The sequence below is a fragment of the Microtus oregoni genome, unplaced genomic scaffold (assembly GCF_018167655.1).
Source record: "Microtus oregoni isolate MIOR12 unplaced genomic scaffold, Mior012 000070F_ref0000104, whole genome shotgun sequence".
Classification (NCBI taxonomy): Eukaryota; Metazoa; Chordata; class Mammalia; order Rodentia; family Cricetidae; genus Microtus; species Microtus oregoni.
Genome location: NW_024543977.1, coordinates 129,418 through 417,775, shown reverse-complemented (window position 1 = coordinate 417,775; position 288,358 = coordinate 129,418). Strand labels below are relative to the sequence as shown.

Below are 288,358 nucleotides of genomic sequence, written 5' to 3'. Positions count from 1 at the left end.
ACTCAGGCTCTCATGTTTGTGAAGCAAGCATTTTAAGAACTAAGACACATTTCCCAGCCCCAAGCATGTTTATTTTTGGATATTTTGTTTATTTGCTTGTTTGGTTTTGTTTTTGCTTTAATTCTTCTTTCAAATATTTTCTCCCTACTACAGTTTTTCCTTCCCCCCAGTCTCTCCTTCCAACACCTCTCTACCCCAGATCTACCTCCCCTGCGCTGCCATCTTTGGACCTCCCAGGAATATCAATCAAACATGGCATAATATGCTACAGTAAGACCAGGAGCGTACCATAATATCAAGGCTGGATGAGGTGACCCAGTAGGAGGAAAAGGGTCCCACAAGCAGGTAAAAGAGTCAGCAACTACCCCTCCTACAACATTGTTAGGAATCTCACAAAAACATCAAGTTACTCAGCCATAAGATATTTGTAGAGGATTGTAGCATGAATAATAAAAACCCAGAGACAGAAATTGGGGTTCAACCTGAAAACCAGAAAAGCAAAGCAGCCAAGCCACTAGAGAAGTCTTTCCTCTACGAAGGCTGGGCGATCACAAACTAAGCACAGTAAACCTCTCCTCTCATTTTATATTCCCTCTAGTGCTGGAATTGAAGGCATGTGACTTCCTAGGACTGGGATTAAGGGTATGAGAAAACACCACCTGGATTTTTTTTTTTCTGCATTGATCTTGTGTAGCCCAGGGTAGCCTTGAATTCACAGAGATCCATCTGATTCTGTCTCCCAAATCCTTGGATTAAAGGTGTGTATCACCATTACCTGACTCTAGTGGCTTTAGTTTTGCCTCTGGTCTTCAGGCAAGATTTATTTATTAAAATACAAATAATATACCACTATAAAGGATCTAGGTCAGACCCCTTTAGGCACCCTAATCTTTACGAACCCCCATGAGTCCCAGTGGTTGATTCTGTGGGCCATGTCCTCATGGTGCTTCTGTCCCCTGTGGTTTCTCTGATCCTTATTTCCTGTCCTCTGCAGGGCTCCCTGAGCTCCACAGATGCTAAAAAAACACCTTTGACAAAATTCAGCATCCCTTCATGATAAAAGTCTTGGCGAGCACAGGAACACAAGGGACATACCTAAACATAACAAAGGCAATATACCCCAAGCCTAGAGCCAAAATCAAATTAAATGGAGAGAAACTCAAAGCAATTCCACTAAAATCAAGACCAAAACAAGGCTGTCAACCCTCTCTATATCTATTCAATATAGAGCTTAAAGCTCTAGCTAAAGCAATAAGACAGCTAAGGGAGATCAAATGCATACAAATTGGAAAGGAAGAAGTCAAAGTATCCCTATTTGTAGATACTATGATAATATACATCAGTGACCCCATAAATTCTACCAGGGAACTGCTACAGCTGATAAACACCTTCAACAAAATGGCTGAATACAAGATTAACTAAAAAAGAAAAAAGTCAGAAGCCCTCCTATATATAAATGACAGACAGGCTGAGAAAGAAATCAAGGGGAAAACTCCCTTCACAATAGCCACAAATAATATAAAACATCTTTGGGTAACCCTAACAAAACAAGTGAAAGACCTGTTATGATAAAAACTTCAAGAAGGAAATGGAAGAAGATATCAGATGATGGAAAGATCGCCCATGCTCATGGATTAGTAAGATTAGCAGAGTAAAAATGGCAATCTTACCAAAAGCAATCTACAGAGTCAACACAATACCTGTCAAAATTCCAACACAAATCTTTACAGACTTTGAAAGAACAGTATCCAACTTCCTATGAAACAACAAAAACAAAATCCCACAAAAACAAAAACAAAACAGGATAGCTAAAACAATCCTGTATAATAATAGAACTTCTCGAGGTATAACCATCCCCGATTTCTAGCTGTACTACAGAGCTATTGTATAAAAACTGCATTGTATTGGCATAAAACCAGACAGGTTGATCAATGGAATTGAAGACCCAGATGTAAATTCACACACCTATAGACACCTGATTTTTGATAAAGAAACTAGAAATATACAATGCAAAAAAGTAAGCATCTTCAACAAATGGTGCTGGCATAACTGGATGTCAGCATGTAGAAGAATGCAAATAGATTCGTATCCAACAACCTGCACAAGACTCAAGTTCAAGTGGTCAAAGACCTCAACATAAATCCAGATACACTGAACCTGAGAAAGAGGAGAACAGCCTTGAATGCTTTGGCACAGAAGACAACTTTCAGAAGAGAAAGAACACCAGTAGTGAGGTATTAAGATCAACAATCAATTAATGGGAACTCCTGCTTATGTAAGGCAAAGGACATTGTCAATAGGAGAAAATGGCAGCCCACCGAATGGGAAAAGATTTCCCCCAACTCCACATATTGATGTGGGAGGTTCTGTATGTGTGTTGTTTTTGTTGATTGATGAGTGGAGCTGTTTGGCCAATAGCTTGGGCATATTCCTGGCTAGCTCTTACATCTTAGATTGACCCATTTCTACTGTTCTGTGTGTTACCATGAGGGTGTGGCCCACGATGTCATGAGTGGCCAAAGGGCCACATATGTTGTTGAGCGCGGGATCCTGCTGTCACCACTCCTGAGTGATAACAGTCTGACGTGGCAGAGGTGCACTGCAGCAAGGCACAGACGTGGCAGCAGAAGGAGAGAACTCATATCTTGCAAGGTAAGCGCATAGCAGAAAGACCCCAGCCCACCCACTCTCTCCCCACATCTCTGTCTGTATTTCCCGTCTGACTCTACCCCATAAAGCCATTGGCCCAAACAGCCTCACTCATCAATCAACAAAAGCAACACATACACAGAAGGACCTCCCACATCAACATATGACAGAGGCCTGATATCCAAAATATATAAAGAACTCAAGAAACTAGACACCAACAAAGTAAATAATTCAATTAAAAAATGGGGTACTGATCTAAACAGAATTCTCAACGTAGGACACCAAAATGGCTGAGAAACACTTAAAGAAATGTTCAGCAAGGCGGCGGTGGGGAAGAGACAGAAATCTTTAATAAATAAATAAATTTATAAAAAAGAAATGTTCAGCAGCTTTACCCATCAGGAAACGCAAATCAAAACTACTTTGAGATTCCATCTTACACCTGTCAGAATGGATGAGGACAGGGAACCCTGATTGCTCTTTGGGCTGATGAGGGAGGAGGACTTGACTGGGGGAGGGGAAGAGAAATGGGAGGCGGGGGTGGGGAAGAGACAGAAATCTTTAACAAATAAATTAATTAATTAAAAAAAATAAAGTTTATAGGCCCAGAAAAAAAAACACAAATTACAGCTTATTCTGGTGATGATGTGGAGCAAAGGGAACACTCCTTCACTGATGGTGGGAATGCAAACTTGTTTAGCCACTTTGGAAATCAATGCGTCAGTTTCTCAGAAAATTGGGGACAGATCTACTTCAGTACCCAAAGGGCACTCCATCCTACCACAAAAAACACTTGCTCAACTATGTTCACAGCAACTTTATTCATAATAACCTGAAATTGGAAACAACCTAGATGCCCCTCAATTGACAAATGGATAAAGAAAATGTGGTACATTTACACAATGTACTCAGCTGTTAAAAATGATGACATTTTGAAATTTGCAGGCAAGTGGATAGAACTTGAAAAAAATCATCCTGAGTGAGGCAATCCAGACCCAGAAAGACAAGCATGGTGTGTACTCACTTATAAGTGGATATTAGCTCTAAAGTAAAAGATAGGCATGCTACAGTCCACAGACTCAGAGAGGCTGTTACAAGGGGAACGCAAGGGTCTCAGGGAAGGGGTAATAGAATAGATTTCACCGGTGGACTGAGGGCTTGTGGGATTGAGAACAGGAGGGATCAGGTGTGTGTGTGGGGGGGGGGGGGGGAATACTGGGAGAAATGACTGGAATTGGGAGGCAAGGTGGAAATCTAGTACAATAGATTCTCCATGACTTATGAGGGTGACCCTAGCAAAGGAGTCTTGGAGGACACCGGGCTTGAACTGGCCATCTTCTATGACCAGGCAAGGCCTCAAGAAGAGGGACTGAGACAATAACCCAGCCACAAAACCTTCAACCTACAGTTTGTCCTGCATGCAGGGTGTTCTGGGACCAGAGCCTAGCAGAGTCATTATCAAAGAGACCAGAGAGACTCCATCCAGCAACTGATGGAAGCAGATGCGGAGTTCCACAGCCGAACATTAGGTGGAACTTGGGAAGTCCTATATTTTTGACATCTCTTTTCATATCATTTCATACAAATGAATGTGTGCTGGCTTTATGATCACAGAAAGTATTCGCATACTCCCTGACCAAAGTTGCATTTCCACAGTTACCTCCAAGTTGAAATCCTTTTTTCATAGACAAATATAAAGATAAGATTAATGAACCAAGAGAGCAGTTTCAGTTTATAAATGTTTTGCCCAACACATGCACAGTCTCATCTGGAGGCTGAGCTACCTTGAGCTTGAGATTTTCCCGTGTGACTTGCAGGATCCTCCTTTCTCACACTTTTCCAGCATGATTCTACAATAAACATTCTGTTAGCGACATTCTGCAGCAAGCCCTGTGTTACAGGAAACTAGAGATGGGATCCTTAATTACTCCATTTTTCTTTTGCTTCCTCTTATTCAACAACACGTTAATCTCTCTAGATCTGATTCTTCTTAGAGGAAATCAACTGTTAGCTACAGCGATTTTTCTCTATGTGTCTTTCCGCCTTTATCTTTGTAAACCTCTGTGGGTTGTCTGTAATCTGTTGTCTCACTATTAAAGTTTGGAAACCAAGAGCCCATCTCTAATATACATCACTTGTTCTCAAGGCCGCTTCTTTCTTTGACACACACACACACACACACACACACACACACACACCACAGGATAGCTAGCCTTCTTTCTGGTTAGCTGCAAACCCTTAAATGATTTGTCTTTTTTTAATTTAAAGGGAAGTGATTTATCTGAAAGGAATTGTCAACAAATAAATAATCACAGGTCACGTGCAATCAAGTTCACAGAGAGTCCCATAATGTGCTGGTGACATGTACAGAACTGAGGGTGGAAGGAACTAGTATGGGATCCTGCCTCTTAAACATGACGGATGTGTGGTTGTGCATAGCATCAGCCTCTCTGACCCAATTCGTCATCTGTGCAAGGCAAGGCTAATGCCTAACACATTTGTAAGGAGCAGGTGGGAGGAGATTTGCCTGCACCTGGTGTTCATTCATTCATTTTTTTTGTGGTTATCTATTTTTGTTTATCACTTCAAAGATAATTATTTTAAAGTGCAACCTTACCCAAATTCTTGCAATGATTAATTTTCTTTTGAGAAATTAAGTTGATGAAAAAATGAAATAAAAATGTTCAATACAGAATTTAAAACTAACTTTATCATTCATGTTGAAGTAAACAATCTATATTGGCCAGAAAGATGCTTCTAAAGGACTCGTTACCTGAATAAACTCATGAGATACTGATCTGAACAAGTTTTATTACAAATTTTTGTTGTTCATAATATGATAAATAAACATGAAAGGAAGTCTCCTCCTTCATAAATGTTTGCCCGGGAACCTCAACATTTAGAACAACAAAGGACTTCATCACCTTTGTGCAGTATCTTCAGCACCGACTTCAATTTTAATATCCAGAAAACTCATATCTGTTCTTCAATTCTGTTTTAGACACACTATAATTAAAATTCATGACACCTTGTGTTTCAGATTGATTGAAAGAAAATCACTATCATAGCAGAGTGATTGAAATAGGCTCTACTACATACGTATCCTAAATTCTTGAATATGAAAAGGACTCTGCTTGCTAACATGGGAGATTCTTACCTCTTTGGTCTTAAATGAAAAGGAAAGTGTAAGGAAGAGGAAGTGAGCTCAGACTCCACAGCTCTCCTAAAAGAAATAAAATTAAAAAAAAAAAAAAAAAAGGAAAGTGTAGACCTTTGTGTTAAATGAAGCCCTTTGTGTGAAAGGGGGATGTTGAAAATCATGTAAATCTGTATTTACTCCATTTACATAAAATTATTTTGGAGAGTACATGAGGAAAGTTTCTGTTTTTATTATGAAAGAGAATATTGTGGGCAGGCACAAAATGGAGTGAGTTTTAACATAGCATTTTCATATCGTCTCTGCTTTTTAGACCACATTAGAGTAACTACAAGTATAGATTTACAGGGCCTCGAGAATGCTGCAGAAAACATACTATTTGGTGGAAAAGTAGGTTATCAAAAAGTATATACAGCAAGATGCTGAATTTCTTTCTTTCTTTTTAACTCCAAGTGTGTGACTCAAGTACCTAGTGATATCCAGTGTGGCTGTTACTAAAACTGAAGTGAGTAAAATGTCAGGGCATTTTTGCTTTCTTATTTATATTATCCTGAATCTCTTGAACATCTGTGTTTAGAAAAGCAAAGCACTTAGAAATACTGGTTACAAAAAAGTAAGGAGCACGTGGCTAAAGAAGTGGCTTAGCGCTTAATGGCACGGGCTGCTCTTTCAGAGGACTGCGGTTTGATTCCCAGCCCACAAGGTGGCTCAGCACGACCTGGAACTCCAGATCCAGGGGATCCAATGCCTTCTTCTGGCTTCCAGGGGCACCAAGCACACATGTGGTACACAGACACACATGCGGGCAAAACGCCCACACACAAAAATAAAGGAAACTTTTATAAAGTCAGGAGCATGTGAAAAAAAGGAAAAAGGGGGTGGGGGGAGAGATGAAATAAAGGAAAGGAGAAAGGAAATGAGGAAGGGAGGGAAACAGGATAGCAGAGGTGAGAATGGGAGGTTGTAGCTATTAAAACAGCAAGCAGAGAATGAGAAGGTTGTAACTATTAAAATAGCAAACATTTAATAGATCTACTTCCAAATTTTTGTCTCATCCCATCTTCTCTGACATCACCACTTTAACAGTGTTGTTTGCATTCTCTTGAAATGAGGTCATGCCTGACAGGTTTGTTATTATTATTTGAATGATAAGGACAGAAATCGTACAATTGAATCTCATTAAGCAAAAATAATGGGAAAGTATTTGACTAACTAGAAAGCCCAATAGACTATAGCTGGCTATTGGAACAGTTAGGTCCAGAGTCAAGCTGTGATGTCACACCCTTTCCTGCTTCTTCCCCTTTTACATTCACTTAGTTCTTCCTAATCTCTGCCTTCAGTTACTGTTTCTTCTCTACGAAGGCGAGATGGCCTCCAGATACCTCCGGCTCACAATCTTCGAGTTTGGCAATCTCCCAAGGAAAGAAACCCTCCTCATCATTGATTGAGGAGGAAAGGCTTTGGGAGGATTATGTCTGGCTTGGCCAGTGTCACACCCACTCCTCAGTCAGTGACTGAGCGAAGGGAGACAAGGCTGAAATTGGCCAACCCTTTCCTCCCACGTCCCCCCACGGCACTATCACCTCTGAGCGCCCTGCATTTTTAATCAATTTTTAATACGTAGAAAACCCCCCACAGTGAGCAGGTGTTCGATATGTATTTGCTAAATGAATAAATGAGCTAATAATTGTCTGCACAGAAAATCAATCCACCAGAAAACTGTATGACAGAACCTGTTTTATTGCCTAGCTACACTCCTGTGATCAAATATGGGTTTTCTTGGTTTGAGTTTCAATTTTTTTGCACAAAATCATGCTTTACTCATTTGGAATGGCTCATTGGCAGAAGAATTTGCAATTGCAACCTGGAGTTTATCATGTCACTGAGGAAATGGCTATAGGGCTCTGAGCCCCTCACTTCCCCTTCATTCTCTTTCCCTCTGCTCCAGCCACCTTCCTCTCATTTCTTCATTTATCTTGAGCCTCGGGCTTGTTGTAACTTATATGTAAGCTGCATGTAACTTACTCCTTTTGGGAAGAGTGTGGAACCACTGACCAGAGTTAGAAACTGAAGTCTTTGGGTCCAAAGGGGGGGAGCAAAGTCCAGCTTGATTCAAGCAATATGATGTCCAGAAAGATAGCAGAACATGTTCTAAGATATAGAGACACTGAGTCCTTATCTAACAGGCATCTAGGGACCCAGGAAAGTGAGTTCACATCAAAGGGGATATTGGTAGCCACACTAACTGCTCCCCCTCACTCAGGTCTGGAATCAGAGAGCCCAACTGTAGGTTTATACTAGGGAGATATGAGAAGAGACCACTGCCTCTGCCCTTTGGCCTTTGATTTCCTTTCTTCACAACTGCACCCCCATCCTCATCCTCTCCGACTAGTACTGATGCCTGAACTCTCCTCAGAGTCCCCATATTGCCTGTCTTTATGTTGTCCATGGTTCTAATAACTCTTCCTATAAACTCACTCCCTAATAACTTATCTCAGCCCAAACCTTCCAGTTAGCAGATTAAATGGACCAGAAAGACCACCACACTGCCCAGTGCAGGAACACCAGGCAGGCTGCTAGTTCCCTCCTCTCAGGCTCTTCTGAGCTACTTGGATTCCACTGCAAAGTCTGAGTCTTTTTTTAAATATATATTTTATTTATTCATTATGGATACAATATTCTGTCTGTGTGTATGTCTGCAGGTCAGAAGAGGGCACCAGACCTCATTACAGATGGTTGTGAGCCACCATGTGGTTGCCGGGAATTGAACTCAGGACCTTTGGAAGAGCAGGCAATGCTCTTAACCACTGAGCCATCTCTCCAGCCCCCTCAAAGCCTGAGTCTTTGATTTTCTCTGCAACAGCTTCTAATTGGCATGCCCCCAGAACCTCTTTCTCTAAGGCATATTTGCACGATCATCATTCCACCAAGAACATCTTGGGTAAAGATAAAGATGGATGGTTAGAAATGAGTAGGAACTCACGTTTTTCACAATCATTTTAAAACAAGTCCATACTCGAATGTCCCAAGACCCAAGGTCACAACCTTATCTTCCATGTGTGACAGTCAGGTCAGGACTTAAGGGAAAAAAGGTGTGTCTAGCCTAGCATTAAAACTCCAGTTTTCTGACCGGGTGAATTTTAAGCAAATCATTTAATCCTTCACAATTCAGGGTTTCTCCTCCCTTAAACTGAGGACAATAATAAACCCTGGAGTATGGTGGTACGGAATGAAAAGAAATCTTATATTGTTTCAGCATTTAGCATAATGCCTAAGATAAAGCAAAGTGCCAGTAAGTATTGCTCATTGTGTTTAGTACTTGGAAAAGATTTATATTGTATTAGTAATGATGCCGTTTAGCCTGGATCCACCCTTCAAGGGTACAGATGAGCCCAGTTCTGTGATCACTCATCTTCCAAGGTTCCCTCTAGAGCTGTCACATTTGTAATTGAAGAAATCATGCCAGGCCCAACCAGGCAATGGGTTCAAGCTATCTCTGTCTTCCTCAGATGAGCTGAGAAGTCCAGCATCTAAGTGAACCAATCCTGATGAGCTTCTGTGTGGAAGGCCATGGCAGGAGGAGGTTGCAGGAGGCCATGCCTCTAGAAGTCTCTACTTTTCTGTCCTTTGGCATGCCACATTGTATGGGCAATATCAAGAAGATGCTGTCTTTCAGATTAGGCACTTAAATCATTTTTTCATTAACTAAGAAATTTTATAAATTTAAAAAAAATGGTAAAATACACATGAAGAATCCTACAATTCTGCTAACTCTTTGGGGCACAGTGTACTAGACCAACTGGCCCTTCAAAAGTTTCTGATTGACAGGGACAGATGTGCAGAGGATATTCGTCATGGTAACAGCTTTCCTAGCCTGCTCTAGGTAACCAAGTGCAGTGACAACATACAGAATGTCAAGCCTGCATGGTGAATCAATACAACTCTTCCTGAGCAGCCATATTTATTTATAATACGTGCTTTGTCCTTAAGTACTGACTTGCATGTCTTGTTTTGATTTTCTGCACATCATAAGACTGATTGGAGTACTCACAAGGAGGCAGGTATCCAAGCGTGCGGTCCTCTCTGATCCAGCATCATCACGGTAGGGGCTGTTGAAACTGCCCGGCAGCCATTTCAGCATTTTGTCCAGATGTGAGATAGGAAGGCAGACGCAGGACTCCCAAACTATTACTTTAAAGGAACTATGCCAGGCTTTCCCTACTCACCAGGTCATCTTAATTTCTAGATTCATCAAATGATTCTGATTTTGAAAAAATTTAAATCAAAGTATCTTTACTTATAAAGAAAGACAAATTCAGTTAGCACCAAGTTATTCTACCCAACAGAAATCCAACTCGGTGCAGGACTCCTCTCCATTCTACGTGCCCCTCCTATGCTCATTCAGTCTACAAATATTTATTGAGCAAATATTTATTTGCAGACAAATATTGAACAAAATGTTATCTCACAAGCTATATAAGATACTGTGGGTGAACTAAAGTTAAGTGGGTCATCACCCTTCGCTCAGTGGGGCTGTGGCTTCACAGGCCAGGAGGGTTTTCATGTGAATGCTCATGGAAATGGCTCACAGGAGAGGGCAGCACGGGAGAGGAAGCATCAGCCATTGGATCTTGGACGGGAAGACTTGGACATGCTAGGGTGTGTCATTTCCATCATTTTCAAGTCTGCCTACAGGCTTTCTTTCAGTATTTAGTGAGTTCTTGTTCAGTGCAAGTTACCCCAACACCTCCCAGGCTCCTGGAGGGTAAGTTAGAGCCTATATTAATTGCTTTCTTCATTGTTACCAAAGATCCAACAGAAGCAGCTCAAAGGCAGAAAGTTTCATAGGGTTCAAAGTTTCAGGGATGTCCATCCATTGTGGTCGGGAGGGCATGACAGAGCAGCTCACTCCATATCGTGGCAGCCAGGAAATAGGGGCGAACAGGAAGAAACCAGGAAGTCAAGAATAGGCCCTAACAACACACTCCTAAGTGATATGCTCCTTCCAACTAACCCTCATGTCTTATCATTAATCAACACCCTCATATTCTGATCCATGAAGGGTTAACCCACTAGTCAAGACACAGCCCTTATGATGCAACGGTCTTTGAAATGGCATCCCAGACACACTCAGGCGTGCTGTGTTAATCTCCCAGGAGCTTTTCCAGATCATCAAACGGACAATCATGCTTATCCAGTATACCCCAAGACAACAATTCATACAAAATGTAAAATAAAGAATGGGTTCTGAAAAATTAAATCTTTACTGTTTATACATATTAACTCAAAGATCACCCTCTTGAGTGGAAATATCTAAAAGTCTGAAGCATTAAATAATTGGCTCTCTGAATCCTGGCAAAGACCAGAATGAAGATGACCTAATCCCAGCCATGGGGGCAGTGTCCTCACATAGAGAAGCAGCCTGCCTGGTAGGTAACTAGTGCAGTTGGGGATGTCTACAGACGTGTCCTCAAGCACAACACTGCCGTAAAGGGAGCTCAGAGCACACTGGCCACTACCCTAGTAGAGGGGAAGGCCAACTCCACCTGCTAATACAGAGAATTTTAAAATAACCCCTACTGAAAAAGAAGGGTGGCCAGGAAAGGTTCTCAAGACCAATGAGGTGGTAGTGTATCTAGGAGGGAGAACGAGCTGGGCAAATAGATGATGTGAGACACTGGCTGTGGCATATTAAAAGAGGAGCCCCCACAAAAACAAGCTGGAATTGGTCATGACACCTTTTTAAGACTTGCATTATGTTGGGTGCATAACCAAGTCTGGAGGAAAGATGAGTCCTCAGGCCATGACACTTGGAAGTTGTCAAGTGTTTCCTGGAGTACTGACTGAGTCCACTTATGAGTTCCATACTTAGAGGGACACAAAGGACTTGAAGAACATTGTATCACTAAATTCAACCTGAATCACAAAAAAAGACACCTATGTAAAACAACAACAAAAAGTGAGAGATTTAGAGTTCCGTTTGGAGATCAAAAAGCTGTTAACTCGGCATCTACACTTGCAAATTCTCTCTCTCTCTCTCTCTCTCTCTCTCTCTCTCTCTTTCTCTCTCTCTTGTGTGCGTGTGTGTGTGTTGGTACATGTGTGTGTTGGTGCCCACACCTACACCTTTATGAGGGTGCCTGAGGCTGAGGAAGGCATCATGTCTCCATCTCATTCTTTCAAAACAAGGTCTCTCCCTGAACCAGAACTTGGAACTCATGTTCCTTTAGCTAGGTTTCCAGTCAACAAGTCCCAACAAACTTCCTGTCTCTGCTCCTCTTGGTGCTGGATTATAGGCTTGTATATGACCTTGCCTGCTTTTTAGGTGGGGGCTGGGATGTCCTAACTACTTAATCCTTTCTCCAGCCCCTACAAGCCCATTGATTAATGTTTGTTCTCGCTCTCTCTCCTTTCCCATTAGTGGTCAAACTTTTTAAGGTACAATGTGAATGTTTGGGAAGAAATATTAAAAGTGTATAAAATGGCACTTCCACCCTAGTTGAGGCACATTGACCTCCAGTAGAATCCCCACCCACCCAGGTGAGGCTGTTCTTGACTTGGTTTATTTTAACATTAGTAAACTAATGATCGGCAGTTTGCTGGACTTCATTCTGTTGTGTTTTACTATGTATGTGTGATACTGAGGATGAAATTAAGGGATGGAGTGTGGAAGGCAAATGTGCTACCGCCAAGTTAAATTCCTAACCCTTTGCAATTTCTATCTTGAGCTAGGATGCCATTAAGTCACCAAGGGTAATCTGAGTTCACTGTGTAGCCTAGACTACCCTGGAACTGAGACCTCCTGCCTCAGCCTCATGAGTAATTGTGATGACAGGTTTGTGTCCCCAGACTCTCTTTGTATATGATGTTTAAGGCATTTCCCCACAGATGTTTTCTCCTGTATGTGTTTATAACAGTAATGTTCTGGGCTTCTGGGTCTGCTTCCCAAGTCCTTTTCTGCCATAAAAGAAATCCCTCTCAGCCTTCTCTGCTGGCTGAAATGATCCAACCTTACAGAATATTCCAGTCAGGATTTGACCATAATCTTAAATTTTCTTTGGGTCCCCATAAGATTATCAGTGCCACCAATCAGCCTAGAAAACTACGCCCACATTCCCCAAATAAATGGATTATGGATGTTTGTCTTTGTTTAGTGTGTTGGTTACAAGTTGTTATGGATAATGGTCAGAGGAAAAGCTAAAGAAAGGACAATAGCTGCAAGGCCTTGTTTTGAAAAGAAAAAGGAGGAACTGCTGTGGAATAATGCCTTTATACCCTGTAAAGACTGGTCACTTGTACTGGTTTATAAAACACTGATTGACCAGTAGCCAGGCAGGAAGCATAGGCGGGGTGACCAGACTAAGAGAATTCTGGGAAGAGGAAAGGCAGAGATGAGTCACCAACCAGACACAGAGGAAGCAAGGTGAGAAGGCCTCTCTGAGAAAAGCTGCAGGACTGGGTGAGACAGAAACTTCTGTCTCCTCTTCTCCATCCTCCAGAGTTTCATCCATGCCCCAGAGGTAACTGCCTCCTCTCCGTGACACTCCTGCTCTTGCCTTTGTGTGTTACACCATCTATGATCTGTCCTGAGGACCTAGGACTCCTATGCCCCTGGATCTCAGTTTCTGCTTCTGCCAAGAACTGCTATTCTTCCCTGGAAAACTCCTGCTTCTTCAGCCCTGTCCCTGCTAGTGTCGTCGTCTTTGGGTCGTCTTTGGTGTGATTCCTGGCCATTCCTTTTCCTGCTACTCATCAGCCTTAGCCCATGGCCTCTGAGCCCTGCCACCACCCCCAGGACATCCCTGTACACACGGCCACACACAAGGCAGTAGCCTGAGGTTGCTCAGGTTCTCACCTGAATTGCTCCCTGCACCTCCTCCCGCCATCCATGAGAGCACATGAACTGGGTCCCACTCTCCACGCCATCCTCACATTCAGGGGAGCTGTAGCTGACCATTCTCTCTGCCCTGCTGTCTCCTCTGCCTGCCTGACTCAGATCCTCCTGCCTGAGGTCATTCTTCAGTCCTGTCAAAACATCAAGGTCATGGTGTTCTGGGATTGTCTTGACTCCCCTTTCCCTGCCTCCCAGCAGATTTCAGAGTTCAGTAACATCACACATAGACCCTTAACAATACTTGAGGTTCCCTTGCCCTTCATGCTTTTGGTTTCTGGGGAAAAAAATCTTACCCTTAATGAATCCAACTGTAAGCATCCCACTGTCTCCATTACCCAAAGACAGGCACACAGTGGCTCTGACTGGTTTCACCATCCGGGCATAAATTAAATATAGTTCAGACAACATATATGTTTACATCACATATATGTCAGTATGTTTATACAACATATATATCAACTAATGTAATGGTTCGCCTTAGCTCATGGAATTATATTCTATGATATGGCTGCTATCATTCGAACTGTGTCACCTGAAGGTTTATGTGACAAAAGTCTTGCCTCCAAAAAGACATTGTTAGGAGGCAGCAATGGAGATGGAATCTTCAAGAGGTGGGGTGTAGGGAAGGGCTTTCTGTCAATGGGGCTGTGCCCTTGATGGGGATTGCGTAGCCACAGCCATTTCTGTCTCCCTTGCTCTCCCTAGCCACAAAGTGAATGGTTTTGCTTTGCCGCACTCTGCTGCCTCAATGCACAGGCTCACCACAGCCCCTGAAACAATTAGGGTCAATTAGTTATGAAATGGCTAAAACTTACAAAACTGAGCAAGCTAACCTTTTCTCCTTACATGCTGATCAGCTCAGGTGTTTGCTCTAGCAACAGAAGAGTGTCTTACATAGTAATGAATCTGCCTAGAAACGACTTCCTAGAACACAGCCCCGCCACTAAGTGATGTGAGACCACGTTATTTGTGTAGCAAATTTTGTGTCTGAATTCTCTAGTATTATATCATCTTACTCCTCTACTATGCAATCTGAAATTAAAGGGATATCTGGGTTTTCCTTTTGCACCATTGGTTTCTCTTGTTTTCTCCCACTCTTGCTGATTTGCATCTAAACTCCCTTCTCCCAGATTTCCAGACTCTGATGCAAAGGCCACCGGTGCTTGGAGCTCTGCCAAGTCAGTGTCACACCATCACAGTGGCCGCATTGTCTAGGGCTGCTCTTGCTGCTGTCTGAACCCTGCTGTCCCCTGTCCCAGCTCGGGTACAGAGTGTCCCCGTTGCTGTTTGTCGGATTTGTTGTTTCTCTGATTCTAAATTTGGCTTTATAGTCTGAGTGCTTTTCTCGTTTAAGCTCACACCTGTCCCAACAGCCTAAGGTTTGTCAGCACTAGGCCACACCCTCCTAGCTCTGGGCTCCAGCACAGATGTTCTTTGGGCATCCTCAGGCTCACACTTAAGCAAGCTTGCAGCCTGGTTTGACTTTACTATCCTTCTTCATGGTGTGCTCACCCTGATGTCCTTCCCTGCCTCCCGTGGTCCCCTCCCTTAGACTCTGCCACAGCAGCACCTCCCCCCCTTCCAGGGGCTTTTTGTGGGGACCACCTCTGGGTGTCCTTCTCTGCACTGTCACAAGGGAATCTGTTGCAACCTCTTCCTCCTCCTGCTCCCTTACTCACCAGCTCACTGCTTAACTGACTGCCTTGGCCCTTTACTTCCCCTTCTTGGGAAATCTTTACTCTGAAATTCTCAGCACCAACTCAGGGCCCCATCCTGCCTTTCAGGCCATGGACTCCTGGAGCCTAACCAAGAAGGGGTCCACTGGTGAGTTTCCAATTTGAGGAGAGTACTAAAATGTACCTGGACTGCCATTGTATTCTTGATTTCATTGTGGCCATCCATCGGTGATTTACATGAGATTACTAACACTTTATCATGAAGTAGCCTTGGTAGTAGATGCCTTTGCTCAAGTGTGGCTCATGTAGGTTCTCTGAGCACATTCTCCGGACCAGGCTATGATATGGAGTTACATAAAGGTTTATCTTGAGAGATTTTGTTTTATTTATAATAGATTTATTAGGCTATAACCTCACTGTAAAGAGTAGGCTCTCTGTTGTCAACACCCACTTGCGAGTTAACCATTCTCTGTTGCTTTTGCTGAATATCACGGTATAAGAAGCAAAACAGGTTGTCAATTCTATGGGAAGCTGGTAGGAAAGATGCCTCTAAGGCAGCATCTTGCAGTGGGTTTAAGTCCTACCACCCTGATCAAGTTGACTGTAATACCAGGGTCAGGAATGCTTCCTCCCCCAGGAAACGGTTGCAGTCGCCATCCTCCTGTGTGATGACATCTATCGACGGGGCAAGTAACATTCTTGTCATATCAGCAGCATGACCAGGATATTGGTATGCATGGCTCATTCATCAATGTATTGCTCTTCTGAGATTTAGGGAGATAGAGGCAAAGTCTTATGACTAAAGAAAAAAAATCATCATAGATAAGACCCACAAGGAAATCAGCTCTTGAAAATCTAATAGAAATGTCCAGGTACTAATATGCACGTCCATTTGACATTTAATGTTGTCTTATGAATTTTCCCTTAAAGTCAGGCTCTGTAATTAAACAAATGGCTGCCATCTAATTATTAATTATGCAGGGCCTATTTGCTCTACCAAAGAAATATGATCCCCAGAAGCCTTTGCTTTCGTATTTAATTCAATTAGTGAATTTAATGCTTGTCCTCTAGATTGCTCATCTTGTACTTTTGCTAAAGGAAGGTGGCTAGCTTGTCAGAAGGAATTACTCATAAATTGGCTAATTAATCGCTTCAATCCTTACATGATGAGATTCACATGGAAATTGAGAAGGGCATTCTAAGGACAGACGAAAAAAAATAACTATTGCCCTGGCCCCATGCTCCGAGACACAGCTCTGAAGTCATGGAACTGGGACAATCTTGTCGACACGGGGATTCTTCATTAAGAAGGATGGCATTAAGAAAAGAAAAGAAATACAGACAGATATGTAGTGGCCAGTGTGGCTTCTGTCTAATTAGAGAGCAAACACTATACAGCAAAAAGCGGGAAGTCTGAGCAATTTCACTCTTCACAGTCTACAAGGATACAAAAAGCTCTGGTACTAAATCAAGCGCCATTTTGCTGGACACCATCCCTCGCACTATACTGAACTTGGCCAGACATCATAAATCCTAGACTAAATGGTCACACCAGTGTTTCTAAAGTTCACAGTGATGTCACCGGACTGCATAGTACAGGTTCACAGCATCTCCGTTCAAGTTCTCTTTAATTCACTGCCAAGTAGCTAAAACATTCACCTGTTAATATGATGGTATTAATGATACAGATAATATTGATATGCTAATAAGCTTGTGTCCACTAACTGATGAATAGAGAAAGAAAATGTCTCATGCAGACCATGAAACACTACTCAACCATTAAAGTAAAGTCTTGTTACTTGCTAGGATGAAACTGGGGGTGATTATAGAAATGAAATAAGTCAGAGATGGAGAGACACATGCTTCATGATCTCACTCATGTGAGGAAGATAAAAAAGTCAATCTCAAAGAAATTAATAGTAGAACAGTGGTTACCAGAGACTGCAGAGTATGGGAGAAAAAGCTACCTTTCCTCATGCCGTGATAAAACATCCTAATAAGAGCAACGTAATGAAGGAAAGGCTCTTGTCGGCTCGTGGTTCAAGGATACAGTCCATCCTGATGGAGAAGGTGAGACATCCCACCTTGAAGCAACTGGTTACTCCACAGCCAGGAAGCAGAGTGGAGAATGCTTTGCTCAGCTTGCGTCCCCCTCTTCTGCAGTCCAGGACCTCAGCCTAAGACACACTGTCGGCCATCTTCAGGATGGGTCTTCACACTTCAGTTAACCTAATTGAGCTAACCCCTCACTAGAGTGTCTGGACTCTTGTCTCTCAGGTAATTCCAGACCCTATCAGGTTGACGGTCAACACTAATCAGTATGGGGGATGGGATGAGATTGGCCAGTGGGTACTAAGGTACAGTTTGATAAAAGTAATATATCCTGGTGTACAAGATAGCACAGTATGGTAACTTTAGACATTTGTTGTTACTGTTTATTTTAAAAAGCTAGAAGAATTTTGAATACTTCATTGTAAAGTGATAGGCTACTTAACTTAACTACCCAATATATTCCTGTATCAAAACATCCTATGTATGAATATGTGTAATTTTCAGTGTATCAGTTAAATATATTTAATTTCATTTAATGTAAGCTAAAATAAATCAAAGTTCATGCAAGTAGGCAGAGTAACCCAAGTGACATGTGGAACCCACTAGATCCCAGTTCTGAGGGCCCTGGCATTCTCTTGGAATTTGCTAAGAACTTGCTGTCAGAGGGTAGCAACTCTTTGGTTTTCCAAGCAAGAGCTTTTATGCTCCAGATCTGCTGACATCCCGTCTGTCCTTCCAGCATGTGAAAGGATGATGGTGGCGAAATGGATGCAATAAATTCAGTCATCTGTGGAAGAGATGTCAGGGTATGCCCTGGGCCCTGTATCTGCCTGTGGATTCTAGAAATGATCTCCCAGAAGTCAGCTAACCTCATGATCTTGTGTGGCCCAGGCAGAGGATCCTGCTCTGGAATATTTCTGGCATGTTCCTAAGAACTAAGGTGCTTCCTCCACATTCACTCAAGCTTGTCAAAGATGGAAATGCCGAGGACATGTCCAGAGTCCAGTGCCAGGTGATTCTGGATTCCTGGACTTTTTTGTTTCTCATAGACTGAAGTCATTGTGACCTGCTCTAGGTTTTAGTTTTGTTTATTGGGAAAAGAACCATTTGTGGTCTTTTAACTTGTGTGTGTGTGTGTGTGTGTGTGTATGTGTGTGTGTGTTGAACATCTGCCATGAGATTCATGTAAAAACCTATATAGAGTCAATTTCTTTTCCATTTTAGTGTGGGTTCTAGGGATCAAACTCAGGTTGCCAGGTTTGTTTAGGGAATGCCCTTATCCAATATGCCATTTCACCAGCTCCTGATCCAATTTTTAGTTCAGCATTCTCACAATACCAAGTCACCTTGTGAGACCAGAGGGAAAACAATAAAAATGTGACTTCCATGGTCAGGTCACTAAAATGTGAGTTTTGTGGTATGAATGTGGACTTGGGTGTAAATGGAGGTTTCTCTCCTACCTACCTGTTCCCAAATAACCACTCTGAGACTTAATATTAATTGCAAACTGTTCGGCCTATTAGCTCAGGGTTACTATTAACTAGCTCTTACAAGTTAACCCATTTCTATTATTCTATATTTTATCTCAGGGCTCGTGGCTTGTTACCACTACTTCTTACTTCTCTAGCAGCTGCTGGTATCTCCCAAACTCCACCTTTTTCCTTGTGTCTTTGTTTGAATTTCCTGCTTGACTCCATTGTGACTGAGTATTGGCCACATCAGCTTTTTTTTTTTATTAACCAATGGTAATAAAACATATTCACAGCATACAAAGGGCATCCCACATCACTTGGGAGTGCTGAGTTTGGGCTTATGCAGCATAACAGGTGTGATTCTTGTTGGTTCTAGGGATTTCATTTGCTTCTTTGCTATCACAGAGTAGCATAGGAAATGCACCTTTAGCCATTATGATTCTAAGAGCAATTAACTCCTATAAAACATCTATAGATGTTGGAACCATTCCAAATGTAATGCTAGTGAACAAAGTCATTCTTAATGACAGGGTAAGCAATGTGGAAACACAATGTGATGCTGTTAATTATGCCAGTTTAAAATGCTAAATTAAGGCTGGAGGTGGTGGCACATACACCCATGATCCCATAGCACTCAGCAGGGGAAGGGGGCGAATCAGGAGTTCAAACTCAGCTTCAGCACTGGATTTAATCCTCAACACAGAAAATAAATAAATAAAATTGAGTAAAAAAAAAATAGAAGACACACAGGCATTTTTAGCTATCGTCATGTTTGTGTGGAAACAATCTATGTACAGAGGTCCTGGCCTCTGCTTGGACGCCATCTTCACTCTCGCATCTGCTGGTACCTGCTCAGGGCTCCCAGCTCGATCTCTGCCTGGGAACACTAACAGCTGAGCTTCCTGCTTCTAGGATGTGACCTTCCTGTGGAGAGACCCTGCCTCTCCGGCTGGACACTGTAGGACTCCAAATCCTAGTTGCGGTCTCGGAGCACAGCTCAGGTGTAAAGAGCTTACCTAACGTGCACAAGGCCCTCAGTTTGATCCCTAACACTGGATGGAGGATTCCCAAGCACCCAATTGTCCCCAAACTCCTCCACCTTCTTTCTCTTACACCTCACTTTGGAACATTCTAAAACATCTGTTCCAATCTCACAGCTCCACAGAAGTTTGATGCTGTCTGTCCTGTGTCCTGCTCCCCTTTGTAGACAGACGCCACTATTTAGGGCAGCTTTGGACCTCAGATCTCCTTCTCTTCCCTGGCCTCCTGGTATACACAGCAATGTGCGATGGCAAGGCAGTTTGAAAGAAAATGGCCCCAAAAGAGAGTGGCACTATTAAGAGGTGTGGCCTTGTTGGAGGAGGTGCATCACTGTGGGGGCGGGCTTTAGGGTCTCTTTTGCTCAAGTTTCCCTCAGAGTGACAGCCAGTTGACTTCCTGTAGCCTGTAAGATGTAGGACTCTCAGCACTTCCAGCACCACATCTGTCTGCATGCTGCCATGCTCCCTATCATGATGGCAATGGACTGAACCTCTGAAATGTAAGCAAGCCACCCCAATGATATGTTTTCTTTATAAGAGTTGCCATGGTCATGGTGTCTCTTCTCAGCAACAATAGAAGCCCAAACTAAAACAGATGATACATTATTTCCAAAACACTCCTATGAGGAGTGGGCAGAGTTCTTCTATCTAAAGCAAAATTGGGGGGGGGGGATGAAGTAAAGCTTATAACTTTGGTTTAAAGAGTAAAAAACGATTTTTTTTTGGTAACTGACAGCACGGAACAAAATGATGTGTGTATGTAAAAATCTCTATTGTTAAAAGGCAAAGACTCTCCAGTGAGTCAAAAACCCAAATCTAACTTTGTGCTATTTTTTCCAGGGTTATTTATTTCATAGATGTCAGCTGCAGTCATCTTGACCTTTTAAAATTAAAATAAATTGACTCCAGCCCTGAGCCATCTATCCTAGGGAAGCATGATGCCCTCGCTGTTTCTTGAGCACCCAGGTTCCTGCTGTCACTTCCTTTATGTCTGGACACTTGATCTCGCTCTTACTGGTGGCCCTTACGCCCCTCTCTGATTTGCTTCTGACTCAAACCCTTGTCTGGAGTCCCCCGGAAGCTCTCACAGAGATAAGGGAATGTAGGTTAGTGTTTTAAGCTGAGTGGGGGAGATTACTGTAAGTCACAGGAACACAAAACTAAAACTGGATTTGCTATTTATTTTTTTAATGTCTTTGGCCACTAAAAACAGCTCATCAGGGTCATTTCCTTAAAGTCAGTTTCCTCTCCAAACAGTTCTCTGAGACCAGCTAATAAATATTTTCATTCCATTGTTTTTATTTTTGAAACAGTCTCTCGTATATCAGGCTGGCCTGGAATTCTCCACGTCGTTAAGACTTAGCCTTCTGCTCCTCCTGCCTTCACCTCCTAAGTTACAGGCTTGCATCACCTTACAGTTTGCACAGTGTTGGGGACTGAACTCAGAGCCCGGAGCTACGTCCTCAGCCCCTCATCCTAATTTTTATCAGAAAATATGACAGAAGTCAGCAAGTCCAGCTCCAACAAGTCCACGGTGGTGCGCACCTGTGGTCGAGCACTAAGGAGTCTGGGGGAGAAGGACAGAGAGTGGGGTCAGCCTAACTCTCTAATGTGACCCTGTCTGGGGCGGGGAAGTCAAGCTGTGAAAGAGACGCTCCCTAAATCACAGCAGCTCTCTCTAGAAAAAGATGACTAGAGAGGAAAGTTAAAATTCCATTTTCAAGAAATAGTTAATGGCTTGGTAAAATGTTGTTTGTTGGGACCTTTGGAGTCCTGGCCTCCAGCTGCTCTCCCCTGCTAGTGACCTTTACTTGGCCTTCTGATTTGAGCTACGGAAAGCTCTGTCCAGCTCTGCTTCCTGAGCACGTGTTGCCTTGTCCTTGACTGAGGATCAGAGGATGAGGTTTTCACCTGCTGGCCCACCTGACTGTGTTGGGTATATAAGCCTCCGTGGTGCTATTCAGTAGGGGGTTTCTTTACCAGTGACTAGAGGTGTGTGTCTGTCCGTGCTGTGTCTGTGTGTCTTTGTGTGTTTCAATCTCCAGCCCCTTGCCCGAGGCTCACGAATGGTCCTGTAGTGCAGGTGCTGCAATACAGGTGTACTACCATACTGTCACGTAGTACAGGCCGGCGCTACAATTGTTAATGCTACAAGTAAGAACAATTTTTAACAACCCTCATTACATATTCATAACTAGAAAAAAATTATCTAATTTCATGTATGTTAACAAAAGATTGGTAGAAAACAAATCAAATTATTAACTGTAACTTTGAGGTGACGAGATTAATGATGGCAGTGATTTTACTCCTTACCCTTCCTTAATGTGTGTTGTACTCGTGTGTGCACACATATGTGGGTGCATTCACACATGTTGTACATATATGAAGGCCAGAGGTCTTTGTCTGATGTCTTCCTCCATCACTCTCCACCTAATTTTTTTGAGGCAGAGTCTCTCACCAACCAGGAGCTCTAGTTTCAGTGAAGCTTAACTCATCAGTCATAATTAGCCAAGTCCAGAAGGCATAGCATTCTCCCTTTGGTGACAGGACCACCTCAGCACCACCCCTCTGTGAAGATGGATTCACTGTGACGTCACCACCTGAGTGTGGCTGAGATGAATGTCCCACTGCCCCAGGACTGGGAAGGGAACTGGTCCACTCCAGTAGCAATGCAATTTGGTGTCTGTGGCTAATAAAGCAGTGCTCACTAAGAAAGCAGACAATCATAGTTCAGGCAGCCCTTTCAGAGCCATTCTGTCACATGTGAGATAGGAGGAAAGCAAAGGAAAGGAAGCGCGATCTTTAACATTCAGCTTCAGCTTCTCCTGTATGCACCAGTCACAGTACTTCAGGGAAGATAAGGGGGAGTTCCTGCTTGGACACTCAGTATCTCCCAAGCCATCACTCTCTGTCAAAGCAGAAGCTAATTGATAAATTCCAGAAGGGATGTGTCTCCTAAGTGAGATCCAAGGCACAATTGCCAAAGATCTTGCTAACATGCAGATATGAGGCATTCCCCCAGAAATTCCAATAGAAGAGTCCAATATTGAGCTGAAAACCCATACACTCCACAGCAACCCCACCCCGAGGATCCCCATGTACATGAAACTTAAGGCCCGCTGGGTTGAAGAGTAGAATAGCCACTATGTGCTGCAGCTTTGAAAGTGAAAGTCTGACCTCGCTAAGTCACTGGGTCATTATTGCAGAATGCGCTTCTACTTACAACTGTAGGAAAGTGTGACAGCCCCATTCACCCCTTGTTTGCCACATTCCTCATGTTCCTTTGTGCTTGACTGAATTGCATGTCGTTATGCTCATCATGGCTCTAAGAGCGCAAAATCCGGGGCTAACATTGCCAGCTAGGGGCCACAGTCAACGATCTGGAAACAGAACTGGAAATGATTAAGATCCATGAAAGTAGGAAATCAGTAATGGCCATTACTCATCAGTCAGGCATGTCCCACCCCACCACAGCTGCCCCTTTGATGTCTATACAGTGAAACCTCCTGATGACAACTTTCTCAGAAGGTACCCATCTTTAAACAACATGATTATATGAATCATGTAGGGAAATGGCTAGATGGATCAATTTATCTGGCAGACAGATAGTGATTGAAAGATGATAGATAATTGGATGGTAGATGATAGAGATATGGCAGAAAATTGGTTAGTAGATGATAATGATAGATAGGTGATAGGCCATAGATGATAGATTGACATTTGATAGATGGATGATAGGTGGCTGATGGGTAAATAGTAGGTAGATGACAGATAAGATTGATAGATGATAGATGATTGATTGATAGCTGATAGACAAATAAGCTATGAATGAGTCACACGCATATTTATCAAGGAAATGTCAGTGGGTCACTGTCTTTGAGAGTGTGGTCAGGAGTGGGGGGTGGGGGTGTTGTCAATCAATGTCTCATATCAGATATCCCAAAGATTTGAAATTGGAAATGAATTGCATTTATGACTCATTATAAATCCTCATTTTTTTTTACTGAATCAATGTCTTAGTTAATTGATTATTCTATCACCTTTATAAATTCAGATTTTAATAAGTTTATTGGTTTCTGCTGGTGAGTGGCCAGTCCCAATGGGTACAGAGGAGCTTCCCTTGCAGCCTCTCATCTCCCAGGATTTACTCAAAGGGGAAAAAGTCCACCCTGGGACCCGCAGTGGCTCATCCCTTCTTTTTGCATTGTAGGTGCAATAATGCCACCTCCACAAGAGACTTAGAGCAAGGTTTGCTAAGCCTTTGCTTCCTAGGCTTCATCCCTACCTTGACTAGAAAACTCACTGCCACTAAATTACTCCAATTTGCTCTCCACGGGGCTCCAACAGAGTGGCATTAGGAAGGTTTGTAGTTCTTACAACTGAGCATCTTCCAACTTTTGCTTACTAATATTTTAAAAGGCTTTATATTGTATCGAGCTATATGCACTGAAGTGTATGCTTCTTCCTGTGTGCCATTCTCTCTGATTCTGTTGCCTTTCTTACCCACACATGAACTGTAAAAAAGAAAACCAGCTAGCCTCATCTATACTTAGAAGAGAGACTGCCTCTTGGCTAAAGGTTTCTGGCTCCAATATTTCTAACCCTCGCAATAAAATTTTAAAATAACTGTGCTGGTTGGGTCTGTTTCTAATAGCTGTATATATTCTCTTTGAGCTTAATATTTCAGAGGAGAGGACTGGGGAGATATAGTGAGTATGTTACTCACTGAACAAGCATGGGATCCCGAGATAGATCCCCAACATCTATGTACAAAGACTGGTAGGGTATGTATCTGTAACCCGGCGCTGAGGGGTTGGGGTTGGGCTGAGACAGGTGGATTTGGGAGCTCACTGGCCAGCCAGTCTAGCTGCAGTAATGAGCTCTGGGATCAGTGAGAGAACCTGCCCCAAAAAGTAAGGTGGGAGTAATATATGCCCATATATGCAAATAATTCTTGCCTCACACATGCATGCACACATGGAGGAGCACATCTGTACACATGTGTGCTCCCATGTGTATATACCATACACACATGTAAAACAGAAAATCAGTCCTGTCATTAAGCTCGTTACATAAAAGTTAGTTAGTAATTTAATGTATTTTCTACCAATCATTAATAAACATGTAATTAAGTCTTTTTAATAAAAAATATGTAAAATTATGTGTGTATAATTATGATTTTAAAAATTATTCACACGTATTAAGGACATTTTATCAAGCCATAACTACTCCTCTATGAACTCTCAACTGCAGTTTTTATATTTGTTTGTTTGTTTATGGGGTTTTTTTTTTCTTTTTTGGAACAAGGGCCAAAATGGCCTTGATTTTGCCATGTAATCCAGATTATCCTCAAACTCATGTTAATCCTCCTGCTTCTGCCTCCTGGGTGCTGGGACTCCAACCAAAACCGGCCACAACTGGATAGTCTGTACCTTTAAAACTACTTAAAGGATGCTGTTTAAATGACATGCTATCACCAACTCATTAAATAATTTTTATGTTAAATAGAAGTCTATTAAAAACTACTAGATTTTGGTTTTTAAGCAGATATTTGTTTCATTAACCTCTGAAAGGAAACCACAAACTACTTCCTTGTCTGTTTTTGCTATCGCGTTCGACAGTATTAAACACTGGATGTGGCCCTGCTCTAATGATCCACTGTAGTAGTAAGGGCGGCGGGGCTGCATTCCCAGCACCCCAGCCGCCTGCTCAGCTAGCTTATGCCCGAAATAACAACACACAAACTGTATTCATTTAAACACTGCTTGGCCCATTCTCTTCTAGGCTAATTCTCACATATTAATTTAGCCCATTTCTAATCATCTGTGTATGGCACCCCAAGGTGCGCTTACCAGGAAGATTCTAGCCTATGTCCATCCTGGGTTGGAGCTTCATCCCGGGAGCGGGGCATGGCGTCTCTCTCAGGCGTCTGCTCCCGAGAGGAGAGGAGAGCTGTCGAGACTCTGAGCTCACTTCCTCTTCCTCCCAGCGTTCTGTTCTGTTTACCCCTCCTACCTATCCTCTAACCAATAAAATGGGCCAAGGCAGTTCCTTTATTAGCCAATGACCTTCCTCCATCAATCCACAAAGAATCTGCATCACCAGTCCCCTTCGTTCACTGGTCCAGCGCCCACTGACACTGGCTGTGTACCAAGTGCTGTAGCGATGTTCCATGGAGCAGTAGAGGAGCGGCTGCTCTCAGCAGGAGCTCAGCCCTAGCACCTTCTCTTCTGTCCTTTTCTTTAGATCATGGTGGAGTGAAAGCATCACAGAAGTCACTGGCTCACCGGGTAGGGGGGTCTGTCTAACCTGTGGTCCACCCCATATGTACACTCCAGGGCAGCTAAGAATACAGCCCAACACCAAATCATAAACTTAGTTGAAACATTCGGGGAAAACTTGTAACTCGGTTATGTGGCTCTTGAGTGTACCTTTGTAAATGACAAACAACCAATTTGTAGATGGCAAACTACTTTTATTTAAGATAGTTTATATAGAGAAAAATTAAAACATTATTGTGTTCTTTCTTTCTTTTTTTAAATTTTTGAGTCAGGCTTTCTCTTATAGTCCTGGCTGTCCTGGAACTCATCCTGTAGACCAGGCTAGCCTCAAACCCAGAGATCCTCCTGCCTCTGTCTCCCAAGTGCTGGGATTAAAAGCGTGCACCATCATCGTCCTGCTAATATTTCTAAATGTTATAATGTTCTTTTATTGTAAAACTTTTGACTGATACTTACAAGAACCAAAATATACGTGCACATTATATAATGTTGAAATTGAGAGAATGAACTCCTCCTTATTTATGGTAAAAATATTAAAGCTCATCATTTTAGCTTTAAAAAAACAGGATATTATCCAGTCACCCAGCCTCACAACAAAACATCAATTTCCTTCTCCTGTCTACAACTTAGCAGCATCATTCAGCTTTTCTCCCTCTCTCCCTCTTCTCTCTCAGCCTCTGGGAACTACCGCCCTATTCTCACGTACTATGAAGTCAGCTCTTTCAGGTTCTACATAGGATAGAGAACCTTTGGAACTTGTCTTTCAGTACCTAGTTTATTTTACTTAAGATAACATCCTCTGGTCCCATTTACAGACAAAAGTACAGTACTTCACTCTTTTATGGTTGAGTGTTGGAGTCTTTACCAAAACAATAGGCCATAAACAACTAGGCCACTGATGGATGGGTGATATAGAACGTGGTATGTATATATCCTATAGAATACTACTCAGATGTCGGAGCCCATGGATGTGACTGTCAGGTGTTCTTGTCCCAACCACATGGGAAGTCCATAAATGTTACAGAAACCATCTCTGTGAACTATCAAAGTTCAGAGAGAATGTCTAGTGTGTGTGTGTGTGTGTGTGTGTGTGTGTGTGTGTGTTTTCTTGTGCCCTACCAGCCAGAGCACATTCTAGAGAACATCCTTTAAACCACATGTGATTAATGGTGTGCTCACCTCAACGTCTGCAGGATTTTATTTGCTTCACCAGGACAATCAATACAAGACCTACTTTATCCCTTTGTCTTTTTCTACAACAAATTCTTCCAATAAGAACCAGAAAAATGTTTTGGAGGGATTGTCTATATTATATCCAATCTAATATACCTTGAACTGGCCAGTCAAGGAAAATATAAGGAGAAAATTTATGCATTTGGGCTACATACATGCACATTTACTCAGCTTCCTTGACAAATACCTTAGTCTTTCTTTTGAAATATTTTCTATCAATGCAAATAAAGTAGTATGTGACTATGTAAAAAAAATCAAAGAAATATTAGCAAAACACTAACAAATACAATGTTGAATAAATTTTGATTTTTCCCATTTAAAATAATCAACAAAGGTTTTGTTTTCATAACGGACAGTAAAACTATTAGAATATATTTATTATATTTTCAGGATGTCATTTTTCCAAGGATAACAACCATGAAAACAAGGGCCCTATAGCCTTGACTATCACAACCCTTTTCCAATGGCAAGGCCTTTGTAATTAATAATCATGGCTGTCTCTTCAGCAATCTTACACAGTAACACTTTCGATTGGTCTACAGAGTCCAAGAGATTCATCCATTGTCACAGCTACAGGCAAAGCAAAGAGCAAGACTAATATAAACACATCCTTTATGGTTTCTCCTGGGGAATGCAAAAATAGCACAAGCATGATGTGATGAATTATTGCAGGCTATTTTGAGCACACCAGAGATGTAGGTGGCTCTCCAGAAAATGAAGAGCAAGTGAAACAGCTTCTTTCCCTCAAGAGCCTGATAGCTATGTTGCTGGAGCCCATGCTAATCCAATCCTGCTCTCAACATCACACTTGGCGTTTGTCTGCCAACACATGCCGGAGTGCCAGGATGCCTCAGTCCCTGAGGGAGCTCAGTGCCCTACTTCCAAACTCTCTGTGTCTTGACAACAGTTCAAATGATGCTCTACCTCACAACATTTTCCCATGTGTCTCCCTCCCTGTCACTGAGAGGACAGAAGTGGGATTTGACCTCTTCTCTCTTTCCAGTTTGCACTTGACTAAGCCAATACAGGAAAAAGAGATGTCCTGGGTGAAGAAATAGCCTAGTTGCTTTCTCTCTACAGCCATAGCCACAGAAACAGGAGCAGTTATCTCAGGTGGAGTTTGGGCCTTCTTCACCTATCGGCTGCTGCATGGTTGTCATTCCCGCTCTACGCCCATTAGCCTGAAGAACGCGGTTTGACAGCGCTCGACCACTCAGCCAGATTCACAAGACTATGTGGTAAGGCACAAGTGTCCTTGATTTCATTTTCTTTCTTTTTTTTCTAATTATTTTTTTCTTCAGATTGTCCACACACAATGTGCTCACTTTTCCAGAATCTTCCCAGATAATTACTAAAAGAAACAAAGAAAGGCATGCCTTAAGGCAAAAAGAATATTTTTTTCCTGGCTCACGAGTTTACCCACGATGAGAATGTGAATGCAGACAGCACTGGGACCTTACAGTATTTATTGCTCTGGGCTGTAAAAACTCACTCCTCTACTTGCATAAAATGGCTACCTAGAGGTTCTGTAAGGAAGTGTCCATCAAATAATAGCTGAAAGAGGATTTCTTCCCTTGAAGTAAATCCCATTAAACCAATCAGCTAGCAGTAGACTTGTATGCAGAAGCAGAGGTTCAATTTCAAAGTTCTGTTTCAGAGTTCTGAGGAACAACTTGGTGGACCGAAATGCAGACTAGGCCAAGAATGAGGACTTGAGTTCGAATCTCCAAGAACCCACAGGAATACCAGACTTATAAAGTAAGCATCTGAAATCCCAGCATTCCTTTGGGGAAATAAGAGGTTGAGGCAGGAAAATTCCCTGATAGGAGCAGCACAAAACCAACAAAGAGAGTCTGTCTCAAACAGGTGCTCATCCTCTGACCTCCACATGCTTGTCATGCCTGCTGCATTCCCACACTCACATATGTAACATGTTTACACATGCACACAAGTTCATCACATGCACACACACACACATGCATGCACACAGCTACAAACAAGTATTATCTGCTGTAGAGTAGGTTTTCTTTTTAAAACCTGGCTTTGACCTTCTGAATTTAAGGAGCTCTGGAATTTTTCTATCTCTGATAACTCTGATAATCTTATAATTATCCAGAGACGGGTTGGACAGGTTAGACAGCATAGCTGGCCTTGAACTTTTTATCCTTGGGCTGCCACAGCCTTCTGAGTGCTAGGATTGCATGTGTGTGTCACCACACTCAGTGTGACCATACATACCTCGTATTTAAACTTTGTTCATAACTCTGGAACAAATGCCAAAGACAGTGTGATATTGGCTCCTGCAACCTAGGCTCAGTGGCAGAGAATAAGTGGTTTTAAATTTTTCTACTTCTTACCTGTTGAAATCAGGAAAAGGGCCATTGGTGGGAGGGGGCAGAAAGATCTTAAGGATAGCAGAATACAGGTAATATAAAGAGAGAATAATGAGGAAGGAAGTTTGACTGGGGAGAGATGGGAGGGTAGGACCAAGAAGGAGTTGGGGAGGAATAGCTAACACTAAGAAAAATGTAAAAAGCCTTTCAGAAACCTAATATTTTATAAACTTCATTTATACGTTTATATGTGTATATATGTACATATATATAATAGTTTAATTCGAGTTATCATATGTGTTGCCCAGTTTTACGTCAACTTGACCCAAGCTGGATTCATTCTGGAACAGACAACTTCAAACTGAGAAAATCACCTCTGGATTATGCTGTGGGAAAGCCTATGGTGAAGGCCCAGACCACTGTGGGCAGGACCACCACTGGGCTGATGGCCCTGAATACTCTTATAAAGCAGGCTCAGCCAAGCATCAAGAGCAACGTTATAGGCAGCATTCTTTGAAGTCTCTGCTTCACTTTCTGTTCTGCTTGAGTCCTGCCCTGCCTTGTTCAGGGGCGGACTGTCACCCAGAAGGATAATATAAAATAAACCCTTTCCTCTCCAAGTTGCTTTTAGTCAAGGTGTTTTATCAAAACAGTAGGAACCCTAAGACACCATCCTCAGAGACTGTGCCCCTGCCAGAAGCCATAGGTTGCCAAATAAAAAGCCCGGTGTCAGGTATGAAATGCCTCCCCCAGAGTTGTTGATCAGAGGTGTCCCAGAACAAGGAAATCCCTCGCTACTGTTCTTGGTTACCCACAGAGTGTTATGATCCTATTGTTAGAACCTTACTGCTAAGATCCTACTGCTGAAACATCACACATTTTAGACACAGACAAATCAAGTCAGGGAGTTTCCTCCCCGCCTGCTAGTGGTCATGACCTACAAACAGCTGAGGGAGAAAAGTCATCAGCAGTCTTGGCCCAGTGTGAACCCTGAGAGCTGTAAGACTGGCCAGTGTGACGGGACATGTGCACGGAGCAATAGTGTCACAAGCATTATGGTGGTGACCCACAGCTGGTGACCTGGATTTAAGGTCTGGTCCACAGTGGAGAAACATGTATCTGCTACTGTAACTCTGACCAAGAACCCATAATTGAAAAGTTCACAGGCCCCAGGACTGAACCAACTACTATTATTTTGCTAAATAGTCATAGTATCAAGTTGCCTCTAAACTTCTATCTCTATCTCCATAGGCTACTGAAGCTCTTAGAACTCGTCAAAGAAATTTCTTTGTGCAGTGTATAGTGGTTAACCCAGAAACTCACAACTGGTCAGTGTAAAGAATAAGTGTCTGTGAAGTGCTCAGCCCCGAATGGGACATCTCTATCACACTCCTTCACCCTAAAGCTAAGACACCATTGCAGAAGAAGGGGCCGGAAGCATGTAAGAGCCAGAGGTTAGGAAGGAGCAGCGTGAAACCATGTCTTCTGGACCTGACAAGGCCACAGCATCATGAACTCCTGTGGATACAGTTGCCTGCACAAGACAACATTCCAAATTGGAGCAGGAAAGAGTTCAAAGCTCCCACCCTAGCTGAGGAGGGAAAGTCAGTTTTCTTTATGATGTGGCCCCTGGCAGGCTGACCGTACTCCAGTGGATGCTTGAACATGAGTATATGAGCAACACAAATTGGACTTGGCCAGTTATTAAAACATTAAAAGCGGACATGAGGTTGGGAGGGGCTGGGGTGAGGACAAATCCAGAAAGAGTTGGAGGGAAGAAGAGGGGTAAATATGATCAAATACATCCTATACATGTATAAAATTCTCAAAGAATTAATAAAAATATATGGTTTTTTTCTATTTCTGATCTGAATCAACTTTCTACAGCATCCAAAATGAAGCCACTACCCTTCATTTCTTCATTAGCCAAAAAGAGATAATGGTCCCTGCTCTCAGTTCTTCCAATTAAGCCAGGACCCCAGCAGGGCAGCAAGGCACAATGGGCTTCGGAGGCTGTTCCCCTCGGTGGTGCGTGACACATTTCCTCCTGGGATTATTCACTACATGGAATGAAACAATTTTAGATATAATGAGTAGTTTGGGTAATTGTGTTCCTTTTTGTTTTATAAATGGGACAATATTCAGACCAGGTGATGAGAGCTGTGTCTACTGAAGACGGACCCGCCAATCATGCACTATAATTTGTGTTAAGACAGTTCCCCGTTTCTTTTACTATATCTTTATAAGGAATTTGCGTAAGATGATTGTCTGCTTACCCAAATAACTGGCTGAGTCACACAGTCTGGTAGGGTGAGTCAGGGAAAGGCGTACAATTCTCGGTCAAAGTCTTGGTGTAAAAGTTCAAGCAGCAGTGAGCAGTCGCATCTGGCTGTCTCCTGGAGGCAGGAAGGTACCTCCAGGGACACCAGTTCAGTTCCCTATGACCTCGCTGCAGGTATCCCAGCTCATTCTATCAGGGCTCTAGGCTCAGGAGGTCAGATAACCCTGAGCAACATCACCTGGGGTGAAGTTAATAAACCAGGGGACCAAGTGGTTCACTTTGATGAAAGACATAGCACCAGTGTTCCCACCCCGCCCCGTAAGAGAGCTGTATACAAATGCAGCTCATGAGAATTTCAGGGAAGCCTCGAATTGGGTGCAGAGGAACTGGTTGTACTAGTCAACGTTCTGTGACATCAGCTATTTGTGCTCTCTCTACTTTAGTTACTCCTTTTGTTCCCTCACAGTTTCCCAGGTAAAAGGAAACCTCTTCCTGCTTCAATAGCACCCTGGCCTGGGCATACCATGGCTGCATATTTCAACCAGGATTCTGGAGCCTGAAGTAGTCAGACCAGGGAAACACTCAGCTCTTGGCCACATTCCTAGAATTGAAAAAAAAAAATCATTAGTAACTAAAACATAAAACTATTTTCTGTAATTAAAATGGAGGTGCTATGTTGATATATACATCTAAATCCTACAGCTGAGCTGCTGGGATCCCTGACAACACACAAGGAAGCTACCCAGGTCCACGAAGGATGAGTTACTTTGTGTGGCCCACGTTCCCTTTCTTGCAAAACTATACCTGTGACTGGAGAAAGGAGGAAGCAAGGGGCCTGATGTGGCTACAGTCAGGCTACAAACACTTGAGGGCTGGAGCTGGGGCCACCTGGCTTCATCAACTGGGGAGGAAATCAAGTGTTAGCAATTTTTGTTTCATGCCGTTTTCTTTGGTTTCCATCTTTCAATTGGTGTTCAAACAAAAGCACCAATGTGATCAGTGGAAACACTTCCAGAGATCACGTTTTTGTTTAACTAGGGTCTTGCTATTGTAGCTCAGGCCCTGAACTTGCCATCTCCAGCCTCCTGTAGCTCAGGCCATGAACTCTCTATCTCTGTCTCCTGTGCAGAGATGACAGCTATGAGTCACTCCCAGCTTCCAATGTGATTTTTAACAAACATGCAGTGTCTCCAAGATTTCCAAAGACTGCAATCCTGCAACTGTAAAAAGAAAGCTACTAAGATAGAATGAACTCTGTCTACACAAAGTCAGGATCACAATTTAAACACAGTGCAAGCTGGGTTTGGCAGCGGCTAGTTTTAATTCTAGGACTCAGGAGGCTGAGGCAAGAGAATAGAGACTTTGAGGTGAATCTGGTCTATGTAGCAAGTAAACATTTAATTGACTTTTGACGAGTTTTTTTTCTGTTTTTTTTAATTTATTAAAAATTTCCACCTCCTCCCATTTCCCTCGCACTCCTCCACTCCCCCGCCCCCTCCCTCTCCAGTCCTAAGAGCAGTCAGGGTTCCCTGCCCTGTGGGAAGTCCAAGGTCCTCCCCCCTTGATCCAGGTCTAGGAAGGTGAGCATCCAAACAGACTAGGCTCCCACAAGGCCAACTTGGGTTTTTTTTAAACCTGTGAGATGATTCTTTGTACAATTGTAACTGAAGCAAAGCAAACGGCGAGGACAGTGTCTGGCGATAGAAAGTCACCCTCAAGTGGAAGCTATGCTACAACCAGCTGACTCTAAATTCACCACCTCGTCCACTCACACAACTGATGGTCATTATGGAGAAAGGATAGCTCCATGTCACAGTCTCAAAATCCTAACTCTGTCAGCATTTCCCCTTGGCATATTTCTAAACAGATATGTTAAAGGTATCCAGGTAACTGAACTGTTTTTTTTTAATTGATTTGATTTCTTTGGAAGTTAGAACACTTTGTAAAGAGAGTTCAAGACTTTCATCCAGATGACAGAGTTAAAATTTTAGATAGGCGTTCACATTATTGCTTTAAGAGAAGCATTTAGTAGAAAACATTCATATGAAGCCATGGGACAACCAAGCCTGAGCCATGGTTATAGAGAAAACAGTAAGGGGCAAGAAAAGACTGAGATAAGAGAAGCAAGAAGTCAAAGAGTGACCGACAGACACAGAAATGCATGATTCCTAGGAATGGTGGATGTTCTGCTGGGTCACCAGTGACAAAAGCTCACAGGAGACAAACCTTGAATGTAGGCGGACCAGATACAGTGGGAGAACGAGGGGCATATGAGGGGGACAGGATAAAGGTCTGGTGAGTGACAGACATTCTAATTTAAAGTTCCTAAGCTTTTCCTACTTGTGACAATTTTAGGCCCCAGAACTTCCCGGATTATCAGTGCTCTAAAAATGCGAGCAAATGGCAGAAGTGTGTCTGGCACCATTCAGAAATTGTTAGAAACTCTGCCTCAATCTCAAACCAAAATTAATTGAATACTTTTTAAAAATAAATTGAAGTCAGTAGCTCAAAAAGTGATTTTTAAGAATCAAACATTGTAATGGGACACACTCCAAAGACAGACTTATTTGTTATTCTGAGGTATGAAAGTAGGAAAATAGTAAAGCTGTATATTGATCCATTATGTTTCTGCAAGAGCAGAAAACCTTGTACAGTAACAACATTCATTCACAACCGAGAGCAGTCTCACATCACAGTTGAGTTGTTTGGCTCAGGCTCTGCTCATTGGCGCTGTGTGGTGTGGGGGCTGCGTGTTCAGAGGAAGCCCACTGTGAAGCCTCAGGTCAACAGTGAGCATGGCCAGAAACACTTCAGGCTCACTGCACATTTAATTTTGAGTTAGTTTCTGATCATGGCACATTCGCAAAGCTTTCACTGTTGACAATGCGTCCTTCACCCTGTTTCAGTCACATGATCCCAATGGGAGTCACAGGCTAGAGTTGTAAAAGTGGCTTCTAGACAAGTCCAGAAAGATCCAGAAGATGAGAACTCCTGCAGTTCCAATGGTCACAGCAGATATTCAATATACAGTCTCCTGCCAACATCATGATAAAAGACTGTGTCATCTAAAAAAACATCTACAATATGTAAAAGTGAGATGCATTTCATGGTCCTTCTTAGAATCCAGACATCAAGAACTTTTTAAGACAATTACAGAAAAAAGCATTATGGACTGAAAAACTAAGACCTTTAACTCATAAAAATAACTAACGAGCAAACCCAGCACGATCTCACAGAAAAGATTTACATTATTTGCTCTATGAGTTAATAATGACAAACAGTGGGGAATGAATCGGAGCTCTTTATTATTTTATTTTGGGATTCTCTGCATCTTCTGCTCTTCTAAAATCTTTATAGCTGTGTACATAATAATAACGAATTATCTTTAGGAGAGAGAGAAATCTCTCTGTATCCCAGGTCTCCTGTCCATTTCATATCTGATTATTCATCATAGTGCATGTGAATTTTACCTCCATACCACCATACAGGACCCCGACCCCAGCCAGAGACAGAAGAGGGACCCTAGGTGGGTGGAGGGTGCTTTCCTCCACCCACCTCACAGTTCGCCTGCAAAATATAGCTCCAATCTGCCCGCTTCTCCCTTATGTCCTCAATGTAAGCCTTGCTTTGCTTACAGAGAGGAAAGCAACTGATTTCCAGTCAGTCTCCATCTTGTTTGGGTCTTCTCCACCAGTCTCTTGTGAAAACTATCTAAAATAGAAGCATGGAAAAGCACTCTCAGTGGTTCCTCATTCCTCAAAGGATTGGTCCAGATGAGTGTGATTGACAGTTCCACAGGGTATGACCATTGCAAGTGTCTCCCATCATTCTTTGCCTCAAATCATCCTAGGTGACATCATCCAACTGCACAAAATGCATGGCACATTTTATGCCTAACATTTTAGTTCTCTCTCTCTCTCTCTCTCTCTCTCTCTCTCTCTCTCTCTCCTCTGCCCCCCGCCTCTGCCTCTCTCATCTCTTTCTTCTTACACCAAGTACTATAAATGATAGAGAAACCATCTTTTGGCGTGTCTCTATCTCCAAATAGATAAATCAGGATCTATCTTCATGGGGACTGTTAAACGTCTCTTTCACAGACGAGGTCGGTGTCTTTTCACATTTGAATGGTGAATCTGAGGGTATAATCAATCAGTCAGGAAATTCAGTAGTGGGCTGTTTCGGTGTGTTACAAGCAGTCCAGAACGTGCCCCCAAAGCATCACCAGGATTTCAATCTGGAAGGTGTCCCCCAAGAGCGACTCACATTAAAGAGATGAGAATAGTCTTCACTGGATACCCAAGTGATTGGAAAGCCACCAAACCATTGGGTTCTTGGTTCCCGACTAAGACAACTCCTGGGCTATAATTGCTTCTACCTGGTTTTCCACACTGCTGTGTTGTCATAGACAGAAGCATTTCTTCCAGAGTCTTCCAGACAGCATCTCCTTTGATACTTGACCCCCTTGACTCATGCTCCCTCTGCGCTACTTTAGACCTTGAGATGGGCTCCTGGATAGCATGGAACTTGTTGCCTAGGTGATTGTTTTTGCCATCATCTAAACCTACTGAGCATATAAGGCCTTGTATTTCCAGCTGTGCCACTGGCTCCTGGAGACAGGATCTATGTTTTTTTCTGTCTTCCTATGCACATGGCTAGTTCGCCAATGTGCATAGGAAGCTGTTTGGATTATCTTGCCCTTTGGATGCTAACTTTGAGCCACTTGGTTTTGTTCTCTTGTCTGTGACTTGTAAGGCCTTAATCCCACAAGTGGTTAATGTCTTTACCATTTATGCATTGTTGGACAGTCTTATAACTTATTCCCCATCATTTTTGTCTGCATACTCCCCATTAATTCAATTCTTCTCTACCTTGTCCCTTAGATTTTGAAGCACATTTTAAGCCAACTTCTACAGAAACCAAATATTCTGGATTTATGAATATTTGAGGGGTTTTGTGAAAGTCTATTTTTCCCCTGCAAAATCTTTAGAAGCTGCCCTTGATCTCCTGTGTTCTTGATGAAACCTTCAGCTACGCTGGCTTTAGTTCTTGTGGAGGTCATACATGTGGAACCTTTTCCCACTTCCTGGGAGGAGGGGCTGAGTGTCAACCAGTGCCCAGGCTGGGGTCTAGATTTCCCAAATTATTGTCCTCTGAGATCTCCTGACCATCAGGAGGATGGTAACAGATGATACACAACACTAGGGGTGGATGAGCCAATGCTGGGTTCCAGAAGCCAAATGTCTTAGGGTCCAGAACAAAAGGACTATGTAGAAAAGCAGGACAAAAACCTGGTCAGTGCCTGGAAGGTGTCCTGGTCCCTTGTTTCTGGAGTCAGCAGGTGCACCACTAGGAGCCCATGAGTTGGCTACACAAAACTAGGAGATTAAGAGTCTTTCTAAGTTGAAGCCTCCACCACAGTCTGTGCTTTGGCTTTTGACTGTCTTTGGGGTATGTCTGGTCTATTTCCTGTTCCTTCATGGTTACTCATCTGAGGTTTTTATTCTTAAAGTTGTTTTATATCTAAATTTTACACGTCCTTAAATTTTAAAAGATCTCTTTCTCTCTCTAGATAAATACCTTTTCATTTCTTATCTCTAAAATGACTTGTTCCAATTGTCACCTTCATAGCAACACTTTATAGACTGAGAGCGCTCCATGATCTATTTTATGTGCCCACCACATCACTGGATAGATCTGCATCCCACGAAAGCCCATGAGGCTTTGACTAGGACAAAGAATGCTTAGAAGGGAGATGAAAAGCACCAAGTGTAAAAGGAAAACACTGCTGAGCCGAACTTGATACCAAGATGTTTGCTTCTCAATAGGAATCACTAAGTCACTGACAGAAAACAATTCGTTAAACTGGAGTGTATGTGTGTACATGTGTGTATGTGCACACATGTATATATGTGTATGGTAAATGTCTTTATGTATGTAGCTATATATACATGTATGTTTCTTGTGTATCATGCATCTGACAAAAGACTTGTACATAAACAGCTTTGTAAAAACTCTTCTGAAATTCAGTAATTAGACAATCCGACTGGAAAAATGGGTGAAAGTTTTGACTAGACATTTACAAGAGAAGGAAAATGAATGCCCAATAGGCGCGCACGCGCGCGTGCGTGCGCACGCACACACACACACACACACACACACAGTTGTATAGTATCAACATGGTAAGCAAGGAAATACAAATTCAGTTCACAATGGGATACCCTTCCATATTTGATAGACTGGCTATGATTAAAATGCATTAAAAATAGTAAGATATGTTGCAGTTGGAACACTTCTTTATTGCTGATGAGAATATGAAATGTTAGTGCACCTAATAAAGATAAGCATCACAAGTTTATTTTAAAAATTAAAGAGTGTGTGTGTGTGTGCGCACGCGCGTGCGCACGGCACCAGTACTCTGATGCACCAATATTTCATCTTTGGGTATCTATTCAAAAGAAATGAACATAAGGCTGGCGGTATGATTCAACAGTTAATGCTTCTCTTCCAGAAGTCCCTGGTTCAATTTCCACATCAGGTGGCTGACAACTTCCTGGAATTCTAGTTCCAGGGGATCCAACGCCCTCTTCTGGCCTCCTTGATCACTGCATACCTGTGGTACACATATATATACTTTTGGTGTGTGCATGCACACACATAATAAATAAATAAATATATATATATATATAAACATATATATCCACATGAAAATTGATATGGGTGCTTATATAACATTGTCTATCATAAGCCCCCAATGAAAGTCCAATTGTTTGTCTGTGGATAAACAAAGTACAGGGTATATCCATGCCAGGCACCTGGCAACTCAAAGAAATGAATTACTAAAGCATACAAGAGCATGAATATGTCTCAACAACTCTGTGCTAAGTGAAAGAAACCAGACCCAAGCAAGACCATGCTGTGTGATCCCAAGGCTAAACAGTTTTAATGAAAGCAAAACTATCGTGACAGAAGGCAGAGCTGTGGTTGCCTGGGCTTAGGGCTAGAGTGAAAAGTTGGGGAATGATTACATGGAGCACAAAGCAAGGTCTTTGAGGTGGCATGAGTGTTCTAGATCTCATGGTTGTGACAATGCAGTTGTGCACACTGGCCAAATCTCAGCGAGGTATATGGCTAAAACGGAAGCTGTAAGTAAATTAAACCTCAGTGGAGCTATAAAAAACTCCGTTATGCTCTGAATCTCTTTCTTAAGCAGGTCATCTCTACACATGGTTCCATTTTCCAGTGTTAGATCAGCTTTGTATTGCTTTCAACTGAAGTTTATATGTGGTTCCGCATACATGTGTGTGCATTTATCCCAAATACCCTTTGTGTGAGATCTAAGCTGTCTTACTCTCCTGCTTCATAGACAATTATTCCATCAGCAGGGAAGCTTCCAGGTTATTCATCAATGTGCTGGTGAATGTTTCAGGGCTCCACTTGTTTTCTCTTTTCTCATCTAAGGTTTGATTTCCTGCTTTTATCAAAGACCTTACAAGGCTGTGGGGGAAGGCTGGATGGAAAAGAAAGAGTGGAGGAAGCATAGGAGGAAATGAAGGATTTGAAGAGGAAATCGTCTCTGTCAGAGTCAAGGAGTCAGGCTGCCTCTACCATAGATGTAGGGGACTGGTTATTACCAGAAAACTCAGAAACCTGCAGTGTTCTGGTCCTGAGCCCGGAGCCATGATGCTCTGGCTGGAGTCCTCCGAGTTCTGCTAAAGCAGAGATCATATGTGTGCATAGAACGTGTTCTTTCCCTGCATTTGAGGTGACAGACAGCAATACCACATGATGTCGCTTCTTCCACCAGGGCTCCAGTCAGGCAATAAACCAAGTCATCACCCAGTCTGTCTCAAGCATGTTGTTTCCCTGGCCAGCTCAACAAAAAGATTTTCAGAGGGTGGGATGTAAACAAGGCCCTCACTGTTAGCAATTCCATGTCATTGACTTGTGTTTTATTTTATGTCACATTTATATTCAAAAGATTGCCAACATTCGAGATACATGCAAATAAATCGGAGCTATAGATTAGGGCTGCAGCTGATTAGTTTGCTGTGAAGGTATTTGTGTAGATGGGAGGAAGAGAGAAAAATCTATTACACTGGTGGAATATTGCTTCTCCACAGGAAATTCAATTGTGAAAGGGGCTTTAAAAGCAATGACTTTCATCGTGTGTGTCTTCTACACGCTGGCTGCTGTAAATACTGATAAAATATCTAGGCAGAGCCTCGGTCTGGGGTTATATGATATGGCTTCCCAAAGCAAAACAGGGGAAAGATCTGTGGGGTGGGGAGGGCTGCAAACCATAGACTGCAAAATGTGTGCTACTCATACTATTGTAGGTATATTTTAAGGACATACTGTTTTTCAAATCCAGTGTTTTCTAGGGCTTCAAAGGAACTGTCACCTGTGAGGTGATGGCTCAGTGCTTAATGGTCAAAGTACTGGTCACAAAACCCTGATGACCTGAGTTCAATCCTAGGGCCCCAGAGTGGGGAAAAAAGAACTTACTCCCAAAAGTATACACACACACACACACACACACACACACACACACACACACACAACAATGATTTAAAAAGCTGGGTTTTTTTATTAAGGAAAAGGAAATGTCTCATATGCAAGTTGCTAAGTGATGAAAGTTTCTTCTGCACTATGGGTAGAAAAACCCAATCAAGACATGTTTTTGAATCTTCAGTTCTTGGAAAACACAACCTATCTTTCTAATCAACAGAAAACCAAATGAGGCAGAAAAATCTCATACTTAACCCTGAGCAGAGTCCAGTGTTTTCCCAGAACAGTGCTACAATTTGTACATTTTCTAAAATGTTCACAGTTTCCTTGCCTGTCTTCTTTTAGACTATTTGGAAGTCAGTGGAGTTAAATTAAAAGTAACTGTTATATGTTTCCTACAATATTTTAAGCTGTCTTCGGAATTGAGGTTAAGTAGCAATCCCGGGGTCCCGGAGGAGACTGTGGATGTCTTCTGCGACCTCCCAGCCTCCCTCCCACCCTCACCACTTCCTCCTTCTCTCCAAAGCAATTGGTTTCCAATTCACTCAGTTAGTCCCGTCTCACTTTCTCAAGTGAGGCCACCTGCATCATGATTGGCAGAAGACTTCTCACAATAAAACCTGGATTAATAAGATTAGATGCCCTCCCTGAAAGATTAGGCACCTGGGGGACTGGCAAACAATCACCTCAAACCACAAATTAGCTGGCTCAGTTGGCAAAAGGAAAAGTAACTTCCTCTAACGGGTGGGAATTCGAGACTCTTCACATGAGAACCTGATAGCTCAGGAAGACTTGGGGCCTGCCTAGGACTGAGGGGAGATAATCATATTGTGAGTTGAGGGGTTCTGTGGGCAGATTTCGGTTACACAGCTGGGCATTCTGACAAAGAAGAGCAAAACTTCTGACCACAGAGTACCACCAGCACCACCCCACAACCACCACCACCACCGCTACCCGACAACCACCGCTACCCCACCACCACCGCTACCCTACCACGCACAACCACCTCACCACCATCACCACCACACCACCCACCACCACCACCACCCAAACCACCACCACTACCCCACAACCACCCCACCCACCACCAAACCAGTACCACACCACACCACACTGCCACACCACCTCACTATCCCACCGCCACCATCACTACCCTACAACCACCCTGTTCCACCACCCACCACACTACAGCACTATCCTACCACACCACCTCCCATCCCACCCCATCCCACCCCATCCCACCCCAACCCCACCCTACCACCGCCCCATCACTATCACCAAGTATGACAGCACAGGTTCCATTTGCCCTCATATTTTTTGATTGCTTTTATTGACATAAATTACTCAGCCTCTCACTTGTTTGGTGTGAAAAGATCATTTTTGATCGATCAGGATACATTTGCTTTCAAGTTCAATGCTTATCTGACTGTGTTTCCATTTCTAGAACTGTCTATCTTCCTGTTTCAGCTCGCGCTTTCTATTCTTCTGCTCCACACGGGAACAGTATGAAGGCTGCCTTTGATCAGGCTTCAGGTTGTGAGCCACATATCTTGAGTGCTTCTGCAAGGACCGAGGGAAGAATAATTCTGAGATCTAACGTGAATCTCCTTGATCTTAATCAAAACCATGTTTGTCTGTTTTACTATACGAAGTATTTCTTCCTCCACCTCACAATTCCAACCTGGTCCCTGGAGGAAGGGTCTCTACCTTCGCCGTGCATTAAGGACCTAAGCAGGAAATACTGAAGAGCTTAGCTTGCTTTGGGCCACATTTCTCACAGCTGAAGGGCCACCGAGTCTGTCTTGCGTCAACCTTTCTTGATAGGGCAAAACAGGGCTCTTCGCTGCTTTCTGCCTTCCTGGCATCAAAATGCACCTTGTCCCTTCTCTCCATGAGTACTCTAGAGTCTGAAAGCCAAAGAATGACCCAGGAGCACTAGTTTGGACCCCAGTTAGAATGACATTCTCTAGTGCATCTTTCCTACAAGGAAGGGATGGAAGAAAGGGAATGGGTCTATAGGACCAGCTATTTGAAGAGTGTCTCCTGGTCCCCCTAAGTATAAGTGCTTTGCTTGTGTGTATCTCTGTGCACCGTGAACATGTCATACCCAGGAAGGTCAGAAGAGGGCATCAGATCCTCGGAATTGAAGTTGTGCAAAGTTTTTAGCTGCCACATGGATACTGGAAATGGAACCTGGGTTCTTGGCAGGAGCAACAGTGCTCTTAACCAATGGGCCTCTGTACAGCCCATTCCTCAACGAGGTGATTCTTGGGTCCTTTATTATTTCCATCATTGCTGTGTCTAAATACCCCGAAAGATCAGTTTTGGAAAGGCAGAGAGGGTTATTTCAGTTTCCTTTTGTTCATTGCAATCCATCAGAACAAGAAAGGTGGAGTAGCTCAGGACGTCTGCAATCAGGAAGTAGGGAGAGATGAATGCTAGCGTTCTGCTCATCCTCTCCTCATCTAGAAGACAGACGGAGACCCAGAGAAACACACGCGCGCGCGCGCACACACACACACATACACACACACACACACTTGCATACACACTTCCAGAAGTTTATTTATTAGTTTATTCTAAATCTAATCAACTTGACAATGAAGATTAACTAAATACAACTGGCCCCAGCACCTCCCATCAGTGTGCTCCTGACCACAGGCGCCGACACCCACCATCAGTATCCTCCTGAAGAAGTGTTTGTTTCTTTTATGGTTGTGCAGGCAGAATAAGGCTGCCGGCAATTGTCAGACTTCAGGGCAATCTTGCTGCTGTCCCTATGGTGTGGACACTCTGAGGGATCGGAAGAAAACAAGCTCGTTTCTCTTTCCAGGATGTTTTTGGTTTTATCTATGTTAGCAGAATGACCTAAGTGACTTGTTTTTAGGCAGCATTTTCTAAAATAGCAATAACTTAGTCTTCCTTCTAGATGCTCATGGGCTCTGTGATGTGGCTCAGAGCCGCACAGAGTACACTGTGTGGTCTCATCCAAATGAAATTCTGCTTTCCATCTTGCAGAATCCCAGAAGTCCATTTTTATTTCAATTACAAAAATAGCTTCTCTGTCTAAACAACAGGCACCACTCTGGCTGGACAGGGAGCACATGCCAGCCTCACACACCTGGTGTGACCCAGCTGAGAGTCCTCCTCTCAGGTCCAAGCTTAGATGTGACACGCATTTTGCAAGTTCAGTCATCTTTCTTGTGATTTAGATAAAAAAGCATGTAAGGGGGGGGGGGCTGGCTGATAAAGAAGCTTAAATCCATTGGCTTAGACTTTATTTTCTGTTGTACAGAACTTGGGGTTACTACAGTCTAGATTTCTATAGTAAAAGTGGCTTTGCAGTTCTGTTAATAACACATTGCAAAGATTATCTTGTTCCACCTTTTTAAAGTCTTTTTAAAATAAATTCATCTATTTGTATATTTACTTACTTGTTATCTTTATTTTATGTGAATGAGTATCTTGTCTGTATATATGTATATGCACTACATGTACCTCTGGTGCTCTCAGAGGCTAGAAGAGCAAAATGGAAAAAAAATGGGGATGGGGTGCCACCTGAGGGGAAGGGAAAGAGGTTGGTACAGAAGGAGAAGGTGGGGAAAGGGACAAATAACACGACAATTGTTTGATAAAGTCTCAAGGGCTCTTGTTATATCTACCTAAAATCATACACAATACATATAAGTGTATGTGTGTACACATGTGTATAGGAAGTTGTGCCACTTGAGCTGAAAATGCTCCTCATTGGAACCAGAGACTAACAAAACCCCAGTACCAGCCATGAGAAATCTCCTTTAGATCTGGTCAGGGTAGTACACACACACACACACACACACACACACACACACACACACACACACCATAGACTGGCTGCTACCCCTGGCTGTCTCCCAGAGGTTGAAGCTCCTGTTACTGAGGATACTGCACATTTAGAACACAGGCCATAGATATCTGAGCTGGAACTAACCCTAAAGTCTCCTTCCTGCAGTCTACCATCTATGATATCAGAAAATACTATGCAAGCTGCCTCGGGAGGGAGCCATAGCATAACCAGCACGGCAAGATAGGCATGAAGGTTCAGTAAGTGATGCTGACATGTTGACGGCAACCAACAGCTGTGCAACTGGGCTTAAGACCCACTCATAGGAGGGAAACAAGCGTGGAACTAGAGACCTAGCCAATCTCCCTGGGCTAGTAAGGTCATGGGGCTTAGAAGACAATCTACCTAAAGCCACTTTGTTAGATCGGTGTAATCCCCAATTGTTGTTACAGCAGGAGTGAGGACCACTAGAGAGACTTTTGCAGTGGGTCCCACGGCAGGGTAGGTTCAAACCGTGGTGGGTAAGAGAATATGCCATGCAGAAAGAGTTTGAGTGTAGGGTTTATTTGAGATTAAGGGATTGGGAAAAGGAGAGAGGGAGAGGGAGGGGGAAGGAAAAGGAGAGGGAGGGGGAAGGAAAAGGAGAGGGAGGAGAGACCAGGAGGGGAGAGAAGACAGGAAAAGTCCTGCTTATTCCTTCAGAGAACAGTGAGAAAGTCAGGAGAGGGTAGAGCTTATCTCTTAAAGGGACCTTTGCGCCTACGTCCAGACTAAGACCCTGGGCTGGGTGCATCCTGCCAGATGACAGGGAAGGCCAGCATAATGCCTGAATCCTAACACTAACTACATTTTAAATCTTATTCTTATACCCACCCATAGATCAGAAGCTTTTACCCCTCATCAAAGAAGCTTCTTTTTTCAATGGATAACCATGAAAACCACGACAGGACACCATGCAGATCCTGGGGAGCCCATCCCCAATGATCACATCTTCATTACAGTTTCTGCATCTATGACTCAAAAGCATTGTGGAAGAGGAGTCAAGTGGGGCTCTCTCAGGCTGAACTAACAGATTATTTGTGGTTTCCATATAAAAATTTTTTCTCTCTCTCAGGCAGTTGACAGTTCCTCCAAAAGTGAATCAAGGAACTCAGAAGTAAAGATGTACACCACTTATTATTAAAAGGAGAACACATACTATTCACATCGTATTTAAATAAAAGGTATAGTTATCAGCTTAATAAAAACAACACATAAAATGCATATATTAGTTCTATATTGTGGACTAATTAAAAGACACGTAGAGGGCCTGGAGAGGTGTCTCGCTGGTTATGATTGCTTGCCATTCTTCCAGAAGACCCAGGTTCGGTCCCCAGTACTCATATGGTTATTCACAACATCCATAACTCCAGTTCCAGGACTCCAGTGCCTTCTTATGGCCTCTGCAGGTAGTACGTGGAACATAGACATATGCAGTCAAAATACTCATACACATAAAATAAAAAATCTATTTTTAAAGTTGCAAAAAGAATTTTAAAAAATAAAGAAAGACAGAGAAAGTTCTCTGAAGACAGAGAAGAGAAAATTAAAAGACCAGATGGAGACAGAAAGAGCATGAACCCCAAACACACATACACACACACACACACACACACACACACACACACACACACACACTCACACAGAGAGAGAGAAAAGAGAGAGGAGGAAACTCAGTTGAGTCAAGGACATAAACTTTAAAAAGTACCAACCCCAAACTATGTAGTTTCTTTTTTACTCCCTGCGTCATACTTCTCAAATGTCTGTCACCTGGTTTGGATAAAGAAGTCAAGAACAAAACTTTAGTAATGTGTATGTAGAAGTCACTTATATTAAAAATGCTAATTTCAAATAGACACAATACAATAAAGGTAGTTGACAGTCCCTCCAATTTTGCTCATTTTGTTACCTACGTCTGCCCACCAATCTTTCTAAACATATACTACCCTTTAATTTTATCCTTTTAAAAATCGCCTGACATTTAATTCTCTCTCTACGGAGATACAGTTGGCCAGGCAGACTAGAGAGATGGTTGATAGATCGGTGCTAGATTGATAGATGGATATTTGTTTGACTTGGAATATATTTTTACTCATTTTATCCCAATAGATTCTGAGCCCTTAGGGAGTATTTTATTACGTCATAGAAAGAGAGAGAAAAAAGAAACTACAAAACCTAGCCCCAGTAGCTCACATACACAAGTACTTCCCAAGAGCCAAGTCTATAGAAAACAAGGTTGAATAATATTTTTGAGGCAAGCCCAGGAAACCTTTCTCTAGCCAAATATTCCGACATTTACTTGAATCAGTACAACATACTTAGTGTGTGTGTGTGTTTATATATGTTCTTGAGTGCGTGTTGTGTGCAGGTGTAACATGCATGCACATATGTATGCTCCTGAACATCAGAGAATCATGTCCCACCTTGTTTATTGAGACCAGAGCCTCTCATGGGACCTAGAGAGAATGATTCCCAGCCCCCTGTCTACCTCCCCAATGCTAGGCTTAGAGGCTTGTGCCCCTTGCTGGTTTTTACATGAGTACTGAGGATCACTTCAGTTCCTCATGCTAGCACAAGTTGAGCTATCCGAGAAAAATAAGTGATGGTAAAACTAAAACAATTTTTCTTATAGTTTCAATGTTTTGATCTAGGTGTATTTTCTGTGTGTATATTGTCTATGTTGGTGTGTGTTTCTCTCTGTGTGTATATTGTCTACGTTGGTGTGTGTTTCCCTCTGTGTGTATGTTGTCTATGTTGGTGTGTGTTTCTCTCTGTGTGTATGTTGTCTATGTTGGTGTGTTTCTCTCTGTGTGTATATTGTCTATGTTGGTGTGTGTTTCCCTCTGTGTGTATGTTGTCTATGTTGGTGTGTGTTTCTCTCTGTGTGTATGTTGTCTATGTTGGTGTGTGTTTCTCTCTGTGTGTATGTTGTCTATGTTGGTGTGTGTTTCTCTCTGTGTGTATGTTGTCTATGTTGGTGTGTGTTTCTCTCTCTGTGTATATGTACATGCACAAGTGTATGTACGCATGCACATTGGGGCCAGGTGTCTTCCTTGGACCCTGTCTTCCTTATATTTTGAGACAAGGTCTCTTCCAAGCCTAAAGATCACCGATTGTCTAGACTGGCTGGCCTGTAGGCTGTGGAGATCCACCTATCTCTGCAGCTCTCTCCCACTCCCATCGGAGTTACAAAGTGCACACCATGCCCAGTTTTTACCTGGGTTCCAGATGTCTGAATTCAGGTTCTCATGCCTGCATGGTGGGTACTTTGCTAACTGAGCCATCTTTCTAGCTCCCCATTATTCTCATTTTTATTAATATATATTAATTATTAAATTAATAATTATTAAAATAATAGTTTTTGTTTTAATATATACTTATATGCATATATGTTAAGGAATGCCAATACTGATCCATGAACTGTCAGGGAGTAGTAATTAGTATCATTTATTATAATGTATTTTTATCACTTGCAAAATAGTTGAATGTTATATGAACATATAATTGAATTTATTGTAATATTGCCACTCAAAAAAAGCAAAAGTATACTTTATGCACTAAGAAAGGAGAGAAAATTGAATTGCATAAGATTTTCAATTAAAGCCAAAACACAAGCTAAGGAAGTAGTTCAGTGACTAACGTGCTAGTTGTGTGCAAGCATGAGGACCTGAGTTCAGATCCCAGAACCTGCACAAAGGCTGGGTGTGGTGGCGCTCATGTGGAAGTAAAATGAAGATGGAGCCTATAAAAGATAATTGAGGTCGACCTCTGGCCTCTGCATGCACACACACACAAGCAAACACACCCGCACAAATGTGTGTACACATACATGCACAAAGAATAATTAATAATTAAAAATCAAGGCAGGAAAGGAATCAAGAAAAACATAACAAATAACAAATGGAAAACAGTAACAAATGCAGTAGATAATCAAGTTATTTCAATTATCTCTTTGAATATCAGTAATCTCTCAGTTAAGATTTCTACTTGTGATAAAGTCTATGACAAAGGCACCTTGGGGAGGAAAGGGTTTATTTCATCCTATTCTTTCAGGTAGCAGTCCAGCTCCAAGGAAAGTCAGCCAGGGACTTAAGCAGGGCAGGAGCGTGGAGGCAGGAACTGAAGTAGAAGCCATGGAGGAGTGCTGCTTACTGACTTGCCTCCCCTTGGCTTGCTCACTGCTTCCCTATACAGCTCAGCACCTTCCCAGGGATGGCACTTCCCACAATTGGCTGAGCTCTTCCGGATCAATCATAGATCCAAACAATGCCCTACAGACTTGCTTGCAGGCATCTGTTGGAGATATTTTCTCAGCTGAGGCTTCTCTGCCCAAATAACTCTAGCTTGAAGAAAACGACTAAGAGACAAGTGTGTATATACACAAACATGTATATTTGTCCGTATAACACTCCTTAATATAATGCACCCAACAACAGCATCAACATTTGTGATATAAAATCTGGTAAAGCCCGAATGGGAAAATAGAGAAATTCCCTGCTCTAGTTGGAGACTCAACATTTCTCTGCTGAAGTGGACTCAACACCATCAACTGACCGAAGGTAACTGACTTCTAGAAACTGCTTTATCCAAGAACAGCAAAATGCTCCTTCTTTTCTTCTCATGTGAAACATTTACCACGTTCAGCCAATATGGGACCATAAAATACACTTTAGCAAACGCTGGAGCCTGGAAACCATGCGATGTCTGCTCTCAGACCACAGTAAAGCTCAAGCTGAAAGTCAATAAGAGAAACACAGCCGGAAGGCCTCCAAATACTTAGACAGGAGATGATAAAATTTCATACAACATCTGGGTCAAAGGAGCAATCTCAAAAGATTTCCAAGTAAATGAAAATAATTTTTTTACAGGCTGCAGCAAAAACAATACTTAGAGAGAAATTCATAGTATTGAACACATGCATGAGAAAAAAAAAGAACCATCTAAAGTCAGCACTCCAAGCTCCTGTCATGGGAAACTAGGAAAGGAAGAACCAATAAAATCGAAAGCTGGAAGGCAGAGCCATGTGCGCCAGTGTGCTTCTGTCATCCCAGCGCACAGTGGGAGAAGAAGGAGGATCATGCTTGGGAGCCCAGCCTGGGCTACCTGACAGTGGTAGGCTAGCCTAAACACAGGGAGAATCTATCTCAAGTACCAAGAGCTGGGGATGTATTCCGTGATAGCGTGCTTGCCTGGTGCGCAGCCCTGGGTCTGGCCTGCCGTGGGAGCAGGGAGGAGACGAGGAAACCAATCAAGTGTGTAAAATAAAAGAAAAACTGGACAGCAGCGGCAAAATCAAAGTCAACGAAGCTAAGAATAAGAAGCTAGTAGAGAAACTTAACAAAACTAAAAGCTGGAGATTTTAATGGCCTACATTTATTTTATTCAATTCCTATTCTTTTTAAATTGACATAAAATTGTATACTTACATATAAGGCATGATATTTTGAAATATGTATCCACTGAGGAATGGCTAAATTAAATCCATTAGCACATGCATTACCTCCCATATATTTTGCGGTTAAAACACATAAAAACCATGCTCTTAACGACCTTCAAACATAAAATTCCTGTGACTAAGTCCAGTCACCATGGTGTACAGTAGAGTGCTGGAACTTAATTTTTTTTGCCTTGCTAAAGTTTTATAGGTTCTCACCAAAATCTCCCAAGTTCTTCTTCACCATAAAAAATCTAGTTCTTTGAAAGTTTTAGTACAATCAATAAGCCCTTAACCAGGCTAAATTCAACAAGAAGAGGAGGATGTGGCCAGGTGTGGTGATGCAGGTCTTTAAGCACTCAGGAGGGGTAGGTGAGTTCAAGGTCATTCTGGTCTATGCAGTGAGTTCCAGGCCAGGCAGGGCTACACAGTGAACTCTCTTAAAAGGAGGAGGATGAAAGTTACTTATATTAGAAATGACAGGAAGACTGTCACAACAAAGCTTATGGGCATTAAAAGGGAAATAAAATTATGAATAAATCTCTGCCGATAGCTTTTATAACCGGAGTAAAACTGACCATCTCTTTAAAAGACACAATCCATCACAACTCACACAAGAGGAAATAGGCCTGGATCTATTTAAGAAAATAAATGAGTGGTGCATAGCTTTCTCACTCTGAGGAGGAAACAATGCCAGTCCTCTCATCTTTTTCAGAAGGTGTACACAGAGGTACGAACTCAATGTATGGGACCAGCACCGTGCTGGTCCAAAGCCAGATCATGGCACCACAGAAAGCAAAACGGCACACCACAACTTTTGAGTATATTGAGACTCTCAGCAGATGGTCAGTGGGTAGGCTGGTTTGTGTGGCAAGTATGAGAACATGAATTTATATCCCTTGAATCCATGTAAAAAGCCACACATGACTACACATGTCTTCAACCCCAGCATCAGGGGCTAGGAGTGCAGACTGGTCTTGAGAGCTCTCTAGCTGGCCAGCCCAGCAAGAGTAATGTTTCTTCTTCAGCAAGAGACCTTGTCTCAAGGCAATAAGACACAGAATAATGGAAAACACCCAACATCCTCCTCCCACTCCTGCAAGTATGCAGGGTACACACACCTGCACATCTAAGAGCATGCGCCAACCACACGCACGCACACTACACACATACACCACACATGCGAACAAAGAACACTGGTACAAAAATGCTAAAAAGTGTGTTAGTAAATCAAATTCAACATTGTTAAAAAACTACAATAAAGTGAGATCTGACATGCAATTTGCCGGAGCTGAGTGTATGAAAGGTGATTGATATACCACATCAAAAAGTACGCGGGGAGAACTCTCATGATCCTATCATTAGATCTACGGGGAAAAAAAGTTTGTCAAGATTTCATTCTTAGTCATGCAGTTTACTGAAAGACTTAGTGCATTGACTGTAGATCTTAAAGTCTCTTCAGTACCCGACCATGGCTGTCTTGTCTAAGGTGGCAAATGCAATGACTTGGGAAAAGTGATTGGTGCAGACTGATGGTGGAGGAAGGCCAGAACAGTCTTTGTTTACCGGTGCCACAACAGACTGTGCAGACACCAGGAAAAATGGATTCCTGAAACCTTCAGGAAACTTAGAGGCAATGAGCGAGGGTGCAGGAGTGGGGAACACTGAACTGTTCTAAAAGTGGGGTGTATTTCTAAACGACATTAGATTGACTACTTTCCTTTCTACTGAGATGTCAGTCATCAGTATCTTCCCCTGTCCTGTGGGTTCTCTATGACCCGCAGTGTCCATGGTCCTCAGACTACAGTTTGCTACAACACAGTGTTTGTGCTATGCATTTACTTCCTGCAGCTTAGGTCAAATTTCCTGGAACTATGGTTTTTTGTCTTTTAGAACACGTAAATCTTGTTCCTACATTCCCCCCCCCCTTGTGACATCAATTCTTTAAGAACTTTAATTAATAATTTTTACAGTTGTTTTCAGTTTACAGAAAAACTACATGGTGTCTGCCCCTGTCAAGAGAGCCGAGTCCTGTGTCACCGAGTGCTGTCTGAGCAATCCTGGCACTTCTGACGGAATGCTCTCTTGACTCTATTCCAGGGCGCTCGTCCTGCTTTCCAGGGTTTCCTCTTCTCACCTTCTCCTACTCTTCCTTTCAGTTCTACATCTAATAGAAAAGTGGAAGAGCAGAACTGTAACATCTAAGTCAAAGTAGAAGAATCTTCTTAGTACAACCAAACCCAACAAAAGAAAATATATATTGGATCATAATGAGACATATGAAGAGCTATTGTTTATAAAAATAGATAAAAGAGAAAAGAATGGCTGTATGGAGAGGTGCGCACCTCTAACCACAGAACCAGGGTGTTGGGGGAAACAGTCAGATGGTACGTGCTGGGCCAGCCTGTTCTACAAATTAAGTTCAAGATCCACTCTCGGGGAGAAAAATGGATTAAGAAGTTCACATACTTAGTTATTTGTATTATAGGTGCCCAATAAAAACATGAAGCCAGAATACAACCTACAGGTTAAAATGATACAGGAAAACCTATTTTTAAAATAGGTGAAAAGTTGAATGGGCCTTACATAAAACTGCAACTTGTGGTCAACAACAACATGAAAGGATCTTTTGTATCCTTATAGTCGAGAATACTGGTTAAAACCATGATGAAATAACATTCTATACACATTAGTTTAGCTAAAATATATAATAAAATAACATCATGGCCTGACAGGTCTAAGAAGCAATCAGACAGTTCATGTCCGTGTGGTAGAGTTTAAATTGGCATAACCACATAGGAAAACTGTTTGGCAGAATCTACTAAGGCTCTGTGTACAGCTACCCGGCCTCCTTTACACAAACATCAATAGCAAATATGTTTCCAAATGTGCTTAGCACCACAGATCATAATAGCCCCAGGCAGGAAACTACCCAGATGCCCATTAAGAGCAAAATGGATATATACTGTGGTATCTGCATGAAGCGTAGACTGTGTGCAAGAATAAGGACACACAAACCACAGCGCACAGAACACCACCAGGAAATCTCACAAGCTGAAACCACACTGAGGATGTCCAGAACATGTGGTTCTCTTCATGCAGAACACAAAGTTGTCCAAACGAATCTTGGTGGGATTGAACAGTTTGGAAGAGGGCATGTTTACATCTTGAAGTCTTTTTTTAAAAGAGAAAGGAAACCTTCAAGATTGAAGAAGATGTGAAACTTAGTATCAGTTCCCAGTGAGGGCTTTGCATATAGCACAAGAGAGGAGAATGCTAATATTAATATTAACTAATCAATACTAGTAGGTCCATTAATAGAACTAATGGCTTAATTAATGGACTTAGAATACAATTGGTACGTTAGAGTGCTGTCACAAACACCAAAGCCATAGATTTATCCTGGATGCACAGTGACAGGTGAGCATATAAAGAAGACGCAGCATACAAAGAAGTTTTATTCAGCATTTCCTAAAGAAAAACAGAACTATGTCATTTGCAGGGCAGTGGACGGAATTGGAAGCCATCATGCTAAGTGAAACCATCCAGACTCAGAAAGATGAGTGTCGTATGTTTTCTGTCACACGCAAGATCTATATTTTAAAATATGTAAGTCATGAAAGGGACTGGGAGTGGAGCAAAGAGGGCAGCAGGTGGAAACAGGCAAAGCACGTGATCTGCATATCTGAAATATTATAGTGAAACCATTACTTCATATGCCAATAAGAAAATATAAAATACTGGTTCAATATATTTTCAGTAATTTAGAAGAAGCAGATAAATTTCTAAACATGTACAAACTGCCAAGACTAAATCACTAAGAAATACAAAATCTAAACAAATCAGCAATAAGCATGAAGTTGAGTTAATAAGAAAAATATCTTTCATAAAAAGTCCAGGGCCTGATGTCTCCAAGACTGACTCCTGCAAACATTTAAGGAAGAATTAACCCAAATCCTTCTAAAATTTTACCAAAAAAATTAGAGGACAGAAAACATCCAAACTGATTTTCAAAGTTGGCATTACACTGATACCAAACCCAGACAAGAAAATAAGATTATAAACTAATACCTCTGATCAATACAGATTTAAAAATCTTCAACAAAATATTGTTGAGCCAAATTCAATAGTATATTAAAATGCATCTTCACTTTGATCATGGGGGATTTATTCTTGGACCCAGGATGGTTAAACATATACAAACCAATAAATGTTATATACCATACCAAGAGAAACCATATGATCACATAAATAAATGTAGAAAAATGGCACTGGACAAAATTAAAACTCTTTCATGATAGAACATTTTTCTTCAAAAATCACTTGTAGAAAGGATTCACCTTAGCAGTGAAAGGGAAGCCACGTAAGCCATGCGTGATAAGCCCACCTAATACCACTTGAGGTGAAGGGCTGGGCCACTCCAACATAAGAAGTAAGGCAAAATAACAGTCTCACCAAATCATGGACATCTTAGCCAGAAAATTAGACAAGGAAAGAAATAAAAAGCATCTAATTTGGAAAGAAAAAAAATCTAATTGATTCTGCAAATGGCATGGTCTTAAACAAACAAAAAACAAAACAAAACTTAGAGATTCCACCAAAAGCTGAATAAATGCAACAAAGTTACATGATTCAAAAAACAGTGTAAGAAGTTAATACTTTGTATACATTGAAAATAAACTATCCAGAAACAAGATCAATAAAAAAATGTACAATAGAAACAAAATCAACCAAGGAAGTTAAAGATTTATACATTAAAAACCATAACATATTGATTAAAAAGAAGTTGAAGAAGACACAGACAAATGGAAAATATTTTGTGTTCATAAACTGTCAGAATAAACACTGTCAACCTGTCTTTTTTTTTTAAAGCAACGTTATTTATTGTTTTTGTTTGTTTCTTTGTTTCCCAGACAGGGTTTCTCTGTGTAGCTTTGGCTGTCCTGCAACTTGCTCTGTAGACCAGGCTGGCCTCGAACTCAAGGATCCACCTGCCTCTGCTTCCTGAGTACTGAAATTAAAGGTGTTCACACCCCACACACACCCAGAACCTCCCAACAGTGGCTAGGAAACAAACTCTATTAAACAAATATCTACCATAAATGCTGAAGCAGCATAAGAATACTGCTTGATAGCGTTTATCATCTGGGTCAGTGACATAATTCCTTGTAACACTTCTGTGAAGTGGCCTTCATTCCTTTCCTATGTGATGTTGTCTGTGCTGGCCAACAAAAGAGGGAGTAAAGCCCTTCATTAGGAACAAACACACATGGGAACACAGACACAAGGACAGACCCCTAAGGTATCACATAGGTAAACACAGATTCAGATACACATGACAGATAAAGTGTTTTTGTTTCGGAGTGTTTTGTTTTATCTATCTATCTATCTATCTATCTATTTTTTTATTTATTCAAGACAGGGATTCTCTATGTAGCCTTGGCTGTTACAAAACTCGCTCTGTAGGCCAGGATGGCCTCAAACTCACACAGATCCGCCAGCCTCTGCAGGGATTAAAGGTGTACACCACCACTGCCGGCTGTCATAAGGTGTTTTGTCGTCATGGGTGTTCACTGTTGCATGGTAAACCTGGACCTTGTGTCTGCTCTGCCACCCTTGCTACCATGGGGAGCACATCAGTGTGGGGAGGAGAGAAGAGGTGGAGGTAGAGAGAGGCTCACTAAGGCCTGGGGTCAGGGCCTGTGTGAGTCTGAGAGCCTGGTGCCCTGGCCGCTGGGGACCACTGAGGTCTGGGGGAAAACAGGCTCTTCAAGGTCCCCCTGGGTGAGGATGAGAGTTTGGGGTCCAGGTTGCTGGGAACCACTGAGGTCTTGGGGAGAAGGGGCTCTCCCTGGATCCTGCCATGTTTGAGTTCCTCTCTTGACATCTTTCAGTGATACACAGTGAAAGCCAAATAAACCCTTTCCTTCCCAACTTGCTCTTTGGTCATGGTGTTTTATCGAAGCAATATGAACCCAAAGCAATCTATGGATTTTATGCAATCCCTATCAAAAGTTCAGTAACATCTTTCATAGAAATAGGACAAATCTTAAATGCATACAGAACTGCAAAACACCAAATATTCAAAGTCATCTTAAGCAAAAAGAACAAAGCCAAAGGTACCATACTACCTGATTTCAAAATCTAGTGCAAAACAATGATACCGTGAGTCACACGGCACCAGAATAGCAAAACACATAAGCCAGAGAACCAAAACCAAGTCCAGAAACAAGGACCAGAATTACCCTCAATTGATCTTTAACAAAGACACTAGGAGCAGGCAGCAATGCAAGGATACTCTGTTCTGGAAAAACTAACCACATTTAGAACTAACTCAGATCTTCATTCCACACATAAAAGTCATCTCAAAATGAATTAAAGATTCAACTTTAAGTTCTGAAGCTATAAAACTACTGGAAGAAAATATAGGGGGGAGTTCCATGACCTTGTCCTAGACAATAATTTGGGAGGTTATGACTCCAAAACACAGGCTACAAATGAAAAAAAAATACTGTGTCAAACAAAAAAGCTTTGGCACAGCAAAGGGAGTAAAGAGGGGGAAGCTACTTGCAAGCCATAAATCTGATAAATGAGAAGAATCCAGCACCAGGGAGATGAAGTCAGGAGGATGTCAGTGAGGTCAAGGCCAGCCTGGTCTACAAAGCAAAAAGAGAAGAAAAGAAAAGATGAAAAAGAAAAGAAAAAAAGGATTTACATAGAACTAAAAAATGAGAAAATGTCATAATTAAAAACAAACAACACTTGAACAGATTTTTTTCAATAGGAGAAATGTAAGTAGACAACAGGAACAGGAAGAATGCTTAGAACCACTAATCTTCAGGGGCCATAGCTCAGTACTCCAATGAGATGTCATATGCACTGGGTTAGCATGGTTGCTATCGAAAAGATGGAGAGCAGGTGCTGGAAGGCGTGGCCGTCACGGCAGCATGCCCAAGCGACAGCTGCACCACTGTGTTCATCTCAGACTCCTGGTAACCAAGATACAGAAACAATCTAAGTGCCTGCTGACAGGCCTATGTATAAAGCAAAGAGAGAGGGGGAGATAGGAGGACAGTGTTGTGAATTCCTGCCAGTGTTATGAACACGGATGAACCCAGAGAACATTATGTTAAGTGAAATAAGCCAGTAACCAGTCAAAAAACTCCAGACAAAATATAAACCTTACAATACAGACACAAAATCCTCTAACGAAATTTCAGCAAGCCCAATCAGGCTACCTATCTAAAAATTCATCATTACTAAATTTCAGTTATCCTAAAACTATAAAATTGATTCAGTATGCAAATAAATAAAGAAAATGTACATGTTAACAGATTAAAAAGGGAGAGGTAAATGAATGATCCTCTTCATAGGTACAGAAAAACTCTGAATATTTCAGTATCCATTCATGTTCTTTAAGACAAACTCCTCCCAAACCAGGAAGAACAGAAACCCTTTTCAATCTGATAAAGAAAATCCACCAGAAACCTGGCTAACACTGTAACTTGCTCCTGATCTGTTTTCCCCTAAGACTGTGGGGGCGAAAAAAAGAAAAGAAAAGAAAGAAAAGGATGTCTTCTCTTGCTGTTTTCCATGGGAGCGCCCAGTTAATGTGATAAGACAAGAAGGCAAAATCCAAACCATGACATTTGGAAAGGGCCATCTAAACTCTGCACCCTGGCAGTGTGCCCATCCCTGTGGAAAATCCGGTGGAGCCTTCTAAAATGCCACAGCTACAAATAAACTTAACAAGGCCGTCGAGCGTAATGTCGAGCAACAAAACCCAACTGTGTTTCTACATGCTAGCAGCAGACAGCTGGGGATGGGAGGGTTCATAACAAGTGTGTCATGAAATTTGAATTATATGGGACTCCATTTAACACTGTGCTGAAGGAAGAAAAGTGTGGCTGACTCAGAAATTCAGAGATAGGCCCACACCTACATGGTCAATTGGGTTTCAACAAAAGTTACAGAAATTACTAGGGGAAAAAGTTGCTCTTTTGGAATCATGGGCAAATCACTTTGGAAAAAAAACTTTTCCATAAATGGGAAAACGAAAAGAAGGATAAGTAAGAGAGAGCTACCTCTGCCACCTCAACACTCAGATCATCAGCCAAATGCCCTCAAAACCCATTCTAGACCAAAATAGAAAAGCAAAGACTACAAAACTTCAGCAACCAAAACGGAAGAACCATTCTGATTTGGGGGTGGCTAAGATGTCTCAGAACACAAAGTACACCATAAACTTTTGAAGGGTAGATATCAGAATTTAGAAGTTTTGTTCCTGAGAAAACAGTTATGATAGCAAAAAGGGAAGACATGGTTGGGATAAAAGATTTCCAATTGCCTCATTTATCTAAAAGGGAGCAGGTACGAGAGGGCGCCTCGTCAGAAATACATCAACGGCCACAAAGCACGTTTAAATATTCAGGATTGTCAGCGAATAGGCTAACACAAATAAAACCAGGAAGGGCTCCACCATCACCTCCCAGATGGCCAAAACATAACTAGCGGCACCGGGTGCTGAAGAGACCCGTACACGACACACGCCTCTGGCAGGAAAGAGAACAACACACTCGTGAGGGGCACAGTTTACTGGTTTCTTAGTAGAGCCGAATGTGCACTTACTAGAGGACCAGAAACTCCATTTCTACTTATCAATCCCAAATAAATAAAAAGGAATGCCTACCCAAATGCATAAATCCTCACTTTCCTGGTTAGTCTTTTTGTCACTTTGACACCAGCTAGAGCCACCAAGTAAGAGGGCCGGACCATCAGCTGAGGAGTTGCCCCCCTCAGATCAGTCTGTAGACAAGCCTGAGGAGCAGTTTTCCTATTGGTGATTGATGGTTGAAGCACCCAGACCTCCATGGGTGGTGCCCACTTGGGCAGGTGGATCTGGGGTGTGGATGAAAGCAGACTGAGTTAGCCATGACGAGCTGGCTAGGAAGCAGTGTTCCTCCATGGTCTCTGTATCAGCTCCTGGTGTTTTATCACAGCAACAGAAACCTAACCTAGACACCCACCACAGGATTGATTTAATTATTCTTGCATGTGATAAATGTTCATTCATAATAATAACCAGACACTGGATAGACATTCTCAAGATACTCTTAGCTTCATGTAGTATTACCATAGTGTATAATATGGTATGTTTTTTTCTGCCACGGAACGATATATTTCTACTCTCCAGCACTTCTCATGGGCTACCGGGAGCATTCAGCTATTATCTCTCTATCATCACGGCTTTCTTCACAATGTTCCAAAACTGTACACGCAATATATATGTGTCATCAGCAGGTTAGTGGAAAACGAATGTGTGCTTCTGCCTTGACAACACAGAACAAATGGGCACGTGCAACAACCTACGTACTGCAGTTATATCCTGCATGATTCTTCCTGAGCTCCTCACCTGTGACACACACCTCTGCCATTGCTGAGGCCCCTTCCTCTCTTCTCTCCTAGTCCCTACTCTCTAGCCCAGGGTCTGACACAAAGTAGGTGGCCAATTAATAACATGATGAATCAGAGACTTGTGTTGTTTCTTGATGTTCATAAAGTTCTCATTTTTGCCTACCATATTCATCCCCCTGGTTCTTTCTCGTGAACTCTGTTTTGAACTCTTTCTCCAAAGAGGTCTCCACTCTGGCTCTGGTAGACTGCCGGGCTGAGTTACAAGAACGTTAAAGAAAGCTCCTGGATTTGGTTATACTCCTTTAGTCCTTCCTCTTGATCTCTGAGAGGTTTGAGCTGAGGCCTCTCACAGCCATCCTGTAGGTTCAGGCTCAGTGCCAGCCCCAGAATCCAGTTCACTTGCTAGTTGAGCCAAGCCGTAGGCACCAACATGCAATTTGGCTTTTGCAGTAAGTCCTGAATCTTTCATACAGTTTTGGCTCATTAATATTCAAAAGCCCATGAAGAGGAGGCTGTTGTCATTCCTGGGCAGCTGGCAGGCTTTTCTCCAGTCCCATGATTATGTCAGCACTGATCAGACACTATTGCCACTCACACCAGCCCTAATGGTTGCTATACAGTCCAGCTTGGTCTCAAACTCACAAACCTCTTGCACCAACCAGCCCTGAGAGCTGGGATTAAGGTGTACACCACATTGCTGTGCTCTGAGGTTCTTGAGCTGTTCCTAGCTTTCGTCTGCATGAGCACACGTTTCATCCTTGGGTGTGGGCATTTGATCTCTGGAGGTGAACACCTAGAACCCATGCCACCTGGAAGGCAGGAAATTTTCAGTAGGAACATAATGTAACTTTCATTAAAGGCTTGTTCCCAGTTTGAACAGCCCACAGCAGTTAGGAAGGAGGGCAAGTCATAGAGTAATGTCCTTGTGGGCAGAGGGTGTTGTGGTTCAGTGGGCCAGGAGCCAAGTGGATTGCTGCTTCTTGGGAAAGATTGCTATTTCTGCTTGCGTGCTTTTTGTTTTCTTTTTTTCCGTTTAAGTCAGAGACTCAAAATATAAACAAGCCTTTGTTCTTCCTAATTCAGTTCATCCATTTTTCAGGATAAGCACTCTAGTTTTTTGTTGATTTTCGAGATGACATTAACTGGTGCGTGTGCATGTATGCAGTATGTGTGTGTATGCACATGTGTGCACATAAGCCAAGGATGGTGGGTAATCTCTATGGGACACACATTTAAGGGGTTCCAATATCAGAGGTTCTTGGGCTAGATACAGTGAAATTCTAAAACAAGAACGTTCTAAATTAATCCAAAATAGCTCACATTTTTAGTGTACCTTATATGACAGGTAATGTATTAAATATTTTCCAAGGTTATTCTCCCTGGATATTACAATACCCATGTGAGGCTGGCTAACATGAACCCCCAAACACAGAAGAATGAGCTGAGATTTACCAAGGTGGAGGGACTAGTTTTAAATCACACCTCTGGGAATGGCAGGGCTCTCTTCTGACCTCAGAAATCTGATACCAGAAGCAGGCTTTTTATCCCTGTGTGTTGGGAGTAGTGGTTAGGTCCTCGGGTTGAGACTATTAGATGGAGAGCGGCAATGAGGACCTCTGTTTCATACTGGTGACTATGGACCAAATCTACACTCTGACTTAAGGCGCTGGCTGTTTCTAGAAGCACCTGTTTTGTCTTTTTCCAAACATCCCCTAACATGGACTCACAAGAACTTGACTGAGGATCCTATAGGGTGAGAAGGATGTTGGTGACTCTTTAAGAGCCTATGAAGAATGGTAACTCTGGCGGGAACAGAGCCTGCTGCCATTTCTGATACAGCAAGAGCCATTCCTTCAGAACACCGAAGCAGCTCTGAATTGCAGTTAGAGAGATAGCAACAGACTCTACCTTGTGAAAGCAAAGGGAGGCTATTAAGTCAGCTACCACAGCAAGGCGTGGTGGGAGGGAGGCACCCGGGAATGCTAGGCACCACAGGAACAACGCTGCATCCCAGGGGGACACTATGGGCTAGATAAAGTGACATTGGGGTAGGATGTCATAGAGAGAGGTCCAGAATCAAACACCAGGCTCAGTACCAACCACAAAAAGAGGCTGAGAAAGACTCAGCGTGCTGAGGAGGGCACCACCGTACCAAGACCACAGAAGCCCTCTGGACACTGCCAGAGGAAAACACAGGGTGGACAGTCAGGATTCTGCATTTCTCTGGTAGACAGGCAGAGCCAAAACATTTGCTATTCTCATTGCGGATGTCAACCATCCCCTCCTGCTAGCTGGTCTGTGGGAGTGAGTGCGTGCAACCGCCCAACTATTTATAAAAAGGGAGCCCTTCACTTCTCTTATATGGGCCCTGCTGTCTTGCTAGGGAAGGGAGTTCATTTCCAAAGTTGATTTTTCTAAGAAGTAAACACTTGCTTTGAAATGTTGCCACACAGTGACTTGGCAAATCAGGAAAATACTGATAATTAAAACAAGCCACTCAGGGCTGTCCAACTTCTTCTCCAGCACTCCAACAACAGAACGGGGCAAACCCATGCCCTCACAGACTGAGAGATCAGTCCAAGTGTCACAGATTGCTCTGTAATGTCTCTTTGCAAAGCACTGAATGAATTGGGCATTGAGGGTATAATCTTTCAGGGACTATTTTAATATGAAAACAGAACACTGCATCCAACCTTAAAGCGATCACTGATTCGGGAAAGTGAACAGCTGAATACAGTAGAGTGAGAGTGTCCTTCCTCACCAACACACACTGTCTCTAAAAATAGACGTAAAACACCACAGTGTACTCGAAATTCACAGTAAAACCTGACAATATTCCACACAACACTTTACGAAAACCCCCCTCCTGCTTGGCATATTGATCCCAAAACTAAACCAAAAACTTGGTATGCATCCTAGCTCTCTTTGGATCATTATCTTTGTTTTCTTGTTTCTTCTCATGATTCACAAATTAGAGGCAGTAAGATTCGCCACACGAGGATGTTATGAGAACTGCACTGAATGTATGCGCTTTCTCGGGGGTGCATTGCAGGGCAGCTTAGATAAACGGCAAAGAAACATGGTCAGTCTCTGAATCCAGACAGAGGCTTCCATCGAGATTTCTGCAAGTAAGGTCTGAGGGTGTCGCTGATGAGGATATAGCTCAACAGTAGAGCACTGGCCTCGCATGCAGAAAGGGCTGGGCTCACCCTCAGCACTTCAAAGGCAAAATCAAAACACTTACATTTAAAGTAAGGGATTAGAGGGCGGGATTTCATCTTGTGTTTTCACCTCACAGTGATGTTCGGAAACCATTAATGGGGGATTGCAGTTCCCAGGTCTGTGTACGAGAGTGGGCCTGTGTCATGGAGTGTGTGTGGAGGCCAGAGGATAACCTCAAGTATCAACCCTCATCCTGCACCTTGTTTGAGACACAGTCTCTTTGTTGTTTACCCACGCATACATCAATCATGCTGCAAGCTTTTCGATGCTCTCCTGTCTGGCCCCCATCTCACCTAAGAGTACTGGGATTACAGGCATGAATTACCACACCTGACTTTATGTGAGTTCTGAGAATTTGAACTTACACCCTCACATTTGCACAGCAAAAGGCTTTCCATACTGAACCATCTCCTCACTCCTTAGAAAATAATTAATTCTTGCTACTCTGTGTTCTTTTGAAATAAAAGTTGCAATAATGCCCCTGACTTGCATTGAAAGTGGGATTTAAAAAAAAAATTAACAACAACCAAAACCTTTTAAACTACAATGTTGTGCAACCCTTGACCATGTTCTTCTAGATCCATTTGAGAAAGCTGATGAATGCTGTTTCGATAGACAAGAACTCCTCATCTCTGGGAATATGTAAGAGACAAGATGACACAGAAGCCAGGGAGCTGGTCAACTGGAGAATGCCTGGGTCTGCACAACTGCTCCTCGCTGAGCAGAGCATGTCTGTGACGCTACCCAGCTAGCCCGGTGTCAGAGCAACCACTTTGGACATAGACAGAAGATTCCCTGAGCTGCTTCTTTTGATTTTTTTTAACTTATTGAGCAGAATGACAGAAGGAAAGGAGAATATAGTGTTGGACCTCAACTCCATAGCTTTTCTTTTTATTACAATGTGGAATTCTATATCAACAAATAAAATATGAATGGAGGCTCGCTTTAATAGCTGCTATTAAAGTACATAAATATTTATTCTATTTTTAAAAGCACAATAAGAGCTAAAAAAACTAGGCAATACAAAAATTGAACACATTATGAATATAAATGAATAAAATTAAAAGTTAAATTTTGTATTATAAATCAAAATTTGCCAATTCTTTTCTTATACAAGAAAAAAGGATTTAAATATTTGGTTATAAGTTAAGAGTAGTATAACCATTATATGCTAACTTGAACTATTTTAAATAAAGAAACATCCCAGTGTGCTTATTAGGTAGTATTGATGAAAATAAAACTCTGTTATTAACACCGAATGGTTCCCATTTCAGGCCTTGATAAAGAGCATAGATTGCTATAGTAGCCTGAAGGGTTATTTCACGTCTTTGACAGCATTGCTAGATTTGAATGCTGCAGCAAACACTAGGCTGGATACACAGGGTGACGTTTCCTGGTGCTCACTGGATTCTCATCTGTTATGTGCTAGCTGTGTTTGTGCCGTACAAAAATCACCCATGTGTTCCCTAATGCAGTTGTTCGTTCATTTGCTGCTTTTATAATGGCCCCTGAACCCTGCGAGTGGAGTCTCACAAATTGAATCTTTTAATATTAGATTGTATTTTCATATTTACTGAACTATGGGGGGGAAAGACCAGAGGAAGACATTGATTCCAGACTGTCACATGAAATTAAATCTGTGTCCTTAAAAATGAAACGGTGGGCTGTAGGCTTGCCTGTGTTCTTGTGAAATTAGATCTAACGGGGTCTCTGTTGTTGTTGTTTTTCATGTAGATACTTTTTGTTGCCCAGAAAATTCCTTTCTGAAATTTTCTCTGCACTGTTTGATTTGAATGGCAAGACAATCTTCCCCATCTTGCTAGCACGTCTAGAACAGCTCTGTAAATAGGCAGACTTAGGAGAGAAGATGAGTGTCTCTGTGCAGCAGCAGAGGCAGATGAGAAAGCACCAGGCGTCTGCTCAGCCCTCTACTCCGGGTGCCAATTCCAGGTCTGCTTTTGCCCGATGAGAGCTCCTCACATCTGAAAATAGATTTCCTGAAATTGGCTCCTCATCATGAATATTAAGATATTTGAATTTCAAATAAGTCTGCAAAAAACAGCTATTAAACTTCATTGTCTTGTTTTTTGTTTGCTTTTTTTATTTGTTTTATCTTGCTTTGATTTACTTTGTTTTTATTTTTTGCTTTGGTTTCTTTTCAAGACAAGCTATTACTATATACCCAGGCTGGCCTTGAGTTATCTATGTAAATCAGGCTGGCCTCACGCTTCCTGCCTGTCTTCTGAGTGTTGAAAACAGGTATATAACACCATACCCATCGACTATTTTAATTTCGTAAGAATTAAAATCAGGTTTCTTTCACAAATGTGTTTTATATTGTATTTCCTACTATGAAGATAAAAATGTTGGTTTCCAAAGTGGCGTCTCCACCCGCTCTCTAAGTGCCAGACCACCGACTCAAGCTTTATTCCACCTTTAATCCTTATAAAACTCTATGAGCCAGCATTTATCATACCCACTCTGCAAGTGAGAAAATCAAGGCTCAGCACTATTAAGAAGTTAGTCACCTTTCATTCCTATAACAAATACCTAGACAAGTCAATGGATTTTGACTCATGGTTGCTTGGCCCTGTTGCCTTTAGCTCTGGGGCAAGATGGCACGTCACAGCATGGCAGCCATGGCAGAGGAAGTCCATGGCATCCAGAAATCAAAGAAAGGGAGGAAAACACCAGTCTCCACACCCCCTTCAAGGTCACACCCTTGATGATGCAATAGTCTTCCTATCTTCTGGAGATTCTACTGCCTGCGACCCTATAAAGGCCTATCAAGCTCTTAGGACATGGGACATCATGGGACTCTCCAGCTCCAAATTATCACACATAGGCACAGGTGTGCAAAGCCAGTCTGGAAGGAAACCCTGAGATCCCAGGTCTCCTGTCCCTGTGTTGTCTGTCTACAAACCCTGAGATCCCAGGTCTCCTGTCCCTGTGTTGTCTGTCCACAAACCCTGAGATCCCAGGTCTCCTGTCCCTATGCCGCCTGTCCACAAACCCTGAGATCCCAGGTCTCCTGTCCCTATGCCGCCTGTCCACAAACCCTGAGATCCCAGGTCTCCTGTCCCTATGCTGCCTGTCTACAAACCCTGAGATCCCAGGTCTCCTGTCCCTATGCCACCTGTGTACACCAAAATATATTAAGGGACCATGAGATGTCTCAGTCAGGGAAAGTACTTTCCGTGCTAGTGTGACAACCTGAGTTTGAATCCTCAGAATCCACATAAAAGCTGGCATGTAGCATGTAGCATGTGACATGTAACATGCTGCAGTAACCCCAGTGTCATAAGGCAAGTGAGAAGTGGAGAAGGAAGACTCCCAGATCAACTCTGGCCAGTGAGTCTGACGTGTTCAGTTACCAACAACAAAGAGAACCTCCCTCAAACAGGATGGCAGGAGAGGCCAGGCTGGTGGACTATGGTACATGTACACCTCTCTCTCTCTCTCTCTCTCTCTCTCTCTCTCTCTCTCTCTCTCTCTCTCACACACACACACACACACACACACACACACACACACCACATCCTACACAAACATACACATAAACACATTTTTTAAAAAGGAATTGAAGGTGGCTTGGAAATGCATGTTATAAATTAGAGGAGCGTGAGTTACGGATGCATAAGAAAAGCTATAGGGAATGGAAGTTTAAATAGGGCCTGGAATTGCTCCTCTACCTGAAATGCATGTGCCTGCTTAGGTTGAGCTCTGAATTTATTCTAAGCTTTCTAGCAATCATTTCAAGGACCCAGCGAGAATACAGTGCCTATATTATAAAATAAAGCCATTTGGCCAGGCGAAGTGCAATATTCTTCATATAAATTAACACTATGAAGACAGCCTCATAAAGATCTTCATAAACAGAACATGGTGCCGTATAATGAAGGCCATTTCCCACAGCATCCTTACAGTAAATGGATGATGAATTACTCCAGGCCATTTCTTACTGATCCGCTGACATGGGCAAATGGTCCAATTTAGTTAAGTCACAATGTAGTTAAAGCAATTGTCCAGGAGGCCACAATGACATGCCAGATATACAAGGGCCATAAGGAAGAATGAAGGTGTTAGTGAAGCCCAGCAAATTGCTTAGGAAATAGGAAGCTAAGCCAAAAACACATCATAAATACACCATCATGTTTCCTCCCACTGAAGATAATAACTGACTTTTGTCTGCAGTCATGACCTAGGTCACAATATTTTTCAAGAAGCAAAAGTAATGAAGTGCAGACTTGCACCCAAAAAGTCTGGGTATTAGTGCAGTCTTTTCAAATGTCCAGCAGGCGTTAACCAAACTCACTCTCTTACTTCACATTTATTTCTCTTTGTGTGATTTGTGCTCACTTTTCAAAGGATTTTCTTTCTTTCTTTTTTCTCTCCTTCTCTTTACCTGTTTTGATCTAGTTCTACAAACCCTGCACCAAGTGCTAAGTCCTACTCACCATACAGAAAGGGTCAAGTCTTGTACTGTTTCCATGGCACTTGGAAACTGAGTGACACAGGTTAGTACACTTCGAACATATACGAAACGAGAACACTAATGCTTTATCCTTTGTGATTTCTAAGCAGAGAAGATACTTCTAGTACTTTATAAATGAAGAGATTAGGATACTCAAGGTAAAATAACGTGTTCAAAATCACACACAGCAAGTGATAGACAGGCAACCTGCTCCAGCGCCCCCAGGGGTGGGCTTGGGCCCTCAACAGTACACCCCACTGGTTGTCATGTGGCACGGGGTACTTGGCTGTTTACATTATCTCTCCCCTTCTCCACAAGCAGAGTCACCTTCTGCTAGCCTTGCTGTGTCATCACCACCTACTCATTTATCGTGGTGGTTTGATTGAGAAATACCCCCCACAGGCTCATATATTTGAGCACTTGGTCCCCAGCTGTTGGTGCTGTTTGGGGATGATATGGAACCTTTAGGGGGTGGAGCTTTGCTGGAGAAAGTACACTACTGGGAGTGAGCTGTGAGGGTTTATAGGCTTGCCCTACTTCCTGTTCTCTGCTTCCTGTGTGTGATCAAAATGTGATCAGCCAACTTCCTGTGTCTGCTGCCATGTGGTGTCTTTCCTGCCACAGAAGACTCTAACTCTTTGGAACCTCAAGCCAAACTGAACATTTCCTTAAGCTGCTTTTGGCAATGGTATTTTATCACACTAACAGAAATGTAGCAAATACAGTTGTCTTCCCCCTAGAACCAGCTTCTGCGCCCATAGCAACCTCAGAAGCACTGTCATAATGACCACCATGACCTCAAAGTGGCCTGACTCCTCTCTCCCTCTGCCAATATCCCTGCCCTGGTTCTTGACAACTTCCAATTTCTGTTTCTCTTTCTCCACCACAGTCGATTGTTTCTCAGTCTCCTTGGTTCTTTTCTTTATGCCCAACTTAAATTGTGACTCTGTCCCTCTTCCTTTTGCAGTCCAGTGGCCAGCAGGCTTTCTCTTCCCTCTGTGCACTTTCCCTGGAACACTCCTGCAGCCCATGCCACTTCTCTTCAGCCCAGATCTTCTCCAGAGAACAGCACCTGTGTGTCAGGTGTCCCCTGGTTTCCCAGGATCACTTTCATCCTATATAACACATCTGTAGATGGAGGCTGCTCATTGGTTTCCCAGCCACCCAAACCCGAAATAATCACACAGAAACTATATTAATTACAATACCGCCTGCCAAATCACTAAGGTGTATTGTTAGCTAGCTCGTATATCTTTTTTTTAATTAATTTATTTATTATGTATACAATATTTTGTCTGTATGCCCGAAGGCCAGAAGGGGGCACCAGACCTCTTTACAGATGGTTGTGAGCCACCATGTGGTTGCTGGGAATTGAACTCAGGACCTTTGGAAGAGCAGGCAATGCTCTTAACCACTGAGCCATCTCTCCAGCCCTAGCTCTTATATCTTAAATTAACCTGTTTCCATTTGTATTTTACCACGAGGCTCATGGTTTACCAGTAAGATTCCAGCATCTGTCTCCGTTGGCAGTTACATAGCATCTCTCTGATTCTGCCTACTCTCTCTCCCTACATCTCTGTTCAGATTTCCCAACCGGCTTTACTCTGTTAAGCCAAGGCTGAAAGCAGCTTCTTTATTAACCAATAGCAATAAAACATATTCACAGCATACAGAGGGAATCTCACATCACACATCTCCATTTTTCTCCTGAGCACCTGGTGCAAAGGTAGACACAAAATAAATACTTCAAAAAAATGATTAAGAGTAAGCCAGTTGAGGATATTTGGGTCAGTCAGGACAAGCAGATACTGTGAGAGAGAAAAGTTTCCAAAGACTATGTTGGCATTGGGGACTAATTAAACACATGACAGAGAACAAGTCAAATGTCATTCACAGGCATCTGGGTGCAATGTCTGGTCAAAGAACACTGAGTATTGAATAAAAAAAAATGAGGGCATGACTGCCTCAAGGTATGGGTTGTGGAGAAAATTTATTGTAGATATGAGGGATAAAACAGCCAGAGACATCTGGAAGGTCTACACTGAACCAAGCTGTGAAGGGGGCAGAGAGCAATAGAGGAAGAGGATGGGAGAGAGGGAAGGAGAGGGGACCAGGAGCCAAGAGATCTGGAGAGAGCCAGGCGATCAAAAGACCCCTGTAGCCAAAATGGCTGGGTTATGTAGGAGTCAGGGGAGCAGGGGGAAGGGAAGGGAAGCAGGGGTAGGGTGGAGAGGGGCGGGTCAGGGTAGGGGGCAGGTGAAAAGTGCTGAGATGATCATGATTGTAACAGGTTTGACAATGCTGAGTGAGACCAGGCCACTTTAAAATGTTAAATAGGCCCCTCAGTTAGCCATTTGTCCCATGCTTCCTTGAAACCTAGCAGGTATAATCTGTGCAAGAAGAGAGATGGTATCTTCTGCTGATCAATTTGTTAGGTATCAATAGTAGGTCAGAGTATCTGTTTTGTGTGCATATAGACAGTCCTCTGTGTCAGATGGACACCAAGGAAGAAAATATTCCTCCTAAGCCAAGTTAACTGTGACCATACCGTGAGCCTACATGCTCTAGACATTGCTTTGTTCCAGACAGATCCCGGAAAGGATGAGATTCTTCCTAAACTGTAGGAGCCCACTCCAGATGGAAACTGAATCACACATGGGCTCCCACACTCAGCCATGAGCCAACCATGCCACTCCCATTGTGAGTCCCAAGGTCCTGCTTGCTGTAGCTAGGATATCCTAGGCACACAGTGGGACAGCACACACAGACTGCTAACATAGGCACACAGTGGGACAGCACACACAGACTGCTAACATAGGCACACAGTGGGACAGCACACACAGATCGCTATCATAGGCACACAGTGGGACAGCATACACAGACCACTAACATAGGCACACAGTGGGACAGCACACACAGACCGCTAACATAGGCACACAGTGGGACAGCATACACAGACCACTAACATAGGCACACAGTGGGAGAGCATACACAGATCGCTATCATAGGCACACAGTGGGAGAGCATACACAGACCAGTAACATAGGCACACAGTGGGAGAGCATACACAGACCACTAACATAGGCACACAGTGGGACAGCGTACACAGACCACTAACATAGGCACACAGTGGGACAGCATACACAGACCACTAACATAGGCACACAGTGGGAGAGCATACACAGACCACTAACATAGGCACACAGTGGGAGAGCATACACAGACCACTAACATAGGCACACAGTGGGAGAGCATACACAGATTGCTATCCTAGGCACACAGTGGGACAGCATACACAGACCGCTAACATAGGCACACAGTGGGACAGCACACACAGATTGCTATCCTAGGCACACAGTGGGACAGCACACACAGACCGCTATCATAGGCACACAGTGGGACAGCATACACAGACCACTAACATAGGCACACAATGGGACAGCATACACAGACCGCTAACACAGGCACACAGTGGGACAGCATACACAGACCGCTAACACAGGCACACAGTGGGACAGCATACACAGACCGCTAACACAGGCACACAGTGGGACAGCACACACAGACCGCTAACATAGGCACACAGTGGGACAGCATACACAGACCACTAACATAGGCACACAGTGGGAGAGCATACACAGATCGCTATCATAGGCACACAGTGGGAGAGCATACACAGACCACTAACATAGGCACACAGTGGGAGAGCATACACAGACCACTAACATAGGCACACAGTGGGACAGCGTACACAGACCACTAACATAGGCACACAGTGGGACAGCATACACAGACCACTAACATAGGCACACAGTGGGAGAGCATACACAGACCACTAACATAGGCACACAGTGGGAGAGCATACACAGACCACTAACATAGGCACACAGTGGGAGAGCATACACAGATTGCTATCCTAGGCACACAGTGGGACAGCATACACAGACCGCTAACATAGGCACACAGTGGGACAGCACACACAGATTGCTATCCTAGGCACACAGTGGGACAGCACACACAGACCGCTATCATAGGCACACAGTGGGACAGCATACACAGACCACTAACATAGGCACACAATGGGACAGCATACACAGACCGCTAACACAGGCACACAGTGGGACAGCATACACAGACCGCTAACACAGGCACACAGTGGGACAGCATACACAGACCGCTAACACAGGCACACAGTGGGACAGCATACACAGACCACTAACACAGGCACACAGTGGGACAGCATACGCAGACCACTAACACAGGCACACAGTGGGACAGCATACGCAGACCACTAACATAGGCACACAGTGGGACAGCATACGCAGACCACTAACAGGCACACAGTGGGACAGCACACACAGATCGCTATCATAGGCACACAGTGGGACAGCATACACAGACCACTAACATAGGCACACAGTGGGACAGCACACACAGACCGCTAACATAGGCACACAGTGGGACAGCATACACAGACCACTAACATAGGCACACAGTGGGAGAGCATACACAGATCGCTATCATAGGCACACAGTGAGAGAGCATACACAGACCACTAACATAGGCACACAGTGGGAGAGCATACACAGACCACTAACATAGGCACACAGTGGGACAGCATACACAGACCACTAACATAGGCACACAGTGGGACAGCATACACAGACCACTAACATAGGCACACAGTGGGAGAGCATACACAGACCACTAACATAGGCACACAGTGGGAGAGCATACACAGACCACTAACATAGGCACACAGTGGGACAGCATACACAGACCGCTAACATAGGCACACAGTGGGAGAGCATACACAGACCACTAACATAGGCACACAGTGGGAGAGCATACACAGACCGCTAACATAGGCACACAGTGGGACAGCACACACAGATCACTATCATAGGCACACAGTGGGACAGCACACACAGACCGCTAACATAGGCACATAGTGGGACAGCATATACAGATTGCCTTTCATTGAGTGCTGCCTACTGTACTGTGTATTTGGTACATACTTTTTTCACTTAACCTTTGCCCCCAAATGATACCTGTTCCAGAGCCACAAAAGTAGCTAAGGCAAAAAATTAAACCTAAATTAGTGTGATCACAAAGGCTACCCTTTAATAAGAAAGATGCTATATGGATTTCTAACAAATACTTAGGTTTTTCCAGGAAAATAAGAGGATATTCGGTAAATGAGGTGGTGGAATGAGAAGACTTCAGTCTATTCCTTCAAGGAATCTAGCCTCAGAGTTTGAAGACTTATTTTTCTTTATGAAATCTTATATACGACCACTCAAAGCAGCAAAGTTTTCGTGTCTGATTTCAGTGCTTGGACCAAGTTTTAGGATGCTGTTTGACATTGAAAACCCATGGACGGAGTCGATTCTTCACGATACTGCATGTGTGGCTGCTTTCATTGCCGTTCTCCATTTCCTCCTAGGGGAAAGCATTTGTCTGCTTTGACCAAAACCACCACTTTCCCCTTGGGGCAAGTCTCCAAGCCCTAATGCAGGAGCCTGGGCATGGGGAGGGTTGGGGGGGGGGGCTTTCTGCAGCCACAGGAGAGAGGAAGACAACAGGCAGGAGGAGATTCAGAAATGCCCCTCAAGAAACTGGGGAAATTAGAAGCAAGAGCAGTAGTCAGTCTGTGATCTGAATTCTGATGCAGTAAGAGATCTGAACACTGACGTCAAAAGCAGACGAGACAAGGTGGGGCTGCAAAGCTGAGCCGCATTCTTGTGAAACCCTAAACTGGAGAGCATCTGCCCAGCTGTGTGAAGCCCTGGGTTCAGCCCCCAGCACTAAAAAGCAAAAGCAGAAGGGTGTGAGGAGGCCTCTGAGGAGGAGGTGCCGTTGAGGCTGACTGTGTGAAGGGAGATGAGAAATCACATCCTGCCAGCATGTTCCTTCTCAGTCAAGAGCAGAACCCGCTTCACGCCAACCAGCCAGTACCCTACAGGACCCACAGACCCAACCACACCCTGCCTAGTGCGCTCCTGCGGGGAACCTCAACCCCCAGTCTCCTGTGGGCCCCAGACACCAGCCAAAAAGCGAATGGGAAGATACAGCGGCTTCCTGTTGCTACCTGCTGTTTCTTACCGAGGCAGTTCAGTCTAAGAATGAAGAGCGACAGGAGAGAGTTTTAGCCTGGACAGATGAACTAGAGGGCAGCCCGCGCTGCTGCTTTGTTAAATGGCTTCCTTTCTTCAGAGAGAGGAGGAAGGGGGGGGGGGGGGGGACAGAGGGAGACAGGGACAGTGAGACAGACAGACAGAGACAGAGAGACAGAGACGGAGGATGTTCAATGTCTCTGTAAGTGTCTTGAAATAAGCTGTTTGTTCCTTTGTCTAAGCATAAAGCCAAAAATAGGAATGGTTTGCCTTTCTCTTCCACAGCAAATCTGGGTAAGCCTTGCATGAGAAAATCCCCCTTAATTATTCACTAAGAAGGCCTGCAAGGAGGAATTCTGGGATTGGGAAGTGCAGGTATACAGTGTCTAAATGCGGAACAGAACTTGACCTGGGTTTTTTGTTGTTGTTTGTTTGTTTCCCAGCACCAGACACACCCCACGCCTCTCAATAAAGCATTTCTCATACCGGTAATCCCAGCCCTTGTGGGGCTGAGACAGGAGGAGCAAGAGTCTGAGGCCAGTCTGTCCCAGAACAGATGACTGAGAGAAACCAGCTTGTGAGATTCACATTGTTCCCCGCTCCTAGGTGCTCTGGCAACTTGACTCACTGAAAAAGAGCATTCCAAGGTTTAGGACTGAAGTGATTACAGGTGTCCTGCCCTTGGTTAAAGTAAAAGCATCTTTCTTATCAAAAGGGCAACCGAAGTAACCCAGCTGATTTAGGCTGTAGCTCAGCGACAGAGCTAAGCACACACACGGCCTTGGCATTGATTCCCAGGACTGCAAATAATATGAAAAAAAAAAAAGAGAGAGAGAGAGAGAGAGAGAGGCAGAGGAAGAGATGATGATGGAGATGGTGATGACGGAGATGCTAGATTGTGTCGTCTGCTCTCCCTGGGATTGGCACGCTTCCTGAATACCCTGTATGTTCTCACTGAAACTTCACAGCAATTCTACAGGGAACTACTAGGATGGCCCACATTCTATAGATGGTTAGGCAGAGCCTTGGAGACATTGATGTTGTGGCTGTGTAGTTAGCAGAGGAAAGAAAGTTCAGTGTTAGCCTAGGTGCTGGGACGACAGTTAATGCTCCGAGTTCACACACAGAGCAGGAGTCTACTGATGTACGGCACAGGTGCAGTCAGTGAAACAGCGGAGGGGGCACAGCAGATGATACCAGAGAAGAGGGCCAGCATCCCGGGAGGACCACCAAGCAGAGACTAAGCCACAACTCCCAAGCACTTTGAAGCCAGCTGTCTGAGCCTGGGAATGATCCCTGAAGACCAACACAGGAGAGCCCTGAGTCAGGTGGTTACAATCATAAATCCTTATTTGGTGTCCCCTGGAGCCATTATCCACTAAGGCCACTGGCTGTCTGGGCTGCCCATTTCTAATGAGGACATCCCAGAATAAACATGACTGTTCACATGCCCTAATCTTGAACAGGAAGGAAAAATAAGTCTTCCCCCACCCCCAACACACCTTCACTAAATATGACCAAACTCTTCTGGTTTTGGCAGACATTTCAGGAAGTACTAAGTTAGACTAAAAATTTAGATGTCCCAGTAACATTCTGGACTAATTTCAAACAGCCAGCCTACTACAAATACAACCAGAGCCTAATTTAAACATTGACGATTCTTATTTTAGAAGACAACAGCTGCTTAAAATATGAATTGAGAACAATAAATAACTAAGAAAACAGGCAAATTTTCACAGGAGCTTAAAGAAAAAACATCTTGTGACAGACATTGATATATGCATGCTGGTATATATATGTTGCTACAAAGTACCTTGTCCCCCTCTATTCCTGACTTCAAAGGAGAATAAAAATCCTGAAATGTGTTGTGTCCTCTTCCTGACTTCCCACATTGAAGGAGAGACTCAAATCCAGCACCACTGGCCAGTGCAAAAGAAATGCTTACCATCAGCCGCATGAGGTGCACTTAGCCTGCTTGGAGGATAGATTTGAAACAAAAGAAAAGGAAGTGGACAGAGACAACTTTATCTTCAGATGTAGGCACAAAGAACACACCACTGAAATGGAACCTGAGAAGTTCTAGTACTGGACACAGAATAATACACTTTGGTTGACTGGGTTGTTGTTTTTTTTTTTTTTTAAATCCCTCCTTACCTTTGTGCAAATATACTGTGACATCAGAATGGTCAGATTGGCAGACATTTTAAAATAGGGAATCCTCTCATGCCTGCATTCATATCCATGCAAACCATTTATTTCTCTTGATCTCTCCACTGAGTACAGGTGGTGGTCTGAATGAAAATGACCCCCACAGGCTCATAGGGGGTGGCGTTATTTGAAAGGATTAGGATGTGTGGCCTTGTTGGAGTGGGTGTGGCCTTGTTGGAGTGCATGTGGCCTTGTTGGAGGAATCCTGTCATTGTGGGTGGGCTTTGAGGTTTCAGAAGTTCAAGCCAGGCTCAGTGACACACTCTCTCTGCCTGCTGCCCGCCAATTCAGCTGCAGAACTCTCAGCTTCTCCAGCATCATGTCTGCCTGAGGGCTGCGATGCTTCCTGCCACGACACTAATGAATGAAACTTCTGATCCTGCAAACCAGCCCCTACTAAATATTTTCCTTTACATGAGTTGCCATGGGCATGTGGTCTCTTCACAGCAATAGAAGCCCTAAGACGGTGAATTTTATAAGTCACTAGGTGGCAAACATGCTCACTAAAGCTACACGGAAGCACTTTTTAAAGGAACCCCAAATACACGCACATTATTTCCAGAGAGTATTTACAGCACGATTGGAAACTCATTACTCTTGTCATTGCTCCTGTGAGTTAGAAAGCAAGCACCATTATTTATACTATTGCTCTAGAGACACTAAGAATTTGGGTCTGGAAGAACCTTATGTTTAAGACATTCTGTGTAACATCAGATATGACCTATTTTAGCAACATGTTTGTTTGGTTAACTTTTGATAGTGATCCTAATTCTGTTTCACTACTTAAACCGGGCTGGCCTCCAACTCATAATCCTCCTGCTTCAACCTCCCAAGTGATGGGACTATAGATATGTGCCACCAAGCCTGCTTTCTAGTTATTTCTTCTATAGAGTGCTGTAGAGGAAATGAATCATGTTCTTATTGATTGATACTATCAAAGTATTTGGTGCTTTGAAGTGAGAGCAAGACAGTTTCTAGAAAAGGCTAAATGAGATTTCCCATCTGCACTAAATTGAGCTAGCAGAAAAAGAGACCCCAGAAAAAAAGCTATCCTGGACATGTTCCCTTCTGGTAAAAAGTCTTAGACTTGCCCTTCTATGTAGAATAGAAGGAAAATATGTTAAAGTTGACTCATACACACACATACCACAGAGACAAAGATTCTTGGGTATCAAAAAGCCCCCAGATACATGTGTACCAGCTTCAAGCACCAACTGATACAGTTTTGTTTGTAGTAGTTAATTTCAAGTAGAGATATTCTTTCTCTGTGCATGTGTATGTGTGCATGTGTGAGTGTGTGTGCATGTGTGAGTGTGTGTGCATGTGTGTGTAGTGGGAGACTGCCTGTTTGTTCCCAGATGCCCAGGTCCAAATAATAACACAGAAACTATATTAATTATAACACTGCTTGGCTTATTAGCTCAGGCTTCTTATTAACTAACTCTTATAAAATAACCCATTTCTATTAATCTGTGTATTGGCACGAGGCTGTGGCTTACTGGTAAGGGTCTGGCATCTGTCTCCTTTGGTAGCTACATGGTGCCTATCTGACTCCATCTTCTTTTCTCCTCTAGCTCTGCTTGGAATTCCCACCTTGTTCTATTCTGCCCTGTCATAGGCCCAAGCAATTTCTTTATTCTTTAACTGATAAGAGCAACGCATACAGAAGGACTTCCCACATCGTTTCCCCTTTCTGTCCAAATAAAAAGAAAGGTTTTAACTTTAACATAGTAAAATTACATATAACAAAACAGTTATCAAGCAAGAATTATAGTTACAATATTTAGTCCATTTATATTTGGCAAATCAAGGAAAACACTCTATCATCTCTCCTATCTTTATGAGTCTAAAGTTTTATATCTAATTTGTCTTTTATAATTATAACTATCTTTCTTCAACTCCATAAAAGACTCCAGAGGATATAATATTACCTAAGTACATTGGAAGTGCATTGTAAGCAACTTCCAAAACTCTAGATATATCTCACTGCCTGGACAGTCATCCAAAGTTCTTTTGTAACTTTTGTTGGGCATCCATCTTCAGCCTACAGGCCCCTACTATCTGGTAGACTTTTCCATAAAGCAGAAAATTTGAAAGGATATTATGCCTATGTTGGCAGTTTGTCAATCACTTTCTTCTGTGTCCTGCTGAATGTCTGGCAAACTCTTTCATGAAACAGGAACCCTGAAGGATTGTCTCACTTTCTTTAGGCAACTTTAGCAATCATTTTTCTGTGGGTCCTTCATGTCCAGTTTATATAACATACCATCAAGCAGTCCAGGAAAGAGCAGTTTCTTGCCCAAATGGCTAGCAAACTCTATAAGGAGCCTCTTTGATGCCCATCATCTTCTTGAAGTAATTGGTTCTGCCAGAAGTAAATATGTCTCACTGTTGAGAACAGTCTAAGTACTTAAAACATTTTAAATGCTATATTCTGTACATCTTTGAAAGGTTTGAGGAATAACTATCCATCTGAAATATATCTCCGTACCTTTAGAAAACATAATGAACATGAGTACAAGCTTGACTATTATAATTGACTATTAACCTGTATTTCTTAATTATACATTACATTTTTAAATAACCTACACAAACACAATACCTTAATCAAGAGCAGAAATATACATATAACAAAATTAACCTTAAATTTGTATCAATAAGCCAAGATCCATACCAATGCAAAGTATTCATCTCTATAGCATATCCCCCTTTAAATGTAAACAAACATTTACAAACAATCATTTGAGGAATTTGGGTGTTGTTCTCTAGACTACTTCCTGTGATTGGTGATGCTGTTAGTCAGGTCTTTCATGGGATATCCTGTGTTGGTAGGTCCATCTCAACCAGAAGTCCTGAAACTGTCATGAATGTTGGATCATCTGGGCCATTGCTTCAGGGGGTTGTTTTGATCAAACCATATTAGCCAGTAAGGAATCCATAGCTTTTTATCCTCTGTGGAAATAAAAGCAGAACCTCCTTTCCAAAGCAACATATTCTTAGACCTAAATTTTGAAGTCAAGAGTCCCTTAAAATATATATGTTGGTTTAGCTCAGCAGCCTGTACAATGAAATGTCTCTTTGCACTTAACTTATTCACAGTCAAAAAATTCAAAGAAAACACAATAGTATACATAATCCAGACTCTCTGTGTATATTCCATCTTTACATGACTTATTTTTTTACTCTATTACTCTTTAATGTTTATTTTATTATCTTTACTCTTTTTAATCTATGGCTGTCTGTACTCTGTCTCTTTAAAGACTTTGTTTTATTTTTTAAAACTATTTTTTATAACTGTTTATAGTCTTTTTCTTCACTCTCCCAACCTTATGTACATTTATCTAACACTATGATCCATTCAGAGGTCTTTTTCATGTGAATCTGTCCTTATTGCGTATCTGTAATCATTTTCTGACTAGTTGTACTTTTTTAAAAAGTGATAAGCAGGCATGGCTAGGACTAAGGCTGCTTTCCTTTTGGCTCTGCCCAGTCCAATATGGCTGAGGTATGTTTACCTCCAGCTCTATGAGCCATGTTCTCTGTCCCAGCTCCAGGGATGCAGCAGATCCACTTTGCCATCAATCAACCTGTTGCACTCTGCTCACAAACCCCATTCAAATACTTGGCCTCCTGAAAGAGCCAGAGCTGTTCCTGCAACTCTCATGAACCAGGAAACCTTCTTAAAGGAGCCATGCAGTTTTTGCTGCTACCACTGAGTCAGGAAGACTTCTCTTAAAGGTATCATGCCTTTGCTTGCTTCTAGTGAGCAGAACCTACCCGAGAAAATGCTGCTACCAAAAAGCCATGCTTAACACTGTTCTTTTTGTCTAGCATTTCTTCCCAAGCTCTCTCGGGTTTTATGTGGATGTAGTTGTTTCATGTTGGCATGCCATTTTGTAGTGGGAGGTTGTTTGTTCGTTACCGGCCACCCAGACCCAAATAATAACACAGAAACTATATTAATTACAACACTGCTTGGCCTATTAGCTCAGGCTTCTTCTTAACTAACTCTTACATCTTAAATTAACCCATTTCTATTCATCTGTATATTGACAGGAGGCTGTGACTTACTGGTAAGGGTCTGGCATCTGTCTCCTTTGGCAGCTACATGGCATCTCTCTGACTCCACCAAAATCCTCTAGCTGCTTTGGAATTCCTGCCTTCGTCTATTCTGTCCTATCATAGGCCCATGCAACTTCTTTATTCATTAACCAATAAAAGCAATATATATATATATATATATATATATATATATATATATATATATGGACTTTCCCCATCATGTGTGTTTGTGTGTATGCATATATATTATTTTATTTGATTCTTTCTCCTCAGAACCAGATTCTTAGGTTACTGCCTGTCATAGTTTGCTTTCTATCTCTGATAAAGAAACTTGAGGGAAGATTGGGATTTATTTGACTTACATGTCCCAATCACAGCCCATCATGAAGGGTAGTCAGGCAGGAATTCAAAGTAGGAACCCAGAGGCAGAAATTAAAACAGAAAAATGCTGCTTGTTAGCTTGTTCTCTATGACTTGCTCAACCTACTTGCTTATACCACCCAGAACTACCTGCCCAGTGGCACCACTACCCACAGATGGCTTAGTCCTCCCACATCAATCATTAATCAAGAAAATGCCAAACAGACAATTTGTTGAAGGCATTTTCTCAGTTGGGGTTCCCTCTTCCCAGATGACCCTATCTTGTAACAAGCTGACAATAAATAAATATAAATAAATAAGTAAATCACTAACCAGTACAATGACTAAGCACATCTCCTTTTATATCTTTAGAACAAAACTGCTTGTATTACTATTTTGGCTTACTAAGGTTTTGTTTTGTCCCCCCCCCCCCCCCCCGCAATGGACCTTCCTGACACACAGCCCCAGAGCAGCATACATATGGAGCAATGGAAAGTTGGTCACACTAACTCAGAATAGTGCATACCAGGTGTCACTGTGGAGATATGCCATCCCACTCCAGATGAAGGCAAAGATTTCAAAGAACAGGGACTTTTGACTAAAATTCTAATGTCAAAAATACTCCTTCTACTCAAATAAATGATAAACATGAGACTCACAGCATCTTTCCAGTATGTCCTGTCTGTCTTTTCACTTTCCTGCTCCTCTCTCTTCCAAATGACCACAAAATAAGAATGTGTGGAAAAAGTTTTATTACCCCATCTTCAAACAAAAGCCCAGATTTATGTGTATGACCCAGCCACATTCACGGCTTTATATGGTCAAAATGAGTCCCCTCGCAGCCCCAAATAAACAAGCAGTTGACGTCCACAGCACCCATCAGACTGAAAGGCACCGGGGGAGCCGTGCTTGAAGTGAGGAGACACCATGAAGGAATGTGGATTTGGAGGAACAGCCGCTGTCATGTTCTTATCTTGCCCTCAAAGGACTTGGCTTCAGCTCATTCTCCTCCGGTTCTCATCCTTCTCTCTCCATTTACACCAAAACAGTGAGGAGCTGGGAAGAGAAAATCGAGAGGTACAGTCAACTTGGGGTAGGCAGAAGGGTAGAGCAGCCCTCAGCTGTGCATTTCTGGCTCGGGGATGAAGGTGAATGGAAGGTCATGTGACTGCCCCTAGGTGTTGGGAAAGACTTCTCTTTTCCTGATGTCACTCCATTCCAGTCCAGAGTCATTCTTTAAATGTGAGGGTTCCTCTTCTAGTATCTTTTATAAAAAACCAATTTGCCATTGTTAATGTGAAGCTTAAGGAAAGAGAAAATGGTAGGCATATGAGACATATGAAAAAGATCTTACTTCTCATTTTTCTTTTTAAAAATCTCAGGATGAATCAGGCATAGGGGTCCATAGTCCCAGCCACCGAGGAAGTTAAGTAAGGTGGAAGTTTAGGACTGGCCTGAGTCATATAGTTAGATTCTCAAATTAAACAGCACAAAGACAAAGCACCCACCTCTACACCTGAGGTTCGGGGAACATCTCAGAAGTAGGGGTGGAAAGATTGAAAAAGACAGAGGACCAAGAAATCTGCCATGAAATAATGTTTCTAGATGTGACAGGGAGCTACACACATGAAATCTCAATGGTATGGCTTGTGGAGACAAGGCCTAAATAATGGTAACAACAGTTAGCATGCCAGCATGAATGGGGGATTCTCACATGACCCCACTCCTAGAAGAAGAGCATTATGAAGAATGTTGAAACAGGGAAAACTGTCTTCCCCAAGGATGAGCCCCCTACATGATTACTTAATACCATGTGGTCAACCCGAAAAACATATGCCAGCAACAATAAGTGGGCTCAGCAGGTAGCATTTACGTATCTATTCACAAATATGTACAACAATAATTAAAGAAAAAGAGGGCATGAATTTAAAAGGGAGGGGAGAATGGTAGAAGATGTGGGGGAAAAGATAGAGAAGGGGAAGATGATGCAATAACATTTTAATTAAGTAAAACAACTATAGGCCAAAAAATGAGGTGCGAGAAAGACATGCAAATGATAAACACCTCTGTAATCACAGAAAAGCTAGCAATGCAGCACACATATGCAGATACACACACTCATGCATACACACACACACACACTGGAGCAAGCTGCCCAATGTCGATCTTAGTACTTCCTTCACTCTTGGCAGTTTTGTGATTCTAGGAGTTTCTGTGCCTTGATTTCCTCATCTTTAAAATGAAGGTAAAGTCAACCAATCTCTCAGAACTACTTCAAAGGGTCGTGTCATTTATGATCAACCATTCAGAAGATTAAATCTCAGTAACTTAGCTATTCATGTCTTGTGCAAGTTACTTACTGCATGCCTTAACTTATTAATCTATAGAAATGAGAAAGTCTGATTGTCTACATAGTTTTTAGAAAAGAGAAGTCATGACGGGAAAGTTTAGAAAATAAATTTGACAGGGCAGGATGAGAAAGTTGGTTTCGAAGAACTGTTTAGTAAAATACACCATGTAAGCATCAAACAAATATGACATCACCTTGTCCATACATCTTTCAAATGTACCTCTCTATAGGTATCATCAGCTCAAACTGCTCTTCACATTGGCAGGTTGAGAAAAGACAGAAAGATCATTTCCCCACAACCTTCCAAATTTCCATGAAAGCCAAGTTCAGGAAAGAGACTGGGTTTATTTACGTTATTTTGGTTAACTGTCTGGAAAAACTTAAAGTTAGCAATTAATTTAATAATTTTAAATGCTTACTCTATACCAAGTTATGTGCTGATATTTCCACACTCTTGACAGAATCATTGAGAACAGGGCTACTAACCAGTTTCACAAAGGAAGCAAAAACCGGAAAGGGTAGAGGACTTGGCCAGGCCTGTCTGACCCTAGATTTTGTTGGTTCAACAACTGCAATGTGCGCCTGTTTCCATTCTAGGAACACTGATGGTATCTGTCACTATGCAGCCACAAAAACATTTAATGCAAATTTGAAAGGAGTTTTTGGTTGTTAAATTTGTATTATAAGATGGTACTACCTAGCCTTTCCTGGGAAAAGTTACCATTGTAAAATGACATTTTCTCAACTTTGGGTAAGAAAATGGCCTAAAAAACAAAAACACATAATTCTAGTAGATGGTACCTATTTGTTCATTTCAAGCATAAAAAAATCTCTGATGGATCTTGCCAGCTTTCCTTTGAACCGATGACTTCTAGAGTCCAAGCATGTGCAGACATCACTGTGCCTTCATCTCTGCTAGAGAACTGAAGTTCTCTCATCTACACCATGGCTTCAGCTCCTGGCACCGTGGGGATGTCTTCCACCATCGTGTATGGTCATAAGTTCATTTTAACAAATAAAAAGAAAAACTCTAAAGCATTGGAGTAAGAATTGAGTCATATGATGTCAAGGAATTATCATTATCTTATTAAGCGTGAGAACAGCATTATTATTTAATGTAAGGTCCATCTGTTTCAGTGATGGATACTAGCTTGAGTAGGATTTAAATGATATATCTCACATTTGATCTCAAGAGAAGTAAATGTCAAAAGCCGGAAGATGAAAATGGGATGTAAAGACTATTTGGATTTTTAAATCTGGGTGATGGAGAGAAATACATGTGCTTAGAGTTCATGGTAATGAAGGCATGCGAATGTAATATTAATTTCCTGCAACCACATGCTGGCGTGTTTCCTCCCTGCTCACTGTGGGAGCGTGAACATTTGCTCTCCTGTAAGATGAGACAAGAACATCTAATTTGTGGGATATTTTTTGTTTGGGGTTGGTTGTTTTGGGCTTGCTTAGCTCTAAAGAGGTCTCTAGTCAATGTCAGTGACTTTTTCCCTCCAGTTTTCCTCCTTTTTTTATGTGTCATATGGTAAGATGACATTTAGGTGGTAGCTAGTCACTTTCTGCCAAATGCACTTTGATGGCGCCTTAAAAGATACAAATTTCTGTAGTGCAATTGTATGATTCCATTTATAGCAATAAAACATACAGAAATGTGTTCAGAGACCTTAGGTGAATGGAGTAAGATGCAACTGGAATAGGAAGTGATGGTCATTTGAAAGTGGTTCTTAAAATGCTGAACAATTTTTACTACATCTAATAATGTTTTATTAGACCATTTTGACTGTAAGTATAATTCATTAATTAATATATTTGTATCAACACAATACATGTTGTGCAACACTTTCGAAATACCTCAACCTTTATCATAGATAGGTTGCTGAGATTTCTGTTTAATACAATTTTATGGAAATCTTTTAAAATCAGAACTGATGCTGAAAAAAAAAAACTTCAGCCACTTTGTAACTACACTGTATTTCCCCGTTACTATACAATATAAATACCAATGTCCATAGGTAGACACACTCTTTTTACTTGTACAGCGCTGAGGGTTATTAATAAAATAGCAAAGAGTTATGTCTAAACGAGGCAGTCTTTGAAGTCTGAGGAGTCTCAGCTGCGAGAGATACTTTAAGAAGAAAAATGACCCAGAGGCATCGCTCTCCTCACTTGGCTCTCAGGTCACCCCGCTATCGCGTATGGATACTAAAAGTGCTGCTTTAGAAGGCGTTTATTCTTGAGACTTTTACAAAGGAACAAATTCTGCGCCACATGGACAGTTTAAATTTTCAATTAAGAACACACATTCATCATTTTCACTAGCACAAACCTGTGCCCAGACTCTTCTAAAGGGCAGTGGAACAATTTAATACGTTAAATCCTGTCAAAAATAACCTGTCAAGGGATGGCAAAAGAGACTCCAACTTTGAAGCTTGTAGGAAAAAAGATGTATTTCTCTGTGAAAAATCATCCATCTTTAGGATCTGTTTCATGTTTCTTCAAACGTCCCTTGTCAACCCTTCCCCCAAAGCAAGGTTTGAAATGGAGTTATGTAACTCATTGTCATGCCTTAAGCATATTATACTTCTCTTTGATAGTTTTGGACCGTTTTCTCTTCATAGGTCTCTGGGAACAGTGAGATGAGTCTGGACTGACTTTTGCTGTGGAGAATAGAAGAGTGCAGGATTTACAGAGACAAGAGGCTTCTGGGAGTAATGGAGTGTGGGTGGGAACGTTGTAGAAAGAGCATTTGCTAGTCTGAATGCTGCAACCTAAAGGATTTGTGTTCTGAGCACAGAAACAGGATGGGCACTCATGGCCAAGTACGGTACCAGTAGGGGCATGAACTGTGTGTCTCATACAGCTTCACTCAGTCCAACAGAGGCACGCAAGAAGGAAAGTCGTATCTATTGGGTATTTCCTTGGTGGCATGATTATGGCAGGCGGATCCTTTGCACTTGTCATCTTACGTCATATGATTCATGAGACAGCTGCTCTGTCCCAATGCATAGGTCAGGAAGTAGGACCTCAAAGGAACTGAGGAATCCATCTTCAGTGGCCTCTCAGGTAGAGCCAAGCCCCGGTGTGTTCATTCAAAGCCTGGGATTTTTCTCACAGCAGAAGCTAATTCACTGCAACAGCAAGGTTCTGTGTTCTCCATGGCTCGCAGTTGATCAAAGGCAGATAGATAAAGGACTTGTGGGAAGATCCTGTCAGTGCAAGACTTTTAAGCCATAAATTAATGAAAATCAATGAGGAAATGTATCTAAATGACACAGACGCGGAAGCTAGGAACTGAGTGAGACAGCTTCAGCCATACATCTATCACCTGACTCCACTGTTCTTCATCTCTGTGTGGCTCATGGCTTCCTTTGAGACTCTGACAACAGCTAGGAAGTTGAATATTTACAAAAACCTACAGGGAGATAAAGGATCTCACACACATTGCTGGTTTGGGGGTTCTTAAGCCCTTCATCTTATTCAGTATAAAATTCATAACATGAAAATACCCTGGCGTGCCGGTGAAGAGCTCTTTGGATGCCCTTAGGAACTTGGTGAACACAAATTTCCTCAATCTTGACTACTGAGGCAGCACAACTTTTGAATGAATCCATCAATGGCAAAAATTACCTAGGGCCTTGGACAATGAAGTCACTTATCTCAAGCAAATCCATCAGAAGGGAACCATACAAGAAAAACATGCTGCCATGTAAAACCTGTGACATTATCCTGCCCCTTGGAGCTCTGAATAATGCATGAGAAGTTTGTTTTCACCCATCAGATGAAATTATGCCCTAATCATTGCATTAAATTGGTGCCAGACCATATCAATCAGGCTATGGGACTCAAAACATGACAGAACTGAACCCTTCATTCACAAGTCACCCTCCTACAAAAAGGAAGGAAGTTGTAAGAGGAATCATAACCTCACTGCCCACCACCAACTCTCTTCCCCCAAAAATGAGAAGCTTCAAGAAAAACCCAGGAGAAAAATGAAACAATAGATGACACAAGATGACACAAGGTAGCCAGCACGAGAATTTAAAGGGGGGCTTGTGTGTGGAAGGGGTGCCTCTGCTCAAGGAAGGCGCTTTAGCCAGCTAAGCAGGGATTATATAAGTCAGAGGTTAGGAAGGAAGGAGGAAGGAGGGAGGAAGGGAGGGAGGGAGGGAGAAATGGAGGGAGTTATGGAGAGAGGAAGGGAGGGAGAGATGGAGGGGAGATAGAGGGAGGGAAGGAGAGAGAGGAAGAAAGAAAGAAAAAGAAAGAAAGAAGGAAGGAAGGAAGGAAGGAAAGAAAGAAAGGAAGGAAGGAAGGAAGAAAGAGAGGAAAAGAGAGAGAGAAGAAACTTGGCATAGCCAGGACATTTTAGGACACTGGCATCATGATAAATTAGTTTACTCTGCCCATGGTTATTACTTCCTTTCTATATTTTGATATGTTTATTAGTTAATATTACAGACTCAGCAAGGTAATTTCTGGCTTGGGATCTGCCACCAATTAGCTCTGAAATTCAAGAATGTCTCTCTGGGACTTAATGAGACATCATCAGTCTTTCTAACCGTCTGGAATACTGTAAGGCACAGCAGACATGCATGAAAAATCATTCAGCAGTACGACAGAATTAGGAAGAGGAAACTTTGGCACCAAATCCAGTGGGATCGCGCTCTGCTTCTTCTAGGATGAAGGAGAGAGCTGAAAACCTGAATGGATCCAATTCGTTTTTCCTTCTATACTAAGACTGAGAGCCGGAAGATACGGCCAGACAGGGACCAATCAACAAAGGGAGCCGTTTATTCCCAGTACCACCCAGTCTGTTTCAGCCTTGCCGCCTGGATGGGATGCCATGCCGTGTTCCTTCTCCCATCCTCTCCACCACCTACAACAACTTGGCTGTTGTTCTGTAGGCCCATCTTCTGAATTGCGCTCACCTCCGGATGAGTCGGTGACTGCCCTGGGGGTGGAAGGAGGCTCAGTTACCTCATCGGAGAATCAGCAGGGGTGAGAGAAGCAGGAAAACAATACACAGACATTGTCCCACAGCTACCTTAGACTTAGGCCTCCTCTTCTAGGCACTTTTAAGGGAAGTAACCCTATTGAGCCAGTTTACACTAAGCTGTGAGTGACCCATAATTCTTTCACATCCTAAAGTCATTTGCATTTTAAATAGCATCTTGGGGGAGGGGGAGAAGGATTTCATCACTTTTGATGACCAGGTAGAAAGGGAAAAGCAAGTGCAGCAAAATCAGTTTCCTTAAGGAAGCTTTTGGCATGAGGGGTATCTGAGTACAGGCAGGTCAGATTGTGAAGTCAGAGATACGCACCTATCATGGGGAACGCCTTACCCCCTTTTACGCGTTTAGCTACACACTTATTTTACACAATTCCTTCCATTCCTTCTGTTTTGAATCCAGAGAGAAACTTGGAACGTTCTTGCTGGCCCTCCCCTCTGGCCAGCAGATTCCCAGACTGAGATAGGCTGAGATTCTGGCAGTGGGGAGAGGGATAAACATTTGTAACTGTCTGTTATTTATAAGTCGGAAGCTGTTTATGTTAGTAAGATTTCTAAAATTCCACCACCACATTTGTGGCAGTAACACAAACACCAAGTTAATGCCTAAAATCAAATCGAGAAATGGAACACATCCTTTCCTGAGGCATTTTCTTCGCTGCTCGTTTGCACTGTTCAGAAGACACAAAGGAAGGGGTGGGATAGAAAGCTGTGTGGTTTGGGTGGTCCTGAGGAAGGCACTCGGCGTTTGGGCAGGCTGGGTTAGTACTGTGCCACTGAGCTGCATCACCAGTTCTGAAAGGCGTTATTTCATTTACTTCCTTATTTTCATTTTCTTTGTTTAGACAGGACTCACCGCGTAGCCCTGTTGGCCTGCAGCTCCTTGTTGTAGACAAACTGTCAGACATCCGTCTGCTTCTGCCTCTTCCGTGCTAGGGTTAAAAGCTTGTACTGCTATGCCCAGCCATGCCCAGCTTGGAAGAGATTCCTAGTGATTGCTCTCTTAAAGGTTTACAAACACATGGGTTTGGGAGGTCACAAATGCTGTGATATCTCTATATCTGTTGAGATTTATAAAAGTGAATTGGGAATAATTAAAGCAAGGTCCACATCCATTTAGTATCTCAGAAGTTTGTGCACGCACATATGTGAACAAGCAGATGTATGAACATGTGACTGTAAACAAACTACATATGTATCTAGGCATGTACATAGATAAATATATACATATTTACATAGTTGGATTTTGTTCTAAATCTATATACTTTGCCATTCAGTTAGCATACTTGAGTTAAAATTTTAAAATTTGTATTACCTTTTAGTGTGTGTGTATGTGTGTGTGTGTATAAATGCCAGTGTTCAGTGTAGAGGTCAGAGGACAACTTGTGGGAATCATTTCTTTCCTTCCACCACGTGGGTTCCAGGAGCCACACATCAAGTTAACAGGGTTGGCAGTAAGTGTCTTTTCCCCACTGAGCCATCTCACTGGCCCAAGATCATTTTTGACTTTCCCACATTAGAATATTAACAACTTGCCACTGGACACAGGTGATGAAATTAGCTAATAGGGTTAGCACCACAGAAACAGAAAGCGAGAGGATTCACTCTGGGGCCTGCAGCTCTAGGAACCTACCACCTTGACGGGTTTATGTTCCCAAAGAACACATTCAGTTACTACTTCTCATGGCCTCATTTCAGAGCTACGTCAACCCGTGGCTTGACAAAGCCTGTTTTGACTACAGGCATAACAGCAATAACTAGATGGATAACCCACATTATTCCAAATATCTAAAAATCATCCTAATCTGTACTGTGAAAGATCCCGGGGTAGGAAGAAGGTAACTTTCTAGACCAGAAGTAGAGCGATAGCATCACAAGTTTGAAGACTGTATTAGTCTTTTTCCTGCTAGTATTTCTTTTCTCTTTCTTTCTTCCTTCCTTCCTTTCTTTCTTTTTTTTTTTTTTTTTTTTTTTTTTTTTTTTTTTTTTTTTTGGTTTTTCAAGACAGGGTGTCTTTGTAGCTTTGGTGCCTGTCCTGGAACTAGCTCTTGTGCACCAGGATGGCCTCAAACTCACAGAGATCTGCCTGCCTCTGCTTCCCAAATGCTGGGATAAAAAGCGTGCACAACCACCACCCAGCTCCTGCTAGTATTTCTTTGGGGGACAGAGTCTCATCATAAGTGATGGAAGCTACATTAAGGAGTTTTGGACAAGGACTGGTAGAGAAAAATGTATACAAAAGAAAGGGGAAATGGAAGACATGCCCTGTAAGACCCAAGCACAGACTGAACCAATGGAAAAACAGTCTAGAGTAGTGTTTCTCAACGTGTGGGTCATGACCCCAGAGCGGTCACATATCAGATATTTACATTACGATTCATAAAAATAGCAAAATTACAGTTACAAAGTAGCAACGAAACATTTTTATAGTTGGGGGTCAGCAAAACATGAGGAACTGTATTAAAAGGTCTCAGAGTTGGAAGGTTGAAGCCCTAGAGTCAATACTACTGAATCTCAGTTCTGTATTTGCCACCCACTAGCTGTATGACCAAGGGCTTGGTTCTGATCTTTTCTCATCTACATAATGAGTGTAGCAGAACCCACCCCTAGGTGGTCTGTGAACCATTTATATGCCATGTCTCTGATACAGCAGCAACAGTAGCTGGAGATCTTACTAGATGGCCAAGGTATAAAAAAATAACTCAGATCCACCCTGACCTATCTTCTCTAGTTTATATGAACTTTGAACTCTTTATATTTGGAACTGTTCTGGGCAAACTGTCATAGGATGGAATCAGCACCATTCTCATCATAGACAGACAAGTACGATTCTGAATAGATATGGGTTCCTCTTGGGTTATACTTCCAACCCCTATGTACACGTGGCTTAGTCCTACCCAATACATACATATGTACATATTCCTGTGTGTATATGTATTATTAGTATGTATTATTATCTATGTGTGTATGTATTAATTTGGTGATGGAGAATGAAGCTTGAATGTTTACCTAATATGTTAACATTTATAATGTGAGCAAAACAACTTGGCAAGGAAGATGGAATCTGGTTCCTCTTAATTGCCCCGCTGGGTAGAAGCAAGTTTAAGTTTAGTTCCTCGGGTGACTAGATCAGTGGCCAAAACCTGTGTTGAAGCTTGCCATGACACAAGCGGCAGGGCCTTCAAGAGCTGAGTCACAGGGCTTCTTGAGTGGTTGATGTCATCTTCATGATGGTGGACTGGTCATCACAGGACTGATTACACTGTGCACTGCCTTTGTGCTCATGCGCCCTCCTCTCTAGCCTTCCGTTCCTATTCTTTCTTCCTTCTCTTTTCCCTCCTTCCCTCCTCAAAATGCCTTCCCACAGGGCACAAGGCCCCCCGCTAGATTCCAGCACCTTGATATTGGACTCCCATCCTCTGATGCTGTCAGAAATAAACAACTTCTCTTCTCTTCGTAAATTCCCCAGCCTATGGCATTCTACAGCAATATAGAATAAACTAGACTTAAAAACAAATTCGCTTACATTTTGAAACCTCTATTCTATAGTCTATGGAATAAACTAGACTTAAAAACAAATTCACTTACATTTTGAAACCTCCATTCTCTTTATACATTAATGTCATGCTCATCTTTCATAGCTATCTTGAACATCAACATAAGATAATGTATATAAAAGAGCTTTGCGAACTGTACATTCTAGATAAATATGACTATATCTGTTACAAAAATTAGAGTTGTTCAACAATGATGCTCAAACCTTGCTGTAAAATTGCTTCCCTGTCATCAAATTTAATGCAAAGCAGATCTTTCTCAGAGCTCATCGAGGCTCATTTACATAATGAAATATCACTGTAATGTCATTTTAGGGGATGTAGTATGTGGATCAGGCCCATTATCTGGGGGGAGGGGCAGGGTGGCTCCCATTCTCAGATTTGCCATGCCATACAGAAAGCTTTTTTATATTTACACTTGACTGAATCCAACAATCTCACCAAGGAACTCCCAGGATTGTTGAGATGGTTGCCTTTTAACAATGCGTTTCTTTTCTTATTTCAAAACACATACAGGTTGTATGAACTTTGCTTCTCAGTGGTAACTGCTATCACTAGCTTAGGTCACAAAGTCCTGCTTTTTAAAAGGATGACAGGTGAGGCTGAGGAGACGGCTCTGTGGACAAAGTGCCTGTCCTGGAAACACAGACGCCAGAACTGAATTCACCAGCATAGTGGTGTGTGTCTTTGACCCTAACACTAGGCAGGCAGGGACAGGCAGTTCCCTGAACATGCTGGCCAAGCAGCCAAGTCAAGTGAGAGACCCTGCCTCAAAAAGTCAGGTAGCAAGTGATGAAGGAAGGTGCCTAACATTGCCTCTGGCATCTACATGTACATATGAACACAAACCCACACTCACACATACAACACACATAGCAATAATAACTAGAAGTAAAACCATGTCAATATGTACCTAGAAGCACAGAGCCATAGATATGAACTATAGAGTTAAAGACGCTCTCTGGACTGCGGGTTCATTGTCCGTCTTTTTGCTCAATAACATATCTCAGATGCCTTCATGCCATTGCGACAGCAGTAATTTAATGACTGTAATATTACATTGAACACACCTCCTGCTATTTATTCATCCAGCCTGGGCTCTGAGCTATGTTGTCTGTCCTCTTTCTTTCTACTGTGAACAACGTTAAGAGCATTCTTGTTGCTACATCACTGGCTCAGAACAAATTGCCCGTCACTCAAGGGCTATGGGAAGTAACAAAACTGGTGGTAATGATTGCTGAATTTCCTCTCAGACAACATGCCAGCTGGCGCATATTAGAGGGGCAATTTCCTGCTGTTGTTTATACTTATACTACATGCTTTTATTATCACATATTTGCTAAAGAACACTTTAAGGGCTGGAAAAAAAGGCTCAACAGTTAAGAGCACTGGCTGCTCTTCCCAGGAGTCCCAGGTTCAATTCCCACACCAGGGCTCACAACCCCCTGAAACTCTAGTTTCAGGGGATCTGATGCCCGTGCCTGGCTTCTGAGAGGGCATCAGGCATCCGTGTGGCACACAGACATACATGTAGAGTAAACACCCACACCCACAAAATCATTTTAGAAGAGTGCTTTAAAACATACACAGCCCCCAAAAGTCAAATTTGGTTACTCCTCTACTTGACTGATCAGTTTCATCATCGACACTCTGCCGTGCATCTCTGTGGCATTTGTAAGAATTTATATTGTGTTTTATTGCACATTTTCATGGAAGCACTTTGGTGTATCTGTCTTATCAATGTCTAAAAAGTTATTTTCTGAAATACACACTGAAAATATTTTCTTCTGTTTATTTCTGTGCTTTGGGTGCTGGGAACCAAACCCAACCCACCTACATGTTCATTCTCTGAATCTCGTGCAGACTGAATTCTTAGGTGGGGCTCATTCTCATCTCCATTGCACAGACTTCTGCTCCTCCTGCTTCTGTGTTGGTTGAGCAGGGCTCCCCACTCACTCTTTGCCAGCTCTTCCTTCCAGCTGGAATCAACGTGGTATCTAGTGCATGGCCGGCAATCTTATTTTTTCCCTTAAACAGCTAACCAATTTTCATAAGACATTGATATTTTTTGAAAAAAATATCAGCATTTTATGCTTGATGGAAAAGCCTCTGTGCCCCTGGGCTTGTGCAGTTCTGTCTGCCTTGTTTAGCTCTCTGGCTCCCAGTGCTCTGTGCTACACTCAGCAATCACCTCCACTTCATTAGAAAAGTTTTTCTACTCAAGATTGAGAAATTTTATTTGTTTTTTTTAAAAAAACTACTAGAATCACCAAAACAACAACTGTGTTGGCCGTTTGGTTTTGCTTTTTTAAAAGAAAAAAATATCATGACAATATACTTAAAGTCTGATTGGCCTCAATGTATACAAGTGTGAGCACACACACGCTCACACACTCAAACATAGATAGAAACACACATACACACACAAACATAGATAAAAACACACATACACACTCAAACATAGACAAAAACACACATACACACTCAAACTTAGAATTGGGTGTGTATGGGAACAGGGCACGAGACACTCCATCTTCCCTAAAGTAAAAATTCTGCACCAGCCAGATGCAAAAGGAATTTCCACTTGCAGACAAAACTGCTCTTTGTGGAAAATGCGGCAAGTTCCTAAAGTTTCTAGACTTATTGACACCATTCATTTTCATACTGTTCCTCCATTGCAGCAGAACTGGGGATGGCATGGAGATTTTGTTCATCCTGCCCAGGGTTGTCTTATTGAACTGGAAGTTAGCCCTGATGATTTGTGCTGTCGTGTAGGGCTTGGTGTTGGCTGGCTTGCGGCCTTCTTAATATTCTCTGGTTATTTTGATTTCTAGTAACTTTAATTTTTAGTCAGCACTACATTGTCATTCTAGCCATTCCTAATAATTTATATTCTACATTTTTTTCTGTTTCCTCGGCCCATTGCTTGTGAATTGGAGCCTGTCATCCAGTTTTTATTTTTTTCTTTGCCGTGATAAAACACCCTATCAAAAGCAACACAAGGGGCAAAGACCATTCTGCCCCACAGTTCAAGGGTACAGTCAGCCACAACAGGAATGTTTAAGCATCAGAAGCTTTAAGCAGCTGTCATATTGGATCTGAAATCAGGAAGCTGAGAGAGATGAATACACGCTGCTGCTCAGTTCCCTTTCTCCATTTCTGTGGCCCAGGGACCCCTCCAGGAAACGCTGCCACTCCTCAATTCAATCAAGACAGTTCCCCACTGGCATGCCCAGAGGCCCATTTCTCAGGTGACTAGTCCCAGTCAAGGTGACAAGTAAGACTAGCTATCACAAGTCCCCAAAAGAAACAGCAGAAAACAGCCAGCATTACATTAAGTGATTCTAATTATGCGATTTAAGTGTATGTCCTAGCCATGGTTTGAAATCCTCTTGAACAAGTGAAATACTCTTGAGCACAAATCACCTTCAGGTGCAAAGGGGTTTCAATGATTTAAAAAGTTTTATAAAGCCGGGCGGTAGTGGCGCAAGCCTTTAATCCCAGCACTTGGGAAGCAGAGGCAGGCGGGTCTCTGTGAGTTTGAGACCAGCCTGATCTACAAGAGCTAGTTCCAGGACAGGCTCCAAACCACAGAGAAACCCTGCCTCGAAAAACCAAAAAAAAAAAAAAAAGTTTTATAAAACTTCTGTATTTTGATTTCTATGTTTTTTTTAAATTGAAATTTTTTCCATTTTTTTTATTGAGAAAAGGAGAAAAAAAAACAAGTTTCCACCTCCTCCCAGCCTCCCATTTCCCTCCCCCTCCTCCCACCCTTCTCCCCCTCCTCCCACCCTTCTCCTCCTCCCCCCACTCCTCTCCCCCTCCCTCTCCAGTCCAAAGAGCAGTCAGGGTTCCCTGCCCTGTGGTAAGTCCTAGGTCCTCCCCTCTCCGTCCATTCCTAGGAAGGTGAACATCCAAACTGGCTAGGCTCCCACAAAGCCAGCACATTACGTAGGTTCAAAACCCCGTGCCATTGTCCTTGGCTTCTCATCAGCCCTTATTGTTCGCCATGCTCAGAGAGTCCAGTTTTAACCCATGCTTTTTCAGTCACAGTCCAGCTGGCCTTGGTGAGCTCCCAATAGTGTGGAATATCTACACATTAGAGTACTATGCTGCGATAAAAAACAATGACTTCTCAAATTTTGCATGCAAATGGATGGAAATAGAAAACACTATCCTGAGAGAGGTAACCCAGACCCAAAAAGATGAATATGGGATGTACTCACTCATAATTGGTTTCTAGCCATAAACAAGGGTCACGGAGTCTACAATTGGTGATTTCTATGTTTAAAACACAATATTATACATGAAGCCAATGTTAGATAGTCTTTGTCATGTGCCAGAACTCTTGTCAGGACTTCTCAAGCTTAATCTTCAAGGAGAATGCTAATGAACGAATCCTATGATCTATTAGTATATTGTCCCTGGCTTGTTAAATCAGAAAATGGAAGCACAGAGAAGCTAAGCCATCTGTCTGGAGGCACACAGCCATGAAGCACAGAGCTAGGCAATCAGAGTTTACCATCAAGGCAGGCACCATTACACTGAACACTGAAGGTGGTCTCAGTCTCAGAAACCACGAAAGTGAGCAATTTTGTTTCAGAGTATTGACACATAGGCTTCCAGGTCAGTCAGCAATGAAACATGACTGATACATATGAAGCTCAAGTGCCTGAAGCTCAGAACTGGACACATTTACAACTGCTTTTAAGAGCTATGAAAGCTGTCGTTGTCTATTCAGAGCTTCTACAGAAAAACACCAGAGGCGGGGGATTTACAAAGAGAAAACCTTCAGTAGCAAGTTTGGTTGTCCGGTGAGGGCTACTCTTTGCTCCCAAGATAGTTGTAATGTTAGTAAACTTCACATTCCAATAACTATCTGAAATTAATCAGTTTATGAAGAGAAAATGCTTACTTTGTCCCCCATCCCCATTTTGGAGGCTGAGGCAGCTCAGCATGGCGGAAACATGGAGCTAGGCAGAGCTCAGCTGCTCAACACTAGAAAACAAAAAGGAAGAAGGCAGTGACAAGATCCCACAATCCCATTCGAGGGCACACACCCACTGATCTAAACACCTTTTATTAGGCCCAGACTCTTAAAGTGCTCTGCCGGGAGGGCAGGTCTTTATCACAAGGGTTTCAGGTGTTATTCAACATCTTAACCATACCATGCACCTGTTTCCACACCTGCAGGAGGAACCGACAGGCTAGAAGAAGGTAGAATAGTATTACCAAATACCATCGGAAGCTCCTTTATCATACAAAGAACTCATTGACATAGAGAGGGGCCCTCGCAACCTAAGCACTTCAAGGCCCCACCTCTTAATGATGTCGCTCTGGCCATTAAGTTTTAACAACTGAAGTTTGGAGGAGACACAGTTAAACCATAGAGCTATAGATAAAAGTACAGATTTATAAAAAACCAAGTAATGTCAGGGGTGAACCGATGCTCCTCAAGTTATGCTGGTGTCACAGCCTTAGTGTTAGCTTTGCTGTGAAGAGACACCACAAAGGTGGCTATTACAAGAGAAATAACTGAATCAGACGGTTGCTTACAGTCTCAGAGGGTCAGTCCACTTTCATCATAGTGGGGACATGGTGACATGTAGTAAGCACTGGAGCAGTAAATGAGGACCTTATCCTGATCTGTTGGCAGAGAGACAGACTCTGGGCTTGGCATGGGCTTTTAAAACCTCAACGCTTACCTCCAGTGACACACCTCCTCCAACAAGGCCACACCTCCCAATTCTTCTAATCCTTTCAAATAGAGCCACTCACCGGGCACTCGGTATTCAAATATATGAGCCTATGCATGCTATTCTTATTCAAACTACTACACCCATCGTTGACTGAAAGTCTCATAAGGTGAAAATGCATTTAAAACCACTTATTCTATAGAATATTATAGCTTAACCTAGTTCATCTCCAGGCTGCTCAGGACATACTAGCCTATAGTTGGGAAGATTTATGAAGTAAAACTTAACTTTAAAAAACAATTTGTCTATATGATCGTAAAACCTGTTCATGAAAGTGCTAGAGGCAAACTGTACCACAGAGAAAGCTGTTTCTGTGTAAAACTGCACAGCTCATGGGAGGCTGTGGCTCATACCACAGCCAACATCACAAAATAGGGTTATATGCCTAACCCTACCCTCAGCATCACAAAATAGCGTTATATGCCTATCCCTACCCTCAACATCACAAAATAGGGTTATATGCCTATCCCTATCCTCAACATCACAAAATAGGGTTATATGCCTAACCCTACCCTCAGCATCACAAAATAGCATTATATGCCTATCCCTACCCTCAACATCACAAAATAGGGTTATATGCCTAACCCTACCCTCAGCATCACAAAATAGGGTTATATGCCTAACCCTACCCTCGACACCACAAAATAGGGTTATATGCCTATCCTCAAAGCTCAAAATTCACAGTGTACACATCACTCTCACATCTGAAAGCTCAACAACCATAGGACAAAGCTTTAGAAGTCAAGGGCTGTCTGAGCCCACATGTGTGTGAAAACAGAGCAGGTGAAGACTCAGTAGATGCTTGATGCCAAGCCTGATGAACCGAGATCAATCTCTGGACCTACATGGTAGAGGAAAAGACAAGTTATTCCTGCAAGATGTCCTCTGACCATCCACACTGGTGCTGTGGCATGTCCACACACTCATACAAACACACAAACATGAATAAAATATAATTTTTAATGTACAAAGTTTTGAAATAATACATTATGATTAATAAAGACAGAAACATCACACTGCAATATCAATGAACTTGATGCCCCAGCCAAGCTTATCCAAAGACACAGATGAGACAATGTTAGAGGAGTGGAGAAGCAGTTGTTGGTCAATATTGCACATGCCTAGAACATTCCAAGCTACTGATAATGAAGTGGAATTATTAGGCTCATCATAGTGCGGCTGGCTTACGAGGCTTTCAGCCTTCTGCAGCAAACGGGACGAGATGTGAATCACAGCAGATGGCTGCTAATGAATGTAACAGCAATGGAGGGAAGAGTCCAAGAGTTAAGTGTAAGGAAGAAGAGCCAAGGCTTTAAATAAACATTGTCAAGCACATACTTGGTATCTCATCATGCCAAGGGCTTGTAAGGGTATTTTAAAAACGTTCTTCATGCTACCAGTTCCATATAAACAATACTGACCCATCTGCAAAGACATGGCTGAGTTTTTAAAATAAATGTGAAATGCAGATATAAAAAATTGAGCACACTTCAGTGAAATCACATTGGGCGCTATGCTATTATGTCTCATCAGCGGTGGCTAACATTTCTGGAGATTATTGACAACCTGAGACCGGGAGCTGGGGAGATGTCTTGGTGTACAAAGTGACCATGTAAGCATTAAGACCTAAGTTCCCATTCTTAGCACTCACTCACATAAAAAGCTGGGCATGGCTTAGTTTTTTTTTTAAATAATTAATTAATGATTTTTCATTTTACATTCCAACCACAGTTCTCCTTCCCATCCCTCCCCCTGCTTCCCCCCTCCGCCTTCCCCCCAGCCCACTTTCCATTCACTCCTTCCAATGGGTAAGTGCTTTGATGGGGAGTCAAAGAAGTCTGGCATGTTAAGTTGGAACAGGGTTAAGCTCCTCCCCCTCTGTGTTAAGTCTGAGCATGGCATCCCACTCTAGGGAATGACTCCATCCAATAAGCTAGCTCACGCACCAGGGATAGATCCTGGTCCTACTGCCAAAGGCCCCTCAGATAGTCCAATACTCACAACTGTCTCTCACATAGTTCGGCCCCATGGAGGTTCCACAGCTGTCAGTCTAGAGTTCATGAATTTTTTTTTTTTCACAAGTTTGGTTCAGCTGTCTCTGTAGATTTCTCCAACACGATCTTGACCTCCCTTGCTCATACATTCCCTCCTCCCCTTCTTTAACTGGATTCCCGGATCTCTGCATCTGGTTCCATCAGTTACTGGTATTCACCAGTTCCATCAGTTGAGGTATTCACCAATCTGATTACAGAGCAAGGCCAGTTCAGGCACCCTCTCCACTCTTGCTAGGAGTCTTAGCTGGGGTCATCCTTGTGGATTCCTAGGAATTACCTAGGAATTTTCCTAGGAATTACCCTAACCCCAGGTTTTTTCTTACTTGCACCTGTAATCTCAGAACCTGTAATCTCAGAACTCTCTCTCTCTCTCTCTCTCTCTCTCTCTTTCTCTCTCTCTCTCTTTCTCTCTCTCTCACACACACACACACAAATAAAGAAACAAATATTAAAAATAAAGCTCTGAGAACTGTATCAGATCATTTCCTGAGAATTCCTTTTAAAATATGATATGATTCTTTGTTTCTAAATTTTTTTGGTTTTTGAATTTTCGAGACAGGGTTTCTCCATAGTTCCTGTCCTGGAACTAGTTCTTGTAGACCAGGCTGGTCTCGAACTCACAGAGATCTGCCTGCCTCTGCCTCCCGAGTGCTGGGATTAAAGGCATGCGCCACCACCACCCGGCTTGCTTCTAGATTTTTATTATGTGTTCAGTATTATAGAGATTCTTTCTAAAGATCTTCAAAGTAAATTAAAGATATTTCCTTATGTTTTAAAACTAAAGCAGTATTTTGTGATTTACTATGCAAAAAAATAATTACTTTTAAACCTTAATAATAATAAATAATCTTGAAATTTTTCAAAGTAAAAATAATTGTTTTCTCCCAGAGAGAAATAACTATTGTTTATTTTAAAAATAGATAATGGCCATTCTTGTAAATATGTTCTCTACTTCCTGAGATGAATGGGATAATATTTCTGGTAACAACCAAGTACTGAGTGTCATAGTGTGGAAGCTAACATAGAGTACAATTAGAGCACCATGAAATAAATTCTAGATTATGATTTCTTGAAGCCTAATATTTTTTTAAAAAATTCTCCTAAGACTCTTGAATTGTAGGTTTGGCTTCCAATGCCTTGGTCTCCAGTGTTCAGAGGTGTTACTGGGGCATCACGAGGCCTCTAACATCATCAGTGGATTAGCGCATTGATTGACACATTTAGGTGGCTATCCAGAGGGAGCAGAAACCTGAGGAGGCAAGACTAATAAAGAGAAGCAGATCACTGAGGACTGAAGGGATCTCTCTCTCTCTCTCTCTCTCTCTCTCTCCCTCTCTCCCTCTCTCTCTCTCCCTCTCTCTCTCTTGCTCCCTCTCGCTCCCTCTCTCTCTCCTCTCTCTCTTCATCTCCTCCTCCTCTCCCCCCCCAATCTCTCTTTCCCTCCACATACAATGTGAGCTTCACCACAATGTTTTGCCTTACCTCAGGTCCCTGTGCCTGATGTCGTGATGCCAAGGAACAAGGCTGAAACCTTGCACCAAAGTATTTCCTTCATCAGGTTTTATCTCTTCATGTCTTTTGTTACAGTAACAGAAATGTGACTTCCACACTAAATGGGACAGGCCATTCAATGCAGAAGCAATCGAATGTACTAATTTTATAAGCACAAGGTAGAAGCGGTCATGGAACTAACTTTCCGGCTACAGAAAACAGTTCATCTACTATCAGTTTCATCCACTGCCGTGAGCCCCTGCGGCACTGGCCATTACTGAACAGGACCTTCCCAGCGAGGCTTTTATGCTTGCTCAAAGCCATGAGGTGTTGCTTTGATTTATCCCATCACGGAAGCAAGCACAGCTGTCGGGATAGTTTTCTGACTTAAAAACTTGTTTGAAGGCATCTTGGTGTCAAGGAACTAAAAACACCTCTCTAAGGTAGGAGTGTGTATAAAATACCTTTTGTATTTTGTACTCCACAGTCGTGGGTCAGAGAGTTTGGAAGCTGTCTCCAAGAGTTCCATTTCCTCACAAGACCTGTTCAGGTCAGCTGACGTTTTAGAAGAAATACTGCCGCGGTTATCTAGTGACCTGATGGGGAGAGAATGAGGAGGCGAATGAAGAAACTAGAATCTGACTATGGGAAACACAAGAGAAGGGGCTCTGTTTCTAAGAGCTTAGATGCTGGGCTGTGATTCAAGCTAAAAGCAAAAGATGATTCTTGACTGTTGCTGGTATCCTAGTAAGGCGAAGTACAAGAAGTGTGGTTTGAATGACCCTAAAATATTATGCCAATAGAACTCTGTCACGTAAAAAGAAAAAGATAGAACCATGTTCGTTTATGTGGTTTTGGGTTTGGGAGTTTTTGAGCTAGGGTCTCACCATGAAGCCCAGACTTGCTTTACGTCAAGATTCCCGTCTCCCTCTCCCCAGGGCTGAGATTACAGACATAAGCCACCCATCCCACAGAACACCTTTATTTGTTATTTTGTCACACGAGAATGCTTTGCAAAGAGAAGGGAAACCTATCTCCCCCTATTGTGGAAGGGGTAGTATGTGAGCCTCACATCTGGAGAGAGTTGGTGGGAACCAGTCCCAGGAGCTCTCTAACCATCTCTGGAAGAGCCTGGAACTCAAAATGATCAACCTAAAGCCCAGTGAGACCTTCCTAGGGACACTGTTTCCCCATAGTCCCAGATGACTAGCTTCTCCTCAGCCTTCCTCAGAACTCCACTGCACCCAACTGCTACAAGAACATCTTGAGAATATCAAAGACGACACAGAGGTAGCATACCTAAGTCCGAACTTTTGCTTTCCTCCCCCTCACCCCTCCCACCTCCATCCCCCTCAACTGCTAATTTGACTTTTCCCATTACTTTCCAGTTCAGAGATTGGTGTCATCCACCAAGACAGCAAACTAGCTAGCAACAACCTTCGCCATTATCCTTGATGATCGTCATTCCCAGTGTCCTATTAATCACTGATATCTGTCATCTTCCTCTCTTTCAAATCCACCAAATCTTTCAATTCCCAATATCTGACATCCATACTGGGCAGCTCTGGGGTTTCCTCCATCGTTAGCCTCCTGGAGTTGTACAAACTGTGATCTTCCTGTCACTGCTGTGGTCATGTGAGTCTACAGTCTTCCTGACTATGGAAACCTTTCCCCAACGGTTTCTTCTTCTCCTCTGGCCACACTGCCTTGTATCTCCAAAAATTCTAATAGTCTAAGTCTAATTCTGCATCCTTTCCTTGTGTGGACTCTCACTGTTCTTAAAATAAAGGCTCGAGTCTGGGCTCGTATTTATGGCTCAGGAATAGATACTTGTCTAGAATGGATGAGGTCCTAGCTTTAGTTCCCAGACCACAAGAGTAAAATGTAAGACTTGTCTTTAACATGTTCTAGGTCTGGGAATAGAGAGTATAAAACCTTAAGTGAAATTCTCAGCACCACACCTAGAAAGAAAAAAAATGCCCTGCACTGTGCAACACACTCTGCTTCCAGAGCTCCCCCAAGGTGTTTCAGGACGCGTCCACATAGGTCTTCTGAGGACTCACCATGCCCTCCTCCTGACCTATGGCTCTGCACACACCTAGTTAATCCCTTCTCATTTGTTATCAGCCAACCAACTGCAAAACTCTGTCTCTTGCAATCAATAGACATTGATCACAGCTTAGAGACCTATGGTCAGCTAGGTGGCTCAGCTGTTCTTGTCCAGGCTGTGCTGCCGTGGTGCTGGGCTTGTTCATTTAGCGGAGCAGCTGTGGCCTGGCTGGTGTCCGGTGGTTCCATGGCTGTTAGCTAAGGTCTCAACATGGGGGCAAGCACCTGTGTGTCTCATCTTTCTTTGGCCCAGCCAAGCTCATTTATATAACAGAGTCAATTGTCAGGAAGTGACTCATCAAAGCTTATCAAAGCCTTCCTTCAGCATTGATTCAGTTATTTCTTCTATAATCTATTGACTAAAGTAAGTCCTAGAGTCAGCTCAGAGGGAGAGGGGCATAAAATGGACACTTCTGAGGGGAGGAGCTGCCGCAAGACCTCATAAAAACATGGAAATAACTGGAGCAATTTTTGCTGTCCGGCTACCACATCATCTTTTAGGTTTTGGCTGGAGAGAAGATTTTTCAGGAGAGTCTTCACAAGCCTCCTACCTGGAGAAGATCACGCTGTGACAGGCTTGCCCTGTGAACACATTCCTAGCATGTGTCACGGTTGGAATTGTCCATGTATTTGTGTGATCGTTTGCCTATGGTCTGTTTCTCCCCCGCCATACACTGACTGCTCCAAGAATAGAACGGGAGGGAAACCCACCCTCTCTTTGTACGCACCGTGGTATTTCTAGCTTCTGGCACAAAGCAGCTCCTCGGTAAATATTTATTTGATGAGTGATGGCACTTCCCGTTTTGTTATTTTCAGAAGACACTCTGTCTCCCTAATAGAATGGTTTTGTTTTAAAAAATCAAGATCTCCTGAGTAAATTGGGAATGTGGAGGGCAGGGGGGAGGCTGGAAGGGGAGTGGGGAGGAAGAAAGGGGAGTGGGGAAAAATGTAGAGCTCAATTAAAAACAGTAAGTAAAGTTTTAAAAAAATCATCTTTGGGGACAGGGTTATAGCTCCGTGGTCCAGCATTTTGCTGGTATGTACAAAGCCTAGGTTACGTTCATGCTGCCCTCCCCGAAGCGACTTAAAGGGGAAACTATAAGAGGATATTGCACCCCATGCAGAGCAGAGAACCCAGGTGATACAGTGACAGTTAATGCCTTTTGCCATCTGGAAGAGAGAAAGGACAGTAATTTGATATTTAAAATAGAGTCTCCAACGATTTTTAGCCAGGCATGGTGGTGCACACCTTTAATCCCAGAACTTGGGAGGCAGAGGCAGGTTGATCTCTGAGTTTGAGACTGGCCTACTCTACAGAGTGAGTTCCAGGACAGCCAGGGCTACACAGAGAAACCCTGTCTCAAAACAAAATAAAATAGTCTCATGTTGTGCTTATCAACTGAGAGCAAGCGCAATGGCTGAACTTGGTTTTCATGTTGACACAGCTAGGAAGAGCGAAGCTCGCTTGAGGAACTGCACCTCCGTGGAGCCTTTTCTTCGTTGCTACTTGGTGCAGAAGGGCCCCACTCTCTGTGAATGACAGCACCCTTAGGCAGGTGGGCCTGGGCTTCAGGAGAAAGGTAGCTGAAAGTGAGCCGAAAGGCAGCCAGCCAGCAGCGCTCCTCTGTGGTTTCTGCTTCGAGCACCTTCCTGAGTCCCTGCCTTAGCTTCCCTCAGGGACTGTAACCTTTAAGCCAAATGAACCCTTTCCTCCTCAAGTTGCTTTTGGTCATGGTGTTACACCATAGCAACAGAAAAGCCAAAAGAAAAGTGATATTTAAGAATAAGTGAAGGTGAGACTCCAGAAAATGATCCAAGAAATGGGAACAGCAGTCAGAAAAAGCCAACGTTGGAAGCAAGAAGTAATTTCAAGAAGGAGGAAATGGCCAATGACACCCTGATCAGCTGGGGGTCAGGGAGATAGGGACAAAACTCAAAATGACCTGTGCTGTAGAGAGGGGAGGAGGCACTGAGGGAAGTCCTGAGAGAATGTGTGTGTGACGCGGGCACAGCCGTGTAAGGACCTCAGAGCCTCAGATCCACAGAAGGATGGCAAAGACTTTGCCCCGTGAGGCTCAGAAGCAAATGGCAAAGCCTTCCCTTCTGGTCCGCCTGTGGATGCTGACATGTGTGTAGAAAATGTCCAGCATAGCTTTCTCCCTCCAGATATTCATAGCCTGAAGACTGTTCCCCACAGATTGCACCTGTTGAGATCAGCTAGACCTGCCTTCTTATCCAACTGTGCACCGTAAACCCTGCCTGCTAGTTTATCTTTTCCTATTCAACTCTATATAGTAGACACACAGAAGGGAAGTTGGGGGAGGTTGTGGTCTCTCCAGCAAAAAGGTCTGTCTACTGGACCTCAGCTTTCTGTCTGTCTGTCTGTCTGTCTGTCTGTGTTTTCTTCTTTCCCAGGCCACTTAGTTATATCTGTCCCTGAAGCCAAGCTGAATGAAGCACTATGCTGTCTATGTTATGAATTCTTTCTCTCAAAGTGTCAGTATGTAAATTGAAAACTCCTTAGATGCAGATGGTAATGTAGAAGTACTGCCATCTACACCATGTTACTCTGGAGATGAACTTCCAGTTCAAATGATTAAGGAAGACCTAGTCAGAGTCCGGTTCCCCTCCCAACGTGCGGGTTCGAGGCCAGCCTGGTGTACATAGTGAGTTTCAAGACAGCCAGGTCTTGCAGCCGACTTCTCGACCAGCGAGAAAGAACAACCACCACACCAGGATTCTACTCAAATCACGCTTTACTGGAGTGCCCTTGATTGAGAGAGAGCATGAAGGGAAGGGGGCAGGAAACGAGGGGCAGGAAACGAGAGGGAGGCAGGAAGTGAGAGAGGGCCCAGGGCACTAAAGCAGCTGCTTATATATGGAAATGGCACACGGGTCGCCCTGTGATTGGCTGCCACCAACAGCTGACACCAGACTGTATCAGGATAGGCCCAGGGACCCTTAACCACCGCGCACGCGGGAAGCGGGGGACACGCAGCTCTCAAAGGCTTAGCCAAATATGGAGTTGTTTATTTCCAACAAAACAGGATGTCGGTGTCATCTTGTAATGGCGATCCTGTCCGGCTCACTACAGTTCCCCCTTTCTTTTATAAAGACAGGCAGCTATTAAGTGGAGGGCATCAAGTCAGAGTCCAACCATGGTGTCAGATCTAAAGGAGAAGGGACTGGGACAAGAAGAGACCCTCCTCTCAAATGGTGAAGTAATTTACCTCTCCTGGGAACAGAGGGGTGCCTTATGATATTTAGGTTGAGTGGGGACCAGGTCCAGAAACCCTGTGAGAAAAGAGAGAGCGCTAGGTTGGCTTGGCAGTTGTTGTCTAATGTAAAGCCTTAAGTTTTAAACAGAACTGAACGGCATCAATGTAGGACCTGTCATGAAAGAGAAGCAGCTGACTTATGCCCATGGCCAGTTACATAATGGGTTTTCCTAATAATTGAGATTCTATCTAAAAATTTGGTATTTCCATTCTTTATATTTGCATTTTTTGGTCATAGATGCATTCCTGTAAAAAGAATGCATAATTTTACTACTAAAATACAACACAAAGGGTTTTTTGCAACATTATCTATAGTACAAAAAAAAAAAACCCGGAATATTCAAAATTTTCCTAAAATTTTTTGCCTAAAATTTTCCTAAAATTACTAAGCATACTCTTAAATTTCCCTATTTCCTTACCTCTCCATTTGCACATGTATAGTAATATAAAATGAAGTTTAAAGATTGAATGATTTTTAATCAACAATATCTTATCACTAAGAGAAGCACCATTTTACAAAGAAAAGTCCGTACTAAAATTTAAATTTTTTTATGATTTTGACTCTGTTAAGCTGTTTAAGTTAGCATAGCAATAGAAGGTCATGTTGAATTTATGTTCAGAGGGACTTGCTGGAAGACAGCTCGGAATTTGTATTGAGCCAGAGACACTGCCAGCACAATTTTAAAACAAACAAACAACAAAAATAAAACCAGCATGGCTGAGAGTTTGGTGCTGCCCTGTGGGAACAGTCCATTCATCTTGGTGCAAAGAAAATCTTACTAAAAACATCTAAATTACATATTGTTTATTTATTTTGTGTGCACGTGTTTATGTATTTGTGTGTGTGTGCTACTGGGTGTATGTGGAGGTCAGAGGATAACATGCAGGAAGGAGTTGGTTCTCTCCTTCTGCCATGTGGGTTTCAGAGATGGAACTCAGGTTGCTGGGCTTGTGGCAAATGCCTTTACCCTCTGAGTCATCTCGCCGTGCGATGTTAATCTCTCAGGGAATTGATAGATGGCAAGGATGGTTATGAACTCTACCCCCCCCCCCCCCGCATTTTGTAAAATGTCTTACAGCTTTATCCTAGGAAGATAGACTTGTGTCTTCACCCAGAGCCCTCTAACTTGACTTTGCAAAAAGGATGTTAACAAACATCACTCAAGTAGAGCCTTAGAAGCCATTTGTAAATAAATACTTGGGCTTTTGAGCTCCTGCAAACGCCCTCACCCAGTGGGAGAGTCTAGGATTGTCTCCTAGAAGTTGAGAGACTAGGAAGCTTAGGAATGAGCTATTCCAATGGAACCCCCAACACCTATAAACTTTCATTTTGTCTAAAAGTTAGCACAGACCCGTGCTCGGACCCAACCCCCACCAATAGAACTACCCAGCTGAGATCAGCTCCAAGGGCCATTCACAAGCTCACGCACTATAGAAATGCTTGGTGTTTGAGGACACTAAACTGGAAGATGGTTTGTTACACAGCAAAAGCTAACTGACACAGGAAGAAAGAACTAAAGCCTCTCAGAGATATAGTGTTAGTGTTTGTTTTTTTAAAGGCTAAATTGAAAATGCAAGAATATTACTTGCACTGGTCTAACATACGAAGCTAAAGCATGGCTAAAAGTCTCATAGTTTTGTTAAAAGTCACACGCTCAGTGAGGATTTTGAATAAAAACAATCTAAACAACTAAGGTAGAATCTATGTTGTGATTACTACCTTGCAATGGCCCTAGACAACCTGAAGTGCTGTTGGTCTATCAGAGTATTACAACCTAATTCGGACTGTAGTGCACTAATTCCTAGTATAACTACAGATTCTAACTGATCTAGGCTACAGCTGGTTGGTCTGTGAGCCAGTTAAAAGGAGTGCTTCCTTAGCTGAGAAAGGGTATGTTTCTACATTTAGAACGTTAAGTGTTCATTTTTTTATTGTTCTAAATTGTGGGAAATATGGAAGTTTTTCCTTGCTGATGTTGAGTGGTCTAGAATCTTGGTTTAGTTTTTCCTGGACTTTCAACAGTTAGACTCTTGGGTTTTTTATTTGTTTCTGTTTTACATTACAACGTTACAAAGATGCTATACTTTCAATAGAAGTCATTATTCCAGGTGTGCATTTCGATCCTTTCCTGGGCCAGCCATCAGTGACAGGAGATGCTCGCATCACTGGAGGTGGGGGCACTGCAGTCACTACCCATGCAAACCACTAGATGAAGCAAGCCGTCTCTTCCGTGTACTCTTCACTAAATTAGGATTCACTGAATGCATTTTCTTATATCAGTTTTCGACTGGTGATGGGGTTATCTTCTTAGAGGTTTACCAGTCTAGAAGTCATTGGTTCTCACTTGCTTCAAACAGAGTAAACATCAGCAAGACAATGAACAATGGGAACTGGCAAGACTGAATCTGTAGCAATCAGCCTTCTGTTTGGAATGATTTGCATATTTAACCCTCATCCTCTGCTTGTCACAGAGGGCCACAGGCCTGTTGTGAAATAAAGCCAGATCCCTGGCTATCTCTGCCATTTAGCTGGACAATTGTCTAACTCTTTTCCTTTCTTTCTTTGTTCCTTCTTTTCTTTCTTCTTCCTTTCTTCTTTTCTTTCTTTTCTTATTTTTTTTATTTAAATTTATTTATTTATTAAGGATTTCTGCCTCGTCCCCACAACCGCTTCCCATTTCCCTCCCCCTCCCCCGATCAAGTCCCCCTCCCTCATCTGCTCGAAGAGCAATCAGGGGTTCCCTGACCTGTGGGAAGCCCAAGGACTGCCCACCTCTATCCAGGTCTCGTAAGGTGAGCATCCAAACTGCCTAGGCTCCCACAAAGCCAGTACGTGCAGTAGGATCAAAAACCCACTGCAATTGTTCTTGAATTCTCAGTAGTCCTCATTGTCCGCTATGTTCAGCTAGTCCGGATTTATCCCATGCTTTTTCAGACCTAGGCCAGCTGGCCTTGGTGAGATCCCAATAAAGACTTCTCTGGGGTGGGAGGATTGCCACAGTGCATTTATGTAGATCAGAGGACAGCTTAGAGGAGCCAGTTCTTTTCTTCTACCATGTGAGTCCCAAGAATCAAACTGAGCCTACCAGACCTGGTAGCAAATGTCTTCATTCCCTGAATCAGCCCCAATAGTCTAATTTTTTACCAAGAATCATCATTTAACTGAAGCAAGCAGTTTTCATGGTAATATACTCCTCAAGTTGATAAAAAATAATCCACATTTGTAATAATTTAAAGTGTGGCAGTCTTATACAGTTTCTAAAATATCCAACTTGCCACATATAAAGCCTACCAACATCATTATTTGGACAAAATTTTAGACAAACACCAAGTGGTGAATGTGGCTTTGAGATTGGGTTGATTCTCCTCCACATGATCCCAGGTTACCAGGACAGGAACAATGTGGTGACTACCAGATGAGAAGTCAGACTTAAGGACGTGAGGAGACACATTGTGTGTGCAGGGCTTGGTTCCAGAGTGCTGCAAGCTTAGTGGGAGTGAATACGGAGTGTGTATGTAGCAGTGGACAGTGCTTGCTTAGTATATGTGAAACCCTGGGTTCAAACCCCAGTACCAGCAATTAAAAAAACAATAATAAAAGCAATAAGTTCTCCTTCTAGACCAGTGATTCTCCACCTTCCTAATGCTTAATCCAGTTCCTCATGTTGTGCTGACCCCCAATCATAAAATTATTTTCATTGCTACTTCATAACTGTAATGTTGCTACTGTTACGAATTGTTATGTAAACTTCTGTGTTTCCCAGTGATCTTAGGTGACCCCTGTGAAAGTGTCATTGGACGCCCCCAAAGGAGTTGAGATCCACATGCTGATCTAGACCTTTCTACTCCCAACCAAAACCTTACTATTGAATAAACTCAATTTGAAGAGATTATATCTGAATCAATTCTCTATTAAATGAAGGGAAATTCATTACATAGTCTTCTTGAGCTTCTTGTATTATTTCCAGCATAAGTCTGGAGTATGATCTATAGCCTGGACCTGCCACTGAGAGCTGAAGGTTAACTGATCTGCACTTGTGTGCAGAAGCTGAAGGTTAACTGCTCTACCTACCATGGAGGGCCCTGGATTCAATCCTCAACACTACACATACACATGTGCACACACACAGAAAACTTATACCCTGTTTTAACACCTTTATTGCATATGTTTGCTTCTATAAGGAATGTGTGTGTGTATATACATTAGATATACATTATAGGGGAGAAAATGCTTTCCCTCTGTTGACATGATCAATACATACCCAGAGGAGAAACTCAAAGACAGGTAATCCAAGGAACTGTAATCTTTGAAAAATATGAAGAATACCTATCTAAAATATATCTATGTACATCTAGAAAATCTACAAGCTTGACTATTATTGATTATCCATTAACAACCTATATACATAACATTTTTAAGTGAACTACACAATCACGATACCTTAATCAAGATCAGAAACACATATACATATAACAAAATTGACCTTAAATCTCTATCAATAAAGCAAAATCTATACTAATGCAAATTATTTATACCTATATCATATGGGTAAGTAAGATACTAAGTTATACGCGATGTTGGCAGCTGTTGCCACTTTCATTTTCAAAGTTTCAATTCTCTCTGTTTAGAGATGGAAAATGTGTTTCTTCTATTATTATTATTAAAGGGCATGTTTAATGCTTGGGAGTGAAGCTGTGTTCTTACTCTTGCCCAGGAAGAGGTCTACCATTGTGTTTTATCCCAGACTTCTTAAAGGTGCTTATAAACTAAAATTGGATGCATCCTTAGGCATAGTGACGTTTTCACAGGGGTCACCTAAGACAATTAGAAAACACGGATATTACATTATGATTCATAACAGTAGCAAAATTGCAGTTATGAGGTAGCAATGACAATAATTTTATGGTTGGTGGTCAACATGACCTGAGGCACTGTATTAAAGGGTCACAGTATTAGGAAGGTTGGGAACCAGTAATCTGGAGAGAAAACATCAATCAGTTGGTCTTGATAGCAATGCCTGTAATCCTTGTCCTCAGGAAGCTGAGGCAGGAGGATTGTGAGCTTGCAAGCAGCTTGGAATATACAGTTCCAGGCCAGTGTGGGATGGAGCAGGCAGGAATGAACCTTATTCCATCACTGACAACAGCCTGGATGAACCTGGTGGACATCTATGTGAAAACCAGGACAGGACAACAAACAGCTCACAACCTCATTTACATTAGAAAACTAAGGAAGTCAGCTCCCAGAGAAGAGACTGACTGTTCCTGAAGGTCAGGAAAGGGGTGACACTGGTCAGCAGTGCAGAGTTCCTATTACACAGGATGGAGGCACACTGGAGAGCTGCCGCACAGCAGGGCAATGTAGGGCAGCCACGTTGAGTGCTGTGTGCCCAACACTGAAGCAGCAACAGTAGCACCCTATGGCAGACTTGGAATCTGCTGGGAGGATAGACCGCTAATGCTCACCCACAGTAGGTCCTTCGTGAGGTGAGGGTAGACCTCTAAGGCTCACATACAGTAGGTCCTCCATGAGGTGAGGGTAAACCTCTAAGGCTCACACACAGTAGGTCCTCCATGAGGTGAGGGTAAACCTCTAATGCTCACACACAGTAGGTCCTCCATGAGGTGGGGATAAATCTCTAATGCTCACACACAGTAGGTCCTCCATGAGGTGAGGGTAGACCGTTAATACTCACACACAGTAGGTCCTCCATGAGATGAGGGTAGACCTCTAATGCTCACACACAGTAGGTCCTCCATGAGATGAGGGTAAACCTCTAATGCTCACACACAGTAGGTCCTCTATGAGGTGAGGGTAAACCTCTAATGCTCACATACAGTAGGTCCTCCATGAGGTGAGGGTAGACCGTTAATACTCACACACAGTAGGTCCTCCGTGAGGTGAGGGTAGATCTCTAATGCTCACACACAGTAGGTCCTTCGTGAGGTGAGGGTAGACCTCTAAGGCTCATACAGTAGGTCCTCTGTGAGCTAATAGATATGCTAATTAACTTATTGTAACCATTTTACAATGTGTACATGTATCAAAACATCACATATAATTTAAAACAAGTACATATAAAATTTTTGTCAATTTTATTTCAATGAGAATGGAAAAAAATGAATAACAAAAGTAAAAACTAACAAAATTTAAAAGGCAAAGTTTGTCAAAGTGAATTCTTCTTAAAAGGTCATATTTTACCCTACCTATGGTTTAAATATAATGCTATACATATTTAAAAGCAAAGCAATACAGAAAGACATTTTGCTACTCTTAAGCAAAAGAATATTGAAATAGTTTCATCAATCTCAGACAACGCAGACTAGAACATGAAGAACCTGCCAGGTAAATTAAATAAATTCATATATTCTTGTTAGGTACTTATTATTAAAGTAATCAGTAACAAATAGCCTATCATAAAAGAAAGCACCAGGCTAATGTGGGTTCACTGATAAACTCCACCCACATTTAAGAAAGGAATGGTATTCATTTTCAACAAATGTTTTCCAGATTGACACAGAGGAAGCAGCGCCTAACTCATTCTGTGAGGCCAGCATGACTCTGTCAGCAAGATTACACAGCAATATGACACATACAGAAAATACTAGACTAGCGCTCCTCATTAGAAAATCAAGTCTAACATGTGAGAGAAACCATATGAAAGTGAAGCTCCCCTCCCTCTCAAATAAAGGCTGGTTCTACATTCAAAAATAAGGCAACATCATCTTCCATGTTAACAGACCTAAAATTGATGAAGAAAAAGCCTCTGGCACAAATCAAACTTTTTTTTTTCCCTGATTAAAAAGTCTTAGCATACTAGGGAAAAAGGAGAAATTTTTTCAATTTGCTAGAGGAAATTTACCAAAAAACTTATCATCATGTAAGGCAAGGAAGTTTCCTCTTATTACACCAGTCCATCATTGTGCCAGAAGTCCTGCTGGAACAATTTAAAATAAAAATAAGTAAAGAGTACATGCAGAAGAAGGAGGTGGAAATGACTTTGTTGATGGGGGTATCTGTCTATGTAGAAAATTCCACTGAAGCCGGGCGGTGGTGGCGCACGCCTTTAATCCCAGCACTTGGGAGGCAGAGGCAGGCGGATCTCTGTGAGTTCGAGGCCAGCCTGGTCTTAGCTGGGTTTGGTGGTGCACACCTTTAATCTCAGCATTCAAGAGACAAAGGCAGGTGGATCTCTGTGAGTTCAGGACAGCCAGGACAACATAAAGAGACACTGTCTCAAAATAAACAAACAAACAAAAAAAGGAAACTAACACCTGGAATATAGGCTATAAGGATAAGATACAAGCTCATGAGATGCAAGATTAATATGCAATAGTAAGTAGAATGCACAGCTGCTTTTCCATACAGGAGTGATGAATAACTAAGTTGAAGCTAGAATACAATATGGTTCACAAACAGCTTATCCCCAAATGAAATACTTAAAAGTTAAGGGAATAGACTACATGCCTGATCTATGTTGAAAAAAACTGAAAAATTTTGACAAAATATCTATTTAAATCTCCAAACATATTTTATATGAAAATATGGATTGGAAAACTCCACAATAAGATATCAGTTCTTCCCTACTGAATCCATAGATTCTACAAAATTCCAACCCAAGCCCCAAAGCTATTTCACATATATTGGCATAACTATTTCTAAAATTGATACAGCAAGGCGAAGGACCCAGAATAGCCACCAAAAATGCTGAAGAACAAAATTCGAGAATTAAAGCTACCACCTCAAAACTTACTATAAAATCTATAGTGACCGAGACAAGGCATTGTTGGCAATTTTATATGCATACAGATCAAAAAAATAAAATACTGAGTCCAGAAAAAGAATCCTGATCTTTGACAAAGGAGCAGTGGTGGTGCAATGGACAAAGGACAGTCTTCAATAAAAGGTGCTGTCACAACCTGTATACAGAAAAGAATAAAGAACACAGACACAGCGGGGCAGTGGTGGTGCACACCTTTAATCTCAGCATTCAGGAGGCAGAGGCAGGCAGAGTTCGAGGCCAGCTTGCTCTACAGAGTAAGTTTCAGGACAACCAGGGTTACACAGAGAAACCCTATCATGAAAAAAGAAAGAAAGAAAGAAAGAAAGAAAGAAAGAAAGAAAGAGGACACTTTACACTTTTCACAGAAATGAACTCAACAATAGCACAGACCGCACACACAACAGAAAACTCTTAAGAGTTTTTCTAGGAGAAAGCATATAGCCCTTGGTTTGGGTGGTAAGGTTTTAGATATAAACACAAATCATAGATGCATAAGGCATCATCAAAATGTAAAACATCCACTGGTAGAGACCCTGCTAAGAGGATAAAAGGACTCACCAAAGACAAGAAACAACAAGGAAAAACGGCAGAAGATATCTTTAGCAAGAGATTGTTCTAAAATAAACAAAGAACCTTAAAATTGAGATGTTCATTTTCTTATGAACATATTGGGATGGCCATTTTCTTTTAAATTGTCAAAAATCTGAGAAAGAGCTTTGCAGATATGACTAGTGTCAGGATTTTTTTCTCTTGGATGTTTAGGATCCTGAGGTAAAGCCTGTTTTGTCCGTGTGATCCATTTTATCTCTGGTAACTTTATGAAGGAGGGAAGCCACCATCAGAGACGGTCCTGTGACAGCTGGGGCAGAAAGATAAGGCCCTGAAGATGAAAGTACGATCAGAATCAGAGAGACTCCAAACCGCTGAGCTGCTGGCTGTGAACGTGAAGGGTGTAGTCAAGAAACAGCCTTTATTGGGGGGGGGGGGTGGGGGGGGGTGGGGGGGGGACAAGGAAATGGGTTTCCTTCAGAGCCCCTGGAGTAAGACCCTGCTAGACTTTGAATTTAACCCCTGAAAGCCATCTCAGACTGCCGACTTCCTGAGCTAGGAAAGAATCAACTTGGAATGATTTAAACTAAGTTAAAATAATTTGTTGCTCCCCTCAAATCCTATGCCAAGGTCTCTAGCAGGGCCCCGTCCCTTGGTCGGTTCAGAGAAAGTGGCATGCCACACTGCTAACTTTACTGCAGTTGAGATCAGTGGAGAGATGAAGGCCTTAGAGAGTCTGTGGAAAGCAGTCTACCTGTGTGGATGGCGAGTTCCTTGTACCAGGCAGCTGGGCACTGTTCTTTTCTATTGCCCTTCTGTGGGCAAGGCAGGGTTTAAGCTCACTCACTGCTCAGCTCCAGCTCTCAAGGCTGTGACTCCTGGGAAAGACATCCCAGAAGTTTTTCCTTAGCCAACCATCCCTCTAGCTCTGGTCCTGCCAGCTCTCCCCTTAGCCAAGCATGGTATCTTCTCCTCTCCTTTTTACCCCTTTGGCTTTTAGAAATTCTTTTTTTATTTTAGCTGAATCATTTATTGACAATATTTTATATTTCTCCTTCATTTCCAAGCAATTGTTAGGGTAAATAGATTTACAATGATATGACAATCTTATTTGTAAAGGGCAAAAAATGAAACACAAGATGAGATGCAGGCGAAGCTGAACTTTAGTAAACATTTATAGACTGAAAGGCATTTATTATAAAGGAATAAAGATTAAAAAGAATTAAATACACAAAACACCAAATTATTCAAGAAAGTGGAAAAAGATTAAAGAAATCTAAAAAATGAAGAGACTTTAAAACTAAAATTGGAGTCAGATGTGGTGGTGTACACCTTTAACCTCAACACTCAAAAGGCGAGGGCAGAAGCAGGCGGATCTCTGTGAGTTTGGGGCTAGCCTGGTCTACATAGGGAGTTCCTGGCCAGCTGGGGTTATTCATCTCTAATAAAAAGCAGAAGGGAAGGAGGGAAAGGGGTACAATGAAACCAATTAGAATGCCAGCAGCCAGCAATGACACTTACCAAACTGTTGAATATGTAATGTCTGATGTTGGCAGAAGAAAACAAAAAGATTCCCTTGACAAAATTGTCAGGAGAACAAAATACTTAGGGACAAGCCTAACAGGAAACATGTAAGATCTATGTGAAGGAAATGATCAGCTCTACCGAAGACAATAAAGAAAGCTTTGTAGCAAATAAAGCAGACGTCCACAGTACATCCTTAGGTAAGAAGCCCCGATGCTACATGTCTAAGCTCAATTTTGTCAGTAAACTTAAGCGATTCCAATAAGAGAAGTTCATTCTCAAGTTCATAAAAGAAACAAGCTTATATACAATCAAACTTTTTTAGAAATAAGAATATGATAATGGAAGATTTGACCAACCAACAAGTTGCCAAAATATGAAAATACTGTGGATTTTAAAATGAGTGATTATGGGAAAATAGATGATAGACTATTGAAATAGTCATCACACATTTTCATCTAAATATAAATTTACTTAGAAAGTGGTATTTTACATCAATCTGCAGGGAAGACCCTAATAATAAACTATACTAGGATATTACCACATACCATGAGTGAAAAACTCCAGAGGAATTGAATAAAAAGGCATTATTAAAAGCATAAAAGTATTCAAAGAACACGTAAAATATTTGTGTGATATTAGAGAAGGGAGGTACATAAATTTGACTATCTTGAAATGTCAAATAACTTTAAAATAAATAATACTTTATTTATTTATTTTTTCAGAGACAAGGTTTTCACTATAGCTTTGGAGCCTGGCCGGGAACTCACGCTGAAGACCTCGAGCTCACAAAGATTCACCTGCCCCTGCCTCTCGAATACTGGGATTAAAGGCATGCACAAACCAACCACTGCCCTGTGATTTAGTTAATTTAATAACACTTCCAATATATATACCACACAGACAATTGGTGTCCAGGACAAAGCTCCTCTGCTAAAAAATATAAGTGGAAAGACTGAACAAACCACAAATTAACAAGCAGGGTGCAAGGTGCGAGCTGTGATGCTAGGCTGAGGTATTTACGTCTTCTGCTGATTTATTCCTGTATCAGCCCTCTTCCGGCATTTCCCTCTGTGGAAAAGACTCTTCACCAAGGGGGTATGCAGTCTCAGCTTGTCGTAAAACTGACGGAGGAACACGGAGCACAGAAGGTCAGCGCTGAGAGATCGGTAAGTCAGGGACACCCAGGGGCCATTGTCCCCGCACACAAAGAGAACATGTCTGTAGATAAACCCAACACACACAAACACTGGGTTTGGGTGGGGCCACCCAGCTCTTTATATATTGAGCAAAGATTAAACACACATACATACCTGCACCCCCCCCCAAATAAATAAAGGAAACAAAGTCTGCCAATTAACCAATGAGCAAGTGACCAAACAGTTCTCAAAAGAAGAAATAAAAAGAGACAATAAATATATTTTAAAGTGTTCAACATTCCTAACCATTGGAGAAATGCAAACTAAGGTGACATTAAAATTCCATCTCAGCCCAGCCAGAATGGCTATCGTGAAGAGGATACACACTGGTGAGGACGGGCAAGGAAGAGAAGCAAGCCCTCATCTCTTGTGGGTGGGATGGTGAACTAGTGTGGCCACCATAGCAATCACTGTGGAAACTCCACAGAAAAAGTAAAAAGAGAGCTGTCATGTGACCCCACGCTATCACTCCTGGGCAGATAACTCAAGACCTCCACCTAGAGACACTCGCACGGCCGAGCTCATTGCTGCTCTTTTTACAACAGCCAGGAAATAGAACCGGCTTAGATAACCATCCGTGGATAAATGAATAATGAAAAGGTGGTGGATTGTGTTCGGCTGTAATGAAAAACGAAATTATGAAACTTGCAGGAAAATGGATGGAACTAGGAGATGTTCTATTAAACAAGGTAACCCAGGCTGAGAATGACAAACAGCGTGTTTTCTCTAGACACAGAGCCTAGCTGCTAATTGCTGAGTATGTATTAGGTGGAAGGAAATGTGAGCAAAAGCCACAAAACTAGAAAAAGGCCCATGAGACAGAAAAAGTGACTTTCATAAAGGGAGGGAGGGAGGGAGGGAGGGAGGGAGGGAGGGAGGAAGGCAACAGAGCACATGGGATACAAAAGTAAAGGGGAATACTGCGGCGGAAAGCACATCAGGAAAAATGGAACCAGAGGGAGGAGTGGTTAGAAACTAATCCAAAGGTAATATGAATTAAAATACCACAAGGAAACCTGTTGTCTTGTAAGGTAATTTAAATGAATGAAGAGAAACAATTTTTTAAAGGAAAATTCATTTTTAAGTGCGGGCATGCTAATTTTTCCTCCAGGCAAAGATAAAATAAAAAAAAAATCAAAATTTTCTCTAGAAGAGAAGAGAAAAATTGACTTCTTGTGTCTTCTGTAAGTTTTGCTATTTGCTCTTTACTCTATTTAAGGAATTACACATTATAATGTTTTTCAATCCATTTTATTGCAGTACTAAGATTGAGACAACATTCCAGAATTAATCAAGATTTATGAAACTCAAAAGGAACAACAACCAAAAGCATGCTAAGTGTTCTTGTGTAGCTCAAGGTTAGAGTGTTGCTTCATGTGCAGGAGGACCTAGATTCCATCACTAGCACTACAAAAACAACACCCACCCTCCCCCAAACGCCTACACTTTTCCACCGCAAGATTATTAGCGATGTGTTGAACACTAGAAGAGGACCTAACTAAACACTAGTGCCCTGTGCACCAGAAGTCAGCAGACTTTTGAAGGGAAAGGCTGCACAGGTCACCTGCCCTGTGCCCCAGCTGTGTAGCTGGACTGCAGGGGTGGCCCCCCAACAGCCGTATACAAATCCTAAACAGATGGGTGTGGCTAGTTCTACTTAATTTACAAAATTGGGCATAGGCTGTTCCAGGGACCCAGGAAGCGGTTAAAAAGTGAAGTTCAGGGCTGGGGAAATAGTAAGGAACAGGAGACCTGGCCTGAAGGCTAGAGGGCAGGAAGGTGCTTGCAGGACCAGATTTGCAACAATGCTCCCTGATAGGCTAAGGGAGCAGGGGTAGGGCGTGGCACAGCCCTGTTCACAGGATGCTCTTCTGTAGTCAGGGATGAGAGAAGGAAAAGCTCTCTCTGAAGGGAGCTATAATCCAGATAAATTTCCAGAGCCCTGGGCCTGAGTGGCAGAGATGGAGGTCATTTAAGTAGATGGCAGAAGCTGAGCTAACAGCTGTCTGTGGTCTCCATTCCAAAGCCAGAGACATAAGCCTCTGTCCCCTTTGTCACTCCTAGCAGAAGGGAATTGAGTTTGCACTGAGCAGTCCCTAATGGAGACAGACAATGCCAATTTAATCTTGAAAAGCCCCCATCAAGTTCTCTGCTGCTGAGTAAACAGCTGCATGAACTTGAAGGTGAATAAAGGAAATTACAAGAACTTTGTATACATGACATTTGTGATAATGAGATCAGTCACTGTTCCTCCCATGTGCAAAATGCTCTAAGCATAGTGTTACGGAGAGAGGAAGCAGTATGTTCCGTGTGGGCAGTATGTTTCTGTCTACATAAAAGCAATGCATATGAGAGCCTGGTAATGGCTGTGCATAGAAATGAGGTCAGAGGCATGTGCTGGGATGCTGAGCAAAGGGCAGGGGAGTAAAGGGGAAATGGGAGGGCAGAGGAGCGGGAAGCGGGGGAAAGGGTCTTCCCCTGTTTAGTCCATTCGCTTTCTGCCCCTTTCTCTCTTTATAGGAATGGATTTGACCAATTTAGTACAAAGACAAGGGCGGAAAAGCCAAATCTGGCACACCGCAAGTGCCATCACCTCAGGGCTCCCTCTGGACCCCACGGTCCTTCCTTCATCTGCCCACAGTGCTTCCTCCTTCCTTTCTCTGCATTCAGAGTGCCACCCCTAGAATTCCACTATGGCACGCCCCAAATAGCACAAAACCCAGTTAACTTTGGGTTTATCTTCTCCACCAAGAAGAGCCAGGAATGTGTCTTATTCATCTTTACTCTGAGGATCTTCTCAACTCTTAGTGCATAGGCAATGAACAATGACTAAAAGAGATAACAAGCCTATTTCTGTCTTCAGATAAGTCTCTCTGAGTTCTATTTTACCAAGGTTCTAAAATACCAGTTCAATGACCTACTTAAATTTTGATTTTGAAAGCTAAAACAGAAAAAGCTTCAATGAAGAGAGGGAAAAAAAAAGCCTTCATTGAGGGTTAATTTTGACAAACACCAACTCACCGAGGAAGAATCGTGCCATGATTAAGACGATGCAGGCAGGACATAGCCAACGATCCCTAGTCCTTAAAGTCCAAACCTAACGTTTATGTAACAGTGACGTGTTTGGCACCTTCTGTGTAATACAGGCTGCTAGCTGGCCTTGAAAATGTTTTAAAAATTAAAAGGTGTTTTTTCTGAGTATGTAAAACCTATGAAGCTTAACTTTGCCAAATTTTACAAGACTTGCAAAGCGACTAGGGCATGTCTGAGACACCAGGTTATTAACAGAAAGTCACTAGCCCATGACACCTAAATCCCAAATGGAAAACGCTCAGAAGCAGAATTGTGAGGGCCTTGGACAGGGACAGAGAAGTCTTGGCGAGTTCTTAGTCTATGATACGCTTATTGGGAACGAAGTGGCTCTGGGTTCAAGGTTTGGGAGCGTGGGAGGACCTGGGCTGCTGTGACAGCATGTGTCCCTTGACTGATGGCTCTGGAGCTACTTCTGCTTCTGCAGGAGGCCTCAACAGCTTTCAGGAACTGAGAATGGGTGAAGAGGAAGTGGAAACCACCAGGGGAGCAGTGGAGACCACTTTGGTACCCCTAGTTCCTCCTAGTGGCTGGGAACTGCCTGCCATTAACTCAGACCCTTGATCTGAACAGGACAGAAGGGAGACCACTGTTCTTTGCTTTTGCTCCTCCCTTCAGTTCCCAGAGGCATGCAGAGCATGGGCAGCTCTCTCTGATGCACCCAGCACCTCGAAGACAGCCTTGAGCTGTCCTGGTGACCTCATGTCTCATTGCATGAGGTTTATTCCAAATATATGCACCAATTTCCTGCCTTCCTTGTCTTCTTTCCTGTCCCCTTTCCCATGTCCTTCCTTTCAATATAAGTCTATACTGGTTTCAAACTCAGAATCTTCTTGTCCCAATCTCCCAAGTGCTGGCTTGTAGGTGTGTGTCACTTTACTGGGGGCCTGGATTTTCTTCAGTGAAGAATCAATGTGACATATACTCCTCCTCAGAAAAAAGAATAAGAAAACAAACAAACAAAAACCCAACCCAGCCGGGAGGTGGTGGCACGTGCCTTTAATCCTAGCACTCAGGAGGCAGAGGCAGGCGGATCTCTATGAGTTTGAGGCCAGCCTGGTTTACAAGAGCTAGTAGTTTCAAGCCAGTTCCAAAAAAAGACTACAGAGAAACCCTGTCTCAAAAAACCAAACCAAACCAAACCAAACCAAACCAAAAAACCAAAAACAAAAAAACAAAAAACAAAAACAACCCAACTCTATTAAGGAGACTTTTAACTGCTTTGTTAAACTACCTCCCGGCAGGGAGCTCAGGTTTATAGCTGCACCCCGCCCCGCCCCGCCCCACCCCCACTTTACAGCACTCTGCTCCCTCCCATTAGCATCACTGCCAAGCTTCCAGATTTCTGTAACAGTCTCCTCATTTGATTCCTTTATTTGACATTTAGGTCTCTTTCATCTCTTTGCCACCCTAGAGCCACTGGGATCGTTTAATAAACAAACCCTCTAATTCCCAAGCTCCGCTGCATCCATTCTTTGCTAGGTCTTGGTCACTGGCCTGGATAGCTCCCCTGGCTCTGTGCTCTGACTGCCTCCCCTCTACTATGCCATGGCAGAAGCCCTCTTGATGGCGGCCTACTCTCCCTCGCTGACTCCTTTTCTTCCTGACTTGCATACTTTTTCCCTTGGAGAGGTTTTTCTGAGTCTCCCCTTCCCCCACTCGTATCTTGTTATATATTTCAAGCTGACTTTAAACTTGAGGTCCTTCTGCCCCCACCTCCTGATTGCAGGATTACAACATGCACAACCCCTGGGCTGGGCTTATTTTCTGCCTGGCATCTGGTGAGGGCCTCACGCTATCCAATAGGATGAAGGGCATCAATGGTGATATAGGCAAACATGCTGGAGAAACGGCATTTTTATAAGCCGGTCCTCACTTACAAATGGACTGATGTGTTCTTGACAGTTCTTACAATCCAATCACCTTTCCAAAGTACTACCTTTCAGATTCGACACATACTTCATTTCTGGTTGGATGCCTTAGTCATCATGACACCTTTATCTTTGTTGCTTTGATAGAGGGATTCATTACTGTTTTATGTGTGTGAATCAAGTTGGTTAGAGCAAAAGACAGAATAAACAAAGCAACAGCTGCAAGAAGCTGTAACAACTCAACACCAGGAACTTTTCAATACCATACATTTCCCTGTCAGTACTTGGCTTCAGGAACAGTCCTGGCAGAGAGGATGACCTTGACCTCAGAACAAACAGCAGGACAGTACAAATGCCAATAGACGTGGCTCCCTTGACGGTGGAGGCAGTCTGCTCAGGTGCTGAATCAGGATTCAGCAGGATGTATCAAGGTTTCATGATTCTACCTGCGCTTTCCTGTCCTTGTCTATGCTCCTCTCAGGAAAAATGACCTCTGCCCCATCTGTGTTCATTTTTCTCTCTGAAGGATCGCCTGACAATGTCCAAGGGTGTCCATTTCCTCTTCTTGTAGGCTCAACTAGCTCTTTGACCTCATTGAATTCGGTTTTTCAGCAAGCCCATTGTCTTGCATTATTAATATACAATTAAGTACATTACAGCCATTGCGAACAAATACAGAGCTTCAGAGGCACTGAAGTGGAAGGATTCATTTCAACTGGAGGCAAGAGGTCATTGTTTCCCAGGGCCAGGGCTGCTACAGGTTTATGTGGGGTGGCAATGAAGAGCAATAATCGATGATGAGAAGCTCTTGAGTCTGGGTCAATGAAAATTTGTTAAATAAATAAACTCCTAACTGGATTAACACCACTATGACTGTTACTTCCAATAGAGCATGAGAAACAACTTGTGAGCTGTGTAGGATGTTGGATTTGGCTGTGGATATGTGTGTAAGGGTGCTTGTGGACAGGATATGTACACTGGTTTAGACCAGCTCTTTTCTGAGGTCAGGGGAGAGTTTATGCGTTAGCAGCAAGCAGCAAGGTAAGGACTGTACACTTCTTTTTTGAGGCAAGGTCTCTTGTATACCAGGCTGGCCTCGACTGAACTATCTGAGGATAAACTTGAACTTCTGATCCTCTTGCCTCGTCTCCCGAGTGTCAGGAATACGGATCTGCAACGTTATGATCTACTGCTGATTTTTAGTCTAACAAACATTCATTAGACTAGTCCGTAAAGTGGTATATGTCAGATTATACCTATTAACACGAATAACTCGTCTCTGTTTAAACCGTTTGACCAGCTAGAGGAACTATATAGGTCAAGCCCACGACTTCTAAGCACCAATTTGGACCGTTTTTGGTACCATCCTCTTCTTAGCTATTAAAAGAAGCAAGGTATCATTCAGAGTATGATCAAGCTAGAACGGCCAAGAGGATGTAGGGGGAGACCTCAGAGTCGGAAGGTCAAATGAAAAAGAGCAAAGGAAGGCCACCACAGGATCTGCCACCTCCCTTGGTTCTCTATCTCTTATTCTTTGTCTTCTTGAAAGACCAAAGTAGGACATTAGACTTACTTGGCATGGTAAATGTCAGGATGAGGGCTAAATTTCAGTGTGGGAGTGGTGGTGGCGGAAGATGAAAACATTTTCAAGTTAGGTGAGTTCCTGATTAAGAGAAGGAAGGTGTAGCACGCAAAGTGATTGATGGATTCCAAGCAAACTGTACAGTTTGGGACAGAGCGCTCCTATCCAAAGCATGACTTTCAGGGAGGAATCCCAGGGTTGGCTGGGACTGACAGTCTAGTGCTGCAGCAGCAAGGGAAGGCCCAACCAGAAACCAAAAGGCATAAGGTTAGAAGTTCAAAGCAGGGACTCTCTGGCAGACAGCTGACAAAGAGGAGTCAGCCAAGGTCCTTTCCCTCGAAGCTGGGAAAGCCCGGGTCCCAGTAAAATGCTCCCGGTCCCATGAACTCTCCTGGCCCTTGGCACGGGAAGAGATGGTTCCAGGATATTCCTGCCTGCCCCTGGCCCACGCATCTGGGGGTTCCCTCCTCGGGGTTCCCTCCACTCCGTATCCTTTCCTCGCTCCTCCTAGGACCAAGGGAGGGATGCTTGCGTGAGTGCCCGCACTCCCTAGCAATCTCCGCTGAGGGTCAGTCGTGGCCGTCCAGGGAAACTCGCCTGGCGCCGGTGTGGTAGAGCAGAGAACAGCCTAACGGTCCGGCATCCGCATCCGCACCCGCCCCGCCCGTCGGCGCCGCTGCCCCGCCCGCCTCTGCGTCATGACGCCGGCGCCCAACGCGGAAGCCGCCAGCCCGCCTGGACCAGCCGCGGGCTGTGCGCGGAGCCGCGGCGGGCGGGAGCCGGGCGGGGGCGCGAGGCGAGCGCAGCTGCAGCTTAGGCGGCTGAGCGCGCGGAGCGGGCGGAGCGAGCGCCCAGGACCGAGCGCGGGCGGAGCGGGGCTGGAGCAGTGGCGCAGCGGCGGCTGCCCCGGGGGATGCGGCTGCCTCCCCGGGCCGGCGTGTAGGGAGGGCGGGTCCCCGGCCTTGGCGGCGAGGCAGTGGAGGGGACCGAGACTGCGGCCATGGCGACCCCCGGCAACCTGGGGTCCTCCGTCCTGGCGAGCAAGACCAAGACCAAGAAGAAGCACTTTGTGGCTCAGAAAGTGAAGCTGTTCCGGGCCAGCGACCCGCTGCTCAGTGTGCTCATGTGGGGGGTCAACCACTCGGTAAGTCTGCTCTGCGGCGCGCTCCTCTTGCTCCGCGGGCTCAGCCTTCCCAGCTCGGCTTCTCTTGCAGCTACAGTGGTGGCAGGGCGGGGACCTCTGGCCGGTTGGCTCGGCCGGTCCCGGGCCCTCCGGCTGCTCGCCTCTCCGGCTGCCCCTAACCCCACGACATGCGTCCACTCCCTGGGTTCCTCCGGTGCGGCTTGCGCCACCTTTGAAACCGAGGATGGGTGCGGGATGAGAAGCGTTCCATGTGCTTCTGAGCCTCCCCGCGCCTGTGCTGCCCCGCATCCGTCCTCCCGCTGGTCGGTGCCCGCTGCCTGGGAAGTGGGAAGTTTGTGCGGGGACCGACTCCGCCTCAGCTGTTAGCCCCGGCGGGAGAATGCTCAGGGCCCAGTTCGAGCGATCGCTCCCCTCTCCGGACCGATAGGCCCGCGTGTCCTGGGCCAGCGGGCAGGTGTACCTGTCTCTCCCTGTCAGGGAGCGTCCGGAGCTTCCCGCGGGAGGACTGGAGTGAACCAGAAGATTTTGGGCGGCAGCTTGAGAGCGTTGCTTTCTTTTTTTCCTTTAATGGCAGTATTATCGGACTCAATGAGGAATTTTATTTTTTATTTTTTTGCAATGGAAAACGGCAACGTAAATATGGCCCTGATGCTGAGCATCTTCGTCCTTTTCCCGCATCGCCCGGCCGCTGTGCCCGCTCCAAATCTCCTGGCGGGGAGTCCCCCCCCCCCCCCCCTCCGAGAGCCAGGCAGAAGTCACCGACTGCGGAAGGGCAGCCAGGGTGGTGACAGACGGAGGGGGACCCGGCGGGCGCGGGTTGGAGGGGGTCTAGAGTTAATTACGTCCGTTTGAAGGGTTGTTTAAAAGGCTGGAGGGAAGCGCGTTGGGAAGGTTAGCCTAGCGCACAGCCAGGGGTGGCGGAAGGCGCGCGGCTGCGGACTCTGCAGACTGCGGTGTGAGGGGCTGAAATAGCCTCCTGCTGATCTGACAGCTACACTGCTCCAGCAGCTTTAATCTACTTAGATGGGATCAAGAAACATGATAGGCGCTGTTGGCTGAGCCGTGAAGTTTCAATGAGCCTGTGAATTTTGACCGTGACCTTACCCACTGCAGTCAGCCAGCTTGGGAGGCAGAGCTTGAGCCTGCTGCCCTGCTTTTGATTTCGGTGGATGCCCAGGTGTCCTTTTCAGTGTAATGGAAATGACAGAAAGCCAGCGTGAGTTCTTACACTCTCAAATTAACGGAGTTGTTTAAAATGGCTCCATATCTTTTATTTGTACTTTCTTTCCCAAGCGGAGCTGGAGAGAGGTGAAACGGTATAAAGATGATTGTGTTTGCCTGGAATGATTTAAAAAGTTGAGAAATGGTTATTTCCTACCGTTTTACTGCCTGGTCTACTGAAGTTCTCTTTAACTTCCTGACTTCTTTAGCTGTTAGGAATTTCAACTGTTAAAACAGCAGACACCAATGCACCCCCCCCACCCACTTTTATTACAGATAATGAAGTTACAGTTTTCCGTTGTAATAAGCCTATAATTTAGTTATGCTTGCTTTTGTAAAGTTATTTTTCTATTTCCGTTGCTATTTGCAGCTCCCAAATTACTGCAATGGGGCCCTATAAATACAAGTAGGTTGCTGGCTGTGGACCCGTGTTTATGGGTTCGTTCCTTCCTAAGGAGTTCTGGTGTTTTGGTAAGGTGTGTGTGTGTGTGTGTGTGTGTGTGTGTGTGTGTGTGTGTGATCAAGTTTAATATAGTAAAGTAGTCTCAACATTATGCTGCTGGGGGAAAAGAGTAGCTATTTGGGAATTAGTCAGAATTCCAGTCCACTTAAAAAAAGTTGTCTTTGGGCATATGCGTTACAGTTGGGTTGCTACCTTGTGTTTATTTTGAGTTGCTACATTTGTTTTCCAGTTGTTCTACTTAGAAAATACTGAGGGAATGATGGCAGGACATGTAGACTTACTTTCTGCTGCTCTCAAGAACAGTTTCTAATTAATTCTAAGAATATGCACCAGCAGAATAGTGTATCATGTAAGCATGTTATTAATGCAACACATACCAGCGCATGCAGAGCCTGCCACAGTGGAGAGAGTTGCTAAAATGCATCTCTCATCAATGCCCATGTGTCTTTTTTTTTTTTTTTTTTTTTTTTGGAGCATGGGTTGACAAGAAAGTTTTGTTTCTTCATCTTCTAGCAATGTATTATTTAAAAAATAATAAAACTCGCATACTTGGAAGGCATGTATTTTTGGTTGGTTTTATTTTAGCAAATGATTATTGGTGCCAGAAAGATGTTTTATCATGCTTTGCTGTGCACCAAAGTTTATAGTATAATATTAGAATAAGTAAGTCCACATTATCAATAATGAACATGTGTATAAATGGGGACATTTGAGAAAGCGTGGCAGAGAGGCTGGTAATTCAAATCAGAGCCTTTCCCCTGTGGTTCTAGGATTAGCGGGGACAATTTTATAATGTAATTTGTTTTTAAAATTTCATCAGACTTTTAATTGGATATTTAAAGTAACCATAAATTTGGAGCACTGAAGGGAAACCATACATTTTTATCACGTGAACATTTTGTGGTAGGATTGGGCCTCTTCTGTATGCTATAGCAAAAAGCTCTTTGAGTCTGTTTGAATTCTATTCATTTATTTGGCTTCTCAAGACAAGGTTTCTGAGTAGCCCACACTGTTCTGGAACTTGCACTGTTGACTAGGGTGGTCTTGAACTCAGAACTCAGAGATTTGCCTCGCTCTGCCTCTGAGTGCAGGGATTAAAGATGTGCCATCACTACCTGGCTGAATTCTGTCTTTAACTGTGACTATTCACCTTGACATATTAGCCAGTTTTGGGGATCAATGTTTATACCTGGGAAATGGGATGCAAATTTTTGTTTTTGTTTTTTAGGTTGACAGTTTAACTGTTTTTCCAGGTAATGGTCGAATAGCATCATATTAGGAGTCCCAGAATGTGCAGCAGGCTTTTGGGGATGTTTCAAAGCCTGACTGGAAGACAAGTCTGTGGTGGTTTTAGAAGGCTGCATGGAGTGTGCCAGGTTGATTGTAGCTGAGTTCATTGCCATCTCTTGAGTCAAAGTCTATTTGATTGAAATGTAGAAACTTGCAATTGAGGCCAAAACCTTCAAGTCCATTGTAGTGGAAATGAAAATCTTGATTTGGACGATGCACAGTGTGGAGAATAAACCTGCCATTGTACGCTTAATTTGATATGTAAGTGCTTTCTAACCTAAAATCTCCATCAGGGAGTGGATCTGTGCCAACTTTTATTTTAAGCAGAGAATATAATTGAATACATAAAGAAAAAGATGACTTAGGAAGGCAGTTTTATCTTGTTATGTTTGAAATTAAACTAAAAATGATCAGGCAGTTAGCTTCTTAAAATGGGATTTTAATAGTGTAGGGAGTATGTTGAATGCTGTGCGCCAAGACTTGTTTTAAATAGATATTCTAAAAGATTTTTATACACTGTGAAATGTGAGCTATTTGGATTAGTATTTCCAACCCTATTTAGATATAAGAAGGAAGACACAGTCTTATCTGTATAGAGAAACATGTAAAACAAATATTGTTTTTAGAAATAGCCACTTTGTTGATATTAAAGTTTTGTGGCTTCAAGCCATAGAAACGCCATAGGTTACAGGAGAAGGCTTAAGTATGATGGTAACTTTGGAGATAGTCACAGTGGAGGGGAGGGTGGGAACCAGAGCATGGGAAGAACCAGGTACTTTGCTACGGTCTGACTTTGCCATCTGACTTACTTACCTTTCCCTGTTCATAGCTGCTGAGGAACTCCATGGGTGTGGGAACTGAAGAGTTCCTAATTTCAGCTTGTCATTTCTGCTCCCCACAAGGGCTTTCTGTCTCCAGTTTAGGCCTCAGAATACCACCAATCATCTTGACTTGTCTGGGTGCAGACAGTGGCAGTTTCCTCGTGGACTAAGTTGTAAAGTGTAAAGGAAAGAGTTCCCCAGAGAGAGTTCTACGAGCTGGTGGGGGTGGGGGGGAGCATCAGTGTGAGGCAGACATCTTCCCTGGTATAATAAAGTTAGTGTTGATCTTGATGGCTGTCGGAATCTATACGTGCCAATCTTAGGACAGCATGCCTTGTCATGTATGATTTGGAGAGTCTGAAACATGCACTGTCTTCGCAGTAAGGTAGGGCCTGGAGGTAGATAATATTGTATTCCAGAAATGTAATTTCTTCTGGGTTTATGTTTGGATATAGACAAAAGAAGGAGGAGTCTAGGTGTAAAAGTGATTTGGATTACTATGGAATGATAATGACTGAAAATAACATAATGAGGCAATTAAAATCTAAAGTAGCTAGATATCAAATAGACTCACCGAGTGGATCCCGACTAGCCACGCATTCCGGAACTAGCCCCACACTGGTTCTTTCCCCTTTACACCATCCTGGAGTTTCCTACTGAGGCGGTGGTCTACTGCTCCCTTCTCCATTAATCAAACACCTTAGCACCTCTTTAGTATGCAAAATGCTGCCCCAAGGCAGAATGAGCTGCTGTGCCTTAGAAAGACTGCCAGCAAGAACTGCAATAACCAACAAAATCTCTGTTAAGTTGACAGAGCAGGCGGCAGTCGTGAGAAGTTAGTTCTGCCAGCATGCACTTGAAAAATATAAATTCACATTGACATGAGTTGGTGCAGTTTGGCCAGGATGATTTGTGGTCAAGTTGAGCAGGTTCAATTCCTGCTTCATTGTTTGTTCATGGGTCTTTGAGCAGTTAGTTTATCCACCTGAGCCTCAGTTTGTGCATTCTTAACATGGAGATAATGATGACTACCTCAAGGTGCTATTTTGAAGGTGAAATGAAACAATCTATTAGAGACCTAGTGGTGTGTGACAAGGAGTCAGTACCAAATTTGGATGCAGTCAAGTTGGTAACATATTACTAAGCACTAGATCAACTGTTTTCCAAATTTATTGTGCCTATAAATCCCAAGCTCACTTGTGGCTTTCCAGCTACTGATTCGGCAGGTCTGGTGAGGATGACAGCTGAGTCTTTCACCTTTGGTATGATCTGAGGTGATGCTAATGGTTTGAGTCTCTCTGGGCCGTACTTTGTGAAGCAAGGCAGCAGAAGGAAGGACATTAAACATAGAAATGTCTTCACAGCAATAGAAAAGTGACTAAAACAGCCGGCAAGGATTGTATTATTTACTGTTCTCATTGATGTGATAAAATTCATGACAAAAGCGATTTAAGGGATTGCATGTTTGGCTCACAGTTTGAGGTAACACCATAGCATGGCAGGGCAGCCATGGTAGCAGGAACATGAGGGAGAGATCAAATCTGCAGTCAAGGCTTAAGAGAAATTGATGTTGATGTTCAGCTAGCTCTTTCTCCATTTTGATTGAGTCTGGTTTAGTGCTGTCTACATTCAGGGTAGATGTTCTCTGCTCAGTTAAACCTTCCTGGAAATACTCTCGTAGACACAACCCAAAATATGTTTCCATTGTGATTCAAAATCTTGTCTTGTTGACAATGAAGATTAACTACCAAAAGGTAAATTAGATCTCAAAAGGGGAAGGAGAATGGTGGGGCTTGGCTTTGAGAGCAGGACAGAGGAAGAAAAAAGAGGAAATAAGAAACAACTGAGTGAGGCTGTTCCAGATAATACAGGGTTGTGAATGTGCTTTTTGAGGGTTATTGCTTCAGGGATGGAGGAAGAAAGAGAGATAGAAAGATTAAGTATCAAAGTTGTGGATGAGTAAAGAATTCTCTTTTAGGAAGATTAGGAGTGGAAGGTGAGAAATGCTATCCAATTTAGAAATGTATTTTCTAGCCGGGCGGTGGTGGCGCACGCCTTTAATCCCAGCACTCGGGAGGCAGAGGCAGGCGGATCTCTGTGAGTTCGAGACCAGCCTGGTCTACAGAGCTAGTTCCAGGACAGGCTCCAAAGCCACAGAGAAACCCTGTCTCGAAAAACCAAAAAAAAAAAAAAAAAAAAAAAAAAAAAAAAAAAAAAGAAATGTATTTTCTTTGACTACATCTCGTTCTTTTTTTTTTTTTTGAGACAGGGTTTTGCTGTAGTTTTAGAACCTGTCTTGGAACTAGCTCTTGTAGACCAGGCTGACCTCGAACTCACCTCAAACTCTGATCCGCCTGCCTCTGCCTCTGTTTCCCAAGTGCTGGGATTAAAGGCGTGTGCCACCACCACCCGGCTTTACATCTCATGCTTCTGTTTTTTATTTCTTGTTCATCTTTGTTGACTTTATTTTCCTTTTTCCTAGATTATTATTAGAGCCTATTAGCTAAGGTCTCTTTGTGTGCTTTTATTACCATTTCTTTCCTTTATTGCTCCATGGGGTCCCATGGTAGTGAGATAGAAGAAGCCCAGCTCCTACTCTTAAAATAATACTCCTAAATGAATCCTGTTGGGTTCATAGTTACTGCATTCTGTCCATGGACCATGCAGGGGTTCAGGGAGCCTAGCGGAGAACATGGTGGTATAAGTGAAGCTGTGCAGTTAGCAGTGGGCCGGATGCTGAGCCAGAGAACTCAAATAGGTTGAATCCATGAACTGCATGGTTGAGTGCCTGGTATGTGTGGGATTTTGCCCTGTACCCTAACCATAAGCCCAGGAGTCTGTTATCATTTCTTCTAAATCTTTTCTATACAGTTCCTAGTGTTAAAAGCTGTTCTTGGGTAGACAAATCGTGAGCTATTGATACTGGGTAAAACTGTTTAAAATCATTTTTTTTCCCATGACAGAGAAAGTCATTTCTGTGGAAAGCATGTAGGCAGAGAATAAATGTATAATCTATTCATGTAAGACATTGTTGAAGAGTTTTAGAATAGTAACTTACTGTGTTGGTCAGAATTCTTGTCACTTTGATAAGCAACACCCTAAACAGAGAGAAACAACTTACAAACAAGAAAAGTTTATTTTTGGGTCATGTTGCTTTGGGCCTGAGAGGAGGCAGTGCTGGGAGCAGGGGACTGATGCTGCTCAGCTTATGGCCTTCTGGAAGCAGAGTGGGAGGACGGGAATGTGTCGCAGGCAAAATTACTCCCTTCAATGGTGTGGCTCCAGTTCCCCACTTCTTAAAATGAGGCCCTACCTTCCACAGATACCATCTCCCAAAAGTCTTTTAAAACTTGAATCTCTCAAGGGTTAAACTGTTGGATATGTCAGAGCATTTATGCATTAATCCTCTCTAGAAATATTTTCATAGTCTCACTCATCTGCTAGACTAGCAAATCTGACAGTCAAAATTAACCCCACACTTACCTAAAGATGAATTTGTCTGTCTCTTTCTTCTTTTAATTTTTAAAGGTTTGTCCTGCCTCACAGTTTCAGAGGGTTTTTAGGTAAATGTATATATTTATTACTTGTGTTCTGTGGCTTGTGTGGAGAGCAGAGGATGAGCTTGGGGAGTTGTTGTTCTCTTCCCACCTTTACATGGCCTCAGGGGATTGATCTCAGGTGTCAGACTTGCTTGGCAAGTGATTTTTATTTGTTGAGCTATTATTCCAGCCCCATGTTAAGTGTTTCGAGTGCAAGTCTTAATAGTTTTTCAAATGGAAGTAGTTAGGAGCTAGGTTGTGGCCTGGAGCCTCTTGTGATAACACTTACTCTAGAGATTGTGATGTGGAATGTTAGGATAGGTATTCTTGACCTGGCAGTAGGATTATGTCCTGATAACCCTAGCATAATTGAAAATATCCTGGATGCTTTTACTACTCTAACTTTCAGGACATCTAGCTCAGCCTAACCTATTTGAAGTGTGTTCAGAACACTGGCACTGGCCTACATTTAGGCAAGGTTATTTTTCCTGTTGCTATGGTAAAATACCCTGGCAAATATTTATTTCGGCTCACTATTCCAGGTTGTAGTCCATCACAACAGGAAGTTGTGGAGGCAGATGCTTAAGGTTGTTCGTCACATCGTATCCATTGTTTCCATCCATTACATTGTATCCATTGTATCAATTCATCACATTGTATCCATTGAATCATCACATCATTGTATCCCTCTATCATATTGTATTCATTGTATCCATCAATCGTTGTATCCATCCATCACATTGTATGGGTTCAGAAACAGAAAGGGATGAATGCTTCTCTCTAGATCACTTCTTTATACAGTCTAAGATTGCAACCTAGGGAATGACGCCACTCACAGTGGATATGTCTTCTTGCCTCAGTCTAATCAAGATAAATCCATACAAGCATGCCCAGAGACCTTTCACAGAAGTGTTTCTGGATCTCATCAAGTTAAAACCAAGATCAAACATCACATGATGTAAGACAGAGTCTATATTGTTGAAATAAAGTGTTGACTGTCAAGTAATTTATTTAATATTACCTGAAAGTGAGAACTGAAATGGGTATATGATTATGCCTTATACCATTGGAGGTTGAAAAATTGCATCATCACCAGTGTTTTGGACTGTACTTGTAAAATGCCTAAGTAGTTGCTGGCACATATTAAGTTCTTATTAAATTTCCATTATTATTTAAAAAATACCCTAAGTGTTAAGATATGGTAAGTTATTAGGTTATAAGTTAAATTAGTTGTTACTTCATCCTGGCTCATAGTATCAGATTATTATTATATCTGGTATTATGTATCTGTGAGTTATGAATTATTATCTTAGAATTTTCCACTTGCCCTAACTTTGCTTTATCTCTTTGTTATCATGTTCATTTTTGTATCTTTAATGCCTTCGCTAGTGACTGGGTGGTTAAAGGTGTCAAAATTTAATTCACATTCATTATTATAAATTATATGAGCTTGAATTGATATCTCACCTTTTTCAAAAGAAAATGAGACACTTTAAGGCACTTTAGCTTCAAATTGAACACATTATGGGCTTTACCTTCAAACTGCTCATAACCTCAGGGAAAACAGACACAGGACAGACACATGCACACACATCTGGAGTATTGGAGATTCTGGGGCATAGGCTGTTGAGCAGTGTGGGCAGGCATAAGCGTTGTTAAGAAGATCACACTGAGCACAATCGCAAAGAAGGTGAGCTTGGGCATGAAAATAGAGGAAGACCACTCCAGCCAGAGGAATCAGCTGCTGCAAAGGCCTAGAAGCTCACAAGGAAGGCTGTATGGCTGTAGCAGAGCAAAGCGGGGTGATAGGATATGGGGGCTGAACAACCAAGAGCTGGATCATGACTGCTTCTGTTTGGGGACTTGAAGAAGTCTTCAGGAGAGGTGACATTGAGGGGGAAGTTACAAAAGATGAAACATGGTCTGTGAGGCCAAGGGGCCAACAGCTGGCAAAGGTAACAGGAATGAAGTAAGTAGTTGGCTCTGGCTGTAGGGCCCGAGGCCTTGCCTCCTACTCTGGGGCTCATGGAACAGTGATACTGGACATCACCCCAGAAACTGCTGGGTTGTGGGCCTCCTGGAGCACAATGGGCATTTTAACCAGCAGGCACTTTGTGAATAGTCTGGAAAAGCACCAGTTAGAGCACTCTGCTTTCAAGTCCTCAGGGCTCTTTGGTGTGCCCCAGAGGCCGATGGGAAGGACAGATTGCCTGTGGAAATTAGTCTCACCCTACCCTATCCTCACACAGAGGTTGTTGGTTTCTTTCCTTCCTTTCTTTGAGACACTGGATATAAAATATCCAGGCAATCTTCTGCCAAGAGAATTGAAAACCAAGGGGCGGGTTGTGGGAAGCCTCAGAAGGCTGGAAAAACAGTTTGGGCTCCAGTTTGAAGAGCTGAGAAGCTGATTTTAGAGAAAGTCACAGTACCGACAGGGTCACTTGCTAGTTTTTGTGAGTCTCCAGTGGCACCCACCCTCCATTGTGCATTTTGCACTGAGATAATTCCCCTATTTCCTCAGCATAGACTTAAAGTCGTGTCTCTTTTTTCTCTCGCAGTGGCTAATCCTTCACTGGACATACAAAAACGGCTAAGCATTGGTCTTTCCACTGTCCAGTCTAGTCTGCAAATATGCCCGCAGATATGCTGGGAGCTGCCTACTTTGGTAGGTACTGATCACACATTGCTGCCTTGATTTCAGTTAATAAACCTTAAATTCAATTTCTCGGTAGCCCTTTGTAGTTAGTGGACATCGTAGCTGAGGCGTATCCCCGTCAGCCATTGGGTGATGCTTACTACTCTAGAAATTTTCATTTGAGGCAATAGCAGAAGCACACTTCTGCTGTGGTGTCTCTCACTTTAATATGTACTCTGCATCTTGTCTATTTTCACATTCAAAATTGAAAAACCATGACTGAAGCTGTTGCCTTTGTCCCTGGTGGCTGCAGTGCCCCACCCATTAACTAGCTTTGTCCTGAACTTGCTTCAGCCCATCCATCACAAGCCCCTTCTTTTCTACCATGATGGTTCATCTCAGTTGTTACCTGGTGAGATCCAGAATCACCTGGAGACACAGGTCCAGGCACACCTGGTTAGCCTTTGGGCGAGCCTGTGGTGCTTTATCTCTTCCAGGTTTATTGCTGGGAGAAGACCTGCCCGGGGTGTGTGTGTGTGTGTGTGTGTGTGTGTGTGTGTGTGTGTGTAGTGGCTGGGATACTGGACAGTACAAATGGAGAAAGGGAGCTGAGCAGCAGCCCTCTCTGTCTTGAGCTCTCTGCTCAGTTCCTGACTGGTTGTCTTCATGTGAATCCCTGACAGGCATCCCCATCCTTCCACTCCTCCACTCTAGTCTTGTCTAACTAAGCCTGTGTCTTCACCTCTGTAAACAGACCGCTGCCCACACAGGTGTTCAAGCCAATGCCTCAGCATTAAGCTCCAGGGTCCTTTTCTTCACGGTTCTGTGCTCAGGCTCCTCTGAGTGCAGAACCTGCGTGCTGCTCTTGTTAGTGCCGTCCTGCACAGCCTTCTGTATTCTCCCATATGAATCCAGATTCTCTAGATATGTGGCAAAAACTCCTGATGTGTACGAGATCGCTTGTCACTTCCTCAGTCAAACCCTCCAGAGGTGTCCTGCGACACTCAGAACAAAACCTGGACTCTTGTCTTTGGCTGCTTTATTACTTTTCTCATTGTTGTGACCAAAATAAATAAACAAACAAACAAACAAACAAACTGATGACAAGCAATTTAAGGGAAGGATTGATGTTGGTTCAGAGTTTGCCAGAGAAGACACAGAAGACACACAGACATGGCTGTGGTGGCAGGAAGGCCACCTGCACACATCTTGGATAGATAATCACTCACAGGTGTACCTGGAGCTGTGTCTCCAGGTGATGAGAGGGAGGAGAGAGGGGAGGCAGGGTGGGGACACACACTTAGACCAGAAATGGGGCTTGGCCTTTATCTTAGCCTTTATCTGCTAAAGGCTCCATAACTTCCCAACAGCAGGCACCACCAGCTGGGGATCGAGTTTTCAAACACTTGAGCGTGTGGGGACATTTTGTATCCCAGCCATATCGTCTCTTAAGGCCTTGCTGGCCTGGCCCCACTTCCCTCCTTGCCACCGTTGGTTCCCTCCCTTGTTTTTTTTTTTTGCTCTGCAGTCACATGAGAACACCCACACTGGTGTTTTTCTGGTCCTTAGACAACTGCTCAGAGCAAGCATAGCACTTCTGTGTTCATTTCCTCTTGGTCCATTTACAGTGTTCTCCTCTCAGATTCTCGAATGGTTCCTGTGCAGCTGGCCTCTCTAACTAATCTAAAGCAGCCCCTCCAATATCATATGCTCTTTCATTGTCTCTTTGACAGACACTGGTGTGTACGTTGGTTTCATTCTCCCCTCTTTAATAAAGTGCTAATTTGCAGAACAACTGATATCTTGTCATGTCTACTTAGCTATGCTCTCTGCACTGAGAAGGCACTTGTACACAGAGTTGGCATTTGAAGAACACTGTTGTTGGCTGAGGGCACAGCAGGCCGTCCATGCCCTTCCACTCGGCCCTCGTCGCATGTGAAGATTGTTTGGTGTGACTGAGCACGGTATTAGAACATGCTGCCGAGCTGGTTGTGCAATGTCCTGAGAGTGGGGGAACTTGCTGCAGGGTGGAGATAAGAGGTGTGGGGAACCACAGGACTGTACCCAAACAAGACCTCTGTTCTCAGAGCAGGCAGGAACTTTGCCTCATGCGCAGAGCAGTGTTCAGAGAAGCAACTTCCTCAAAGGCTGATGAAGCGAAGGTTGGAATCCTGTGAAGACTGAGCTGTTTCTAAGTATGTGATGTTATTATGTAGCAGAGTCTCACTGCAGTGCGGTCACAGTTTAGTCCATGTGGCTTACCTCTCTGGAGGCCTTCAGACACGCCTCTAAGATGTTCAGTCCCCGGCACGGTGGCAGCCCCACTGTCCCAGGTGTTGGTGGTTATTCTCTATCGTGTATTGTTTCTGCTGAGTCTTCCCTGGGCTCCTTATTGCCACGCCCACTTGATCGTCTTGACTGTGATCAGTCCATTTCCCTCGGACAGTTATTGAGGGAGGATTTCTTGAATCTTAGGATGGAAGATTGTTTTTGTCCAGTGCCTCTGGGAACTCTGGACTTTGGATACAATAACATAAACTCACAACTTGTCCTATTTAGACTTCTTGGTAATTTGAATTTGGGCTGCTTCCTTTGGGGGAGGAGTGGATTTATTCTCCTGACCTGGAGGCTGTCAGTCTTTAACATGTGGGAAGGGGGATCCTGATGGACTCCTTGTTCAGACTCTGTCCCCTGTGTCCATCCACACAGTCGGGGATAGTCACTAACTTGCTTGTACATTTGACCATGGCTTTGGCAGGCAGCTCCCCCTGTTGTTGTTTGTTTGTTTGTAATGCCTTTAGGAAGGTAATTTGAGAACACTTTATTCACGGTGCCTGCTTGTTTTTAGTAGCAGAGCTGATTGGAACAACTCTATTGGCAGAATTAAAAAAAAAATGAAGCCTTAACGACCCTTCCCTTCCTTTCTTCCCCTCCCCTCCTTTCTCCAGCTCTACTCTCTCCCCTCCCATTCCTTTCCCTGCAGTTGGAGCTTACAAGCTTGGGCTACCATCCTGGTGTCTTGTTTGCTTTCTGTTTCTGTGATCAAGCAACTTGGAGAGGAAAGTGTTTATTTTAGCTTGTTGTTTACCGTCCATCAGTGAGGGGAGTCAGGCAGGAACCTGGAGACAGGAACGGAAGCAGAGGCCATGGAGGAAGGCCGCTTACTGGCTTGTTCCTCGCAGCTCACTCAGTTTGCATTCTTATGTAGGCACCTCATTGACTGGGCTCCAGCCCCTCCCCCATTGTTTAGTGACCTGTTAGAGGCCCCTTCTTAACTTCAACATTCTGGGGTGAAAATTCATCTTGGTTTCTTTTTTTTTTTTTTTTTTTTTTTTTTAGTTTTTCGAGACAGGGTTTCTCTGTAGCTTTGGAGCCTGTCCTGGCACTAGCTCTTGTAGACCAGGCTGGCCTCGAACTCACAGAGATCCGCCTGCCTCTGCCTCCCGAGTGCTGGGATTAAAGGCGTGCGCCACCACCGCCCGGCTGGTTTCTTTATTTTTTAATTGATATTTATTGAGTTCTACATTTTTCTCTGCTCCCCTCCCTGCCTTTCCCTTCCCCCCTTCAATCCTTCCCCAAGGACCGCATGCTCCCAATTTACTCAGGAGATCTCCATCTTGGTTTCTTTAAGTGTGCATGTATTTTAGTTTATTTCAGTGCAGAATACTTTCCTTGTTTTCAGTCCAAGCCAACTGACTGCCTTGTGAGTGGGTTACTAAACAGGGAACTCCAGGAGAGTGGTTGGTTAAGTTCAGGCCCAGAATTGGACAGGGAGACGAGGAGGCTCTTAGAACTAACCCAAGGATTCCTACTGATTATATGGAGAGAGGAATTTTTATTACCTTTTCAAGAAATAGCATTGGTTTTGGGATGCCTGAATCACATACTTATTGAAAACAACTGCATAAGAGTTCAGAGGATTCGATACAAAGTTGCTTGGCCGCTGTGCCTAAGCCAGACATCATAGTAGTGCAAGTGTGTAGCAGAGGGCAGCTGTTTGCTTCAAGCACACAGGAAGGAGAGCAGCAGGAAGTAGCTGGGAACAGCACACCTTCTCTAGTTAGGCCCCATCTTTAGAGCCTGGGAAATTTCCTAAAATAGCAGCCAGCTGGAGACCAAGTGTTCAAAACATTGTCTATGGGAAAGTTTCAGATTCAAATCATAACAAATAGTCTCCCCCCCCTCAATAAAAGGGAGAAATTTTCAGTGGATTTTTTTTCCACATAATATATACTGATAATGATTTTCCCTCCCTCTACTCCCAGGTCTTTCCTACCTCCCCTCCCATCCTGTCCCATCCCCTTTCTGTCTGTCATTAGAAAGCAAGCTGGCTTCTGAGAGATGGCAATAAAATATAATATGATAAAACACAAACTAACGACTCAGAAGGCAAAGAGCCCAGGAAAAGGCACAAGAAAGAGGTATGGGGCAGAGATCTACTTACTGCCTGTTCAGGAATTCTGTAAAAACACTGAACTGGAAGGCATAGACTATACACAAAGAACCTGTAGAAGAGAGAGGAAGTGAGAAAGCAGAATGCTCATATGAGAGAGTGTATGGAAATAAAATAAAGTAAAAATAAAATATAACATTAGAAAAAAGACCCTGATACAGTCTGAGACAGGCACCCCGAAAGATGCTATTGAGTTTGTTTTCTGGTCACCGTCTGCTCTGGACGTTAGCCTACCCTTAAGATCAGTTTGTTTCTCCGGTGAGAGACTTTTGGAGAAAACAAAATTTTCATTTGCAAGTGGTTATCGATTGGAGATAGCTTCTGGATTAGGGGTGGGGCATGTGTACGCCTCTCTCAGCTCTAGGACCTCCATCTCTTGCAAACCTGTGCAGGCGCTGTACATGCTGCCTCGGTCTCTGAGTTCATAGGTGCATTGACTTTTCACTGAGGGGGAAGGCTCTATGTGGACACTAGCTCCACTCTTTCCGTGTTCAATGAGTCATAACAAATACTCTCAACCAGATTCTTAAGAATAAGGTCTTTTTATTTATTCCACACAAATTTATTAGCCATTTATTAAATATTAGATGCTGATCAAAGCCTTAAGAAAAGGTGAATGGCAAAGTCTTTGCTTTTAATGAACAAGCCCACATTCTGACTGGGAAAACAGACAGGGGATTGTAAGGCAGGAAGTTGGTGGGGATCACTGAAGTGTCTCATTCTTTGTGTATTTGGTGACATGTAACAGTTACTAATCAGAGTAGCTAAAGGAAAGTGGGGGGTACAGTTAGTTGGTGAGTAACCCATGATGCTAAGGGCCAGGAGCCTGACCAGCACCCCGCCCCAAATCAGGACTCAAAGCAAGTTACTTTCTCTTGGGGTGCTGCAATCTACAATCTCTAATCTTTGCACACAGTTTTTACGGTGTGTGGGGGGTGGCATGTACGTGCCTAAGCATAGAGGCCAGAGGAGGAGGTTGAGAGTCTTCCTCTGTTGCTCTCCACTGTGTTGAGATGAGAAGGGGTTTCTCTTGAACATGAAACAGCATTCCGACTAGACTGCCTGGGATACCAGGAACGTGTGGCCGCACCTGGTTATATGTGGGCATGGGGAAATGGTGGATTTGGCTCAAGTTCTCTGACCTTCCCAGCCAGCATTCTTACCCACACAGCCACCTCCCTAGCCAGAGCTTGAGCTTCTCTGAACCCTTTCTCCAAGTGTGTTCATTTTCCTGGTGTTTGTAGACAAGAACCCACACAGTGCCAGGTTTACTCCTCCCGGATTTGGGCACATTTAGATTATAATCAGTCACGCTGAATCCTAGTTTCAGGTTTATTAAAAATGAGACTAAGCCTTGGTGCACACCCAGAGACAACCGCTGTGGCTTTTAGAGCTGGGTAGCTATGCACTACCAGAGTGGGTGTGGCCGTTCTCAAGTCTTAGAGTCATCCTGAGAGGGGCACTGCCAGTCACCCAGACACCTCGATGCACAGATGTCCAGAGCAGCAGAGGGTTCATACACTGTCTGGGGAGACTTGTGGTATTTGAGTGGGATCTTGAAATTCCTTGGGAATTGGATTGGAACTCACATGGTGGGGAAGCTAGAGAAAATGGGGCATAGGCACGGCAATCAGCAAATGCAGAAGCGAGAAGCATGACTGGCTCGGGGACTGCTGAGCCTTTCTTCAGGTGCAAATCAGCTTCTCTGTAATTTGAAGGTTTCTCTCCCACAAGCCAGTTCCCAAATAACCATTTAGAGACTTAATATTACTTATAAATGCTTGACCGATGGCTCGGGCTTATTATTAACTAGCTCTTACATTCAAATTAAAACCTTTTTTTATCTATGTTTTGCCACGTGGTTCTTGACTTTTACCTTATTTTTTTACACGTCTTGCTTCTTCATTGGCTGGCTGGGATCTCCCAGACTCCACCCTTCTTCTCCTGTATCTCTGCTTGTATTTCACACCTGGTTCTATCTTGCCTTGCCATAGGCCAAAGCAGTTGTATTTGTCAACTAATGAGAGCAACACATATTCACAGTGTACAGAAAGACATCCCACAGCATTTCTTCTACTTAAGAAAACTGCTTTCTGTGTGTGATACAGTACTTTGCCTGCATGTATGTGTGTGCTCTGCATGAAAGCCAGAGATTGCCAGTTCCCCTGGATACAGACTCTGAGCCACCACGTGGGTGCTGGAAAATCAAATCCCAGTCTCCTTCAAGAGCAGCAAGTTCACTCAACCACTGAGCTATCTCCCAGCCCCTCCTCTTCTGTGTTCATAGGTTTAGTCATTTCCATTTTTTAAGGGCATACCGCTGTTTAAATAGCTTTTGTTTGCATTTGTTTCCATAGGCTTGGTCATTTATGACTTGAATCCCGTCTGGAAATGGCCAAACGCTTCTACTTTCAGAGTTTGAGGTTGTTTGTAATTATTCAGAATATCATTTGTAATAAGCTTGCTTGAGGGTCGTTTGTTTTGAAGGTGCCCAGCCCAGTGAACTCTCCGGGTGAGTTCCCCAGGGTGCCACATAAAGGCCCTGGCTGTGGGAATCCGTGGGAGCTGGTTTGAACATTGCTTTGTGCACAGTGTGTCCAGAGCTGCCTTAGCCAGCCAGGCCCTCTCTCTCACCTGCTTACAGGAACCCAGCAGGCTTTCTCCTGTGCCCAGAGGCACTGCCAGCACCCCACTTCACCCTGTCTTCCTTGAGTCCAGCATTCTTCAATCATATTCTTCGATGTAATCATTTTTGTTACTCTGACAAAATACCCAACCAAAGCACCTGAAGGACGGAGGGCTTTATTTTGGCTCATAGTTTTGGGGTACTTTCCGTTATGGCAGGGAAGTGGAAGTGATGTGAGGCTATGTAATGCTGATCATGTTACATCTGCTCTCAGGAGACAGAAAGAATGCCAGGGCTCAGCTCACTTCCTCCTTTTTATGCATCCAGGCCCCCAGCCCACGGACAGAGCTGTTGAACCAGGTGCCCTGCTGGCGCGTAGGGTGGGATGGGTCTTTCCACTCCCCTTAGTCCAGAGATGTCTTTTGGCGAGTCTAGATGTTGTCAAGCTGACACTACCAACCCTCACACCAGTATCTGTATCTCTGAGGAAGCTCTCAAGAGGCGCCTTTGCTGGAAAGAAGGGAAAAAGTAAGACGTGCAGTATTCTCTTGGCAGATTTGATTCTGTTTCAGAAAATGCAGGAATATGAGATCTTCTCTGCCCCATGCTTGTTAGACATTCACATTCATGTGTAGAGGATAGGGAAGCTGAGAATGGAGCCTGGGATGCAGGAATCCTTCCTTCCATGGTTTCTCTTGGGCCCATCACTGTTTAGTGCCCTCAAGTAGTTGTAGCTGGATGCAAAGCACATCAACAGAGAGGCAGGAGGGAGCTTGGTAGACCAGATGGAGCACCTTGCTCAGCTGGCAGTGGCTTTCCCCTGCACATGGCCCAGACACTCTGTCTTGGACTATGTTTTTAGAGTTGTTTTTGTTTGTTTTGTATTTTTCATTCTAGTGATAGAGTTCTATAGATTTTAATAAAGGTCTCCCTAAAATCCCCCCCCCCCCGTGTGTAGAATATAAAGCTTTTGGGGAACACACACATTACATCACAGCAGAAGAATTTGCATTTACAAGTTATTGTGGTCAGCTGTGTGCCCAGCCCGGCATCCTTCCAAACAAATAGTCATGTTTGGTTAGATGATTGGTTCTATGGACTGGAGGCCTTGCTGTCTAAATGATCCCTTGCCTAGAAAGTGTGGAGACACACTCTAAACATGAATCAGTAAAAAGTGCAGAGACTTTCACACAGTAAACGTGAATTTTTTTTTTAAAGAGTTTAACCCTGAGGCTGAGACCACAGCCGTGTGTGTGCTTCACAAGTGCTCTACAGCAAGCTTCACCTCCAGCCTGAGAACGATTTCATTATGGTGGGCACCTTGGATTTCCCTAGGAATTTTCCCTTCTGCCCGGTCTGTTGTCTCAGCATCTCACACTGCAGAGACTATTCAGATCTTTCATGGGCATGCTCTTACCCTTACATTCCTGTGCCCCAGAATGACCCTCTGTGCTGGTAAGCCACTGCCTTCTTCAAAATCCACCCTTGCAGCCAGCTTGCAAGTGTACATTTGGAACAGAACCCAGTTATAAATTAGGTCCTTTCTGCACCGAGGCAACAAGTCCAAGTGCTTTGGCATAGAAAGGTCTCTTCAGCAATGATTATGATAAATCAGCGAGGCACACCTCCCTGCCCCACCCTGAGCCAAAGCAGGAAGAGAGCCATAAACTTAAGTGACATTTTAAAAAGAAAAAAATAGATTAGAGGAGCTAATGCATCCCTTTGTCTTGCTTTTTTTTCTTTAGGTTTAAAAGATGCTAGTGCATATTTGATCTAGTCCCTAGCCAATGGGAATGTTGTTTAGTGTTGCAGACGTATCCTTAAGTGTCTTTAAGTGGTGTGTTCACATAGTTTGAATAGACTCTAAGTTTCACGAGGTACTGCTCTGTGGGATATTTTCTGAGAAACTTGGAAGTTCATCTAGCTGTAAGTATAGAGAACAGTAACTGTAACTATCCTACATGCAGTAGCCAGGATTGCTGTTCCGCTTTCTTCCCAGCATCCTTGTTCTTCAGTTTTTGAAATTATACTGTCTTTATTTCCCCATCTTTTGTATATTTTTCACAATGAAATTTTAATTGTTTTTCTTTTTAGACAAAATTTCACGATGTAGCTGTGGCTAGCCTAGAACTCGCTTTTTAGACAAGGTTAGCTCACAGAGATCCACCCCCCCCGTCTTCCAAACATGCATGCCACCACACCATGCAAATTTGAACATTTAGTGCATAGCTTTATGCCAAAAAAGTTTTCCTATTCTGTCCAGTGGTTCTAGTCTTTGCTGTTGCAGATCTTGCTGTTGTCTGGGTAACATTTATTCTTGTTTTCTCTGATTCCCTGGAACAGTCTCCTAGGGAATTACTTGGTTGAAGTGTGAGAATAACACAGGGTCTTGACATGTGCTGCCAAATTCTAAAAAAAGTTTCTCCAGTTTTAATGAGAGTAAAATGGGGCTAACTTCTTCATCCTGTGTCTTGCTTTAAGTATTTCAAAGTTGAACAGCTATACTCTGATCTATTGTGACCTCTGAAGACCTAGTGTTACCAGCTATAGCCCTGTGTGGATGGTGCCTGGTATAAGGAAGTGTGGTCAATGGGAGACATGCCCTAGAAGGAGAGTTTGTGGCCCCAGATTCTTCTCTCTTAACTTCTCCTCTTTAGCTCCCTCTTTTCCCTATGGAGGAAATAGGTTTTCTCCACCAGATTCCAGGTAGAGATGATCCCTCACAATTGATCGTGCTGCTGTAGACCCAGAGTAGCAGGCCAAATAACCAGGAACCAGGAAACCTTTCTTCTTTTGAAGTTGATTATTTCACATATTTTGTCACGGTGATGGAAGGCAGACTTGTATACACTGAGATGTCTATTTATAGGAATTTTCTCCAGCTCCACAAAATTGGAATATGTGTGTGCTATGGGAGTGTCAAGGCTGGAGGTGTGGGCTCTTCTTCCAGAAAACCGAGTGTCAAGGCTGGAGGTGTGGGCTCTTCTTCCAGAAAACCGCCTAGCCTGGAGGCTTCCTGGAGGGTAGCTGTACAGTTTTCCTGGGCTCTCCTGTAGATGCTCAAGCTCTCTAAAACAGAAAGCACGTTCGTGTGGTTGTTTACACCTCCACGTGTAAACAGCATGACTGAGCATAAGCCTTCCTGGAAGCCCAGGGCCTGGCAGCTGGCTGGAGGTGAAGCAGGATGGTGGTGCTGGTGGGACAGCATGAGTTGATAGCTTACCGGGCAGATGGTGCCCAGCCTCCAGAAGGATGTTGGCTTATGTCAAATAGTCTAAGCCTATGCGATGTTTATTGTACTCGGGCCAGAGCATCCCATGGCAGAAGTTTGTAGGTGGTAATCCAGCCTGACCATTCACCGTTACACCTGACCTTCAGATGATTCAGGTGAAAGTGTTGAGAAAATTTAACATGACATCCCGTTGGGTCCATAATTAGAGTGTGCATGTTTGCTTTCAGAGATTGGATGCTGTCGCCGTCTGTGGTCCTGTCAGCCTTGGCTGTTTGATTTGGTGTGTGCCTGCTGTGTTGGCTGCATCATCCGGTGTTAACACGTTAGTCACCTGACACCGCAACCCTCCCAAAGCCTGACATCCAGCTAGCGGAAGGAAGCAGTGAGAAAGTGATGCTTGTATTCTAAAGTTCCTCCGCCACTCACGCCTCCACTGTTAGGGTGCCATGCTACGACCTGGTGACTGTCATTGCCACTTCAGGAACTGAATACAGGATGTAAATATAGCCCTTGGAAAACAATTTCTTTAAATCTGAACCTTAATTGATTCTGTTTTTATTTTTACATCTATGGTGTTTGTCTGCGTGAGTGTCTATGTATGCCAGGGGTCTGTGGAGGTCGGAATAGGACATATGATGTTCCGGAACTGGAGTAGTAGATGACTGTGAACTGCCATGTGGGTCCTGGCAATCCAACCTGGGTCCTCTTAACTACTGAACCATCTCTTCAATCCCCTGATTCTTATTTTTAAAGTTTAAAATTAAATTAAAGGGCCTTTTGTAAAGATGATAGTATATATTTTACTTGGATGCTTCTAATGACAAATTATGCCTTATTCTATTATCACTTAAAACTATAAATGCTGGCGCAGAATGAACCATTCAGCATCGGCTTCGGGAAGCATGGGGCTTCCCAGTGGGAAACAGAATCTTTAAAATTTATGGATATGAATCTCTTGTACCCTTTCTATTTTTAAGAAATAAACAAGAATGTAGCTTGTTTCCTCCTGCAAGAGCTTCATGGGTTTTCAGAGGAATGTTCTGAATGGATTATTTTCCCTTTAGATGTAATTACCAAATACTACTTTAAAATGAATATAGTTCCATTTTTGGAACTTAAAAACAAGATGCCACTGAAGAACACACTTGGTTGGACCTTTTATATGAAGAAGAGACCCCTTTGGTGGTGTGTCGAGTTCATTAGAAAGCTTTGCTGAGACATTCAGGTGCACCGAATGAGAGGAGGTACATAAGGGGCTGCCGTGACCCTGCATGGTGACACCAGTAGCTACTGACATGGAAGTGGGGACGCTCAGGAGACCTCAGCCCTAGGCAGAGAACTGCAGGCAACTAAGGGAGTTGTGAGCGGGAGAAACAGTCTTCCCTGGAAAAAAGCACAGCGATTGGTTATTCCAGATCCATGGTCAGCCCTGTGGGGGAACAGATTGCAGTCAATCTGTAACAGATTCTTACCAAAGTGCACCAAAGAGGTGGCCGAGGGGCCACTGACCGTGCCCAGTTCTGCCACGTGTAGCCTAAATGTGGGCTGCTGGCATGTTGTAAATTCTGTGTTTCTTGCCCTTTTTAGTACATTTGTTTATTGAGTATGTGCATGGGGAGACACATGTGCAGCACCCTTACCAATTGAGCTGTCTCCCTGACTCATTTTTTAAGGTAAAATTAGCTACAAGTAGGTGTTCTGATACCTTCTTCTCATGTAACAAGTCTTTCTCTGTTCTGACAACCAGCTCATGGAGGCTATTCTTTCTTATTAATGTCCAGCCTTAGCTTGAATTATCTTTAGCCAACTTTCTTAAATTTATCCCATCTACCTTTTGCCTCTGTGTATCTTTTTATTCCTTCTTACTCCGTGTCTGGCCGTATGACTGTGTGGCTGGTCCTTGGCATCCTCCTTTTCTTGCTCCCTGTTTCTTCTTCTCCTGTTTGTTCTCTCTGTCTGCCAGACCCGCCTGTTTCTCTTTCCCGCCTAACTAGTGGCCATTCAGCTCTTTATTAAATTACTCAGGTGTTTTAGACCAGCAAAGTAACACAGCTTCTCAGAGTTAAACAAATGCAACATAAGTGAATGGAACACATCTTTTTATTATTAAACAAATGTTTCACAGCATAAACAAATGTACCACACATCTTCAATTAATATTCCACAATACTTGACCTTAGCTTAGACTTGTTCTTAACTAACTTTTTCAACTTAAATTAATCCATTTATATTAATCTATGTTCTGCCACATGGTGTTACCTCTCTTCCGTCTTGCACCTCCTATTTCCTTTCCATGTCTGACTGGTGACTCTGCCTTTGTTCCTCTAGAAGGTCTGCCTATACTTCCTGCCTATCTATTGGCCATTTAGCTTTTCATTAAGCCAAATCACAGTGGCATATCTTTACAAAGTATAATCAAATATCTTACAACATTCTTGCACCTAATAGATTGTCTTGCTTGCTCCTTTCCTTAAAACACCCCTTCAGAGACTTTTCCATTCAGTGTGTAAATGAAGAAGCTACTCCACATTGTGCGTCTTTCACCAGGTTCTGGGTTTATTTCAAAAGTCTTAAAATGCTAGAACAAGATGGCGTTTGTGGACTACTTCTCCCATCCCTTATTTTCTACTTGAGAACAGACGGAGCCCTGGAACAGCACCTCCCTGCTCTGGACCATGTGCACCGGGTGCATCTGTGAGTAGTGTGGCTGCCTGGTGGCTCTCCTGCTAACCCGTGGCTCTGCTGGAGTCAGACTTCGTGACAACTGGTTTCCTTCTCACGATTTCTGGCTCAGTATCTTTGCATCCAAGCATATGGCCTTGACATCATCTACTTGGTTCTCTTTTTGCTTCCTTCATGTCAGACACATAATGCTTCATCTAGCGAGGACTGGAATGTGGAAGTGTTCTCATAGATTGGCCCTCATTTCCTGAGATGTAGGGACCAACATGCACTTGTAGAATCTGTAATCAGCCTTAGAAAGAGGTGATGGTGAAAGCTTTATTCTTCAAAAACCCTTTGCAGTATTTAACAATAAAAATGTAAGTTTATTTTTTTTAAAGGCACTGAGGATTCAGTAAAAATACCAAAGTAGACAGAGAGGGAAGAGGATACATTTCCTCCATAGCAGTAGCAGAGCTCTCGAGAGGGAGGCTGACCTTTGTACTGCACACCTGCTTCTCAGCTGGATCAAACTTGTAGACCAACTTTCTGGAGACTGCCAGTTTTGTTTTATTTCCAGGTTTTGAGAGAAATTTGCTATAAGGGCATAAGCAACAAAATAAATGGCACCAGTAGATTAAAAAAGTTAGTCCTCTTAAGAGTATTGGGATTGCAGAACTATTACTAAGTTCTGTGAAAGCAGAGGCAAAATGCAACCTGGGTATTATGTGGCAGCTAGTGTGACTCTCTGCTAGTGTGGTCATCTGCTAGTGTGACTCTCTGCTAGTGTGGCTCTCTGCTAGTGTGACTCTCTGCTAGTGTGACTCTCTGCTAGTGTGGCTCTCTGCTAGTGTGACTCTCTGCTAGTGTGGTCATCTGCTAGTGTGACTCTCTGCTAGTGTGCTCATCTGCTAGTGTGACTCTGCTAGTGTGGCTCTCTGCTAGTGTGACTCTCTGCTAGTGTGGCTCTCTGCTAGTGTGACTCTCTGCTAGTGTGACTCTCTGCTAGTGTGGTCATCTGCTAGTGTGACTCTCTGCTAGTGTGACTCTCTGCTAGTGTGGCTATCTGCTAGTGTGACTCTCTGCTAGTGTGACTCTCTGCTAGTGTGGCTCTCTGCTAGTGTGACTCTCTGCTAGTGTGGTCATCTGCTAGTGTGACTCTCTGCTAGTGTGACTCTCTGCTAGTGTGGTCATCTGCTAGTGTGACTCTCTGCTAGTGTGACTCTCTGCTAGTGTGGCTCTCTGCTAGTGTGGCTCTCTGCTAGTGTGACTCTCTGCTAGTGTGGCTCTCTGCTAGTGTGGCTCTCTGCTAGTGTGACTCTCTGCTAGTGTGGTCATCTGCTAGTGTGGCTCTCTGCTAGTGTGACTCTCTGCTAGTGTGGCTCTCTGCTAGTGTGGCTCTCTGCTAGTGTGACTCTCTGCTAGTGTGGTCATCTGCTAGTGTGACTCTCTGCTAGTGTGGCTCTCTGCTAGTGTGACTCTCTGCTAGTGTGGCCGTCCGTTAGTGTGACTCTCTGCTAATGTGGCTGTCTGTTAGTGTGGCTATCTGCTGGTGTGGCTGTCTGCTGGCCTGGCTCTCTGCTAGTGTGACTCTTTGTGACTGTTGTACTATGCTAGGGTAGCTCTCTATTAGTGTGGATTTCTTCCTGTATAGCTTTCTATACAGAACAAACATGAATAAATGATTCCTTTAAAAATCAGCCTTTCTATTCTGACTTGTTAGCAAATTGGGGTTATTATTAGGGGCTTGAGGAGCATGGCCTTGATCTGCTGGCTGATAGAAGCTGCCTGTGCTATGTTGGTAGGAAGTGCTTCCTTGTCTTGTCTTGGAGGCACAGCCTGGATTGTGGACAGGACGGAGGGCCTGCTCTACCTTTCTAGAGGAAGATCCTGGGCATTTCTTCATTTTTATTAATTTGTTATTTATTCCTCGGCAGTTTTGAACACGTATAATGTATTTCATTTTTCGCTTCCCATTGTTGTCATCCAGCTCCACTGAACCCATTCCTCACAAGTCCCACTTCTTATTTTCTTGACTTTTGTTGTTGTTCATGTCTTTTTCTTTTTCTTTTCTTGTGACCCACTGAGTTTAGAGTTGCTTGCATGAACATGGATGAGGGATTATTTACTAGAGCACGGGTAGTTTAACAGTGGCCACACTGCTGGAGAAAGTTGACTTCGCCTCCCCCAGCAACATTAAGTGGCCCATCTGTGTGTAACCACAGCTGCCGTGAGTTCATGGGAGAAATGCCATGTCATAGGACCTACAGATTTCTAGAAAGCCCCCGCATTCACAGCTATAGGTCAGACAAGATAATGTGTGCAGAGAAGGATTAAGTGCTCAGTGTTGGAAGGCTCTTCATCAGCTCGTATAATGTTTATTAAGATGCTGTCTCATCTCAGATAGTCTGTTGTGACTTGTAGACAACTTTCCAATGTCGGAGGAGCTGATGTGTGGCCCAGACTGCCAATGCCAAGGAACGGAGGAGACTCCACCATAGTTCCAAGATGCTTTGGGCAGCCCTTTCATCGATAGATGTACCTTCTCCACAGACCTTACTGTTGAGACTTGTCCTTCCTTCCTTCCTTCCTTCCTTCCTTCCTTCCTTATCTTTTTTCTTCTTTTTCTTTTCTTTTCTTTTTTTTTTCTTTTGAGTTTGTTTGCTTGCTTGCTTGCTTTGAGATAGGGTCTCCCTATAGCCTAAACTGACCTCGCGTCTTCTTGATCTTCTTGCCTCAACTTCCAAAAGAAGTTGAAATGCCAGGGCTATCATGTGAGTTCTGAAGTATGATCTTGAGGGGTTTGACCTTGAGGTTTATATGACTTTGAGGTTTATAAAACAGGGCTGCCCTTTCCTCTTCTGCCTTCCTCACGGGGACTTCATGGGAGACCACAGAGAAACCAAGTGTTTAAATCCTTGCTTGAGCTCTGAGCAAGTGGGGATGGGGCAGGGAGATTTTTTTGCCCAGTGCCCCACAGCCCCTTTGTAATAGCATTTGACCTCTTTGTTGTTTTTCCATTTCCATTTCCATCCAGAGGAAATGTAAATTGTCGATTTCAAAAGTCAAGGCGGCAGAGCATTTAAAACAACAGCAGTGGCAAAAAGCTGGCTCTGGAGCCAGACTGTTAAAAGTCTAGCCTGCCGTTTGTCTTGGACAAATTGCTGATTGCCAGTCTTTCCAAGCCCGATCTTCTCCTCCCTGGAATGGGTGTCTCGTACTGTGCTGCCGTAGCGCAGAATGAAGCAAAGTTACACGGTGTCAGCAGGGTTGATGGTGGCGGCTCTTAACTTCTTTCGTGGTGTGCATCCTTTGTAGGGAAACTCTCTTGGAAGGAGACACTTCAGCTTTCAGAAGGAGAGACCAAGAGGAGTGGGGGGAGGGAAGCCATTCCTCTTAGGAACCCTGATTTCAGATTTAGGAACTGAAGAACTGATGGACCGGCTGAGGTCCTGGCCGCAGCTCTTCCTGTGTGACCGTGAGCAAGCCAGCTATCCTCTCTGTGTCTCAGTTTTCTATGATGATGGTAGAATTAGCACATAACTCATTGGGTTGTGTTCCCCACTTAACCAAGATAAGTTTTGACTTATAAGACACATAGAACTTTAGAACAGTGGCTGGTGTGCACCCACGCTTTTTGTTACTGTCTTACTGCTCCTGTGATACTATTACGGTCCAGATGGATGCAAGTTTAAAGAAAGGTCTCCGTAGAGTGAAGTCTTCTGGGATAAGCAGTCGCGGGGCATCTTTATTCTTTCTGTGGGACACCAGCTTTGAAAACAGTGAGCACATTCTGGCCTTGTTTGGAGATGTTCTGATGGTGGCCATGCTCTTACATACTGGTCTGCCCCAACACAGCGATACTTAGGCTTCTGCAGTGGGGAAGATGTTGTGGGATGTTTGCACCTCTGGGCAGCCTGCCGTCCTCAAGCTGTTAGGTTCCCTTTCATAGGTCTGCTCTTCAGGGAAATGCGTTCATGTGTTGCTTGCATTTCCAAGAGGAAGCCCATATTCCTTGTCTGTCCTACACACCGAGATGCATGCGTGCTATGACAGCATGGCAGAGCAATGTAGTTTTCTCAGAAAAATACTTTTAGATATGAAGGGCCTCTTAGTAGTCAGGAGTAAACTCAATACGTATCACCCAGTATGTACTAGGTGGTTTGATACAGGGCAAAGAAGGGGGCTCGGGGAGTGTAGCCTGGAGTGTGGGGAGATCAGGGACTAGCCTGGTCTCCCAGTCTCACCAAACTCTCCCTAGGGAGAACAAAATGACAGGTCGGTGCATTTGAACTTATAGACAGACAGGGACTGGAGAGATGGCTCAGCAATGACACTCACTGGCTGCTCTTCCAGAGGACCTGAGTTCTGTTCACAGCACCTACAACCATCTGTAACTCCAGTTCCATGGGATCCAGTGTCTTCTTCTGGACTCTGCAAGTATCAGACACGCAGGCACATAAAATAAGTAAATACAATTAAAAAATGAAGTTAGAGGCAGGCAAATGAGTCTATATGTGGTTCCTTTTGCAGATCTATATTTGGTTTAGATAGTTGGTTATTTTGAAATGTTGACAGATTATGAAAAGCCCAGATACTTTGCTCATGCTTCAGGGTGTGGGTCCCTGTGAGGAGCTCCCTGGAGACAGGAACACCTCTTCATCTGCGCTGGTGACTCTGTTACATTGATAGAGAGTATCAGCCACTGTTTAGGGTGAAGTGAACCAGAGACCTCGTGTGTGTGTGCGTGTTCATGCATGTGTGCGTGTGTGCGTGTGTGTGTGTGCTTGTGTGTGCATGTGCATGCGTGTGTGCGCGACTGTACAGGCATGTGTGTGCGTGTGCATGCGTGTGTGCGCGACTGTACAGGCATGTGTGTGCGTGTGCATGCGTGTGTGCGCGACTGTACAGGCATGTGTGTGCGTGTGCATGCGTGTGTGCGCGACTGTACAGGCATGTGTGTGCGTGTGCATGCGTGTGTGCGCGACTGTACAGGCATGTTGATGAACTCTCATGCCGAGTGTCTACAGTACTGTCCTCCCTTGGCACTCGATGTTCACAGCTCAGTGTTCTGTCACCAACTTCAAGTTTTTATGTTTGTTTTATTTCCACCTTTTTGAAGAATTTTCTCTTCAAAGACTGTTGTGAATCATTTTCATGTTTGGGGGATATTTATTATTGGTAATAAAATGCTGTCTACATGTTGATATTTTTTTAAAGCTCATGCTGGGGGCTTCTCCTGTCTTTGTAAATAACCTGTAGATGGTTTCTCCTTCTCCTTTTTTTCTGTCCTGATTTTCTTTTTTAAAACTTTAGTGTTATATATTCGAGTTTTAAATCATGGTATCTGGGGGTATGTATAGATAGTGAAGTGGTTACTATAGTAAAGCAAATTAACATGTATTTGCTCCCATAATTACTTTTTGTGACAAGGGAAGCAAACATTTCTACTTATTTGATAAACGTATTAAATACCATGAAGCTTATAATTTACATCAGCTCTGTAGACTTGTCCTGTGCACCTGCTGTTCAGGCCTGTGCTCTTAGTCCTGTGTCAAGCCATCTCTCCTCCTGTGTCATCTTATTTCCTATCATCTCTTGCTCTTTTCTAATTCTACAGATAAGTGAGATTTTGTAATACACTGGTTCTGTTTTATTTCACTTAGGAAAGTGTCCTCCAGGTTCCCTGTTGTGGCAAAGGTCAGGACCTCAGCATTAGTTTCTCTTCTGGCTGCATGAACTGTGAGTTGTTAGGCCTTGGGTACAGCACCCAATTCAGCACATCAGACTATAACAATTAGTTGATGAGACCTTAATGTAATAGGAGAACACTGCACCTGAACAAGTGTGATGAGCTGGGTGACGAACCTACAGCTTGAGAGACTGGCTGAGCGCCCGCCTCGGCTTCTGGGGTGCCCACCTTTATAGCAGTGACACAATGGGTATGTGCAAGTGGAGCTGCCATTTTCTAACCTCTTAAAGACTGCTGCTGTTGGGGCTGGAGGGACGGCTCGGAGGTAAAGAGCACTGGCTGCTCTTTCAGAGGACCCGGGTTTAATTCCCAGCAACCATATGTCAGCTCACAAACTGTCTGTATCTCCAGTTCCAGGGGATCTGACACCTTCTTATCGACATACATGCAGGCAAAACACCAATGCACATAAAATAAACATAAATAAATTATTTTTTTAAAAAAGACTGCTATTGTTGAAGTTCTCCACATTAGGTGAGTGGAAAAATTAAACACTTTCTAGTTTTTCAGACAGGACCTTATGTAGCCTATGCTGGCCTCTTAACCAAATGCTGGGGATTACCATATTTGGGTTAATTTTTTTTTTAAATCCCTAGGACTTTGATTCTGTCATGATCAAATTTCACAAGGAAAAACTTAATTTTAGTGATTCACCTTTCTTTTGAAATTTGTTACTATCAATATTGTGGTTCAAAGAAATGGAGACTTTAATTCTTAGGTCTTAACCTACTCTGCCTATTTCATAGTGAGTACTTGACTTGGTACTGGTTATCAATTACTGGCTTTAAAAAATGAGGATCATATAACACTGGTGTGCATGTCCTCTCATGCTGGGTAATTGCACATTTTAATTGCAGCCTCATAATTTACATTCTTTCAAAGGCCTGCTGAAAATGTAAACATCAAAATTCTTGAAGAAACACAGGTGTATGTGGCAGCTGTGCAGTGGTCAAAGGAAGTGATTGTCATGGACTCTGAAGTTCTTTCATTACATCTGTTCCTTATGGGGGGCAGTAATCCTACAAACCCACAGGGTTGCTCAGCTGGACCCTTGCAGAAGTTGCCAGCTATGCAAAGGTTAGACAGCTGCGTAGCTGCCTGTGGTATGTTTGGGTGGACAGCTGCAGGCAAGCTGGCCCGAGGGGAGCTGCCCACAGCAGAGCACCTCTGAAGAGGCTGAGCATCGGAACACAGGGCGACAGTAGAACAGGGCAGCCCCCCCCCCCATGTCCCCAAGGAAATTCAGCAAGTGGTCTCTGTGTGTGTCCCCAGGGCAGTTGGTGGGGTGATTCTTCTTCTTCTTCTTCTTCTTCTTCTTCTTCTTCTTCTTCTTCTTCTTCTTCTTCTTCCTCCTCCTCCTCCTCCTCCTCCTCCTCCTCCTCCTCCTTCTCCTCCTCCTCTTCCTTCTTGCTCTACATTTTTCCCTGCTCCCCTCCCTGCCTCTCCCCTCACCCCTTCAACCCTCCCCTAAATTCCCTATGCTCCCAATTTACTCAGGAGATCTTGTCTTTTTCTACTTTCTACTTCCCATGTAGATTAGATCTATGTAAGTCTCTCTTAGTGTCTGCATTGTTGTCTAAGTTCTCCGGGATTGTGGTTTGTAGGCTGTTTTTTTTTTTTTTTTTTTTTTTTTTTTGCTTTGTGTTTAAAAACCACCTATGAGTGAGTACATGTGATAATTGTCTTTCTGTGTCTGGGTTACCTCACTCAAAATATTGTTTTCTAGTTCCACCCATTTTCTTGCAAAATTCAAGATGCCATTAATTTTTTCTGCTGTGTAGTACCCCATTGTGTAAATGTACCACATTTTCCTTATCCATTCTTCTGTCAAGGGGCATTTAAGTTGTTTCCAGGTTCTGGCTATAACAAACAATGCTGCTATGAACATAGTTGAGCACATGTCCTTGTGGCAAGATTGAGCATCCTTTGGACATATACCCAAAAGTGGTATTACTGGGTCTCGAGGAAGGTTGTTTCCGAATTTTCTGAGAAATCACCACACTGACATCCAAAGGGGTTGTACCAGTTTGCCTTCCCACCAGCAATGCAGAAGTGTTCCCTTTTCAGGGGTGACTCTTCTTACAGGAAAGATTCTCAGGAGACTCGAGCATCTTACCGATAAGTGATCCCTTCAGTATAAGGAGTCTTCAGCCATTAGAACCTAGGGTCCTCTGCTAGAAAAGTTTTTGTTTGTTAATTTGTAGCTAGAAATATTTTTAAGGGGGCAAGGAAAACCAGCTGAATATATTTTAATTTGAGTTTATTGCATTTATCTATCGTGTGTATATATGTATGTGTTTAGCATGTACACCATGAGGGTTACAGGGAGTAAACTCAGGTTTTTAGGCTTGGTGGCAAGTGCCACTACCTACTGCGCCACCTCACCAGCCCAAAACAGTTTTTGAATTATGAAAAAATATATACAGTAGAGTCAAATGAAACAGTTACAAGTCAAAGAATAGTGACATCATATGGGAGCTGTGGGGTGGGGTGATGGATAAGGTGGAAGATTTATTAAGTGTTTTGCTCAGCAGAAGCAGGCTGCTTCAAGGGAAAAACAGGGTGTTAGAGAGGAGTGTTGACCAGCTGCACTGTCAGTACCGTAGACATTCATGCTGGTGTCTGATAAAGAAGATTCAGCCAAGTATGGTAGTATATATCTGGGATCCCAGCATGCAGGTGGGTGAGGCAGGAGGATTGTGAGTTACAGTTCAACCTGGCCTACATACTAAGATCCTGCCTCAAAATAAATGAGAGAGAAAATAAAGAAAATCTATCCTGTAATATCTCTGAGATTGTTTAAATTTACATTGCAATGATGGTAAATCTAAAAGTTGATCTGAAAATTTAGTGTATTAAATATGTACAAGTGAGGTCATGCACTCATGATGGTGTGGGAAAGACTACATTCTACACACAAACACAATGCTGCACTTCTGACTGGATAGATGTCACCCAGCTTCTGTCAGGTTTGGGTGCTGTGCCCCTTGTGGTCAGTGTTAGGATGGTCCAGGCTGTTCTAGAACAAAATGAAGAAGGTGCTCGAGGCACTTTTCTCAAGTGTGTGCCCTGTGCACAGTCACATATGTGTCCGTCACTGGTAGGAGCTAAGCTGCAAAGACTGCGGGGAAAGGGTGGGAGGAGGAGTTGGAAGAGACACCGTGGTTATGAGAAGAAATCACAGAAAGATGCTGCAGAACAGGGCTGAGGCTTATGGTGAGGTCTCCAGGGTAGGGAGCTGGTACTGGAAGGGACACATAGGCTGATGCTGTCTGCAAACCAAACCCTGCAGAACTGAGCTCGGGAGCTGCTGGTACTCACGGGGGCTTGTGGGAAAGGGTAACGTGGTTTAAGAGTTGCTATGTTTCACTTTCTCAGCTCCTCTGTACACAGCAGTGCGCGGGAGAGTGGAAGCCTCAGAGTTCCCATTCAACAGAGTGGAAGTCAGCTTAGGAAGGTTGATCAGGACCACAGCCAGCTGACTTGGCCCTGCACCTGTCTCCTGAGCCACACTGTGGGTGGTGATGACACAGGATCCAGGGTACCCTGTGTCAGACTGTCTCTTCTGTCAGGTTCTTGGGATGAAGAAAAGCTAGAAAATGAGACTACTACTAAGGTCCTCACAGGGCCCTCGCTTCTTTCCTGTGTCGGCTGAGTCTGGGACAGCAAAGTGTCGTCTCAGAGCCCTTCTTAGACACAGTGATGATTGCCTAGAATAATGTGCTCTATTTTATACAGCGTGAAATCTCTTCATTTTCCTGTGTATGTACCCCACAACATACTCCTGTTTATAAAGAGATGGCCTCTGCCAGGCCAAAAAACAAAAAAGCCAAAATGATGCAAAGGATGATTCTCGTGTGGAAACAGAACTATGGGTGGAGTAGACATGATGGTGCACAAAGTTCTCCTAACTGCTCAGCCTGTGGAAGATGGTTACACAGATGTCCCCTAAACTACTGCCCTCAGTCATGACTGGTGCAGAATCTTCGTGCAGCTATACCTATGTAAGGGCTCCATCTGTCTCTTCAGGCCCTGATAGGGGTTCCAGGTGTCCTGCTGATGGTTCATGTGGTGCCCAGAGACAGGGGAGGATTCACTCTTTCATGTTTAATGGAAAGGCGGAGTCTCTATTTTTGAGACCCTGTCGCATTTTACGCGCTTACCAACTCCTCCCTGTTCCTGTGGCCTCCATTGTTCCTTTCGCATGCTGCTTGCCAAAGCAGGAACTACAGACCTCCAGCAAACATCTTTTGTTTTATCAGGAATGAAGTGGTCAGAACCGGGGAGTCTTCTTACCAAGTGACGGCAAGAATGCGCAGCTGTGTTTGAGAGCAGGCCTTTCAGCAGTGGCAAAACAGCTTTAGAATACTAGCAGGAGGGTTTCTGGGAAGGTAGCATCCACACTTCAGATGGACCAATAGAGGATAGGAAAATCACAGTGAAGGTCCTTGGAGCTATTACAGTTCGGGTGGGAAATATCTCCACAGATTTGTGTGTTGGAACACATTGCCCCAGTTGGTAGTTCCGTTTGGGGAGGTTGGGGAACCTTTAGGGGATGGGCCTAGTTGGAGGAAGTGGCACTTGGTGGTGTTTCTAGACCCACAGGGCTTCAGGCCCTATCCCCTCCATGGAACAGGAAGTCCTAGACTCAAACCACACCAGTTCCTCCCCTGCCATGAAGCTGTGTGCTAAAAGTTTTTCTTGCCCTAAATTGTTGCTGCTTTCTGTTATTGTTCATGTATGTATGTATGTGGGGTGAATGTACATATGTGCATGTACATGTGTGCATGGTGTGTGAGGGGGAGAGGGAGGGATATATCTTTCTTTCTATCTATTTATCTATCTATCTATCTATCTATCTATAGAGAGAAAGAAAGAAAGAAAGAAAGAAAGAAAGAAAGAAAGAAAATAGACTGTGAGCTGATAGCTTATGCCTTCCTCAATGGCTCGGGAAGTCTCCTGCTGAATGCAGACACCACTAATTCCATAATTCCACGTAGTCTCGCTAGCCGCCCTGCCATGAAGTTCTCCCTGTCTCTGTTCCTGATGCTGGGGTTCCACATTGCTCCCATGCCTGCACGTGTCTATGTGAGTGTTGGGACTCTGAACGCTAGTGCATGTTTATAAAGCAACACTTCATCTCCCCAGCCCCCTAAACTCTCCTATAAGGTATTTGGTCCCGGCCACAGAAGAGTACCTGGTTCAATGGGTAGGGTAAGTAGTAGAGGGTATACCTAACGTAAGATCCTGGATCCAGTCCCCAGCACCAAAAATAATAGGAATCTTGCATACACTAAGTATGTAGTTTGCATTTTCCTTTAGTTAAGAAAAGAGTGGGTGGTGTGCTCTGCACACGGGGCCTGTCTGCACATGTGTGCAAAGATCCAGGTATTATCTTGAACATTTGGATTGACTTTAGAGTAAAATATGAATCTGCTGAAGAAGGCCTTTGCATCCCACCACTCACTGCATGGAGCCAGGCTGCCTTTGAACCTGCTGTTCTGCTTGTCTTCCCTAAGATAGGATTGTTTTCCCACCACACACTGGAGTGAAATAGCCAGTGAGGAAGTCCCCTGGTGTCCCCGCCTTCAGTCTGGATTAGTGTGATGACGGGCATGTGATCTCGCTCTGCTATAATATCACGTTAGGGTCCATCAGAAAGTGTGGGGCCACACTGGTTGATGTCAAAGGTCATGGGGCCACTAGGGAAGTCTGGCTGGCAGTGTTTCTTTGCTGTGCCCTGGGGCACTTCAACATTGTGTATTATTGAACAGGAGATTGGCAAGACTAAACCTTGGCTGATGTTTTTCACTTAATTCTACAAGAAACATTGGCATCTTAAAAAATTGAAACAATTAAATTTGGAGATACCCCCTGACTTTCACTGTGGTGTCCAGGATAACCCTGAGCTCGTAGACACAAATGATTCTCTGGACTCTCCCAAGTAATTAAGACTAGGATGCAAGCTACTGTGCTCAGCTGAATATATTTTTTGCCACTAATTTTTGATGCTTTAAAAGGAGTTAAAGGGCTAGAGAGATGGGCACTTGCTGCATAAACATGAGGACCTGAGTTAAGATCCCCCAAAACTCAAACAAAAATACAGGGCGTGACTGTGCCTATAATTGCAGCATAGTTGGAGGCAGAGACAGGAGGATGCCTCAGCCTTGCTGGTCACCGTCTTACCTCCAGATTTAGTGAGAGAATCTGTTTCAAGAGAAAAAGGCAGACGATGGTAGAACAGCATGACTGGGGTTTTCCTCTGGCCTCTGCATACACCTGCATATACATGTGTGATCCCCTGACCCCACTAAATCTTAAAAATAAATTAACCAAGAGACCTAAACCTTCCAGACACTTTAACTGATGTCCTGGCTGTATAAAATCTGTGACAATATAATCACTGTCAGCTGTTCATTTAGACAGACTCGAGTAGCCGCGAGTGTTTCATATTTTTAGCTTCTTTTAAGAGCCCTCAGTGGCCTCTCACACCGACTCTTCATTATATTCACTTCCCAACCTTTTAATAAACCTGGAAACTGCTGCCGTTATGCAGGCATTAGTGAGAGGACCACGTTAGTGCGGCAGCACTGGATCGAGATGCTAAGTAATATTTTTAGCTTTATTTTAAGGACATTTCCCAGTGCTTTGGGAGGCTGGTATTGCTTGCCATTAGCTAAATGCAGCCAAAGGATGTGTAGGAATCTTGATAGGGAAGGGGAAGGGGGATGAAAGTATTTTAAAAACTACATTTTTGTTAATAGAAACTCTGAACCCTCCAACAGTAGAGAAAATGGTTTGCTCCCTCCCTCCGGTTTCTCAGGCCTGCTCTGTCAGTCATTCTGCGGAATCCCGTACAGTAGGTGCTCTCTGCTTCCTGTGTAGCAACTGGTCTGGAACAGACTGTGCCTTGCTTCAATACCACTTCAAGGCTGCTCACCTTGGAGATCCTGGGGAGCTCTTCCCGGGCCTTTCTGTCTAAACGCCTTGCCTTCCATGCCTATATCTGAGGCTTCCCTTGTAATGCTTTTACAGCTGTAGTAATTTGTTGCTTCTTGCGTTTCAGTCTGACCCCTTCTATTCACTGTGAGTAGGGAACCCCGCTAGAAGAACCCGGAAGAAATGAATCCCCAGCACATACATACGCTTCTTTCTCTGTCTTTCTGTTTGTGATGCTGAGAATTGAATCCATGGTCTGTGCATATCAGGTGAGCGTACTGTCCTAACTACTACATAGAAGAAATACAAGAAGAATATATTGTGATAAAGCAGTGTACCCATGTTTCTAGTCCTGACAGGTAGACTTTATCAGACTAACCTGCAAGCTGTGCAGACAGAATCAGCTCTGAACACATGCAGCCATGCATGTGTGTGTGCACACGTGAGGAGTGTTGGCCCTGGGGCACTCAGGCCTCTTATAAGTTATCAGGCAGGCCTTTCCTGACTAGTCCATAAGTAGCTATCCACTTAGGTCTGGCTCCTCCCACCACTTCTGACCCAGGCTTTGCTGGGATACCCAATACTAGCTGCCTTCTCTCTCTCCACTAAGTCCATAAGCATGTTTTCATCTTCTGTTCTTGACTGTCCTCAGCACCCAGAACACTGCCTAAAACTGTAGGAGGTTATGTGGGATAAGGCAGTCCTTTCTTGCTCTCCGCTGCTCTCTGCTGTTTTGCTAGAAGGGCCCATGAATCGCTGGATCGCCGACAGCTGTCTCCCAGACTTTCCGGCTGAAGGATGTCTTACCCTCACTCCTTGTGTTGTGAAGTGAGACAATGCAGACGAACAAGCAATGCCTGTGATTTCACACTATCTCACACTTGGCAATGCATGCACTAAATGCTATTTTATTTAAGTACTGAAGCAGAGGCAGAGGCAATCAGCTTAAAGACCGAGGGAGAGGTTCTGCTGGAGACCTGACTGGTGTCTGAAGTCTCCTGGGAGTCACATGGCTAGCTGGAAAGATGTGTCATTACTGTAAACTTTCATCAATACTATTTCTTAAAAGAAGGAAATACATTTTTGCTTTATTTAGATGTCACTATAACCTTAGTTACTGAAACTGCTACTTGGTGTAAAGTCTAAAAGCAATAGAAATCTTTTATGATGATCATAGTTTCTGGCTCTGAGACCCAGTTTTTTAAATCACTCAGGCTGGGCTCAGGCTATCCTCCTACCTCAGCCTCCCAAATCTTTGGGATTACAGGTGCCTACCGCGGTGCTCGCTGGACCACAGGGTTGGGACCCATGCTGCAATGCAGTAACACATTTTAAATGCTGAACACAGAAAGAGATGAAAACAGAAGCACTTTGGGGAAGAAAAGGAACCACTCACACTAAACACGGAAACAGAATAGAAGCCACGAGGGGTAGCAGTTTGCCCACTTCCCTGAGAATGGTGGTTGGAAAATTCTAGTCAGCACCTCTGTGCCACAGTATCTCAGGAACAGATAGCGTGTAGTACATTATTTTAGTAAAAGATAAGCCGTTTCCTTTTCCAAGTTAAGAAATTACAAAGAAATCGCGTCCAAGATTGACAACCAAAAGCCACTAAGGCACTGGTGGTGCTATGTTTGTCTCCCGGACTCTGAGTAGAGGGGACGAGGCAATACATGTGTGTGATAAGCTTCTCCTGTCCTAAGCAACATACCACACTGATCACCAGGGGCCTTCTTGTTCACCGTTTCATTAAAAAGGCCTGTTGATTGACTTTATGCCTTTCCGTGCCAGAGACCAAACCCAGAGCCTTGTGTTTGCCAGGCAGGCGCTCTGCCGCTGATCTACATTTCCAGCCCTCCATTTTCTGAGGCAAGATTTCACTGTGTAGCTCAGGCTACCTCAAACTCATGACTCTCTCGCGCTGGGGTTTCAGCCACACAGCACTGTGCCCAGCAGACACTTCTTCTCAACACTGTTCTAAGAGGCATTTAGAGCAAAGGCGGCAGGAGCCGGTTGTGTGTTTCAGTTGCTCACTGCTGCCCCAGCTCTTGCTCCAGCCATGTTTCTGTGCTCCTCCGTGGCGTCAGTCAGCAGTGTACAGATAGTAAGCAGAGCTGGCCATGGGAGCGGGGGGCCAGGGCGGTGTCGCGTCCCAGTCTGTCTGCTCATGGCCTCTAAGACAATTAAATAAGGGTTGTTTGTTTTTGTCTGCATGGCATGCCTTCTACTTGGAAATCTTTTAATTTCTTAGTAAAACAAAACTGGTCAGTAGTCTAAATAGAATCTTTAATACTATAGTTATATTTTCGGAGAGTATTTCCATCTGCTGTCAGCAGAGGACAAGAGTGGAGAACTGTGCCCACCGTGGGGACTTGGCATAAAGTAGGTGCACTGTAGACACTTGTACGGCTGGACGCCTGACAGAACCTAACATAGTGATCTCATTTAGTCTCTCAAAACGTGCTCTCTCTCTTGGTTTTCTGTGGTATGGTTCTTAGGAGAGGTGAGCACTAAGCATGGGAAGAGGTGTTGGAGGGGGAGAGGGAGAGAGGGAGAGAAGGAGGGAAGAAAGAAGGGGAAGGTGGGTTAATGTCAGGAGTGTTCTGCTGTGGTTCTGTACCTCATTTTGACACAAGGTCTCTGACAAAACCCAGAGTTCCCTGAGTGGTTAGACGGGCTGGCCAGCCAGGTCCAGTGGTCCTCCTGCCGCCATCTTCCCAGTGGCAGGATTACAGACATTTGGGACCACACTTGGCTTTAATGCAGATGCCTGGGATTCAAACTCTGGTCCTCATGCTTCTGTAACAGGCAGTCTGCTCACTGCGCCCTTCTCAGCCCTGGAGCATGGTCTTTCTAAGGGAATACCTGCCCGAAGGCTGAAAAAGGTCGGTAGAGCAGTGTAGTGTCAGCACAGGCAGTGGTGCTCACAGCAGCGTTTGCAGGCTGCAGGTCTGTCTCTGTGGCTGAGTGCTCCGCTGTTAGCGTGCACGCAGTAGATACGCCACCAAATTAGAAACAGGAAAAGCAGCAACAGAGAGACAAAGGCTCTGTTATAGCCCCGAGGGCGGGGTAAGATGTGTTCCTGCACAGCAAATCTTCTGAGGAAAATAAGTCGGTTTTCAGTGGGGAAACAACTTTTCATTTGGCTGTAATATTCCTCTGCGATGGCTTCATGAATTCAATAAAACAAAACTAAAGAGAAACCTATTCTGTTGGTGGGAATATATAATTAGTGCCATCCAGTAATTACTGAGGAAAGAGGATTAAATGCTGGGATGAATAAAAATAGTCTCTGATATTGTTCTCCCCGCGATAAGATTGTAAGGCCTGTCAGTCATGCTGTGTAAGGGTCTGACTTGTTATTGGTTGGGTTGGGAACAGCACTTTCTCATTCCCTGTTACATAACAGCACAGCAGAACATGCGGGGGGGGGGGGGCTCTCCCCCTTCCCAGAGGGTGTGGTGTGAGGAGCTGCAAGAACAGAGGGCAGTTATGTGGCTGGACATTCTATTTCGTATATGTTTAAATTGCATCGCCATATTTTACACTTTTTAAGATCACTTTCTAGCTGAAGAGAATGCTTAGCTGTTTAGAGCACAGACTTCTCTTGCAGAGGGCCACGTCTGGTTCCCAACTCTCACTCAGAAGGCTCACAACCCCGGAGCTCCAGCTCCAGTGCATCCAAAGCCTCTGGGCTCTGTGGGCATCTGCATTCACACATCATCACCCGCTTCTCTGAGCACTGCTCAAGGCTTGAAACAAGACCTCTAGCCGGGAGCTAGGACAGCTGACTTAACCCCTCCCCTGCCTTGGACGGCTGTGGTTATTTCCCTGCTTTAAGTTTTGAACATGTAAAAGTGAGTCAGCTCCAGTTTCTGGCGTCAAGGAGCCTGCTTTGCTGGGCAGCCATGGAGACGAGTGTTCTGTGAGGCAATACACATGCATGCATGCACCACCCCCAACAATGGGGCAGGACTGTTTGCTTGGCAAAGGGAATAAAACTCAAGCCATCCCTGGTTTTGAACTATGGGGAAGACTCCCCAGAGGCAAGGCGTGAGCCACGCATGGGTCTAGGGGGTCATTCAGGCCAGAGGCGCTTGGCAGCAAGAGGATGTGGAACTTGAGGCTGCTCCCAGGAAATGGCTGGACCCTGGTTCTATGCCTGAACATGAAGCTATGTTGACACTGCAGAACTCTGGGGGAACTTGGAGTTTCTCACAGCTTTCGTCCACTGTTCCAGGGAATGGGATAGCCTCTTTAGCTGTTGCCCACGCGTTTAGAGTTCTGAGGGATGCACATTTTCTCTCTCTGGTTGGATAGAGTTTTAGAGAAAGACATCCAAATGAAAGTCTACATGACTCAGATTTGAGCTTATCAGACTCAAAAAAGCCCTCCCCCCCCCCCCCCCCAGTCTCTTGACTCTTATCTCCCTGTCTGCCTTGTCTAGACCTCTGTGTCTTTCTGCCCCATCTTAATCAGCCCTCTGGAATTTATCTCTGCATCCACCTCCTCAGGGCTTCCCCATTTCCATCCCCTTTCCTAGAGATGTCCTACAGATACGGCTGGCTTGGGCCCCATCCTGATATCTCTTCTCAGGTACACCTTTGGCAGACACATTCTGTGTTTCCAAAAGCTGGCATTTATCAAAAAAATATGCACATCTAAGAACTAGATTATTTTCTTAGAGTCAAAGCACTGGAGCTGAGGAGTCGCTCAGCATTTTGTGACAATCTGGAGAGAGAGAGAGGTGAGGATGCTCAGGGCAGTTGCTCTATTGTCCATCTGTCCCGCATTCCTGTCCTCCCTGTGAGCTGCTGTGCAGTCAGTAACTGTTCCCAGAAGGCTGGCCTCTTGTATTACTCAGGGTTGAGTGGCCTTTGTGTGCTAAGTGATTAGGCTCTTAAGACAAACAAACATAAAACCCAAACAAAAGAGTTAGCTACATTGTATCTATTAGTCTTGATTTCCAGAAAGAAACACTGGGAGTCTTTTTTTTTTTTCTTCTTCTTCTTTTTTTTTAAAGAAAGAGATGTTGGTTTAGGCTCAGACATACCTTATGTAGATTATGTTAGCAGGGTCTGAGTACAGGTAAAATGTTCCTCATTTTTATAATGGTTTTGATGTTTGTCAAAAAATTGGCTGTCAGAAGAAATGATTACACATTAACAAATGTTACACTACTAATTATTTGATAACTACTCTTCTCTGTAGATGCTAATCTAATCATTAATTTTTATTTTGTTTACTTTTGAAACTTTTACAATTTTTCATGGTCATGGGGCTGCCCACCTCACAAAAGAGCAGCCATTTCTTTATATTTGTAGAAAAATATTCTCAGAGATAAGACCCAGCTCACCAAATGGTATGCACCAAATGTGTGTGCTCACACTTGTCAGACTTCAACTAAACCTGGATACCCAGGCAGTTAAACTGGAGAACTGTCGCTTTCCAGTGGCCTTTTTGTGAGAAGGCCTGTCCAGCCCCATGAGCTCTGACTGTACCCCTGGACCCATTGCGTCTCCTTTGTAACACCCCACTCATTGTAATTACAGCTCCATCGTGGACTGTCTTGCTGTTATCGTACTTAACAGCCCCCAGTGGGTCTGCCCTGCCCAGCCACATGCCCTGATGACACATGACCCTGGGACACTTAAATCCGTTAGTGCTGTGCCTGAACAGGACGAGTGCGTTCAATAGCCGCTCATTGAAAATGAATTGGAGATGCCTGTGTCTGCCATAGGCAATCAGTAGCTAAGGTTTCTTAATTTCCGCTTCCACCTTTGTAGTTAATAAAGTTCATATTTTCTTTTATATTTCTTTCTTGCCAGAAAAAAAAGTGGTTAGTAGTCTATTAGCTATTTGGTAACCTTTTAAACCAATGTTTTTATTTTATGTATATTCGTGTGTGTAAGGATGTATGTGTGTGGTTTTCTTGGGTCTTCACAAAGAAGTGACTGCGTCCTCCAGTATTCACGACTGACTGTGGAGTGCTTGGCAGAGGGCACACATCCCTTAGGACCCTTGGCTTCTGAAGGGCCAGTGTGAAGACACCAACAGCCGGCTTCTCCTCTGCCATCTCATGTTAGTCCAGCTTTCAGGAACTTGCTTCTCACTGCAGCTATGGCTGAAATTGTAAACTAATGTTTGTTTCTAGGGTCAAATACATACATTACCTTCTTTAAAATTAAAGGCTAGAATTCAGCAGCAGGTTTCCTTTGCATTTGCTTTTTTATATATGAGTGGGGAGAGGGTGAAGCATATGCCATCCTCTTGTGAAGACATCAGAGAAGCATTTGAGGGAGCTGGCTCTGTTTCTGCCATGTTGGCCCCAAGGTTTGAACTCAGGGTATCAGACCTGGCAGCAAGGGCCTTAATCTCTTAGCCATCTTGCCAAACCCTTAGCAGCAAGTGTGTGTGTGTGTCTGTGCGCGCACGTGTGTGTGTGTGTCTGTGCAGCAAGTGTGTGTGTGTGTGTCTGTGCGCGCACGTGCCTGTGCACATACGTGTATTCTAGGACTTGAACTTAGGGCCTTGCACATGCGAACTCTACCACTGAGATTTATCCTTGGTCTTTAACCACTTTTTGGTTGTTTGTTTGTTTTGGATAATGTGTTATTTATTTTATGGGTCCACACACATTAATGTCAGGCACTTCCTGAGAACACCATGAGAAATGCCTTCTAGAGATGCATGCATCCTGCTGGCAACACCAGAGAAACTTCCATTTTAGAAGCAATACCCAAGGGTAGATCCGTGGAAAGATGAAATATCACTGAATTAACCTAGTACACCGATTGTATTCTGTTATATCTCTTCTCAATTTGAAGCCATTTTGGGGTTAAACACAAGCACACACTCTTTAACCATCTGAAGCGCTGAAGTCTGCTTTCCTTCTTTACTCTGCTGTCGCAGTTTTGAACGCTTGTGTCTGTTCCAAGGGACCACGGCACAGAAGCTCTATTAGGAGTGACATCCTGAAGTTTGTTTCAGTCACATCTGCTTCCACAGAGACAACCTATAAGGGTTATTGTGGATATCCCTCCTCCCCCTTCTCTCTGTGATAGAATCTTTTGCTTTGTAATCTTGGCACCTGATACTATGTAGCTTAGGCTGACCTTGTACTCCCAGCAATTCTCCTGTCTCACCTTCCTTATTTATTTATTTTTACTTAAAATGACTTATGTAAAAGCTGGAGAAATAGAAAAATGCATTTTACTAATTTAGCTTTAAAACCATAAAAAATGATAATCCTCATGAGCCATTTTTGAGTTTCCTATGTAGCCCAGGAGTCGAGCCTGGCATACACCATCTGCAGCCCACTGAATAGGTGGATGGGCCTTGTAGCAGCCACCATACAGAGGTAAGGACGCAACTTTGTATCTGGGAGCCTGTCTGTAGTCCAGAACTTGGAGACTGGACACGCAGGGTACTTTTTTAGTTGTTTTCTTACTGTGTCTCTGTAATTAAATACATTTGCAGGTTAGAAATCAGGAAGCCATCAGTATTTACAAATATAGGTTGATCGGCCTGTGTGGAGGTGATTTGCTTAGTCTCAGCTTCCACGGCTGCACTGCCTATGCCCTCCACTTGGAAGCTGAAGCTACCAGCATTGGGTGGGCATGAGCTGATTCTGCTGTGAGTGCATGAGGAGTGGGCAGGGTCCCTAAGCTCCCTGCCCTCTTCGCTCTACACAGATGAATTCTCGCCACTCCTGCTCTCTAAGTAGCTCACCTCACTGCTGAAAATTTACCCCCTTCCGTTCCTATGTGCGTACAGCCTTTCCATCTTTGGTCTCTCTTTCCTTTTTACTCATTTTTTCTGATTATAGTTGAAAACCATGACCGTTTCTGTGAGGGAGTTTCACAACCGTGAATCTTGTAGTTAAGCACAAGTCTTACATGCGCTGTTCTTAAGTCTCCAATGACATGCTCAAATGGTCTCCTCAATTTAGACTAAAAATGCGCTACATACGGATAATGCTTTATTATCAGATAACAACAAAATGTAAGGCGCTGAAGACAGGGCCGCTGTGTTGAAAATGAAGCATATTAAAATGAGTAACAGCAAGTCATGAGGATTACAGCCTCAACTCTTACTATCAAATTATCTTAACTCTTTTTAGGCCAAACCATGTTTATCTGAAAGCTTCAACCTCCAAGTTGAAGAAAAGTTTTCTTTTATAATTTTAAGTATTTTGTGTAATGACTAAACATTGCAGATAGGATTAGTATGTAAAAGGAAATTAATGTTTGCATTTTCTTCATCGACACGCATGCATTGGACTTTACAGGTTATAATTTTATGGACTTGTTTAGTAAGTGACTTCTGTTTCTAACACTGGCTATTCTGGATCTGGCACTCTGAGTTTTGAATAATGAGCTCAGAAACTCACTTTAAAACATAGCCCAGCCGTTTCCGCAGGACCTACTTCATAAGCCTACAGCATGCTTCCTGGGTGCCCTGCTCAGACATAGTCGAGAAGCATCTAGTTCATGTGGCACAGCTTTTGCTCACCAGCCCAGAGCGACTGGGGCTTTGCTTTGGAATCATCTCATTGTGTCTTAGCGGTGTCTGGAATGCGAAGGACCACTGCATGGCTTCCCTGCACACTTCAGTGTTCCAAGGCGGGGCTTGCAGAGACAGGTCACACATGAGACTGAAATCCAGGGACTCTCCAGCTTCTCGTATGTAGGAGCCATTATCGATTCTACAGAGTCCATCCTACTTTTTGGAAAATTGTTGACACTGAACAGGTTTCTTGTGTGCCCTTGTACGTGTGTCAGTCTTTCCACACGCCAGAGAAAGGTGTGTCGAGTTACGAAGAAAGACCAGTATTAACTTGTCTAAGGGAAGTCCAGTTTTATAATTTTGATCAACTTGAGTGTGAAAATTTTGTATCCCGTGGATTCTGCCATGAGGAAAATTCCATTTGTTAGATGTCGATGACAATTTTTTTTTATGACTGCTGATTTTCTAAATAATTCTCAATTTGTTGGAAAAAAAAAAAACGAGTCAAACTCCACAAATATACTGTCCCGTTCCTGTTTTTATTTTTGGACTAGCATCACACATTTGGAGCCAAGGGGCCATTAGTAAAATCTTAAGGTATTTGTTGCCCTGATTAAGACCTGATGGTCCACAATCATCGCGGTCTACTTCGACAATGTTGTATTGTGCGTATACACGTCTCACAACTTCCCGCTGACTTTCGCCGTGCGAGCTGTTAGAAGCTAGCTAACGGAATGCCACTGAAGCCACTTGCTTTCGTTTCCTTGCTGTTGGTCAAGATCCGGCCTTTTCAGTGTCGCATGAAACCATTAGGACCTTCGTTTACCTGGTTTATTGATGCGTTTGACAAGAGGGTGGAAAGTTTCATTCTGACTCCAGTGAGGGATTTTTGTGCTAGGCATTGCATTTTTATCTTTACAAAGTTATAGTGTGTTGGAAACATGCATTTTATGTAAAGCTAGTTTAGTCAATACATTATTATCTTTGTGCACTTATATTGTGTGGGTTAGAACATACATTTTACTTAGTTTTACTGTAATGAAGAGTGAGTGGATTCATCTGATCTCAGAGAAGGGGTGTGGGGGCAAGTAGGAGAGAACAGGAATGAATGGATGAACATCCCCCACATGGGGTAGAACCTGGGGTCAGGATGTGGTAGGCAAGCACTATACCTGAGCCGCACTCCCAGCCCCCCACCCCAGTCTGTCCTCTTCATGTATGCCCCATAAAAATACATCAGCCGTGGACGGAGTTTCCCGGAGAGGAGCAAGCGCCATCTATTCTGACACTGTGCTGGTGTGTCATTCCTGCCAGCAGAGGATTATTGTCTTTCTTTGAAGTTAAAATGGAGATGTGTGTTGAGGGATCTTATCAAATGTGAGTGACTGTTTGAAGCTCTGTTTCCAGGGGGCAGTTTTAAAAGAGTAGATGTCCTGGAAACAGTGTGCTGAGAACTTTAGAACATTGCAGGCTGTGTGGCTGCATATAGCATTTGAAGGACAAGCCAGCTGCGAACTGGTGCAGAGTGGCTGAGTTCCTCGGTGTCTAGAATTGCCATCTGAGATGCTTTTAGAAGCATCTTTCTTCTTGGTTTTCTTTTAGTATTTGATTATGGCTTTTGGGTTGATAAGCTTCCTAAATTAATGCCGTCCGGTCCACCTGTGTAAAACGCCACCTTTTAGTTGGTGAGTTGGGGGAGGAAGCTTCGAAGGACTGTGGTTTCTTCTCTGATTTTTATCTCAGGTCCCCGTCCGCATGGTTCGATGAGAAACTTGAAGAGTGTGGTTGGTAGTCAGGAAGTTTTCTGTTGACATCGGTGTAGCTCCACATTTTAGGTGCTCATTTTGAAATCCATCCTAACCGAGCAGATAAACTCCACTTCCGCACTTTTACATGCAAATTCATAATGATATAAATTAGGGTTGGGAAACAGATAATGATAAAAGAAACACAATTGGGATTGGGATTTGAAGAGAATAATTAAAATGTGTTCATTGGTTAATCTCTTTTTCATTAAGATACTTGACCAGTCTTTGCTTGGTGAGATTTCTTGGAATTCTGTCTCAAATATCATAGAGAGTTCTGTGTGTTTAGTCTTTCTGGAAAAAAAAATTGGAAAAAACTATCAATTTTTTAAAAATATGTAGCTTTTAATCCCACAGTCATACCTGATAATCTATTCCATAGAAAAAGAAGAACTGGTTCACTGGTTAATAACAAAATTGTGTGTGTGTATGCGCGCATGTGCGCATGCATGTGTGTGAGTGATCATTGTGTGTAGTATTAGAATATTGAAAACAAAGTGAATGACCTTTTAGTGTTGAAATAGTCAGTTAGGCTGCAGTACATCTATTCAATGGGAAAATTTAAGTTAGTTAATTGAGTTAGACCAGCAACATTGGAGGAAATCTATAAAATTCTATTTGGGGAAAAGGAAGGTTTGGAGAGTCATATGACATAAGATATTTTTAAATATCTTCTAATCATATTATAAAAACACAAAATGTTCTCTTGTGTTATTAAAGATTCATTTAAAATTATTTTATTTAGGTGCATCTGTGTGCTTGGTATGAGTGTACATAAGTGCAGTGCCCACAGAGGCCAGATGAAGGCATCAGATACCCTAGGGCTGGAGTTATAGGCAGTAATGGACTGCCTGAAGTGGTTTCTGACACAGGACCTTCAGAAGAGCAATAGGTGTCCATCATTGCTGGACGATCTCCCAGACACACCCCCATCCCATTGTTCCTTCATCACAGTATGGGTTGTGAAGTAAAGTGATAATGATAGGTATTTAAAAGACACTTATTTGTTTATGTAACTTTGTGTGTATTTGAGTTTGGGTGTATTGAATGTATAAAGGAATGCATGTGTGTAAGAATTATCAGAATATTCATGGTGATTATCTTAAATATTGGTAATATAGAAAGTTGTTTATATTTTTCCTCATTTTTTTTTCTATTTGAATTGTTGAAGACGCCATAGTTACAGAATGTTAAAGAAAAATAAAGCTTTGTTGATCAGGGGACAAAAGAACCATTATGTCTAATGTTGATTCTGTGATACCTACAAGAACAAACAAAAAATCAGTGCTGTATCTACAGAAAGTACAAATAGACTCAGAAAATACCCATGTTAATACTATATTATATATAGTAATATATATTGAATTCATACAGCTAACTATTTCTGTTGTGATGAGTCTCTCAAACATCACCAGTTAGTGTCAGAAATCAAGGTAACTCAGTGTTACAGAACTTTTGTCTGTAGTGCACTCAGATACTGACCTGGAAAGAGAAGAAAGACAGATTGACCCACATTAGAAAACATGGCAGTCAAAAGATGTGGGAAGATTGGTGGCACAGTGTGTCTGTAGAACATGGGCGAGAAAACACAAACGGAAAAACCACCAATAAGGAACTGTGAATGACCCTCAAGCTCAGTAATGTCAGTGCAAATGAAACGATGCTTAATGTAACTGGTGCTGATTGAACAGAAGCTGGGAGTACATCTTATACACAAGGATATATGCCCAGTTCTATAATTCCTTTCCTAAGGACGAATCATGCTGTAGTGAATTAGAAACTTCTTTATGATGCAGCCTGTTTGTAATGACCAAAGTGAAGGGGAAATTACAAATGTGTAAAAATAAGGTGATATTGTGGGGTTTTTCTTTTTTTCTTTTTTTTCTTTTTTTGGTTGCTGCTGGTGGTGGTTTTTCTATTGTTGTTATTTTTTGGGAATTTTTTTGTTTTAGGTTTCCCCCCCTTTCCTTTTCTTCTTTTCTTTCTTTTTACCTTTTCTTCCCTCCTTTTTTCTTTCCTTCCTTCCTTTCTTTCTTTCCTTTTTTTTTTTTTTTTTTTTTTTTGAGACAGGCTTTTTCTTTGTGTAGCCCTGGCTGGCCTGGAACTCAGTTTGTACACCAGGCTGCCTTCAAACTCATGTAGATCTGCTGCATCTGCCTCCTGAGCTAGGATTAAAGGTATGTGCCACCATGCCCACCAAGATGACATTATGTTAAGAGCTATCCAATTGAGATTTATGCCATTACAAATCACAATATAATTGTGCATTCAGATGAAAAATTTAGTGAAATTAATCTAATATTTGAAAAGGATTAAAATCAATAATTAGTTAATAACATGCATATATGATTTTTGTAAAATTAATTATAGAACATTGTATATAAAAATGTCTAGTGACTACATATCAAAATATAATAAAGTGGCGTGGGAACCTGGAGAGATGGCTCAGTTAAGAGCACTTACTGTTCTTGCAGAGGACCCAAGTTTGATTCCCAACACACATATCAGACAGATTACAACTGCCTGTGACTCCAGTTCCAGGAATCCAAGCCCACTGGCCTCCTCAGGCACCCGCACACATGTGGTGCACATAAACTCTCGGGAACGTCACCCGTAATAACTTGATCGATCTTTAACAAAAATGCAGTGTCTCGGGCCATTGAGATGACTCAGGATAAAAGTGTGTGCTGCACCAACCTGATGACTTAAGTTTAGTCCCTGGAACCACGTGGATGGAAAGAACACTGATCCCTGAAGCCACGTGGATGGAGAGAACACCCATCCCTGGAACCACGTGGATGGAGAGAACACCCATCCCTGGAACCACGTGGATGGAGAGAACACTGACCCCTGGAACCACGTGGATGGAGAGAACACCATTCCCTGGAACCACGTGGATGGAGAGAACACTGACCCCTGGAACCACGTGGATGGAGAGAACACCGATCCCTGGAACCACGTGGATGGAGAGAACACCATTCCCTGGAACCACGTGGATGGAGAGAACACCCATCCCTGGAACCACGTGGATGGAGAGAACACTGACCCCTGGAACCACGTGGATGGAGAGAACACCATTCCCTGGAACCACGTGGATGGAGAGAACACCATTCCCTGGAACCACGTGGATGGAGAGAACACCGATCCCTGGAACCACGTGAATGTAGAGAACACCATTCCCTGGAACCACGTGGATGGAGAGAACACCATTCCCTGGAACCACGTGGATGGAGAGAACACCATTCCCTGGAACCACGTGGATGGAGAGAACACCATTCCCTGGAACCACGTGGATGGAGAGAACACCATTCCCTGGAACCACGTGGATGGAGAGAACACCGATCCCTGGAACCACGTGGATGGAGAGAACACCATTCCCTGGAACCACGTGGATGGAGAGAACACCATTCCCTGGAACCACGTGGATGGAGAGAACACCGATCCCTGGAACCACGTGGATGGAGAGAACACCATTCCCTGGAACCACGTGAATGGAGAGAACACCATTCCCTGGAACCACGTGGATGGAGAGAACACCCATCCCTGGAACCACATGGATGGAGAGAACACTGATCCCTGGAACCACGTGGATGGAGAGAACACCATTCCCTGGAACCACGTGGATGGAGAGAACACCCATCCCTGGAACCACGTGGATGGAGAGAACACCCATCCCTGGAACCACGTGGATGGAGAGAACACCCATCCCTGGAACCACGTGAATGGAGAGAACACTGACCCCTGGAACCACATGGATGGAGAGAACACCCATCCCTGGAACCACGTGGATGGAGAGAACACCCATCCCTGGAACCACGTGGATGGAGAGAACACCATTCCCTGGAACCACGTGGATGGAGAGAACACCCATCCCTGGAACCACGTGGATGGAGAGAACACCCATCCCTGGAACCACGTGAATGGAGAGAACACTGACCCCTGGAACCACATGGATAGAGAGAACACCCATCCCTGGAACCACGTGGATGGAGAGAACACCCATCCCTGGAACCACGTGGATGGAGAGAACACCATTCCCTGGAACCACGTGGATGGAGAGAACACCCATCCCTGGAACCACGTGGATGGAGAGAACACCCATCCCTGGAACCACGTGGATGGAGAGAACCACTTCTGAAAATTGACCTCCAACTTTCTCATGCTTGCTCATGAGCCTGTGTGTGCAAATGCACAATAGCACTGTCATGATAATGAGAATAACAGCAATAATAAACTCAGTGGTATTCCTGGATAATCTCTTCTCTTTCCTGACATTGTGTCACCATTCTGAGAAAACTCCAAACTCTTAATAACCATGCTGCTAATATTCAAATAAATATGATTCTGAGTATATAAATGTGCTTCTCATAATTAGATAAAATGACCAGTTGATACTTTAAGAAAAAACAACTCCAAAACACATAAAAATTATGAATTACAAGATTTCTTCACAACTAGGGGAGAAGATGAAGGTTAAGCTACTTTTAACATTTATTAGGCACTTACTGTGTGCCCTTTCTTCACATACATTATTGTAGCCAAGTGTTTGTTTATTTGCTAATTTAGCAACTTTATAATAGACATCCGTTGCTATGTTATGGTCCCAATAAACAGTCCTTTTTATAGGCAAGAAAAGAGTCTCATAAATCTACCCTTGGAAATCACATAGCTAGTGAAGTGGAAAGCCAAGGTTAAATCCAGCCAGAATTGTCAGGATTCTCCCAAGTTGCTGATGCGAGGCTACAGTGGTTGGTCTGCCAATGGTCACCCGACTGTCAGTAGGAAGAGTAGAAGCCAAAAGAATGTGTATCCAAGCTGATTCCAGAATTTGGGAGTTTCCCATCTGCCAGCATGACCTGGCTGCAGAGCTCCATGCTAAGCCAAGTGGACTGGTGCTCCCCAGTAGGCCCAGGCTGGGATTTGTCAGTGACATTTTCTGCATTTGCTGGCGCTGTCTGTGAGCTTTTAAATGATGCAAGTGGACATCAGGCTACAGGCGCCTTTTTCATATCCTCGACTTCACTGTCAAGTGAAATTTTAAGCTAGCTGGAAAGTATATATTTCTCCCAATTGAGCAATAGTGTACCCTGCATATTAAAGGGCAGAGCTGAGCACAGAATGCAGGAACCTGTAATTACGTGTAGAGTGTTTTCAGTTGGGTCTCTTGGCATGCATACAGATGGCAAATCGAGGCTGCCCTTTGGAGAGCTTACACACAACACCTCAGAAACCATCCCCAGGTTTCAGTGGAATTGCTCAGAAACACTGAACCAGACCAGAGAGAAACTCCTCTGTATTAGGGAAGGCACTAGGTTCTTTGGATTGTTTAGGAAAGGGCTTCCCCAGAGGCCTGATGTACGGAACTATAGGCAGAGCTGATACAGATTGCAGTGCAATAGAAGAATGTTGGTGCTTCTGTTAAGCCAGTGGGATTGCAGGATGCAGTGCAGTAGAGGAATGTTGGTGCCTCTGTTAAGCCAGTGGGGTTGCAGGCGTGAGCAAGGGGCAGGCGAGACTGGTTGTGCGGGCCCAGTGGGGAGGGCAGCCAGCCTCTTCTCCCTGGGACATGAACTGTGGGCATTCTTGTTGTCTTCTTCTTGTGATCTATTGCTCTCACCTTCCAAACCCTGGGTTTGTAATAAACTGCCAAGGTTATTGTGTCTTTTAGGTAAGGAATTTTAATTTATGATCCCTTTTGGTGTCTAGCCGAGTTCCTCAGTATTCTTTCACTTTGCCTGTCCCATTGCTCAGAACCACGCCGTTTTCTCAGCCCCTTTCTCTTTTCTCCACACTGGATCTCTCGTCTAGCACCTGGAACTTCCTACCCCCAACACTAAAAACCATATGTTCACTTGCCAGTCACCCAGTCATCCACCATTAGTTGTGTCAGAGGAATGCAAAGCAGTAACAAGCAGGTCCCTTGCCCTCGGGCAGCTTACAGTTTTAAAAGTACACCTCGGGTGTACACCTGCCTAGCCCACACTGTTAGACGTATGAAGGCAGTGCCCCAGAGCTTTAGAGGCGGCAGGATCTCCGTGAGCGGTGGCTGCCGTCCACTGACCCTGCCATTATCCTGGAGGAAGGTCATCTCTTCTAGAATACTCCCCTCTGCCGGTTCTCACACACCACCTGTTTTTCCTGCCTTAGCAACCCTTGGCCCATGGCTTTGACTCTCCCCGCCATTGTTCTCTTTAGAAAATGCATCTGGACAGATAGATGCCTCCTAATACCCATGGCTCAGACTAAGAAAAAGGTGAATTTTCAAGAATTTATCAGTCACAACAAAACGCTGTGTGATTAGTTTTCAGGTGTTTGCTGATAATCCTATCTTCGTTGCATGTGGTTTGCAAGGGTGGCTAAGGTCTAAGGTCCAGCACTTAGCTCTCAGTAAGATCCACTATCTGAGATGATTCCTGTTCTGTGTCTCTTTAAAAATAAACTTTATTTCTGAGAGCCACTTCAGGTTCTCAGGGAAATTACTAAGAGGAGTGGGGAGTTTCTTTGGGCCTCCTATCCCCACACACTTACAACTTCCTCACTTTGATTTTCTGTACCACAGTGATACATTTATTAAAAATTAATATTCCTACATTGACACCTGCCATGCCAATTCAGAGTTCACATTAGAGTCCACTCTTGATGCTGGGGATTTGGATAAATACATAGAAATGCAAATAACAACAGCTCTTTACCTGTTGAATGTGTAAGTCAAGATAATCACCATCATAGTAGCATACGTTTTTTTTTTTTTTTTTTACTTTCAGCTATCATGTACGTTTCTAGAATTAGAAGGTACAGTGTATTGATGTGAAAGGGAGCATGCACATAGATTATGAAAGAAAAGCCCGATAAAGTGCTGCGGTTGAGATAAAGGCATGGCTAGTGAGGGTCAACACAAGGCTGACTCAGCTTACAAATCTCGTTAGGTTTCAGGAGCACATCTCTTGCGCAGACCGAGATGGGCCAGTGCTGGTATTGGTTTCCTAGGATCCTGACTCTCAGAGGACAGAGATCCGCCCTCTCATCTAATTTCCTACCTGAGTTTCAAAACGGAAAGTTCGGAATTCTCTAAACATTTCTGGGATCCTAATTATATACCAGGCATTATGGCAGGGAGTAGGTGCCACAGTTAGGGGTACAAGAAATAGGTTCATGCCTCCCTAGGAGCAAGTGTCCTTGAGACAGTCCTTAAAGGAGACCTTGAAGCCACAGGGCCGATGGTTTTGCTGTGGATAGGAGGAGGGGTGTAAGCTTCATCAGCCAACTCATGACCAACCCCTGCACCCTCTAGAGCAGAGCTTCTCAACCTTCCCGATGCTGTGACACCTTAATCTTCATGTTGTGGGGACCCCAACCATAAAACTATTTTAGTTGCTACTTCAGAACTGTTTTTGCTACTATTCTGAATCATAATATAAATATCTGTGTTTTCCAGGGGTCTTAGCCAACCCCTGTGAAAGGATCATTTGACCCCCAAAGAGTTACAGACTGAACAGGTTGAAAATTGCTGTTCCAGAACCAGATCTATCCTTTACGGCTGCTAAATAAAAGCCTTTTGTCCAGCTAATACTCATGGTGCTTGAATCGTCTTATAGCTTCAAAGGACATATATCATTGACAGTTAGAGAAAGTTGGGTTTCCAAATGGAAGTTTCATAGCAGGAAGGGGCAGGCCTTGTCCATCTACCTTCTGCACATTGGAGGGAGAGAGCTGAGACTTGGCTCCAAACTTGTCAGACATGAGCTGTCCCCGGGAGTTTGGAAACACCTGGAAACTTACTTAGAGATATTATATAACCTTTATGGAGAGGATACAAAAAGCTCAGAGCTAGATTGTTCAATATTTAGAGGATTAAATCCAAATTTGGGTGAGTTATTAAATTTCTCCCAATTCAATTTTGTCTTCTTAAAAATGGAGATAAAAATCCACCTGTAATGAGGTTGTTCCGCAGACTTTTGGGGGTAATGTCTGTAAAACGTGTGATATTGCTGGACTTACAGTAACTGCTGAGCTAAGAAGAGGGTGACTCACCCCCTTGGGGTCTGCAGGTGCAGACAGCTCTGTAGTACTGCTGGATTGGCATAGCTCAGAGGCTAATCATTGTTTTTACATCAGAGAAGTTGTGATTTTTATTCTGATTGCTGATCTTGAATTCACTATCGTTATATTTTGGTCTTTTTTTAGGTTACATCTTTCGTTCTTGCTGTTGTTTTGAATTTATTGACATTGGTTTTCAGACTCCTCTGTTTTGTAGACCAGGCTGGCCTCAAACTCAGAGATCCGCCTGCCTCCACCTCTTATGTGCTAGGATTGAAGGCATGTGCCACCACACCCAGCTGTATTATTTTGTTAAGTGAACTTGCTGGCCTAGTATCTTTTTTGCCCCAGCTTATGTCACTCTGTCAGCCTAGGTTTTCTAGTTGGTTGTATTTTTCCAGAGTGACTTGTCTTGGGCATGGCCCATGTCACCACATTTCCACCTTCCAGTGTGTAATTCTGAGATCAACAAAGAAAACTGAGGAAACAGTTCTGTTGAGGGGCTAGCAAAGCACTAGTGTGTTTTATTCATAGGTTGCGTAGGGAGAAATTACGTGTTTCTTTTTCTGCCTGCATTCCGGAGCCACATTTTTATAGCAGTGGCCTCGGTAGAGGTTGTCGCACCCCCAAGTAGGTAAGGCCAGCTGAAAAATTATTTTTTTAAATAGTGCTCGTGGGGGCTGGAGAGATGGCTCAGAGGTTAAGAGCATTGCCTGCTCTTCCAAAGGTCCTGAGTTCAATTCCCAGCAACCACATGGTGGCTCACAACCATCTGTAATGAGGTCCGGTGCCCTCTTCTGGCCTTCAGACATACACACAGAATACTGTATACATAATAAATAAGTATTTAAAAAAAATAAATAAAATAAATATATAAATAAATAGTGCTCGTGTATATATCTATGTCCACCCAAAATCCCGAGTGTTTAATGTAGGTGCACCCATTTTATCGATAATGCTAAGGGCATCCATTTGGAGATCTTGTGGACAAAGGGGAAAATCTAAAATTGCTTCTGGAGGAATTATCACAAGTTTACAAAAGGAAAACTCCAAAATGTATGCAGTTCCCTCTAAAGTCTGGTATGAGCCCCTTAAGATACGAGGACAAGGGAAAACTGGTGGCTGTGTTCCTAAAAAGCATCATTGCCATAAGTGTTCGAGAATGGTCCCCAGCCTTTCTGGGGACTTCTGAAGGTGATGCTTCCTGTCACCGAGGCAGGAAGTCCTGTACTGCCCGCAGGGTTGTCTCCACCAGTGGGTGTGGACTGTTGGTGCTTATGAGAGTGTTGTGTTCCTGTGGGAGGCCTGAACTCTGTGACAACACAGTATTGTGTGCTGGGGCAGCTGCAGCACAGAATAAAGCCTGACCCTGGACCTGCTGAGTGCATTGACAGTGAATGCTGAACACTTTTTGGATGCCCTTGGGAGCCAGGGCACACTTAATCAGGCTAAGGGACTCTAACATCCAATTGATAAGTCATTTGGGACTCTGTTTTCAAAATCGCGTTTGCAAGGGGAGAAAATGAACTGTTTTAATCAGAATGGGAAGCCCAGGTGTTGCTGCAGCCGGAGGCTCATGTGGGTAACTGCTGCTGGCTTCAAGCTGTCCCTCTGTGCTCCGTGCTTGGTTTTTCTTTACCCTTGAGGTAGCAAGATAGTCCAAAAGCTCCAGCCTTTCTTTTCTCATGATCGAGTCCAGCCGGACAGAGTCACTTCCCCCTAACTAAGAGTCCAGATCATAGGCAAGGCAGTAGCTGGCCCAGTTGGGAGTTGGTCTGGCCCAGCAGGAGCTACCATATTCTCACTGGAGAGGAGTGCCTATTTTCTGGGCGCAGGTCAAGTTCCAGCTCTGGAGTCAGAAAGGGCTGGCATACCAGGTGAGACCGTGGGAAGTTGTTACCAGAGAACTGAGGAGAGGCAGGGCACCTAGGGTCCAGCAGCTAGGAAGAAAGAGGAAACAACAACAAACAGAACGCTTAAGCCATAATCTATGTTATATATATCAGTCATACATTATCTCCTTCAGTGTGCAGAGAGAACTGGAGTCATTGAGGCATTGATGTAGAGCAGAGGGATAGGAACTTGACCCTTGAGGATGGGTACAACTTTTGGGTTAACTTTCCCAAAGTGCTCAAGTATGGGCGCTTCATAGCAGAGCTGATGGCGTCCATTGCACCCGCTGTGACTCTCCCATGGAACCTTCCGGGAGAATAGTGTAATACTACGTAAAAGATCCTGCCCTTAAGACAGGAACCAAGAAATGGGATTCTTGACTTAAAATATTGTACCATTTGAATGTCTGGGGAGTGGGCCATCAGTAGTCCCTAAGTAAGGGAGTTATGGTAGAGATGCATGCTGGGATATTTTCTACCCTGCCAGAGTGTTTACATTTCACTGACTAGTTGCTGAGCATCCACTCATGACCATATTTTGGAGAAGTTTTCAAGGAGATAAGCCCAGCTACAGAATTGCTTCTAACATGAGCTCAGCCACCTGCAGGCTACTTTAGAAGGAAATACATCAAAAGATCAGTGGTTGCTTCTGTTCTTTATGTTTTACCTGTAGTTTCAAAACAAAAGCCCACACAGCTGTGAGCTGGTGAAAAGAAGAGGCTGCACTGGAAGCATACACCTTCAGGCTTCTGCAGGGACAGTTCTAGAAGGCATAGCAACTGTCACAAATGGGGCCTCCGGCTTCTGCAGAGGCCCCGTCCCAGAAAGCTGTCTGTTTCTGAACACACAGGAGCTGGGACTAGTGTACTGAAGTAAGAACTTACATGCCATTTAAGAGTCTCCGAAGGCAACATCGTCAGTGCTGATCCTGTCTTGACTTTCCATGTGCACCTCCCTCCCTCAGAGTCCCTCGGGGCATCCCATTCCTCCCCCCCCCCCCCCCCACGCCTGGCATACTTTCCTTTCTCCTCGGAGAACTGCCTCTCTTTTCTGTCCCTGGATTTTCCTCTGGCAACTTCCAACCCATTTTGCCCCAGATTTCTTTATTTGTAATCTATAAAGCCTTCTCTTTAGATCTCATGTAGTACCTTAACACAGTGTTATAATCCCCAGTTAAAGGCAGGAAGGCTGAACTGAGCATGGGCCAGCTCACACCCACCTTCCCAGATTTCACCCCAGTGCAGCAGGGGGTTTGCAAGTTAAAGGACAGTCTAGGCTACCTAGTGAGGTTCAGGACAGTGTAGCTACATAGAGGGATCATCTTACCAAAGAGGGGAAGGAAAGCCTTGGCCCACTGATTTTAATGTGCCTAAAATTAAAAAAAAAAAAAAAAGAACCAGATCTGCCCTGGACTATGGCCCTCACTGCCTTGCTCCTGAGGGAAGGCTTGGCCAGGGCCAGCAAGAAGACCACATATTTGCTAGAAATTACATGTATAACCAACCTAAGGAAACTTGAAGACTTTGCTTCTTAATGACAACTAACTAGCTCTGTTCAGTCTAGTTAGCGACCTTCATTCCTGATGCCTTTTCAGATGGTGGTGCATTGGGAAGGCAGAGGTATGTAGGCAGACTTTTCTGTCTCACCTGCCAGAATTAATAATTCTTATTAATTACGAAAGCTCAGCCATTAGCTTAGGCTTGTTTCTAACTAGCTCTTATAACTTAAATCAACTCATTTCTATTAATTTACTTCCTGCCGTGTGGCCTTATTACCTTTGCTCTGCCCATGTTGCTTTCCTGCTTCCTCTGTGTCTGCCTGGCGACGGCTAGCAACTCCTCCCTTCTTCCTAGTGTTCTCTCTGCCCTGGAAATCCTGTCTAGCTATTGACCATTTAGCTTTGTATTAACCCAGTTGCAGTGAAATATCTTCACACCGTGTAAAGAAATATTCTACAACAGGGGCAGGCGGATCTCTGAGTGCCAGGCCAGCCTGGGCTACATAGTGAGATGTTGTCTCCAAAACAAATAATATAATAAAGTTCTTGGCCTACGCTAAGGAGTCTTTCTTGTTTTAGGTTCTTCATGCCTTGTAAATTGGATTGTTTGTCCACTTCCAGTGTGTGTTGGAATAGTTTGTCCACTTCCAGTGTGTGTTGGCATCGATTGTCTGCTTCCAGTGTGTGTTGGAATAGTTTGTCTGTTTCCAGTGTGTGTTGGAATAGTTTGTCTGTTTCCAGTGTGTGTTGGCATCGCTTGTCTGTTTCCAGTGTGTGTTGGCATCAGTGTCTGTTTCCAGTGCGTGTTGGCATCGATTGTCTGTTTCCAGTGTGTGTTGGCATCAGTGTCTGTTTCCAGTGCGTGTTGGCATCGATTGTCTGTTTCCAGTGTGTGTTGGCATCGATTGTCTGTTTCCAGTGTGTGTTGGCATCAGTGTCTGTTTCCAGTGTGTGTTGGCATCGATTGTCTGTTTCCAGTGTGTGTTGGCATCGATTGTCTGTTTCCAGTGTGTGTTGGAATAGTTTGTCTGCTTCCAGTGTGTGTTGGAATAGTTTGTCTGTTTCCAGTGTGTGTTGGAATAGTTTGTCTGCTTCCAGTGTGTGTTGGCATCGCTTGTCTGTTTCCAGTGTGTGTTGGCATCAGTGTCTGTTTCCAGTGTGTGTTGGCATCGCTTGTCTGTTTCCAGTGTGTGTTGGCATCAGTGTCTGTTTCCAGTGTGTGTTGGAATCGCTTGTCTGTTTCCAGTGTGTGTTGGCATCAGTGTCTGTTTCCAGTGTGTGTTGGCATCGATTGTCTGTTTCCAGTGTGTGTTGGCATCGATTGTCTGTTTCCTGCATGTGTTCTTTTTCCCCAGTACATCCTTAGAAAGTAAGAACTGTATTTTACATTTTCTTAAGAATGAATCTTCTCCCAGGAAGAAGTTCAGTAAGGGCTGAGTGACTAACTGACCGACTGACCCCGAGGAAATAAAGTCATTTATCCTCTAGGAACATGTTCATAGCATTTCTAGAAATAATTATGTGATTCAGTTTTTTTTTTTTTGAAAAATTTACTATAACATCTGTTTTTCACAATTAAATTGGAATTATTCATGGCCTTGGGCATCTGTGCCCAGCAAAACCATTTACCATTCCAGAACCCCTCGCTGTGGGGTTTCCCTTCCTGCTTATTACATCAGGGCTGGGCAGCAGGCGGGAGCACCATACTCACCCAGAATCCCGTGACTGTTTACAGAGACGCCCAGGCACCTCAGACACTACAACTGCTTCCTCTTCCTGTGAATTCTGACCCACAGATCTGCTGAAGGCCTCTCTAATGTTGAGACTGTAGGTGAGCCCGATGCTGTGGGGCCTTCCTGGGTGTCACAGCTCTTACGAGGCTGATACAGGGAGAGCCACTAAAGCCGCAAATTCCAGCCCAGTCTTGGCACAGTGGTGAGATAGCGAGACCTCAGCTCATCTCAAAACCAAACACCCAGCATAACAAACCAACACAAAGTCAGTTCGGCTGACAATCCCAGCACACAGTCTTGGGACAGGATAACTATAGCAGTGCTGTGACCCGCTGGCCTGTGGGAAGAAAGGCACCACTGTGTTCCTGTTTATTCCTCACACTGGGCATGGACAGTTGTGTTTGTGACATTGAATATCAGAGAAAAATGAAGAAGGTAGCGAGACAGCCTGCTGTCGCCAGGGGACTCAGGCTTGTACACATTCAAGAACAAATGTTCTCATCACTGTGGCCTGGCGATGGAGGTGTTCTCAGAAGAGGCCTGGGAGCGTGGGAAGGAAATGGCTTCCCTTGGGCTAGAAAGTTTGACCTTTTGACCGCCTTCATTTCCTTATGTCCCCTCCCCCCCTCATATCTGAAGGTTTCCTCATTTTCCATACGTTTCTTATCTATCCTGGCAAACAGACTTGTCCGTGGATGTGGCCCTGAGCTTAATTTACCAGATGATTCATACCCCCGGGAGGGCCGTTGCTGGAACGTGTTTTTCAGTTGGGATTTTCTTCTGACACAGTGTTCACTGGATAAATATCATTTCCCGCTTCTCTGGCTGCACACACTGACTGACATCTGAGTGCTGCCTGAGTTTATTAGGCGGGGGATGGAGATTGACTTTCCATGCGTCATTTTAATACCCGTTGGCTGTTATGAAAGTAATTATTACCATCAACTCATGAAATAATATGGTTCGGGATTTTCTTTCTTAATCATAGATACTTAAACCTTCCAATTTTACTTATTTCTTAGGGTTACTATAGCCAGGGTGTCTATCACCACGTAGACATTACTTTGCAGCAATCGCTGCCAGGATGGCGGTGACTGCAGAGAGTAGATAAGAATGGTCACGTGTAGCTTATCAAGTCATGAATATTAATTACTGGTTGTTAAATACATATTGAGTCCTGTATCAGTCTGAGTTCAGTTATAGGTAACAGAGTCTTTGGGGAAAACTGATTGGAGCCTTAGGTTTCTGCGTGCTTGTGTTCACATACAAACGTGCTCACGCTCTTTAAACATCATGTGCTCACACACGCGAATAACACATGCACACGTGCACCACAGACACATACGAAACTAATTATAAAGACCAGAACTGTGCTGTGTTGATGTCCAAATGCTACTGATGAGAGAGAGAGTCTGAGGCTGGAAACGCTCCTTATTAGTGGTGAACCTGAGAAGAAACCTGTGCTCTTGACTTACATCGTGCTCCAGCAGTATTCTCTGGTGCTCCATGACAAGCTATGGAGTGCAGATATTCCCGGTTCCATTTTATACTGAAGGAAATGGGGACCAAAAAAGAGTGGTCCCCAGCCACCTACAAATTCCTGTGATGGGTTGTCTGGTCACCGGTGTCCAAGAAGTCCCTACAGACTTGGGAAACAGGGGTGCCATTTGTGCTGGAGGGCTGGTCTAGAAAGGTTTGGGACACAGTCTGGCCATGTGTGATTTAGACTAGTGTTTAAGGAGCCAATCCTGCCCCCAAGGAGTTTAGAGGAGTAAGGAAAGTGGATACAGGAGAGTTCCACAGAGACTGAGCTGTCTTCTGTGTGCAGGGGGAGGCCTCCTGTGAGGATTGAGGGCAAGGCAGGTGATATGAACGGCCGTAGGAAAATAGGAACAAAATGTACTGTGTGGACTACACCACTCACTGAGGGACCGCTGTGGCCATGGCCTGCCCCTCCTGCAGGGCTGGTTTTGTGTCTGCCGCTGCAGCTGTATAGCATACCTGTAGAAGTGAGCCAGCTTGCTATACTGTCCAGTTAACCGTTAGCAGCCTACATCCACCTCCTGCCTCTCCTACTATACATCACCTCTCCAGTCACTTCTCGAAGAGCCGACCCTCAGACTGCTGTCTGGCCACCCCCTCTGTGCCCACTACAGTGGCTCTTCCATGGGAAGCAGTGACAGCTGTGCATTACTCCACAGATTCAGAGTAGTGCCACTCACTGCCTGTCTGTGTGGAAGAGAACGCGAGCTCTAAAGCCATGTGTGGTGGCACACCTGCAGGCCCAGCAGTGGCCACGCTGAGGTAAGAGGACCAGAAGCTTGAGGACTGCCTGCAGCATGCAGAGAGACCTGGTCTCGGCAAAAAACCAGAAAGTTAACTTTAAACAATAAAGAAACTTTTCTTTTTGAGTGGAAAAAATACAGTCCAAAGAGAAAGAATCTTTCAGACATTTGTAGACCCATCTGATAAAGGAATACCGGAAAATGTTAAATTATTCATAAGTTGCCTGATAACTGGTAAATAAATGCATGACGGAGCATTTAGAATTTGGCACGGCCTTCTAGAGAAGCCATTAAACAAATGTATTGTGCAACAGCAAAAGGTTTTAGTGAAATTTTTATTCTGTTAAATTGGACGACAGACAACTGAACTCCAATTAGATCTTCAAATGAACAGACTACCATGGTCTAGTTAGTTCATTATCTTATTCGGGCCATGTGACTTATAAAACTGGCATTTTGAGGGAAATCAGAAGGCTGATTCTTGAAGGTGTGCGGTGTGTGCTTGCTGCGCGGGGCGTATGGTGCATCTCCAGCCACACTCCGATGAGCACAGATAACCCACTGAATTGCTTTCTTTCTGTTTGAAGAACGTGTGTAGTCTCCAGCCTTTATTGGCCAAATTGATCTCTCAAAGACATTGTGGTCTGGCAAGGCCACTTCTTGCTCATTAGCCCTGGAGTGTATCTTAAATAGCTACATTCAATTACACTTGTTGCCTGGGAGTGTGTGTAGGAAATGTGCCTCTTGTAGACCACAAGAGCCGGGAGGGGGTTGTATTTGATTGTGGTTAATCTGCTTTCTGTGCTTCCTGGAGAGAGAAACTGCTTAAGTAAAGATCACATGTGCTGGAGTTTCTTCCATAAAAATCAAAGCTATGTGTGAAATAACAGGGGAAAGTCATATAGTCATGACCGTTTAATTCTGAGTGAAAATGCTGGGAACAGATAAAATGCATATTATCTAGAACGTGTGGTTAAATGCTTTCAGAGGTACCTGCAAAAATCAGAGTAAGAGGAATAATAAAATGAAGCTGTCCTGTGGGGGGACCTCTTTTGTGAGGGCTCTTCTTTGGAAAGGTGACAGCCCAAGGCCCTGTGTAACGCCAGCTAACAGTATCAGCGGAGTTAAGGAATTACCTGCATTTCTAACTGTAAGGGGTTTTTGCTCTCTTTTCTTACCAGTTGGCACTCCTGCTATATCTACCTGTTTCTTCTTCACCTCCAAGTCATTTTTTATCTAAAGGTAGTGGTGGTGAGAATATGCACACATTTAAAAGGAGAAAGAAAAACCAGGCAGTGGTGGCACTTGGAAGGCAGAGGCAGGCAGATCTCTGTTGAGTTTCAGGGCATTCAGGGCTGCACAGAGAAAACATGTCTCAAAAAACAAGCAAAAGAGATAAAGAGAGGGAGAGAAACCTCACACAACTCCTGAGAAATTAGGAGAAAAACATTTTTTGTGTGTCATTAAATTAATTCAAACATTTTAAAACTCCCTTTGAATGGCTTTTAGTGCAGCTCGCATTGTCTCTGATGTTTTTGGGAAGCGCAACTCATATTGTCTCTGATGTTTTGGGATGCACAGTTCGCATTGTCTCTGATGTTTGGGATGCACAGTTCGCATTGTCTCTGATATTTGGGATGCACAGTTCGCATTGTCTCTGATGTTTTGGGATGCACAGTTCGCATTGTCTCTGATGTTTGGGATGCACAGCTTGCATTGTCTCTGATGTTTGGGATGCACAGTTCGCATTGTCTCTGATGTTTGGGATGCACAGTTCGCGTTGTCTCTGATGTTTGGGATGCACAGTTCGCGTTGTCTCTGTTTTGGGAAGCGCAGCTCATATTGTCTCTGCTCTTGGTGGTTGTTCCATGTGAAGGACAGCAGTACCTTCTCCTCCATGTTTCTTTTTTTGGTTTCCTTAGCTCTACCAGATCTATCCACCTAACTCATTTGCTTTCTCCTTTTCCTTTTTTTTTTTTTTTTTTTTTTTTTTTGGTTTTTCGAGACAGGGTTTCTCTGTGGCTTTGGAGCCTGTCCTGGAACTAGCTCTGTAGATCAGGCTGGTCTCACAGAGATCCGCCTGCCTCTGCCTCCCGAGTGCTGGGATTAAAGGTGTGTGCCACCATCGCCCGCTCATTTGCTTTCTCGTGTTGTGTTTGGTGGATACTTCATGAGGAGTTGTTGTTGTTGTTGTTGTTACCCCCTTCTCCTCCTGACCATAGTTCTGACTGTAATTGGTTTTCCTTTAGGTATAAACAAACTAATTGGAAGGTGAGTTCCAGTGCTTCAGGCTGTAGCCTCCAGACTATACCTTTCAGCTAAGTGGCTTCTCAACCACTGTCCCTTCAGGGCGTAGCAATACAGAGAATACTTTTTAAAAGTTTTAAAAGTGTGCTGGAGAGTTCCCAATAGAACATCCCCATTGTCTCAGTGTGTGGGTGCATCCCTCGCGGTCCTGAGTTCCTTGCTCGTGCTCTCTTTCCTTCTGCTCCTGATTTGGACCTTGAGATCTGGATCTGAAAAAGCCTGGGATAAAACCGGACTCGCTGAACATAGCGGACAATGAGGACTACTGAGAACACAAGAACAATGGCAATGGATTTTTGATCCTACTGGACATACTGGCTTTGTGGGAGCCTAGGCAGTTTGGATGCTCACCTTACTGGACCTGGATGGAGGTGGGGGTTCCTTGGACTTCCCACAGGGCAGGGAACCCTGATTGCTCTTTGGGCTGACGAGGGAGGGGGACTTGATTGGGGGACGGGGAGGGAAATGGGAGACGGTGGTGGGGAAGAGACAGAAATCTTTAATAAATAAATAAATTAAAAAAATAAAAGTGTGCTGGAGACCTTTGGGAACCAAAAAATGTGGCTAATGACTCAAAATAGTGTAACACAGGAATGCTGCATTTAGTATTTGGGAATAGCAGTATCACAGAGGTTCTAGGACACCGTGTGTTTAAGACCTTCAGTAAACTTCAAAGTTAAACATACGCCTTGGAAAACAAGTTTGCCAGAAAATTTCTTTCAACTACATAGAGAGTAACAAAAGAAAGATGCTTTCTCTCCCTATTACCCTCCCGTAATACCCTCTGCTTCCTAGCAGGACTGAATACTTCCTTTGAAAAGTGTTAGATGGAATCGAGAGAAAGTGGGGGATCTGAGTTCTGCTAGATTCCCCATGCCTTCTGTTTTCATGCTCAAGTAGGAATACTTAAAGACATACTTTAAGAATAATTGCCTAAAAGTACTGAGAGAAGCTGTAACATTAGGTCAAATGACCTGGGAGGTGGTGGCACACACCCTTAATCCCAGCACTCAAGAGGCAGAGGCAGGAGGCTCTCTGTGAGTTCAAGGCCAGCTGGTCTACTAGGATGGGCTCCAAAGCAACACAGAGAAATCCTGGGAAAGAAAAACCCAGGGAAAAGAAAGGATTATGTCCAGTTAACCAAAGCATATGACCGTGTGTATAGAGAGATTTAATAAGGAAACTTACATAAACAAGAGATTGTTAAAAACAAAGAGGCAGTATGAGAAAGACAACGGAGTTCATTTAGAATGATGCACTTTTAATGTCCCGAACTCCAACTTTATATGTTATAGGATGTTTTAAAATCAAAAGCAAATGCTTTTCTGCTTTAATTGTATCTATTCTAAGCAAGTACAGCCAACCAGATGATGAAATCTGCTCCAGAGCTCACACTGTTCTCTATGACCCAGCCTCCTGGAGCTGCACCGGGCTCGTTACTGCAGGTTATACCACAGTCCAGCTTCCGGGGGACTGCTCAGGAAATGGGTGATGGGAGTGGCTGATGAACTGTAAAACACAGGATCTCCAAAGGGGCAGACTTTGCAGAGATGATTTTCATTCATAGATCTGTTACAGGATAATTTTCAAATTATCCAATCAGGTTTGTTCTGTGGATTAGAAAACACGCGTTTAAAAGTACCGCCATGAGTGACTGACCAGGTACACCAAGAGTTGTGCACCCCCAGCGGGGCATCCTCTGACTGCCCCTCTGAGCCAGGGCATCTTGGCAGTAGCAGGGCCAAGCATGAATGGTTCTGCGTCATTTGAGGCAGCTCTTTGTGCCCTGTGCTGCCTCACTGCCTGGCTGAGTGCACCGGACCATTGCACTCCCTTTCGTACCTTCAAAATGCCACACAGTTAACTGACAGTTCTTCTGGTCTCATCCAGCTTGTAGCCACCTGTGGACAATAGGGTGTCGATGAGCTAGAACGCACCGCCTACACACACACACATCTGGTGCTGACTTTGCTGAGGCTGCCACAAGAAGGCCAACTCCAGGCAGAGCGTATCACACTTGTGTTTGGACATCATCTGCCGATGTCTCGCTGGCTGGAGCAAACTTCACAGCAGAGAGCAGTGTCCATGCTGAGGTGGAGGTGGGGGTACTGTTATTCCTTAGCAATTACTAGTATGGAGTTGACTAAATTTGGCCTAAATTTGGACCCTTAATTTGGATTCTAGTAGTCTGCCCTTCAGACTTGAAGGCAAGTGTTTGTTGCCCTGTTCCACCTTGAAACTGTGCAGGAAGTAGCAGTCGGCCCTTGTGTAACAGTAGGTGTGTACCTGCAATGGAATAAGAGACACAGAGTCAACGGCTGGTGGTGGTAGGAGGTCCCTATAGTCCCTCGGCGTGGCTGGAAGGGAACCATCTCCCCCTCTTCTTTCCCAGAGAAACCCTTTCTTTGTTCCCACATCCTCTCTCCTGTTCCAGGCAAGCATGGCACCTTATTGACTCTGAATTCCTTGTGACATTATCAGTTCCTCTAACGTGGTTCTTCCTGGAGTGAGCGAAGATCAGTTTACAGATTCCTTCGACGCACTTCTAGTTGCTGAATCATGTTTGTAACTGCACAGACATCCCAGGATGTGTCTGCACACACTCCAAAATAACGGGTCATGCATGTGTTCACATCAGTTCCTTTCCTGTGGTAGCAAAGCTTCCTGTCCAAACTAAAGCCCTGCTCTGGCCACTGCTCCCTCTTTCCCATTCTCTCTCTGCCCTCTCCCTCGCTGCCCTGTGCCAGCTGGTACTCAGGCCACCTCCATGATACCTGGCATCCAGCTTTTATCCTTCCTCGTCACTCTGTGGCTTCCACCTGTTGACTTGGAGAGTTCCTCATCATATGACCACCTCTAAGCCCTGACTCCAGGCACTTACAGCTCATTGTATGACCCATGAAGTCATTCCTTTCTTGTGCTCAGTAACGTGTTCCCTCATCCAAGCCCAAGACCTCTTCCATTATCTCCTTCGCCAGTCTCTGCTCAGACACAGTTGTAAGCAACTGTCTCTTCCCTTCCTGTGCTCATCTGACTGCTTCTGTCACTTAGATAACACCCCCTCCTCCATCTTAGTTTCTCCGTACTACATGCCTCTGTAAACACAGAGCTACGGAGATTATAGCTTTAAAAGCCCAATCACAGAGCAGTTTTTAATCCCAGTGTGATGTGCCACATCTTTAGTCCCAGGACATAGGAGGCAGAAGTGGGAATATAGAGTGTGCTAGGCTAGCCTGGGCTACATGTTAATGCTCTATCTGAAACCAACACAGACTAAACAAGCAAATAAGGTATAGTTACCTGCCGGATGGGGAAGGGGCTGTGGTTGCCCAAATTTGGAGTTTTGGAGGAAGATACAAACCTGTCAGGTTTTCAGGTTGCAAACCTGACAGAGCAGGCTTTCTTTGGTATTTTCCTGACAGATTAATATGTATTGAGTGAAATTAGAGGTAAATTTTGCTTTATGTGATTTTTATGTGCTCAGAATGATTTCTCTATAAATTTAAAAGTTAAAAATTCTTAACACAGTTTTCATTTTTGCTTGACGGAGGAAACACCTTGGGAAGAAGCACTTCAGTTAATTAACCCCTTTAAACAGTCTCTTATAATTTAAATAATTATCCATTAACTAACTTTACAAATCTGGACTTTTAAAAGATGCTATTTCAGAAACTGGAGAGATGCTCCAGCAGTTAATATCATGCTCTGCTTGCCGAAGAGCTTAGTTTAGTTCCAGCACGCCCATCGGGCTCCCTAGTGCCTGTAATTCCAACTCCAGGGGATCTGGCAGCCCGTGTGGATGCTGTGGGCACCTGCATTTACCTGCACACCCACAGGCCTGTGAGTGCTTAATCACACACACATACAAATAAAACAAAAAAATAAAATCTGTTAAAGATAAGCAAAGTAAATATGGGTGCAGTGACACGTGCAGGATATAGGGGCAGTGACACGTGCAGGATATAGCGGTAGTGACACGTGCAGGATATAGCGGTAGTGACACGTGCAGGATATAGGGGCAGTGACACGTGCAGGATATAGGGGCGGTGACACGTGCAGGATATAGCGGTGGTGACACGTGCAGGATATAGGGGTAGTGACACGTGCAGGATATAGCGGCAGTGACACGTGCAGGATATAGGGGTAGTGACACGTGCAGGATATAGGGGTAGTGACACGTGCAGGATATAGGGGCAGTGACACGTGCAGGATATAGCGGTAGTGACACGTGCAGGATATAAGGGCGGTGACACGTGCAGGATATAGCGGCAGTGACACGTGCAGGATATAGGGGTAGTGACACGTGCAGGATATAGCGGTAGTGACACGTGCAGGATATAGGGGCGGTGACACGTGCAGGATATAGCGGGCAGTGACACGTGCAGGATATAGGGGTAGTGACACGTGCAGGATATAGGGGCAGTGACACGTGCAGGATATAGCGGTAGTGACACGTGCAGGATATAAGGGCGGTGACACGTGCAGGATATAGCGGTGGTGACACGTGCAGGATATAGGGGTAGTGACACGTGCAGGATATAGCGGTGGTGACACGTGCAGGATATAGCGGTAGTGACACGTGCAGGATATAGGGGTAGTGACACGTGCAGGATATAGCGGCAGTGACACGTGCAGGATATAGGGGTAGTGACACGTGCAGGATATAGCGGCAGTGACACGTGCAGGATATAGCGGCAGTGACACGTGCAGGATATAGGGGTAGTGACACGTGCAGGATATAGGGGCGGTGACACGCACAGGATATAGCGGCAGTGACACGCGCAGGATATAGGGGCAGTGACACGTGCAGGATATAGGGGCAGTGACACGTGCAGGATATAGGGGTAGTGACACGTGCAGGATATAGGGGCGGTGACACGCACAGGATATAGGGGTAGTGACACGTGCAGGATATAGCGGCAGTGACACGCGCAGGATATAAGGGCGGTGACACGTGCAGGATATAGCGGGCAGTGACACGTGCAGGATATAGGGGTAGTGACACGTGCAGGATATAGGGGTAGTGACACGTGCAGGATATAGCGGTGGTGACACGTGCAGGATATAGCGGGCAGTGACACGTGCAGGATATAGGGGTAGTGACACGTGCAGGATATAGCGGCAGTGACACGTGCAGGATATAGGGGTAGTGACACGTGCAGGATATAGGGGTAGTGACACGTGCAGGATATAGCGGTGGTGACACGTGCAGGATATAGGGGTAGTGACACGTGCAGGATATAGCGGTGGTGACACGTGCAGGATATAGGGGCAGTGACACGTGCAGGATATAGGGGCAGTGACACGTGCAGGATATAGGGGCAGTGACACGTGCAGGATATAGGGGTAGTGACACGTGCAGGATATAGCGGTAGTGACACGTGCAGGATATAGGGGCAGTGACACGTGCAGGATATAGCGGTAGTGACACGTGCAGGATATAGCGGTAGTGACACGTGCAGGATATAGGGGCAGTGACACGTGCAGGATATAGGGGTAGTGACACGTGCAGGATATAGGGGCAGTGACACGTGCAGGATATAGCGGGCAGTGACACGTGCAGGATATAGCGGTAGTGACACGTGCAGGATATAGGGGTAGTGACACGTGCGGCTATAACAGAAACCACAACGATGCAGAGCCCTAAGTTGCTGGAGCAGCACTCTGAGCAGATCCCTCGGTGTTGTCCCAGACCTGAGTCACTGAGGAAACAACTTCCAGGGAGTCGGAAGCACTGTAGGAAAGGCCAGCGACGTGATGCCCTGCGTACACTTTCCAGGTGCCGTACAGTGATGACAAAGCCAGTTCTAGAACAGGCGCCCAGTTTTTGTCATAGCTGCCTCCCCACACCCTTCAGCTGACCCCTGCCCCCGCTGTCTTTTCTGGACAGCATCTTGCACGAGAGCTGTATCCATTTCAGCTGTCTCCAGCGGCCATGTTGGCGGCCAACTGCTTCCTTTCATCACCAATTCATGCCTGGAAGTCAAATGACTGTGATTTGAATTTGATTTACCAGCATTTTTCTTTCAATAAAAGTCAGTAAAGATATAGTCAGTGTCTCCTCAGGGAGTGTGGACAGCAGTGGCAGGCCCGCTCCTGTGCATGGAGAGTAGACAGCAGTGGCAGGCCTGCTCCTGTGCATGGAGAGCTGACAGCAGTGGCAGGCCTGCTCCTGTGCATGCAGAGTGGACAGCAGTGGCAGGCCTGCTCCTGTGCATGCAGAGCTGACAGCAGTGGCAGGCCTGCTCCTGTGCATGCAGAGCTGACAGCAGTGGCGGGCCCACTCCTGTGCATGGAGAGTGGACAGCAGTGGCAGGTCCGCTCCTGTGCATGCAGAGCTGACAGCAGTGGCAGGCCCACTCCTGTGCATGGAGAGTGGACAGCAGTGGCAGGCCTGCTCCTGTGCATGCAGAGCTGACAGCAGTGGCAGGCCTGCTCCTGTGCATGGAGAGTGGACAGCAGTGGCAGGCCTGCTCCTGTGCATGCAGAGCTGACAGCAGTGGCAGGCCTGCTCCTGTGCAGACTCTGTTGTAGGAGCAGTGTGTGCACACAGTAACTTAGGGTACTGACGCTGGACGCCCTGTGCTCTGAAGACCCCACCTGAGATGCCTTGCGAAGACTTTGACTGACTTGTGTGGGCCGACCCCTTGGTTCCCCACTTGCCAACTTGCCGCCATACTGGGACAGAGATTTGAGGAAACAGTGCTACACTGTCATAGTCACAATCTGTCTCATCGTGTGGTGCTCACTTTAGGAACACTTTTCAGGGCATGCTGTGAACAACTTCTGAGTATAACATTGAAGAATGACAATTCGCAGTAGGCATGGTGGCTTCTGCCTGTAATCCCAGCACTTAAGAGTCTGAGACAGGAGGATTGTGACAAATTCAAAGCCAGCCTGGGCTACATATTGAGTTCCAGCCCAGCCTGGGCTATAATCTGAGAACCTCTTTCAGAAAAGAGAGTGGCCGTGCAAAGTGGAGCCTAGCAGTGCACAGCTAGCATCTTAGCTCTCAGGAGACAAGCAAGAGGAGCTTGAGTTCAAGGCCTGCCTGGCTGCAGAGTCCGAGCCTGTGCCAGCAGAGCCAGAGCTGGGGATTGGAGTTCAGTGGTAATGCAGCCTAGCGTGTGCGGGGTCCTGGGCCTGGAAATCAATGACAGCCCCCACCGTGTATCTCATCCACTCCCTGCTTTTGCTCCTCAGTTCCTGTGCCCCCACCATGTATCTGATCCGCTCCCTGCTAGGGTTTGCCCCCCATGTTCCTCTGCCTTTTCTTTCTGCTTGTCCCTTCTCCCTGCTAAAGGCTGTACCCCCTCAACCACAACCACTGGGCCCCCTCTCTTTATCTGCAGCGGGGGAAAGCCTTGGTTCTCAACACGAGGAGGTACGGTGGGAAGAGCAGAGGATCGTGTAGACCTACAAACACTGAGAGTCTTCCTGGAAGCTTTGTGTGTGTCTTCCCTAGTTGCCATCTACCTGCGAGCAGCTTTCTTCTGGCTCCTTTAATAGCCCACCCAGCAGGTTTTCTTTCTTTGTAAAATGTATGTCCTTTTCATTTATTTATGTGCATATAAACAAGAGGCCTCCCAGCACCACGGCTAAGAGATACGGTGTCTCCAGCCCTGACCCTTAATGTACCAACTTGTGCAGATGGCATGCCAACATTTAAGGGGCCTGTAGGGTTAAATGAAGAACATGTTCTAGTGACACAGTAATGGGCTGCAGCACAAGCCCTGTTTGGGGGGTGCAGTGATGAGCACCTCTGTAACACAGAGGCTGTGATGCCCCTAAATCCTGGCTTTCCCCCTCCTTCCCCAGGGGTGCAGTGTGAGAGAGCTGAACCTGTGTCACAGGCTTGTTAATGACCCCATCGGAGAGACTGTAGAGCAAGAGCGGATTCCTGGTGTGTAGTGAGCCCTGAATAAATGCTGGCCTTGGTGACGCTGGCTTCGGTTTTCGGAAAGGGTGGATGCTGATGATGTAAAGGGCTTCAGGGACAGAAAAGCAAAGATACATGGCAGTGTGTGAAACGGAACTGTTTGCCCGATGGAAAACGTTTCCGCTTTCATCCTAGTTCCGATGTAGCCCAGGCTGGGCTTACTTACAGGCATGTGCCACCATACTTGGATGTCCCCTCCCCCCATAATTTTTATTTAAAAATAGTCCGTAGGGGTTTAGTATTCATTCAACATTGAGCTGGACGTTCAGAAATGTGGTTCCTACATGTGAATTCCACCGCTCCTGCGTATGGACTTGGAGAGATGTGGTTTACCCAATGGGACCTGAAATAGTCCCCTGAGACGCATTCTGTGGCACGGAAGCCCCTCAGACCAACTAAGTTGTGGACTGATAAGCATGCTGTAGACTAGGGAGAGAATCGAATGATGTACATTAAACTAAAAGACCGTTGGGATCTTCATTTTCAAAGAATTCCTGTCATATAAAATGTGACAAAGTCAAGAGTCCCCAGCCTCTCACACAGAAGTCGCGCCTTACATAACCAGCAGTGCTTGGTTAGGGTGGCATCAGCTGTCTCCATGGTGAAAAATTATTGTCCCCTTGGCTCTTGAGCATCTTCCTTTCACTATCCTGCTTCTCATCAGACATTTTAACCCCTGCTGCTCCTTCTTAGCCTGAAATAGTTAGATTTGCACATTGCTGCATTTCCGTGTTTCTGTCCCTCCCATGGTTAGCGTTGGAATTCAACTGTAAGGAATTTATCTACTTCTCCAAAATTGTAAAAATAAGCATAAACTCATGGATTCTTATTTTGCATGTTACTGTGCTAGCCAGCACAGGCTGCCATAACTAGAGACTGTAGTCTGGATGCCTTAGACAACAGATACCCAGATACCGATTCCTTACAGCTCGGGGAGCTGGGAAGCCCAACATTCCTGGTAGGGTTGGTTTCTGGTGAGATAACCTGCACAGGCCACCTTCTGGTTCTGTTTATACAGTCCTTTGCCAGACCACGTACTTAACATGAGTTATAGGGGGTGTGGGGGGAACGAGGAAGCTTTCTCAATACCCCTTATTAGACACTAACCCTGTCAGATCCAGACCCCCAGCTCTATGACATCATTTAACCTTAATTGCCTCCTAAATGTTGGTACTTCATCTCCAAATGTTAGTACATTAAGGATTAGGGATTCAACATACAACTCAGGGCTGGAGACGGCAAACAGATATTAAGCCTGTAGCTATAACCTGTTACCGTTATTATTTATAGGAAGCTGTTTCTAAAAATGAAAAGCAAGGATTACTGTTCATTACCTCTATACAAAGCACCTGGAACATCGGGCATCGTTTCTTTATGGTGGTAGCATTGTGGTAACTTGTCATTTTAGTTCCTGCCCACCTCCCACAGCCTCCATTTCCACATCATTAGCCATTTGTTTTTGTTCCTTTGTGTGTATGGTGCTGTGGCTCGAACCCAGGACTTTGCCCATGCTGTGCAAACACTCTCCCACAGAGCTCCAGCCTAGCGTCTGCTCTAATGTGTCCTACCCTATCTGACTGCTGGCTTAGATGGACCCAAGCTGACTGATGAACACTGAGCCATCCCTCAATCTGCATGTCCTTGCTGAGGCTTAGGGGCCATTGCAGTTCCAGAAACCAACACTTAGAACATAAGGTTTTTGTTGTCTTTTTTTTGGGGGGGGGGGCTTTTTCTTTATTCTCTGTGGCTCGTTCTAGTGTTTTATTGATAATCTTTTATCTGCTAATGTCTGAAAACTGAACGGTAGTGCCATTGATCTAAAGGGAGCAAGCACACCAGTTCCAGAAGCTGCTGAGTCAGTGGACTCTCACCCCCAGGGGAAAGCGGTTTCGTGGCCAGATCTCCATCTCATAGAAGAATCGTTCTGTCCCTCATATTGTAACAGTTGTTTAGTGATTCTTACTAAGCAGCTACTTTGATATGGTCCAGATAACTACAGAATAGTGCACTTAACATGCTGTTTATAACCTTAAAGTATATAATAAGCACGGTGAGGACTCACAGTGTTCTGTGCCCTAGGGGTTAGAGGAAGCAGGCTCAACCACATAATGAATACTGTGATCACTGGGGCAGAATAAGTCATCATTGAAATTAGAAGTTGGGAAGAGGAAATGGCCCACAGTCTCTGACAGTTTCACATCACACAAGGGGGCTGCTGGAGCCTCGCTCCTGTGGGCATGCGCTGGCAGTCACATAGGGCTTGCTGACGACACAGAGAGCATTGCAAAGGTGGTCCCATCAGCTAAGGGGGAAAGCCATCCAGACAGCTTTCTTCTCCCCGTCGTCTGTATTATTGCAAGGAGCTGCATGCTCTGGCTTGGTTTGCTTCTATGTATACTCCACCTGCTGATGCAAATCGACAGAAGAGAATTAGAGGCCGGGATGGTGATATCTGCCAAAGCTGTGCTGGAGGGTTTGTCTTCTGGCAGAAGTGGTAACCCACTGGAAATTTAAGTTATAGGTTACGTTATTTGAATCTTCAGTTTATCCGCGGATATTATTTATGAACTGTTTCAAAGTCCCTCTCAGCTGGGAACATGTCTCAGCGAGTCAAGGGTTCCCTGTGCAAGCCTGAGGACCTGACGTTAAACCCCCATACCGTGCAGAGCTGGGTGCAGTCATGCCCAGTGGTAACCCCAGTGCAGCAGCGGCAAGACGGGAAGCAGAGACAGAGAGCCCCAAACTTGAAGGCCAGCCAGCCTGTGTACGCACACTGCGAACCACAAAGAGACAAAGGGAGAAGGTGAGGATTGACCTACATGTAAGTGTGCATGACACGTAGGCACGTGCATATACACTCACATACACACAGAAGTAAACACTTCAAAATTCACTCTCGGGTTTTAATATATAGAATTATGGGGTGTTTGAAAAAGGATAGCTTGTTTCTAATGAGCTCGCCTGGTCGATTGTTTTTCATAAAGTCATTGCCCCCTTGAGCTCTCTGCAACTGGCAGAGAAGCCTCACGGGTCTAACCTGATCTTTATCCAAATTCATGAAAAATGCCGTGAAAACTAGTCGTGGGTAGCTGGGCAGTAGTGGCACACACCTTTAATCCCAGCATTCTGGAGGCAGAGGCAGGCAGATCGCTGAGTTCAAGGCCAGCTTCGTCTACAGAGTTCCAGAACAGCCAGGCTACACAGAGAAACCCTGTCTCTGAGAAACCAAAAAAGGGAAAGAAAAGAAAACCTGCACTAGTCATGAATACATAAGATACTAAGTTAAATGGGCTATTGGCAGCTGTTGCCACTTTCATTTTCAAAGTTTCAGTTCTCTGTGTTTAGAGATGGCAAATGTGTTTCTTCTTTTATTATTATTGAAAGGGATGTCTAATGCTTGGGAGTGAAGCTTTGTTCTTACTCTTCCCCAGGCAAGAGGTCTACCATTGTGCTCCATCCCCAGACCTTGAGATAATAGGCTCAAAGATGCTTATATATTAAAGCTAGATAAATCCGTAGGCATTGTTTGATTGGCTGTTAACAGACTGTATGGGAGTCACAAGGAAAGTTCCTTTTTTGTTGTTTGGAGTTAATAAGAAAAGCTACCTTTTCCTTCTATACACTTTAAAGTATTTAGGGTGCTACTTTCTTGTTATTTCCTGGGCCTGGGAAGGTGATAAAGGCTCACAAATGTACATAAAATTATAAAGCTTATTTTAACACTGGATGTGGACATTCTTCTTTAATTAAAACATAATGCAGACACACAGAAGGAAACATCTTTCTTAAGAATTCCTCGTCCAATGGAATGAGTGCTTGGTGAATATATTTACTTCATTTATAAGTTTTACTTGTTTGGAGTAAATATGCTTTTATTTAATCAGATCAAACTTTTTGCCTTGTAAATGGAGATTGATCCTGTGTCTTTCTGAAAGATCTACAAGAATATTAAAATTCACTCTTCTAGATATAATGATCAAGTCACATTTTCAGTTTCTAAGTAAAGAAATGAGTTAAAACTGTCCCTCAACTTTCTTGTACTGTGTCCCCAGGGATGGACAGGAATGTAGAAAGACAAATATATGTAGTCTCCACCCTTAACACACTTGTAATCTGGGAGAGAAGAAAGCTATCCGCAGGCCAACTTTGCTCTCATCATGGGGTGTGTGTTTCCTCTGCAGCTACAAGTGTTGATTCTGCTCTTCTCTTCTTCTCAGACTGTCTGTATAAGGAGTCATTAGCGTTCTCAGATAGTTGCTGTTATTGAACACCGTGGGTCTTCTTCAGCTCACACAGGCAGAACCCTTGCGTGGTTTGCTGGGAGCAATGAAAAACTTAACTTCTTAGGCATCATAACAAATTTGCACACTGCCACAGAAGTGGCTTCTTTTTCATAGTAGATTTTGGCTTAACACGTACAAGAAATTTCAAGTAATTTCTTAGATTTCCATCCTCGATGAGCAGGAGACAGTGCTGTCTCTTTAGGTTACCTGGAGGTGATGCAAAAGAGACAGGTGCTCATGACAAGTTAGAGAAAACAGACTGTTCAAACCGTGCATGGCTTCTCCAAAAACATTTCGGGACAAGGGTAGCTTGTTCTAGGAGCATGTTGGAAAAGCCAAGGAGCAGAGGAAGGTTACCTTCAATGCCTGCAGTTTGCTCATTATCTTGACAAAAGAGATTAGCCCTGAATGCCTCAGGAAAAAGTCCATAAAGGTAGTTGATCTGTCATGACAAGAGAAAGTGTTGGATGTTTTTGTAATAGCTAAGATTACAGTTTCCTGTTCAAACTTTTAGAGATTTCCAAGTTTAAAATCCAGAGAACTGCCTGAACTGAATCTGGGTAGATTGTACCCTAAATTCATGTTCTCAGCAGGTGGATAAAGAGGCATTACTGTCAGCTGATCACCTAGGAATTAGGATTCTCTGTCATCTAATTCTGATGAATTGGCCCCTCTATTTTTGTAGTGATAGAATATGTGGAATGATGTGTTGAGAAGAGGGACACAAATGTTTATGCCACACTATGTGCAGGCAAGTACTCTTTTTCATAAAGTAATTAATAGAAACGGTAGCACTTTTGTTCTTTTGACAGTTTGCAAATGGAAGTATTTGTGACTAGAAGATATGTTAATTGCTGTGGCATGCTTTTAAAAATTAACAAATCATTAAACTGCAACACTTGTTTTTTTTTAAAAAAAAGCTTGTTGCACGTTGTTATTGTAAAGCACTCTATCACATTATTAGTGAATATGCAAGCATCTGAGAAAAAGTTTTAAAGTATCCAATTTTAGCTGGGGTGTAGCTCAGGGGCAGAGCATTTGCTGAACTTGCAGAATCTTGGGTTTGATCCCCATACCACATACCCACACCCACACAAACAAATCCTGTCCTCAACCACATATCTACTCTTTGCATCAAAATAGAAAATGAGGGTTGGGATGTAGCTCAGCTGCTGCAGTGCTGCATAGCATGCATGAAGCTCAGGTCCAGCCCCAGCACCACGGAAAACCCTGCACGGTGATGGGTCCCAGCTTGCTTTCTCCTGCGGTGATAGAACACCATGGCCAAAGGCATCGTGGGGAGCGGGTGGAGAGGGTTTATTTAGCTTATACTTCCATATCACAGTCCACCATTAAGAGGTGGACTCAAGCGGGAACCTGGAGGCAGGAACTAAAGCAGAGACCATGGAGGAGTGACTTTCTTGAAGCTGCTTACTGTCTTGACCAACTACTTTTCTTATACAGCCACTTATTCAGACGTTGGTTGGGCCTCCTAAATCAATTATTAATCAAAAAAAAAAAAAACCATGCCCCCCAGACTCACCTAGAGGCCAATCTGATGGAAGCATATTCGCAAGTGAGGTGCTCTCTTCCAGATGACTCTAACTTGTGTCAAGTTGACAAAAAACAAACAAAACAAAACAAAAACCCTAACAAGCACAGTGGTGCAAGCCTCTTATCCCAGCTCTTATCAGGTGGAAGCAGGAGAAGCAGAGGTTTAAGGTCATCTTTGGCTGCCTATGTGGGATATGAGACCCTGCTGCAATTAAATTTTTATCTAAATAAGTGATTTTCTGTAGTCCATTGTGACTTGTGTGGGTGTGGTAAGATCCAAGCTGCGAGATTCTTAGAATAACTCTTTAGAGTAGAATATCCTCTGTTCAGAAATGCTTTCCTTCACAAAAGAGAACTATGCCAAACTCGTCCTCTGCATGCCTGCCTTAGACACAACATTGTCTCGCTCAAGTACAACAGCTTGGGAATGTTGTTTGCTAAACAGTTACTTCTTTAGACAGAATTTGAGTTGCTTCTCAGTTTGCTTGCTTGCTTTTTCCTCAGTGCATTTACACATGGCTGAGATAATTTTAGGCCAAAGAATTTGACCAGCCAGAAAAATGTGACGAGTTCAGCGTATCATATAGGAAGGTTCATAGCTTAGTTAATGGTTTTCAGTAGAATATGTTCTAAAAATTGAGGGAGAAGAAACCATCATAGAATAGTACGTGATTTATGTACTAAAAACTCACCCATATAATCATTGGGTATCTGTTTTAAATTAATTCTTCATGTCTTTCTCTCTCTCTCTCTCCTCTCTCACTCTCTCTCTCTCTCTCTCTCTCTCTCTCTCTCTCTCTCCTCTCTCTCCCTCTCCCTCTCCCTCTCCCTCTCCCTCCCCTCCCCCTCCCCCTCTCCCTCTCCCTGTGTGTGTGTGTGTGTGTTGCCAAGGATGGACCCCCAGGACATCATAAATGCTAAGTGTATGCTACCACTGAGCTTCCCCTTGAAATAAATTTGTATCCCACCCTTAGGTTTTTGAAGCTCCTTGAATGGCTGCTCACACAAGCCCACAGGAGAGTGTACTAGACTCTTGCTTCATTTTAAATGCCATGGGAATGCTGGGTGACAGTGGTGACACCTCGGTCTCTGTGGCCCCAACTTCAGAACTAGAAAGTCTTGGTGCAAAGGCCTTATCAGCCTGTGGAGTTGGGTGCAGGGCTAATCAGGAGGATCCTGACTCTGCCTTTTCTGCTCACTGCGTAAGAAGCACCATTTTCCTTCTGTGCGGTTTCTCAGCCATTACTCTTGGTGAGTACATCATACACCATTAACAGGAAACAAACAGCCTTATGGGAAAGGTTGTGACACTATTTAAAGGGTAATGTTGCCCTGACCACAAGCCAGTGTGGAAAGATGGGCTCTCTGTCTCCAGAGTGCCAACTCCACGCCCAGAAAAAGGTTGTATTAAAAATATCTGGGAACTCTTTATTCCCTGAAGCCCAGCAGATTTTCTGTTTTCTGCCCAGGAGTAGATGAGTAAAGATGTGTAAAAGTTCTCAGAACAGTGGGCTGCAGGAGTTTTTAATCCATGTAGCTCAGTGTGTGATCTGAGCGCACTAACAGGTAGGCTGAGTTGTATTTTTATGTAAATGCCAGTATACACTCTGTAGCCTATTTGCAAATTTCAGAAGTCCAATTAAATATTTAAATAATTTGAACACTACAAAGAACCTGTAGCTTTTGTTAAAGACTCTTTCTTTCTTAGTTCAAGTACTATAATTGTTTAATTATTTTTCAAAATTGTGACCTAACCATGACTTTCTTGAAGCTTAGCTCTGAGTTCTGTGCAGTTTGCTTCTTAGCTTTAATTGCTTCGTTGTTGAAAATTACACCTCACAAACATACATAAACCCAGATAATGATGGAACGCTGTCACTGCCTGTATTTGGCAAATTATCATGTTCCCTCTTATCATCCCACGCCAGCTGTACTGAGGTTTTATTTTGTTGTCTTTCAAATGCTGCAGTTTTATTTTCCTGAAGACTTCGGAGCTGACCAGGAGGTTTGTGTGTCTTTAAACATCCAGTCGCTGTGTTCTAGACCAGTTAATCAGTAATCAGAGCGCTTTGTCCACATTTCTCATGAACTAGATAGAACATTCTAGAGTTTTTGAATGTGGATATGAGTGTTCATAGGTAGCCCAAACACAGTTGTTTGTTTGGAGTCATTGCCAAGCTGGCAAACGTGGAAACTTACAAAATACTTGCTTTTCATTTAACTCTCTTTACAAAACTTTGGTTTCTCTTGAAAAGGTGTTACTTTCTGACTTACTGTGGAGTCTCACCTTTCCCCAGAAAGGAAGTGTAAGGTGCGTTTATGGGGGTTTTGCTTATAGGTAGCATTCTGCTGAGCAGCACCTTTGTCTACAGGAAGCGCGTGACTCATCCCCTAAATTCTACAGTGTGGAGGGCCTGTGCTCTGCTTTCCCCAGAACCACACATAGTCATTCTTCAAATGTAGCACTCGCTTAGCAATGCCAGGCAGGGACTTGCTACAATCAACTTACTTTGGTGCAGCTATGAAGCAAGCTTCCCTAGGCTGTGTAATTTATTCTATTTTTAAGTCCTGAACTTTGACCCTATCTTGAGGGCATCTGTCAACAGTAGATATTAGCTGGCAGAGGGATCCATGCCAGTTTGGCCTCACATTGGCTTTTGTGCCCCTTTAGCTGCTCCTACCCTAGTAGGAGTACGGAGTGTTTCTCTATTGCTGTACAGGGATTGTTCTGTTTGTTAGTTTGTTTGTTTGGCTTTTGCTGTTAATGGCGCCTTTTATGAAGCATATGTACATTAGCCACAAAATTTAATGAAGTTTGGTGAAGCACTAAGCTTGGTAGCTGGGTGCCACATGGAATGATCATTGAAAATCCTCTAGTCACTGTCTGCAGACGCTCCTCGCCCATACCTTCAGCTAACCCTCGAGATCCAGTGTGCGTTTAGGGGAGCGTTAGCACTGGCAAATGTAGCAGAAAACCCATGTTTTAAATGAAGTCTTTCTAGTCATCTGAGTTGCTCTGAATAACTCTCTCCTATATTCCATGCAGCGCTTAGCACTTGGATTGACGGTTGGAGGGAATACCCAAGGTCAGCTCCACCCGTCTCCACATAGCTTGGGTCCAAGGTTTCTTTGCAGTCATCCTTTTAGGTGCTTGCTTGCTTTGTGGGTGCTTGTTTCGCTCAGCTAGGGCTGGGTGACTCTGAGGACCCGGGCACGCAGAAACTCAGGTGCAGTGTGTTCGAAGTAAACAGCTGCACAGAACACAGGCTGAGACTTGGTATATGCACTGCATACACTCACGGGGAAAGAATCAGCGTGTTTGTATTAATTCATCTTCCATCCTGAGGCTTTGCTGACCAGTGGGTGAGGTCTGGGTGCATGGAGCATAATGCCTATTGGCTGATGGGTGGGTGATAAGCAAGGCAGCCTTTGTAATATTGCCAATGGTGCCCTGCTCCCCGCAGGCCTTTTTTCCAGAGTGGAGCACTCCAGTGTCCCCAAGGGAGTGGTTTGGACTGCGGGTGTGCCTGCAGCAAGGCAGGAGATGGAAGAGTCGTCCTGGGGATTGGAGTACAAGTTCTGTTTACTCCTGAACCAAGCTGGTACCTGGCTCTTAAACCCAGAGCCTCTTGGGACCTGGTCTCAATAAATCAGCCCTTGTTTCTGCTTCTGAGATTCCAGCTATGGAGACTTGGTAACAGCCTAGTCATCCAAGTCCTTGCGTGTTAGGGTGGCATTTTTTTTTTCTTCTCTTTGGTCAGTTAAGGACTCTCTGCTTGTTTTTTTTTTTTTCTTTAAAAAATTCTCTGTGATTTCTCCTCCCTGCTGTCTGATGGGCCATGTCTTTGTCATGGGTTTGTTTTCTGGGAGGGAGAGAAAATGCAGTCAATTCATCAACTGCAAGCAGGAGTCCAGGAATCACCTCTGCCGGCAGAATGGTAGCCTTCCTCTTATTGTTCTGAGGGCAGATCTCGGGTGGTGGAGCCGACTGCCCTTCTGCTCTGTGCTTGGAAAGGAAAACAGAAGTTTAGCCTTAAGAGACCAGGAATCCAGCACTTCCTCTCTGGAGTCTTAACACAGGTTCAATAGGGAAATCTCTTAAAAACTCCTCTCTGAAAGAAAACAAACAAACAAATCAACAGCAATGACAACAAAAAATGCGCAAACTGCGCAAAGCTAATCCTTTCCCCATCTTCTGCAAGTCTTACCAATGATGCATGTGTGATTGGCATGCTGAACAGCATAACTGCCCCGCCTTGCGTACGTCTTCAGCAAATCTGTTTTGCTCTCTGGGATGCTAACAGGACCACTCTTCTGCATGGCGATTTGCACCCCATTCCAAGAGGGCTGTGAAAGTTAGGACCCCCGTCAGAATGGCTGTCTGCACGCCATTATCCAATCCCGGATGGAATCCCACCTTCACGGGGGTACACGGTTTGAGAGTACCCTCATTACAAGATGAATTTCCAGGAAGTGGTAAACTATTTGATCATATTAGATACTGACTAAAAAGAAACATACGTTCATTTGAAGCTTTCCAGATTAGTCCCTTAGAGTCTGGATAATTGTGGGCATCATGTCACCCAGAGGGACAGCGTTTCTGTACATTGACACCACCGACTGTTTCACTGTTGTGTTTGAACATCGTCAGCTGCAAGCAGCAGCGAAGTCTCTTCCTAGCTGAAGGGCCTGGCCTGTGTCAGTCCCTTTTCTGGTCACTGGCTGCTGGCTCAGGTCTTCAGAAGGTTGGTTTGTCTCTGCAAGAATAGGGTAGAGGACAGAGATGGCCATACCCTTCAAAGGCTTAGCCTAGTGTCCTACATCCTCCAGCTAGGTGTCACATCCCAGAGGAGCCCCACAGTGTCACCAGCTGGGAATAAGGACAGACACCTGAGCCTGCAGTGGAGTTGCAGAGTCAGCTTCTCTGTCTAGAACAATGGTTCTCAACCTTCCTCATGCTGTGACCCTTTAGTACAGTTCCTCATGTTGTGGTGACCCCCAACCATAAAATTATTACATTGCTACTTCATAACTATAATTTTTGCAACTGCTATGACTCGTAATGTAAGTATCCGATATGCAGGATATCTGATAGTTGATTCTCCAAAGGGGTTGAAACTCGCAGTTTGAGAACTGCTGATCTAGTGGATGGTAGGGGATTTAAATGATTCTGAATCATTGCCACATGGTTCTTGTTCTTTTCTGGGGTTCCACCCAGTGCCCTTCTGGAGGCGGCTTGCTGAACAATCAAAGCTGAAGACGTGAAATGGCAGCTTCAGGTGTGTGCCGTTGGCTTCCTCAGCTGACCTGAGGGATTAACCTGGATGAGCTCACATAGATCATTGAGGAATTGGGGGGGAAATCTGTGAAAATCATTTTTTTTATTTGTGTGTATTATGTGTACAGCTTCAGAAAGGTGAGGCAGAGGTCCTATGGCACCTGACAGGGTGAGCAGTAACCCAGTCAGGAGACAGAGACGAATGGCGAATGTGCCTAACAAGGAACGAATCCCTGCGGCCACTCACATCAGAGCCAGGATGCAGGCCCGTGCCACGTTATCACTTCTATTGTCAAAGAATCCAGAAATCTAGGTTCGTGTGTAAAATTTCTGAAGTCTGATAAAGTAGGTACTTAATTTAAGCACTTTCTAAATCACTGAACCAAAAAGCACATCATTTGACTTCTCAAACTCGTGTGCAGAGGGGGAGGCAGGGAGAGGACTATTGATGATAGAACTCTTGGCATTATGTTGTTAGATAGTAGAATTTATGTTGGCCTTATAAATTCAAGTAAGATTCCAAGCCAGAGTTTAAATATTGCTGCTGACATTTATTTTCATTTTAATCAGGTAGCCACTATTCAAAAGATTGACTTGGTCATTCCTGTTCAAGAGGAAATTACCCCCTAAGTGATTAATTTAGTCTTTGAGTTTGCAAGCGAAGGGACAGACTCTTTTGTCTTTGCATATATTGCAGCTTTGCTATCAGAACGGTTTCATTTGCCCTGTCAAAATGAAATATTAATTTCTAGATATTGGAAGGTAGCTCACACTTGGATCCTGTCATCTGTCTGATCTACAAACACAGAAATGTTAGCTTTTCCAAAATGCCTTCAGAAAATGAATATTGATGGAGCAGCTGTAGAAAATTGACCCCTCGCCCTGTGACAAATAAAAATACACTTCACAAACATCTTCAGCTGCCTGGTTTTCCTACCTCTGTAATTGACTCTAATTTGCTCTGCCTGCCCCACAGAAACCTCAGAACTTTCAAATTGCTATTCAGTTTGCAGTGTCAGCTGCAATGAGAGCCGCCCCAGCCCACGTGTGGGCCACATGCCACGTTGGGGACCTTGTTTGGTTTTGTTTTTGTTGTTGTTGTTTCTTTGTTTGTTTGTTTGTTTTGGAAGTCCTTAATTGTTTCAACCTATATCCGTGACAAGATTGTTAAAAAGTATTTACAAATGATATGCAAATTATTATTGAAGGTTTGTTTTTCCTTTGCATGGACCTTATTAATTAATTATAAGTGGGTATCAAATTGATACTAAAAAATCCGATTTAAAAAATTTAGGTAATTCTCCCCAAACTTAAGTTAGTAGGAAAAACATAAGAGAAAATAGAAAACATGATTTTTCTTTCTTCGTTTTGCTTTATTCTGCCGTGTTCTATTCTGCTTTGTTTTTTGTTGTTGAAACTCAAGTTAGTTTCAAACTGCTGGTTCTGGCAACTGAAAACCATTGTAACTTGGAAAGCTGTGAGTCTGGTCTGTTCTCATCCAGTCCTGTCCTCTGACACCCAGTGACAGTGTAGGTGGCTCAGAGAACTTGGGGCAGAGAATCTGGCTCAGAGAGCTTTGGGGAGAGAGTCTTGATGGTGTTTCTAAGTCACACTGGGGAAGATATTTTCTCAGAAATGCAGCTGGGGTCTTTTCGGGAGACTCAGTGAAAGTTCCCGTGTGTGTGTGTGTGTGTGTGTGTGTGTGTGTGTGTGTGTGCGCGCGCGCGGGCCCTCTGGTATGGGGGTTGAGTAGAACCATCCAGAACTTCCAGTTCCTGCCCTACCATGTAAATACTCTTTTCATTCATTTTCTATGTGGAATGAACCTCAGGGCAGAAAAAGTGATTTGGCAGGAAAATCGTTGCATTCTTTATCAAAGAGCTGCAAAGGAATTTTTTAGGATGAGTCTGGTAAGGGGAAAATATTTATTTTCAAATATGGTTTTCTTTTTTTGTTTGTTTGTTTTTTACACTAACTAACTCATGGCATTGTTTGTTGTGAAGTGAGGATCGTTTTGTGTGAGCCAGAAGCAATCGAAAGCCTAGTGTAGGAAATCTGGTGTGGCACACTTGTGATCAGATCTCCCTAAAACATCAGTCAGCCTTAACCCGGCCTTCTGAACAACGATGTTGAGTTGTGCATGGGAGTTCCTTTTCCGGCTGAGTCCTTGTTGCTCTTGACTCCCGGGTGCTTGTTCTTCCTAGTGATCTACTCCAGCTCTCTGCTTTCTGTTACTGACCTGTGTTTTAACGTGGGTGCTCAGTGTGCTTGGTTCGAGATTGGGAGGTGGGGTGAATGGATGGGCACCTCTGGGTCCTTCTCATTCCCCTGTCGGCACCTCACATCCTGCCCCAATCATAGGTACCCTTGGCTGCTCCAGGAAGCTCTGGAGCCCTGGAGCCCACAGCTGCTCACCCTGGCTTCCTGTTTTAACTCAGTGAGTCATGAGCTCTAGAGTAGTGGTTTTTTGTTTGTTTGTTTTTTTTTTTGTTCTCCTTTGTGTAACAGTCCTATCTGTCCTGGAACTAGGTCTTGTAGACCAGGCTGGCCTTGAACTCACAGGGGCTCACCTGCCTCTGCCTCCCGAGTGCTGGGATTAAAGGTGTGTGCCAACACTGCCTGGCTCTAGAAAAGTATCTTTACTAAAATCAGAGTAAATGTTTTAGGGTCTCTTCTACATGCGAGGGATTTTGAGGTTTTGATCCTTTTTTTCTTGGCTGGAATTAAAGTCATTTACTAGGCAGGTGAGGTGGTACACCCCTTTAATCCCAGAGGGAGGTAGATCTCTGAGAGTTCAAGGACGGCCTGGTCTATGGAGTGAGTTCTAGGCCACCAGGTACTACATAGTGAGACCTTGTCTAAAAACAAACAAGCAGAAACAAAAATAAAAGCCAAAAACATCTGCCAATTATCTATTAGTCTGAAAGTATGGTGTTTTAGATGAATGTATCCAAATTAATTGTCATAAATAATGCCTCACTGTTTATGAATGTATCCTTTGCTTGGCTTAAAAAAGATATATTAAGTTTATTTTTTTTCTTAACGCCTCAGTATGAAGCAGCTTTGTAAGGATACTTTTATGTGCCTTAATTTTAGGACCATTACCAATTGAACTGGGACTTACTTGTCTATTTTTTGTCCAGAATCTGTTTGCTATACCCAACTTTTTCCAACGTAATTGCTTGCTTACAGAGTGAATTTCCTCCAGGAATGAGGCTCCCTTCCCTCCCCCAACTCTCGGAAAATCACACGCCTATGCTTTACGTTGGTGCTAGCTTGTCCGTGATAGAAATGAGAAACGTGAAGGCACCTCTCCCAAGTAGAGCTGTATATTAGGAAACATTCCCAAAATGCTACTGTGCTTCGTAGTTGTCTGTAATAAATAATTACTCTGGAAATAAATGTTGCATCCTTCATTAATAACTGTTGGGAGCATTCAGATTGAATGCAGTCTGAGTGACAAGCAGAGGGACGATGACAGTTGGGTGACAAATCCCAGTTTTGACTGTGCGGTTGAAACCACAGCTGGTCTAATTATAGACTGCAGTACATATTCAATTAAACGTGCATTTTCAATTGATTCGTTATTTGAAAAAGGTAATTCTTTAGAAGTTTGTAACACAGCAGAGGCATAAATTTTAGTCTCTTCATAGCTCCTTGCTGTGAACTCTCAACCTCGAGGCTAGCAGGAATGTAAAAAGGTCCTGAGTTTGGGAAATCTAGCCAGACTGCTGGAGTCTTGACTACATGGTCTGGATTTCAGATACAGCCTGCCCAGTTAATACCTAGCAGTAATCTCACGAGGCCTGGATTTCCTTATCTGGAAAATGGGAATAATGATAGTACCTATACTACCAAGTTACAAATATCAGATAAGATGCTGTTTCTAGAAACCTCAGTGTGGCCTTTGGCAGGTATCCGGTATTAGCTGCGGCATTAATGCCAAGTATTAAAGTGAGTTCAGACAAAGCTGAGCTGAGACAAGCCATCTCCCTGGCTCCCTTCCTCCGTCATCATCCTATGCCAACTCCCCTCTGTCCTCCCCCTTCCTTAACTCTTGAATTCTAATATGCTCAGGTCGTTTGGGCCTTGGTACGAGCAAGCATTTGTACCAGCCCTCCCCAGCCTGCCGTAGCCTTGCTTCCATTGATGTTGACAACAGAGCTCCTTTATTTCCTGTCATATGTTAGGCCTGGGTGCTGTCGGGCTCTGTCCCCAATGACTCGGCAGAGAGGCGATGCTGAGCAACACCTGTGTTTTGGGGGTGACTGGCACGGCATAAACAGAACCATGAGATCCTTCTTGGGGTACAGAGAGACCCAGCCAGTGTCTGATGTGTAAGTTCTGAAAGTGTAAGATGGTGAGTGCAGCTGTTTGATTACCAGAAGGCACTCACAAGTATGAAAGCGGCTCTAAGAGTTGATTCAATATTTGCAGCCCTATAAAATGTGCCCTGAATAATATAACCAGTGCTTTCAGTTTGTTTGACTCCATTCTTATCTCCAAAAATGAAAACTATTTAGATTTTTATAACATATGCTTATTCCTGAGAGGTTTGAACTTTTAATATAGTAGTGGCTAACACAAATCTTTTTATGTCCTTCCATGAATATTATATAACCTACACAAATACATATGTAGTCTCAATTTAAATATCTATAAAGACAGAAATTCTTTTTAAATACTGAAAAGGGCTCACCGTGTAGTCCAGTGGTAGAGCGCTTGCCTAGCATACATAAGGCCTTGGACTCCATCCCAACACCATATAATAATGATGATGATGATGATAATAATAATAGAAGAACAATAACAAACCATTGTCAGTTTTCTTTCCAATTTTGGGATGGGCCACATGGAATGACTGGACTAAAGTAGAATGCTAAATCAGCAAATTTTAAAACTTCAAAACCCACTGTTCAAGAAATCTGCAAGCTCAGTTAGATGAAGCCCCACATGAAGTTAGCAAAGAGGATTAGTTTATCCTCATCTGAGACGGGAGCTCATTATCATTGCCTGTATCCACTGTGATTTTGAACTAGAAGCAAGCATCTTTCAGAGTATATAATGGCGAGGTCCCAGACTAAAGGGAGTAAAGTCACCCGGGAAGTTGGATGAGCTTTAGGTTATAATGCTGAAGCTAATACATTTCAGTAAAGCTGATGAAGGACCACTTACCTTTTGTACCCAAATGAAGAATTCCTACAGAAGAAAATAAATGCTCAAGAGACGGTTGGAAACACATTGACTACTAATTAAAAGCCACTCTGAGTGCCGGCTCCTCCGGATCACTTTGTTCATGGGTGGCTAATTCGCCTGCTCCAGGAGTTGGAAAGAATAACTTGACAGGGAAGGGAGACAGGAAATGTAAAGCCTCTGTAAATGAAAGACAGTGTAGAAGAAAGATAAAATGGCCCCCAAAATTTTGCTTTAACTCAGTATCAACCTCAGTTATAAAGGAAGAGAGCGAGCTAAGGAGAGGCTCAGTCTGTGAAGTGACTGCTGCATGTCAAAGCACCAGGACCTGGGCTCTGATCGCCAGGATCCCGGCACCCATGTAAGAAGCCAAGGGTGCTGTGTGCTCCTGTAAACCACAGCAATGGGACTGGTAGATCCAGACAGGTCCCTGAAGTTCATTGCAACCAGCCTACCCAATGAATGATCTGTTCAGCGAGGGATCCTGTCTACCCAAACACATGCACGCCACACATGCACACGCGCGCACACACACGGAACTACTTGAGGAAGACATTGAATGTTAATCTTGGGCCTCCACACCCACATATGTGTGCACATTCCTGCACTAGCAAGTACACATATCACACAAACCCAGCACATACCTAAATCAATATATATGCACCCAAATCACAGCTCACTGTCCCTGCAACATGACTTCAGCTTCACACCCTCCAAGAAGCCTTTCAGCTCACCCTGCTCTGAGTTCCCAGAACACTCACTGTTTAGACTCAAGCATTTCTTTTAGTTACCTTGGACTTGAGGCTTGGGTTCAAATGCCCCGCCCATCAACTCTAGCAGGAATTCCTCCCTGAGGAATTGAGTGACACGGATTTCTCATTTCTGCATGATGGTCCTACAGGTTCCTTGCTCCTCTCTATACCACACTTGGTCAACAAAAGTCTCAAGCCCCAAGAGCCCCAGCCACCCAACCATCAATCTCTATGCCTGTTCTCTGAACCATTCCCTGCCAGCATGCATGGCACCTACAACTTGGAATGCAAATGGACTCTGCCCCAAAGCCAAGCCCCGTTTCTTCAAACTTCATTTTCTACCTTTTACACTGGTCCTTCTGGGCCCCTTCTTTTCTCTTTAAGCCCCTGAGCCACCAGCTCGCATGAGCTGTGTCTAAGAAAGTGTTGGAACCATCATCAGCCTTCAGGCTCTCCTGCTGATCGCCTTCACTGAGTCCAGCATGCTGGGTGCCCCTACAGGAAGGATGGTCTCCTGAAATCAGGGTTGCTTTCTAAGAAACCAGCAGTGCATTAAAATACATGCCCTAGCAAGAAACTTACTGACTTTTGCTTGGTTTTGTTTTTGCTTTTTGGACCCAAGAACCCTTCAGAGTACCTTCCATTCTACAGGAAGTACAGATGTTTAAAGTATTTTTATTGATATCAGTGGGGGAGAAAATAGCATGGGGATCAAGGGTGAAAACAACCAAGAAAAAAAGTCAGGGTTTTCCCAGTCGTATGTCAGAACCACCCGTCACTTCCTGTGCTGTGAAGGAAACGGATTCTATGCTTTGTTCTCTGGAGTCAAACCTCTGCTCTTTGTTCTGTCCTTGAGCTAGTTTGACTGTGTAGCCCAGGCTAGCCTCAAACCTTCCTTCCTCTTCTTCCAGACTCCCATGTGGAAGTGTCCACAGCTGACTCCGCTTTTGCTCCTGACCCCATGGGAGCTTCTCATTCTCACATCACCCCATGAAGCTGTCTTCCTCCTTCCTCAGTGAAAGTCCTTAACTGTTACGTTCAAGCCCCATCCCAGTGTTTACGTTTAAACCCAATTCCTATGAGAAAGAAAAGGCCATATGATGTCAGCATCATTCTTCGGGTGCCCCAGTATATAAATGATACCTGTTAATTCAGCAAATATTTACCTCAGGATTTAAAATTCTCTTTCTCAGATAATACTTTTTTCACAGAGGAAGTTGTCCCAGAAATGTGGTCAGGGGAGTTCTGAATTGAGTGTCTGGAAGGGACGAGGAAGACAAGGGAGGAGGATGTGTCCCTGAGGGACAAATAGCCTTCAGGTCTGGCCCCCATGCTCCCCCTGTGCCACCCAGGCCAAGGGTGGGAGCTGGAGGAGTGAGGACTGCAGGAGGACAGAGTTCACGGCGGGAGGCAGAGGGTGGGCAGAATGGCCATGTTCACCAGTATGGTGACGAGTCCAGTTGTCCTAATCAGGATGGTGGTAACCGGTGCTGTTTATTTTGTGTTTTTCCAGATCAATGAACTGAGCCATGTTCAAATCCCTGTCATGTTGATGCCAGATGACTTCAAAGCCTACTCGAAGATAAAGGTGGATAATCACCTTTTTAACAAGTAAGTACAGTCAGCGTCTCTGGAGCCTGCCCTGGCTGTGCAGAATAGGACTTTCTGTAATCACATAAATTTTTCAATGGGTGGGAGTAAAGTTTTGCTTGTGAAGTTAATCCTTGGTAAACATGGCCATCTGTCATATTCAGAGAAGCAGCAGCAGGCCCCCTGGGATAATATCCCTTTGCCATATGGCATATTGTTCCCTATGAGTATCTTATGTATTAGAAGTGATATCCTCATTACTATTTAAATTTTTGGAGCTGTAAATTACTTGGATTGTTTGAGCAGTTATGGACTTCTGTTCTTGTACACAAAACTTTGGAAACAGTGGCTTTATTTATAAAAATGACTATGTTATAAAACAGTAAATAATATAGATGTATTGTAACATATAACTGGATGTCATGTTTGGGCATTGCTAATATCCATCATGTAAATGGGATGCCTTTGATATCATTATAGAAAGTCGATTACATATTAGGCATTTCATCCAAAAACTAGAGATGCAACATGGTCCTTCCCTCAAAGGTCTCACAGCCAGGACAGTACCTGGAAACTGACATGTATACAAAAGTAAAGAGTAATAAAGGGGTGTGCGCAGTTTCTATCCATTGCTCCGCGAGAGCACAATGGAGGGGCAATTCTGTATGAGTGGGGTGAGCCCAAGAGTAGCCTCCCATAGCAGAGTTAGTGTGAAATTTTCTCCTCATTTTCTCTTTGTGGTAGTATGAGGAATTGAACCTGGGGACTCACACATGCCAGGCGAGTGCCCTACCACTGAGCTACACCCCAGCCCTTCATGCTAGGTCTTAAGCAGGCTGTTGTTCTGTTGCAAACGTATGGGTTTGTTTCTCCCCATAATATTGTTTAGAGGTTGAGTTCATGAGTGTATAAATGAGAACATATGACTGCTCAAAGGAATAGTTGAGGGGAAAGTTTTTATTGCAGCTGTGAGAGAGAGTGCAGCCAGAGACGTCTGGCTGACCCCAGAGCAGGGAGAGACAGTGGTACAGTGAACATGGTCGGTGGACTGAACTGGGCCATGGTGGGGGCAGGGGGAAGGCAAGAGAGAAAGCAGAGAGAGAGAGAGAGAGAGAGAGAGAGAGAGAGAGAGAGAGAGGATGTGTGAGTGTGCGTGTGTGTGTGTGTGTGTGTGTGTGTGTGTGTGCGTGCAAGGACCAAGACAGCTAGCTGACTCACGAGAGCACATGGCCAAAATAGCAGGGCTATATGGAAATGGAAAACTGGGGACAGGAAGCCATGATCTGGAGAAGTTTAGGGTAGGGTGGAGTGGAAGAGCTGAGGGGAGCCACAGGTACTGAGTGAGCCTAGAGGCAATGTGCACTACAGTGTGCTGTCAGGCAGCGCCGTTAGCCATTTGTCCTGAGTTTCTTTTGGACATGTGGATTTGGAATGTGGGTCTTGGGTGTCTGGCCAGCTTGTTTGATGGCTGCTTCCACAGTAAGGTTGACACTGCTTACCCTTTTCACTGCCATTTTGTCTGCTCTTCCTTCATACACCGTTCCATACTGTCCCTCCCCACCCCTCGCCTTAGAGAGTGGCTGGCATTGTCAGCCGGGATGAAGAGTAACACAGTCTCAGTGTGAGACAGACAGCATTGTCAGTCTGTCCCCTCTGTTCTGTCAGATTTGGTTGGGTTGTACCTGGTCCTGTGGAGTCCAGGTACAATTGCTGTGGGCAGTGAATTCTCGCCTTCCCTACCATGCACAGATCCGAGGGGCATCGGGAAGTCTGCTAACCTCCTGTCTGTCTGAGCCTCATTCCACAATGTGACCATTGCAGGGAAAACATGCCGAGCCATTTCAAATTTAAGGAATACTGCCCAATGGTCTTCCGGAATCTTCGGGAGAGGTTCGGAATCGATGACCAAGATTTCCAGGTGAGCTGCTTTTGTGATATGGGTTTGCTCTATCAAATAGAGCTTGTGTTTCAGTTCTCATGAGAGAGTTTACATGCACAGTTTCAGTGATCATTCTCAAGTTAGGCATAATGGAAGTTTTTAAGGATTCTGCATGGTTTGATTTCAGTGAGATGTCTATAGGAAAAGACATGGATTTTCTGTGCAAAGAGACAGAGCACTTAGCTCTATGAACACTGTCACTTCTAGATGCAAGTTTCTGTCAGCCACACTCTCGGGTGGGGTGTGTCATCAGCCCATGCAAGCGTGTAGGCCTGTGTTTAATTCACGCTTCTCTATTTTGGCAGAGGCCACTTAGGAACCTTTGGGATTGTGTTCTTGCTAATTTGCAGGGTTGCAGGTTGGCAAACTCTGTCTCCTTCCGCATGAGTCTCATCGGGCTTTGCTTTGTACCTCACATTGCTGCGCTGTAGGGGCCATGGCCCTCTTGTCACCTGCAGGAACCTGCCAGCCTGCCGACTGATGGTGTGCCTTCCTTTCCACTGACCGTGTACTAACAGGCTCTCACTTCTCTCTGCATGCGCACAGTCTCAATTGTGACTTTGACATGTGATGTGGGTTTTTCAGTAGTGGCTGCTCCCTGGTCAGGTTTGTAAAAGAAGGCCTGCTGCTCTCTTAGCCCTTCCATTGCTGTGATAAGACACCATGACCGCGGTAATTTTGGGGGGCTTACAGTTTCAGAGGTTGAGTCCATGACCATCATAGCAAGGAGCTTGGCAGCAGTCAGGCATGGTGCCGGAGCCGTAGCTAAGAGCTCACATCCTGAGACACAAGCATGAAACCAAGGGAACTAACTGGAAAGGGCATGGCCTTTTGGAACCTCAAAGCCTGCCCCTCAAGACGCACCTCCTGCTAATCTTTCTCAAACAGTTTCACCAACTTCAACCAAATATTCAGATACGTGAGCCTGTGAGGGCCATTCTCATTTCAAACTCTGCACCTCTCATTGAGTCCTGAGCCTCTTGTGGTCAGCAGAGCCGTAAGTGCTTTGTTTGGTTGGTTGTTTTAAAGCAGAAATCTAAGTTCTAACTTGTCGTAAGCCTTCTCAAACAAATACTTTCTCTAACTTGCTGTAAACTTAAAGCCTGCATCAAGTGCCATGTGATCTAACAAGGACAGTGTTGCCCCAGCTCGCTCCACGGTTTCTCTTGAATACGCTCATTCAGGCACACTCTGCATGCCTAACTTACCTTCTCAAAGACTCGCCCCTGACCCACCCATCCTTGTTAACGTTTCTAAGAACTTCTGCCATGCTTCCTCGTAGCAGCCTTTTTAAAAATTCATCTATATATCAGTTTTTGTTTTGATTTTTGTTTTTATTGATTTCTATTGAACTCTACATTTTTCTTTGCTCCCCTCCTTGCTTCTCCCCTCCCCTTCAACCTTCTCCCAAGATCCTCATGCTCCCAATTTACTCAGGAGATCTTTTTTAAAACATTTTCCCATGTAGATTAGATCCATGTATATCTCTCTTAGGGTCCTCATTGTTGTCCAGGTTCACTGGGACTGTGATTTGTACGCTGGTTTTCTTTGCTATATATTTTTAAACGACTTATGAGTGAGTACATGTGATAATTGTCTTTCTGGGTCTGGGTTACCCCACTCAAAATGATATTTTCTAGCTCCACCCATTTTCCTGCAAAATTCAAGATGTCATTATTTTTTTCGGCTGTGTAGTACTCCATTGTGTAAATGTACCACACTTTCCTTATCCATTCTTCTGTTGAGGGACATTTAGGTTGTTTCCAGGTTCTGGCTATGGCAAACAATGCTGCTATGAACATAGTTGAGCACATGTCCTTGTGGCAAGGTTGAGCATCCTTTGGACATATACCCAAAAGTGGTATTACTGGGTCTCGAGGAAGATTGTTTCCTAATTTTCTGAGAAATCGCCACACTGACATCCAGAAGGGAATGCTCCCACCAGCAATGCAGGAGTGATCCCTTTTCCCCACAACCTCTCCAGCATAAGTTGTCATCAGTGTTTTTGATCTTAGCCATTCTTACAGGTGTAAGATGGAATCTCAGAGTTGTTTTGATTTTCATTTCTCTGATGACTAAGGATGTTGAGCATTTCCTTAAGTGTCTTTCAGCCATTTTAGATTTCTCTGTTGAGAGTTCTCTGTTTAGGTCTGTACTCCATTTTTTTTTATTGGATTATTTGTTCTTTTGATGACCAATTTCTTGAGTTCTTTGTATATTTTGGAGATCAGACCTCTGTCTGATGTTGGGTTGATGAAGATCTTTTCCCATTCTGTAGGCTGTCATTTTGTCTTGTTGACCATGACCTTTGCTTTACAGAAGGTTTTCAGTTTCAGGAGGTCCTGTTTATTAATTGTTTCTCTCAGTGTCTGTGCTACTGGGTTATATTTAGGAAGTGGTTCCCTGTGCCAATGCGTTCAAGTGTACTTCCCAATTTCTCTTCTATGAGGTTCAGTGTGGCTGGCTTTATGCTGAGGTCTTTGATCCATTTGGACTTGAGTTTTGTGCATAGTGATAAATATGGATCTATTTTCATTCTTCTACATGTTGATATCTGGTTATGCCAGTACCATTTGTTAAATATGCTTTCTTTTTTCCATTTTCTATTGTTTGCTTCTTTGTCAAAAATCAGGTGTTCAAAGGTGTGTGGATTAATATCTCGGTCTCTGATTGGTTTCATTGGTCCTCCTGTCTGTTTTATGCCAATACCAGGCTGTTTTCAGTACTGAAGCTGTGTAATAGAGTTTGAAGTCAGGGATCGTGATGCCTCCAGAAGTCCTTTTATCGTATAGGATTGTTTTGGCTATCCTGGGCATTTTGCTTTTCCATATGAAGTTGAGTACTGTTCTTTCAAGGTCTGTGAAGAATTTTGCTGGGATTTTGATGGGCATTGCATTGAATCTGTAGATTGCTTTCAGTAAGATTGCCATTTTTACTATGTTAATTCTATCTACCCAAGAGCATGGGAGATCTTTCCACTTTCTGGTGTCTTTTTCAATTTCTTTCTTCAAAGATTTAAAGTTCTTGTCATACAAGTCTTCCACTTGTTTGGTTAGAGTTACTCCGAGATATTTTATGCTATTTGTAGCTATTGTGAGGATGATGTTTCTCTGATTTCTTTCTCAGCCCATTTATCATCTGTGTATAGGAGGGCTACTGATTTTTTTTCTTGTATCCTTCTACATTACTGAAAGTGTTTATGTGTTGTAGAAGTTCCTTGGTAGATTTTTGGGGTTGCTTATGTAAACTATCATATCATCAGCAAATAGTGAGAGTTTGACTTCTTTTCCAATTTGTATACCCTTGAGTTCCTTTTGGTGTCTCATTGCTCTAGCTATGACCTCAAGAACTCTATTGAATAGATATGGAGAGAGTGGACAAACTTGTTCCTGATTTCAGTGGGATCACTGGGAGTTTCTTTCCATTTAATTTGATGTTGGCTGTTGTCTTGCTGTATACTGCCTTTATGTTTGGGTATGTTCCTTGTATCCCTAATCTCTCCAAGACTTTTGTCATAAAGGAATGTTGTCTTTTGTTGAAAGCTTTTTCAGCATCTAATGAGATGATCATGTAGTTTTTACTTTTCAGTTTGTTTATATGGTGGATTACATTGACAGATTTTCATATGTTGAACCATCCCTGTATCTCTGGGATGAAGCTGACTTGATCATGGTGGATGATGGTTCTGATGTATTATTAGATTTGCCAATATTTTATTTAGTATTTTTGCATCAATGTTCATGAGGGAGACTGGTCTGTAATTCTCTTTCTTAGTAATGTCTTTATGTGGTTTGGGTATCAGGGCAATTGTAGCTTCATAAGAGTTTGGCAATGTTCCTTCTGTTTCTATTGTGTGGAACAATTTGAGGAATATTGGTATTAGTTCTTCTTCGAAAGTCTTGTAGAACTCTGAGCTGAAACCATCTGATCCTGGGCTTTTATTGGTTGGGAGACTTTTGATGACTGTTTCTATTTCTTCAGCAGTTATAGGTCTGTTTAATTTGCTTATCTGGTCTTGATTTAATTTTGGTAAGTGGTATTTATCCAGGAAATTGTCCGTTTCCTTTAAGTTTTCCAATTTTGTGGAGTACAGGTTTTCAAAATATGACCTGATGATTCTCTGTATTTCCTCTGTGTCTGTTGTTATGTCCCCCTTTTCATTTCTGATTTTGTTAATTTGGATATTCTCTCTCTGCCTTTTGGTTAACGTATGTAAATGTTTGTCTATTTCGTTGATTTTTCTCAAAGAGTCAACTCTTTGACTCATTGATTCTTTGTATTATTTACTTTGTTTCTATTTTGTTGATTTCAGTTCTTAATTTGATTATTTCCTGCTGTCTAGTTCTCTTAGGTGAGTTTGCTTCTTTTTGTTCTAAAGTTTTCAAATGTTTTGTTAATTCACTAGTGTGGGATTTTTCCAGGTTCTTTATATAGGCACTTAGTGCTATGAACTTTCCTCTTAACACTGCTTACATTGTGTCCCATAAATTTGGGTATGTTGTGTGGTCATTTTCATTGAATTTTAGGAAGTCTTTAATTTCTTCCTTTATTTCTTCCTAGACCCATTGATGATTCAGGTGAGCATTGTTTAATTTCTATCTGTTTGTGGGCTTTCTGGAATTAATATTGCTGTTGAATTCTAGTTTGAAGCCATAGTGATCCGATAGGGTACATGGGGTTATTCCTTTTATTTTTTTTTATCTTCTGAGGTTTGTTTTGTTACTGTGTATGTGGTGAATTTTTGAGAAGGTTCCATGAGGTGCTGAGAAGAAGGTATATTCTTTTATGTTTTGATGGAATATTCTATAGAGGTCTCTTAAGTCCATTTGAGTCATAACATCTGTTAGTTCCCTTATTTCTCTAGTCATTATTTTTTGTCCGACTGACCTGTTCAGTGGTGAGAGAGGGGTGTTGAAGTCTCCCACTATTAGTGTATAGGGTTTAATCTGTGATTTAAGCTTTAGAAGTGTTTCTTTTACATATGAGAGTGTCCTTGTATTTGGGGCACAGATGTTCAGTATTGAGATTTCCTCTGGATGAATTTTTCCTGTGACCAATATGAAATGTCCTTCTTTGTCTTTTTTGATTGATTTTAGTTTGAAGTCTATTTTGTTAGATATTAGGATAGCTACACCCACTCTGGCCTAGGGCTCTAGCTCAGTTCTGCTTCTGTAGAGTTCACTGCCTCAGGCCTGCTGTCTTCATCTGTATTTTATATCCCAGACACAGCCTCTCCTCATCCTCCCCTTTGAGTCCCCCTCCCCCATTACCTTCCTTCCACCCTTCAATTCCCTCCTCTTCTGCCTCCATCTAGGAAAGGGCAGGTCTCCTATGAGTATTGATAATACATGGCATATCAAGTTGCAATAATACTAAGCACTTCTCCATATATTAAGGCTGGACAAGGTGACCCAGTATTAAAGGCAGGGTCCCAGAAGCAAGTAAAAGAGTTGGAGACAGCCCTTGTTCCCACTGCTAGAAATTTCATAAGAGGTCCGAGCTACACAACTGTAACATATATTCAGAGTGCCTTGGTCAGTCCCATGCAGCCTCCCTGATTGTCCGTTCAGTCTCTGTGAGCCCCTATGAGCCCAGGTTAGTTGATTGTGTGAGCCTTCCCATGGTGTCCTTGACCCTTCTGGCTCCTATACTCTTTTCTTATCCTCCTCCACAGGAATCCCAAACTCTGCCTAATGTTTGGCTGTGGGTATTTGTAGCAGGGTTTCTTTTGGATCCAACCAGCTCCCAAATCTTGACAGAGACTTATTATTAGTTGTGAATGCTTGGCCTTAGCTTAGGCTCGTTTCTTGCTTGCTGTTATGTCTTAATTTAACCTGTTTCTCATCATCTATATTTTGCGTTGGGGTTGCTTATGTAAACTATCATATCATCAGCAAATAATGAGAGTTTGACTTCTTCTGATTTGTATCCCATTGATCTCCTTTTGGTGTCTTATTGCTTTAGTTAGGACCTCAAGAACTATATTGAATAGATATGGAACCTTGTCTTGTACCTGATTTCAGTGGGATTACTGGGAGTTTGTCTCCATTTAGTTTGATGTTGGCTGTTGGCTTAGAACTCACACAGTCTCATCAGCCCCCAGAAGCTCCACCAGCTAGGGATCAAGCCTTCCACACACGAGCCTTCCTGGGACATTTCACATCCAAAGCCCACAACTACCTAACATACATAGACAAGTGTGTGTGTGTGTGTGTGTGTGTGTACGCATGCATGGTAATTTCAGATTCAATCTGACTGCAGTACCTTAGTATGTGTTTAATTATATGATCGGTTTGTGATGTGCTCAGACTGAGTCACAGTTTTCTGATTATTATAGGTCCATGTGGTCCCCTGTGCCTGCTTTCTTTCTAGATTCTTTTAAAGATAACTCCTTTTTCTGTATTTCTCACACCTCAAGCCATGGCCTCTGCCATTCTGATTTCACTCAAGCTATTTGACTCTACATGTATCTATTTGTGCTCCTGAACATCAGATTCTATCTAAACATCCCAGACGTCTCCCCTACTCAGTAGTTCTGGGACTATAATCCTGTGCCATCCCGCCTGGCTTAATGCACTCAGGACAGAGCCATAGCTTCATGCCTGTTAGGCAAGCACTCTACCAACTGAGCTACAGCCTTGGTTTTGAAGCCATGGTCTAGACATTCTTGGGATACAGATGAAAGAATAAAGCAGTCGAAAGATGTTTAATTCTCTCTGAGAAAAATCTGCAGCCTCCTTGCTGGCCTTGCAGGATATTGGAACCTCTAAAAATGTCCTGTGAAGTCAGATGGAAGCTCCGGTCTACTTTTGAGCTTCAGAGAGGACTGCCCACCAAAAACCAAGAAGTTGCCCAGGATGGAGCCTGCACTGTTCAACCTAAATACAGGGCACAGTTGAAACCGAGCCTCTTGTTCATTGTGTTGGATAATACCAGGTTTTGTTTTCCCCCACTGCGCCTCCTGAATTAGAATCCCTCATTATTCACGTTTGATGCCCTTTCTTCTTTGTGTTTGCAACCAGAGAATTCTAATTTTAAAAATAATTCATTTTAAAGGCTAACATTTTCAACTTCTGATGTTCTTGTTTTAAGTGTCAAGCTCTAAGTTGGAGAACTCCCCAGTTCACTAAACTTAGAGAGTGGGGGGATCCCACCAATACATCTGGGATGTCAACTCTTTTGAATGAAGATGTTTCCAGTATACATTTCTCAAGCCGACTTCAAACTGTATGAAGAAGAAACTGTAGCCTTGATTGCTGCCTACCTTTCCGGGGTACCCTTGAGAGTTCTGGAAGAAAGAGAGAGGGGCAGGGGCATTTATGCAGTGCAAAGCAACTGGGTAGAGAGGGACCCGTGGGAGACACAGATGGGGAATGGCCACACACATGGAGAGTGTGGCAACAGCTCTGAATGCCTCACCCTTATTCTGCATCTAGCAAGCAGGTCTGTGGTTCTTGTGCAGGAGAGGAGAAATGTTACAAAGTCTGTTTTTGGTTTTAGTGTGTGTGTGTGTGTATGATTTGAATGCATGTGCACAAACATGCAGAAGGCAGAAACTGATATCTGATATCGTTCTTAATTGATAACTACTTTATGCAGGGTCTCTCACTGAATCTGGAGCTCATTGGCTGCCCCAGGAACCCCGTCTCCACCTTTTGAGTGCCGAGACTACAGTGGGCTACTGTACCCGTCTGGCTTTATGTGATTCTATAGATCCTAACTTGGATGACAAGTACTCTATCCACCAAGCCATCCCCCAGCCTCTGAAACCTGGGAGTGGGCTGGTAAATAATTTTTAAGAGATTTATTTTTGTTTATGTATATTTATGTATGGCATATGAGTGCAGGTATCCATGGAGGACAGAAGAGGGCATCAGGTATCTAAAAGCTGGAGCTCCGGCCCTTGTGATCCACCCTGCATAAGAGCAGCCAAGGGCACCTGGAACTCCAGACCATCTCTCCAGTCCTCCTCTTACCCCATACTACCTTTTAAAGGTAGTGTAATGGTTCATGAGAGGTAAGAAAATGGGAGGCTAGAAGAATCCCAGTGTTTAGAGAGGAAAAGAGAACCAAGTCGTTTGTCACTGACAGAGAACAGCTTCACACAAAGAAAGTCAAACAGAAAAGTCAGAGCCAATGGCCAGTGAGAGAAAAGGAACAGCACCAAAGAGGAGCTGCTGCCCAGCAACTCAGAGAACAGGTCGTGTGGGTCTCGGGGAAATTTGGAGCTTAATGTAAGAGATGGGAAGTGAAATTGAGTTTCTGACCTGTGGCTTTGGAGAAGACCATGAAGTGTCCACAAGAGACTGTGAACCACTCAGCTGAGTGCCCTTGGTGCTACTCATAGGAGTGAGCAGGAGGGGTGCAGCTCCAGGAAGCTTGAGCACGGAAGTCCTTGTGGGTTCAGTCTCTTGACAGCCACATTGACAGTGTCCCCACCTGAAGGTGTGTGCGTGCAGTTTTAGCTCTTGCCTCTTCACTCCTGGGTGATTGGCTTTGCCCACCTTGCAGTTTCTTCTCGCAGGATAATCATCACATTCTGCATCACACGGGGCCCTGGATGGTGAATCTAACTGTGTATGGAGGCCCTTGGGCTAAAACACGCGGGACTTCCATCTCAGGTGCTCAGCACTCTGAGAGTAGCACGCACCCCACAGCCAATCTGCACCTGATTTGGGGATTTTTTGCTTCCTCTTTGAGAGCCCAGAATATGGTTCTCCCTATCACAGCCCACCCCACCCCCACTCCCACGATCTAGCCCAGGCTTCCTGTTGGCCTGCTGTTCCTCACTGTGTATAGCCCAGGCTAATTATTAGTCAGAATTAGTCGTACCCTGGGTATGGGGTAAACACAGTGTTTGCTTTTCACGATCCTCGGGCACTGGTGTCTGGTATTTCTGTCTCCAAAGTCAAGTGCCACCCTGGGAGTTTACAATGCTGCTCTCACGACACTCTGTGAAGCTCCTGCACTTCCGTTCTGCAGTCCATTAGACTCCATTGCTGTCCTCCCCTTTCCTGAGAGTTGTTTCATTATTGATGAGCATTAAATGTGCTTTGCTCCCCTCTAAAGTGAAAGCTAATCTGTGCTTAGGAGCCCAGTTCAGACTTTCTTTGAAACTCCCCACGAGCTTAACACAGGGCTTTGAACACAGTATGCATTTAATGACTCCTTGATGCTCACGGCTAGCATGTTGGTCTTTAACTGTGTGATGATGTCAGAAGACCACCTGTGCTTGTTCATGTATGTAATCCCAGAATATAGCCTTTCCGGGCCGTAATCACACTGTCCTCCTGGGCTGTGGAGTTTGAGGCCTGTAGTCATGACCCTGAGTCATCCACAGATTTGAGATTGGTTTCCAGGCTTCAGGTCCATGAAACAGGTCGCCCGCATTGGGGGAGAGCATTTCCTGGGAATTGGTAGATCTGCATGAGCCTTGGGTCTTTCGTGACTGATGCTGTGACCCTCCACAGTGTGTCTCTGTGTTACCTATGAAATGAGAGAGGATGTGGTGCATGAGGTGGGGACTCAGTGGCAGAAGCAGGTCTCAGGATCAGAGCTTGTCCCAGCTTCACTCTCCTTCCTGTCCATCATGCCCGCCCACCACTCTCTCCTGCTGCCTTCATGTCCTGCATGATGCCCCAGGTGGCCGTGCAGGCCTCATAAACCCTTCCTACTCGAGTTGTTCCCGTAAGGTGTTTGTCACGGTGACCTAAACTGTAACTAATACATGTTCTTTAATATTGACAGACTCTCCTAGGGAGCTAATGACTTCCCACATCTGAGCTTGGCAGGATTGATTTTCCAAGTGTTCTTCCTTCTGACTAGCATTAAAAACGTTTCATATGTGATCTTAACATTTTTTATATTATTTATTTTGTGTGTATATTATGAGAAAGAGTGGGTTGAGGTGCCACAGTACCCAAATGGAAGTCAGAGGACAACTTACAGTTCTTCCTTCTACAGTGTGAACCTGGGAATCCCTCTCAGGTCATCTGTCAGGCTTGGTGACAAGCACCTTTATCCGCTGAGCCATCCTGCTTCATATGGGACTTTTCCTAGAATATACAAGCTACCAACGAGGAGGAAAACTACAAAAATATATGCAAATATGAGACTAGGTCAAGAGACTTTAAGTGTGATAATACTTGGTATTTTTTTAAAAGGTACTGGAGAAAGTAACAGTTACTAAAACGGGATGTTTTATGAGAACTATAAAGGATTGGTGATTGGAATGAGCTCATTAAATTGACCTTTATGCTTTCTCCTCCTTCTGGAGGCTCCACTAATCCTGAGCCTCCCACTGTGGAGGTCAATGTCTTCAGTGCCCACTGTTGGAAGAGGCAGCACTCTTAATCCTTTTCTGAAGGGAAAGGATAGTAGATTTCCAATTATAAATGCAGAAAAGCCATTGAAGGGCACTTCTCTCATTATCTCGCTTTGTTTCCTGTTGAGGGCTGCTAGAGCCCCTGAGCTTCAAAGGCAGCTGTTGAGGTTGAGACAGGATATCAGATAGCACGAGACCAGAAGCATGTCTATAGAAGAGTGAACTTACATACCAAATTGTGTGCTTGGTTTTAAAAGGGACGACATCATTAAGTAGTCTCAGAGCACAATCAGCTTTGTCTTAGAACTTCAGCTTAAGTCCAAACATCCACTTTACCCTTAGCTCCAGCCAGCCCAGGAGCAGCCCGAGAAGCAACATCTGCTCCCTGTGATGTGTCCCCTGCAATTATGGCTAGGCACTAAAATGAGCCGAGATCCGCTATAGTGCCTCTTGCGCAGCCTGAGTCAGCATAGCGTCTGTAGCTTGCAGAACTGTGTGGTCAGTGGCCTCACGCAGGGATGCCTGTGTTTCCACGCATTGGAGACAGTGTGTGGGTCGCTTGCGGCACCTTTGTACTGTGTGAAATGTCTGGAACAGCAAATCTACCACCACACGGAGTTCTCAGGTGAGAGCCAGAGGAAGGAATCAAAGCGGAAACGGACGGGTGCAGAATGAGAATGCTAAACCTGCTCTGAAAGGGTATGGCAGCAGCTGCACGGCTTTGTAAACACACTAAACCTTCTGAGTGTGTGCTTTTCGTTAGTGGTATGGTCTGTGAGTTGTTTCTAAATAAAACTACTGAAAAAGAATGTTTAGGGGCTATCAGGATGACTCAGTGGATAAAGGCATCTGGTGCCAAGCCTGATGATCTGAGTTCAATTCCCAAAACCCATGTGATAGAAGAAAGAAATTACAAGTGATCATGTGACTCTCACAGGATCTCACACACACACACAAATAAATTATGTGTTTACATAAAAAACAAAAGGATGTTTAGGGCCACAGGAGATATGGCTCAGTAGGTGTAGTGTTTGGCATGAAAACATGAGGACCTGAGTTCAGGTCCCAAGCACCCACATAAAAACAACGTGCTTCAGTAACCCAAGCGCAGCAGAGGAAGACAAAGGAGCTGCTGGGGCGGGCTGGTCAGCCAGCCTAGCCGGACTGATGAGCTAGCTCCAGGTTCAGGGAAAGACTGACTCTCAAAAAAAGACGCGTAGACCAAGACGTCCAACATCAACCTCTAGCCTACATACATGTACACACGTATATACACAAACACATGCATACACACAGACACATGCAGGCATATACATACACGCAAGCAAAATTGATTTCTTTTTGAAAATAAACTCAGAGTTTGAAATTAGTGTATATTTGGTATGAGACTTTTCTCAATATTGATTTTTGTCTGCCTTTTTCTTGGGACAAGGTATATCTACTTATGACAACTTTTAAAGGATTATAGAATTTATGGAAATTCTTCTATAATTTTCAAATGTATAGAAGAAAAGCTGTAGCCAATGAATATAGCATGTTTTGTATTTTGTTTACATTTATCCATTTTTTATTTCATAAGTTAATGGTAAATCACTGGCCATTTCCCAGATTTCTGGCAATTAACAGTACCAATTAATCCTGATTAATAATTACAAGCGGAAGTAGGAATCTGGGAGTCCATTCAGTTGAGCTGTCACAGGAGTAGAGGCCATTGCTGTTGGGCTGTGTCACAGGAGTAGAGGCCATTGCTGTCAGGCTGTGTCACAGGAGTAGAGGCCATTGCTGTTGAGCTGTGTCACAGGAGTAGAGGCCATTGCTGTCAGGCTGTGTCACAGGAGTAGAGGCCATTGCTGTTGGGCTGTGTCACAGGAGTAGAGGCCATTGCTGTTGAGCTGTGTCACAGGAGTAGAGGCCATTGCTGTCAGGCTGTGTCACAGGAGTAGAGGCCATTGCTGTTGGGCTGTGTCACAGGAGTAGAGGCCATTGCTGTTGGGCTGTGTCACAGGAGTAGGGGCCATTGCTGTTGGGCTGTGTCACAGGAGTAGAGGCCATTGCTGTTGGGCTGTGTCACAGGAGTAGAGGCCATTGCTGTTGAGCTGTGTCACAGGAGTAGAGGCCATTGCTGTCAGGCTGTGTCACAGGAGTAGAGGCCATTGCTGTTGGGCTGTGTCACAGGAGTAGAGGCCATTGCTGTTGGGCTGTGTCACAGGAGTAGGGGCCATTGCTGTTGGGCTGTGTCACAGGAGTAGGGGCCATTGCTGTTGGGCTGTGTCACAGGAGTAGGGGCCATTGCTGTTGGGCTGTGATTGTCATTGCACTGGCTTTTGTTGCAGACCTCTTTTGTCCTGCTCCACGTCCCCCTGCCTCCATCTTTAGCCATTAGTTTGAGAAGATTCTGAACTGTAAGCAGAGGTCAAGGACAGAAGGAGAACCTTGTGGGGAGAGTTGTGTCAGCTTTCCTGGAGAGGTGGTAATAAATTATTTTCCCACAGCAAACAAAGAAGCAGTTACCGAGTCCAGCCTGGTGAAGCACTGAAGGTTTTAGTGCCCCTTCAGGAGCATGCCTTACCCAGAAACAGCTGCGTCCCTGACAACTGCCAAGAGCTGTGTGAATGGAGTCCCATCCCTTCCTCCACCCCTTCGTCAACCCTCCACTCCGATAGATTCTAGCTGGCACTTCCCAAGTCCAGGCAGGGCAGGATTACTGACAGCTGCAAGAGGGTGCAAGCAGAAACAAGTGTCTGAGATCTCCGGTGAGGATCTACGATCCCTCTCCACCCCCTTCCCTGCAGGAGCTCCAGTAGCCCACCTTGTCACCGTCTTGTTTGGGAGTCACAGCTGCTCCGACTAAAGTGGTAATGGCAATGCTGTGCCCACAGTGTCTCCCAACAGCTGGGGATTTTCAGCTTGAAGTTGTTTCCTGAAGTGGTTTGAATTCTCTGATAGAAACTCGTTGTAGGGAGGGACTGTAGCAGATAATTCCGTCACTTCTGAACTGATCTGTGCAGAACCCTAGACTTAGAATTTAAATAATGTCAACCTTATCTCAGAGCGAATACCTGTCCACACTTGTCCACAGAGAGGAATTTGAGCTTTCGGAGCAGCAGATCTCTCCACACCTGGTCTGGGTCTGTGGGTGCTTTTGTCTGACCTTTTCCTGAAAACACATAAGTGGATACAATTCCTGAAAAGTAAGTAACTTCGGGAAAGGAGATAATGAAGATTAGAAGAACCCCGAAGTGGCACTTTTCAGCCTTGATTGGATCTGATCTGAGACAGTCTTTCTTTTCTCATCCGTTAATTAAAATAAGGTTTTTTTTAATGCCTCTGTTGGCCTTTCTTCTTCCAAACTTGCCCATTCCATCTTCTTCCTCCGTGTCTGTTTCTGAACTTAATATTGTGGAGTGCAAGTTACAAGTCCTGGGTGCCTTCCCAGTGCAAAAAAAAAAAAGATTCCTCTCTTGGTATTTTCTGCTAGGGAAGCCTATATTCTTTTAAGCAAAGGAAGACAGAGCAGGACAGATAGAAGCCAGTGATGGAAAGAGAATTAAAATTCTCCAACGGCCCTAGCCTATGTGAATTAATTAAGATAGGCATGATAAAGTAGGCCACATGACGAGAAACACATGAAGAAGTCGTAAGGTTGGCACTGCCACTATACCCACAGGACTCAGGAAATAAACCTATGCATCCTCCAGTCCCATCCTCTTGCTGCATAAACCAGCTCCCGGGTGCAACACCACAGGACTCTGCTCCTCCTCGAGTGTGTCCCCCAGTCACACAGTGCCTCAGCTCCTGTCTGCAGAGAAGACGGCTCCTGCTCCTGCCTCCTCCAGGTGCTGTTCAGCAAAGACCTACCTCTGAATGAACCAAGACTTTGTGCGCAGGTTTATAAAAACATACGTGAAGTAGTCAGGGCGGCTTCAACACTATGACTGCTGCTGCTATTTTCCACACACTTGACTCGGCAAAATTGAAAACATGGGAACACGTTTGATTTTGTGCCAGCTGGTTCCCACTCTGAATTGGTATTAGAAGGAAGGTGTTTGTCACCATGGAAAAGTCAATATGAACTGTCCCATTCAAATGGCTGCACACGCTGGAGCCTGAGGCCTCGTATGTGCGGAGCATCTGGGTGTGTTCCTAAGAACTCAGATGAGCCTTTTTTGGCACCCTCTGGGTCTGTGTTCTTATCTCTAGGTTGAGGGTGTTGGAAGTCGCTAAAGCTGCTTCCAACTCTGATGTTTTTATGGTGAGAAAGAGCCCTCAGAGCACCTATAGGTCAGCGCTAGGTTCTGTTTCCCACAAGCCTTCCTGGCCTCCCTCCTGTCCAAGCCTCCTGTATCAGTGCTGGCGTTTTCATTTGCAACAGAACAAGGACCCCAAGCTGTTCCATATTCCATTTCATTAGATCACAGGCTTTGAATAGAGCCTTCCCTTAGTGCAGATACTGTCCTGAACACATCTGGATCTGTAAAGTGTGCTTTATATGGCCTTGTGAGTTATTGTCATCTTCTCTTAAATGGTGGCCTAAATGTCCTAATCACACCAAGACTATGATGGCCTTATAATCTCCTGACTAGAATCTCCTTGGGAAACATGCTCTGAGCTCTTCTATAATCTGTACCCCCAGTCTTTGCTTAAGCCCAGAGCCATATCTTAGTGTATTTTGGTTTGGGTTGGTTTTGATTTGGTGTGCATGCCTGTGTGTAGGCATGTCTACAGGTGTGTGGGTGTATGTGTGTCGGGATTCATGTACGGTAGAAGCTAGGACTTGATGTCTGCTGTCTTCCTCAGTCACTCCTGACACTTTCTAGCTGAAACCAGCTAGTTAGCTAGTCTAGCTAGCCAGCTTGCTGCAAAAACCCTGTGTCTCGCCTTTGAGAACCTGGATTACATGCACATCAGTTCCCATATTCAGGCTTATGCGGAAAGTGTTTGAAACACTAAACTGTCTCCTCAGCCCAGGAAATGTGGAGGTTTATCTGTTTGTTTGTTGAGTTATCAAAGATCTGAGGTTGAGCATTAGCTAACTTAGCTCCCTGTCTGTCTTATTGCCCTTCACTTTATAGACCAGAAATTGAGACTCGGAGAGGCTAATGACATACACAAAGGCTGAGGAATGGCAGGTGGGATGAAGGAGAGAACATTCTAGGTACCTGACCCTCATCTTTAGCATTACACTGCATTGCCCAGAAACTCAAACAAATTTACATTACTTTTTAACCTTTATTTGTATTCATATATGTGTTTATCTGAATGTTTGTGTGTGCGCTATACGTGTGCAATGCCTGTGGAGCCAGAAGAGGGCGTTGGAGCCCTTGTGGCTGCAGTTAGACATAGTTGTGAGCCATCATGAGGAAGAGCAACCTTAATTGTTGAGTCATCTCTTCATCCCATGTCTACCTCAAACAAAGGCTGTAAATAAAAAATTCCACAGTTATGTTCTGTAATGGCCAAAGTTTAGTTTTGACTATCAGTTAGTCCTTTTAGTTTCCCCAGGGGAGTTTTAGGACCTGAGACATGTCATGTGCCGTCACTGTGTGCCAGGTTTTACCTTCAAGATTATGAGCTGGCCTTCTGCAGAGCGTGCAGCTGCCCCAGGAGCAAGCACTTTAACTCTTGTAACTTTCTAGCTGTCTGTTAGATGAGGCTTTGACTAAATTTGATTAATACATTTTATGTTAGTGTGATAGGCACAATCTAAATTTTGACAAAGTGTCCCTAGCTTCACCGACTGTTTGGAAACCAAGAGTCTTAAGGAACCGTGTTTTGAAAGTTGAGAACAAACCGTGTTTTCATAGTCTGAAAGTTGGGAACACTAACGAAGTAAGTTGAGGCATAATCAAGATTAGAATTTATAAGATTTTATATGCCATGATGAAGTCATGGTCAGTATCCTAATACAAAGTATGAAGTAAAGGATGTTCATAATGTCTTTGAAGCTGAAGGGACAGGGAGAGATTCTGGCGTGCAACACAATCAGAGCCAAGTTCTTACACTATGTTGTTAATGCAGCTTTAACATCAGTAAACACATGCAGCCTTGCCCATGCTCGGTCGTCAGTGAGGTAAGTGGATATAGCTTCCTGCTTTACTGAGCTTAGGTTGGAAGGAGTAGAATGACCAGGGTGTTAGAGCATGTGTGTGTTACTGCAAACTATACATGCTCGTCACACACTGCAGATGAAACACATTGCAGCCATCACTCAGGAAACCCACAGTTATCACAGGTGGGCCATAAGTCACCTTCATTGTCTACTTCCTGGAATGTCCTGACGGGAGCCTATGGACTCAGGAGCTGCGGTCCCACATGGTCTCTAAGTTGGTTGTGCACCGAGCTTGCGCAGCACTGACTAACCAGCTTTCGACTTGTTCTCCTCCACGATTTCTGAGAGGATCGGTTACTTTCCTAGAGCTATGAAACTCGAGTGGCTTGTTTTGTCAGTGTACTGGTTTGAAAGATGTCCAGGGCTAGTGAATGGCATCACTGGGTGAATATGAGGGGATATTTCCAGAAACGATGAATACGTGGGGCAGTAACTGACGGGGAAAGACATCTTGAGAGTGAGCAGCACTATCAAATGATCTGGTAGCCCAGGAAGAGTAAAATGTGGACAGAGCCAGAGGCATACTCACATGTCCCGCCCACACCCTCCTGATCTGATACCCACATGTTCCTGCTGCCACTGTGTTCTGTAAAGCTCATGGGACCAGGTAGCCATGAGCCAATTCTACTGAAATCATGACTCAAAATAAATGTCTCCTTCATTCAACAAGTTGTATCTCTTTGGTGGTCCTCCACTGTTCCTGCCCTGCCCCCCAGAGTTATCCTTCTGTTTCTACTTCCTCTTCTTCCTGTCTAAGTCAGTTGTTCCTTGATTTTATGGCTGGAGGTAATTTACAGTCTTAACACTATCTACAGTCCTTATTTGCAGCAAATACCCTTTTGCATATGAATGTTTGGGAGGGGAAAAAATAAGACCATTAGCAACATATAATAATAACTTTTTTGATAGCATTTACCCACAAAAGGGGCATTCACTTTGATTTTCTTCCTTTTTATTCTAAGCAGGAAGTAGTATAAAGGTTTTTTTTTTGTTGTTTTAACAACAACAAAAAAAATAATTAACTGAGAATTAAACGTTTGCCAATGTCCCTATTTCTTCCTGAAAGTCCTTTTATTATAGACTGTCTACCTGATGAATTTCGGTTATCTTAAGAATAATTTAACACTGCCAAATCTTGATGGTTAAAGTCCTGCTGGAATTACATGGATTTATGTTTTTCATCTCTAGTTTTCTGATAAGCTAAGAGAAACAGAGGTAGTTAATTGGCAGTCTTCCCTTTGCACTTGGCAGGTGTGCTTGCTTACACCAGAGCCGAGCTGCCCTCTCAGGATGTACCTGGGAAATCAAGATAAGCTGATGGGCCGTTTCCCTCCTCGCTTCTGTCCTGTGGTCTGGTTCTCCCAGGGATGGCCCAGGCCTGCTGTATTCCACTTGGAACTGTGAAAACTACAAAGTGGCCTGAATATGTGAGGGAGAGTCTCCCTTTAGCTGGGAATCTGTGGCTCCCTAATGCTGCCTGCCTCTCCAGAGTCCCCGTGTTCCCTGGAATTGTTTAGCCCTCTGGTTCCTATGGAAGCCTTCTTCAGAGAGCAAACTGAAGGGGGACGGGAGGTTTGCCTTTGAATCCCTGCCCACACAGCCCACAAGCAAGGCCTGGAAGGGGATGATGTCATTGCTCAAGGGTGCAATTAGCAGTGCTGAAGCCCAGACTTCCTTAGATGCCGGAGTTCACTAATGCCGCCAGTTCCATGACCAGTGTAAAAAGAGTGGGCCAAGCCAGGGAACTTCCTTGGCCACTCACAGACACTGATGGAGGACTCATGTGAGATAGGAGTCGGAGGGCCTTAGCTGTCGTGTGGACATCCTGAACCACATTCTGGGGTACATTGCTTTGCAAAGAGTCTCTGCAGAGAGCCCTTTCCTACCCACCCCCAGTAATGCTCAAAAGTTACTGTAGAGGGGTGGAGGGTGAGCCAAACCAGAGTCTAATAAGGTCTTGTTGAACACACACTTGTCCAAGCTCCTGTTTCCTCTACAGGTCCCATTAGCCACTTAACTACTTTGCTAGTCTACTAGTTGAGAACCTCTGTTCTAGACCAGCCATACAAGCTGAGATTCTGGTTCTTCATTTACTGTCTCTATGACTTTTACTCTGTTACTAAACCTCTCTCAATGCATCTTGCCATCTATGAAGTGATATGGTAGCAGAGCACCATTGCAGAGGCTCTTACCAGAGGTGCAGCGTCCTGGTGGCCTGCACTATAAGGGGATGCTTCGTGTCTATGCAGTTTGCTTTGTGACGAAAACCTGGTCATATTCAGAAGAAAAATTAGCCTGAAAGTTTTGTGTAGACCATGCTGGCCTGTGTAGGTCTCGTCTACATACAGAGTTCTAGGCTAGCCTCAAAGCAGGCATAAGGTTATGGGCCTTTAATCCTAGCTGAGGCAGGTGGGTCTCTGTGGATTCAAGGCCAGTCTGGTCTACCTAGAGAGTTCCAGGACAGCTAGGGCTACAGAAAACCTTTCTCAAAACCAAAACCAGATAGCCTAGAACTTGCTGCCTTCCTCCTGACTGCTCTGTATCACCATGCCCAGCACTTTTTCCTTTAAAAACATTGAAATCATTGTTCTTACCCAGCTGTTTCCATTTCATGTAAGAGACTTGCAATTGAGTTATGAGAATTGTAAAATAATGTCAGCCACTTACCAGTTTACTGCAGATGCAAATGTTCTTGCTATGACGACAGATGATCCAGATCCAAAAAAACCACACCTTAACCAGTTCTCTTCCCTCCTCTTCTCTCATCCCACCGGGAAGAACTCCTTGACCAGAAGTGCACCCCTTCCCAATGACTCCCAGGCACGAAGCGGGGCTCGGTTTCACACATCCTATGACAAGAGATACGTCATCAAGACCATTACCAGCGAGGACGTGGCCGAGATGCACAATATTCTCAAGAAGTACCATCAGGTAATGTCCCCTTGTTTTATTGAATCTTAGGAACAGGTTTACATTCGTGCTGAAGTGTCGTCAAGGCCCAACTTCTAAACTCAGCCAGTGTAAATGGGACCACACATGACATGAGAGTCTTCTAGCCTGGTGTTCCAGAATGACTGGCCTGATTCCTGACCCTTAACATGAGAATGCTTATGCTCACATTTACATAATCATAATCTAAATTATTTAAAATAAATTTAATCCAGTGGTGCCTTCAGTGATCACTATGGTAAAAATCACTTCCCTAAAGATCTGACAGCTTTTGGAAAGAGCCCCTCTGTGCCAGAAGTCAGGTGCTTCTCTCTGAGTCTGTGTCTGTTCACACTACCGAGTGCCCTCTGTCCCACCAGTTAGCTGTTTCCCCCACTTCTGTCTGTTTACACCACTGAGTCCTTCCTACGCTGCTCTCACTCTGGCTCTTCCTGTCCAGGACCCACCGTTAGCCCAGTTGGACTATGTAGAAAATTCTCCAATTTTAGAGTTGTTCTGATCACTTCCTGTGCCAGTTCATTCCCAACAATCCTCATTTTGTAGTCACGCTGGGGGTAGAAAGAGCTGCCTTGGGGCTATGTTCTCTCCCTGCTGAAATAAACCCTAGTTCTGCACCCCAGAGCACAGATCCTCAGGTCCAGCCTGATCCATAAGAGACGGACTATGAACTAGGAAGAGCAAGACAGTCCTCGGTTTAAATCCCAGCTCAGGGACCTCCTTATCATGTGACTTCTGGATTTCGGGACTTGTCTTCTCCCGTATACAATGAAAATATTAATACCTCCCAAGTCCTGAAAATTAAATAGGAAAACATATATCAAGTACAGAGCAGAGTGGCTGACACACTCCATGCTCAGCAGGTGAGAAAGTAGTGGCAGTGATGGCTGTCATGTGACCGTGTTAATGCCTGTCATGTCACAATAACCAATAATAGTAAGTCATCCTGAGAAATTGTAGTCCCACTGCACAAATGTCCCTGCCATTGCAGTAATTGTCCTCAAAAGTGGTATTTAAAACACAAGTATGTGCTGGGTGGTGGTGAGACACACCTTTAATTCCAACATTCAACACTCAGGAGGCAGAGGCAGGTGGATCTCTGAGTTCAAGGCCCACCTGGTCTATAGAGCAAGTGGCAGGACAGCCAGGGCTACACAGAGAAACCCTGCCTCAAAAAAAAAAAACAAACTAATCCACATGTATGCATGGACACACACACACACACATACACACAATTGCCTTCGAGTCTGTCTCAGTCTGCTTGGCTTTATTAACACAAACTGGATGAATGACTTAGATGCGAAGATTTTTATCTTGTAGTTCTAGAGGCTGGGACTTTGAGATCAGGGAACCAACGTGATGGAGGTCAGGAGAGGACTCTGCTTCTGATGGTGTTGTCCCTGTCGCCTCACTTGGGGGAGGGGGAAACTCTGCTGCCTCCTAGTTAAGTACAGGGATCACATGCCGAGGAGCCCATCCACAGACCCATTTACCAGACAATGGTGATTAGGGTTTTCAATGTTTTGTGTGTGTGTGTGTGTGTGTGTGTGTGTGTGTGTGTGCACGCACCAGTGTGGATACATGTGTGAGCGAGTGAGTATGCATGTAAAGTATGCCAAGTGAGCGCAGGTGCCTGTGGAGGCAGAAAGGACATCAGGACCACCCCCTCTAGAGCTGGAGTTACAGGTTATCGGGCTTCCTGACCCTAGATGCTAGGCACCAACTCTAGTCTTCTGGAAGAGCAGTAAGCACCCTTAACAGCTAAGCCATTGTTCTAGCTTGTGATTAGGATATAAAACTATGAATGTTGAGGGAACACAAATATTTAGCTTTTACCTTGCTTTAATGTAAACACCTTTAAATTCCCATCAGCAATAAAGAATGGCTATCACAGAGACTGTTCCCAGAGCTTGTGAGCCTTGGCTGCATTAGACTAGGATTTACAGAGAGTTTAGGCACATTTGTCAAGCATCAGCCTCTGGGACTGTGTGTTTTTAAGGCAGCTCTCATGTGTTTGTGAGCTTTGAAATGACTTGTTTAAAGTGTTACCTTTGGTCGTGCTCCGTGCCCTAATGTGGTGGACCATGTCTTAGCAACTGTCAGTCTTCCAGGCTCTGCAGATGTGACCGATCGCATTTCACTGCGGTGAAGTCGGAAGACCTTTGCCTTGCATTTTGTTTCTGGAAACCTGCGACTGCCTCAGTCTGCCTTTAAGTTCATTTAACATGTAATACATCTTTGATAACAGCAATTGCTTTTGAAATTTGTTCTGCCGTGCTTACACTATTGCCTCTTATTAAAGAACTTTTGAAGTGCCGGCTAATCCCGGTGAGGGTAAAGACATTGACTTTGAACAGCCTGAATTTCAGCTCATCGCCATTTCATGTGCTTCCCCTTTTTGGGATTGGATGTCACAGCCGTGCATCCTTCTTACGCTTCACTTATCTTGGAACCACTCAAAGCAAAGTGGTGTCTTGTGACGGTAAGAATATATTCTGATAAATGGCAAAGATGCCTTCTTGACAAGCCTGGGCTCGGAGTGAATCCTTCAACATTACAGAAATCACAGATCGAGCTGGGTTCTAGTTCCATGTCTGAAGCTGTGAGAAAACCCCTAATCAGCAGCAACTTACGGGAGGAAAGTGTTTGTCTTCTAGTTTCAGGTTACAGTCCGTTCCCAAGGAACAGTTAAGACAGGGTCTCAAATCAGCTAGTCACATAATATCCACAGTCAAGACCAGAGGGAAATAAATGCATGCTTGCTGTTTCTCCCTCTGCCGACCCCTTTCCTTCTTGTGCAGCTCAGAGCCTCCTCCCTAGAGAATGGTTCTGCGCACAGTGAGCTAGGTCAATTAACAATCAAGACAATCCCCCGTAGAGATGCCCACAGACCAATCTCATTCCTTATTGAGATTCTCTCTTCCCGGATGACTTTAGGTTATGTTGAGTTGATAATAAAACTAACCAACACGAGGTGTTTTTCCTGATGTCACCCCAGTGTTCTGTAGGCACGCTGGGCATCAAGACGTTGCCGACACACTCCGAATCACTCATAGTACTAAGATTTCTTTTTGTCCCACGACTACAAGACTGTTGTTTTTTTGGTATGTCCTTTATTCAGGAAAGTCGCACTTAGTCAACATCTGTGTTTTCTTCCCATCTTAGAAACTGTATGCTTTAGATAAAACTTAAAGCATCTCGTCACTGGGAACCACCACTGTGGATACAGTGTACTTAAAGGACACTAAATCGCAGTCAGATGGCACAGACCTTTGCTGGTTATGAACTGGTTGCTTATGCAATCTGTGACCTCACATCACTCATCAGTGCTCCATTTCATTAACTCATTCAGTTGGGCACTTACCCATGACCGTGTTCCAGAAAAGATTCAAAGTTGCCTTCAGAGAAATAAAGACAAATTTTTTAAAAAATCAGAAGGGTGGATAAAAAGGAAAGAGTCTAATTGCAACTTGAAATCAGCCTAAAACTTATTGATGGGTCTTCAGAGCATTTTAGGAGAACACTTGCTACCTTGAGGGCCACCGCTTTGAGCTGAGCTGCCTGGTAGCCAGAGGGCATTGTACTGGCTGGTCTTGTGTGTCAACTTGGCCCAAGCCAAAGTCATCAAGGAGGAAGGAGCCTCGGTTGAGGAAATGCCTCCATGAGATCCAGCTGTAAGGCATTTTCTCAATTAGTGATCAGTGGGGAGGACCCGGCTCGTTCTGGGGTGGCCATCCCTGGGTTGGTGGTTCTAGAGTCTATAAGAAAGCAGACTGAGCAAGCCATGTGCAGCAGGGCAGTAAACAGCTCCCCTCCATGACCTCTGTGTCAGCTCTTGCCTACAGGTTTTTGCCCTGCTTGAATTCTTGTCCTGATTTCCTTCGATGATGAACAGTAATCTGGAAGCCAAGGCCAAATAAACCCTTTCCTTTCCAACTTGCCTTTGGGTCATGGTGTTTTCTTCACAGCAACAGAAACCCTAACTAAGACAAGGCATTCTCTCACTTGATTAGGGAAACAAAAAATTCCTTCTTTTATATAACTCTAGCTTGTGTCAACTTAGCATAAAACTAGCCGGGACAATTGTTAACTTGACACACAAACACAACACTGTTAAGACATAGCCTTTCCTTTCTTGTTCTTCCCCAAGATTACACATTAATATCAACATTACAGCATAACATTTTTACAAACTTTAAAAGTCCCACCATTTTCACAAATTCAGTCTTTAAAATTCAGTCTCTCAACTGTGGACTCCTGTAAAATAAAAAATAAACTGGATACTTTCTTACTTCAAGACGGAAGAACTGGCGCATAGTAACAATCAAATCAGAATGAAACCAAACCCCAAAGTGTGAATAATTCAGTACCCAATGTCTGGGGCTCACTCACAGTCTCTGGGCTCCTCTAGGGCTTGGATCCTTCTCAGTTTTGGCATCCGCAGCACCCACAACTTGTCTTTTCCCAGCAGGCTCCACTCCACTGCTGCTGCTGTTCTTGGTGGTCATCCCATGGCACTGGCATCTCCAAAATGCTGGTGTCTTTTGCTGCAGCTGGGCTGCATTTTCACCAGTGGTCTCTCATAGGTTCTCTTCATGGTGTAAAGTCAACTTCTTTGCAAGACCCTGGCCTTCAACTGCCTGAGGCTGCACATCACTCATGGCCTCTTCTGGCCCCTCACAGTGCCAAGCCTCAGCTGCCCTCCATGACCCCTTCATGCCTCCAAAACCAGTACCACCTGGGTGACTTTTACACTGCCAAGTTTGGCTGCCAGGACAAGATACAACCTAGGCCACAGCTTGTGTGTGCTGACCCCGAGGAAACACTTTCCAGAAGATTCCACCTCACTGATGCTGCTCTCTTCTCAATGACCACTAACTTCTCAGCTCCAGCTGACCAGCATCGATTGTTACAGTAAAGCAAAGGCTTCACTTCAGTGGTGCCAGTCTCTTAACTGGTTAACAGTTAACCACGGCTGTTTCTTCAGCACCAGCTAACCTGAAGTGCAGCATCTTAATTCAGAATAACAAATGGCTCCATTAGAGTCTTTAACCTTCCCTCTGAAGCTTTACAAGCCAGGCCTCCATTGTCTGAACGGCTCTTAACATCCTTGGCTTCCAAGCTCCTATAGACCCGCTCACTGGGCTCTCAACATTTGATGTCTTTTTAGCCCAAAGTTCCAAAGTCCTCTACAATCCTCCCAAAACAATATGATCAGGTCTGTCTCAGCAATATCCCACTATCCTGGTGCCAACTTCTCTTAGGATTTCTGTTGCCATGATGAAACACCATAACCAAAGAAACTTGGGGAAGAAAGAGTTTATCTGGCTTACACTTCCACAGCACCGTTCATCGTTGGGGGAAGTCAGGACAAGAACTCAAACAGGGCAGAAACCCGGAGGCAGGAGTTGATGCAGAGGCCATGGAGGCGTGCTGCTTACTGGCTTGTTCCCCATGGCTTGCTCAGCCTGCTTTCTTATAGCAGCCAAGACCACCAACCCAGGGATGGCGGCCCCACCTACAGTGGGCTGGGCTTCCCCCACATTGTTCACTACTTGGAGAAAATGCCTTACAGCTGGGTCTCATAAAGTCGGTTTTTGTCAGCTGAGGGTCCGTCCTTTCAGACGACACAAAGGGACGTCATTTTCATTCTGTTCTGGGATGCTCAGAATTCATACACCTTTATCTATATGAACGTTTTCTTAAGCTAGCAAACAGAATGACGGGGTTTGCTGCAGCATTTCCACACGTAATTGACTTTGTTCGTCCTCTTCCTGCTTCAAGTGGGCCCACAATACACGAGGGTTGAGTGAGTCAAAGTTTTCTGAGGTTGAAACTACCAAGAGGCCAGCCTCGGGAGACATCCTAACTAAATTCTTTCTGGCATTATGCCCGCCACCCCTTGCCAGTGTGTGGTGTGGGAGGGCATTGCAGGACAGGATTCTGGCCCAGCCAGTCTCCTCCACACACCGCCTTTGCCCTAGCCAATGGCGAGGCCTTGGGTTAGTAGTGCCTTTCGTTCATTAGGGCCGGTAAGATGACTCAGCAGGGAGAGGCCTCTGCTGCCCTGACAACCTGAGTTTGATTCCTAAGGGTCACGTGATGGAAGGAGAGGACTGTCTCCCTAAGTTGTCTTCTGACCTACACATATATACCCACCCACATACACAAATAAATAAATGTAGTAAAACAATGTTAAGAGTTGTGCTAATTAGGTAAAATCATAGTCGTAACATGCTCAGGACTGTGTCTGGTGAATAAGTACTATATAAAAGATCGATTAAGATAATTAGGTGCCGTTCTCATCTTTAACTTCTTATATCCCACCCTTGATATCATGTACTATTTGCTTATTGACTCATTTAGTCCACTAGGAGGCCTGGTTCCAGCAGGCAGGTGGCGCTCACACAACTGACCTTGGGAGGTCCTCACAGTTCCAGTGATGTCCTTGTCTTCCCTAGTCCACTCTGTGCTAAGGACAGCATTTTGCCTCAGACCAGTGGGGAAGTCATATTACACATAGCAAATTTGAGTCTTCTGTTTGATTTTCTCTTTTGTGTATTTGGGGAAATAATACTTTGTAAATATGCTTTTCTTCAGCTCACTGTTGGCTCTACACTCCCAGGTCTTACAAATGATGGTTACTGATCGGCTAGTTTGCTAAGCAAGTCAGAAGGGCATGTAAAAATGAGGCCAGGGAGGTCGCTCAGCAGCGGAACGCATCAGCTTTTTGTTGCATGCTATTCTTCGTGTCTTGGATTTTGAAGACATAATCTCACTATGTAACTCAGGCTGGTTTTAACCACATGGCAATCCTGCTTTAGCTCCCAAAGTGCTGAGATTGGGGGTGTGAGCCAACACTCCTGGCCTCTTTGTTTCTTTAAAACATCTGATTCTTAAGATGTTTATGCTGTACTGTTGATAGGTCCATGCTTGCGGTTCCTGAGACCTGAGTTTCCTGGTCTGGTGACTTATGCAGTTACTAATCAAAACCAATACCAGACTTGGGGATCACTAGGGATCAGTGCCATATGGGACAGAGGAAAGAGGCAAGATTGGACAGAGAGAAAAATCACACCACTGTCCAGCCGTGTGCTTCAGCAAGCTGCTGGGGCACCACTGAGATGATCCCTGAAGCCCCAGCACAGCTGGATGCCCTACTGGACAACTGTAGACCCAGAGGGAAGAACATCTGGCCAGAGCAGAGTGGCGGGGTCATCCCTGGGGGCATCTGTACATCGCTGCATCTCCTTCCGTGACACCCCACTAGCTTCCCATGTGTCTGATGGACTCACAGAGCTTGCTTCGGCTTACTCTCTGGAAAGCCTGGGACTTGATTTAGGGAAACTGCTTCCAAAGTTTGTCACTAATGGAGGAGGAGACAGAGACTCCACTACAGGGGTGCCAGCCCCCTTCAAGGATTGCAGCCGAGAATTGGGGTCCCGAGCTCCCTTCTCCATCATTGAATTCTCTGTATTGGGTTCTATCCAATGCCTTCACCCTACTTCATCCCCTCTTTTAGGGCACTAGCTCTGCAACTGCTTCTGGGCATATCTGCCCCAGTTCCTCCCACCCAACCCAGTCACCACCCACAGGCCAAGCTTCCCATTAGGGCCGTCAGTCCTATTATCACCTTCAGTAGACACCATTGGTTATAGGAAGCACTTCATGGGGTCACTTACAAACTTTCTACTTCATTCTCTGGCTCCTTCTCTTCCCTCTTTGCTGTTCTGGAGGTAGAAAGTAGGGTGTCAGCCAAGCGCCTTGCCATGCACTACACCCAGAGCCGAGTTCTTTCTCTGTGAATGGTGATGTTATATGGGTTCTCCTTGTCTTAGTATCACAGAGGGAAGCAATGTAGTACAGCATCTGCATGTGCACATCCTCTGTATCATCCCTTGTCTTAGTATTACAGAGGGAAGCAATGTAGTACAGCATCTGCATGTGCACATCCTCTGTATCATCCCTTGTCTTAGTATTACAGAGGGAAGCAATGTAGTACAGCATCTGCATGTGCACATCCTCTGTATCATCCCTTGTCTTAGTATTACAGAGGGAAGCAATGTAGTACAGCATCTGCATGTGCACATCCTCTGTATCATCCCTTGTCTTAGTATTACAGAGGGAAGCAATGTAGTACAGCATCTGCATGTGCACATCCTCTGTATCATCCCTTGTCTTAGTATTACAGAGGGAAGCAATGTAGTACAGCATCTGCATGTGCACATCCTCTGTATCATCCCTTGTCTTAGTATTACAGAGGGAAGCAATGTAATACAGCATCTGCATGTGCACATCCTCTGTATCATCCCTTGTCTTAGTATTACAGAGGGAAGCAATGTAGTACAGCATCTGCATGTGCACATCCTCTGTATCATCCCTTGTCTTAGTATTACAGAGGGAAGCAATGTAGTACAGCATCTGCATGTGCACATCCTCTGTATCATCCCAGCTCTAAGAAGTGCTATAAACCAGGGGGTCCACTACAGAGGAATACCCATTCCTTTTTAAGCCTGATTTTCTGGAGTTTAACAAGAGAGTTAGAACGCTGGGGCTGCAGCCTAGTGGTGGAGCACTAGCTGAGCATGCACAAGACTCTGGGCTGTAGCCAGCATCATAGAAAGGAGAGAGCTTCATTTGTTTGTTATTAACGTAAATGTAGTCATCCTTTTGTTTTGTTTCTTTACCCCAAAAGCATTTAAAGCCAAAATAAACTGTATTAAAGGACAAATTGTTTGTTATCCCAAGCCAAGAACACAAGGAAACTGTTTATTCATTCATTCATTCATTTAGTTGATTTTTCTAAAAGTTTCTCCCCTCCCTCCCTTTCTTCCTTCCTACTTCCTGTCCCTCTGGTGTGGGGGTGGGTAGATGGTGGTGGTGGTGGTGATGGTGACAGTGGTGGCAGTGATTCATTGATTCATTGATTAAGAGGGCTTCCTGCTGTTCCTGAGGACCTAGTTTGGTTCCCAGAACCCATGTCTGGCAGCTCAGCACTGCCAGTAACTCCAGCTCCAGGGTATCTGACACCCTCTCCTGTCTTCTGTAGATCTCTCTTTCTACAGAGATGGCGTACGCTAAAACAGACAAATCCTCATACACCTAAACAAAAATAATCCTTTAAAAGAAACCATAGCCACAGGCACAGTAAGGATTACAGATAATTTAATCTTCCAAAACATTAAGAGCAATAAGACTTTACAATGCAGCGTTAATTTGATGTTATGTGAAACTCTTGAGGTTCAAGCCTCTTTTTTAAAAAAAAAGTGAACCCATGTTAACAGCAATTTGAAATCCAGTTCACAATTCACAGCCCTCTCTGCTGGAATCTTCTAGAGGCTGTGGATCTTTGAATGCCATTCATTTTGCATGAGAAGAGCAGCAGATAAGAAATTTGTAAACCCTGTTTTCAGCCCAAGGCCAAGGGGAACTGATCTTCAAGGCTATGACAGCCACAAATTTTGCAAGTTTGCTTCCAGCAGGTCATTTCTTCAATGCACTGCAGTTCTAATAAGCCCACAGTCAGTTGTGAGAGACCCAAGAAGAGGAAATCTGTCTCTGTTGATGATGCTATGACGTCACATGTACATAAACGTTTGAGCAGAAGGAAGAACACAGCATCAGTTGCTTATATTAGAAACACCGTTACAGGCCGGGCGATGGTGGCGCACGCCTTTAATCCCAGCACTCGGGAGGCAGAGGCAGGCGGATCTCTGGGAGTTTGAGACCAGCCTGGTCTACAAGAGCTAGTTCCAGGACAGGCTCCAAAGCTACAGAGAAACCCTGTCTCGAAAAACCAAAAAAAAAAAAAAAAAGAAAGACCGTTACAGCCAGACATACTGGCTGCATGTGAAAAGGAAACCCCAGGGACTGCTCGAATTAGCCAGCAGGGATAGGTAACAAGTTCACTAATGAAAGCTCAGGTCATGGGTGCATTCAGGGGCCAGACAGGGCTTCTTTGATGTTCCAGAAGAGCTTGGTGACACTGGGAGCCCAGAAGTATGGAAATTGGCGTTATCATTGGGTCCCAGAAGCAGTGTCCAGGAGAATGCTACCTTTGAACAGCCCCTGAGAGCAGCATCAGGCTTTGTGTAGACAGCCCCTGTCCCGCCTGAGAGAGTAAACTGTGGCCTGCCAGGTACTGTGAATATCTGAGTCGTGGGAGACAGCCAGCGGTGGAAAACAACTGACTCCCTTGGGAACTCAGAGGATCCCAGCATGGGAGTCCTGAGACTCTCGCCCTCTAAAAGGACTTCTACGAGCTCTGTGGGGGCTCTGAGAAGGGTGATTTGGTAAACCGGTACAGCGCTACAACACGTGGAAACACCCAGGGTAATCGTGCCCTTTGGCCAGTTAGGGAAGGTTGCTCATCCACACTGCAGTGCTCGAAAATGAAGTAAATATTTGTACCAGCAATTTAAAGACTAGCTCTGAGGATTAAATAGTGGCCGTTCCTGTTTTTTTCCTGAGGCAGGATCTCAGGATGTGGCCTCAAACTCAAGGTCACCATGGTTCCTCCTCCCCAAGGGTGGATTAACGGGGTGCACCACCGTGAGTGACGACTTTTCTATTCTTATAATCTGGAAATTAAGCGTGGAAAAGGGAGAAAGCAAAGGTTGCTCAGATTGCTTTGTGCCTGTCGGCAGTGGTAAGAAATGACTGGATGCTAAAGATGCTTTAGCTTTTTTTTAAGGGTACCAAACAGTAGATATTAAAGAAAAAAACGTAACATTGTGGTACCCTGGTCCACTTGCTTGTTGTTCTTGAAGTATTTGGACAAATCATTTTCTTGACTCACCTGTGATCTTTATGATCTTAAAAGGGAAATTCTCGGAGTTGTGAGCCAAGAGTCGTAGCATGCATGTTTAAATACTTTATATCTGTAAAGAAACTGCCTTACCTTGTACACATATGCAGCATTATTCATCTTTGGAAATTAATTTACAGAGATTCCTTGAAACAAGGAATCTCCCATCACACGTTTAAAAAATGTAACCGTTCCTGAGCTAGCAAAATGTCTCAGCAGGCAAAGGGCTTGCTGCGAAAGCTTGAGACCCTGAGCTGGGGTCCCTGGAACCCACGAAATGCCAGGTGGGAAAGCCCTTGGCTGTAATCCTGGCAGGGTGGACGGTGGAGATGGAAGATTCCTCAGGGGCTCAAGGGCCAGCTAGCCTGGTGCCCAGTGGTGAACAAGAGATCCTGCCTCAAGGTGGAAGGCGGGATCTAGCACGCAAGGTTGTTCTCTGACCTCCACACATGTGCAGAGGCATGCATGTGCCTAGAACATGAGCACACACACAGGCATGCACTCAGGCACACATACACACACATGATAAAAATACTATGTCACTGCATAACAGTTTCTCTGAGAGTGTTTTAGGAAGACCCCCAGAGGTCCTTCGCACCTCGCTCTTCCTCCCTATTCCTTCGCTCCTAAGCCTTCTCATCCTGTGTGTCTTCTTCCTTAGTTACCTGAGGCCCTCTTTCTGTGGTTTTCGTGAGGAGTGGTCTCACTGTGTAGTCCAAACTGACGTTGAATCTTCTCACCTCAGCCACCCACCACTCTAGTCCTGAGATTAAACATGGGTACCACCACACCCATCTTGTTCAAGGCAGTTCAAAAGCACCAGGTTTCTCCCTAGTCCCTGTGGAGGACCCAAGATTTCTTCCTGGTCAGTGTGAAGATAGCAAGGGTGGGGAGGGAAGGAGGCCCCTGTGGATTTCTCCACATCGTGCTGTGGCTTGAAAGGTCACCATTTGCCTTCTCTAAGTCCATACATACTTGGGGACATTGGGAGAGTTTCTTCTGTGAATTCTGTGTAAGTCATCAAGTATCATTACTGACTCATGTTTGATGGCACATTTGTGTCTGGGGCTGGGACTCAGCTGCCTTTTCCTTGCACTTGTAACTGTCACACAGTGCCTAATATGCACAGAATGAGAGACTAGCTCCATAGCTCTGTACAGCTTGTGAGCCACGGTTAACCATGGGATAGTAGTTTCCACAGTCTACAGGAACCTTGTCATGGCTCTGTAATGGGCAGTTTCCCTCAGTCAACTTGACCAGTCTAGAATCGCCTTCCGGTGGTCTCAATGAGGTGCTGTCTAGACTAGGTTGGCCTGGGGCAGGTCTGTGGGAGTTCCTAGTTAGTGGGAAGCCTCGCCCACTGTGGGCGGCACTATTCCCCAGGCAGGGGGAGAGTGAGCTCCTGGTTCAGTGCTCTGCTTTAGATTGGTGTGGTGTGAGCACGCACTGACTTCCCTGTGGTGTTGGACTGCAACCTGGAGTTGCAAGCCACTCACAGTATTTATCCAGAAAGCAGAGGTGAAACTGAAACACTTTTATCTCTCTACGGCTGACATGTGTAGCAGACTTTCTCAGAGCGCCAGCCCCAAATCATGAGCCAGAGACTTACCATTAGTTATGAATGCTTGGCCCTCCTTTAGGCTTGTCCCACCAGCTCCTGTAACTGAATTTAACCTATATATCTTCATCTACGTTTTACCTCAGAGCTTCTTCCCTTGCTTTCATTGTGTATGTCCTCCATGTCTGGCTGGCTGGTCAACCCCGGGTTTCTCCTTCTCTCTCCCTCATTCTCTCTCCCTCCTCTGGAAGCTAGATTCCTCCTACTTATTCTTTCTGCCCGCCAGCCCCGCCTGTCCCTCTGCTGCTAGCTATTGGCCCCTCAACTTTTTATTAGACCAGTCAGGTGTCTTAAGCAGGCAAAGCAACACATCTTTACATAGTTAACCAAATACAGCAACCTTTACATAGTAATATTCCACAACATAAGCAAATGTAACACATCTTTACATAGTTAAACAAATATCCCACAGCATAAACAAATGTAGCACACCTTTATATAAAGTAATATTCTGTAAAATAAACAAATTAACACATTTTTACATAGTTAAATAAATATTCCAACACAGACACGCGCCTTTCTTTTCCTTGTGTGATGTGTTTCATTTATTCTGACATCACGAAAGCCTCTGGGCCTTCCCCCTCATCATAAACCAAATTGTAGCTTTTCTTTCTGATTTCTAAATGCAAACATTCAATTTCTAATTCAAGAACTGAGAGTCCTGCTGTAATTGTGAACAAAGCAGTAAGCGTGAGAAGGTCCACACTGCAGAGCATCTGTAAAACATCCCTTGGGTCATTTCCTCCCCCCACCCTTCCTAAGTGTATTTGTGTTTTGCCTGCATGTCTGTCTTTGCTGCTGTGTGTGCCTGGTACCCACAGAGCCAAAAGAGGGTGTCTGAACCCCTGAAACTGCAGTTACAGATAATCGTGAGATGCTTTGTGGGTGCTGCAAATCAAACGCGGTTCTTCTGAAAGAACAGCAAGCACTCTTAACCACTGAGCTGTCTCTCCAGCTCCTTGAGTTGTTTTCTGAATTTACTCAACATATTTACGTTTTAAATGTACTTTACATGCTAGGGACACGTGTTGGGGATTTTGTAGGAGGACAGAGCCACTTGTTGGTTCCTGCTGCCCAGAACCAAAGTAATCACACAGAAACTGTATTAATTAAATCACTGTTTGGCCCATTAGCTCTAGCTTCTTATTGGCTAACTCTTACATATTAATTTAACCCATTTCTAGTAATCTGTGTATGGCCACGTGGCTGTGGCTTACCGACTAATGTTTTGGCGTCTGTCTGTCTGTCTGTCTCTGGCGGGGCTACAAGACATATCCCCTACTCTGCCTTCTTCCTCCCAGCATTTCCCCACCTACCTCTATTCTTTGCACTAGCCCAAGATATTTTCTTTATTAACCAATGGTGTTCACAGCATACAGAGGGGAATCCCACATCAAGATTTGATTGTGAACAAAACAGCAACAGTGGTCCCTTCATGGGACTTATATTTTGCAAAGATGCTACACTGCCTGAGTCGAATCCTGTGTGAGTGAAGCTCAAAGGATGATTGTTGACTGGAAATAGAAACCCCTAGGCCTTGTTAGGATGCAGAGAGAATGAGAACAAAGCAGGAGACGAGGCACCTGCAATGCAGAATGAGAGGATGAGAAGGCTTCGGGCAAACCCCACGTGTTCTGGGCACATGGTGAAGGAAGAATTGGCCAGCAAGTTAAGAAAGAGAACCAAGAGAGAGAACTAGACAGGTACTTCAGAAGCCAAGCTGAAATTAGACAGCAAAGACCTAGAAGAAGTCACATGCTCTATGGGAAGACTGAGAAGCATCTGCCACATTTACAACCCCTGAGCCATTGATGATCTTAGTGAGAGCAAGGTCCTGAAGAGGTAGAGGACAAATTTAGTGGGGACAAAAGTTCCAGAGTGAATGGAAGACAAGGAAAGCCATAAACCAAATGCAGTCAGTCAGGAAGCTGGTCAAAAGGTCATAGGTGAAGAAGGATATGAGCCAAATACAGGTGTGGGTTCAGTTCACCTTCTTCATTTGAACAAGAGAGAGAGGGAGGGAGGGAGAGAGGGAAGGAGGGAGGGAGGGAGGGAGGGAGGGAGGGAGGGAGGGGTATGTGTGAACCACAGTGGAGGTCAGAAGACAGTCTTGGCTCTCAGTCCTTGCTTTCCTCCCTATGGGAGGCAGCTTTTATAAGACCATCTGGTCCTTCTACCTCCAAGAATTTTCCTAGCTCTTCCTCTGGTTGAGAGGAACCTGTGCAGACTCATGCACCCCATTTTTGCATGGCTTCCACTGCTCATGCATGCACAGCAAGGGTGTTTACTCACTAAGTCATCTCCTCAGACCCCGAGTTTTACTTTCTGATATAAAATTTTTCAAACATGAAGGAAATTTACATCATTTTGAGGTTTTGCTGGATTATTTGAAAGTAAATGACACCTATATAGTGTTTCTCTCTAAATACTTCTGTTTGCTTCTCTGAAACGTAGGTCTTTTAAACCTTAACAAAAATAGTGGATGATTAATCAGTCCCTCATGACCACTGAAGGCATCTGCACAGGTGCCCAGTTGGCCTCAGCTGGTGCCTACGGGGGAGGGAGTGTTTGGGTCTTTGTTCAGTTTCATGAAGGAATCTGTAGCCCACTTAGACATTGTCTAGGTACTTCCAGGAGCCGTGGTACCTGGGAACTTGAGGTAGATCCTGGGATAAAATGGAGGGAGGTGTTGGAAGGAGCCTGACCCTCACCCTGTGCTGCAGTTTGAAGCAGGCAGTGGAACCAAACTAGAGACTACTTGAAGAGCTGACAACAGGAAGTGGAGGCCATTCCCTGGCAGTGGCTCCTTTTGTAGAATGAATTGTATAAGGGGAGAGTCCAGGTCTCTCTATTACATGTTATGCTGGCACACACAGTGCTTGGCATGCAACAGATACTCAGTAAACATGTTTTATAAATTCATGTTGAGAGTCCAGGCAGGGTAAGATTTCAGGGAAACCAAAATACCCAGATTACAAACACTACTTCCGCACTACCTGATGCTCATCAAAACCCTGTGGTCAGTCATTCTGTTCCCTTGAAAATGGTTTTGTTTTCCAAATGCAGGAGTCAGAGAAGTGGGGCATTTCATCTGAGATCTTGCAGCTCTTGAATGGGTCCTGGCAGCATGTGATTGGGTCATGTAGTATTCTGGTGGTCTGTAGGCATTGGCTTAGAATCGCTGGTGTGCAGGTTGCCTCTAGAACACTGGTTCTCAGTCTGAGGGTCATGACCCCTCAGGGTTGAACGACCCTTTCACAGGGTTACGTGTCAGATATTTACATTATGATTCATAACAGTAGAAAAAATCCAGTTATGAAGTCATAGCAAAATAATTTTATGGTGGGGGGTCACAATCTGAGGAACTATGTTAAAGGCTCACCGTATGAGGAAGGTTGAGAACCAGTGCTCTAGAAGTTTCTGTCCTTGGTGTTAGGAGTTTGTGAGCAGAAGGATGGAAAGATGTCTCATCGGTTAAGGGCACTTGCTCTCGCAGAGGCCTTCATTCTGTTCCCAGACCCACACCAGCAGACAACCATCATTAACTCCAGTTCCAGGAGCTGCAACACCCTCTTCTGATACCCCGGGGCACTAGGCAACAACCTCATTACATAAAATAAAATAAATCTATAAATAAAAACCTGAGAGAGAGAGAGAGAGAGAGAGAGAGAGAGAGAGAGAGAGAGAGTGAGTTTGTGTGCAGAGCTGCCTGAGTCTACTGGGTCAGCTCCAGCACTCAGTACCTGGAACACTTTCCCGGGCTCCCATCCAGAACTCCAGCCAATGGGTACATCTTTCTCTCCTGCAGAATTGCTGATCCTTGAGTTCTTCCTTCGTTCTTAGTATCAAATGCAGTTTGGCAGCACTGACATGGAAAAGGTGGGCTTTGATGTGATTTGTGGCTTTGCGCGTGTTTATACACTCAGGAGTTTGAGGTTCATTTAATCTGTGTTTTTCAAAGTATTCATCAAAGAGCCCCATGGGGGAACGGAACCTTTGAGGGCACGTGACACTTGTTGACAGAATGCACCAGAGTTGGATGTTTTTGCCGTGTTATCTATCTGACTTGGAGACAGGGAAGCTGTAGTGTGTAGTGGGCGTATTTTCAGAAACAAAAGCTTGGCGATTTCATGTACCACTCAGTTTCTTTAGCATGGGTCAGTGGGACTATGGGTAGAGCCTCTGGGAGCCAGGCTCTCTGTGGCTCTACAAAGACTTCCATCTTGCATGCCTTGGTTTTTGTAGTACTGGGTTCAATACCTCTGTCCTTACGCCTGTGCTCTATCATTCCTGACACCTTCTTAAGGATGAAAATGGGAGTGGAAGAGGTGATGAGCCACTGCCCTGCCTTGGGGGCCTCTAATAGCCTTCCATGTCTGCAAAAATAATCCCTGTCCTAGAGCGACCCCCAGAACAGACGCTAGGACGTGGGTGTGAGAAGTTTGAAATAGGGGGCAGATAGATGTAATGCTACAGTTTCTTTCCCGGGTTTTGAGTGACAGCTTGCATTCCCATCATTGGTAACTGAGAAAGAGTGGGGTTCAGTACAGATGGTGGCATGGGGTCTTTTGAATGCTTTCCCTTGCCATCCTCACAACTTTATTCTAGGTGGGCCTTTGGGTACTCTGTTTTCTGGGAAGTGAAACTCAAATATAAAGTGGGCTAGTTAACTTACCCCAAACCCCACAGCATGTAAATGGCTACCCAAGGATTTGTGCTTCATCTCCCTGGCTCCCAAGCCTGTTCCCTCCCTAGCGCAGTATGGATACCCCCCCAGACTGAGTTAAGACCCGCTCATCCACCTTCCCTACCGGCAAACAACACACTTTCTAATCCCTTAAATCGCTGTGGGGAATTTCCTTTTCAGCCAAGAACTATTAACCACCTCTTGTGCACTAGCAAACCTCAAGTCGATTTATTGGCTTCAAATTAGGCTCCGCTCGTCTATTTAAAGTAACAAGCTGAGATGAAACTCGATGGAAGAAATTAGACTGAGCTCAGTTGTTGTCTGTAAGGAAAGGGGCCGGAGCATCTCTGAGATTTGTCAGAACTCTAAATAGCAAAAACCAGATAGACACTGTTCAGTTCTAATGAGAAGAGCCAAGGACTTTTTGTTCTTTAGCAAGTTAAATATCCCCAGACTTATTAATGTTTACCACTAAAAAGTCCAATTAGAACATTTTTGCTAATGTTTCAAAGACTCAAAATAGGGGTTGGGGAGATGGGTCCATGGACAAGAGCACTTGTTTGGTGATGTGAAGACCTGGGTTTGAAACCCCCTTGCCCATGTAAACCGCCAAGCAAGGCTGCGGATGCCTACAACCCCAGCACTGAGGGGAACAGAGACAGGCAGATCCTGAGAGCTTCCTGGCCCGCAAGCTTAGCCAAGATGGTGAGTTTGTAGATGGTCAGTGAGAAACTCTGCCTCGAGGTGATGACACCCAAAGCCCTCAATGGTCTCTGTACACTGACACACAGGCACACTCCACCGTGTGTGCAACACATACACATACCAGAATAACCCACACTACAACCCTTGACTGTTGGTGAGCACAGTGGGTAGGGCACCCACAACACTGGAACTGTGGTGTTGATGCTATCCTGGAGGTTTCATCCCTGTGTCATAGACGTTAAAAGGCTCATTTAGAATCTTCCCCCATTGTAAAGGCCCCTGTGGTGGTACCCATAGTTTATCAATAACTGCTTCCAAGAGGAAGTAGCTCCCTCTTGTGGCTCATTGGCATATGACCCAAGTCATGTTGTGTCTGCAACCCTGAGACTTGATGGCAGGCAGCTCCTGGCCAGAGAACTCCAGCTTCTTTGTAGCTCAGGCCCCTTCATGCCCACTGAAGTCTAGACGAGAAACAGAATAGCTAGGCCCCTAGCACCAGGCTTTCAGCAGTCTCTTTGTTACCCTCCACCATACCAGCTTCAAGATCAAGGGATGAGGTCATCCTCAGGCCTTCTGGGGAATAAGAAGGACCTAGATGGGCTGTCCCTGCAACTAAAAGGATTAACTTTCTTGCCTTGTGCTTCTGTATCCAATTTTGACATTATGGATTAGTTGAGCTACTGAAAAAAAAAAGTATCTCTTTAGTGATAAGATTGAGTGTTCTACAACAGCTTCCAAGGTGAGGTTTTGTTTTTGTTTGTTTGTTTGTTTTCTTTTGTTGGGGAAGTTACAAGGGCAGAGGGTGAATTGGAGGAGGAATGGGGAGGTGAGTGGGATGGGGCACATGATGTGAAATTCACAAAGAATTAATAAAAAAGGTTTTTTTTAAGATTGAATGTTCTAATTTTTATATAGATGAAGAACACAGACCTGAGGGGTGAGCAACACCAAGTGATTGTTTTCTGAAAATAAAGCCTCAAGAATTAGAAATTCTCCTTTAAATAAGCCCCACAGTTAGAAAGGCCAAGTTTCGCAGTGATCCGCCATGTTTTGACGGCTGTTTTTCCTCTCTCTCTCTCTCTCTCTCTCTCTCTTTCCTGTCTAGTACATAGTGGAATGTCACGGGGTCACCCTTCTTCCTCAGTTCTTGGGAATGTACCGGCTTAATGTCGATGGAGTGGAAATATACGTGATTGTTACCAGGAATGTGTTCAGCCACCGTTTATCTGTGTATAGGAAATACGACTTAAAGGTGAGATTGGCTTCGGTCATTTGCATTAAGTGGCTCAAGCGTACCATCCATATTGTATATGTTATAGTTAATTGTGTGAATGAAATAATTCAGATGCACCTAAAGTTTGCATCTCAGTCCATGCTGCTGTAGTCATGGCAGCCAATGCCATGTAGTGGTCTGTGTGCTGGGAATAGTTGATAAGTGGACCAGACCGGGGCAGCAAGATAGCCCAGCAGGCAAAAGCACTTGCCCCACAAACCTGATGACCTGAGTTCACGCCTCAGACTCCATGGTAAAAGGAAGGAATTGGTTCCCAAAAGTTGGCCTCCGACCTCCACCTGCACATGCCCAGAACACACACACACTACAGTAAATAAATAAAAACAAACCAGAACAAATCTTTAAGGATTATATATATATATACATATTTTTTCATTATATATATTGTGTATATATATATAAACATATATGCATATACTATTATTATTACTTTAGGGAAATAATGAGCGCTGTGGGTAGAAATGAACAGGGAAGGCCACACTATTTTGTTAACAGTAAACAAGTATTCTATTGCTGAGCTATAGCCTCAGCCCTTTTTCTTCTTATTTTGAGAGAGGGTCTCACTCAGTTGCCCAAGCCAGCATTAAATTCACCCTGAAGTCAAAATAGGCCTTGACTAGTAATCCCGGCCTCGGCTTGCTGAGTGGCTGAATCGCAGGCCTGTTCCCCCAGCTGGCAAGGCCTGCACTGCTAAGCAGGGTATAAAGAAAGGTGTGCCCATGAGGGCACCAGTGGAGAGCGTGTAAGAAACGGGGGAAGATTCACAACGAAGGAGACAGGAGAGCCCAGAGACTGGACATCTCAAAGACGGCAGAAAGACAGGAACCACTGGAAAAATGTGGCTGCAGCGGCATGATCTGAGTTTTACAAGTTCAGACTCAGCCAACTGTAGTGTGATTGCATGGCGAAACAAAGAGAGGGCTGCGTTTCTAGTTTTTTTTTTTAAAAAAAAGTTTTATTGATGTATCATGTGTACAGTCTGTCTTACCTGTGCATTTGCAGTATAGTGACCAAGTTCAGCAGGAACCACAGAGACTTTATGGACCACGGAGCTAAATACCCTATGACCCCTGAAAAGGGTTGTTTTTTTTTTTTTCTTGCTCTATGGTACTTGAGTATCTGGATTTTAATCTTTTTAATCTTAGAACTCATTCACATGCACAAAGAGGACCCTAAAAGGTTTGCCTTGTATAGGGTCTGTCTGTGGATGTCTATAGTATTAGAAATGGATGCAGGGGCTGGAGAGGTGGCTCTGTGTACTTGCTGCTCTTCCAGGGGGCTAGTTCCCAGCGTCCAGCAACTCATGACCACCTGTGACTTCACCTCCAGGGGAATCTAACACCCTCTTCTGGTCGCTGCAGGCTCTCCCACGTACCCTTACACATAAATTTAAAAAAAAAAAATCTTTGCTTAAAAGAAATTTATGAGAATACTAAACATAAAATTATAAAATATTGAAATTTATATTAATATTTATTAATACCTTTTCATTCTTTAAGGTAGCTATTATGTATTAATGGATTTTTATGAAAATAGCTATTTTTTAAAAATGAAATATTAGTCAGACAAACATCATGATTTTTCTTTTCTTTTTTGGGGGGGTTATTCAAGACAGGTTTTCTCTGTGTACCCCTGGCTGTCCTGTAACTCACCCTGTAAACTAGGCTGGCCTCAAACCCAGAGACCCACCTGCCTCTGCCTCTGTGGGGCTAGGATTAAAGGCATGTGCCACTACCACCCAGCATATTTTATTTTAGTTAAGTCTATTCTTTGAGTTTCATGTGTGTACATGGTGCCTTCCATTCTCACTCAGCCTTCCCTCCCGGCCCTTACTTCATATCTCTGCAGTGTCTGCACCAATGTGAGAGAGTGGGGATGTCATAGCTGGTCCTGCTGTCAGGATAGTGTGCTGTTATTTGGTCGAGTATTGTTTGGTGGGAAAGAGTTTGAACTCACACAAATATATAGTTGGAAAAGAGAGATGAGGAGTTTTAGGGATAATTGTAGACATCGTTTGATAATATACCAAAACTTAACAGTTAGTAATATCTCCAATCTTGTTACACTGAGGAATTTGTACCCTGTTAAGATCTGTTGTTAGCTGCATGCACTGGTCCACGTGTGTGGTTTTTTAGTCATACATGTCTCACTGAAGACATATTTGTTTCTTTTTTTAATTTATTTTATGTGCATTGGTGTGAGGGTATCAGATCCTCTGGAACTGGAGTTATAGATATTTGTGAGCTGCCGTGTGGGTGCTGGAAATTGTACTCAGGTCCTCTGAAAAAGCAGCCAGGGCTCTTAACTGCTGAGCCATCTCTCCTGCCCTGACATAGTTGTTTCTTAATTAACATAGTATCCCAATGTCAGCATATCGAATGATGCAGTATCAAAAGTCATGTGACCATCTGCACCAAGCCACATTGAAAGTCTTTCACATGGGGAAACTGAGGACAAATACAGTTTCTCAGAAGTCTGGTTTTCATTTGATAGCATTTTAATCGCTGACCTCAAATGCTGTCAGCCATGTGGAATAACAGAACACAGCTCATCCTGACCCTTGCGGCCCCATCCACTGTCGAGCAGGTTTTTTTCCAGTTCATTTGTGGTTTTCTCAAATAGAAATGTGTTCTGGAAAAGAAGGTAACTGATTCATAATTGCTCCTTTCAGAAGAATGGCTCTGGGCAGCACCCATTGCTGAAACAGACATGCTGTATGCATTTAGAATCTGTTTTTCTTTCCGAAGCTAACCAACTTCATTGCTCAAGTCAAATATGGGTTCCCTTCATGATTGGCCATTTTAATGGTCCAGGATGATAGCTGTGAATTTGACAGTGATCAAGTTAACAAATATCATAGCAGTTCAGGCATCTGGTGCTGGGGAAAAGGAATCTGTAACTCTGTGATCCTTCTCCAGCCACTTCAGTAAACACAGACTCTGTCATGGGCGAAACACAAAGAACTGAGTAAGGATTGCTGAATTCACATATTTAGGACTCTAATGTAAGAATCAACTTGTCTGTGTTCCTTGACTTTTCTTTTGAATTGAAACCTTCCACAAAAAGGCAAGTTTCTCTGCTTGAACTCTGCCTGCCCCCCAAACCTCCTGTGGACCTCAGAGGTAACGTCCCATCTCCCATCAGACATTTTGGCTAACACAGCTCTGAGAGGCTGCTTTTGAAACCTGGTGCAGCCGACTAGGTGCCCAGAGATCAAGGGCTGTGTTTTCTTCCACTTTTTACCCCTGTGCTCAGCATAGGGCCTAGAACAAAAGAGACATCAGGAAGCCTGTGGCTTTGAAGGAGTCTCCAAAGTGAAGGGAGCCAGAGCGCTCTCACAGAGGGTGTGCTGGGAGCTCAGTAGAACTGTCCTTCAGTCACTGCCTAGGGAGAGAACAGCACCATGGTGCAGGGAAGGCGTCAGAGGCAGGGATGCTCCACATCTGGAGGTCATGACACGGGCAAAGGGGCATTCCGTGCTTTTGTTGCCAACATCTTCCTTTTGAAGATAGTGAAACCAGCCGTGTCTAGCCACTGGTACGGTTCTGATCAGTGTTTAACCAGTGACTGCTCAAGTGGGGCCAGATTCTCTGGTTTCCAAGCAGGAAGGTCAGGAGCAGAGAGAATGATGGATCAGACAAACATGACAGGAGTGGGGTTGGAAAAGAGTGACCAGTGGACAAGAACACTTGTAGGGGGAGCCACAGACCAGGTGAGGGCTGCTGGGACAAGGGGGACACACTGAGGGTGGACAGAGCTGGGTTTGTCTCGTACTGGGTACTCCTCATGCAAGTCCATCCATTCTGACCATTTATTTGTGTTTCAGGGCTCCACAGTGGCTAGAGAAGCTAGTGACAAAGAAAAGGTAAGCGCCATCACACCTCCTCCCTGTCCGGGGAGCACTGGGTGTGGTCCTTCCCTTTCCCCTGCTGCTGCTGCCAGCACAGCCAGCACCCCTGCAGCCTGGGGATGCATGCCTTCATCACCTTCCTCGGTGACTATATGATACTGTACCTACTAGTTAAGTGTGCAGTTGACACAGACGGGTCACAGACAACCTGTACTGCTGTCTGTACTGTCAACTGAAATGGAAATTCCAACTCAGAATGTGGGTCCTAGGGGTTTGAGGAACTTGGGTCCCAAGGCCTCTTTACCCCAGCTCGCCATATGTGACCTTGACTGTGGTCTTTGCCTCTGTTCATTTTCTCGGCCATTACATATTGATTTCAAATTTCTTTTTGAATATACAGTGGTAAGATGAGGTCGGAGTTGGTTTTGATTTTTAAAGTGAAGTATGAAAAGATTATAAAGGACTATATCTTCATATCTTCTGACTGATTATAAATCAAGTAACACTTGAATCTCATTTGCTTTCTTTTATAGAATTACAGACTTGAAGGGTCAGTCTCTAGGGGACATTATAAAGTAACTTTTCAGTTTTAAAAGTTAAAAATGTAATATTTCAGTATTGGTAAATAAGATCCGGGCTGCGATAGCAGAAAGAGAGTTGGTTAGATGCTAGTGAAACATTCCAAGTGACAGCCGTAAACGACCATGTGTGTTTATGCTTTGTAAGATACATTAGATGTTAACAGGAAACAGCTCGTCATGAACAACTAAGTTCATAGTTGCGATTATTTGCAGAGGTCTTCCTGAGAGATCTAAGTTTTAAGTCAGTTTGAAGATTGTAATTAGTTCAGATTGGTAGATGGAGACATAAAGAATTGGACCCAATTTTGTTAAAAGTCATTACTTGGAAGAGATGTGGATATTTAGAATTAAGTGGGTACATGTTGAAAAGATTTTTGAACAACTATAACAGATCAGAGCACAAATAAACAGAGAGGGATAGATAATTTAAACCTGTTGGGTTATGGCAGAAGTACAGGTCATTAGAGACATTTATTTAATGAAAGACTAGAAATAAGCTTTGGGCTGTTAAATTTTAAAAAAAAAAAACCTGCCATTCTAAGCAAAATAAGAAAAAATGGTTTCATATGTGATTCCTTTTCAAAATTAAATACTTTTAAGTAAAGAAAAAAAAGAATTTGGAAATGGCTTCCTGCATGTAAGTCTAAACTAGCCCAGATTGACGCATTGATTGACAGACTAGGGGAAAGACTTGCCTGGATTCTTGAATATTCCTACAAACCAGCCTCAGAAGGGTCTTCTCTTTACTATCTCTTTAAAGTTAGATTCAAGGATTTTAATTTTTTTCTTAATTTCTTTTAGAATATTATTTTGTTTCAGTTTGAATGTTGTGAATTTGCACATCTCTGTGCTGTGTTCATTCAGAAGTGTGTGCATGTGTGCACACAAGTGTGTGTGTGCACGAACATGTGTTTTCATGGTTACTGTCACAGCCTCAGGGACTGAAATAATGGGTCACTCAGTCACATCCTGCATGAAGGCTAAATAAGGTGCTAAAACAATTTACCCAGGGTCTTTTTTTTTTTTAAGTAATTAAGTAAATGGTCTGGTTTCAGACTAATTTTAGCAAAACAACCCATTTATATATTTATATTTCCTCCACCATCATGCATGAGTTCAAGTGTTTGATTTGGTACACAGACAGTCCTGGGCCCTGGGCCTCCTGCTGTTCAAACACTCTTGTCGCAGAGGCTGACACTCTTGCCTTAAGGAAGAACCCAGGGCTTTGCACTGTGTTGGAGATTTGGGGATCTGACAGCTCCTCCCCGAAAGGTCAGAGGCTTCCTAGGGCTACCTTACCTATCCATGTATGTTTCAGATTCTAACTGGGAAGGGGAGGAGAAATAGCCTGCACATATGGGATGCAAAGGCCATCAAAATTGACAGCCACCCAGGAGAATGTGGTGCACTAGCTGGGAGCGTACTGATGATCCAGAAACACTCAGTTGCAACCATTTAGTGGAGTGCATCGCTATAGCTGAACTCGGACACACTGGGCTTTTAGGGTTTTTTTTTTTTTAATGTTTTCCTTTCCCCTCCTCCCACTGGCCCCCTCCCCCAGCTATTGGTTTTCCTTCTTTCCAGGATCAGGTAATAGTTTCGACTCTTCTCTAAAAGCATAGCCCTTTGGGGGGGTTCCTGAGTAAAACCTTAAGCGCCTTCAGAACAATCTCTGGTACCTGTGGTTTGAAGTACGTGGGGAAGGCTGAGAATGCTTTATTTCCTATCTTTCAGCCTCTTAGACAGGAAAGCTCGTCACTGCTGCTGTAATTGCCGCGTGTCGCCCGTCTTGTTCAGAGTGATTGCCCTTCTGCAGAGCGCCCTTACCCGACTCTCCACCGACACAGCTTCATTAGGGAGCGCAGTTCTTCCCCTTCTCCGGGACCCATTCACTGCAGCCATTATTTCATTTCCCATACTGTTAACTTGTTGATGACAAGTTTTGAAACTGTCATTTTCAGTGTTTAGTGATATAGGTGCAGACAAATCCCATCCCTTGAATTTCTTCTTGACACACAATTAGTGTGATTCGCATTAACATAATAATGGGGATGGAACTGGAGGAGATAAAGTCCCCATATTCTAACAATAATGGGATGACTTTGTGGCAACAAGTATCAGAACATGCATGTACAGATATCTAGAGGGTTTTTTTTTTATGGGAATAGTTCTTTAAAAAAAAAAACTTGTCAAATTCTGACAGCTGCTATGACTTGTTTCATTCCCTAATTCTTTTCTTTTTAGTGGAAGGGCATCTTCCATTCATGACTCCAGCAGTTTCACCCGCTCTAAATGAGACAGAGAAATGCGAATCTCCCTGGTGGTCGATCTTTTCACAGCTGCGCTCCAATTCCAGTGTGACATCAAATTCCTAATTATAGCTGGGCGGACTGCTTTTTACAAATGACAGTCTTAGCATGCTGCCAGCTAGCCGGCTCCGCAGCAGGGACTCATTTCATCTCCAGGGGATTTGACCTGACTCTTTAAAAAGCCGCTGTTCTCCAGAGAGAGAGTCCCGGGGATTTACACAAATATGCATTTTACTCCTCATTCCACACAGGTCTCCAAACTCGGGTGAAGTGAATCCCGTGTGGTGGGAGTCAGAGGGTCAGAACAAGAAGATTCCTTTTAACATTGCCACTTTTTCCCCTGGACCCATTGGAAAGAAAGCAGCTGCCCTGCAATTGGCATTTACAGAGCTGTATTGGCAATAATCGTCGTTGATAATGGGCCTCGGAAAGCCTCCTTGTTGATTCTTACGTATCACGAATTGCACTGGCGATTAAGAGGCTGCCGCTGGCTCTGACATTTTACCTACTACAATTAATCGTAGAATTAATCATCCATACCCTCCCACCTAAAACTGCTCCTCCCAGCCAGTTTTCAGCATTTCTTCTGAAGTCTTTAAATGGTCCCCCAGTTACAACTAATACCTATCCTTATCTAGACCTTGCACTTATAGGCAAGGATCGGAGGGTACCAGGCCACTGAGCAAGGTACAAAAAGTGCAGCAGTGAGCCCTTCAGGAAATCTTTCTCCAACATGCCTTTCCACTCTGGGTACCCTGCCGGCTCAGGGAGATTATTGGGGACTCTCTGCTCTGCTTTAAACACACTCTGTATTTCCTCTTCTCCCAGATGGAAGGGGAGCATCTTAGGCGGCATGAAGAACACCCAAAGGGCAGAGCACACTTTCCCTTCAAAACAGAAGCACAAATTATTGTGTTTAATTTTTTTTCTGCAATACTGGCAGTCAAACCCAAGGCCTTCTGTATGCAAAGCAAGCACTGTGTCATTGAGTTTCTTCCCCTGCTACAGAACTTAAAAGATAACAGCAGTCCTGTGGACCAAAGATGTTTTATAAAATAAAAGGGAGTTTGGGACCAGCTGCATTGGAGAGTCAGGGATCTGAGTCCAGCTTTAAGACCAAGCAAGGAAATGCCAGTAATGGAATCTTCTGGAGATTCCTCTAGGAATACTGGCCAACAGTAGACCACAATTAAGTGTCATCAAAATTACACTTGTTCTATGAAAAGCTTAAAGTGACTGATAACACTGATGAAAACACATTCCGAGACATATCAGCAAATGTGTAAGCAATGCCCCTTGGGAGACTTTGAGGAAACCCCGAGAGTATTCTGGGAAGTGGAGCTGTTTTGCTTGTGTTGCTGGAGATCCTGGAGATGGAACCCAGGAGTCTTTTGTGTGCTAGGCAAGTACCATATGACTAAGCTGCATCCCTTGCTTACAAGTAGGGGTTTCCTACTTTTAATTTACTTGTAATTTTTCCTGACTGGTAAGCCTGGCATGTGAAAAACTGATGAGCTCATGCATTGAGTCTCATGAGCATCTTCCAGATTTGGCACACACGGCAGCATTGAAATTGCTCAGCAGTTTTGGCATGAAGTGCTGGGTACTCAGCCAAGCATCGGAAACGCACAGAGCTCTGCTATTAGAGGTGGGAAGCCCTGTAAGCCAGCTTACTTCCAGCAAAGTTAGGGAAGAGAGAACATGTCTAACATGTAGTATGTGCTCTGAATTTAAGCCAGCCTGCTACAGATGTGCAGATCTTACAATAGATGTAAAGTTTACTATGTTCGTGTTAAGGCAGAATCAAGAGGACTTAAGAAACTTCCTTTTGAGTTTTGAGTCTATGAGAGTTCTCACATTGTCACCAATACTAAATATTCATGACACAGAATTGGAACAAACCTATTTTTTAATAAATATTATTCTTGGCCGGGTGGTGGTGACGCACGTCTTTAATCCCAGCACTCAGGAGGCAGAGGCAGGCGGATCTTTGTGAGTTCGAGGCCAGCCTGGTCTACAAGAGCTAGTTCCAGGAGAGGCTCCAAAGCTACAGAGAAACCCTGTCTCGAAAAGCCAAGATAAATAAATAAAATAATTAATTATTAATATTATTCTTTTCCTTTTAATTTTTATTTTTAATTATGTGTGTGTGTGTGGTTCTGTGCACATGAACCTGCAGAGGTCAAAGGTCTTGAGTTTCCCTAGAACTGGAATTGCAGGCAGCAATGAGCCACCTGAGTGAAGGCTGGGATTTGAACTCAGGTCCTCTGGAAGAATGAAACATGCTCTTTACCACTGAGTCAACTTTTCAGCCCCTGGAACAAACCTATTTTGAGGTCCTATTTTGTAGATCTTAGAGACCACTGTTTAACAGCCACATTGTTATTTATGGAAGAAGATCAAACCATCACCTTTTACATAGCTGCTTAATATTCATTAAAATGTGAATTCTTTTTTCTTGGTTGGTTGGTTGTGGGTTTTTTTGGGGGGGTGTTGTTTTGTTTTTGGTGGTTTGTTTTATTTCGATTTGATCTTTTCTTGGATGCTGGAGGTTCAAGACAGGGTTTCTCTGTGTAGCTCTGGCTGTCCTGAAACTCACTTTGTAGACCAGGCTGGCCTCAAACTGCATCTGCCTCCCAAGTGGGGGGGGGGGGGGAATTAAAGGTGTGCACCCACTACACATGGCTATAAAAGTATTCTTAAGTAATAACTTCTTTTTACATTATCTTAAGATACTTAGAGAAAATAGCCCCTAGCTAGAGTTTAACAGTTCTAAATAGCAATATGACACTTAAACTTACCAATGGTTTGCTTTTAATTACAACACAGTTTCATGGGTGTGCTGAGTATATTTCTTTCCACAGTCTACATATAAACAGATTCCAATCTGAACTGTCCTATCCAGATGCTGCTGACAGAGTGGCCATTCTCCTTTTCCCCACTGTGGATGTTAAAAGTTAATAAGGGTCTTGTAGGCTGCTTCCCTACCTAGGTGCTTAGGTCAACATCTGCCTCTGTGGATGAGGGAGGTCATTACGTGTCATGTTGTGGGAAAGCACCTGTTACCTTGGCCTCTTCTCAGTGAGCTTCACCCATATTCACTAATTTGCCTTTTCATGTATCAAATTTGTGGCTTAGCTGTTTGGGGAGGCGGAACTGATTTTATTATAAATCCCTAGCATCTCTTGTTACCCAAAATTGATACCATACATGTGATGTTATTTCATCAACTGTTTTTATCCTGCCTCCAGTGCTAGGATAGCCTACATTCTCTCCCAGGAACATTCTGGGGAATTTTCTACCTTGTAGACTGATTTTTTTTTCTTTTTATGATGAGCATAGAATTTTATTCTGTTGCATGAGTTTATTTTCATTTAGGTGAGCTTGGAATAACAAGTAAATTAGGAACATAAGCAGTCACAAGTACAACAGTGTTTTTTTTTTTTAATTGTTTGACTTAAAGTGTCCCGGGAATAGCCATCAAAGACACACCAAGTAGCCATCTTTGACATTGAGGCTTACAGTGAAAAACATATTTAAGTAGGTTACTAAGTAAGCACATCAAACAAAAATTCATTTCATTCTAAATACAAGTCCTTTAATCGCAACATACGATGATACATCTAATCCTCTGCATTAAAATCTTCTGGTACCAAATCCTGTTTGCATTAAACACTCAAGTGTGACCAAGGTCCTCGTCTTCCGAGTAAGGTTTGTGTGCAGACTGAAACAAAAGTGGGCTCCGTGTTATGTGATTGTGGGCTCTGTCCATTTAAATCTTAAGAAACATGTATTTCTCACTTTTCTATTGCTAACACCATTTATAATACAGTTGGAAAATACAGAATGAAAATAAAACCCAATGTTGTTTTAGTTTGAATTCTGTATGTTTTAAAGTTATAGTTGTGACTGTAGACACAAATTTAATTTCTTGTAGTATTTTTAAATTATCATCTGAAAGATAACGTAATTTTTTAATTGAATACAAAAGCCTATATAACTTCTCATCTTGTAAGCCTTAAAATGGACTGCACTAAACTCTGTACAAGTAGCGGTAGTTGTGCATATACATGCATGTGTATATGTGTTAGTTAATCCTCGTTAGAAAAAATTACTTTCCCTAAATTATTTATGCTGGTTAAAAAAATTGGTAAAAATATTATATTGGTAAAAAATATTTTCTTCACATTTTTGGCTTTACATTCTGAGATTCTGTAAAAAGTCATAATTTTACATTTTAAGAATAAAGGGTAAGTAATACGAAACAGATTTTCGGGGCCTTGCTCTTTGCCTCCTATCTACCTGGCTCCCCGGGAAACGTCTGGAGCCTCCCACCTCCTTCCCCTGAGGTTGCCACCTCCCCAGGTGTCTGCCTCACTTCCATCTTTGTCTCCTAAGCCATCCACAGAGGCTTGTGGTCACATCTAAAATTGAGTGTGCTGTTCTGAACATTTTAAAGTCTCAAATGTCAGGCTAAACCTGCTCCTAAAGGATCCTTTATCTCCCTTATTAAGCCAGGGAGGATAAGAATTAATTAAAAACTTAGCTCCATGCTGAATGTGGTGCGGACTCTCCTGCCGTCTTCGTTTGTCTCTTAAATCAGTGTTGCAGCATAGTTTGCTCCTCACTGGAGGACAGTACTGACTGCTGAGAGAGTTTAGTGTAGGCTGTAGAAGAAGCCAAAAGCTTTCAGTTTCTGCAGATGTCGTCCTCCCATGGCTCATCGCAAGGTCAGTGTTCCCAGGGAGTTCACTACCTCCTACGAATCAATTTATAACTCCCTTCTACTTCGGTCGTATTTTCTGGCCACTACACATGGACTTTTGCTTTAGGTCAGCAAAATAGCAATCACTAAATCACACACTATGATGAGACATTCACCAAGAAAATCCAAACCATAGAAGAGTAACATGAAGGGGAAAAACTTCCTGTCTTTGGCCGTATGTATAAAAGCATTACATTTTAGTCCATAGGTTTAATAAATATTACATAAATTTAAATAAGTATTCCAAGAAGTGACTTAGCTAATTTTTATTATACGGCCACATTCTGTTCTTGAGTTTCTAGTTTTTGATTTTTGTTTTTTTGCTTCTTTAAGATTACTAGTCAGGGTTTTCTGCTGGGTAACCTGCTGCAGAGCTCCAGTTTTCTAGCCGGGAGACATGCATGTGTGTGACTGGAGCCGCTGAGGCAGGGCGGTAAGAGCCACTGCTGGTGTCACCGTGTGCCCTGGACAACAGCCCTGACATACACTGAGTTTGCCAGCCCTGCTGACAATTCTTCAGCATAAAAGGCTGCATTGCAAACCCATGTGCGATATGTGACTAGCGAGTAAAAACTGAAATCAAAGGAAATCTTAAACACGGTCTATATTATTGACAGCCTAAGTTTTACCTTATCTTTTACGATCCTGGAAGGAAAGAAAGGGGCCGAGAGAAAACACACTCTGAGTTCCTGTGGGCAAGCACCGTATGTTGCCATCCAGTTCACACACCAACCCTATCACATAGCTATGATTGACTTCCTTACTCAGCCGAGGAAGCAGTTTGGGGCTGACCAAGCAGCTGGTCCGGGTCATGGCTAGTGAGGCAATGCTCGATGTGACATCGTGTAGAAAAGAAAGGATAGCTTTGCTCGGGACTTCTCAGTCACAGCTTTGTCTAAAGAAGCCATGCCCGCAGACGTAACAAGCCAGTCACAGGAGCCATGTGTGGCACACACTGCTCCGCCCCTTCAAAGTGTGTGATGCATGAAATCCTCATGACAACCCTCTACTTGCTGCTACTTAAAGATGAGAACCAAGTCACAGAAGGAGTGACCTGCTGAAAGACACACAGCTAATATTTAGACAGCTGAGATCAACCTAACAGCCAGCCTGGGTCCAGCTGTATCTAGAACCACAGGCTTTGGTCTGTATCCCCTGGACAGAAGTGGGGGTGCAGAGTAAGCCCATAGCTGGGCATTTTCCAATTCCAGCACGCAAGTGAAGGACTGGTCACGTGCTCACTTATTTTATCCGGATGCCAGATACAGACACTGGAGTGGTCGATGGTGGGGAGAAGGGTCCCTCTGGGTATGTCATTAGCTGTGCTGATGTGTTTGTCCATCACACCGGTGATGATCCCACATCTTGAATCCAGCCCTTATCTTGCCTGCGCTGAATGGGTCTGGATTTGGGTGTGTTACTAAGCACTATTCTAGGGAGAGCATCTAGGAGAGGGGCATTTGCTCACCAGTATTGGACTCCTCTCCCCCGGCTGCCCTGCTGAGGCCCTGCCTTTGACTCTTGATCCTTTCAGTAAGCCCTTAAGTTGTTTAACCAATCTGGTCGCCCTTTGCTGAACTTGATCCGGTCTAAATAATTCACATCCTTAGTGCCTGTGAAATTCACAAGCAAGCTTAGTAATATAGTACAGGGTACCCAGAGTTTTATGAGGTAGGATTAGACTTTCCCCTATCACATAGGGGAATTCTACTGGGGTGAGCCTGAAGTGGCATTCATCTTCATAAATGTGACTTGTCTTCCTAACACACCTCCAGTGTGTAATCTACTCCGTCATCTGTGGCATATCATCTCAGTCCTCAAACGTCTTGAATTCCCAAAAAAAAAACAACAACAACAACAACAAAAAATCTCCAGTAATTTCTTACATATATAAATGGGTTATAGAATCAAAGTGGATGCCTAAATCCCTAACACCCTATAACCCCAAAGCATAACTGCACAAAGACATTCAAAATGTCTACCTGGAGATTCTCAGTCCCGGACTCCTGGGCTTTATGGGGAGGTCTGACTGCTTCTCGGGGGGCCCTGATTTTTTTTTTTTTAAACATCAGAATCGGGTGTTTCCTCTTACTGCTTTTAGAGTGAAGTTTGCTAAAACATTAGGGTTTATGTTTCATTCACCTCAAAACACTGGGGAGCTGGGATGATATCGCAGTGGGTAAAGTGCCATGCAAGCATGGGAACCTGAGTTCAAATCCCTCATGCCCATGTAGAAGCCGGGCACAGGGGTGTGCTTCTGTAGCCTCCGCACTGTGGGGGAGATGGGGGGGGGACGTGGAGACAGGAGAGCCTGTACAGTCATGCATATGTATACAATACATGCACTCTTCTCTCTCTCTCTCTCTCTCTCTCTCTCTCTCTCTCTCTCTCTCTCTCTCCTCTCTCTCTCTCTCCTCTCTCTCCCTCTCTCTCCCTCTCTCTTCTCTTCTCTCCTCTCTCTTCTCTCTCTTTCTCTCTCTCCTCTCTCTCTTCCCTCTCTCTCTTCTCTCTCTCTTCTCTCTCTCTTCCCTCTCTCTCTTCTCTCTTCTCTCTCTCTTCTCTCTCTCTCTCTCGCTCTCTCGCTCTCCCCCCCCCCTTATGTTTACAGTTCTAAATCCAGTACAAGTAACATCCCTGACTGTGACAGTAACTCGGGAACTGCCTATGGAATAGAACCCTTGAATTTCTAAAACTTGCCAAACCTTCTTTGATGAGAATGATGATGATGATTTCAGTCACAATATACTCAAAATGAAGCAAAATAAGCAAAGCCAGTAATTTAGAAATGTGTGGTACAGTATACATATGCATCCATACTGGACGATGTATGTCTGCATACCTTTGTGCTCTTTATAAAATGAGAGGGAGATGTGTACCATTCAGACATTTGAAGGGCAAGAAATGTCTGAAAAAGGACCATTTGGGGATCAGTATTAGACCAAAGGGAGCAGTGTATTATATTGGATTCCTTGCAGCTGAAAGAAATAAGCTATAGTTAACAGAAAGGAATCAGGGTGGAGGAGGTGGTTTGGCCTTTGAACTTTCCCAGAGTGCAGATTGCACCAAGTACAATCCACATAATCTTAAAACTAGATGCCTGCGTTCTGTGTGCCTGGACACAGGCTAATGCTTTTTCTCCGCTGTAACCTACACTTTGAGTTTCTCCAGCCCTCTTGCATTGGGGAACAGAAGTACAATTACCCGCCTGCTCGTTCTCTTGGTTACTTGTAAAGGGTAAAATTTCCCAGCTTAATCCACTGTCTGGTACAAGATTATTTCTTTGGAGTTGCCCAGTGGAAATTTCCCTCCTGACTGTGGTGGAGAGCAACTGCCGAGCCTCAGGTTGCATGCACACAGCTCATGGTTGGGACTCTGTGAGACAAGAGGGCACTCTGTAGTCAGCATTCCGTTTAGACTGCCCAAGAGTGTCGGCAGGTAGTGTTGGGTTGTACAATAGATATGTTAACTACTTGGGGAGTTTCTTGTAAGAAAGTGAGCCAAAGGAAGCCATCAGGTTCATTCCTATGGATCATGAAGTGTCACTGATGGGGAGCGTGCCAGCCCCTGACCCCCAGTAGGAATTTTCCAGTGGTTCACAGCACACTGGCTCCCCTGATGCTGTCAAGCAACCTTACACTTCATTGCCCCTGCCTCGGTGGGTGAAACAAACTTCAGTGTCCAGGTCGGAGACAACACATGGCTTCTAGGCTTTAGTCAAGCTCTTCCCTCTTCTTCTCATCTGTTCTAGGCCAAAGAGCTTCCAACTTTAAAGGATAATGACTTCATCAATGAGGGCCAAAAGATTTATATTGATGACAACAGCAAAAAGATATTCCTGGAAAAACTGAAAAAGGATGTCGAGGTAAGGAAAACTGGTAAGAAGGATATGCCACTGGGTCACGCTCGACTCTCCTGGCTTTTTAGTTCATCTTTTCAAATCTATAGTGAAGGCAGAAATGTATATATTCTACATTAGCTGTGACTCACATATAAATAGATAGACCCCATGTTACAGGATCTGGTTTTATGATGAAGTGTGTCAAGTCAGGATGACAAAAACCAGAGAGCCCTGCTGTCCCCGGCCTTTGGTAGTGAAGATGTCCTACCCACAGCAGCCAGTATGGGAAGGGCAGGAATGCTGGCTTCACTCCAAAACCAGAGCATGTCAGACAGAACACTGGTGACTCAGAGTCGGTCACACTTCCCTCTGAATCATATCTCCATGTTGGTATATACAACCTCACCTCTCTTCACTGTTTCCACCAGCTGTGTGGACACCATGAGGCCAAAGAACCAGCCTTGCCATGCCAAGGGCCCAGCTATTTATATCCATGGTCCTCAGTGAGGGTGGTAAGAAATAGGACTCATTGTTCCAGTGAGGTTTTAGCCTATTATAAAAGAGATTTGTTCTTAATACTGTTTTTTTTAAAGAATTAAAACCTCTTTTTATCATTTTGTTTATCTTTCCTGTTTGGCTTCCTTATTTCATTCTTCTAGAAGTAAATTCAGGGAGGGGAAGTTATTGTCTTGTAATTTGTCGAGACAGTACAATGATAATTTTAAAGCAGTTACTCACTAGGTTTCTCTTGCCTGTTACTTCTGTTCATGCATGTGCCCCTTTTTTCTTTTTATTTTGAAATACTGTTCCCTACATACTGAGATCTGCTACTTAGACAATACTTGGAGAAAGGCTTTGTGGAAAGATTTTCTTTCTCATGTCTTTAAGCAAAAATAATCTGAATGACTAAAGCCAAAGAATGAACTTGATTCCCTATGAAGGCTGAGCAGTGGCTGAGTTTGCCTCTTAACCTTCTGTTTTCACAAGATTCCCCATGAAGGCTGAGCAGGGCTGTTCTCGGTTACCTGTAGGCCATTAACTACATCTTTTTCTGTTGTCTAACCTCCATGGTATATGTACGGAGATGACTCCATGGTATATGTACGGAGATGACTTACTTGCACAATGAGTCGTTTGGTTTTATGGTTTTTTTGTGTGTTTTGGGGGGGGGTTGTTTTGTTTTGTTTTTGTAAGGTGTTTGCTTTTCTCATGTACCATTCTTTCTCTCACCTTTTATAATAAACAGTTTGCTTGGTTGTCAAAGCTTCCTTTAAAAACATCTGTTAGTTAAGTATTTCCTCTTTACTTGGCAATCAACTTGATCTATCTGATAATTAAGAACTGCTGCATAGAGGAGACATTTCTTTTAGATTTTCACTTCCTAATTAAGAAATCTCTGATCCTGAAAATAATATCATTTTAACAGTTGTTGTAAGTAGCTATTAGGGTGCTCTGTGACCTACCAAAAAATGTCGGGGGGTTTTTCTTTCGCCTGGCCGCACACCACTGAGGTAGTAAGCCTCCAGGAAAGGTAACCTGGGCAGTTCAGACCCACAGTCAAATTCTGTGACAATGCTCCATGCTTCTGTTGTCTCTAGTAACTGGTGACTGAAGGGTTAGATAGGTTAATCCTGTGTCTGGCTCTCACACACAAATAGTGTTAGAGGCAGTGGAGGCAGAGCATAAAGTGTTCATTCATTTCAAACGTTCCTCAGTGGCTGGTAACAGTGTCTTTACTTTGGAAACCATGCAGAAGCATCATTAAATTTTTCAGCAGGCAATTAGGCTGAAGCAACCTGACATCTGGTTGTGATAATGAGACTAGCATTTAATCCAGTTTTCTTTTTCCATGAGTTCCATGCTTTCTAATTTTGACAACAGTGGTCATGCCTGCATGTGTGTTTGTGTGTTTGCATGTCATGTGTGCACAGGTGCCACTATGTGCATCTGTGTGTATATTATTTTCATTTTTAATTTTCCTTCCATAAACTATTTATGAGTTTAAGCCAGACATGAGATGCTCCTCAGAGTGCAGAGACAGGTGGATCGCTGTGAGTTCAAGGCCAGCCTGATCTACAGAGGGAGTTCTAGGTCAGCTAAGTCCACACAGCAAGACCTTGCCTCAAAAGAGGAAAAAAGTAAAGAAGAAGTAAAGAAGGTCAGAGTTTATTATAACTCAGTAGATGGCTTGTGTTTTTCTTTGGAAAAAAGAAAGATATAATAGTCATTTGAAAATTTATTCTAATTATTTTTAATTTATTCCTTGCAACAAAAATCCTCTTTTGTTCCTATATGCCAGGCAGGATCCAGTAGTCTAGTCATACTTACATTCTGTGTGTGTGTGTGTGTGTGTGTGTGTGTGTATGTATATATATGCAAATCCCTTTCCTGCAAAATACTCATGTCTCTCCTGTTTCTTGTCAACTCTGATTCTGACAGAAAGGAAAGTCAATGACACCAAGGCCCCCTACATCACAGTTTAAATCTGTGCTCTCCCGAGTGTCCAGAGTACACTCTCAGCCTCTCGTATTACAGACCACAACTGTGGCAATGCATAAAGACTTGGGAGGCAGAGTGGACAGCATCTATGGAGCGTGGCGTCCTTCCCATTAAAGTTACTTTTTTTCAGCCTCAAAATGCCTACTTCTGTTTGGGTGCTTTACTCTCCTTTATCCAGTGGGAAGTTGATCCAGGGATGCTGGCAGACAGACAGCTACCGAATCAGAGTCTATACTCCTAACTACACTGACAAGAAATGTAGACCGGGAACTATGGGAGCACAGACAAGACCTGGTGTTCTGATACGGCTTTAAAGGAGGATGACTACGGTTTTTATTTTAATATAATTTTTTATTCATTTTTTGAGAATTTTATGGGGAGTGCAGTTTTTAACAATGTGGTCAAATGCTGAACAATCTGGTTAGAGTTTTAATTCGCATCTCATATAGTTGGGAGGTGGGTTTGGGGAAGTAAGGAAGTTCATTTAAGGCTGCTGAGAATAGTTTGACCTGCTTCTTGACCACATGACCTGGTAGAAGAGTTGGCTTCAGTCCTTATAAAAATCATGAGGAGAAGGTACCAGCTCCAGGAATTAATACAGACCAGGAGGTGGGGGGTGGGTCCGTAATGGACTATGTGCTTGGCATGTACAAGGCCCTGAGTTCAAAAATCCAACACTAAAAAGAAAATTTAGAAGACATGTATTTGGCATAATGAGGAATTTATTCTAAAGAGATCAGATTAGATTGGATGTTATGAGAGGAAAGAAGAGACAACCAGAGGCCTAGCAGCACAAGGCTTATTTTAAAAGGCAGGCGGGGCCTAAGCAGTTTTGAGTCTGCACTTTGAAATATTATACATTTTTAAGATAAATACATGAGTTAAGACAGGCATGTCTTAATCCCCACACTCAAGAGACAAAGACAGGTAGACGGCTATGAGTTTGAGGCCAGCCTGGTCTACATTCTGAGCTCCAGGCCAGCCAAGACTACATAATGAGACACCCACCTCAAATACATACATACATACATACATACATACATACAAACATATGTGCATACATACATACGTACGTACGTACGTACGTACGTCCATACATATGAAGCTTAAAGGGGCAAGTAAGGGGGAGAAGTAGATATGTCTTGTGTTTCCTACCTTTGCAGGCACCAGTCCCACAACAGAGCCCTGGTCCCTAGCCTGCCTTCTCCTTCTGCCTGTGGGCTCGTACTGTGGTTTTCTTGTTGGGACTCTCCTCTACCCACAAGTTTTGGTTTTGCTGCCCCCCTCATTCTACTGAACCACCAAAGTGATTTGCAATAGTTAGTGAGAGACGAGAGCCAGCGAGTCAGGAGCCTTTCCCACATGTGTCTCCTCTTGACTCATACCTGTCTTCCCACTTAAACTATATAGACAAGTTCATTTCATTTTGATCCGGAACCTCCTGACCTGCCATGTCACAGGCGTGCCCTTTGTGTATGGAAGCACACTTCCTCCACCCCAGCCAGTGGCCTCCATCACGCAGGAGTGATGATGGCATGTTCTCAAGGAGCTGTGGCCCTCCGCCTCTTGCCGCTGCACTCTGCAGAGCCAGCCAGCAGATGGGCTGCTCGGGCTGCTCTCAGGGCAGCCGTCCACACTTCAGTGGATCAATTGGAACGTTGCACATCATGTATCTGTGTGCATCCAATTAATTAGGAAAATGAAAGGGAGAAGAAAGAACATGGAAAGTCGGGAAGTTTGACAGGCAGAAGGGGCCAGACCTACAGCTGGGCCTTGCCTCACCTGACACCATAGCCTTGTCTTGAAAAGGGGGGCAGTTCCCCTGGGATCGCATGGGAAGCAGAGCACCTTAGCATTGTCATCAGCCAGACCTGGAGAGGGCACAGAGGGAGCACGGTGCTTACCTGAGCACTCACTGGTTGATAGGGACATACGGGCTTTTCCTTACTGGTGACAGACAGCATGATAATTACCCGCTAGGAGTATGCTCAATTTCAAGTGCTTTCCAGAAGGCTCCTGGGAGCTCTGCTGGAAGCTACCTGGGGACTGCCTGGTTCTCCCCATTAGCCAGTCTTCATTGTTGAGATGAGCCTCCCTACCCCCACTCCCAGGGCTCTTCCCTGACGTCTGCTTATGCTCTTAGGAGCACCTCCACTTCTGCAGCTTGGCATTTGGGGGTGAGGTGCCCAAGGTGTTGAAACCACATGAAGGAGGCTCCCGGGTCCCCATTAGCATTCTTTCTGCACGCTCCCTTTCAGCCTCCTCCAATGTGTGTTCTTCTGATCCTAAATTCTCCTAAATTCTTTGAATTTTAGCAGTTGTTAAGTTGGAACTGACCTCTCCCCTTCCCCTCCAGTTCCTTGCACAGTTAAAACTCATGGACTATAGCCTCCTGGTGGGAATCCACGACGTGGAGCGAGCAGAGCAAGAAGAAGTGGAGGATGAGGAGAACGAAGGTGAAGAGGAGGGAGAGAGTGATGGCACCCACCCAATCGGCACTCCGCCCGACAGCCCTGGAAATACACTCAACAGCTCACCACCTTTGGCTCCTGGCGAGTTTGATCCGAACATTGATGTTTATGCGATTAAATGCCATGAAAGTAAGCTCGGTGCTGTTGGCTCTTCTGCCTAGAAAGTGCTCTGTCAGTAATTCTGACCCTAGTTACAAGGGTGCTGGTGCAGGGCTCTGTCTACTGGGTCAAATGTGTTGATAGCAGACAGTCCTAAGTGTTTAAAGGGAGATTGGTTCCTCATGTTAAAGGATGAAAGAAAACTACAAACCATTTTTGTTGTTGTTTTGTTTTGTTTTGTTCTTCAGACAGGGTTTCTCTGTGTAGCCCTGGCTGTCCTGGATCTCATTCTGTAAACCAATCTGGCTCAAACTTGCAGAGATCCTCCTGCCTCTGCCTCCTGAGTGTTGAGATCATGTGTCATCACCACCACCATCTGACCTACCATTTTTTATACACACACATACACGTGTGTAAATAATGGATATGACAGATCCGTCTAATGTATTCTGACAGGTGTATACAGCAATGCAGTCCAGTGTGTTTGCAGATCACAACCTCAATGTTGTATCTCAGCGTCAAAAGGCTAGATACCCCAGATTACATAAGCAATTTTTTAAATTTTTTTTCCTTGCCAGGCTCAGTGGCAAAGGCCCATAACCTCATCTGTCCTGGAGGCTGAGACAGGAGGATCACAAGTTTAAAACCTGCCTGAGCAATTTAACAAGAGCCTGTCTCAAAATGAAAGCTGGAGCAGGGCGGTGGTGGCGCACGCCTTTAATCCCAGCACTCGGGAGGCAGAGGCAGGCGGATCTCTGTGAGTTCGAGACCAGCCTGGCCTACAGAGCTAGTTCCAGGACAGGCTCCAAAGCCACAGAGAAACCCTGTCTCGAAAAACAAAAAAAAACAAAAAAAAAATCAAAATGAAAGCTGGTCTGTGGCTGTAGCTCACCGGTAAAGCCCTTGTCTGGCATGTGTGAGGTCCTGGGTTCAAGCCCAGGACAGAGGCTGGAAAAATCCAACTTGGCGTTCTTTCAAATAGATCCAGTATGTCACACATATGTCCTGAGTGAGGCAAGTGTGTGCAGCCCACTGTGCCCCTCAGGTGACCTCCTGGGAGAGCTGAATTAGCATTGCATAGCCTGCATTTTCAGGGAGGTAGAGGCGGGCCCTGACAATACAACCCAAGGAGAGTCACTGCCCCTTCTGCCGTCCCTCCGCACAGCCACGCTTGTCTCAGTCCTCAGGGTCTCTCTAGGTGTTTGCTTCCTGCCTTAGCTGCATGGGCATCGCAAAAACTATTTTACTGATATAGTTTTAAAAAAACTGCTTATTTAAATAATAAAATAGTCAATTTGTTCCGCCACACATCCCTTTTTTTTTTTTTAACTTGGCATATCAGCCAAGCAAGTTTAGGTTGTATTTTGCTATGTTTTTAATTTTACCCACCAAAATCATTCCTTAAACATAAGAAAATTAGATATAATTGATACATTTCTTACTCTTTATAATTGAAACAATATATTTTTGAAACTATGTAGAAAGTAGATAATAGAAGCATAAAATCCTTTATTCCGTTCTGATAGTCTATCCAAGGGGAAGTATGTACAGTGTTGGTGGTAGACAGGGATTAATAAGCATAATTAATCCTACTTGTTTTGCAGAAAGCTCTAACAATGCATTTTTCTGTACACAAACTACACTGTTATTAAAGAAATGCAGATTAGGAAACAAAATCACAGCCCAGATAGCAGCCTTCGTGCGCTGTTCTGACTTCCAGGTGCTCTTGTTTTGGTGCGGGGAGCCAAGCGGGATGTGGTTTCCCCTCCCTGAGCAGCTTGTGCTTGTTCACCTGTCCTCACATGTCCCACAGCCTCTGCTCCCCTCCCTTTCCAGACTCGCCCAGGAAAGAAGTCTACTTCATGGCCATTATTGACATTCTTACTCATTACGATGCGAAAAAGAAAGCTGCCCACGCTGCAAAAACTGTTAAACATGGCGTAAGTACTGGCTCCCTCCCCCACCCTGCGCCCCACAAGTCCCTGGTACTGTCCCTGGTACTGTCTGTAGCCTGTAAACACGTCTCTGTCATTCTGCCTAGCTGTAGTCGGTTCTGGAATGATGATTGTCTAGGGTAAGGCCAGCCTCAGTACGAGCGCTCACCCTGGCTTAGACTCAGCTTTCCACACAGAAGTTCATAGCCCTGTGCATCTGTAGGTCCTTCCATGTTTGAACAACACCCCAAAGATGAGCATACTTAAGATAGTTCAGTGTTTTCCTAGGAAATGTTCCGGCCTGAAGCAGGTGCTCCAAAATGTACAAGATTGACTTTCTTTTCTCACAATAATCTATTTTTCTGCCACAGAGATCTTTGCGTATAAGATCAGCGTCTTATATCCGCCCTCATCACTTACCATGCATGGGCCATGCAAGACTATTGCTGAATCTCCATTAAAAGCCTTTGGGGGAGATTCCCTTGTGTTTCTCCCCTTCCTCCTTTTTTGAGGAAAAAAGGGGCTTCGGTGTACTTTTACACCAAACCTTTTTTTCCTACATAGGGCTGTATAAGGCCGTTAGTGTGAGAGCATTTAATGTAATTTTAGTATATTCCCGCTCACTCCCCTACCCCTTCCTCAGTGGATTTTTTTAAATAATGGAGTCACTGAGGATGACAGCCCCAGGAATAACTCCCAGAAGTTTGATATAGTAGTTCGTGCCTGTAACCCCAGCACTTGGATGACTGAGGCAGGAAGTTGAGGGTTTAAGGGTACCCAAGGCTACATAGGGAGACGCTATTTCAATCTAAAATAAGTGCAGTACATTGGAAGGTTTCGAGGAGAAAGGTAATGTCTCCGATGTGACTGCTTTGGGGGGAAGAGTGTTTTAGGGTTTATTTCTTCTTATTTGGTGTATATCCATGTATAGCATATGCATGCATGGTCCCGGCAGGCACCAGAAGAGTGCTGGATCCCATGGAACTGGAGCTATAGACAGTTGTGAGCTGCCATTTGGGTACTGGGAGTAAAACCTGGGTCCCCTGGGAGAGCAGCCAGTGCTCTAACTGCCGAGCCATCTCTCCCGCCCATTTCTGGTGCTGTTGTCCTTCCATTTTAACGTCACAGCCTTCACAGATCTGTGTTAGTCGTCTGTGGGGCTTCATTTTCACACAGATCCCTGAGAACTCTGGTTTGCTTGTCCAAATGGCAGCAATACAAGTGAGTAGCCGTCTAAGGACACAGGCTACTCAGCTGTGTCCTTAACTGTTGGGTTGGGGTGTGGCTCGTGGTGAGGTGATTGTCAAGCGTGTTCGCCTGCATTTGGAAATCACTGTAGATGCTGAGTGGTAATTTGAAGAAGGAGATTAATGAGTGTCTCATCAATGTCCGTTTTCTTCACGACCCCCTAGGCTGGAGCTGAGATCTCAACCGTGAATCCAGAACAGTATTCAAAGCGCTTTTTGGACTTTATTGGGCACATCTTGACGTAACCTCCTGCGTGGCCCCCATGGACATGAGCACGGGAAGGCTGGTGGTGGCTTCGGCGTGGGAAAGTTACAACCAAGCCCGATGAAGCACCCACCTTGCAGGAAGCAAACCTCCTTGTTTACATCTTCAAGCCGAGATGACTGAAGTGGGGGGGCTACTCGCTTTAACAGCTACCTGATATTCCCCAGCACCGTTCTAGCTATTTCTGACTCTGTGTGTGCGCACAGGTGTGTGTACACACGCTCTCGCACACATTTTAAAATAATTAATTAATATTAATTAATTAAAAACAGTCAGCTTGAATCAGAGCTTGTAACAACCAGCCCGTCTGATTCCAGCTGTGGCTGAATGGGTAGATGAAGGGACAGCATATGGGGAGGGAAAGAGGAAATGCATGTCAGCGCAGCCGTGGCAGTACCGCAAGATACACTGCAGCTCCGTTTGCTGAGGTAAGATGTGAGAGTGTTCATGATGATGATGGTGATGATAGCAATGATGATGATTAAAAGAAGGATCGATTTACTTCAAATGTTACACTCCTGGCCCGCACAGAGACTACTCCTGATGATGGTTGCCTAAGTGCACAGCCCCAGGCAGAAGGATGCTAGCATTTCCCTGTGTACTGGCTCAGGGCTCTGTCCTGACCGTGTCACCCCTCCCCAGTGTCCCAGGCTGAGCTCTTCATCTTCCAAGAGTCCGATGCCAAGACTATCTACAATTTCACCTACCTAAATGCTTCCAGGAAAACCGCTTGCTTCTCTTTTCTCACCTGGAGACTCTCATCGTTAGACCCTGGTGTTGAGCCGCAGAAAAGCATTCTGCAAAACAGATGCAGAACTGCCCTGAAAGGTGCAGAGTTTGGGGCAATAGGAGCTACACCTCCCACTGCAGAAAGATGAGCAAGGGGTTAAAATCCTCCTGTAACCCTAGGCAAATCCCAATTAATGAGGTTTATGTTCAACCATTGTTTAAAGAGTGGAATTTTGTTATGTATTATCCCCTTTAACTGAAACCCTCAGTTTTACTGTTTACATGGTTAGAAAAACAGGGATATTTTTGAATCTAAAAATTTAATATACAGCATGTGATTTTTGAAGTTTACATGTAAAGCCGTTTTGCAATGTAAGGAACATGTCGTGTTTGGAGATACGTCTTGCAGTTGTATTTTTGAGTGAGTGTTTTGTTCGGAGTACCTAGTAGACAGGCTTTCACATAAAAGCAAAAGGATTTTGTTCCTCGAGATGTGTATTTATCAACCTAATGTTTATTAAACCCCAAATCTGGTTCTGTAAGTTCCTTGCCCTAAACTGTGCTGGTTGTGTTTAACCAGGTTAAAAACCTTCCAGCACCAATCATGTTCCCACCGCCTCCCCTGTGTTCCTAAGAGGACTCAAGTTACAGAACACTTCACTTGCTTGGAGCATTATCAGCTTACATGCTGTGCTGAAGCTGTGCCTTTAAAACCGCTGTTTAATATGTGAGATGGTCTTTGTGGGCAGTTTGGAAAGGAAAAAAAATAAAAGTCCACCTTTCAATAACTACTTAGAAGTCAACAAGCCCCCTGCAGGCTGCCTTCCCAGTCACGTCAGTTCAGGCCTCTCCAGGTACAGCTGTGCCCGACATGCGTGGGCCGCCTTCACAGCGTCTGGAAGCCTGCATCAGCACCATCAGACTCCAACGGACTGACCTTAGCTGATGGTGTTAACTCCACTGTAACATAGGTGTGCAAATCTGTATTTTGATGCATTTAAAATAATCAGTGCTGTGTGATTCGGTTTCCGGGCACTATTAATTGCAGCGTTTGAAGCTCTACTGTAGCTTTTGATCTCAAAACTTACAAACTCAAGAGCCCAAAACTTTACAAACCGAAAGTAAAACCGAAAGTACTCATACATGATCTGAGTAGCCATTTCCTCGGCGGCCAATCTGTACGCTCTTAGACGTTTACAAAAAAAAAAAAACGCTTTGGTTTTTGTCTGTAATCATCTCTGTCATGCAGATAAAGTGTTTGGACAAAAGCGAGGACGAGTGTGGTGTCCCAGTGCTAACACTGCACTCAAGGCAAGAGCCAGGCTTTATGAATAAAGCACTTTGACGCCTCACACAGTTGTGCTTCTCTGTGCGGGCGACTACTCGTGAGTAGGACTGGGGGTTCCTCAGCCAAAGGACGTGACAGCTTTTAACACTCCAGGGCCTGCCCTTCAATCTGCAGTGACTAATAAGATACGGAAATGACAGAAGAACTCCTTACACAATAGATAAGTAAAACAAAACAAAAACAAAACCACAGGGCTGAAGGATGGCTCACCACACACAGCACTCGCCACACAAGTACCCATGTAAGTGCTAGGTAGGCATAGCAGCCCACCACTAATCCCAGCACTCCGAAAGCAGGAGAGAGACAACTAGACCAGCCATATGGGCAAGCTTTGAGTTCAAGTGAGAGACCTGACTCAATGGAGACCTGACTTGAGGAAGACTCCTGACGTCAAATCTCAGGTCTACACACACACACACACACAGAGAGAGAGAGAGAGAGAGAGAGAGGCATGTACACCACACAGACGTATACACACACCTCAGTGAATACTGTGTAAAGGTGTGTGATTATTTACAAATAACCAATGCTAGTTTGGTCATAGCATGTTTTGAACCTTGGTTGTACCATGAGGAGAGAGGGCTGTTTGCATGTTCTGCTGTCATGAGTGTCCAGCTGGCAAACATGATGTTTGCTGTGGTAACAGGTGTTCTGAAACTATAATTTTCATGTGATTGATGCAGCAGGGTGTAATTTAAACATAATGCACACTTTATGTTGTTAGTGTGAGTATTGGTCCACATGGAAGATTAGGCCAACACAGAAAACCGCATCCTGCTGACCCAAGCCATGGAAGACACACAGCTTTCCGTCGCTACCTTTACCGTACATCTGACATCACACATCAGTCATCCTTGCCCTCTTCCACTTTGTAGTGTCCAAGGGCTACAAGGTTTTCCATAGCCTTGCCACGGGTAACATCTTTGATGTGCATGTTTTTAATCCTTTAGCATGTTTGAAACTGGACCGCCATTTTTATAGAGTACCCTTTTTTTTCCCTGAGTGTGTATAACTGGTAAGGTTTGGGGCTTTGTACCCCTACTTCTAATTTTCCCAGAAATTCAATGATTGCTATGGTCTTCTGTTTTAGCCAGTGGTAACTTGGATCTGCGTTTGTCTGAGTATGTAAGTACTGAGTGCCTGCTGGTCATTGGAGCAGTTTAGTTCAGGTTCCTTTGTTTGTGTGTTTGTTTTGTGTGTGTGTGTGTGTGTGTGTGTGTGTGTGAGAGAGAGAGAGAGAGAGAGAGAGAGAGAGAGAGAGAGAGAACGCACTGGGGATTTGAATTCAGGTCCTCATACTTGGACAGCAAGCATTCTTATCCAGTGAGCCATCTTCCCAACGTACATCTCATTTTCTTAAGTAACAATGTATTCAGCCTTAGTCACATAATGTGGAGATTGTTTTATTTCAATCATGAAGTATATTTTTCGATGGGGAAGAAGCTCTGCTGAACGTGTTGAATTCCTGTGCCTGGGTCGCGTGCTGCTCTTACTTGGATCTTGACTCTCCCACAAAGGCCTGTGTGGAACACTTGGTCCCTGGCCTGTGACACTATTGGAATTGGTAGAAACTAGAAGGTGGGAATTTTCTGAGAAATGCAAATGAAAGCTATATTGAAATTGCATCTCAGCCCAGTCAGAACGGCTCTCATCACGAACAAACACAAGTGACAGCAGATCCTGGGGAAGATGGAATGAGCCCTTGTCTGTTGCTAGTGCGGCAGCCATGGAAATCAGTGCGAAGGTTCCCAAAAAACTAAACACAGAACCACCCATGGCCCAGGTTATCCCTCAAGGTGTGGACTCAAAGAATGCTAGATCCCAGTACCTGAACTTCCTCTTTGTATGTGTGTGCACATACATGTGTGTTTACATGTGTGTAAGCACACTTGCATGTTTGTCTGTGTGTGGAGACTCAGAGTTGGCTTTCTCCATCAATCTTCATTTTATTTATTGGTTCAGGGTTTCTTACTGAACCTGGAGCTCACAGATTCTGGCTAGTCCCTCCAGCCAGCTTGCTCCGGGATCCCTGAACTCTGCCTCCTGGATGCTGGGCGTGTACACCTACACACATAATACGCCCCAAATGTCGTTTCTCTGATTGTGTTACAGGTGAGGCCTAGGAGACAGAAGTTAGGTTGTGAAGGGGTGCCCTTAAAATAGGTGTGAACTCAACCTCTTCTGGTCCCCGTCTGCTTCCCAGCCATCAGGGGGTGAGCAGGCTCCATTTGTACCATGGCGCTTCCGTGACACGAGGTCCGAAGTGTCAGGGCCCAGTAGCCATGAAGCCGTTAACTAAAATCCACCTTTTCTAATTTGAAAGTGATGGTCTGTGGTGTTCCGTCACAGAAATGGGAAAGCGACTAACGCACCAACACACTTGGCTCAGCCTCTCCCCAACCATCCACTGGACTGGACCCCTTTGTACTTTTCTGAGTTAGAATCCAAAATCAGGTGAGCACAGAAGTGTACCAGGAAGAAACACATCCGTTACTTAACCTAGAATGATGTTCAAAGTAAATTTCTAAAAGAAAGCCCCGATGGGCGCAATGGGTACCTTTCTATCAGCCTGAATGTCCTCCAAAACTTGTTCTGTTTGTTTTGTAATTACACAGAAATTCTGCTAAGGCGCAGTTAAATCCCATCCTCTGTAATTTTCTGTCCTCAACACTATCCAGTTTAATATCATGAGAAAGGGGACAGAAGATTATAATTTCATAGTGTGGGCTGCAATAAACCTGTCATAAATCCCACACCTGTTGCTGGAAGAGGCGCTACAGATGAAGGACATAGGTGGTGGCTGTGACTTAACGTAGCTGCATCGTGCATGAAGCTCCTTGGTGGTCTCAGCCTCGCTTTGCTAAGGTCTGACCTAAGTGTCTCCATCTGCATACTCTCTTCTTTCACAAACCTTGCAAGGATCTAAGTGAGGTGTTTGAGGTCACAACAGAGGCATAACCAAGGTGAGAACTCAGCTCCATTCCCATTTCATGTCTGGGCTGCCTGGGCTCTCCCCCTCAGATTTTTCTAGCATTTCCCTTCAGTCCAACTGTCTTCTTCTTGACATTAATTTAGTTTTGTTTTCTAATCAGGGAGTCTCACTATATTTTTCTTTTGTTGTGATGAAATACTTTGACAAAGCAGCTTAGGGGGAAAGGGGACCCTCCACTCTGGCTCCAGCTCAAGGGTACAGTCCTTCAGGGTACAGTCCGTCTTGGTGGCAGGAGCTTGAAGCAGCTGTCCCAGCACACTCACCCTCAGGAGGCAGAGAGTGGTGAATGCAGGCAGCTAGCAACCCCCTTTCTCCACTTCCACAATCCAAGATCCCAGCCAGGGGACAGTGCCACACACAGTAGGCAGATCTTCAACCAAGATACTGTCCCCTGCTTCATCTCCCAGACGGCTCTGTACCCTGTCAAGCTGACATCACTAACTAAACATCTCTCTGAAGGATATAAAAGTGTTCCTCAGCCTACTGAGCGGCCATCTCTGGAAGCAGGACTTAGGTGTATCAAAGGTGATTGGCGTTGGAAGCTATTGATTTAAATGGCTACCTGATTCCCACTGATTGTGTGTGTGTGTGGGGGGGGGGTTAACATGCATGCATGGGGGGCAGAGGTCAACGTTGGCTGTCATTCCACAGGAGCAGAGTTAATCTTCATTTTTGAGGCAGGGTCTGCTAATGGGACCTCAGGCTCACCGCTTAGGCTGCACTGCCTAGGTCAGAAAGCCCCAGAACCTTCTCCCCAGTACTGACTGCGAGCCTACCTACCTCTCCTGGCAAGAACTTTACCAAGTGAGCCATCTTCCCAGGCCACTCATCTTCATTTAAAGACTTTCCAACCTGCATCTTTTCCCTCCCTTTTTTCTCTACTTTCTCCTAACCTATAAAGAAGGCAGCTTTTTGTTGACTGTAACAGAAGCCAGCAAAACCCTGGCAGAGAGCCACACCAACCTGCTGCTGCTGCTTTTTAAGTCATAAAGTTTTATCAAAACACAGTCCTGCCCATTCATGCAGTGATTCCTATAGCCTCTCTCAGACTGCAACATCAAAGTTCGTTGTGGAGCAGAGACATCACAGCCCGCAGAGCCTAAACTAAAGCCTTCCACCCTTTACAGAAGTCTGCGCAGCTCCAAAGCAGAACTGGCTCCAAGTCTTCCAGCGTCAACCCCTTCAGAACAAGGGACATCCACTCGCTCTCCTTCAGTGACCTCTCACCCAGATAAGACATAAACAAAGTTTGAAAATAACTCCAAAACTTGCCAGCAAAATTCAATATTAAAATCTGTTATGTTTTCGGATTGAATAAAGGATGCTTGTTACTACCCTGTCGGTAATACTCCCATAGTGGTTATCTCTGGCGAACGGCTGTTCTGAGATCCACTGGTTTTCACACTGGGATGATAAAGGGGAACTATTCTTTGTTTTAAAGACATCGAAGGAAATGAAAAGAACTCCTAATGTTTGGAAAGTCTACAGGTGATCGCACCTTGTCCCATCGCTTCCTGTAGTCCCTTTCTCTCGGACTTGACTAACTCGATATTCGCTTCAGCCCATTCACAGTAGATAATAATAAAACTCCACACCAAACCATTATCACATGTGTGTATGTCAAATCCCAAGATTCCCTGGTCATGTAATTACACATTTCCCTGCATTGCCACAGCCGTCCCTGGAGACCTGCATGGTCCACGGAGAACGTGGACTTTCTGTCTGGAGGTGAGGTTTCTCATGCTTGCGCTGAAGCTGATACACCTCCATGCTTTTCACTGAAAGTGTGGGGTCTTTGACTGTGCCACCATCATCTGAAATCACCACAATTAGTAATGGAGGTTCCTATCCCAAAACCTACTTAGCAAGGATCTTAACTATAAATGATTCAGTCCGTTTGCTTTCTTGTGGACGGCTCCACATACTGCGTGGGTCCTTCTATAGCAAGAGCATGAAGTACCGGTAGATGGTATAGTAAAGTCCCGTGAGCTCCTCCCGGGATCCCCATGTGCCACCGTCAGTGCCGCTACCACCATCCTGTCTCTAGTGACCTGGGAAAGTCCACTGGGTTCTGTAATGGCCTTTGTTGTTAGCAACACAGAGCCGCAATGCCCTTGTGCTTTGTTAAGGAAAGTGGACATCTACCTCTGAGAGACGGGAGAGGCCCCTGACAGGAGTCACTGGTACAGAGATATGATTCTCAGGACAGGAGGGTTGAAAATACAGTTGGGGCCCAGGGGTACAGCTCGCTAGGGTAAAGCCCTTGCTGTGAATGCCTAATGGCCTGAGTTGGACTCCTGGAATCCACTTAGAAAGACAATTACAGTGGTGTTTGTCTGAGTCCTAGCACTCTTATGGGGAGATGGGAAGTAAAGACAGAATTGCGTGAAAACTCAAAGGCCAGCTAACCGAGAGCACACAGCTCAAAGGCAGAAACAATAAGGGAGACGCTGCCTCAAAACAAACTTGGAACCAACTCCCATTTGGCAGGATGCACCCAACACTCGACACACGCAATTAATTAGTCAATTAAAAATAAATAAAACAAGAACACAGCCAGATCTTAGCCAATAGTCTAGACTCGCTCTGTGAAGAGTTGAAAATGTGGGCCCCCACATGGGCCTGTTTCACTCCGGGCCATGTCCAGGGCCGGCCTGCCAATGGGCCACGAGGGCTGCATTGCGGGTAGTAGGTTCAAGAAGTAAGTCCCCAGGGCTTGCCTATGCAAGACAGTTTATACATCAAAACCAAGCAGATTCTCTGCAAACCCACGTTCCTACGGAAGGAATCAAAACACGAAGGACACTTGTCATAACGCACATTGGCAGAGCTCTGGACATCAACCAGAAGCTTGCAGCAATCGAAAAGATCTGTTCAAGGACAACTGACACCTAGAAAACACACAGAACTTTCTGTGTTTCAATTTACTTCCGTCTCATTCGCCTCCATACAGCTTCACAAGACCGCTGCTCCACACACCGCCGCTGCTCCACACTACAGCTGCTCCACACGACAGCTGCTCCACACACTGCTGCTGCTCCACACACCGCTGCTGCTCCACACTACAGCTGCTCCACACACCGCCGCTGCTCCACACTACAGTTGCTCCACACTACAGATGCTCCACACATTGCCGCTGCTCCACACACCGCCGCTGCTCCACACTACAGCTGCTCTACACTACAGCTGCTCCACACTACAGCTGCTCTACACTACAGCTGCTCCACACTACAGCTGCTCCACACTACAGCTGCTCCACACGACAGCTACTCCACACGACAGCTGCTCCGCATAACAGCTGCTCCACACACCGCCGCTGCTCCACACTACAGCTGCTCCACACACTGCTGCTGCTCCACACTACAGTTGCTCCACACTACAGATGCTCCACACTACAGATGCTCCACACTACAGTTGCTCCACACTACAGCTGCTCCACACTACAGCTGCTCCACACTACAGCTGCTCCACACTACAGCTGCTCCACACATCGCTGCTGCTCCACACTACAGATGCTCCACACTACAGCTGCTCTACACTACAGCTGCTCCACACTACAGCTGCTCCACACTACAGCTGCTCTACACTACAGCTGCTCCACACGACAGCTGCTCCACACACTGCTGCTGCTCCACACTACAGCTGCTCCACACTACAGCTGCTCCACACACCGCTGCTGCTCCACACGACAGCTGCTCCACACGACAGCTGCTCCACACACCGCTGCTGCTCCACACGACAGCTGCTCCACACGACAGCTGCTCCACACTACAGCTGCTCCACACTACAGCTGCTCCACACACCGCTGCTGCTCCACAAGACTGCTGCTCTACAAGACCGCTGAATAAAACATTCTCGCAGCACCTATAACTGAAAACTGGTACCCACTGGAGAGGACAAAAGAGATTTGCAGCTGTCCTAAGGCCAGCCCCAGAGAAAGTCCATTGTTTGACCTGCCCAGCAGCTGCAGAAGTCACCTGTTTTTCTGTGAGTTCTTCAAAAAGCCGAAAATGTTCTCTTCCTGAAGCCTTGGCTGCAAACCGTCCGTGATGACCAGTGACTACCGAGCGCCTAAAGTGGTGAGCTCAGTTTGTCAAACAAAGGAATTTAAAATATATAAAAGGAGGCAGGGCTTAGCTGGCACACACCTGTAATTGCAGCACTGGGGAGGCAGAGGCAAAAGGGTCACCGAAAGTTCAAGGCCAAAACAAAACACACAAGCAAACAGAACTAAAGGGAGTCACTGGAGAGGTGTCTCCGTGGACACAACATGCCGCATGCCTGTGCGACCAGAATCTGGATCCCCGGCACACATATAAAAGCTGAGGGGGTGGGGTCCTCTGCACACAATATGGGAGGCAGACACAGGCGATCCCTGAGGCAGGCTGGCCAGCGCTGAGAACTCTGGATTCAGCAAATGAAGTAGAGAGCAATTGAGAAGGACACCCAAGATCAGCTGCTGTCCCCCTACACACACACACAAGGCCACACATGCCAGCAGGCATATACACATGTGTATGATACATGCACAAACCCTCATACATGAACAACAGGGAATCAGTGTGGTGGGATGTCATTGAGGGCTATGGACAGTTCCACCCTCATCTGAAGCGCTGGAAGGCCACTTACTGTT

The 288,358-nt window shown here is 44.0% G+C and overlaps 1 protein-coding gene across 3 annotated transcripts; it reads left to right on the top strand.

Annotated features, from left to right (window-relative positions):
* The first annotated feature begins 123,719 nt into the window (after nucleotides 1–123,719).
* Nucleotides 123,720–280,731, top strand: Pip4k2a (phosphatidylinositol-5-phosphate 4-kinase type 2 alpha). Of its 3 annotated transcripts, XM_041641614.1 has the most exons (10): nucleotides 123,721–124,083; nucleotides 214,293–214,390; nucleotides 216,191–216,287; nucleotides 235,520–235,672; nucleotides 254,610–254,756; nucleotides 258,625–258,663; nucleotides 270,052–270,165; nucleotides 274,997–275,240; nucleotides 277,047–277,150; nucleotides 278,557–280,731. In XM_041641614.1, the coding sequence occupies exons 1-10, from the start codon at nucleotides 123,940–123,942 to the stop codon at nucleotides 278,635–278,637; spliced, it is 1,221 nt and encodes a 406-aa protein (XP_041497548.1). In that variant the 5' UTR covers nucleotides 123,721–123,939; the 3' UTR covers nucleotides 278,638–280,731. The 3 variants fall into 3 exon arrangements, with proteins under 3 accessions (XP_041497549.1, XP_041497548.1, XP_041497550.1); XM_041641616.1 differs by lacking the exon at nucleotides 216,191–216,287 and having other exon boundaries at nucleotides 124,066–124,083; XM_041641615.1 differs by lacking the exons at nucleotides 214,293–214,390; nucleotides 216,191–216,287; nucleotides 235,520–235,672 and having other exon boundaries at nucleotides 123,720–124,083.
* Nucleotides 280,732–288,358: the final 7,627 nt, after the last annotated feature.

What these genes read in the sequence shown, in the direction of transcription:
- Pip4k2a (XM_041641614.1), top strand. Translation starts at nt 123,940, where the DNA reads ATGGCGACCCCCGGCAACCTGGGGTCCTCCGTCCTGGCGAGCAAGACC. An exon ending in GATAATCACCTTTTTAACAA is followed by an intron (nt 214,391 to 216,190) that starts GTAAGTACAGTC and finishes TGACCATTGCAG; the next exon opens with GGAAAACATGCCGAGCCATT. An exon ending in TTCTCAAGAAGTACCATCAG is followed by an intron (nt 235,673 to 254,609) that starts GTAATGTCCCCT and finishes TTTCCTGTCTAG; the next exon opens with TACATAGTGGAATGTCACGG.